Genomic DNA, 244650 nt, shown 5'->3' with positions numbered 1-244650 from the left:
TTCTCAGTGTTATTTATTATTGTTATTTGCACATTTTGTCACCTTTTACATATTGGTGGTTTGTTGGTCTTTTATCAGTGTGTAGCTTTTCATTGATTACTGTATTTCTTTGTTCTGCTGTGAATGCCCACAAAAAATGAATCTCAGGATAGTATATGGTGACATGTGCTTTGATAATAAATTTACTTGGAGTGTTGAAGTAAGGGTGGAGGACGGCTGGGCATTAAAGTGTTAAAGGTCCATGAGCAAGGCACTGAGCCCCAGTGGAAATGTGCATTTATTGGACAGTTGACAATAAGAGTGAACATTCTCTTTCATTCTTTATTAAAACTTTGGTCAGGAACTGGGATACTGTTTAGTTTTGGCTTCCCTAAATGATCTATGATATTAAAGATTTAGAAAGGATGTTGAGGAAGGGCCTTAGTTCAATTCCCAGTTTAAAGCCTCTCAGCTAAGTATATTGGTGAAGTAGACAAGCTAAGAGCAGACCCACTTGCTCATTTCATGTTCATTGGGAAGTAATCAGACATTTTTGGGTTCAGAGTAACAGTATTACAGGCCATTTGTCCCAAAACCTTTAAACATTTTTCAATCCATATGTCTGTCCAACTGATGTTCAAAAGTTGTTAATGTACTGCCTCAGCCATTGCTGCTTCCTCATTACATGTAGGTATCACTCTGTTTAAAATATATATTTAAAATCCACCCTTAAGTTCCTATTAAATCTTTACCCTCTCACCTTAAACTTATGCCCTCTTGATTCCATACTCTGGGGGGGGAAAAGACCGAGTGTTCACTCTGTGCTCTGAGATTTTATGCAGTGTACCCCAATAAAGTCACTCTACAAATAAGGCCCTGGCCAGTACAACCACTCCCTGTAACTGAGTCTCCCAAGTCTAGCAGAAATCTTGTAAATATTTTCAGAATCAGTTTTAATATCACTGGCATATGTTGTAAAATTTTAAACTTTGCAGCAGCAGTACAGCGCAATACAGAATAATAGAGAAAAACTCTTTTTTAATAAGTGCAAAAATAAAATTTTTAATAAAAAGTAGTGAGGTAGTGTACATGGGTTCAATGTTCAGAAATTGGATGGCAGAGGGGAAGTTGTTCCGGAATTGTTGAGTGTGTAACTTAAGGCTTCTGTATCTCCTTCCCGATGGTAGCAATGAGAACAAGGCATAACCTGGGTGATGGGGGTCCTTAAGAATGGATGGCCCCTAGTTTTTTGCCTCCATAGAAACAGTCTTCATCACTGTTCACTACCAGCAAGCCATTTATGAATTATTCTGGATCCCATGCTATCTCACCTACCAGAGCTGCCTACCGTATTGAACCTTATCAAAGGCCTTACTGGTGCATATAAATTACATCTACCATCCTGTCCTCATCAACTTTATTTGTCACATCATTAAAAAATCCCAGTCAAGGTTGTAAGACATGCTGTCCCATGCACAAAGCCATGCTGGCTACTACTTTTCTTCCAGATGCAAGCATATGCAGCGATATGTAAGGAAGGGGTCAATAATTCTACTGGGTGTTTTTTTTATAGACCACCCAATAGTAACAGGGACATCGAGGAGCAGATAGGGAGACATTCTTGAAAGGTGAAACAATAACGGTTGTTGTGGGGGATTTTAATTTCCCCAATATTGATCGGCATATCCCCAGAGCAAGGGATTTAGATGGGGTAGAGTTTGTTAGGTGTGTTAAGGAAGGTCTCCTGACATTGTATGTGGATAAGCCTGCAAGTAGAGAGGCTGTAATTGACCTGGTATTGGGAAATGAACCCGGACAGGTGTCAGGTCTCTCAGTGGGAGAGCATTTTGGAGACAGTGATCACAATTCTATCTCCTTTACCGTAACATTGGAGAGGGGTAGGAACAGACAAGTTAGGAAACTGTTCATTTGGAGTAAGGGGAAATATGAAGCTATCAGACATGAACTTGGAAGCATAAATTGAGAACTTATGTTCTCAGGGAAATGTACAGCAGAAATGTGGCAAATGTTCAGGGGATATTTGCATGGTGTTTTGCATAGATACGTTCCAATAAAACAGGGAAAGGATGGCAGGGTGCAGGAGCCATGGTGTACAAAAGCTGTTCAAAATCTAGTCAAGAACAAAAGCTTATGAAAGGTTTCAAAATCTAGTCAAGAAGAAAAGCTTATGAAAGGTTCAAAAAACTAGGTAATGAAAGAGATCTGAAAAATTATAAGACTAGTAGGAAGGAGCTTAAGAATGATAGGAGAGCCAGAAGGGGCCATGAGAAGGCAAGAGCAGGATCAAGGAAAATACCAAGGCATTCTTCAAGTATGTGAGAGCAAGAGGATAAGATTTGAGAGAATAGGACCTATCAAGTGTGACAGTAGAAAAGTGTGTATGGAACCAGAGGAGATAGCACAGGTACTTAATGAATACTTTGCTTCAGTATTCACTACGGAAAAGGACCTTGGTGATTGTAGGGATGACTTTCAGCAGACTATAAAGCTTGTGCATATAGACATTAAGAAAGAGGATGTGCTCAAGCTTTTGGAAAGCATCAAGTTGGATAAGTCACTGGGACCAGATGAAATATACCCCAGGCTACAGTGGGAGGTGAGGGAGGATATTGCTGATCCTCTGGCAATGATCTTTGCATTATCATTGTGGACAGGAGAGGTTCCCTTATTCAAGAAAGGGAGTAGAGATAGCCCAGGAAATTATAGACCAATGAGTCTTACTTCAGTTGATGGAGAAGATCCTGAGAGGCAGGATTTATGAACATTTAGAGAGACATATGATTAGGAATAGTCAGCATGGCTTTGTCAAGGGCAGGTAGTGCCTTACGAGCCTGATTGAATTTTTTGAGGGTGTGACTAAACACATTGATGAAGGAAGAGCAGTAGATGTAGTGTATGTGGATTTCATCAAGGCACCTGATAAGGTAGCCCATGTAAGGCTTAATTGAGAAAGTAAGGAGGCATGGGATCCAAAATTGGCTTGCCCACAAAAGGCAAAGAGTGGTTGTAGACAGGTGATATTCTGCATGGAGGTCGGTGACCAGTGGTGTGCCTGAGGGATCTGTTTTGGGACCTTTACTCTTTGTAATTTTTATAAATGACTAGCATGAGGAAATGGAGGGATGGGTTAGTAAATTTGCTGATGACACAAAGGTTGGGGCTGTTGTGGATAGTGTGGAGGGTTGTCAGAGGTGATAGTGGGACATTGATAGGATGCAAAACTGGGCTGAGAAAGAAGATCTATATGGAGTTCAACTCAGATAAGTGTGAGGTGGTTCATTTTGGTTTGTCAAATATGATGGTAGACTCTTGGCAGCGTGGAGGTCCAGAGGGATCTGGGAGTCCATGTCCATAGGACACTCAAAGCTGCTGCGCAGGTTGACTGCGTAGTTAAGAATGCATACAGTGCATTGGCCTTCATCAGTCGTGAGATGAGTTCAAGAGCCAAGAGGTAATGTAACAGCTGTATAGGATCCTGCTCAGACCCCAGTTGGAGTACTGTGCTCACCTCACTACAGGAAGGATGTGGAAACTATAGAAAGGGTGCAGAGGAGATTTACAAGGAATTTGCCAGGATTGGGGAGCATACCTTATGAGAATAGGTTGAGTGAACTTGGCCTTTTCTCCTTGGAGTGACGGAGGATGAGAGGTGATCTGATAGAGGTGTATAAGATGATGAGAGGCATTGATCATGTGGATAGTCAAAGGCTTTTTTTCCCAGGGCTGAAATGGCTAACACAAGAGAGCACAGTTTTAATATGCTTGGAAATAGGTACGTAGGGAATGTCAGGGGTAAGTTTTTTTACACAGAGAGTGGTGAGTGTGTGGAATGGGCTGCTAGCAACTGTGGTGGAGAGGGATAGAGGGCTATGGGTAATTCTAAAGTAAGCACATGTTCAGCACAGCATTGTGGGCTGAATGGCCTGTATTGTGCTGTAGGTTTTCTATGTTCTGTATCTGATCACTCAGAACCTTCTTCAATAACTTACCTACCATATACAGTTGCAAGAAAAAGTTTGTGAACCTTTTGCAGTTACCTGGTTTTCAGCATTAATTATTCATAAAATGTGGTCTAATCTAATCTTCATCTAAATCAGAATAATAGATTCTGTTTAATCTGCCTGAACTATTAACACAGAAACAACTGCAAGTTTCATCAATACTGAGTACACCATTTAAAGAATTACAATCTTAAGTTCAAAAAAGTGTGTGAATCTCTGGGGTAATGCCTTCTACAAATGCTTTTTGGAGTCAGGTGTTCCAATGAATGTGATGAGATTGGATATATGGGTTGTAGAGGTGCCCTGCCCTATATAAAAAAAAGACATGCAAAGTCAGGTTACTGCCAGAGCCTGCTCTTCTCTAGAAAGATCTGTTTACATGCACCATGCCTCAATCAAAGCAACTTTCAGAGGACCTTAGAAGAAGAATTGTAGAGATGCATGAAGCTGGAAAAGGCTATAAAAGCATTTTGAAAGACCTGAATGTACATCAGTCCACAGTGAGAGAAATTGTCTGCAAATGGAAGAAATTTAGTACTGTTGCTACTAGGAGTGGGCATCCTGCTCAGATGACACCAAGAGCACAACTTGTAAAGCTGAAGGAGTAGAAAAAGAACCCAAGGGTAACAGTAAAATACCTGCAGAAATCTTTGGAACTTGTTAAAGTCCTAATCATGTGTCCACTATAAGAAAAGCACTGAGCAAGGATGGTGTGCATGGAAATACCCCATGGAGGAAAGCTCTGCTCTCCAAAAAAATGATTGCAGCACATCTCAATTTTGCAAAACAAAAACACACCTAGATGTAGCACAACACTTCTGGGACAATGTTTTGTGGATGGATGAGACAAAAGTTGAACTCCTTGGCAGAAATGCACACCGCTATGTTTGGAGAAAAAAGGGCACTGCACACCAACACCAAAACCTCATCCCAACTGTGAACTATGGTGGAAGGATCTCGGCCCAAAACATTGACAGTGCTTCTCCTTATAGATTCTGCCTGGCCTGCTATGTTCCACCAGCACTTTGTGTGCATTGTTCGAATTTCCAGCATCTGCAGATTTCCTCGCGATGATCTGGGCTGCCGGACAGCTTACAATTGTTTCAACAGTGAATTCAAGATTGTATGAAGGCATTTTACAGGTGAATGTCAGAGTAGCAGTCCATCACCTGAAGCTTAAATAAAGTTGGATGATGCAACAAGACAATGATCTGAAACAAGAGCAAATCACCAGCAGACTGATGTAAAAAGATTAATGTTTGGAATTGCTGCCAGACATTAACCCAATTGAGACGCAGTGGCATGACCTGAAGAGGGCTGTTAATTCAAGGTATCCCAGAAATATGGATGAACTGAAACAGTTTTGTATGGAGAAATGGTCTAAGATTCCTCCTCGCCATTTTGCAAATCCGATCAGCAGCTACAGGAAATGTTTGGTGGAAGTTATTGCTACTAAAAGGGGTTCTACCTGTTATTAAATACAAGTGTTCACATATTTTTTTACATTCTGGACTGACTGATTAAGCAATGTGTTCAATCAAGATATGGAAAGTACGATTGTTTCTTATTAGTTTTGGCAGATTGTTTTTGTCTATTACTGTGACTTAGATGAAGATGAGACCACATTTATGAGTAATTAATGCAGAAAACAAGGTAATTGCAAAGGGTTCACAAACCTTTTCTTGCAACTGTATGTTACATTTACTGGTCTATAGTTCCCCAATTTATTAAAATAGGCACAATATTCGCTAGCTACCAGTTTAGTGGCAACTTGTACAGCCCTGTATTTAACTTCAGATTTATCCTTATTCTTCTCTTCAAATGTTACCTCATTGACCACTTTCTCTTCCTCCTGATCATAGTCCCGTATCTCCTCCAGGGATTCACTTGATCCAGGCTTCTTGTACCTGACCCATACCTCCTTTTTCCTGGCAAGAGCCTCAATATTTTTCATCATTTAGAATTCCTACCAGTCCTGCCCTTTATTCTAACAGGACCTCGCAGACATAGAGCTCTCACTATCTCAGCTTTAAAAGATCTTTGAATTGCCTGTTGTCCCTTTGCCTGCTACGTGGGAACTACGAAGAAGCTTTGGAGGGAATACTTCTGAGGAACTGTATCAGTAGAAAAGTAACACATCCTTTGTACAATATGCTGAAATGAATCCACTCAACACCCCCTCCCACAAACACTTTATGGGCTGAAAACTGGCTATGCTATACTGTCCATAATGTAATGACTCTAGAATGAACCCTAACATGGGGGGGGGGGGGGGGGGAGGGGGAGAACGGGACCTTTGAGGAAGAATTTTAGCCAGAGGGTGGCGAAACTGTGAATTCATTGCCACAGATGGTTGTGGTGGCCAAATCACTGGGTATATTTAAAACAGAGGAATATATATTCTTGATTAATTAGGGTGAAGGCAGGAGAATGGAATTGAGAGGGAGAATAAAGGGTGCCCCATCAGCGTAGCATTATCACAACTTGGGGTGTTCCTGAGTTTGGAATTCACTTCTGATGCCACACTGTAAGGATTGTCTGCACAAGCTTCCCCTGGAATGTATGGTTCGCCCCCATACCCCCACTACTGGCGCTTCAGTTTCCTCCCACTGTCCAAAGACATACTGGATATTCTAACTGGTCATTGCAAACTGTCCCATGATTAGTTTACGATTAATTGGAATTGTGGGGTGCTGGTGTAGCATGGCACGAAGGGCCGGAAACTGTCTACTCCATACTGTACTGCTAAATAAATAAAAATCACTGAGTGGTAGAGCAGACTCAATGGGCTGAATGGCCTAATTTGCACCGATGTTTTTTGGAATGCACCATTCAGCCATAGAGGACTGTAGTAACGTGAGGAGTGAAGGACACCTGGCCTTCTTTGAATCTTAGAAGATAGAACAAATTGACTAAAATAATTCATCCTCGTCTTCTGCAATATGAAATGGCCACAATGATCAAAATAAAGTTTGTAGGAACACATTATGCTTAAAGTGTCCGGTGAGTGTGGAAATTTCAGAAGCCAAGGTATTTTGCCATCCATATTTGTGTCTGTTCAGAGACTGAAGAACAAGCCCTTCAGTATCAAGAAAGATCTTATTGAATCCACTAATTTGAAATTGTTTATGACTCTCTAACCTCTTCATTTGCAAGTTCTAGTGGTGCTTTGTAGTCATGACCTTTATGACACAGAGGCAAGAGTTCACCTATTTCTACTACGACTCAATTAGCTATATTTTTGATAAAAACTCATCCTCACATCAACCTATCGTGTCCTTGGAATGCCCTTCCTCAAAGGAAGTGCTAAGAGTCTTCGAACATTTCAATACATAATCAGATAGATCCCTGATAAGTAAGGGGGTGAAAGGTCAATGCAGGTAGGTGAGAATGCAGAGTGAAGGCTACAATAAAATCAAACAAGACTATTAGAGGGGAGCAATACACATACAAAATATGCTGGATGAACTCAGCAGGCAGCATCTATGGAAAAGAGTACAGTCAACATTTCAGCCCGAGACCCTTCAGCATATTAGAGGGGAGGAGTGGTTTCCATTATGTAATTATGACTGCTGGTTAGTTCATTTATGAAAATATCTTCAAATATATTTAGTGAAGGTGATATTCTAAATGGTATTAGAGGCAGTCTTATATTTTCAACTATAGCAATTTTACTACCAGAAAGTACCTTGTTGTTACTTCATGATGATAAACCAGATAGAGAGTTCACATTTAATACTTCAAGAAAATTTGAGATATCCAATGTTGAGATATCCATTACGGCAAAGCATTATAACATTGTATTAATAATTACTTTATACGCTGCAAATGAATTGCAGACCATCAGCAGTTAGGCAGTGGTTCGTACGAAATTACAAAGCCAAACGTAACAACATTTTTGTCCAACATATTTTTCTACTGATATAATTCAAAACATTTTTTGTATTAGGTTTTATAGTAAAGTTGTGATCTGAACTTGTTGCGAACTGAAAATGTCTAACCCAAATGATATGGAAAAAAGACACTGTAAAACACATCGACCAACATCCATACAAACTTTATGACCAATGTTCATAAAAACTTCACAGTTACACAGAAATTTCTACTCCGCTGTTGCTTGATTGAGCTGTTCTCCTTCTCTTCCTCGATCTCCTTTTCTTTTTCTCATTAGCTGGCTGTTGTGGTGGTTTCACTTTCTTTTTAAGACAACTGAGCGGATTAGGACCTCCTTTTCTTTTGCGTTTCTTCAGCCGGGGTTCAGATTCCTTCACAAGGCCCTGCTGTTCTTTCAAATGTTGGATAGTCTGCTGCTGGTGTACAGGGACAAACTGCTGACTGTGCAGTGAAGGTAGCTGTGCGATTGATTTGGAAGAAGGCTTCTCCAAGACTATAGTGTTCTGTATAATGTACAGCAGAGGGACTCCTGGCAAATTCTTAATTTTCATTGTTAACTGTGGATCCTGTGAAAGAATTAAAATAATGACAACGATCATTATAAGAATATCTTTGTCTTATCCATCAAATGAGACAATACTTGTACCAGAAGTTGTTGGAAACTGGCATGGTGATATCAAGGAAGTATCAGGAAGAGCTATTACCAGAATTTAAAACAAGGAGATTAAGTCTGAACAACAGTAATGTGAGCCAAGGCAATTTGAGAAACTATTTTGACAATAGAGGTGTACAAGATGATAAGAGGCATTGATAGAGTGGACAGCCAGAGACTTTTCCCCAGGGTGGAAATGAGACCACATAATTTTAAGACAATTGGAGGCATGTATTTTTACACAGAGTGTGGCAGGTGCAGGGGTGGTGATTGAGGGAAATACATTTGGGACATTTAAGAGCCACTTAAGACAGGCACATGGATGATAGAAAAGTGGAGGGCCTTGTGAGAGGATAGGATTATTTTATGTTATTTTTAGTCTGGCCCTTTGAGCCACACTACCACAGCAAACCTGATTAATCCTAACCTAATCACAGGACAATTTTTGCAATGATCAATTAACCCACCATGTACGTCTTTGAACTGTGGGAGGAAACTGGAGCACTTGGGGAAAACTCATACATTCCATGAGGACATACCCAGAATCCTTACAGATCGGGGCCAGAATTCCGAACTCTGGAATGTCCCGAGCTGTGATAGCATTGTGCTAACTGTCACGCTACCATGGCGCAATCTAAGAGTAAGTTAAAAGGCTGGCACAACATTGTGAGCCAAAGGGTTTGTACTGTGCTATGAAAAGATAAGGCAGGTAAGCTAGAGCAAATTTTCAAAGAAATAATGTAATTCAAAATGTTTAATATACAATTGCTAATGGAATAAAAATGCTTGAATAAAAGTAGTTCAACATGGCTTGAAGGAAGACAAATAAAAATATGAAAATTAAGATAACATTGTTGGAGCTTTGTTATTTATATAAAATAAGCAATGCTAAATTAACACTACATGGAGAAGAAAGAGAAATGATAATGATAGAAGTCTTCAAAAATATCTTGGAAATAGTAATGCCATAGTGAAGAATTAGTGAACTAAATGCTGTAAGTTCCCAGGTCTCATGCCTTACATCATACTACTTTAAAATTATGTGGTTTAGAGAAAGTAAATGCATTGGTTTTGATAATTCTGTAATTTAGTATGGTCCCCTAAGATTAGAAGACAAAAAATATAAATCAAATGTACAGACAGTGAGAAACCAGAACACCATGTTATTAAGTTTGAATCTGTTATAATTATTTATGACATGGTAGCAAGGAGCTTAGAAAATTTGAGAGGTTATTGGTCAAAATGGGGTTGGGGATAACAGTGAAAACCAGAGGAAGAATAAATGTAATTTTCAGGTTGGCATGGCTGGTGTGGTATCATAGCATCAACACCTGGCTTCAATCATTTACAACTGATATTAATGGATGCATGGAAGAAAAGGATGTAATATATCCTCATTGCAGATGGTGGAAAGCCAAGTGGATAAAAATGTCTGGAGAAAAGATGAATCTCAGAGATTACAGATAGATGGGAAGATTGGAAGTTTTCCATCTTGGCAAGAGAATACAAAAGAGAATAGTTTTTCAAATAGTGTGAAACAAAGAAATTCAAAGGGATACAAAGGGATGCATAATAGAAAGTGAACTTCGCAGTGCCTGTGTCTCAGAGGGACTACATTAAAGGTTCACTATAAACTGATTCCTGGGACTGGTCAGTCGGAGGAGAGGAAACTGACCAAACTTAGAGATAAAGCAAATGATGGAGGTGGAAATAACATGATAAGAAAAATCAAGATAGAAAATTCTTGTGAATAAAAAGCCTACTAAGCAAGAAAAGTGAGGAAAAAAAAAGAAACCCATCGGGGGTACAACCACGGAGCCATGTGTCATACAGTAAGCTAAAAATAAACATCAAACTGCCATCAAGAAAGATACATCAAAAAAAATTTACACTTAGATCGTGGAGGAAATCTATCAGTTAACTGAAATGATAACAACAAGCAAATGAGCCCCATCTCTTCTCAAAATCAAATAAAGGTTCGACTTCTAATTTTCTCTAAGCTAGAAATGCAGAGTTAGAAATGTACTCACCAAACACTTTGACCCATAACTTACTGAATAAATAAGTATACTCACTTTTCCCTGTTTTCTGTCCTTGCTCGTATGAAGGTGGTTTACCTATTTATGCAAGTACTTCTCTGACAATAGATGTGTAACAGCCTAATGTAACATTGTATGGAAATACAAGATAACAGTGATGCTGACTCATTTTATACATTTAACAAGGGGCTTTATCAATGCAACAGAGTTAGTCAGTTTTTCAATGTTCTTCATCAGCCAGGTCATACTGTCTGTGAACTCGTTGGTTGCCTCCATACACTCCAGTATTTGTTTTTCTTTAGTTTTAAGTCCCCCTGCGCGAGAGCCAACAGCCGTCCGTCGTTTGGCAATTTCCTTTGTTTTTCTAGTTTGTAACTGCAGAAATGTGCATTTTCACAGTGAGATTCAACACCAAACATGTCACTTGTTTTCTGTAGATGTGTCCTGTGCATGCCCAGTAGGAGGAGATTCGCCCAAATACCCATTTTAATGAGGGTGGAGGTACTTTTAAAAACGCTTGGTGTGGACACCTATCATTTTTACGCAAAACTGGCATTTTCAAAATTATTTGGACTAGTGTGGACGTAGCCTCAGAAGCTGGGTCGCCTAGTTTAACTGATTTGAGCCAGTCAGAGTTGAAAGCCTGGAGTGGCACAACCATGAAACATTGATTGTAGCTGTGAACTAGAACCAGAAGTTGGCGGGAGGATGGGGTGTGTGAGCAGATGTGCATGAAATGAAGAGATGCAGTTGAACGCAGTGTTAATGGTGGAGAATGCAAAGTCCCTTTTTATGAAAAGGTGACCCTGAGCCAATGGGATGGAGATCCACCAGTTTAACGAACGAAGTACACTATTAAGAGTCAGGAGCTCCAAATACATAAGGTTAATAACTCTCCAGCAACCATCGCAGATGAGGAGGGCCACATGGAAATGTAGAAATTGGGACCATAAGGAAAGCCTGGCTAGCATAGACACTTTACCCAGGTAATACCTTTTCTCTCTATTGACTGTCCACAGAAGATCAGGGAATTCTAGCGGGTCTTTCTGTGCCTCTCTGATTATTTTTACAAAGGGTGATTCTTGTTACAGCCATTTCTGCCCTTGTAAACTTTCTGGTTGTTCACTCGATCGATATCACTTATCAAGTTACAAATGTTATTTGTTTCTGTTTACAGTGCAATTAATTTCTACAAAAAACTCATGGAACTCCACCATGGAAAGTCCCAAGCCCAGCTGCAAAGGGAGGAGGGTTGGGTTCTGGGCTAGCAACACCATCCCATAAAAACCCAGTGCTGTAGCAGTGTGCTACACACAGCGCTGAAATAACGACTCGCAGTCAGTGAGTTGCAGTTGTAAAAGAGATTTATTCAAACTTCGTGGCCTCGCTTTAAAGCCTTCCTGTTCCCGTACTTCCTGGGCGGGAATGCTGTAGGGGGCGCATATTCACAGTCCCGTCCCATGCGTGGGCTTTCCCCCTTGCCGGTGAAGAAGGCCTGGCGCCCTTTTTGGGATCGGCCTCAATGCCGGCACGCGCCACTTTGTGAGCCGGTTCGAGTGCGCTGGGAAGTGGGTCGCCACAGTGCAACCCAAAAGGCCAACAGAAGCCCAAAGTCCTCATACCTGGGAGAGGAAGTATATACCAAGAAAATGGGCCACACCTGTTAGCAACATGAAGGGAACTCCGCCTCCTGGTTTCGGACATGTAAGACTAGCTGCTTCTTGTCTGCCTTTAATCTCTCCCTTTTCCGATTTAAACTTTGTAATCTCAACTTTATTCAGTCGGATCAGATATAATTATGGCCACTCTCAGAAGCTCCAAAAGAAATCCGGACCCTCATCTCATCTTCAGACCAACATGTAATTGTATTTGTTACACTGCTGGCAAGAAGAGCTATTTTATTAAAATGGAAAGATATTTCTTCCCCTACATTGAATGGTTTTCTCAAGTGATGTTATGTCTTAGTTTGGAAAAAAATTAGTAGAACTTTTGATCCTCGATTTGATTTTGAGAGAAGGTGGGGTTCTTTTGCCAAATATTATCATTTAATTTGAATTAAGTTATATGGTTTCCTTCCAATTTTATTTTTTTAATATAAATTTGAAATGACGGTTGATGACTTTTTAAAAATATATTTAGATGGTGGTCAAACATATTGCTCTGGGAGGGTTGATTCCTAATGGGTTTTTTTATATAGTTAGTGGGGTTTTTTTCTTAGTTAGATGGGGTTCTTTTTTTCCTTCTTTTTTCTATATATAAAATTTTTTTCCATTTTTATGTTTCAAGATCAGTTTTTTTCTTCTCTTCAGCTTTATTAATTGTATACATGTGTTGCCTTTATGGCATTTGTTTAGTTTATAATATTTTCGCTTTAGTAATTTGTTTGTTAGCATTTTCTAGTTAAAGTTAAGATTGTTTAAAGTAAATTCGTTGTCTGTGATATATCGCGGCATGCGATGATGTCACACCCGGTTTCGCCGCGTCTTGTGGGAAAATACCGGTTTGGAGAAACGGGAAGGAGGGGGCTCATGTGCGGGATCAGCGCAAGAAAAGTTTTCTTTCTACGCACTAGAAACATCAGTGAAGCAACGCCGTTAAGTTAATGAGATAATCGATGTGTTGAATTAAAAATGTTAACGCTGATTCTGTTAAAAGTAATGACGGTTGATAAGGTTTATGTTTTCGTTAGTTAAAGAGTTGCGGATAGTTTGTGTTGAAGTGTATTTAAAGCAGTCAATGGCGTAGGTAGATACTGACTGTATGTTGCACTTTAATGTAATGTAGTTGTTGTAGTTTTACTTTTGCAAGTATTTACGATGTAAGTGTGATATCAAGAAGGAAACAAATACTGTATACATTTTGTATTGTTTTATCAACAGTTTTCACCATACGTTAATGAGGAAGAGTGAACAGTAAATGGTTAATCTTACTGTGATCCTGTTTTCATTGAGTACGGTTTACCCTGGTGTTTAGTTCAGAGTTCTCTTACACCTGAGCGAGAACACTACAATACGTATTAATCTGTTAAAACTTTGTATCATTTTATAGCTGTTGATGATTACGTACCAATAAAAAGATTCTAAAAATGAGAAATGAACAACATGAAGGGCTGGCGCAGGGCAGGTAACTCTGGTGAGCTACTGACTGCAGCCTATGCCCCAGTAGGGGTGATGGTGTTTAAGTAAGTCTCACAGAGAGATTGCAGTTTTTAAGTGTGACACGTAAAATGGTTGCTGCCTCCTTAGGAACTTATGTGAATGACTTCTAAGTTATAATATTATTTAATATGAACTGGCGAGGACAAATCAGTGTGTCTACATAGAGATAGCCACAATGAAAAAACAAACGTGGCACTAGGAATAATGATTTTTTTTTTTGGTTAGTTAAACTGTCAACTAATTTCTTGTTTAAGACAGTGCCAGAAGTGCTGATTGATGAAACTATGAAATTTGATCCACAAAGTGGACCATGAGATTCTAGCTGCAAGCCCCTTCAACTGAAGTAGTTTGTGGATGTGCCAATGTTTTTAGAAACAGTGAGTAATAAGATTCATTGACCTGTTGTACAATGAAACAAGTAAAGCCACTTCTCCATTTGCTGCATTTCCAAGCAAGTGACTTGCCTCAAGCATGAAAGTTGTAGAAGGAAAAGTTGGAATCCCAGATACAGCAGACTTGACTAAAATTAAACAATAAATTTTACGTCATACATGTCAAAAGTCTTAAGGACATACATATGTAAACTAGGATGCCTAAGATTTTTTGCACAGTACTATACTAATTGTATGCATTTCACTGTACTGCTGCTGCAAAAAAAAAACAAAGGAGACTTCATGATATATGTGAGTGATATACACCTGATTCTGATATGGGTCTCTATTGTGGACTGAAAACACGAAGAGGGCAGGGAGAGAGGAATCATGGTTTTGGAAAATGGGAAGGGAGAGGGAGGGAGCAGAAATCACCAGAGAAACATTCTGTAATGATGAATAAACCAATTGTTTAGAATCAACTGACCTTGCCCGGTGTCTCAGAGCTTGACCAGCAATCCTCCCATGCCTCTTCACCCTCACCATTCCCAACATTCTTTGCTCCTGCTAGATTTACAAACTTGCTCTCTACTCCACGGTGACAAATACAGTGATTCCAAGCAGTGACATTGACCCCAAAGTGAGATGATTGTACCGTGTTATAAATGAATAAATTAGATATGTTACAAACTGATTGCAACTGCCTATAAATGAAGCTGCTGACCATCACGCATGACTTACAGTCTGATTAAAGCAACTGAAGTAGAATGAACAAAATCTCCTTATTGTGGCTGGGTTTGACCCGGAACTGTCTCATCAAAAACTATGGGGGTAAAGACTGGGTTGTGGCATAGTATCGTAGTGGTTGGCATAAGACCATTACAGTGCCAATGATACAGGTTCAATTCTGCTGCTGCATGTTCTTTCCGTGACTGTGTGGGGCTCTCAAGACACTCCAGCTTCTTCCCACATTCAGAAACCGTACAGATTAATTGGTCACATACAAGTGTAATTTGGCAACATGGGCCAGAAGGGCCTGTTAATGTGCTGTATCTCTAAATAAAAAGAACTAAATAAAAACTGATGCTCAAAGTTAAGTAAATCTTCACAAAGCACTTTAATTGGTTCAGCAATGGTCAAAATCCAAATTTCTAAGCAAAAATAATAAAAGAGATGCCAAAGTTCTATAAAAGTTACCTGCGTGGCCACAAAGTAGTGATGAGGATTATTGTCTTTAACCATCGACAAAAGACAAGCCGAGGCACTTTCAGGGTTTTTGAAATGACTGCAGTTTCTAACTTGAAATCGTTGGGCTATCAATTTGGCACCATATAATTCCTTCCCAAGAGATTCCAGCTCTTTCAGGACACAACTAGAGAATTAAAAAGAAACACATGAGTTCATTTTACTCTTATTGAACTAATAAGATTTGGTATGTCATCAAACACTCTTGCAAATCTCTATAAATATACAGCAGGGAATATTCAGACAGGTTGCTTTGCAGCCTGTTGAGAAGCCTCTAAATCATCACCATCATTATGTGCTGCATCGAATGACGTGGATGATCATGGTCTCATGACCATGACTGTTCTTGGCAAATCTTTCTACGGAAGTGGTTTGCCATTGCCTTCTTCTGGGCAGTGTCTTTACAGGTGACTCCGAGCCACTATCAATACACTTCAAAGATTGTCTGCCTGGCATCAGCGATCACATAACCAGGACCTGTGATATGCACCACCTGCTCCCATGGGGCTTCACGTGACCTTGACCCTGGGGTGGGAGTGGGGTGCTAAGCAGGTGCTACACCTTGCCCAAGGGTGACCTGCAGGCATCTCCATGCCACCACCCATCCTCTAATACACCGGATCATAAGAGGTTGTACAGGGTCACAGACACGGTCAGGTGCATCACAGTAAAACCCTTCCCACCACTGAGGACATCTACAACTTTCGGTACCTCAAGAAGGCGGCATTAATTGCTAAAGGTTCTCACCATCCCTCTTCTCGTTACTACCATCAGCGAGAGGATAGAGGAGGCTGAAGGCCCGCAATTCTGGAACAGATTCTTCCCCCCCACCCCCACCGTCAGATTTCTGAAAAGTCCATGAACGCTATTCCTTTAGTTTGCAATATTCATGTAGTAAATTATAGTTACTTTCTGTCTTTGTACTGCTGCAGCTGAATTTTCACGTCACATACGACGGTGATGCCCTAAAACAAGATGTCTATACATTACCGAGTTAAAATAATATGCAATTTGACGAAAACACTTACGAAGTCGTGCACAGCTGTACCTCTCCCATCAGATACTTGGGTATCTGTTCTTTGATCTGAATTTTATTTTTCAGCGCGGCTTGACAAAAAGTCCCGTCAAAAAGGACCTGGAAAGGTTCTCGGAAGCCATAGTTATGTTTATAAAACGAAATAAGTTTTCTTGCGGTTTTCTGTCGTTTAATTTTCATCTTCTGTAGTTAGGAAAGTTGCGTAGGTAATGTACTTGCGTAAATAAAAACAAAATTGAAAGAAAACGGTAGCAGAAACCACCTCAACTCCAGCGTTACTACACCAGCAATTGGCATTGCCGGAACCACGTGGTTTCCAGGTGCAACCGCTAACCATTCCCTAGTTCCGAAGGACAGGACTGTCTGTCTTTTAGAAACAGGCAAAAAAAGTTCATAAAATACATCATCCTTAGTCTTTGTAAGTATTAGGAGTGAACGAAAACAGTGACATATTACAAAATACACCTTTCATTTAAAAGAAGGATGCAAATAACTAAAAGAAGCTGAATAGTTAAGTCACTTGCCGGATTAAACTCTATACCTTGTATATGTGATTGTACCAACTATTATGAATTTTTTTGTCTCATAATTTGAGATAAAAAGGAAAGATTCAGTTGAAGATTCACCTGTTTGCGGCGGACATCTTTTCCCCGTTCGGTGCATCCAGCGGACGCAGTTGTGCCACCCACTCGTTTCCGCTCCTTTCACCAGCAGGATGGCGGCGCGGAGGGAAGCGGGGAGTGCGGCGGCTGCAGCGGCATCGGGGCTCGACTCTCCCGTCAAGCAGGTTCAGATCGACGGACTCGTAAGTAACGATGTTAAGGCCCGGGGCGCGAACCTCGGGGAATAAAAGGGAGTCAGCCGAAGGTTCAGCCGCCTGGAGTCCGGCTATAAAGGGAGCAGGCGTGTAGCGTGTGTGAGCGATGGCCCGATGCTTGATGCCCGGTACTGGTGGCCTTACACGTGCGGCGTCCCCTGTTGTCGCTATACACAAACTCAGGGAGACTCGTCTCACAGGTACCATCGGGCAGGAGGCTGAATTCCTCCCTTCAACCACCCGGTTCTTGGACCAATCGGCAAGACCCTAATCTCAACCGTTTACCAACACTATGAACACTGTCCACTTTGCAGTCAACTGGACTTTATTTGATCTAAATATATTTGCTTGTGAAAGTTGTGTGTATTTTGTTTAATTTACATGTTTTTTTGGTGTTTGTTGATGACTTGATGCTCTGTGCTTGTGATGCTGCTCCAAGAAAGTTTGTCATTACACTTGTGCATATGACAATCAAGAGCAACACACACAATATATGCTGAACTCAGTAAGTCAGGAACATTTATCAGAGTTGGGCTAATTATTATCACTATTATCTGTTGTTGATTTTCCTCCAGATGCTGCCTGACCTGCTGAGTTGCTCCAGCATTGTGTGTGTGTGTGTGTGTGTGACAATATATTCTAGTTTGACTTTGTTAAAGGAACAAGAATATTAACTTCACACACAAACTGCTGGTGGAACACAGCAGGCCAGGCAGCATCTATAAGGAGAAGCACTGTCGAAGTTTTGAGCCGAGACCCTTCGTCAAGAGTACTAACTTTGACCTTTCCCGTCTGCTCTCCTGATTCATCAAAACCATGGCTTATCTATCTCATCTTCATTTTCCAGTCATGACCCCACTCCACTTAATTTTCCTGAGAATCAAATTTTAATTTTTCTACTTTTGATCACTGACTCCCTACAGCTCTGGAGGATAGGGATAATAAATCACCATCCTCTGAGAATTTCTATTCTCAACCAAATCCTGATCCAGTCCTTTTTACTGAGGGTGTGATTGGGATTTTAGACTCCTCACTCAGGGAAGGTGTCCATTTTTATTTAAGGAGACCATAATGGTAGCAAAAGTGCGTGGGAAGTTGGTTGATTGGGAAGCTATCAAAATCCAACAAAAAGCAACTAAAGAAGCTATGAGAAGGGAAAAGATGAAATGTGAGAGTGAACTAGCCAATAATATACAGCAGGATACTAACAGCTTTTTCAGTTATATTATGAGTAAAAGGAGGTGAGAATTGATATTGGATCACTGGAAAATGATGCTGATGAGATCGTAATGGGGACAAAGAAATGCTGGATGATTCTAATGGGTACTTTCCATCAGTCCTCACTGTGGAAGACACTAGCAGTGTGCCATAGGTTTGTGAGTGTCATTGCTATTACAAAGGAAAAAATGCTAGGCAAACTGAAAGGTCTTAAGTTTGATAACTCACCTGGACCAGATGGACTACATCCCAGAGTCCTGAGAGAAGTTACTGAAGAAATAACAGATGCATTGGTCCTGATCTTTGAAGAATCACTTGATTCTGGCATGGTCCCAGAGGACTGGAAGATTTCCAATGTCACTCCACTCTTTTAAGAATGGAGGAAGGCAAAAGAAAGGAAATTACAGGCCAGTTAGACTAACCTCAGTGGTTGGGAAAGTGTTGGAATCAATTAGTAAGGATGAGATTTTGGGGTACTTGGAGACTAATGAAAAAGTAAGTCAAAGTCAGCATGGTTTTCTTGCCTGATAAATCTGTTAAGAGTTCTTCAAGGAAGTAACAAGCAGGGTGGACAAAAAGGCAGTGAATGTCATTTATTTAGATTTTCAGAACGCATTCGATAAGGAGCCTCATATGAGGCTGCTTAACGAGATAAAACCCTATGGTATTACAGGAAGGATACTGGAATGGATAGATGAATGGCTGACAGGCAGGAGGCAGCGAATTAGAAAAATGGGTCCTTTTTTGATTGGCTGCCAGTGCCCAGATGTGTTCCTCAGGAGTCAGTTTTGGGACTGCTACTTTTCACATTACTTGTCAGTGATTTGGATAATGGAATTGATGGCTTTGTGGCAAAGTTTGCATATGATACGAAGATAGGTGGAGGGGTAGGTAGTGCTGAGGAAGCAATGCGATTGCAGCAGAACTTAGACAAATTGGAAGAATGGGCAAAAAAGTGGTAGTTGGAATACAGTGGGAAATGTATGATAATGCACTTCGATAAAAGGAACAATAGAGCTGAATCGGGAGAATGTTCAAACATCAGAGGTGCAGAGGGAATTGGGGAGTCTTCGTGCAAGACTTCCAGAAGGTTAATTTACAGGTTGAGTCTGTGGTTAAGAAGGCAAATGCAATGTTGGCGTTTATTTCAAGGGGAATAGAGTATAAATGCAAGGGGATGATATTGAGGCTTTATAAAACACTAGTCAGCTCAAACTTGAAGTATTGTCAACAGTTTTGGGCTCCATATCTCAGAAAGGATGTGTTGCTATTGGAGAGAGTCAAGAGGAGGTTCATGAAGATGATTCAGGGAATGAAGGGGTTAACGCGTGGAGCGTTTGGCAGCTTTGCACCTGTACTCACTGGAATTCAGAAGAATGCGGGCGATCTCATTTGAAACTTACTGAATATTGAAAGGACTAGATAGGGTGGATGTGGAGAGGATGTTTCCTCTGGTGGGGGTATCCAGAACTAGAGGGCACAGCCTCAAAATTGAGGGGTGACCCTTTAGAATGGAGGTAAGGAGGAATTTTGTTTTTTACCCAGAGAGTGATGAATCTGTGGAGTCCTTTGCCACAGGCTGCGGTGGAGTATATTTCAGGTGGAAATTGATTGTTTCCTAATTGGTCAGGGTATCAGAGGATATGGTGAGAAGGGGTTAAGTAGGATCTGTGATCAGCCATGATGGAATGATGGAGCACACTCGATGGACTGAAAGGCCTAATTCTGCTCCTATGTCATATGGTCTTGTAATGCTCCAGATGGTTCCTTAATGTTTTCATAGTTGGGGGAGGTAGTTGGATCCCTGCAGCACCTGGTGATCCTGTGGTCTCTGTCTCAGAGACTGACATCAAACTGTCTTTCAAGAGGGTGAAACCTTGCAAAGTGACGGGTCCAAATAGAGTACTTGGTAGGGCTCTGAAAATCTATGCCAACTAACTTCAAAGACATTTTCAGTCTCTCCTTGTAACAGTCGGAATTCTCAGCTGCTTCAAAAGGCAACAATTATACCAGTACCCAATAAGAGCAGGGTGCTATCATCCAGTAGCACATGCATCTACAGTGCTGAAGTGCTTTGAGAAGTTGGTTATGGTTCGAATTAACTCCTGTCTCAGCAAGGACCTGGACCCACTGCAGTTTGCCTGTGCCACAACAGGTCCATGGTGGACGTGATTTCATTGGCTCTTCACATGGTCTTGGATCACCTGGACAATACACATACCTATGTCAGGATGCTGTTTATTGACTACAGCTCCGTATTTAGCACCATCATTCCTACCGTTCTGATCGAAAAGCTCCAGAACCTGGGCCTCTATAAACCCCTCTGCAACTGGATCCTTGACTTCCTAACATGAAGACCAATCTGTGCAGATTGGAAATAACACCTCAACTTAGCTGGCACAGCTCAGAGATGCCTGCTTAGCCCACTGCTCTCCTCTCTCTACACCCATGACTGTGTGGCTAGGCATGGATTAAATGCCATCTATAAATTTGCTGTTAATACAACTATTGTTGGCAGATTTTCAGATGGTGGCAAGAGGACGTACAGGAGTGAGATAGATCAGCTAGTTGAATGGTGTCAGAGCAACAATCTTGCATTTTTAGAGCTTTCTAACTGGCTGCATTACCTTCTGGTTTGTGGGGCTGCTGATAATGTTGGTAAGGAAGGATGTCCCTGTGATGTATTGCACTCATAACTCTTGTCTTTACTGGCCTCATTAGGCCATTAGCTTCTTTCACGCTTCCATTAGTCAGCTTCAGTTGTTGTCCAGGGCACACACTGTGTGAAGGTGGAACCTGCACTATGTTGAAAACTGCCCACTGTCGGCCATATCCACTACTGTGATCCCACCACCAGTTAGATCTTCCCCTCTCATGCCTTTCGGGTTTCTGCTGGGACCACTCTGTCTCTGACTCCCTGGTTCAACTGTCCCTTTCCTTTCTGGACACATTCCCCTACGGAGGAGAATGGCAGTTGTAATCGCCTCGACTGTGCCTCAGAGTGAGCTGCAGAAGTCAGTGGCTGCAACTGGAGGTGAAGTTTATGGCCCCACAATCTAAGGCATTGTACAAAACAGATATTTATGGAAGAGTAGCAAGGAGGAAGCCATGACTAAATAGAAAAGCGTATCCTTGCCCATAAAGACTTTGAAAAGCATCACTTAGAAGATTCTGTAAAGATCGGAAGGTCTGGTGATCGGACAAGACTAAAGTGGAACATTTTGGCCTCTGCACTAAGTGGTACAAATGGTGTAAATCCAATACCGTGCATCAGCTAGGTACTACTTTAAAGTATGGAGGAGAAAGCATCATGCTATAGGGATGCTTTTCAGCAGCAGGGACTGGAAATCTGGTCAGGACTGATGGGAAGATGAATGCTGCTAAGTACAGAGAGATCCTGGATAAAAACATGCCACAGCCAGAAAGCTTAAACTGGGGAGGAAGTTCATCTTTCAGCAGCACAATGACCCAAAGCACACTACCAGAGCAACCATGAAATGAAGACTGGACCTTGAGTAGTCCATTCAGAGTCTTGACCTTAAACTGATCGAAGGGTCTTGACCTGAAATATCGACTGTACTCTTTTCCATAGATGCTGCCTGGCCTGCTGAGTTAACCATATAACAATTACAGCACGGAAACAGGCCATCTTGGCCCTTCTAGTCCGTGCCGAACACTCACTCTCACCTAGTCCCACTGACCCACACTCAGCCCATAACCCTCCATTCCTTTCCTGTCCATATATCTATGAAATTTTACTTTAAATGACAATACTGAACGCGCCTCCACAACTTCTACCGGAAGCCCGTTCCACACAGCCACCACTCTCTGAGTAAAGAAGTTACCCCTCATGTTACCCTTAAACTTTTGCCCCCTAACTCTCAACTCATGTCCTCTTGTGTTGTAGGTTTTCTATGTTTCTATTTTTATTAATTTTATTTTAATTGCAAGTCAAAGTAGAGCATGGAGTACCCCATAATTGATCACTTTTGAGCATTCCTTAAGTGTCATTAGATTAATAACTTACTAAATATTCTTCCACGTTTACATATGACTCACCAAATTTCAATGCAGCAAGTGTGTGGAGCTCAGGAGCTGATCCAGGACGCACAACATATTCTGGAGAGTATGGGTCAGTTTGTGTTTCGCTGTCCCTGTAATCTGTCTGCACCCCTACTGTCTGCCTGGATGGAGTCTGAAAATCAAAATCCTCATCATTTGTCAGAGTGTCATCCTAGGACATTTCCAGAATTCCTCCAGCATTTTGTGTGTGTTGCTTGGATTTCCAACATCTGCAGGTTTTCTCTTGTTTGTGATCAGAATCACAGTTTAGTCATTTGTTTAGACGTCTACATAGACCAGCAAGGTCCAATCCTGAAAAGGATTGTTGTGTGGTAGTAGCAAGTGGGTTGGATTTCCTCCTCTTCAGGGGCTGCCTCCTAGCTACTGGTGCCTTTCCATTTAGTAGCACTTTCAATCATTTAGCTTTAGATTTATGTGATGTGTAGGCACCATTTTAAATAATTTCAATAAAGCCATTAATTTTAGACAATTGAAGATACTATATTTTGTCACTTTCTTGAATTATCTTGGCTGCCACAGATGTGGCCAATATGTTCAGCAATGAAACGTTGGTATTAGTAGTTTCCCTACTTGTGCTCATTGGTGCAAGGCAGGGGTTCCCAGCCTGGGGTCCTCAAACCCTATGGTAAGGATCCGTAGCATAAAAGAGGCTGGGATCCCCTGGTGTAAGAGATATTTGATGAAGACATCTCGTTAGCATCCAGCAATCCCAAGTCCAGAACAGTGTAATTATACTGACAGGCAACTTGACTTAGACTGTTCAAGGTAGGAATCCATACAGCAGAGTTCAAATCAAACATGTTATCAAAGTACATATATGTCACCATATGCAACACTGAGATTTGCTTTCTTGCGGGCATTCTCAGTAAATCCAAGAAACGTAATGAACCCAATGAAAGACCGTACCCTACATAATGGACAAACAACAAATGTGCAAAAGACAAACTGTGCAAATACAAGTAATGCTCTGGTTAAGATTTCTACTGTTATGCTGTAGATATTTTATTTTAGCAGCTGCAAAAGCAGTGTGTCCTGCTGGAAGGATGTTTTGGTTTTGGCTAAAGATAAGGGGCTTTGATGTTCAATTTGGGAATGTTGTGTCAGCCATTCAAGATGGTGGAATTGGGTGAAGGCTCTAGGGAGAGGTGAGCAGAGGGAGATTTGTGATGGACGCTGATGGTGTTTAGTTTTTTTTTGTGGGAACAGCAGAGAGGACAGGAGGGAAGATGGCTGAAGATGCTGTGGGAAGGAGCATCCCTCTTGCATGAAGTGCTTTGTGCAGATGAATGGCTCCAAGGACGAAGGGCCAATACTCCCGAGAGAGCACCCATTAGTTCAGGATGGTTTTCGAGTAGCATTCAGAAGCTTTTGCATGCTCTCACGCTGACCATGGGTCCAATGCGTGAGAAAAACGACAACTTCAAGATGAGCTCCAACTTAATATGCATATTTGGACTGGGTTAACTAATGGGCCCTTTTATTTTTTTCCTTTTTCTGACTGACTTCGATAAAGCTGAAATTTGTAAATTTTCTTTATAATTTCATGCAGTGTATGATCTGTTATTTCTTGCTGACCGACAATTATGTAAGGGTAGTATCTATACAGCATTTGCTCAAATTGTGGTTTCTCTAATCAAAATGTCTCAACGTTCCTATGGTTGAACTCCAAATCATAATGATCCTAGATGTATGTTGTTTATGAAAGGTGGCCTTCTCACTGTGCAGACTTGTGGCTGTTAGCAGAGTTGGTTAATGAGGCATGTTTGCATACAGGCCTGGTGAGGGGGGCGTTACATACAAAAAAAAAGAAATAATAATCAATAAATCAACAATAAATATTGAGAAAATGGGAGGAAGAGTCCTTGAAAGTGAGTCCTCAGGTTGTGGTAACAGTTCAGTGATGGGGTGAGTGAAGTTATCCCCACTGGTCAAGAGCCTGATGGTTGAGGGGTAGTAATTGTTCCTGAACCTGGTGGAATGCGTTCTGAAGCTCCTGGGGGGAGCATGACCAAAGTGGTGGGGGTCTTTGATGATGGATGCTGCTCTGTGCAGATGAGAAGGGCTTTACCCATGATGGACTCGGCTGTATCGACTACTGTTTGTAGGATTTTGCTTTCAAGGGCATTGGTGTTTTTATACCAGGCCATATTCTGCACACATCTGTGGAAGATTGTCGGAGTTTTAGATGTCATGCAGAATCTTTGCAACCTTCGAAGGAACGAGAGGTAATGCTGTGCTTTCTTCATAATTGCACTTGGTGCTGGGCCAAGGACAGATCCTCTGAAATGATAACATGCAGATAGTTTTTGGTGGATAGGATTTCACATCGTGGAGATGAGAAGGTATGGAATATGCATCTTCTCACTTACCCCTCAGCTTTCCCTTTTATAATACTTAACAATGGTTGATTCCTGTGGGGTGCAGCACTTATCACCCAAAGACTAAAGGTCGTACATGTTTCAGCATGAGAGCATTGACTTTCTGTTATCTGAGGAACTGCATAGTGTGTGTATTTAATAACAATATTAGAAGGTGGCCATTTGGCCATTGAGTCCTAGAGCAGTTCTATTGGAGATTGGAGGCCTGTCTGTGTATGTGGGTGTGTGGGAGGGAGGAATGGGGCTTGTTTTGCTGTTGTTATTTTGTTGCTCATTGTGTTCTGTGTTGACCTGCCGAATATTGTTGTGCTGGAATATGTGGTGACATGTGAGTTGCTCCCAGCACATCCCTTGGTTGTGTTAGTTGTTAACACAAATGGTGCATTTCACAGTATGTCTCAATGTATGTGTTGCAAGTAAATCTGAATCTGTAACCAGTTCTTATACACGCCCATTATCTTTTCTATCAGCTACCTATACTAGGTGAATGGATGGATGGATGGTGCCTTCATCTGTGATAAATAGTTCAAGTAAATTTATCTCAAGTAAAATTTATCTGATTTTTTTTTCCATCATCTATTTTGATCTAGTGTCCAGGATTTTACTGACATTTGTATATATGAATTGCTTTTCTTGCTAGTCATTGGTGTCCATTATTCAGAGCATTTATTGAGTTCTTGGTACCCTGAATGCTCTTTCAAATTAATGTTCACCATGGAATTGAGCTGTATCATAAGATTACATGGTGGAAGATTAGTAGGCAGTAATCATGATTATTTTGCCCACATTTCACTTGAAGGTGTGAGGCTTTGTAGGATCCAGAATTCTCACTGAGCAGTCCAAGGGGAAAACCCCACTTCTCTTGAAGATATGAGGCTTTGTGGAATTCAGAATCGGCACCGAGAATTCTAAGCAGAAGACTCTTGGCAATGTGCCCTTTGTGCAATTTCCATGCATTAGTTGATGATGGAGAAATCAGAAACATTAGTTAAAAAGGATGAATTTGTTAGTATTTACTACATATAATTGCAAGTTTTTGAAGCTCTACATTTTGAATTTTGGTCCAAGTCCCAAATCTTCATGAGGAAGATTGGGTTAGTTACTGGGTATTTAGAACAGGATTGAATATGGAGGATGTCCCTGTGTCATTCCAGGTCCTTGGGTCCATTTTTATTATTGATTTTGGTAAATACAGCAGAGGGCAAAAAAGAATGAGTCTTGCTTTTTGAATGCAGGAATGGGAAAGGAAGGCAGATTTCCATCTTTAAGTGGATATCTGTAGTCCAAAATAATTTTTAAAAAATATTACCGTGCTGTAGTTATACAGCTACTATTAATTAGGTAACAATTTAAAAGTTTTTGTTGTGTGATTTGATCTCTTTCCAGAAAAATAGACCAGTCTTCTAGATAACTGACCCAGAAGTGCAATCACTAAAGTTGGGCTGATATAAGGGAATAGGAAAAATTTTAAAAATTAAAAGAAATTAGAGAAATGTAAACACTGGGAGCTAGTTTACAGATCACTAATCCATAAATTGCTTTGTTAAAGTAGCCCTGTATAGAAACAGCACTATTTAGAATTCAGCCATCTACTTGGGTACAAATCCTCCCAAGAGATGAAATTCAATATCTTTGTAACATAGTAAATTAGAAGATGTCTAGAATACTGTCAGGGATTGGATTAGGAGTTTGCTGTACCATGAACTGTATAAATGAGGCTTTTCAAGGCAGTGTGAACGTATGCTCTCCTTAGCAAGGAGAAATATGTCACAATTGTGAAATAGAATGTTCTAATTATTGCCGTCCGACAGATTAGCACAGCACAGGAATGAAAACTAACATTTTTATTGATTTCCCCTTGTGCATCTTGGGCTCTTAACTCTGATGTCTGAGATCAGTAACAATTGCGTTCAGCTCATTTGGAGCTGGGTTCCCAGTACAAATTCATATGGCAAAAAATCACTTAGAATTATTAAGAAATAGCTTGATTTGGAGTGGAATCCAGTTTGAGGTGAAAAGCATGTGCCAAACTATGCACATTAATTTTTAACTTTCCTTTTGGCTTTCATTATAAATGATGAATAATGCTTTGTAGCTTTAGTTTAGTTTTGTGAAAAAATTTTTAGTCACCCAATAGTTGAAAAAATGATGTAGTGTCGTCTATGTACTGTATATTTATATTGCACCTTAACATAGCCAAATATGCACTTTGCTGAAGATTATATTTTGAGCACTATCAGCCTCTAGTTTTCTGTACTTTAGAACATAGAAATGGAGCAGGAGTAGGCTATCTGATCTGTTGAGTCTGCTCTGCAATTCAATAAGGTCATGGCTGATCTGGCTCATCACCAATTACCTGCGCTTTTCCCTATAACCCTTAATTCTCCTACTATGCAAAAATCTATCTAACCTTTTCTTAAATATATTTACTAAGGTAGCCTCCACTGCTTCATTGGGCAGAGAATTCCACAGATTCACCATTCTCTGGGAAAAGCAGTTCCTCCTCATCTCCATCCTAAATCTACATCCCTGAATCCTGGGGCTATGTCCCCTAGTTCTAGTCTCACTTACCCTTGGAAATAACTTTCTTGCCTCTATCTTATTTAGCCCTTTCATAATTATATATGTTTCTGTAAGGTCTCATCTCATTTTTCTGAATTACAGTGAGTACAGTCCCAGGAGACTCGGTCTCTCCTCATAGTCTAACCCCCTCATCTCTGGAATCAACCTGGTGAACTTCCTCTGTACTGTCTCCATAGCCAGTAGAGCCTTCCTTAAGTAAGGAGACCAGAACTGTGCACAGTACTCCAGGTGTGGACTCAACAATACCCTGTACAGTTGCAGCATAACCCCTGTGCTGTTAAATTCAATTCTAGCAATGAAGGCCAAACATTCCACTTGTCTTCTTGATAGCCTGCTGCACCTGCAAACCAACCTTTTGTGATTCATGTACAAGCACTCATAAGTCCCTCTGCACAGCAGCATGCTGCAGTTTTTTTTACCATTTAAATAATAATCCACTGCACAATTTGCTTTCCCACTCAATTTAGTATCATCAGCAAACTTAGATACGCTGCACTCGGTCTCCTCTTCCAAATCGTTAATGTATATCATGAACAGTTGTAGGTCCAGCACCGACCCCTGTGGCACACCTCTCACCACTGATTGCCAACCAGAGTAACACTCATGTATCCCAACTCTCTGCTTTCTATTAGCCAGTTCTCTATCCATGTTAATATATCACCCCAACTCTATGCATCCTTATCTCATGGATGTATTTTATGTGGCACCTTATTGAATGACTTCTGGAAATCCAAGTAAATAATGTCCATCGATTCCCCTATATCCACTGCGCCTGTTATATCCTCAAAGAACTCCAGTAAGTTTGTCAGACAGGACCTGCCTTTGCTGAATCTAAGCTGCATATGCCTGATGGATTAATTTCTTTCCATGTACCTCGCTATTTCTTTTTTGATGATACCTTAAAGCATTTTCCCAACTACAGATATTAAACTAACTGGCCTATAGTTACCTGACTTTTGCATACATCCTTTTTTGAACAGTGGCGTGATATTTGCTGTCTTCCAATCCACCAGGACCTGCCCAGAATCCAGAGGATTTTGGTAAATTATCACCAAAGCCTGTACTATAACTTCTGCCATTTCTCAGTTCTTTCAGTTCTCTTTCAGTTCTTCTGCCATTCCATCAGGCCCAGGGGACTTGTCTATCTTCAGGCCCACAAGTTTGCTCAGCCCTACCTTTTTAGTGATAGCTATTGTATCGAGGTCCTCACCTCCCATCTCAGTCATTCTGTATTAGTGTTTTATGTTTAAATCTATTACAAATGTTAAAATATCCACAGAGGAAAATGTTGAAAGAATAGGTTGTTCATTCCCCCACCATGATGTATTATTTTCCTTCCTGACTCTCTCCCCTCTTCCCCCTCCCTCTAACCTTCTCCACATCTTATTCCAGCAGTTTGTTAAAATTTTACAGCATGAAGTAAGCTCTTCTGGCCCTTCAAACCACGATGTCCCAGCAACCCCGCAGCAAAAATTAACCCTAACCTAATCACAGGACAATTTACAATGACCATTAACTTACCCAGTATATCTTTGGACAGTGGGAGGAAACTGGGGCACCCGGAGGAAACCTAGTTATTCTATGGATAGGATGTACAGAGGCTTCTTACAGAACAGTGCCAGAATTGAACTCCAAACTCTGGAGCGTCCTGAGCTGTAATAGTGTTGTGCTAACCACTAAACTACTGCGGCATCCATGTTGTTTAATGTTTGAAAATTCCTCAAACCAATGTTGATTTGGTAATTTTTTATTGTACTGAGGTACAGTGGAAAAACTTGTCTTGCATACCCTTCATGCAGATCAATTCAGTACAATGATGCATTAAGGTTGTACAAGTTCAAACAATTGCAGCATTTAGAATAATGTGTAACAGAGATAGTATAGGCAGATAATAAAGGTCATAACAAGGTAGATTGTGAGTATCTGCCTTATCATTCAAGGCAACTGTTCAGTAATCTTGCTTTCAGGCTTTTGTATCTTCTGCTAATGATGGTGGGGTGGGGTGAGGTGGAGTGGGAGAGGGAATGAAAGAAAAAATATGTATGTATGTCCAAGATAGGTAAGATCTTTGATTATGCTGGTGGTTGTACCAAAGCAGCAAGAAATGTATGAAGAGTTCACGTCGTGGAGGCTGTTGTCTGTGATCTGCTGCGTCCACACTCTCAGCAGTTTTTTGCAGTCACGGGCAGAGCAGTTGCCAAGGCAAGCTATTATGCATTCGAATGGGGTGTTTTCTGTTGTGCATCAATGAAACATCGGTGAGGATCAAAGAGCATGTCACAGCTTATGATCTGAAATTGCTGACAAATCATTATATCCCTTCCTGTCTGCTTTGAGCTGAGCTTCGGACAGTGGTAGGCCAGTAGGTGAAGAGCAACCAATTTCTCCCCCCATCCCATAAATATTACAGGTATAGTTGTAAGTTCTTCACTATGCCCACATTTATGTGGTTAGATTATCAGACAGCTGTGTCTTGAGGTGATCAGTTTGAAATGTTAGCTTAGTTCTACATTCAAGTTCTCAAGCAACCTCATTTCCCGTGCTGAATTTATCTTTAGTCTTGGCAAAAAGCTGTGAGTATTGATCATCTGTAAACAGAATGAAGATCAGTGGAAATGTTAAGCAGGTCAAGCAGTGTAAATGGCCATTCTGATGAAAGGTCATCGACACGAAATGTTAACCAGTTTTTCTTTCTTCATGTGCCCTGCTGAATGTTTAGGCTTTTTAAAATTTTTAATATTTGGCCTTCTGTATTGAAGGCACAGTTTAGTAAAGTGTCTGTGGGTGTAACAACCTGATTTGCTGACCAAACTACATACCTAATATGTCTAAAGGTAGGGTCCTTTAGATACATCAGGTATGTCTAACAGGATCATTGAGTGTATCCTGATGCATTACATCCCCATCTTGTATGGGAGTAGCTGAGTATTGGACTGGAAATCCCTACAAAGCTCTCTGAGAATGGCTGAGAGGATCATAGGGGCCTCCCTACCATCCATCAGGGACACTTACATCAAGTGCTGCATGCACAGGGCCCTTAGTATTATCAAGGATCCCACCCATCCATTCGGCTTCTTTTTAGATATTCTACCATCAGGCAGGAGACTCATATGCATAAAGACAGTACAGGCAGTCCCCGGGTTACATATGAGTTCCGTTCCTGAGTCCGCCTTTAAGTTGGATTTGTACATAAGACGGAACAAGTACATCGGGTATTATTTAGCATCAGTTAGTCAAACATTTATCTTAGTATACAGATAGTCCCTGAGTTACGAACGTCCGACTTACCAACAACTCGTACGAACTGCGGAAGGAGAATGCCGTCTGCCATTTTTAGTCGGATCGTGACACCGCCTGCCATTTTAAGTTGTTGCCGTTGACCCTGTGTTGAGTGCTTAACTTTGTATTTGGCTTAAATTTTTCTTAGTAAAATTCACCCTGACCACCCCCCCCCCCCCCCCCCCCCCATTCCAGTTGGCTGGTGGTGCAGTGAGATCAGCGGTAGGCTGGAGGATGGAGTTTTCCGAGTTTGATTTAGTGGCAGACCGCTTCCATGCTGGGTTGATGTCGAGCTCGCAACTCAACCTCGTAAAAAAAACACTGCCACCTCCAGTTCAAATTCCAACGCGGAATATTGTGGAGGATCAAATACCCAAACCCAGCACAGCCCCCACTTGTTTCATTTAACCTGTCTCAGTGTGGTGGTCCTCAGGACCCAGCGGACCTCGGGAGCTGGCGGAGCTCAAGACCCGCCACCCGCAGAGTTTCTGTTCCATTGACAGGAAGCAATTGCGATTGAAAATAACGTGCAAATAATAAAGCGTTTGGAAAGAGCTGAAACGCCATCGGTCATTGGAAAAGTGTTAGGCTACAGTCGGTCAACGATCGGAACAATTTTAAAGGATAACGGATAAAGTGAGAATAATGGAGCATGTGAAAGGCCCTGCCCCGATGAAAGCTACAATTATTACTAAGCAATGCAGTGGTTTATTTGTTGGAATACATACGTTTCTTAAATGTTTTATATGCATAGAAAGGTAAAATATATACTATATACTAAGACAAACGTTTGGCTACCTGATGCTAAATAATACCAGATGTACTTGTTCCGACTTGCGTACAAATCCGACTTAAAGACAGACTCAGGAATGGAACTAGTACGTAACCCGGGGACTGCCTGTATAGTGTATATTTTACCTTTCTCTGCATATAACACACTTAAGAAACGTATGTATTCCAATAATTAAACCACTGCGTTGCTTAGTAATAACTGTAGCTGTCATCGGGGCAGAGCCTTTCGCATGCTCCATTATTCTCACTTTATCCTTTAAAATTGTTCCGATCATTGACCAACTGTAGCCTAACACTTTTCCATTGACCGATGGTGTTTCACATCTTTCCAAACGTTTTATTATTTCCACTTTATTTTCAATCGTGATCACTTCCCATCAATGGAACAGAAACACTGTGGGCGGCGGGTCCCAAGCTGCGCTGGCTCCTGAGGTCGCGGGGTCCTAAGGACCAGTGCTCTGAATTCCCCGGGTCCTAAACTCCACCGCACAGACAGGTTAAATGGGACAATGTGCTGGGTTTGGGTATTTGATCCTCCAAAATATTCCGCATGGGAATTTAAACTGGAGGTGGCAGTGTTTTTTTTTTATGAGGTCGAGTCGTGAGCTCGACATCAACCCGGCACGGATGGTACGGAAGTCACTGGATCGACATCAACTCAGAACGGGAGCGGTCTGTCACTGCATCGAACTTGAGAACCTCCATTCTCCAGCCCGGCACTGATCTCGCTGCGCCACCAGCCGACCGGAATGGTGGGGGTCAGGGTGAACCTTACTAAGAAAAATTTAAGCCAAATACAAAATTAAACACAGTGTCAACGACAACGACTTAAAATGGTGGATGCGTTGCGATCTGACTTAAAATAGAGGACAGCGTTCTCCTTCCTCGGTTCGTAAGTATGAGTTGTCCGTAAGTCCGACATTCGAACTCAGAGACTACCTGTAACAGTCAGGATGGGAAACAGCTTGTTCCCTCAGGCCATTAGGCTTCTGAACTCCCTGCAGCATCATATTTGAAATGTTACCAAATTATTTGTGCTGTATCCTACAGTTTTATACCCTGATCCGGAGAAACATTGTTTTGTTTGATGGTGTATGTGTATATAGTTAAATGATGAAAGACTTGACTTGTCTTAACTTAAAGAGAAGGAACAATGATTACATGGAGTACGGGACCTTAGCTAGAGTGGATTTTCAAATTTGAACCCGCTTTAAATTTAGCTCTGACCTTCAAATTGAACTGGAATATCTACTATTGTGAGGGGGGAAAAGAATTCCATTTACCGAGAGGAGGAGGAGCAAACCTTTTCACAAATGTTGTCTCACTGAACTGTAAGTCAAATCTATGTGCAGAAACGTAACAACTCTATAATATCCTTTCAGTAGGCTGCAAAGGAAATCTCTACTTCCAGAGGAGAGAGACTGCTAAATCTTCACTGACAAGAAATGCGAATTTGCAGAACGGAAACTAGACCACAAAGATGCAAAGGGAAAGGCTCTTTGAAATGCTGAAAGGGCAGGGAGGATTTCACGCAGTAGTGTCTTCCTGACGATAGCAGAAGTTAATAATTGTGAAAGGGAAGCTTAACTAGCTTACGCTTACTTAGAGAATTTAATCATTTCTATCCTGCCCCACCTCACTAGGGTAACTCCTCTCGCCTTTGTTTCACCTGATACTCCATCACTTATCTGTGCTTTATTTTGCAGTGACAGCACAATAATCACGTTAGCAGACAAGTACCCTGGACAAATAACCTGAAGTATACTGTTCCTTACCTTTTTCAAACACCTGACTTACAGTACTGTGGAAAAGTCTTAGGCACATATATATAGCTAGAGTGCCTAAGAATTTTCTACTGTACTGTATTTGTCAACGGGAGATGGAGAGCAAATTTGTAAATCTGGTGGTGGCAAAAGAAGTTGGGAATGGTGAGGGTGGAGTGCCATGGGAGGCGACAGGTGGCAGAGAAGGAATGCTGTGGTGGTGGCTGATGGCACGGGTACAGACACAGCCAGCTGAGACACAGGCAAGGTCATTTGATTCCAAGCATTTGTTTTATTGATCATTACAGAATGCCTCTCTGGTGCTTCCTGCTCCCTCCTGTCTCCTCTCCTCTTTTCCAAACCAGGTCTTCCCTGTCCCTGTCCCTTTCCCACTACCAGTCCACAATAGAGAGCCATGTCAGAATCAGGTTTATCATCATTTATATATGTCATGAAGTTTAGTATTTTTTGCAGCAGAAGTATGGTGGAATACATAAAATTATTGCAGTGCTATGCAAATGTCTTGGGCACCCTAGCTATATATATGTGCCAAAGACCTTTGCAGGTTTGGTCTGTGTGACTGGCAGGATGGATTTGCTGGCGGCTGTAGGCATCTCCAGTCATGTGGGAACCTGGATTACGAATTGTTCTCTGCAAAAGCTGAGGAGAATCTGGAAGGACTCCAGGTTCCACCTCAGCAGCTGGAATGAAGTAACCTTGGTTCCTTTATTGATACTAGGTTTTTTTAGACCATATTAATATATATTAATCCTCTGGATTATAAATCCCATCTGATTCATGAATATCTGGGAAGGAAATTCATTGTGTGGCCTGGTCTGTATACAGGTTTCCCCTGTTATTCGAAGGTAGAGCATTCGTAAGAAATGGTTCATAAGTCGGAATGTTGTAAAGTGAAGAAGCAATTACCACTTATTTATATGGGAAAAATTTGTGAGTGTTCGCAGACCCAAAAAATTACCTACCAAATCATGCCAACTAACACATAAACCTAAAATAACAGTAACATATAGTAAAAGCAGAATGATCTGATAAATACACAACCTATATAAAATAGGAATACTTTTCTGCAATTATTGCAGCGAAAATCTCATGCAAGCGAAGCGCTCTCGGCAGAAAGACTCGGCGCAAGCGCTCTCGGCAGAAAGACTCGGCGCAAGCGCTCTCGGTAGCCCTCGTGGCAAAAGCACTCGATGCACCCACTCTTGGCAGAAACACATGGCACAATTCTCGGCAGAAGCTCTCTTTCCAGTAACCTGTAAGCTATGAAGCTGCCAAATCGTACCAAATAACCCATTAAAAATACACAGCCTATATAAAGTAGTAATGTGCGTCCAGTGTAGTTTCACTTACCGGAATCGGGAAGACAGTGAGTGCACTGATGATGGTATGTTAGACTGAGTCGTCGGAGGTTGGGGTGGTGGTACACTGGGGTGTCATCTCGTCGTCTGTTTCCATCAGGGCAGGCAGGTCACCTTCTTCTATCTCTGCCTGCCTCGATGTCGAAGGTCGAGGTTCGTCGTCTGCTGTGGCTGATGTGGAAGGCTTGAAAAACGACAGTATGCTTGACTGTTTAGCCTTGTGCATTTTTCTATCATACAGTTCTTTGTAAGCACCCAGACCATCCTGCAAATGTGCCCTAAACCTACATACCCTTTCAAAGTCATACTTTTCTGCAATCATTGCAGTGTTGTCAATCGCAGCGAAAATCTCACGCAGTTGCTTCACGTTCAGTTCCTGGACGACTTCACTTTCGGTCTGTTCGTTACTGCGTTCGGTTTCAATTGTTATCCTTTCCTCTTCATCACCTGTCAGTTCTTGGTCATGGGATGCCAAAATCTCTTCAACATCATCTTCGTCAACTTCCACAAACCCTTAGCCAAACTCACTGTATCTTTACTTCATTCACCATGATTGAAACGCTTAATTATGTCTCGTTTTACGCTAAGTGTAACATCCTTACTCACTCTTTTAGCCTTTTCAGATACCTTAGAACTCATCTTGCTAACCGATGCACAAAATAATTCTACATAAAGCACAGATGCTCACAGGCATGTGTTTAAGCTACGGCAGCTAGAATGCAGTTCTGGGGGAGGAGCTTGGCTGCTCGGGGTGCACTGTCTATTTTCGTAACAGTGAAAACATCTTCTGTAGGTGAAAACAGGTAACTAATGTAGGTCTTTTGTAACAGCAAGGTGTCGTAAAATGAATGTTCGAAAAACGGGAGACACCTGTATCTTTCTGGATATAGCACAATGTGTTTGACTCTGAATTCTTTTCTCAAATGTCCTGCTATTCTGCTGATTGCAAACAAATCAGTTTAAAACCAGCATGAAATTAGTGAATTTAGACAAGGTAAAGTGGGATGTTATGTTGAATTGAGTAAGACATTGGTGAGGCCTAATTTGAAGTATTGTGTGCAGTTTTGGTCACCTACCCACTGGAAAGATGCAAATAATGTTGAAAGAGTACAGACAAAATTTATGTTGCCGAGTCTGGAGGACCTGAGTTATCAGGAAAGATTGAATAGGTTAGGACTTTATTCCTTGAAACATTGAAGATTGAGGGGAGATTTGGTAGAGTTATACAAAATTATGAGGTATATAAGGTAAATTTAAACAGGCTTTTTCCACTGAGGTCGGGTGGGACTACAACCAGAGATCATAGGTTAAGGGTGAAAGGTCAAGTCGTCACTTTTTATTGTCATTTCAACCATAACTGCTGGTACAGTACATTGTAAAAATGAGACAACGTTTTTTCAAGACCATGGTGTTACATGACACATTACAAAAACTAGACTGAACTACGTAAAAACCAACACAGAAAAAAACTACACTAGACTACAGACCTACCCAGGACTGCATAAAGTGCACAAAACAGTGCAGGCATTTACAATAAATAATAAACAGGACAATAGGGCAAGGTGCCAGGCCAGGCTCTGGGTATTGAGGAGTCTGATAGCTTGGGGGAAGAAACTGTTACATAGTCTGGTCATGAGAGCCCGAATGCTTCGGTGCCTTTTCTCAGATGGCAGGAGGGATGAGGGGTGTGTTGGGTCCTTCATAAGTGCTCTTTGCTTTGTGGATGCAGCATGTAGTGTAAATGTCCATGATGGCGGGAAGAGAGACCCAGATGATCTTCTCAGCTGACCTCACTATCCGCTGCAGGGTCTTGCGATCTGAGATGGTGCAATTTCCGAACCAGGCAGTGATGCAGCTGCTCAGGATGCTCTCAATACAACCCCTGTAGAATGTGATGAGGATGGGGGAAAGTTTAAGAAGAATATGAGGGGACCTTCTTCACTAGATGGTCATAACAGTGTGGAATGAGCTGCCATTACAAGTGGTGCATGCGAGCTTGATTTCAATGTTGAAAAGAAGTTTGGATAGGTAGGTGTGTAGAGAGCAATGGTCCTGGTGCAGGTATTTGGGAGTAGGCAATTTAAATAGTTCCACATGGACTAGGTGGGTTGATGGGCCTGTTTCTGTGCTGTGCTTTCTAGGACTTTATGATTCTGACTCTGAAGTCTCTACACAGCTCATTTGACCCTGTGATATCATCCTCATAAACTGTGCCTGTCTGGTACTGTGCCTAAGCTGGGAGAGTTATTTCTCAGTGTGGTAAAGCAGAACTTGATTTGGCAGATTTGAAGGATCTTGTCTCTTCCATTACCATCTCTGGGAATGACTGGTTCTATGGACAAGTCAGCTCCACCAAAGATGGCAGACTGCATAAACCCATGAACACTTCCTCAGTATTATTCCCTTTCTTTTTGCACTGCTACCAAGTTAATTTTTTTAAATGTATATGCTAATTGTAATTTATAGTTTTTATTACTATGTATTACAATGTACTGTTGCTGTAAAACAAAATTTCATGACATATGCTGGAGATATTAAACCTGGGTTCTGATTCTGATGTGAAGTGTGAGACAGGAAACCTTTGCCACACTTAACTGATGAGTCAAAAGTTGATCCTTCGTCGTCATGAATGTTCATTCCCTGCAGACTGTAGCTACAATGTAATTCATCAGTAAGATGTGGAATGGAACTAGATAAGTTGTCTTTGACAGAACTTCTCAAAACTGCAGCGAATTGGATCTGAAGGGATAATGGCAGCAGGCATGTTGTAAGGACACTTACTGCAAGTTTAATTTCATCTGCATTTAACATGGCTTGGAAATTATCATGGATTCTTTATCTTCCATGCTAAATCTGGGAACTCACTGACAATGCAATTGTAGAGCCTTTACCACAAAGTTTAAGAAAATTATTTTACAAATCTTTTTGTGGGGGATTTAAGATGGTCTGTGTGTTCATAATTCTAAGATCATAAGATGTAGTAACAGAATCAGTCCATTCAGCCCAGTGAGTCTACTTTGTCATTCAGTCCTGGCTATTCTGCAGGTTTTTCCCTGTAACCTTTGATGCCCTTTCTAATCAAGAGCCTATTAACCTCTGCTATAAATATACCTAATGATTTGACGTCCACAACCATTTATGGCACTGAATTCCACAGATTCACTTTGCTGTGGCTAAGGAAATTCCTCCTCGTCTCTGTTCTAATGGGCATCCCATTGTTCTAAAGCTGTGTCCTCTAGTCCTAGACTCTCACACTATAAGAAACATCCTCTCCACATCTACTCTAGGCCTTTCAATATTTGATAGGTTTCAACAAGATTCCCCCCACCCCCCAACCTTCTAAACTCCAGTGAGTACAGGCCCATAGCCTTCAAACTTTCGTCACGTGTTAACCCTTCCATCTGTGTGGTCGTTCTCGTGTCCCTCCTCTGGACCCTCCCCAGTGCCAACATGTCCTTTGTTGAGTGTGTTAAATTGAAGGAAACAAATGCCCCTCTTTTCACTGTCGCCTCATTGTTTCTATTGTAGGTTGTCCTGAAGATCATTAAACATTTCCAGGAGGAAGGGCAGGGCAACGAAGTGGTCCAAGGAGTACTTCTAGGACTTGTGGTTGATGATCGGCTTGAAATCACCAACTGTTTCCCGTTCCCTCAACATACAGAGGAAGATGCCGACTTTGATGAAGGTATGTTGTGAATGGTGTTTTCTTTGAATATGCCACTTCAAGCTGGTGAGTGAGTATCCTGGTTGGTGTCTTGCAGTTGGAGTTACAAACGTCATAGCTTAACTGTACATTACACAGCATAATATGATATTGTAGCAGTTAGCACGTGCTATTATAGTTTCAAGGTGTTGGAGTTCATTATCGGCACCATTTGTAAGGTATTTGTACATTCTCCCTGACTGCATGGGTTTTCTCCAGGTGCCCCAGTTTCCTCCTACAGTCCAAAAATGTACCGGTTATTAGATTAATTGGTCATTGTAAATTGTCCTGCAATCAGGCAAGTAGGTTGCTGGGCAGCAGGGTTCGTTGGGCTGGAAGGACGTGTTCCACACTGTATCTCTGAATGAAGAAAATAGATATGCTTTTAGCCAATGCAGTTGAAAATGTTAGTATTTTCTGAAATGGAACATGCTGGATTTGTTCTTTTATTATTGCCAAGCCACATGATGTCTGTACTGAACAACAGCACTTTTTAAATAATCATTATTTCCTGGAATGAAGAGGGTTCTCCTATCAATGGCTGATAAAGAAAATAGATTATTTTCTTTGGAGTTTAGAAGAATGAAGGGTGATCTTGTCTGGGGCATGATAGAATAAATGTTATGTTTAACTAGTGAGCAAAACTTGAATAAGGGGATATTGTTAGTAAGGCATTTGTTTAAAACTGAGGTATGTAGAAACTTGCAGAAGGTTCATATGGTTCAAATATTTCAGTTTATTATCAGAGAATTTACTCAGGATGAAACCTGAACTACTCAGTTTCGCAGACATCTCTATTAAAAAAAGAAATCAAAAAGAATGAATGACAGACAAATGTTAGAACCCCAAAGCCCCCCCCACACAAGCAGCAACACATCAACCTCTTCCCCCCACCCATTTCAGCAAAAATTGTCAGCACCCACCACCCAGCAAGCAATAGCAAAGCACCCAAAGAGAGACTGTGATCTGCAGTCACCAAGAACTGCTGGTTGCCCAACATTTCGAAATGCCACAGTCTTGCTCTCTCGCTCGTCCTTTGAGACAAACCATGAGATATCAATGTCATCTTTGCTTGATGAGTGCTGCAATACTTGGCCTCTGTGCTTGTAGGATTCAATAAAATCACGACCAATCTTTTATCTTAGTTCTATTTTCTTGTAATAAGCCTCTATCTCATTCCTTTAGTACCTAAAATTCTTTTACTGGAATGTAACCGGCTACACCTTCTATTTTGAATTCCAAAGTTTTACCAGAAGTGGAGTGAAGAAAGTTATGTGCATCTTGGTCTTGAGCAATGAACCCCTTGTTTTGAGACAGTGAACCATGTTTCCAGATGTTCGAGCTGCACCTTATCTTAGATGGTTCCTCTATAACTTAAAGCAGGGGTTGCCAACCTTTGTTGCACCGCAGACTGGTTTATTATTGACAATATTCTTGCAGACGGGGGGGAGATGTTAATCACGTCCAGAATATAGGTGTTAAATCAACTATAAGTCACTTATAAGTGGCTAATTCACTTAGTTTTGTTTTTAAAAGAGTTTATCTAACGAGTTTATTATTAAAAACACAGTGCATATTTTCCTCGCATTAATATAGTGATAAGTCAATTATAAGTTACTTATAAATCAATAGCATCATAACATTTTAAGTAACGTTTGGATATTAAACACACAGCGCATATTTTCTGCGTATGAACATATAAAATCATTGCAACACACCAATATCGCTGAATCAGTGGGCTTGTTTCCCTGCAACAAGACGGTCACATCAAGGGGTGATGGGAGACAGCAATGCTCAAAGGGGGTTCCTTATGTCCATTCTATTCCACAATTTAGTTTTTGTTGCATTCATTGCAGAAAGCCCTGCTTCGCAGAGATATGATGTTGGAATGCTTTCATATGCCTTCAGTGCTTTTGTAGCTATCTCAGGATATTCAACCTTGACTTTGATCCAGAACGCCAGCAGAGACGTTATGTCAAACATACTTTTCAGCCCACCATCATTTGCAAGCTTGAGGAGTTGATCTTCTTCCTGCGCCAACATGGATGATTCACCGGGGACATTCACAGTCGCGGACCCATCCTTTGCACGTCTTGGGTCATTTGCAGTTGGGAAATATGCTCGAATTCTGTTGACAGCGAAGATAGGTGATCGCGCACCAGCTGTGAGAAGGACGGTGCAACCTCAGTCTCTCCCAAAATCCCAGCTAATGTTGGGAACATGTCAAATATTCCCCTGTCCACTCGCCATCCCCACTGATCCAGTTTGGCTTTGAAAGCAGACTTTATCTGCCAACTTGAAGACAGTTGTCATTCTCTTCTGAAGTGACAAATTGAGTTCATTGAGCATGTCACACAGATAAGCGAGTTCTGCTATCCACTCCTCATCACTGAAGTGTGCTACCAGTGGTGACTTTTTCCCTCAAAGAAATCTCTGTAGCGGCTCTCTTAACTCAAAAACCCTGGCCAGGGCTCTCCCCCGCGATAGCCACCTGACCTCAGTGAGTAAGAGAAGGCGTTTGGGCTCTGCATCCATTTCCTCACAAAGCTGCTCAAACAGACGTGAGTTAAAGGCTTTTGCTTTGATGTGATTGATAACTTCAACAACATCACTCAATACACTGTTAAGATATGGTGACATTTTTCGACTAGCCAGCATTTCCCTGTGACTGACACAGTGTGTAGGCTGGCATTCAGGAGTAACCTCTTTGACTCGGGTAGTGAAACCAGACAGCCGTCCAGTCATAGCTGCAGCCCTGTCTGTGCATATTCCAGTGAATGACCAGTACAGTTTGCCTGACCTGTACCCATTCAAAGACTTCAATAGTTCTGCCCCAGTGATGTTGTGGGGGTGGAACTGGACTCTCTGACGGTGGTGTCTGAAAAGAGGATGCTGTCCAAGTTTCGTGCCATCTGGACAATGTCTCCCATCCACTCCATAATGTACTGGTTAGGCACAGGAGTACGTTCAGCCAGAGACTCATTCCACCAAGATACACCACTGAGCGTCATAGAAAGTCATTCCTGCCTGTGGCCATCAAACTTTACAACTCCTCCCTTGGAGTGTCAGACGCCTTGAGCCAATAGGCTGGTCCTGGACTTATTTCCTCTTGGAATAATTTACTAATCATTATTTAATTATTTATGGTTTTCTATTGCTGTATTTCTACACTATTCTTGGTTGGTGCGACCGTAATGAAACCCAGTTTCCCTTGGGATCAATAAAGTCTGTCTGTCTGTAGTTGGCAGCGGCAGTGCACACAACATATCCTCGTGCACGTCATCTTGAAATATATATCATACATAAACTAGCAGTATTGCCTTGTTGTCGACATCGGTAGACTCATCGACCTGGATAGCATACCATGGTGACTCGTTAAGCTGTTCCAACAGCTGTGCTTCGATGTCTTCCGCTATGTCATCGATTCTCCTTGAAGTTGTGGTAGCAGAAAGAGAAACCTGTGCCATCTTGTTAGCTGCAGCTTCTCCCAACAGTTCACAGCACATGTCCTTGGCAGCAGGCAGAATCAATTCTTCACCGACAGTGAAAGGCTTCTTAGCCTTAGCAATACGGCTAGCCACTAAGTATGCTCTCAGAGAAGCAGCATTTGTGGAGGTGGTGGCTCTCAGCACTTGCTTCTGTCTGGCTTGCTCACGTTTTTACCACTCAAACAAACTCAACGGATTTGTCCTTGAGTGCGGGGTACTTGGACTCAAGGTGCCGAAGCAGTTTTGAGGGCTTCGTTGCCTCATTAGACAGGTTGTCTCCATATATCATACACGGTGCTTGGAGCATGCGAGTCACTGGTTGCATTAAAGCCATATTTTATGTACGACTCATTGTATTTTCTGTTGAAGGAAGCTTTTTTTTGCAGTCTCAGCTTCGGCTGTCTCTGCGTTATCATTGTTAGACCTTTTATGTTCCCTACCACCTCTTCCAAAGAAACTCAAGTGACGTTTGTTTTTTTTACTCACCGAGTAGTTGTAGGTTAAGACCGACTGATGACCTCGCGTGCGTTCAATAGACAATAGACAATAGGTGCAGAAGTAGACCATTCGGGCCTTCGAGCCTGCACCGCCATTCTGAGATCATGGCTGATCATCTACTATCAATACCCAGTTCCTGCCTTGTCCCCATATCCCTTGATTCCCCTATCTATAGGATACCTATCTAGCTCCTTCTTGAAAGCATCCAGAGAATTGGCTTCCACTGCCTTCCGAGGCAGTGCATTCCACAGCCCCACGACTCTCTGGGAGAAGAAGTTTTTCCTTAACTCTGTCCTAAATGACCTACCCCTTATTCTTAAAACATGCCCTCTGGTACAGGACTCTCCCAGCATCTGGAACATATTTCCTGCCTCTATCTTGTCCAATCCCTTAATAATCTTATATGTTGCAATCAGATCCCCACTCAATCTCCTAAATTCCAGCGTGTACAAGCCCAGTCACTCTAACCTCTCTGCGTAAGACAGTCCGGACATCCCAGGAATTAACCTTGTGAATCTACGCTGCACTTCCTCTACAGCTAGGATGTCCTTCCTATATCCTGGAGACCAAAACTGTACACAATACTCCAGGTGTGGTCTCACCAGGGCCCTGTACAAATGCAAAAGGATTTCCTTGCTCTTGTACTCAATTCCCTTTGTAATAAAGGCCAACATTCCATTAGCCTTCTTCACTGCCTGCTGCACTTGCTCATTCACCTTCAGTCACTGATGAACAAGGACTCCTAGATCTCTTTGTATTTCTCCCTTACCTAACTCTACACCGTTCAGATAATAATCAGCCTTCCTGTTCTTACTCCCAAAGCGGGTAACCTCACACTTATTCACATTAAACGTCATCTGCCCACTCACTCAGCCTATCCAAGTCTCCCTGAATTCTCCTAACATCCTCATCACATGTCACACTGCCACCCAGCTTAGTATCATCAGGTTCAACAGTGGATGTGACCGGGAATGAGGAAAGATGCAACTGACTCACCTCGTTTCATACCGCCAAATTCCGTAGATTCCGGACTACACAGCGCACCTGATTAAAAGCCGCACGCTCTAATTTTAGAAAGAAAATCAATTTTGTGCTTGTACAAGCCGCACCGGATTTTAAGCCGCAGATGTCCCTCATTGTAATATGAGATATTTACACAGAAAGATATTACACGTGAGGATTTTTTAACTTTTAATTAAATCCGTATGGTAACATAAACAAATATATATTGCAAATGCTTTTTTTCGAACAGTGCCTGTAACACAGCTACTTTTAAATATACATACGTGTCGGTAACACACAAATTACGTTGCGTATACTTTTTTACTGAACAGTGCACAAACAACATTCCAATATCTCCTAACGACTGGTAAAAAAAATATATATACTGCAGCCTACCAGGAAAAGTTATTGATCGCCTTCTTCATCTTCCTCCTGCGCACTAAAACCATCAAAGTCCTCCAGTGTCTGAATTGAATAAAACCTCAGGATCTCATCACTCACTTCAGTCTCTTCGTTGTCGCTCTCACTTGAGCGCATGCAGTCCTCTTCATCACGCAGCAGTCCAGCCTTTCGAAACCCGCTGGTGATGGTGGAAGTTGTGACACCACTCCACGCATTTAGGATCCACTGGCAGACTTGAGTTAAAGATGCTCTTCGCATGCGTCCTGTTTTGGTAAAGGATTTCTCGCCACTCGTCATCCAAGCCTCCCACTCAACGCGCAGCGCCACTTTAAATGCCTGGTTCACGCTGATGTCCAGTGGCTGCAAATACTTCGTGGTGCCCCCAGGAATCACAGCTGGAATTGAGTTTGTACTCTTGATGGCAGCTTTCACTGAACTTTCATTGTCAGCCGCTTAAAAAATCACCATCAGTGGAAGCTTTAGTCCGGATGCTGTGCAGCTCAGAACACAAGTAAAATGCGTTCTCTCATGCCACTTGTTTTCAGTGTGATGGACGAGTCACCTTTTTTATTAACAGTCCGAGTGAGAGGCAGGTCAAACGTCAAAGGTACTTCATCCATATTTATGATATTATCTGGCCCGATGGAATTCTCCGCTATCTTTGTTTGAGTGAATGTGCGGAAGTTAGCAAGTTGTTCCTCGTGGTCGGGAGGGAGCTGCTGACACAGAGTCGTGCGTACCCTGACGGACAGGCCTTTTCGTCTCATAAATCTAAAACACCACGATGGCCCACCTCTAAAATCTTCGATTTTCATTTTGGTGGCGATTGCTTTAGCCTTCAGTCTGATCTGCACGGTGGAAACACCGCGGCCGCCTGCTCTCTGTGTGTTAACCCAGTCTTCAAGAAAGTTTTCAAGTTCGGGCCATCTGCTATGATTACCTCTGAAAGCTTTTGTCGTCTTTTTGCATTGACTCAGTTCTTCACGCTGGCGTCTCCACCGTCTCAACATCGATTTATTTATGCCAAGATTATGTGCAGCAGCTCGATTTCCTTCTTCAACCGCCAGATTGATCGCCTTTAACTTAAAAGCTGCATCATATGCTTTTCTTCGAGTGTTTTCCATGTTGATGAGGGTGAGTACAAATGACTGATTTACAATAATTTAATTGTGAAAGTGCGCTTGATTTATCGTACAATTTCATTGGACTTCTGTGAACTACTCATCAATTTTATTGGTCTGCTGTTACGAGGCAAAATGTTTTTGGCGGCATGAAAAAAAAACATGCATTAGCCACACCGTAGTATAGGCCGCAGTGTTGCCGCAGAGTTCAAAGCGTGGGAAAAAAGTAGCGGCTTATACTCCGGAATTTACGGTAATATCGCTTCCTTGTAGCCTGGTAGCACATGCTTTGCGGCCCGGTGGTGGGGGACCACTGACTTAAAGCACAATTGTTCTCTCAATTTTTCCGGTCTGGATGAACTTGCCTGAAGGTTAGCTCTGTTTCTCTTGCTTTCTGACCTGCTGCCGTTCTATTTGTGTATGTTTTAAAAATGGCATTTTACATTGTTCAAACATTTGTATTGGTGTTTTTGATAGCTTTTGGGGTGACACTGTAGCTTAGGGTTAGCACACTTTTCACTACAGATGACCAGAGTGCAATTCCTGCCACTTCCTGTAAGGAGTTTGTACATTTTACCTGTGATTGTGCGAGTTTCCTCCAGATTTTCTGGTTTCCTCCCATAGTTCAAAGACGTACTGGTTGGTGGGTTAATTGGTCATTGTAAACTGCCCTGTGATTAGGCGAGGGTTAAATCTGGGATTGCTGGGTATTCAGCTCGAATGGAAAGGCCTATTCTGCGCTGTTTTGGGGAATGGATGAACACAAATGAACAGTGAAAATGGCATTCTTGAGAATTTCAGTTCCTCCAGCATATTGCGTATTGCTCAAGATTTCCAAAGCCTGCAAGATCTCTTGTTTCTCTTATTTTGTTTTATGGACAGTTTTCAGTTGTCTGACGATGAACAACTTGTTTTGGACATCTGATCCGCTGGAATAAGATGGCGCCAGTGAGCAATACAAACAAGGGCGACATCCTCCAGACGGTTCATGAAACTACTTCCTCACTTTTTCATTCAAATATAGTTCTGCTACTTTTGGAGCCTGTGGTTGACGTTTTGGTGGTGTGTTTTTGGATCGATTGAGCAATCTGGCGCTCTGCTGTCTCCAAGGGTGTTCCGTGAGGTTTTGAGTGAAGGGTGTGACCTCTAGGCCAAGAAGCCTGAAGACACTCCATTTCTTTCTGATCTCGCCAATTGAAGCGCCAAGGAAGATTAAAGTCATCGAGGCGAGAGGGTGTTCCTTGCCGTCTACCAGCCTATCGCTTGCTGGTCCCCAAGGAAGGTCCCTCCATTCAAATGTTTTCTCTCTCCCTTTGCTTGATAGCTGGGATCTTTGAATCACTTGTTTCTTTCATTTATGTGGAAAAAACATGTTTTACACCAGGTAATTTAAGATTTATAATTCACTTTTTTTGTTATGTATTACAATGTACTGCTGCGGCAAAAACGGCACATTTCACATCGTATGCTGATGATATTAAACCTGATGCTGATTTTGGGTTGTCTGTTCTGTAAAGATTTTGCTCACCATTATGTTGCCTTCTGCCCTATAAGAAACAAAATATATTTTATGAATTTGAAATTATTTTCTGCTTTAGATAACCTGTATGAGTACCTTTGATCAGTAATCTGTCTTAATTTGCTAAGAACTGTCTTCAGATTTTCTCTTTTTTTTTGTCAGACTTCACTACATTTACTGCTTTCTGAATTTCTAATTATAGGTAACCTTGTTTAATTTTGTTGTTCAGAACTGCGTCAAGAAGTGCTTGCTGCTTGTAGCAGTAGCATATTATTTTTAATTTTGTGCACTTCAACTTCAAGGGAACTTCAACTTTAGTGGCACAGCTTTCTGAAAGTGTATTGGCAATTTTCTTGAATCTGGTGACTTGTTTGAGTACAGTGCCACCTACAGGTTGTCTGTTGTCTCTACAAATAAACCAAACAGTAGAGCATACCTGTTGAGTCAATTAGGGAAAAATAAGATATGTAAATAATGGATTTTGGTTAATTGGGACAGCCACCTATTTGGAACATACTTAAAGAACAAAACTTAATCAAGAAGATGGCCGGGACCCCATTTGTTTATTTGGGCCACTAGGTCATTTAATTGGCACGAGACACTGTTGCTGGACAATTTCTAACTATAAACTGCACCCAGGCATCCTCTGGTAGATTAAGAGATGATAGAAGTCTTTTTTTCATCAGTAGTAATGATGACTGTTGTATTTTCTCTATTTCAGTATTTGCTTAAACCAATTTGCACTATAATCCGAAACAACCATATGTGGTTTCAATGAGACACATTTTCACCCTTGTGTTCAGATCCTTTGTGCAATAAGTGCCAATGGGCAGTTTGCCTTCTGACCTGCTTATTGCAGGTGCAGCATGTTAGCTCTTTGATTCATGTACAGGGACACCCAGGACCTATTTAACCAAACCTTTTTAGTCTCTCAACTGATAGGAAACACTGATTTTCCCTCAAAATGGATGAACTTGCATTTTTCCACATTATGTATCAGTGCTATGTGCTTGCCCATACACTTAGCTTGTCAATATCCCCTTTGAGCCTATTGGTATTCCGCTCACACCCAGATTTCATCATTAACAAATGGATGAATTACACCCAGTCTCCTCATGTATGCCATTGAATAGTTGGGACCCCAGAACTGTTACAGCCTGCTGCCTGTGAGCTGTATACTCCTATTGTTTTGACTTTTAACCAATCCTTAATCCAAACCAGAACATACACCACAACTCCATGTTCTCTAATTTTGTTTAATGGCATCTTGTGTCATGTATCATTGATCCTAGAATCTCTGAGAGGATATCTTACAGGATAAGACGTGAGAGAATAGAACCAACCAAGTGTGACAGTGGAACAGTATGTATGAAACCGGAGGAGATAGCAGAGGTACTTAATGAATAGTTTGCTTCAGTATTCACTATGGAAAAGGACCTTGGTGACTGTAGGGATGACTTACAGCAGACTGAAAAGGTTGAGCATATAGACATTAAGAAAGAGGATGTGCAGGACCTTTTGGAAAGCATCAAGTTGGATAAGTCACCAAGACCGGATGAGATGTACCCCAGGCTACTGTGTGAAGCGAGGGACGAGATTGCTGATCCTCTGGCAATGACCTTTGCATCATCAATGGGGACAGGAGAGGTTCCAGAGGATTGGAGGGTTGTGGATGTTGTTCCCTTATTCAAGAAAGGGAGTAGAGATAGCCCAGGAAGTTATAGACCAGTGAGTCTTACTTCAGTGGTTGGTAAGTTGATGGAGAAGATCCTGAGAGGCAGGATTTATGAACATTTGGAGAGGCATAATATGATTAGGAATAGTCAGCATGGCTTTGTCAAAGGCAGGTTGTGCCTTTGGAGTCTGTTTGAATTGTTTGAGGATGTGACTAAATACATTGATAAGGTAGAGCTGTAGATGTAGTGTATATGGATTTCAGCAAGGCCTTTGATAAGGTACCCCATGCAAGGCTTATTGAGAAAGTAAGGAGGCATGGGATCCAAGGGGACATTGCTTTGTGGATCCAGAACTGGCTTGCCTACAGAAGGCAAAGAGTGGTTATAGACGGGTCATATTCTGCATGGAGGTTGGTGTGCCTCAGGGATCTGTTCTTGGACCCTTACTTTTTATAAGTGACTTAGATGAGAAAGTGGAGGGATGGGCTAGTAAATTTGCTGATGAAACAAAGATTTTGGGTGTTGTGGATAGTGTGGAGGGATGTCAGAGGTTACAGCGAGACATTGATAGGATGCAAGACTGAGCTGAGAAGTGGCAGATGGAGTTTAACCCAGATAAGTGTGAGGTGGTTCATTTTGGTAGGTCAAATATGATGACAGAATATAGTATTAATGGTAAGACTCTTGGCAGTGTGGAGGATCAGAGGGATCTTAGGGTCTGAGTCCATAGGACACTCAAAGCAGCTGCGCAGGTTGACTCTGTGGTTGAGAAGGCACATGGTGTATTGGCCTTCATCAACTGTGGGATTGAGTTTAAGAGCTGAGAGGTAATGTTAGACCTATAGGAACCTGGTCAGACCCCACTTGGAGTACTGTCCTCACCTCAGTACAGGAAGGATGTGGAAACTATAGAAAGGGTGCAGAGGAGATTTACAAGGATTGCCTGGATTGGGGAGCATGCCTTATGAGAATAGACTGAGTGAACTTTGCCTTTTCTCCTAGCTGCAGCACAGGTTGAGAGGTGACCTGATAGAGGTGTATAAGATGATGAGAGGCATTGATCGTGTGGATAGTCAGAGTCTTTTTCCCAGGGCTGAAATGGCTAACACAAGAGGGCACAGTTTTAAGGTGCCTGGAATTAGGTACAGAGAAGATGTCAGGGGCAAGTTTTTTATGCAGAGGGTGGTGAGTGTGTGAAATAGGCTGCTGGCGACAGTGGTGGAAGTGGATACGATAGGGTCTTTCAAGAGACTCCTGGAGGGATACAAGGAGCTTAGAAAAATACAGGGTTAATGGTAACCCTAGGTAATTTCTAAAGTATGTACATGTTCGGCATGGCATCGTGAGCTGAAGGGCCTGTATTGTGCTGTAGGTTTTCTATATTTACTGAAAATCCAAGTCACCATATTTGCTGGCATTCTCTTATCTGTCCCCAAGTTAGAATGATTTTGTACAGTGGATTCCAGTTAATTGGGACACATCAGGACAAGTACATTTTGGCCCAATTAAGCAGCTGCTCCAGTTATCTGAATTTTCATGGAAATCATTAAGTAAGATAAAAAAAGACAAATTGCCATTTAACTAAGTAATAAATTGAGTGCAGGTAGTCCCCGAGTTACAAACGTCTGACTTACGGACAACTCTTACTTACGAAGCAAGGAGGGAGAACGCTGTCTGCCACTTTAAGTTGTTGCCGTTGACACTGTGTTGAGTGTTTAACTTTGTAATTGGCTTAAATTTTTCTTAGTAAGATTCACCCTGACCCCACCTCCCCCCTGTTCCGGTCGGCTGGTGGCGCAGTGAGATCAGTGCCGGGTTGGAGAATGGAGGTTCCTGAGCTCGATCTAGTGACAGACCGCTCCCGTGCTGGGTTGATGTCGATCCAGTGACTCCCATATCATCCGTGCTGGGTTGATTTCGAGCTCGCAACTCAACTTCGTAAAAAAAAACACTGCCACCTCCAGTTTAAATTCCAACGCGGAATATTGTGGAGGATCAAATACCCAAACCCAGCACAGCCCCCACTTGTCCCATTTAGCCTGTCTCAGTGCGGTGGTCCTTAAGATGCAGCGGACTTCGGGAGCCGACGCAGCTCGGGACCCGCCGCCCACAGTGTTTCTGTTCCATTGATGGGAAGCAATCGCGATTGAAAATAAAGTGGAAATAGTAAAGTGTTTGGAAAGAGGTGAAATGCCATCGGTCATTGGAAAAGCATTAGGCTACAGTCGGTCAACAATTGGAACAATGTTAAAGGCAAAAGCGAGAATAATGGAGCATGTGAAAGGCCCTGCCCCGATGAAAGCTACAATTATTATTAAGCAACGCAGTGGTTTAATTATTGGAATGCATACGTTTCTTAAGTGTTTTATATGCAGAGGAAGGTAAATTATATACTAAGACAAACGTTTGACTGACTGACGCTAAATAATACCAGATGTACTTGTTCCGACTTACGTACAAATCCGACTTAAAGACGGACTCAGGAACGGAACTCGTACGTAACCTGGGGACTGCCTGTATTGAAATGAAGTACAGAGCAAATTAGAAGATTACCAATATTACCACAATTCTATGAAAGAGTACAAGTTCTTAATAGTTATTGCCAGAGGAATTCATGTGATGTGTTCTTTTGATTTACTATAAATGAACAAAATCAGCGTAAGCACATTGTAGATAAAGGGCTGCCTTCATTACTTTCCTGCATGAAGCGGAGTTGTCATCCAACTATATATTTCCTGGCAACCTTGTAATCACTAGCTCAAGTTCAGATGTGTCATCTTCATCACTTTCTTTGTCTTCATATTTCCCATGTTAGTGTTTTCATAAATCTTCCATTGGTCCAAATGGATAACATAATACAACCAGACACAACAGATGCTATTTAATAACAATTTGTTCTAAGCATGGTGTGGTGTCCAACGGCCACAAGAAATGCACTGGATTGATGCTAGTTGGAAACTGTTCGGCAGTAGGTTTCTGTACCATATAAGCAGCATACTGTATCGAATAAATGAAGGGAATCCCTGGTATTATCTCGATTAGACCATAAGACATGGGAGCAGAAATAGGCCATTTGGCCCATTGAGATGCTTCACCATTCAGTCATGGCTGATCCTTTATTCCCCATCTCAACCTCATTTCCCGGCCTTTTCCCCATAATCATTGATGCCGTGCCCCATCAAGAACCTGTCAATCCCTGCCTTAAGTACCCAATAACCTGCCCTGCACAGCTGCCTGTGGTAACAAATTCCACAAATTCACCACCCCCGGTTAAAGAAATTTCTCTGCATCTCTGTTTTAAATGGATACCCCTGTATCCTGAGGCTGTGCCCTCTTGTCCTAGACTCTCTCACCATGGGAAACATCCTTTCCACATCTACATTCAAAAGGTTTTAATGAGATTTCCCACTTCCTCCCTATCCTTCTGAATTCCAGCGAATACAGACCCCGAGCCATCAAATTTTCCTCCTATGATAACCCTTTCATTCCCAGAATCATCTTTGTTAACTGCCTCTGGACCATCCTCAGTGCTGGCACAGTTTTTCTTAGATGAGGAGCCCAAACCTGTTCACAATACTCAAGGTGAGGCCTCATCAGTGCCTCAACATCACATCCCCGCTCTTGTAGTCAGGACCTTTTGTAATGCATTTGCCTCTCTTACCACTGGCTCAACCTGCAAGTTAACCTTTAGGGTGTTCTGCACAAGGACTGCCAACTCTCTTTGCATCTTAGATTTTTGGATTTTCTCCCCAGTTAGAAAATAGTCTGCATATTAATTTGTACTACCAAAGTGCATGACCATGCATTTTCCAACACTTATTTCATTTGCCACTCTCATGCCCATTCTCCTAATCTGACTAAGTTCTTCTGCAGCCTACCTGTTTCCTCAACACTACCTGCCCCTCCATCATCTCCATATCTTCTGCAAGCTTAGCAACAAAGCCATCTATTCCATTGTCTAAATTATTGATACACTGCATAAAAAGAAGTGGTCTCAACACCTTTAGTCATTGACAGCCATTCAGTCACAGATCCTTTTTTCCACTTGCTGCCTCCTACCAATCAGCCAATGCTCTTGAATGCTCTTAATTTTTGTTCTTGAAGAGTTGTCCCAAATAAGCAGCTGCACTGATTAACCAACTGCCCAATTAACTGGAATCCATTATAATTTTAAAATTTCTCTGCATTAAAATATGTTTAAGTCATTGTTTCTTTAAACAAAAAGTTTAACCAAAATCAGATAATATAACTTTGCAAAGTAAGCCAGTTTTTAAAAATCTACTTTTTACTAATTTATTTGTTTTCATAATATAAAATATACCTGTATGACCTTATTTGTAAGTCCACAGCTGTTCTCTTGATGATTTGTGGGATATTATGAAACAAAATTTTGATATTTAAGCATAGGTTCAAGGATTGAGGGTAGAGCATGGTTTGAGCAAACATTCCTCCCAACCAATTTTCTCTGAGGTTGTGTAGCTGCACCATAACTGAAATGCTCCCAAGCCCATAGCCTTTGGTGTCATGCTGCTGGAATTCTCTTTTATATAATGTAAATATTCTGAAATTATGCTAATATAATTTTGAAATCTGTTAATATATTTATGAAATACCATGTAATTATTAATGAATATAATCCACAAATTTTGAAAACAATAAACATACCAGAACCTATACCTTGAAACATTTTAGAGCTTCAACATACTTACATTGTCAGCGTTTCAAGTTGCAACACTCATAAATTGTGACAGTAAGCACAGAATGGAAGTTGGTAGCTTATAAACCACTGGCTCACTGAATGCCGACACCATTTAGTGAAAACATTTAGTTTTTCCATTGTGCCTGTCAGTTGTTTTGACTGCCTGACATTGTTTATTTGTGTTTTAAGTTGTGGTTTGTTTTTGTTCGATGTGCGTATTATATATTAAAAAAATTAAACTGGTATGCAGTTTTCAGGCTGTGTTTATATATAAAAAAGTCCTCCTCAGACCAATGGTTCATGCAGCTGTAAGAAAAATATTAGAGAGTTGCTCTCAATTGGTTCTTATTTCTTTTATAAGCTGTCCTACCACACTTTATTTCCTGCCTTTCCTTCATAGATGTCAGATATCCGTGGATATTAAGTTCCCAGTTTTGACTTTACAATCATTAAGTAAATATGTAACATCTTAGTAACTACAGTATTAAATGGAATCAGACATGCTATTGCTAATTTGAGCTTTAATGTCCTGCAGTCCTGTAGTTTTCAATTGTATTTACGGGGAAGACCAGAGGAGGTCACTACACACTGCGAAAGGAGCATAGGAAACACTTGTAAATCTTGCAGAACTCTCTAATTGTAATTCGACACTTCAAAATTCAAAGTACATTTATAATTAAATTATGTATACAACCTTGACATTCGTCTCCTTAGTAGAACCAATTTAAAAAAGAGAGTCAAACACCCCATTTGCGGTGAAAAAGCAAAGTATGCCAACAATAAAAGTAAGCAGATAATTTTCACAGAAGTGAGTCCACAGTCATGAAGCCAGTCATCACTGCAGCCGATCCAGGAGCCTGTTAGTTGCAGGCCACAGTCTCAGTTCAGCAAAGAGACGAATAAACCTTGCAGAGCAGCGTACCATCCCTTGCATCTGGCCCCAACACCCTGATCCAGTGCTTACATCAGCAAAATCTCAGGTTGTTCCTTGCTCTTGGACCCAGGCCTTGGCCCTGTCACCTCAACTTTGCCTCTGTAATGCAGCATCGAATTGCCTCCAAGTACACTCCAACAAAGGCCAAACTTCGGCTCATTTCCAACTCTTGGGCCCAGGGCCCACTGCTGCAATTTGGCCGTACCTGCCATGTGGTAACTGTCCTGCACCTTCGAGACTTCAGTTCACACCACAAAAAATGCCAGGTCTTAAGGGTGGTTTGAAAGCTCAACTCAGACAGGGAAGTTATAGGCTATTGATTTCAGTGATCGTATCCAAGAAAACGTGTGATTAATACAGTATTTAATTCATAGTTTTGTTTGTTTTGTTTGCTACCAGAGAGTCGTTGCTGTGCTTCACCAGCACCATCTTAAAATGGAAAAATTATTGCAAATAAAAAGTAAGATTCATGCAGAAATAACAATCTCTTTGTAACTTAATTGTAGGTTCATCCAAATCACTTTATTGCCAGTATGTGAAACATACCAGAATTGATTGTGGGTCAGTACCGGCATAAAACACAGGATAATACCATAACAGACAACACAATAGCAACCAACAACTTACAAAACAGTAGTACAGCCAGGAACAATCAACAGTTAGTAGAATGGGCACATGTGCAAACATCAATAATCAAACTTAAATGTGAACATATGAACAGACTGAATAGTTATCATCAGAACAAGGAGGGCAGGAAAGACCATTTAACAGGTATTGGGGTATTACACCGGAGTGAAGGTTTTTTTTGAGAAGCTGCATAGCTACAGGAAAGCAGCTTCAGAGATGATATGTAGTCCTGATGGTGATGGACTTGTAGTGTCTCCCTGATGGCAATTTGGTGAATAGGTGACTGCCAGAGCGGGTAGATTCAACATGGTTGTATTGTCTTGTGGGCTCATAACTGGTTAAAAAACTGCTCCTTGTTTGGATTCCTCAGCCTTGAGGCAGGATGAGAGATGTGTGACCATTGTGTATTTTTTTAGCAATACTTTTTGGAAGTCGTTACAAAGTCTTTTTTTTTGTTTGATTTGTGCAGTCTGAGCGGCCTGGATACAATAGAAATATATAGTGCTCTTGGTGTGGCGTGGTAGTATAGTGGTTAGTGCAGTCGCTTTACAGAACTTGTGATCACCGTTGGGGTTCAATTCCCTCCCCATAACAGCATGGATTTCCTCCGAGTGCTCTGGTTTCTTCCCACGTCCCAAAGATGTGATTAGTTCAGTCCTTGGACTGTGCTCATCATTGATACAAAATGGCAAATTTTGCTGTATGGTTCAGTGTATATGTGACGATTAAATCTGATCTTTATAGAGTGCTGTCAAATTGATGCTGATTACTTGATAAAACTGATGCATGAAAATATTTGCACTGTCATGGGAAATGGTGGAAAGGTAATGTGTATGGTGAGACTGGTGTAATCCTTTAAAATGCCTTGTTAACAGATAGTAAGTATTCCTGGGAACACTTAATGGTGTTTTGGGGACAGGAAGAGCTGTTGAGGCTGTTATATTAGCAATGTGCGATGAGATGGGAATGTTCCTCCGTGGGATTGACATCCTAATGCTGAATTCTGTGAGCGTCCTAGCAAGCTGCATCACTGCACAGTACAGAAGCTGCACTGCGGCGGAGAAGGCTCTGCACCAGGTAGTCAAAACTGCGCAACTCACCAGCGGCACCTACCTACCCGCCATCAAGGACATCTAGACAGAAAGGTGCTGGAAAACAGCCAGTAATATCATGAAGGTTCCCACACACCCAGCTTATGGACTGCTTGTCCCACTCCCATCTGGAAGGAGGCTATGTCGCATCCATGCCAGGACCACCAGTTATTTTCCCTAAGGAATAAGGCCAATCAACACCTTCACCCCTCCACTCTGCTCCCCACCACTACTTTATCATTTCCAATCAGTCACCTTATCTATAGACACTCCCGTGCCGAGCATCACTTTATGGACGTACAATCTATCTATGTGTGTAAACTATCGTGTGTATTTATATTGTTTTAAAAATATTATTATGTTCCTTATGTTATTGTGTTTTATTTCTGTGCTGCATTGGATCTAGAGTAAGAGTTATTTTGTTCTCCTTTACGCTTATATACTGGAAGTGACATTAAACAGTCTTGAATTGAGGAGGAGAAAAATTGGCTACTGCTGGAAAAATGCTGCAGGGAGATGCAACCACTGCAGAAAATGTAACTTATGAGCTAGTTTGGAAAAGGCAGGTGTTTTGGGAAGTAGATATGAAACTGGAATCTAATGGTATGTGAATCTCCACAAAATGTGCTGACGGGCAGAAAATTAACTATTAGGGAGCAATTATTTTGCATACCTGTGGACAGTATTGAATAGGGTCCTCGGCAAACATGATGAGAATTGTGAAGTGAGACATTGTAGATTGGATAGTGAAGAGAGATTTCTGTCTTTGAAAGAGATGCATAGTGGAAGTGGCTGTTTTAGGCAACATATACTATCTTCTGCTTTATTAAAACAGTAGGCTCTACTAGTAAAGAATCTACAATTTTATGCAGCATACAAAATGCTGGATTACTCTGGATTTCCAATATTTGCAGAATCTCTTGTGTTATAGATTAAGTCTCAGCTGGAATATTGTCATCAACTGAGCAGAGGTTTGTAAAGGCATCAAAGTGTTGCTGAGGGTGCAGCAGAGAATTGTTCAAAGTTCAATATAGGCTTATTATCATTGTACATGTATGAATCCATGTACAACTCTGAGATTGGCTTTCTTGTGGACAAAGTTAGTACTTCCAAGAACCATAATTGAATGAATGAAAGACTGAACTCCAAGGGCAGACAAACAACTAATGTGCAAAAGACAACAAACTGCAAATACTAAAGAAAAAAAATAATAATTAAGCAATGAGTATCGAGAGCATGAGATGAAGAGTCCTGGAAAATCTGTAGGTTGTGAGAATTATTCAGTGATGGGACAAGTGAAATTGAATGAAGTTGAATGAATGAATGAGCCAGCCAGAGACTCATTCCACCGAGATGTAACGCTGAGCGTCATAGGAAGCCATTCCTACCCATGGCCATTAAACTTTACAACTCCTCCCTCGGAGTGTCAGACACGCTGGTCCTGGGATTTCCACCTGGCATGATTAACTTACTATTTATGGTTTTATATTGCTATATTTCTTCACTATTCTTGGTTGGTGCGGCTGTAACGAAACCTAATCTCCCTCGGGATCAATAAAGTATGTCTGTCTGTCTGTCTGTTATCCCCACAGACAGGCAAAGCAGGAATTACTTAAAGCCATGATGGCTGCAGGGAGATATAATGTGTTTAGGCCCATGATGTATTACAAAAACAGTTTGTGGAGCAGAATGGTTGGTAATCGGAGAATTAAGGTATTTGGGAAAACAACCAAAGGTGATGTGAAGTAAAATGTTTTTATGCAGTGAATCGTGGCCTGGAATGTACTGCTGGTCAGGGTAATGGAAGCAGATTCAATAATCACTGTCTGAATGTTGGATAGAGACTTGGCAGTTTACATAGTTGATGAAAAGTGAATGTATGGGACTAATTGGGTAGGTATTCAAAAGCCATCACAGTCATATTTCACCTCCTTTTGACCTCAGTTATGCCTTGAGAAACTTTTCAGAATAAACAAGAGATTAGAAAGTTGTGAAAATGACAGCAGATGGACCCAAAAGGAGGGGATCTGATTGGTGGCATTGAAGGGTAGGTTAGAAGTCTGAGGGAATAAAACCAACAATATCCACAGCCCATATGGAAACCTGAGGTAAATGTGGACCCCAGAAAGCAGCAGGTTAGGTTTAAACAGGACCTGAGAACTGTTCCCATTCACAGATGGTTCATGGACCTATGGCACAAATGCATCATTTTTGCATAAAATTGTAGTAGTGATCTGCCTTATTAGAATCCGTTAAATTATAGACATGAATCACTACAACACAGAAACATACCCTTTGATCCATCTAGTCCAGGGGTTCCCAACCTTTTTTCTGCCATGGACCAATACAATAATACAATTAAGTAAGGAGACCATGCACCCCAGGTTGGGAACTGCTGATCCATTGACCAGCTCCTGGACCATAGTACTTCATGCCCCTCCCAACCATGTAGCTATCCAAATTTCTCTTAAATGTTGAAAATGAATCCTTATCCACTACTTGATTTGGCAGCTCATTCCACACTGACATTCCTCTGAGTGAAAAAGATCCCCTCAGGTTCCCCTTAAACATTTCACCTTTCGCCCATAACCTATGACTTCCAGTCACGCCAGTGGATGCACAGAAAGAATTGAACATTATTAAAGTAGCAGTCCACGTGAGGCCAACAATAAAAAACAATCCAGCCAGGTCTGTGTACTCGTAAGTTCAGGGCAGCTGGGAAATAATTGGAAAAAAAACCCACCAACTGCAATCATGAAAGAATCAGGATGCAAAGCCGTCGATGTCCATTATAGAACAATGACAGCTTGAAATATTGTTTAAAAGAATGGGCTAACAAAAGACAAAATACAGGGAGAGGTGGGTGCTGAGTTATATAGCATGGAAACAGCTGCTTTGGCCCAACTTGTCCATGCTGATCAAGGTGTCTTACTAAGCTATTCCCATTCATCTGCATTTGGTTCATGTCCCTCTTAAAGGTTGAACAAGTTAGGTCTCTATTCATTGGAGCGTAGAAGGTTGAGGGGGGATTTGATCGAGGTATTTAAAATTTTGAGAGGGATAGATAGAATTGACGTGAACAGGCTGTTTCCATTGAGAGTAGGGGAGATTCAAACTAGAGGACATGATTTGAGAGTTAGGGGGCAGAAGTTTAAGGGAAACACGAGGGGGTATTTCTTTACTCAAAGAGTGATAGCTGTGTGGAATGAGCTTCCTGTAGAAGTAGTAGAGGCCAGTTCAGTTGTGTCATTTAAGGTAAAATTGGATAGGTATATGGACAGGAAAGGAGTGGAGGGTTATGGGCTGAGTGCGGGTAGGTGGGACTAGGTGAGATTAAGGGTTCGGCATGGACTAGGAGGGCCAAGATGGCCTGTTTCCGTGCTGTGATTGTTATATGGTTAACCTTCCCCATCCACAAAACTGTCCCAAATGTCCAGAGTTGTAACTTTCCCTTGTCTCTACTATTGGCAGCTCAGTTCATATTTCTGCCTTCCTCTGTATGGAAAAGCCTGCCCCTGAGTCAAGTCATGTCAAGTCACTTTTATTGTCATTTCAACCATAACTGCTGGTACAGTACATAGTAAAAATGAAACGTTTTTCAGGACTGTGGTGTTACAGTACAAAAACTAGACTGAATTACATCAAATAAAACAGCACAGAGAAAGCTACAATAGACTACAGACCTACACAGGACTACATAAAGTGCACAAAAACAGTGCAGGCATTACAATAAATAATAAACAGGACAATAGGGCAAGGTGTCAGTCCAGGCTCTGGGTGTTGAGGAGTCTGATAGCTTGGGGGAAGAAACTGTTACATAGTCTGGTCGTGAGAGCCCGAATGCTTTGGAGCCTTTTCTCAGATGGCAGGAGGGAGAGGAGATTGTATGACAGGTGCATGGGGTCCTTCATAATGCTGTTTCCTTTGCGGATGCGGTGTGTAGTGTAAATGTCCGTGATGGCAGGAAGAGAGACCCCAATGATCTTCTCAGCTGACCTCACTATCTGCTGCTTTACCCTCATTAAACCTATGACCTCTAGCATTGGACTTTCCTAACTTGGGGCTATGGCTATTCACCCTGATTATGCTTGTTGTATCAGCCATGCAACTGTTTTCTCTATGCATTGTATTCTGTGTTGCGCCTTTATTATGGTAGCTAGTCATGTGGGTGGGGGCATGGTAAAAGCAAAGGAAATAAGTTGCATATTAATGCTTATTCTGTTCAGGTTTTAGTGCTGGGGACTACTAGGTGTTATATCTTTTGTTGACCACTTAACTTCACTTAAGTCAGCTTAAGTAAGTTTAATAATGCTAGTTTTTGCTTCATGAGTTTCATCGCTTCAAGGTCGTATGTTTTGCTCATTGCTAATAAAAGGATTAAATACATTTGACATTTAGTAACATTATTGGATTCATCAGAGGGTGCATCATACAAGTTAACTCCCTGTGTGGTCTCTAGCAGTGGCGTTCTTTGTTCAAGTTGCAAACACCTGTCATAATTTTTAAAACCTCAATTATGTCACCCTTAGCCTATTACACTTGGGAAAACAGTCCCAGCCTATCCAGTTTCTCCTTATAACTCCAACCCTCCAGTCTCAGCCAAATCCTCATGAATCTTTTCTGCATCCTCTGTAGAAGAAATAAAGGTATAGACTATTTTGTAAACTGGGAGCAAATTCAGAAATCAGAAGTGCAAAGTGATCTGGGGGTCCTAGTGCAGGGTTCCCTAAAAGTTAACACGTACAACAAGCTGGATGAACTCAGCAGGTCGGGCAGCATCTGTTGAAACGAGCAGTCAACCTTTTGGGTCGAGACCCTTCGTCAGGACTGAAGAGGGAGGGGGCAGGGGCCCTATAAAGAAGGTGGGGGTAGGGTGGGAAGGAGAAGGCTGGTGGGTGTCAGGTTAAAAGCCAATCAGGAAAGATCAAGGGATGGGGGAGGGCAGGCGGGGAGGGGATAGGCAGGAAAGGTGAAGAAGGAATGTAAGGGGAAAGCACTATGGGTAGTAGAAGAAGGCAGAGTCATGAGAGAGGTAATTGGCAGCTGGAGGAGGAGGCAGAGTGAAACTGGGATGGGGGAAGGGAGAGAGAGGGAATTACTGGAAGTTGGAGAATTCAATGTTCATGCCAAGTGGCTGGAGACTACCCAGATGGTATATGAGATGTTGCTCCTCCACCCTGAGTTTGACCTCATCGTGGCAGTAGAGGAGGCCATGTATGGACATATCTGAATGGGAATGTGAAGCAAGAGTTGAAGTGATCACAGCATCTGCAGTGTACTTTGTGTTCCCTAAAAGTTTACTTGCAGTTGGTAAGAAGGAAGGTAAATGCAGTGTTAGCATTCATTTTGAGAGAACTAGAATATAAAAGCAAGGTTCTAATGTTGAGCAACATTATTGAGCAAAATGCTGGAGGAACTCAGCAGGCCATTCAGAATCAATGGAAAAATTTGCTTGGAGTTCCAGCATCTTCAGATTTTTTTCTTGTTTGTATTATTGAAGCTTGTATTATTGTTCCAACTGCACTTGCAATATGGTGAGCAGTTTTGGGCCCCTTATTAAAGAAAGGATGTGCTGTCATTGGAGAGGGTTCAGAGGAGTTTACAAGAATGCTCCTAGGACTGAAAGGGTTAATGTATGGGTAGTGTTTGCTGTCTCTGGGCTTGCACTTGCTGGATTCTATAAGGATGAGCGGTGGATCTAATTTAAACCAATCGAATATTGAAAGACCAAGATAGGATGGGCATGGAAAGTATGTTTTTTATAGTGGACTTGTTTCTTGTATGTTTCATTTGTTTTTTCTATGGTCCAATTCATTGGAATTCACTGTGTAAGAATTTCTGTAAAGTTTTGGTGTTATTGGTTTGGAGATGTATTCATTGTAGAGGATTAAAGGTGATATTTGTCCTTTACTAATACAACATTGGTGGGATTTTTGTCCTTTATAGAGTAAGTTTTTAATGTGCTTGATTTTTGAGCTGTAACTTTTATAAAGGCAGAAAACGCAAAATGAAACTGAGGTGATTTCACTGTCAAATTTTACTTCAATTTCTTTTGCTTTCCCAAACAGGATGTCTATTTAAATTCTGCAATTAAACTCCGCTAATCAAGTGTTATAAGCATAACAATTGAAGCAGAAACTTCACAACAAAATATACAGAAAATATTCCGAAGGTCAAGAATTTAAACTTGTAATTTTATGTTAATGCTTGAAAGCTGCAAAATCAGATCTTTCACTGAGCAGGTTTCAATTGAACAGTGCTTAATTATAGTGGGTAGAACAAAAACAGTGACAGGGTGGAGGACCAGTCATTGGATATACTTAAAGCAGTGGTTGATAGGTTCTTGATTAGTAAGAGTGTCAAAGGTTATGGGGACAAGGTAGGAGAATGAGACGCCACGATGGAAGGATGGAGCAGACTTGACAGGCCAAATGGCCCAATTCTATTCCTATGTCTTATATTCTTATGTATTTCACTGAACAATTTTGTATAATTGTCTCTATTCCTGGTTTTTAAAATCCTGTTATTTTAAAAATGATTTTTCTTTTATCTTTTACAATTGTCTTCTGTTATCCAAATGTGACACTCTCATGTTTTCACCCAGCCTATGACTAACTTTTGATCTATTATTTGTCTGCCTACCAATTCTTGGTCAGCTTTTTACACGACCTGCCAAATTATAAGTCACCATAACAGCCACTGTCTGTAAAGAGTTTGTATGTCTTCCCTGTGACCATATTGGTTTCCTGCGGGTGCTCCGGTTTCCTCTCATGTTCCAAAGACTTACGGGTGAGTAGGTTAATTGGTCACATGTGGTGTGGACTTATTTTCTTTTCATTAAGGAATAACGCATCCCTCTAATAGCATTTCTGGAATAAAATTAGTCTGATGATAGGAAGCTGCACTTAATGCCTTTATAATGTTTAACTCATTGAATTTTGTGAAATTATACACCAAAATAATTCCAACTAAACATTCTGTATATTAAGTTTAGAATGTATTCCTTGATTACTTGTGGTTGGTAAAATTGGCCCTATGTGCAAGTTTGAATGGTGATCTCAAAATATGTAATCAGAAATGGGCTGTAAATTAACACTACCATGAAAAATTCAAAGGATTTCTTTAAATTTTGTAACTTGATGAAGAAATTGATAACTGGAGGCACAGTTCAATATCTTCTAATGTTATTTGCTCCTACCCAGTATGAGCTCATAGAGTTCAGTTTTTAGGCGCGTAATATTTCACTTTGAAGTTAATAGCTGAGCAATTTTGGTCTTTTTCCGTAGGGTTAGAGTGAGAAGGAGAGCGCTTTGTAATTTGTGTCGATTATCATTGAATTGTGAAATGTTGAACCATAATTGCTATGATTAATTTGGGAGTGTTTTGAGTTATCAAAGACTGAAGTTTGCTGTTGCGGATAAAGTTTATTTCATTGTTTTGCCATTATCGGGAGAACTTAACTTGAATACCTTTTGCTATATCAAAGTTTATACTTTGGCAAAATATCACTACTGATTCACGGGTCCATGCACTTGTGACTTCAAGCTAAAACTTCAGGAAAGAAAAAAAGAGATTTAAAATTATCTGAAGCTCCTGCTTTATCCAAGTTACTGGTTGACCTAAAGCATCAGATAGCCATTTTAGAGTCCTTATGAAGTGTAGTCTATAATACAGCATGTGTGGCAGCCACTTTAAGCAGAGCAACTTCCCACAAGTAAGAATTCTTTCATGACCAGATAATTTATTTTTTATGATAATTGATTATTGGTTAAGGATTTTTCAGGTACAAAGGATAACATAATCTAATTTGAAATAGTGTGACTGTTCAGTGTCGACTGTTTATTCCTCTCCATAAATGGTACCTGACCTGCTGAGCTTCTCCAGCATTTTGCATGTGGCACACTTAAGGTATTTGAATCAAGTATACAGAGCAAACACATACAAAATGCTGGAGGAACTCAGCAGGACCGGCAGCATCCATGGAGAAGAATAAACAGTTGATGATTTGGACTGAGGCCCTTCATCAGGACAGATATGCTTAAATCTAAATGTCTTAAAAATTAATGGTAACACTCTTAACAATTGTCATGGTTGTTGGATCAGGTAATGTGCCTAACCCAGGAATTAAAAATGCTCAAGGCAGTGTCCTATGCCTCTCAACCTCAGATGTTTCAGAAGTGACATTTTTTAAATCATAATATCAAATGCAAAACGCACGTTGATGACTGCGCATTGTTCCATTCTTAGCCCCATAAAATGCAGCTTTCCATGCCTTTGATACAAGAGCAAAGATGTAATATTGAGGCTTTATAAGGTATTGTTCAGACTGGAGTTGAAGTATTGTGAGCAGTTTTGGGTGCTTTATCTATGAAAGGATGCCCTGGTATTGGAAGGCTCCAGAAAAACTTCACAAGAATGATTCCAGGAATGAAAAGATTAATGTATGAGGAGCATTTGATGGCTCTGGACCTGCATTTGCTGGAGTTTAGAAAAATGAAGGGCAAGGGAGATCTCATTGTAACCTATTGAATATTGAAAGATCTATATGGAGTGGACGTGAAAAGTACGTTTCCTATAGTCTTGGACTAGAGGGCACAGAGGACCAGATGTCCTCAATAAAAGGACGTCTCTTCAGAACAGAGAGAAGGAGGAATTTCTTAAGCCAGAGGGTGGTGAATCTGTGGAATTCATTGCCATGACATCTGTGGAGGCCAAATCACTGGCTATATTTAAAGCAAAGGTTGATAGGTTCTTGATTTGTAAAAGCATCAAAGGTTGCGGGGAGAAGGCAGAAGGATGGAGTTGAGAGGGATAATAAATCAGCCATGAGTCACATGAGATGGGCTGAATTGCCTAATTTTGCTCCTGTATCTTATGGACTTATTGGAGAGAAAACATTAACCACACAGGTGATCATCTCCAGTAGGAGAGAATTTTAACAACCCAGCCTTGACAAAGTCGAAGTTAAGTTGATTGTCATAAGCACAGTGAATGTATGTGCAGGTGTATTGAAAAACTTAGTTGTAGCAGCACCTCTGGCACCTTGCATCATGTAAGCAGCACTCTCAAGAAAAACGTAAACATTTTTTGACATCACCATTGCTTGTTCCCCACCATTGGTATAGGAGAGGTGGAAATAAAGGATTAAGGGATTGATGTCATTGGTGAAAAATGCAGCTGATTCAACTTCCACACGTTTATTTTGGCTGCAAGAGTGGGCCAGGGAGTAGGTATCATATGATAAGTTGCTTACCTTTAGACATGCTAATACTTTTCCATTCTCTGTGAGATATTAATCAGGAGTGTAATTGGGATTAAAAAAAAAGTTTTGCTTGTTTCTGAGTGCCACTCCATAACTACACAAGAATATCAGCATGATCCACAACAAAGTTCCCAGCAGTAATTACACTGTCCATATCAAGAATAATTTCATGTTAATTATGTAAAAACCTAGAGTGGTAGGTACAACTCAAGCAGGCCTTCGGCCCATCTAGTCCATGCTGAAAGCACTTAACCTGCCTACTCCCATCAACCTGCACTGGGACCGTTGCCCTCCATAACCCTACCATCCATGTCCCTATCCAAATTTCATTTAAAAGTTGAAATCAAGTTCACATTCACCACATGTGTTTGCGCTCAACATCAGTAAGATGAAAGGGCTGATTGTGGACTTCAGGAAGGGTAAGACAAAGGAACACATACCAATCCTCATAGAAGGATCAGAAGTGGAGAGAGTGAGCAGTTTCAAGTTTCTGGGAGTCAAGATCTCTGAGGATCTAACCTGGTTCCAACATATCGATGTAGTTATAAAGAGGGCAAGATAGTGGCTATATTAGGAGTTTGAAGAGATTTGGTATGTCAACAAATAGACTCAAAAACTTATATAGTTGTACTGTGGAGAGCATACTGACCGGCTACATCACTGTCTGGTATGGAGGGGCTACTGCACAGGACTGAAAGGAGCTGCAGAAGGTTGAAAATCTAGTCAGCTCCATCTTGGGTACTAGCCTACAAAGTACCCAGGATGTCTTCAGGGAGTGGTGTTTCAGAAAGGCAGCATCCATTATTAAGGACCTCCAGCACCCATGCCCTTTTCTCCCTATTACCATCAGATAGGAGGTACAGAAACCTGAGGGCACACACTCAGCGATTCAGAAACAGTTTCTTCCCCCCGCCATCTGGTTCCTGAATAGACATTTAATCTTTGGACACTACCTCAATTTTTTTAAATGTACAGTATTTTTGGATTTGCATGTTTTTAAATCTATTCAATATATGTATACTATAATTTTTAATATACCACATTTCTGTCTTTGAATGTTTTTTAATCTATTAAATATACTTAATTGATTTACTTGTTTATTTATTATTATTTTTATTTTATTTATTGTTTTTTCTCTCTGCTGGATTATGTATTGCATTGACCTGCTGCTGCTAAGTTAACAAATTTCACGTCATATGCTGGTGATAATAAACCTGATACTGATTTTTATTTTTATTTCACACTCTTATGACACCCTGAGAGAAGAAGTTTCTCCTCGTGTTCCCCTGAAGCTTTTCACCTTTCACCCTTAACCCATGACCTCTAGTGGTCCCACCCAACTTCCGTGGAAAAAGCCTGCTTGTATTTACCCCATCTATATCCCACATAATTCTGTAAACCTCTATCTAAGCTTCTTTCAATTTTCTATGTTCTAAGGAATAAACATTCTAGGTTGCACTAGATTAGCCTAGGCTAATCTATTGGGATCTTTCAAGCCTAACCTAATGAAGGGCAAAGATGGCAGGTATATGGATGCACACTCCCAGTTTCCCTCTAATTTGCACAGTCTTGTCTTGGAACTGCAGGACTTGGACAGATTAAGAGAATGGGCAAGAAGTAGCAGATGGATATAGCATGGGAAAGTGTATGGTCATGTGCTTTAGTTGAAAGAAGAAAGTCGTAGATTATCTTCTAAACGGGGAGAAAATTCAAAAATCTGAGGTGCAAAATGACTTGGGACTCATTGTGGTAAGGAAGGCAAATGCTATGTTAGTATTTATTTTGAGAGGAGTACTGCACTTGGAGTATTGCAACCAGTTATAGGCCCCTTATGTAAGAAAAGAAGTGCTGGCATTGGAAGGGGTCCAGAGGACTCAAGGAGGTTCACAAGAAAGATACAGGAATGAAAGGGTTAACTTGTGAAGATCATTTGATGGCTCTGGACCTGTACTTGCTGGCGTTTAGAAGATTGGAGGTGGGGGGAAATCTTATTGAAACCTATTGAATAGACAGAACGGATGTGGAGGGATATTTCCTTTAGTAGGAGAGCCTAAGACCAGAGGGCCTCAGACTAGATGGAAGTCCATTTAGAACAGGGATGAGAAAGAATTTCTTTAGCCAGAGGGTGGTGAATCTGTGGAGGCCAATTTCTTGAGTATATTTAAAACAGAGGTTGATAGTTCTCACTTAGGGCATCAAAGGTTACAGGTATAAGATAGGGAAATGAGAGGGCTAATAAATTAGCCGTGATAGAATGGCCGAGCAGACTTGATGGGCCGCCGAGTGGCTTAATTCTGCTTCTATGTCTTGGGACTGTGAGGAATAAACATTATGACCTATCATCACTTTCTGAGAATGATAGATGATCAAAGATTCTGGCCTTGTCAGTGATGCCCTCATTGTAGGCATCTTAACCATAGTCTTAACTGTGTGGTCTTCAAATAAGAGATATAATTGTATTGTTGTATATTGCTTTGGTCCAATTGATTCTTGTTTGAAACGTTCATTTTGTGTAATGGCTTTGTCAAGGGCAGGTCTTAAGGGTAGGGTTATCAAGGTTATGAGCCTGATTGAATTTTTTGAGGATGTGACTAAACACATTGAAGAAGGAAGAGCAGTAGCTGTAGTGTATATGGATTTCAGCAAAGCATTTGATATGGTATCCCATGCGAGGCTTACTGAGAAAGTAAGGAAGCATGGGATCCAAGGGGACATTGCTTTAAGGATCCAGAACTGGCTTGCCCACAGAAGGCAAAGTGTGGTTGCAGACGGGTCATATTCTACATGGAGGTAGGTCACCAGTGGAGTGCCTCAGGGATCTGTTCTGGGACCCTTACTCTTCGTGATTTTTATAAATGACCTGGATGAGGAAGTAGAGGGATGGGTTAGTAAGTTTGCTGATGACACAAAGGTTAGAGGTGTTTTGGATAGTGTGGAGGGCTGTCAGAGGTTACAGTGGGACATTGATAGGATGCAAAACTGGGTTGAGAAGTGGCAGATGGAATTTAACTCAGATAAGTGTGAAGTGGTTCATTCTGGTAGGTCAAATATGATGACAGAATATAGTATTAATGGCAAGACTCTTGGCCGTGTGGAGGATCAGAGGGATCTTGGGGTTCGAGTCCATAGGACGCTCAAAACAGTTGTGCAGGTCGACTCTGTGGTTAAGAAGGTGTACAGTGTATTGGCCTTCATCAATTGAATTTAGGAGCCAAGAGGTAATATTGCAGCTATAGAAGTCCCTGGTCAGACCCGACTTAGAGTACTGTGCGCAGTTCTGGTTGCCTCAGTACAGGAAGGATGTGGAAGCCATAGAAAGGGTGGAGAGGAGATTTACAAGTATTTTACTTGGATTGGGGAGCATGCCTTATGAGAATAGGTTGAGTGAACTCGGCCTTTTCTCCTTGGAGCAATGGAGGATGAGAGGTGACCTGATAGAGGTGTACAAGATGATGAGAGGCATTGATCATGTGGATAGTCAGAGGCTTTTTCCCAGGGCTGAAATGGTTGCCACAAGAGGACACAGGTTTAAGGTGCTGGGGAGTGGGTACAGTGGAGATGTCAGGGGTAAGTGAGTGCGTGGAATGGGCTGCTGGCAACAGTGGTGGAAGCGGATGCGATAGGGTCTTTTAAGAGACTTTTGGATAGGTACATGGAACTTAGAAAAATAGATGGCTATGAGTAAGCCTAGTCATTTCTAAGGTAGGGACATGTTCGGCGCAACTTTCTGGGCCGAAGGGCCTGTATTGTGTTGTAGGTTTTCTATGTTTCTATGTAATGAAGCATGAAGTTCTGCTAAATTATTATTAATTATCTGATGCCTTGTGTCCTGAAATGGTTAAGAAAAATTCTGCAGCTATTTTTAAACATACTGGCTTTGTATATTCACAGATACTTTGATAGAATAAACACCAGTTGTAGATGAGGAAGAATCAGAACCAGGTTAATTATCACTCTTTATTTGATGTGAAATTTGTTGTTTTGTGGCAGTAATATGATTCAAATACGTAAAATTACTATAAAGCTCAAAATAAGTAGTGCGACAAATATTGAGCTAATGATGACTATATTTGCCCTTACAGATCAATAAAGGGAATGATTTTAACATGAATTTTATGTGTACACTTTAAATGCCTGCTCCTTATTACTGGCAGGAAGGATTTTTGTACAGTGGCAGTTCTGGACTCTTGATTACAGATGTTCAAAATGGAATTGTAGGAAGATGAGTTTAGTTTTAGAGATAGCATTACTGATGCCTTTGGAAAGGAGTAAGTTCTAAATGAGGAGACAAGTTTTAAGGATGGAGGAGAGGATTTTTTTTACAAACTGGAAACTAGATTGAAATGTTCCTATAACTCATGGACTCACTTTCAAGGACTCGTCATCTCATGTTCTGTATGTTTATTGCTTATTTATTTGTTATTATTATTTCTTTATTTTTGTATTTGCACAGTTTGTTGTCTTCTGCACCCTGGTTAGGCAGTCTTTCATTGATTCTGTTATGGTTACTATTCTATTCACAAGAAGATTAATCTTAGGATTGTATATGGTGACATGTATGTTCTTTGATAATACATTTGCTTTGAACTTTAAAAGAATGAAATTGTTTATGGAATTATGGTTCAGATTTACTGAATGAGTGTATTTTGAGGTCACAAGTTAGGGATAGACGAGAATGAAGCCCAGTGCTGCTCAGATACACAGACGAGTAGAGATGTCCTTATGAATGGGAAGAGACAATACGTGAAAGAGCAAAATAATTAAGATTCAGTGATGGAATGTAGGGATTTGAAGCCAAATTTGGAACAAACTATTGTCAAGTTCTCAGATGGTGTGGAGCTAGAACCCATTCAAAAAATGGAGTTGATGGAATCCAAGAAGAGACTGAGTTAGCAGCACATGTTCAAGAAATCCGGTCAAGGTGCCATGTATTATATCTATGTCTACTTGGAAAGCTGAAAAAATAATTATTTTATCAGATTGGAAATTTGGGTAAATTAATGCATCTTTTCACATTTAGGCTTTTTGCCATAATCTACTAGATGTTTATGTACATATGATTCTTGGTTTTGGCAATGTGGTGACTTTTTAAAATCTAGTGTTCAGGTTGTCTGAGGTAATATTTGCTGAATGTCTTTGAGTTGCATCAAACAAATAACCACTGAATTAAATATGGGTATATCACAAACTTTACAAAGCACTGAAATGATGATGAATAAATATCCATAGCTACACATACTGTACGTCCCCTCAGGTGGTAATTCTAAATTGGATCTCTGTTTATGAGTGCAGTTTGATACAATTTTCTCCTTTGTGTATATAATAACAGTAACTTCAGTAATCTAAAAGGGCTTTGTAAAGGCCAAAACTGAACACAGTGCTCAAGATATCACTAAAGTTGGATGCAACCGAGATCAACTAAGAACAACATAAATTAAGTACATTATTAGTTTTGTTTTGATTCAGGACACAAGTGTAAAGGAAAATGAAATGATTGTTATTTTAGATCCAATGCAACATTAAAAAAATCCATAAGCAGAAAGAGCACAATTAAAAAAATGGTAAATATAAATATAAAAGTAATACTAAGAAGGCAATGTACAAGTAATTGTTTGAGTGTGGGTATGTGCACCTAAGATCAGTGTATATACAGTAGATAGACTGACTTTATATAGAGTGACAGGTGCAGGAGTATGTGTAGATAAGGTGAATTGCAAACACCAGACTTGCTATTCTAATGTCCCCTATCACAGCCCACAATTTTGTTTCCTGCTGTTGCATTGAGTGACCATTTAACAATTATTTTTCTTTCATGTGCTTGTCCAATGTCCATCTGTATGTCCATTTAGTACCATCTGTTGCTGTCAGTGTCATACGATTTGCTGTCAAAATCTTTTGAATTCCCATTATGTGATAGCTTCCAAAAATTTGTACTGTTGTGAAAATGTAGGTTAGAACCCAAAAAACTGTTCAATCCTCCAAATCATTTCTGGAAATTACAAATAGTGCGCCCTGCCACTGACCCTGAACTGGTGTCCATTATCTTTTCCATCAATTCCATGTTATACTGTATGTCTTCCAGGTTTTAACTGTCATTTATTTTGTGGGCATATAAACCTGTCAATTAGCTGGTTAACTTTGGAGTCAAGGTAGAACTTTGGATGTTCAGTGCAAGATTCAACTTGAGTTTGCTGTTGGAATTTGGTATTTCTTGCCTGCTTTCTTGGTGTTGTACTGAGATCTTTATTTGAACTTTTATTTTTCTTCTTGAAGCTGGCAGCTGATGATTACTCTATTGCTTTCCAGGCCAATTATAAACCATTCCTAACGTATACAATTGTACCTGCACCACAGTTTGATGGAAATAGTGTGGCTTGTGAACTTACACTGAAGGCATTGACTGGAATATGTGATCCATTCATACAAATAGGCCATTGTATAACTGAGTTTTCATGATTTTTCAGTATAATTAATCATGTCTGATAAAACAAGGCTGAAAATTTGGAGACTATTTATTTTGGTTGTGTGATTTAAAAGACGCAGTACTAAAGGGGAAAAAGTTAAAGGAAAAAAGACAATATTCACAGCCTTGGGCTAGAACATGTTGACATCATTACTGTCCACTGGTCCATCAACCTGAATTAAAGATGTAAACTAATTCTCATCTGCATGATCGCACCAATACACTTGTAACTTCCCTTTCCTGACTTTGCTGAATTGAACACTTTTTTTTGAATGAAAGCACCAAAATACTGAAAGTTCAGTGGGGAGGATAAATTTAAAGGTAATAAAATTTAACAAGCAGAACCCCCACATAATACCCAGAAAATAATGTTTTCCCTTGTTACCTAAAGAATCAATTTTACACTTTTGAGTTTATTGGTTCAAACTGTGCTTCATATCGTATCATCTCCAGGTGTGATTGGTTGTATCTGAACAATTGGTTAATCGTAATAATCATATGTAGCATGTGCCTAGAAGATAGAAACACTTTAAAAAAAAATCACAATAAACTATTTCCAAACAAAAAAAAACTATTGGTATTTTATAGAAGGCAAATAGTGCAATTTTTCTATAAAATGCACTGTTGCTGTAGCATTTAGCTAAAATTCTTCAGAATAGTTATTGACCTGAACTGTTAACTCTTTCTCTTCCATTGATGCTGCCTGACCTATTGAATATCTTCAGCATTTTCTGGTTTGGGTGTTGCTTGAAGACTTGGCAAGCACACACAGGTACAGTATTTGTTGATGTTATGTGGAGTAAATTGACTGAAGCTTGGCTTTTGATATTTTGGACCATAGAAGAATCCAGGATGTATAATCCAGTCTGATCCTGATAGGTTCAAATGCTTCAACTTATATAAGTTAACTTGTGTACTTATTGTGTTTTTTTAAAAAAATGTTCTTGTTCTTCTTGTTTTTTGTTTTGTGCTGCATCCGATCCAGAGCAACAAATATTTTGTTCTGTTTTATGCTTATGTATTAGAAATGACATTAAACAATCTTGAAGCCTGAATTTGTTCATTTGTGCTCTGTTTTTTTTGAAGAAAGGGACATTTGATTACATCTATTAGTTCAACTGCTTAGCATCATTCTTGATTGGATGTGCAGGATTTTAGGCTTTTCCCTAATCCACTTCATTACTGGAAATAATTTGGAAAATGTGTAGCTCAGTTGGTTAACAGTCGGGTTGAGTTGTTCTTCGATCTTGGCAATTCATTTGCAAACATTTCATCACCATACGAGGAGACATCATCAGTGTGCTGTTATTTTGTGGGGTGTCCTTTGAATGCTTGGTCTTTATATATTTAGCAATCAGCTGATTGGTGGTCATTATGGAAACAGTTGTGATGAAGGGAGGAGATCTTGTCACTGATTGGTTTGTGGCGAATTCTCTGCATTGTGGTCTGGAATATTGCCCGTAGTGACTCATAAGTAGGATTGAGGTCTGATGATGCGCATCAGTGCACTGAGGATGTCTCCTCGTATGGTGTCGAAACATTTACAACTGAATTGCTGAGATCAACCCAGCCGTTACATTACTCTGTATAGCTTGCTAATTCTGCTTAAAGTAAATATTTATAAAACAAGGGTTATCTATTACCCATTCCCTGACAATGCTATCTGCTGCCAATAAAAGTCTACGCAGGACCAATAGCAAAGGCAGATGTAGATGAAATACCTCACTGCCTGCAGTATGCCAGGGCAGCTTTTGTACATTATGAAGAATCTCTTTGTTGTGAATTTTCAACATAGATCTTCATGATGACTGTGCATTCAGTATGTCTGCCATTACTGTCATGACCTAATGCATCTCTGATGTGCAGATTAGCAAGAATGAAAATAATTTAGTTGTCATCTTTATGTTGGTTCTCTCACTTGCTGTTTTTTGACTGCCAGCAATACCCATTAGAATTGGGTTGATTCTATTGCAATCAAACTGACAGTGGTGTAGAGATTAAAGATCCTCTGTCTGAATGTTTTCTGTACTCGTGTTAATCTTGCTGCTTTTGTGAGCAGTCGGGCAGTAACAGGTGGCAAACAGCAGATGGTTTCTTTCCCTGATTCATAAAGAGGTGGAGATTCAGAATCAATGTTAAGGATTTCTAGGTCTCATCCCTCCAACAATCTACATCTGTGCTCTTCTCTCCATCTGCAAAAGAAACAGGATTAATTGCAAATATGGTCACTTGCCTAAGGAAGGATAAATGTGCAATAGATTAGACTTATTTGTCATATGTACGTTGAAACATTGTAAAATACAATTAAATGTCTCATTTGCGTTCATATCAATGACCGACACAGTCTGAGATGTGCTGGGGACACCCTGCAAGTGTCGCCATGCTTCTGCCTCAAACTTAGCATGCCCACAATTTTCTAACTGGTATTTGAATATGGGAGGAAACTGGAGTGTGGTCATCATGAGAATGGTCAAACAGTGGCTGAATTGAACCCAGGCACTGGTGCTGAAATAGTGTTATGTTAACCGCTACACAACCGTGTTACAATTAAAGTGAATTCCTTGGACTGGGTGTGGACAGAGTAAGTAGGCTTAGTTACCACTACCCCATGAAGTTGAGGAGGATGACATTGATCTCATTAGCTTCTATGGGACTTGATAACTTAGAAGTAAGGTGATATTTTCCCTGACTGGGATGTCAAGAACATACTTCTTGGTTGCAAAGTATGATATTGGCCATGATCATTTATCCTGTGTGGTTTCTTTGTTATTTATAAATTAAAAACAGGAATAAAATCCTTAGAATCTGTTTGACCATTCATGACTGAGATGAGAAGAAAATGTTTCATTTGAAGGTAATGGATCTTTGAAGTTATCTTTCTGAGGTGGATATGGAAGCAAAATTGCTTCCATATTCAAGAAGGCAGTTGATAGGTTTCAGACGTTAAGACAATTGAGGGGGTATGGTGTTAGTACAGGAGAGTGATGCAGAGGCACAAGATCAGTATGGAGCAGGCACAGAGAACTGAATGACCTACTATATTCTTAGAGTTGTACAGTAAAGAACTGGGCCCTTCAGCCCAATGAAACTGAAAGCCAAAATAGCTCAGTTGGGAGAGCATTAGAATGAAGATCTGAAGGTCTTCAGTTGAGTTCTGGGCTTCGGTGCTGATACTTGTTTTTATTTGAGTAATGTGTTCATTTCTGGTCACGTAATTATAAGAAGGATGTGGAAACTTTAGGGAGAGTGCAGAGGAGATTTACTGGGATGCTGTCTGGATTAGAGAGCATGTCTTATGAGGATAGGTTGAGTGATCTAGAGCTTTTCTCTTTGGAGCAAAGGAGGCAGAGAGGTGATACAAGATGGGAAGAGGTATAGGGTAGAAATTTTTCCCAGGCTGGAAATGGCTAATCCAAAGGAGCGTTGAGATGTTTGGGGGAAAGTATGGGGGATGCCGAGAGATAGATTTTTGCTTAGAGAGCGGAATGCGCTGCCGGAGGTGACGATATTCATTAGAGACATTTAATAGACTCTTAGATAGACACATAGGTGAAAGGAAAATGGAGAGCTATGTAGGAGGGGAAGGGTCAGATGATCGTAGAGTAGTTCATCATGGGATGAAGGGCCTGAACTGTTCAATATTCCATGTCTAAAGACCACATTGACCATCAAGTGCAGCTCTGCAGAAATCCTGTATTATTTCTATTGTCAACTCTTCCCCTCATTCTACAACTCACCACTCATTAGGCATCATTAACCTACCGTCCAGCACATCTTTTTGGAAAGTGAGAGGAAAATGGAGTAGCCAGGGAAACCCATGCAAGGGAGATTGTATGAGCACCGTGTGCACATGCATGCGCATGCACCCTCCACCCAGGTTTGATGAGGGTTATTGCACCTGTGAGGTATGGGGTAGCAGCTCTACTAGTTTAGCCCATTTCTTTATCAATAAGTGCATAACTTGCTTTGACCGTTTTATCTCTCTGCATCCTTGGAATGTCCTCTGAATGCTGACCAAAGCACTAGAATGTTTCCATTTGTGATCTGTTTTTTTAAAATTTGTGATTATATATTGAACTGAATTTAAATTCGTCCAGTATTATGGTTGGCTTCAAATTCCTAATTGACCAGGCTCAATATTTACAAGTAACATAGTGAACACAGGTCCATAGTTAATTATAGAATGGAATGAAGTTCTATATTTGTCAAGTTTTAGTACACATCACAGGGAGAGAACACAGATAAAGAGGCCTGTTTTGCTCTTGCTGTTGTTTTATTGCTTTGGCAAACTTCTAAAGAGATATGGTGGAGGGTTATTCGCAGTCTAGTGTGGAAACACCAGTGCCCTTGAATGGAAAAAGTAGTTGATATGGCCCAGTGCATCACTGGATAAAGCCCTCCCCACTATTGAGCACATCTGTGTGAAACATTATCGCAGGAAAGCAGTATCCATCATCAGGGACTCCTACCATCCAGGTCATGCTCTCTTCTCACTTCAGGAAGAAGGTGCAGTACAGGAGCCTCAGGACTTGCAGCACCAGGTTCAGGAACAGCTATTACCCCTAAACCACCAGGCTCTTCAATTTAAGGCGAACACTTGTACCATCATTGAAATGTTCCCAGAAACAATGGACTCACTTTCAAAAACTCCTCATCTCATCTTTAGATATTTGTTGCTTGTTTATTTGTTATTATTATCTTTCTTTGTGTATTTGCACAGTTTTTTTTATCTTTTGCACACTGGTTGAACACCCAAGTTGGTGCAGTCTTTCATTGATTCTGTTACAGTGATTCTGTTACAGTTATTACTTTATAAACTTAAGTATGCTCGCGAGAAACAGAATCTCTGGGTTGTATATGGTGACATGTATGTACTTTGATAATAAATTTACTTTAAACTTTGAACTTTGTTTTGCTGAACCTTGTGGGTGTGCTATATTGGTCCCAGAATGTGTGGCAATAATTGTGGACTGCCTCCTGCATATCCTTAGATTGTGTTGGTTGTTGATGCAAACAAAGCATTTCACTGTATGTTGGAATGTACAAGTGATAAATAAGTGGATGTGAATTTGAATAATTTGTGTGATCTAATGAATTACAATTTTTTAAATTCCTAAATTCTTTTAATACTTGTTGTCAAACTGTTAAGTAGTTAAATTGAAGTATAGAATGAAGCTGGTATTATGAGACTAAAATGTAGAATGAAAATTATCTGTTGTTAGGTTTTTAAATAAAGTATTTCCAAATTCTTGCCAGTGAATTTTGGCTGTAAATTTTCTCAAAAAGGCAATTAGTTACATTTTACTTGCGAGAGCAAATGAACTGCTGAACAAGCCAGACAGACATCAGGTGAACACGTTCTGTTGCTTTGTCTTCTTGACCAGTTCCTGACATTAAGCAAAGAGGTCAACATGGATCCTTCAAATAAAGCTCAACCCATCTCTCAGCTAATTTTATTCAGCCAGACCTTCTATATTTATTATTTCTCCTTTCACTTCTGGAGCATGTTAGACAGAAATAATAGTTTTCTTTATAGATGACAGCCATTTAAAGACATCTGTTCCTACTGTTCATTTATTCTGAACAGGTTATTTCTTCTAATTGGCTCAAACCTTTGACCCATGATCTCTACTTGCTAGACCAGGCCATCCATATCTGACAGGATTTTGCTAGGGCTTAATTACTTACCTTTTTTGAAGGAGGACTTTCTTTTCATCCACAACTGCCTTCCTTCAAACACACTTACTTCTAGTAAGACATATTGTCCTTGCTTCCACAGCTCATGCATATATATAAAGGCCATTTCTTTGTCTCCTTTAAAGGAGTGTCTTTAAAAGACTCTATAACTATTTCCCAGGAATTATTATGCCTAATTTCTGCTGCAAGCACTTCTATAACCTAGAAACCTAATATTTTTCCCATGTAGTGCTAACTTTTCCAACTATTATTACTTATAAACCACAATGTGCTGGAAATACAGTATCACAGTATCTGTAGAGAGAGAAAATATTTGACGACTGGGGTTGACCTCAAGTGTAAACTTTGTCGATGTTAACTGCATTTTCTGTTTTAATTTTTGGTTTCCAGTATCCACAGTACTTTGCCTTGGGGAATTACCACAAAATAGCTCTGATGCCCCTCCAATCAAAGTGGCATGCTTGACTATATTCTGAGGAATATTCCTTCATATTGCTGTCTCTTAGGTGGCAGTTCTCAGGATCAGTGATAACTTGCCTCCGCTTGTCTTGTGGGTTCTGAGATGACTGCTGAGGCCAATGTGTGAACCTTAGATGAGTCTGGAAATCAAAATCAGAGTCAAGTTTAATATTACTAGCATAGGTGGTAAAATTTGTTAACTGGGTGGCAGCAGTACAATACAATACATGGCAGACAGGAAGTAGCCGCTGCTGAATTGTGAGTGTACGTTCAGGCTCCTGTACCTCTTTTCTGATGGTGGCAATGAGAAGAGGGCATGTGCTGGGTGATGGGGGTCCTTAATGATGGATGGTGCCTTCCTTAGCCACTGCTCCTTGAAGATGTCCTGGATACTATGGAAGCAAATACACATATTGGCTGATGGGCTGGGTGGATTGTAAGGGGGATGCTCATTCTGCCTTTTATATAGGACTTTTATCTGCTCTTTATGCATGGTTACAAGGCGCTCACCACCACTCCAAATACTGCTCCTTACTAAGAGCAGTAGTGTTTCATGGATTGGAGTTGGTTTATTATTATCACATGTACTGAAATATGGCGAAAAGCTTGTGTTACATACTACCCATACAGATCAATTTATTACACAGTGCATTGAGGGAGACCAAGGTAAAACAATAATAAAATGCAAAGTGAAGTGTAACAGTGCAGGTAAACAATAAAGTGTAAGATCATAACCAGGTAAATTGCGTGCTCAAGAGTCCACCTTATTGTACTGGGGAACCATTAAGTAGTCAGCAGAGTGGTGAATCTATGGAATTTGTTGCCACAGGCAGCTGTGGAGGCCAAGTCATTAGGTATACTTAAGGCAGAGACTGATAGATTCTTGATTAGTCGAGGCACAAAGGGATACTGGGAGAAGACAGGAGACTGCGGCTGAGAGAGAAAATGAACACTCCTTCAAAAGAGGTAAGAAATGAATCATCAACACACACAAAATGCTGGTAGAACACAGCAGGCCAGGCAGCATCGATAAGGAGAAGCGCTGTTGACGTTTCAGGCCGAGATCCTTCGTCAGGAATGAATCAACCATGATGGAATGGTGGAGCAGACTCGATGAGCCACATGGCCTAATCTTATAGTCTTACAACAGTGGGACTGAAGCTGTTCTGGAGCCTGGTGGTACGTGCTTTCAGGCTCTTAACATCTGCCCGATGTTAGAGGGGAGAAGAGAAAATGTTTGGGATCTTTGTTTATGCTGGCTGCTGTACTGAGACAGCAAAAAGTATAGATAAGAATTCACGGAGGGCTTTCTGTAATGTACTTGCAACATACATGAAATACCAAGCTATAAGCATCTAGGTAGTATCAATAAAAAAATGGTATGCATTCTGTGAAGTCAGTGGAGATCCCATGAGGAGATTTTAAACATATCTTTGAATCCTTTCAACTCTCTGCATATTGACTTGGTTCCATGACAGAGCTTGGAATGGGGTGCCTGTTTTGGGGTTCTGGTGTTGGGTGTTCAATTAATATGGGAGCCCAACTGATTTGGCCAAATATAACCTGTGCCTCTGCTCAGGAAGTTGGTCTGAGAGAGGATGCCAACTTTGGTTTACTTTTTCTGCTAGTGGATTTGGAACATTTTGCAATGTATGTATTTACCAGTTAATCTAAATCTGTGTAGATGAATTTACAGTTTAAAATTTTCTTGTCCAATTATCTAATTGCTTGAATGTTGCTTCACTTGAAGATTACTGGAATTTAATCAGCTGTGTGGAAGATGTTAATTAGGAAGAAATATATTTAACAAAATGCATATGTTCAACACTCAGGTGGAAATTGGAGGTTTCCAAACCTACTACACACCACCATGAATATCATGTGCGCACAGAATTAGGCTCAGTTGCAGTACCTGTACTGTTAAATATCTGTTAAACACCTACTTACTGGTTTAACCAAGAGGAATAATGGCTGTCTGAGTGAGTTATTGTGGGTCAATGTTTTGTGAGCAAATTAGAGCGATTGGGTGTCTGACTTGTTAACCTTGACAGGAATTAATATATCTTGCAAGCAGACAGAAAGGACCTTATTTATCAAGATGCTAATGGCTTGGGGGAATAGATACAAACAAACCCACAGATACCTGCTATGCTTTTATGCAAGTTAAATTTGCTATGCTTGTATGAAGCTTGAAGTGAAAGCCATTTTCAAATATTCTCTGAAAGGGTAAGCCAATTACTGCACATCTGTGCTGCAGGTTCACACTGCTTCACTGTTGTGGATAATGTGATCCAGGAGGCACAGGGCAATGGTTTGGTTTGAGGAAAAGCAGGATCGGTTCTTCAGGTTTCTTATTTGAGAGTGGTGGTTTTTTGCTACTTTTATAGAATGCTACAGCACAGACCCTTTGTCCCACAACGTAGTGCTGATCTTTTAACCTACTCTTAAAGTCAATCTAACTATCCTCATACGTAGCCTTCCATTTAATCTGGCATCCAATGCCCCTAATGTATTTGCCTTTACTAACACCCCTGGCAGGGTGTTCCACTCTGTGTAAAGAATCTGCTTCTGGCATCTTTCCCCCTCTCTTCCTCCCCCATACTTGCCTCTAATTTCTTCAAAATTAGCCTTTTCCACCCTGGGAAAATGTCTCCCGACTCTTCTCTAGATCATTGTCTCTATGCTTCTTATCAAGTTTATTGTTATCTGACTCTATGTATACAGAAACAAATGAACCAATGTTTCTCCAGAATAAGATGTACATCATTTTGTACATCTCTATCAAGTCACCACTCAGCCTCCTTCATTCCAAAGAGAAAAGCCCTATCTCAGATTTCTATTAAAGTTGTCTATTTCCTCATCTCCTCCTTTGGTGACAAGTGTGGAAATCAAACTTAAGTATAATGGAGATAATAAAAGGCTGATGCTTTAGAAAAGAAGCACCTAAAATATTACTTTTCCTGCAAGTAAAACTCTGCAATTTTAGAGTAAAAAAATAGTAATAGCATGTGACAATGGAGTTTTCCTTATAGGAGACTTTTTTTGGCTGTTGTAATGCTGAGCCACATACAGATTCATAGGCCTAGATGTTGTGGTCAGTAGCAAAGTTTTGATGTTTATTGTTGTCCATGAAGGTTACCTTATACAAAGATTTAGCTGGTGGTTGATGTCGGTATTGATTTCAATTTCAGCAGGCTGCTTTATACAGCCAATCACCATAAGATATAGGAATAGAATTAGGCCATTTAGTCCATTGAGTTTTCTCAGCTATTTCATCATGGCTGATCCAATTTTAATCTCAGCCCCAATCTCCTGCCTTCTCTGCATATCCCTTCATGCCCTGACCATTCAAGAACCTATCAACCTCTGAATTAAATATACATAAAACTTGGTCTTCACAGCTGCCTATGGCAAAGAATTTCACAGATTCACCACTCTCTGGCAAAAGAAATTCTTCCTCATCACCGTTCTAAAAGGACACACCTCTGTTCTGAGGCTGTGTCCTCTGGTCTTAGATTCTACCATCCATAGGAAACATCGTCTCCATATCCACTATATGAAGGCCCTTCACCACTCAATAGGTTTCAATGAGGTCACCCTTCATTCTTCTGAAATCTAGTGAGTACAGGCCCAGAGCCATCAGACGCTTTTCATATGACAGCCATTCAATCCTGGAATCATTTTTGTGAACCTCCTTTAAACCTTCTCCAGTTTCAGCACATCCTTTGTAAGAAAAGGGTCCCAAACCTGCTCACGATAATCCAACTGTGGCCCCACCAGTGCTTTATAAAGTTTCAAGATTAAATCCTTGCTTTTATATTCTAGTCCTCTTGAAATGAATGCTAACATTACATTTGTCTTCCTCACTGCAGATTCAACTGCCAATTAACTTCTAGGGGATCCTGCACAAGGACTCCCAAGTCCCTTTGTGTCTCAGTACTTTTTGTGTTGTCTTTCCATTTACGTCAACCCTTTCATTCCTTCTGCTGAAGTGGTATGACCATACATTTCCTGACACTGTATTCCATCTGCCATTTTTTGCCCACTTTCTTAATCTAAATAATCCATTTGTAGCCCCTCTACTTCCTCAAAACTACTTGCCCATCCAGCTATCTTCATGTCATTTGCAAACTTTGCAACAAAGCCATCAATTGCATCATCCAAATCATTGACATATAATGTAAAAAGAATCAGCGCTGCCACCAGGCTCCTGTGGAAACACCACTAGTCACTGGCAGCCAGTCAGAAAAGGCTCCCTTTATTCCCACTCTTTGCCTCCTGCCAATCAGCCACTGCCTTTTCCATTCTAGAATCTTTCTTGTAATACCATGGGCTCAACTTGTTTCGCAGCCTCGTGTGATACCTTGTCAAAGGCCTTCTGAAAATTCAAGTACACAACGCCAACAGATCTATCCTGCTTGTTACTTCCAACAGATTACAGATTTGTCAGGTAAGATGTTCCCTTGAGAAAACCATGCTGACTATGGGCTATTTTACCATGTGCCTCCAAGTACCCTGAGACCTAATCCTTAATAACCGACTCCAATGTCTTCCCAACCACTGAAGTCAAACTAACTGGCCTATAGTTTCCTTTCTTCTGCCTCTCTCCCTTCTTGAAGAGTGGAAGCTTATGCTTAAGCAATCTTCAGGAAAATCAACCAGGAGCCATAACATAATCTTTAATTGCCCTTTTAAACATTTAACAGAAACCTAAATAAAGGTGTACATATTGAAATACATATTATATTTTATTTATTTATTTAAAGATACAGCAAGCTAACAGGCGTTTCTAGCCCAATTGACACATGCTACCCAATTACATCTGTGTGATCAGTTTACCTTCTAACCAGAACTTGTACATCTTTGGAATGTGGGAGACCCATGCGGTCATGGGGGTACACGCAAACTCCTTAAAGGCAACGACGGTCCTGCAAATGTGACTGTTCACTCTTTTCCATAGATGCTGCCTGGCCTGCTGAATTTCTCCAGCGTTTTATGTGTGAGCTCAGGTTGTTTGTGCTGCAGTAGTTTATTGCAACACTTTGTTTGTTAAAGGCAGAAATTAAAATAGTAAACTTCAATATATTTGATAATATTGGGGAGTTTTTGTATTTAAGCAGCCTAGGTTTTAGGGTTTGAGAGTTTTGCTAACCAGCAATGATGTCTTGGAGTGCCATTTCAAAACTTAATCCTTGTTACAAAAACATGATTTTTATGAATTTGGATAGTTCATAAATACCCTATTCATATCTGTTCAAGTAATTTTATTTACTATTTATTGTGTTGGAGAAGACTGCAAACAACATGTTGTCTACCCCACTGTAAATCCACCTGTATTTCATTAATCTCTAGATGTGTGAAAATCATGTAGGTAGTGTCAAGTTCACAGTGTAAAGAAGAAAGTGTCAATAAACTACTCATCATTACTACACTGTACTGAGGGTTCACAAAATTGGTTTTCATTTACCACATAAAGGAAGGGAAAATGATAAAGAAAGGTGGAAATTCTCAGCTTAGAATCCTGGCAGTCCAGGGCGTGCAAAAATGAGACATGATATGTAGACAATTATTGAACAGTCATGAAGCAAGAGGGACTTGTGCTGTGAAACAGTTGCGAAGAAAAGTCTTAGAAACATAAAAACATAGAAAGCCTACAGCACAATACAGGCCCTTCAGCCCACAATGCTGTGCTGAACATGTACTTACTTCAGAAGTTACCTAGAGTTACCAGTAGCCCTCTGTTTTTCTAAGCTCCATGTACCTATCCAGGAGCCTCTTAAAAGACCCTATTGTATCCGCCTCCACCACAGTCGCTGGCAGCCCAATCCACGCACTCACCACTCTCTGCGTTTTTTTAAAAAAAACCAACTTACCCCTGACATCGCCTCTGTACCTACTTCCAAGCACCTTAAAACTGTGCACTCTCATGTTAACCATTTCAGCCCTGGGAAAAAAGCCTCTGACTATCCACACGATCAGTGCCTCTCATCATCTTGTACACCTCTCAGGTCGCCTCTCATCCCCCGTTGCTCCAAGGAGAAGAGGCCAAGTTCACTCAACTTATTCTTGGAAGGCGAGCTCCCCAATCCAGGCAACCTCTTTGTAAATCTCCTCTGCTCTCTTTCTATAGTTTCCACTTCCTTCCAGTAGTGAGCCGACCAGAACGGAGCTCAGTACTCCCAAGTGGGGTCTGACCAGGGTCCTATACAGCTGTAATTTCTACATTATTCTGTAACTTGTATAATTATGTGAAAATTCTTTAATCACTTCTTTTGTAGTTAAAAGGTGAACTTTATTATTTGTAATTGAATAAAAATTGTGATTTTTGTTTCCTCTGAGTTACACCAGGATTTGAAGTATCAGTGTTGAGCATTTTCAGGCTGTTGATTCATTACTGATGGATATTGTTAATCCTAATTTACTGCCAACCTGTCTGGATGCAACATATCATGCTTCTACTCTGCAGTGTTGTCAGAAGAGAAGGGAATGGAAAAAGAAGTAAGATCTTGAGCAAATGTACTTAACTGAAGCAGTATCATTATTAAGGAGTGCCAGGTCCATTCTGTGGCAGCTCACTCATCTTTGGTTGTCAGTGAACGCTCGGCTCTGACCTGTGGCTCCAAGTTGTATACAACTGTGGCCACATCCCAGACACCACTATGACAGGTGGGCTGAAACAGGTGAGGGTAGCTGGTGGGTGATTTACCCCAGTGAGATGGGGCTGTGCCTGTCCTAGCATGTGAAGTCTCCTCTGCCAGACTGGGTGGATGAGATCAATAGTGAGATCCTACGGCAGGAAGGTGGTTCTGCAACGTTTCATGGAAAGCGAAAGGCATGCCACGGCACAGAAGTCATGGTCATCAACTGCAACCCAGGAAGTCTCCGGTTTGTGACAACTACTTGTTACACTGGACTTGCCAGCCCGGAATTAATTTAGTGAGCAGATATTGGGTTATGCTTGCGGTAAGGTCACACAGATAGTAATGAGATTTAAAAAAAAATTAAACTCCCCTGTTGCTGTTTGTTGGGAAGCTCATCATCCCAAGAAATGTGTGCTTTTCCTTAAGTAGTGATGTAGGATTTTTACTTGAATTGGTAAGTAAAGGTCTCCATTTCATAGATTATTGAAAAAGTATCCTAATGCTATAAGCATCCATTTAATTATTGTCCTGATGGAACACTAACTTATCTGCACAGATGCTAAGAGAGGCTTTTAACTTTCAGCTTTTTAATTTGCAAGCAAGCGTTTCACCACTGACTCAAGTTGATACTACAGTCAACAGCGTCGAATGCTGATGGTAGATTCTGAATTCAATTCTTTTTAGTTGCGTTCTCTTAAATTTATAAATCAGACTCCAAATCACATTATTGCCAATTTGTGAGGTGTACCAGAATTGATTGTGGTTCGGAGCCAAGCATAAAACACAGGACAGTACCATAACAGACCAATATAACAGTAACCAACAATTTACAAGGCAATAGTGCAAACAGCCACGACCAATCAACAATTAGCAGAATGGTCACATGCAGAAATGTCAATAATCAGACTTAAATAAATCTGACCATGTGAACAGACTCAATAATTATCAATAGAACAAGGAGAGCAGGAAAGACCATTCCTTCTATAATGTGTCCTCCTTTAATAATGTTAGTGTTTGAAGTGGGTAATTGGGAATTTTTCAAAAACTACTTGTCGAAGTTGAAGTGGAGAGCAATAGACTTAGAAAAAAATTTGTTTAAGCCATAGGCTTGTTTTCCATTTATATTTAGTAGGAAAGAAGGTGCATATCCAGCACATTAATAAGAAAAGTTAAGGTAAACGCTTGGAGCTTGGGCTTCGCAGTAGAAGCATATTATTCATGGATTTGAGGCAGAGTCTTCTGTTTCACATCTTTGAGACGTGTCTTTTTTCAAATCTAATGGTACAGTTATACTACGACGGGAAATGAGCATAATTTACTCCAACGCTCATATTGCTGACAGAAAAGTAAGCTTTGCAGTAGTGTCCTGCTGGGCATTGGCTGTCTGGGAGACCAAAGTTGTGCTGCTGCAAGGAATTTTCACTTCTGTGAAATCACTAACTGCCTTGGAGTTTTGATTTGCAGTCTCAAGTGTTCAAATTTGCATCAGTGTTGTAATGATGTTCTGCCAGTATGTAAACTTAACTCATGATGTGCCTTTTATTAGGTTCATGTTAATTCTGTAAAGTGCTGCAAAGTTACAAGGTTTGGAAAACCAGATGTTGGGAAATCTGAAATAGAACTAGAAGAAGATGGAAACACATGTTTGGGAGCGAGGCTCACCAGAAGTTCATTTACCTCAATGAAAAGGATGTACTTTCCTTGCCTAAGTTAGAAGGTGTGGGTTTCAAGGGTAGCATGGTGATTAGCACCATGCTTTACAGTACCAGTGACCAGGGTTCAGTTCCTGCCTCTCCCTGTAAAGAGTTTGTACGTTCTCCCCGTGACCGCATGCGTTTCCTCCAGTGCTCCAGTTTCCTCCCATAGTTCAAGGACATACCTGTGGTAGGTTAATTGGTTATTGTAAATTCTCTTGTGATCAGGCTAGGATTAAATCGGGGGTTGCTGAGTGGCAGGCCCAGAGGGTGGGATGGGCCTATCCTGTGCTGTATTGCAATAAAAAAATAATTTATGTTTTTATTTTTTTAAGAAGTGTTGCACATGGAGAGTTCTACTCAGCTTACATCAGTTCTTAGATTTTTCTCAATATAAACTAGCAGTAACAATTGTTGGTGACCGTGTAAAGATGTGAACGGCAGCACCTTGTATTTAAGTAGTGTTTTCCATGTTTTAAAGAAAGCATTTTACAAAGAAAGAATAATAGCTATCACATTTGACTTGATTTTTAGAGTGTGTTTCATTGGGATCTCTCATTGTAAGTAAGATCCTAATCTTCATTGAAGTACCCAGTGCAGTGTATTCACAATTGTGTCACCAAAGTTCAAAGTAAATTTGTTATGAAAATACATATATGTCACCATATACTACCCTGAAATTCAGTTTCTTGCAGGGATTCACAATAGAGCAAAGAAATACAATAGGATCAATGAAAAACTACACACAAAGACTGACAATCAATGTGTAAAAGAAGACAATTTGTCCAAATAAAAAAAAAGTAATAATGATTATAACTGCTAATAATAATGAATTATAAGTGCATAATAACTGGGGCAATGAGTTGTCATGTCCTTGAAAGTGAGTCCATCATTGTTAAGGAGAGTAAAGTTATCCACTCTGTTTCAGGAGCCTAGTGGTTGAAGGGTAATAACTGTTTCTGAACCTGGTGTTGTGGGACCTAAGGCTTCTGTACCTCCATCCCAGTGGCAGCAGTGAGAAGTGGGCATGGCCTGGATGGTGGGGGGGGGAGGTCCTGGATAATGGATGCTGCTTTCTTGTGACAGTGCACCTTGTAGACGTGCTCAGTGTTGGTAGGGCTATTTTCATGGTGGACTGGTTAGTATCCACTATTATAAGAAAATCTACAGATGCTGGGAATCCGAACAACACACAGAAAAAGCTGGAGGAACTCAGCGGGCCAGGAAGCATCTCTAGCATCTAGAGTCCTGCCGAAGGATTTCAGCTAAAACGTCAGCTGTACTCTTTTCCTAGATGCTGCCTGGCCTGCTGAGTTCCTCTAGCATTTTCTGTGTGTTGCAAAGGACTTCTGATGAGTTACCATCAAAGTCTGCAGTGGTTATTTTAACTTTGATTGTATGATGAAAGTTGTAATTTGGGGAGGAGACTGGTGTAGAGAAGATGGGTGTACTAAAATTGAGATCAAGAATGAAAAACTAATCAGCCCAGAGGATGCAGGAAAGCAGTCCTGGTATCCTGGTTGGCAGTGGGAATTGGCAGCTTACATGGAGGACCAGTGGGTGAAGCAGGATGAGGTGATCTGAGGAAAAGTAAACACCAGAGAAGTAGAAAGTGTACTTTGCTATTGAAAGTCACTCTATCACCAAAAGCTAAGGTGCTGGAACATGCTAGAGAAAAGTTTGTTTTGGGAGAAGGTGTCATTAACCTGTTGGTTGGGATCATTGCTTGGTGCTCTCATGAAAGAAGTGTAAATTGGTTTACAACTTGGAAGTTGTGTAGCTTGGGTAGTTGATGGTTGGGTTCAGTTGCTCTCCCATCTTGACAATTTACTTGCAAATGTTTTGTCGCCACATGAGGAGACATAGTCACCAGCTGTTGATTGTTAAATGTCCTCTGAATGTTTGGACTTCATATACTTTTCAATCAGCTGATCAGATGTCATTTTGGAAACTCACTTGTGACGTGTGGAAGAAATCTCATTGCTGATTGGCTGTGTGGCGAACTTCCTGTGTTGTTGTCTGGAATTTTGCCCGCATCAACTCATAATTAGGATCAGGGTTTACATGTTTGTTTACAGAATTGTTTGTGGAAAACCTTATCTCTAGGAATTCTCTTGCATGCTGTGTGTTCGCTTGCTCTGTGACTTTCACTGATGCCCAGCTGAATTTGTGCCCCTTTTGATCTTCATGGGTGGAAACTAGGGAGAGTTGGTCACGTTGCTTCACAGCCAGTTGATGTTCATGGATTCTTGTGGATAGTTTTTGTCCAGTTTGGGCAACATATTTGCAACCATTACATGTACTGAGGACCAGTGAAAATGATGATCAGTGAAAAAGCTTGCCTTGTATACTGTTCATTTAGATCAATTCATTGAACAGCACATTGAGGTAGTACAAGGTTTAAAAAAAGCAGAATAAATTAAGCTGCAGAAAAAATGCAGTGCAGATTGACAATAAGGTGCAAGGTCATAAAGAGGTAGATCAGTGAAGTCAAGAGTTCTCCTTATCACACTGGGGAACCATTCAAGAATCTTGTAACAATAGGATAGATTTCTCCTTGATGTTGGTGGTATGTACTTTCAGGTTTTTGTATCTTCTCTCTAATGGGAAGACGTGCATGATGTGCTAAGCTGTGTCCACAACTCTACAGCTTCTTGCAGTCACATGCAGCACAGTTGCCTTACCAAGGATAAGATGCTTTCTGTGGTGCAGCAATGTTCCAACAATGTTCTTTCTTAATTGAGAGGTTTAAAGTTTACATCAGAAAATGCTGAGATTTTTCACCTGATGGAGTTCTTATGCATTTTATCGGTGGAGTCAACACTATATTCTGAGAGTAGCTCTCTGGTTCTTTGTAGAGATCCTGGTAATGACTTGCCCTGTGAAAGACAACAGGTAACCCCCTCTGTAGTTGGCATTGGGTGAATGTTTCTCTTCTTAAAGATGGTCGTGGTTACAGAATTGGGTCTCCTGATATGTCCTTCTGGATGTGGATAATGCACTGGGCTTTTGTTAAAACCCAACTCCTTGACCAAGCTTTTCGTTATTTGCCCTCGTGCTTGATCTGGGTTGGCATAATGTCAGTTTGTTATTGCTCCTGAAATGTCTTATAATGTGAAAATTATATTAAAAGAAGCTGCTCTAGTGTTTAAGTAGAAAAATACATTTTATAAAATGAAACATTATGGCTTAATCTGCCCAAGCTCCTTCTCTTGATCTCACCTGATTATATCAAGACTGTCTTTGCTTCCAGAGCATGTAAATGCCATCTGAATGAATCTCTAACACTAGGTGGCAGTCTGTTTCATAACTTGAGCAGTATGGAACTGCATCAGCATTAAGCTCAACAGATTTTGCACTTGGACTGCTCCAAGAAATACGTACAGTTCTCAGGCTATGATTACAGTAAGTGCAGATATAATGAATATAACACATACAAATATAACTTAATGTGGGCACCATGATAGTGTAGCAATTAGCACGACTGTTACAGCTCAGGGTGTCCCAGGTCAGAGTTCAGTTTCAGCACCTTCTGTGAGTGGGTTTCCTCTGGGTACTTTGATTTCCTCCCACAGTCAAAAAATGTACTAATTAGTAGGTTAATTGTCCTGTGATTAAGCTTGGTTAGGCTTTGGTTGAATAGGTGGGATGCTGGACGATGTGGCTCATTGGGCTGGAAGGGCCTGTTCTGCACTGTATCGCAATTAGAAAAGCAAACTGTAAAGTTCATTTTGCTGCTCACCATGCCTTCCCTGTCAACCTTAAAACCAGTGGACGGAGAATTACAACAATTTGAAAAAATATCAGAGATGACATGGGCTAAAGATCCTTTGCAGTGAGTGTTTAAGGGTCTGGAATAATCTCTCAGAATGGTTTTGAAGGAGGATTCAATTGTAATGATCATAAATTAGCTGGATGAGTAACTGACAGGAAATAATTCTCAGACTATAGGCAAGAGTGTGGGTAAAATGTATATTGCCCTTACACAAAACCAGTGCACATATGAAAGACTGAATGCTCTAAACCTTTCATGATTCTGTTATCTCTTTTGGTTTATCTGTTTATATCTTTTTATAATGGAGCACACTTTATTTTTAATCTTGACTGTCTAATTTTAATTCTAATTGTATTACCTATTTTTATTTTGATTTTGATATGGGAGGGAAGGGTTAACTGGATCTCAAAGGTGAAAAGATTATCACAATTTCGTTGACCAGATCAAAGTGTCTGTACTGTGCTGTACTGTTGTAAGTTCTATGACTTTGCAGTGAAGTACTTATTCATCTTAGCCACATGTCTTCACTTTGTACCAATTCTCTACTCTTTAGTTATGTGTGGTTTCAGTGATTTCTTTCCTGCTTTTGTACATTGCGGTCCAAATATCTGCAAATCTGTTCTCTATCAGTGATATCGCAATAGCTCAGCATTTCAGAAAGCATTGTGCAGGAAGCTTTTTTGCATTTGCAAGGAATTCTTCATTGTATAACCTCCTTCTGCCTGTTCATAGGCCTTCAATGTTCTAATCTCAGTACTTCTTAAGAACTTGGAAACACACCTTTTTAAAAGATATCCAAAAAGTTAAGAAAACCATCAATAATTATTTAAAAGAAATTCAATATTAAAATGTTTAGAAATAAAATTTAGAGCAGATTGCTTAAACAGATTTAAAAACAGTATTTGAAAATCATACAAATATGTAAATCTAAATTAACTATTATTGACTTCCAAACTATTGTTGGCTTTGTGTTACATTAAACAGTATAGCAAAGTACTCCTTGAAATCCATGCAGAATGCCCATTTTAAGTGGGGGACATTACTGCAACTTCAGGAACCTTACAGTGTTAAATGTAGAGAAAAGATTATTTAAAATGGCAGAAAATCAGTGACTTCACTTTCAAACTTCAAAGTAAGTTTATCACTGAACTATACATAGTTCACCATATACTACCTTCAGATTCGTTTTCTTGCAGGTGTTTACAGGAAAATAGTCATGAGAGGTTGGTCATGATGACTGAACTCCTGCCTGAGCAAGGACCTGGACCCATTGCAATTTGCCTATCACGGCAATAAGAAGACTGAATCTCAATGGTGCTGCACACAGCTTTAGACCACCTGGACAACACAAGCAGCTATGTCAGGATGTTGTTCATTGACTATAGCTCAGCATTTAATACCATCATTCTGACAATCCTGATCAAGAAGTTGCAGAACCTGGGACCCTGGGCCTCTGGACCTCCCTCTGCAATAGGATCCCCGACTTACTAACCAGAAGACCACAATCTCTGCGGATTGGTGATAATATCTCCTCCTCGCTGTTGCTCAACACTAGTGCACCTCGGGTGTGTGCTTAGCCTGCTGCTCTACTCTCTGAAAACACATGACTGTGTGGCTAGGCACAGCTCAAGTACCATCTATGAACTTGCTGATGATACAACCATTGTTGGTAGAATCTCAGGTGGTGATGTAAGGATGTACAGGAGTGAGATATGCCAACTAGTGGAGCAGTGCAGCAGCAACCACCTGGCACTCAGCGTCAGTAAGATGAAAGAGCTGCCAGACAGCAACTATACTTCATTGGGAGTTTGAAGAGATTTGGCATGTCAACATTTCCAATCAAAAACTTCTATAGACGTACTGCGGAGAGCATTCTGACAGGCTGCATCACTGTCTGGTATGGAGGGGATACTGTGCAGGACCGAAAGAAGTTGCAGAGGGTTGTAAATTCAGTCAGCTCCATCTTGGGTACTAGCCTACAATGTACCCAGGACATCTTTAGGGAGCAGTGTCTCAGAAAGACAGCATCCATTATTAAGGACCTCCAGCACCCAGGGCATGCCCTTTTCTTACTGTTAGCATCAAATAGGAGGTACAGAAGCCTGAAGGCATACTCTCAGCGATTCAGGAACAGCTTCTTCCCCTCTGCCATCTGATTCCTAAGTTGTCATTGAACCCTTGGGCACTACCTCATTTTTTTTAATATATAGTATTTCTGGTTTTGTGCGTTTTTCAATCTATTCAATATATGTATACTGAAATTGATTTCTTTATTATTTTTTATTTTATTTATTTATTTTCTTCCTCTTCTATGTTATGTATTGCATTGAACTGCTGCTGCTAAGTTAACAAATTTCATGTCATTTGCCGTTGAGAATAAACCTGATTCTGTTTCTGAAAATAAAGAAATACAATAGAATTAAGAAAACTGTTCACAAACAAAAACTTAGAACCAATGTGCAGAAGAAGACAAACTGCAAATAAATGTAAAAAAAATAAGTAAATGAATAATACTGAGAACATGAGATGAGAAGTCCTTGTAAGTGAGTCTAAGAGCAATTTGGAAAGTGCAGGATAGAATTTTTCTGAAGAAGTAGTAGTATCCTAAAGGCAGGATGATGCAACTGTGACTGACAAAGGAAGTCAAAGACATCATAAAAACAAAGGAGAGGGTATCTAATAGAGCAAAAATTAGTGGAAAGTTACAGGATTGGAGTGCTTTTAGAAACCAACAGAAAACTACTTTTTAAAAAAAAAAGCCACAAGGTGGGAAAAAATGAAATGTGTAGGTAAGCTGGTTTTATATATATATGTAAATAGATAGAGGATGTGATTTTTTTTTCCCCCTGATATATAGTATAAAGAGTTAAATAGAGGCAAGAGTAGATATTGGACCGCTGGAAAATGATGCTGGAGATGGATTAATGGGGGATAAGGAAATGGCAGATGAATAAAGTCTTCCATGTGGAAGAAACTAGCAGTATGCCAGAAGTTCAAGAGTCTTGGGGTAAAAGTGAGTGCAGGTGCTATTACTAAGGATAAGGTACTTGGGAAGCTGAAAGATTTGAAGGTAGATGAGTTGCATGGACTAGATGAACCCCAGGGTTCTGAACGAGGACCCTTTGTCAAGTGGTAGAAGAGATTGTGGAGGCATTAGTAATGATCTTTCAAGAATTACTAGATTCTGCTATTGTTCTGGGGGACTTGAAAATTGCAAAAGTTAACCTAAAGGTTGACTTGCAGGTTGAGTAGGTGTGAAGGAAGGCAAAGGCAATGTTAGCATTCATTTTGAGAGGGCTAGAATACAAAATCAAGGATGTCATGCAGATGCTTTATAAGGCACTGCTGAGGCCTCACTTTGAGTATTGTGAGCAGTTTGGGGCCCCTTATCTAAGAAATAATGTGTTTTTCACAGAGGTTGTGTGGGACTACAATCAGAGGTCATGGGTTAAGGATGAAAAGTGAGAAGTTCAATGGGAACATGAGAAACTTCTTCACTCAAGGTCATGAGAGCGTGGAATGAGTTGCCAGCACAAGTAGTGCATACAAGCTCCATTTCAACATTTAAGAGAAATTTGGGATAGGTACATGGATGGTAGGGGTATGGAGGGCTATGGTCCCAGTGCAGGTGGATGGGAGTAGGCAGTTTAAATGATTCAGCACAGACAAGATGGACCAAAAGGCCTGCTTCTGTGCTGTACTTCTCTGTGGCTGACATTGGAGAGGGTTCAGCGGAGGTTCACAAGAATGAAGGGTTTATCATATGAAGAGCTTTTGATGGCTCTTGGCCTGAACTCACAGGAATTTAGAAGAATGTTGGGGGGGGGGGTGGAAATTCCAATAGAAACATACCAATTGTTGAAAGGCCTAGAGAGAATGGATGTGGAGAGGATGTTCCTCATCGTGGGTGAATCTAAGACCGGGGGCACAACCTCAGAATAGAGGGACATCCATTTAGAACCAAGAAGAGGAGGAAGTTCTTTAGCCACGGGGTGGTAAATCTGTGGAATTCTTTGTCACAGGCATCTGTGGAGGCCGCCTTTATGTATATTTAAGGAAGAGGTTGAGAGATTCTTGAATGATTAGTGCATGAAGGGTTACTAGGAAAAGGAAGGAGAATGGAGTTGAGAAGGAAAATGGATCAGCCATGATTAAATGGCGGAGCAGACTCGATTCTGCCCCTGTGTCTTATAATCTTAGGTTTCCAGGTTACCATGTTCATCTTGGGCACTGGTGTGATTGAGTTATGATCAGAGCTTGAGTTTTCACAGAAATCCCAAAATCAGTTGCAAATGTAAGGAAGAGTAATAATGGTTAATCGAAAGATGATTGCATCTACTGCAAAATCTATTTTATTCATGTTATAGTGAAAATATAGCTTCAGTCAAAAAAATTATCGAATCCTAGATCTCAGAAGAATTAAGTTCAATTTAGTGTTTGAAAGAAAGGACTGTGAAGTAGCTACAAAGATTGTAATTTTTGGAATAGTCTGATTTCTCTGCAACAAGATACAGTCTATTTGTAATAAATTGGGCAAATTTCCTCCTGGGCAGACCAGTGTACAGCAGTGGAAAATGTTCAGAAAGGAATTTGTGATACAGAACTAATTTATTCCCCCGAGGGCAAGAATTCAAGTTACTAAAAAGAAAGGAACGTGGCACACCAAATACTTAAGGGACAAGATAAATCTAAAGAAATAGTGCATAGAAGAGGAATAATCCATATGAGGCAAACATTAATACATATTCTTGTAATCGGGGAAAATGCAGAGATCAGCAAAACATGATGCAGCCGATAGAGCTAAATAGAAATCAAAACGTAGAGTTAACTGGTGCAAAATTATAAGATGTTGCTGTCCAAAGAAACCAAGATGCCCTTCTGCACTAATCATTGAAATTTAGTGTACAGGTTCAGCAGTGAAAATTCATCCAATTGATTCCTGTGGTGACAGGTTTGTCTTGTGAGGTGAAAAGATGAGACCTGTATTCAGAATCAGAATCGGGTTTAATATTGCCAGCATTTGTTATGAGATTTTTTGCTTTGCAGCTGCAGTGCATTGCAATACAAGATAATAGAGAGAAAAAAATAAGCTGTTCCTGAATCGCTGTGTGGGTGCCTTCAGGCTCCTTTACCTCCTTCCTGAGGGTAGCAGTGAAGGGAGGGTATGCCCTAGAATGCATATGGTGCAGCATCTGTGGTGAGAGGAAGAGAGTTGGCATTTTTGGTTGAGGCTGCCCTGAGTTCAGAGGGAGTGAACTCCAAGTTCAAGTTTCTTGCCATTCAACTGTATGCATGTATACCACCAAATGAAATAAAGTTCCTTTGTACCAAGGTGCACAACACAATGCATACAACTCACACATATAAGGTAATATTACCACACCTAAATTAACAAATAATAGGTGCATTTACAACACAAGTGGAAAAAGTAAACGGTATAATGCTACTGGCGATTTGTCCGTGATAAGACTGGGTGGAGGGAGGGAGCTAAAGTAGTCTTATGGTGGAAGAAGCTGTACCTCATCCTAACATTCTTGTCTTAATGATATGGTTTCTCTAGCCTGATGGTAGGAAAGCTAAAAAAAAAATACTTGGTGCAGAATTGATTGTACTGACTGAGCTAAGTAGCACTAACGGATAAGAGTCCTAAAATAAGTTCCTGATCATTCAGAACCAGAGATGGGAAAAAATGTAGTTACCCACAGAGTAGAAAGTATTTGAAATTCATTATTCAGGAGGGCTGTAGATGCCCAGTCTGCAACCTTTATTGAAGTTAGAGTGTGATAGATTCAGATTCATTCATTTATTCTATATACTTCAAATTCAATGTAGCCCCCTGGGTTGCCTCAGGCTCGCTCAGCTCGTTCTCATCTAGGGGAAGCAGCCTTTGGCCCCGCCAAACTGGGTAATCTGCTGGTGTGGATGCTGTGTGATGTCCCCGCCTCGCCCAAAAACAGACAGTATACCATATGCAATTAAATGAGTACAATTTATAAAGGTTACTATAACTAAGTGATTAATAACAATACAGTATATATGAAGAAAAAAAAATAAAGAAAAGGCGCCAAACTTATCAAAGTCCAAACCACTTCATGCACAATCGTTGGAGCTCAATTACTGAAGTCTTCTGGCCACCATTTGATCCCCTCCGAACTCCTCGACTCGCAGCTTAGGACCATCTGAAGTGGTCAACCAAGCACATCTAGCTTCATCTCCTCTCCTCGGAGTACCTCCTGGCCTCGGACCCCCGCTTGGGGTCCATTCCTCACCCAGCTTATAGCATCACGTCCTCTCTCTCAACCCCTTGTGCCGATCTCCCAGAAGCCCGCCAACAATAGCTTACAGACTCAGAAGAAAGAGGAACATTAATCCTAATTGGTTTACAAAGGAATACAATTCTCGCTATCAGTAAATTTGAACCCAAACAAGCTTCCAGCACTCTCTCGCAACAAAGAAGCATTCCTACTTTTAACAAACCAAAGAAGCCATTTTGATTACATACACAGTAACAAAGAAAAAAGAAGAAACCCCCTTTACATATATAATGAAATGTGTTCACAACTAACACAACTAAGGATGTGCCGGCGGCAGCCCACAGGTGTCACCAAACATTATGGAACCAACATAGATTGCTGTTTGGATATTCAGAGGATTGAGGATTCAGGCAGGTAGATAGTGCAGTAATTTTGTCAAATGCAGAGCAGATAGTCAAGGCTGAATAGTCCACAGCTTCATATTTGTTCTTGTACGTAGAGTTGACTTTCACTCATTAAGGGTAATGTAGAAGAAATTGCATTAGAGAGTATTAAATACATTATGTATCACTTTCAAGGTTCCCAACCTGGGGTCCACAGACCCCTTGCTTAATAGTATTGGTCCATGGCATAAAAAAGGTTGGGAACCCCTGACTTAGATCATAAATAATACATTGTGATGATACTGTTTCTGACTGCATGATTCTATAATTCAATAAGTCATATTCAAAGTAAATTTATTATGGAAGTATATATATGTGTCACTATATGCTGTAAAGCCGTGAGATTCATTTTTTGTGGGCACACTCATACCCAAAAACGATAAAAGATCAATGAAAGACCTCATCAGTAGGGTGGACAACAATGTGCAAAAGGCAACAAACTGCAAATACAAAATAGATTAGGATCCTGATGGTTGAGGGATAATAACTGTTCTTGAACCTGGTGGTGTGAGTCCTGAGGCTCCTCTACCACCTTCCTGATGGTAGCAGCAACAGGAAGGAAAACGTGGGAGTGGGGGTTCCTGATGATGGATGCTACTTTCCTGTGACAACACTCTACGTAGATGGGCTCTCTGGTGTGGAGGGCTTTACCAGTGATGGACTGAGTCATATCCACTACTTTTTGTAGGATTTTCTATTCAAGAGCTTTGGTGTTTCCATCCTCGGCCATACAGTGCAGCCAAGGTAATGATGAGCACCAAGGGCCAAGAACTAGGAGGGCTACAGACCACTCCAGATAAGGAAGGGTGAGGTGGTTGGTGTGAGCAGTGGTTGCAGATTACATGTTTCATCTGCAAACTGGGTCAGATAATCAAATATTGATAGTTTGTATGGAAGCTTACAATGCATATCAAAATCAGCACTAATTTTTTTTTACACATAATAAGGTGACTGAGTGACTGAGAAATGTCTGTTCCTTAAAAACATTGGTGATATTGTAAAAGAAATGAGAAAATAACTGGCATGCCAAATATTATTTAAAATATAGCAAAATAATCACCCATGCCTAAAAGGCAAAAAAATAACCCACTCAACATAAAAAGTAATCCAGCCATGGCTAGTTGAAGAAAGTATTAGAGCAAAGAAAAAGCTTATTGTCTTGCCAAAAACACCCAGCTTGACTGGGAATATTTCCGAACCCAGTAATAGAGGACTAAAGGGAAAGTAAAATACCAGATGCTTTAACAAGAAACATGAAATAGAAACTGCAAAGTTCTAAAGATGTGTGAAAAGGAAAGATTCAGATTTATTTATCACATGTATGTTGAAACATACAATAAAATGCATCATTTGTGTTAGTAACGAACACACCAGAGGATGTGCTGGGAACAGCCCATGATTAACACCACACATTCCGGTGCCAGTATAGCATGCCCACAGTGTTCAGCAGATTAGCTGAGTTGACTGAGCTAATGATGTAGCACTAAACTGAACACTTCTAGTCCATTTTGAGGACTCTGCACTTTGATGTTTAATATTCTATGTGTTATTTGCTCATTTTTTTGCCACTTGTGTGATTTCTTTATTTCACACACGATGTGCTTGATGTTTTTTATGTGGATTCAGTGGTGTTTGATTTGTGGCTGAGTACAAAATTTAGGGTTGTATACAGTATGCACACTTTGATAATAAATGTATCGTACTTTGAATCTAAATTGGGAATTAAATTGTGATCCTTGATGCTAATCAACTCGATCAGCACAATCAATTCTGCATCATGTATTTTTTTTTTGGTTTTCCTACCATCAGACAGGAGGTGTCGTAGCATTAAGACAAGAACTGTTAGGAGAGAACATCTGAAAATAATGTGGAAGTACAAGACGAGTGAACAAGGAACTCAAGGAATTGAGCATTAACATTGGAGAATTGCAAAGGTATCTGCATTGTGCAGGTTTGAAGGAAGTGGTCAAGGAAATTGTGGATATATCATTTTCTAAAATTACATGGATTTCTTGTACTGCTACTTGTACTGCTTGTAAGCAGTACATCTAGCTCTTGTATTTAATGAAAGAGGGATGGAGGAGTTTAGAGAAATGATACAGAAAAGCAGATGAAGCCAAAGTGGATCAGCCATGGTCATATTAAATAAATGGTGGGGTCTGATAGCCCATTCCTGCTCCTGTGTTCGTGTGTGTAGACCCATAATGTGCACATCCATAGTAAGCAAAATGCTGTGGATTTTTTTATTAAGGAAGTAGTAACAATAATAGTAAGATTGGGTAGAATCCATATGGATTTCTGTTTTGAGAAACATGAACTTTTTGAGGTTGTAATGAACAAGCTAAGGGCAAGCCCGTTATGTATTTGGACTACAAGAAGGCCACACAGCATTATTAAGCAATGCCATAGTACACAGCATCAGGGGTAATATACTGGTGTAGTTTGAATGTTAGTTAATGGACAGAGAAAATGGAATAGGCAAGTCATTTTCCAGTTGCAAGGCTCTAACTACTGGGATACTATGGGAACCAACTATTAACAAACAACACCAGAAAGTATGCAAGGCCATTGCTGAAGATTTGATCCTTTATAATACAGAATTGTACTGTGTCACTCCAGTGCACAAGAAGCACAATAAGCAGAATCCAGTGAATGTTAAACCAGTGAGCCTAATTTCTGCTGTCAGGAACTTATCAGTCTGTAAGAATGGAATAACTGAACACCTTGAACATTTTTAATTCATTAGCAAGTGAGTGAGTGAGAGAATATATCAAAGATGCTACTTCCATGGACTGTCAGGATATTTGATGCCATCCATCATTAGAGTTTGTTAGCTAAAGCTGAAGCTCCAGCAATAAAAAGCAACTTCTTGATTAGCCTGAGGAGCATGAGACAAAGCACTAATAATTGAACTGCATTTGAAATGGCAGCATGTGGCAAATCTGGTTTTGAAGGATATGTTCAATGTAACGACAGGTAATATGATGAAATGCCACTTATTGGAGATTTGCAGAAGCTACTAAATGGTGTAGGCAGTTTAAATTTTAGCTTTGCAGAGAAATATTAATAAATTGAGTGAATAGGGAAGACTCAAAGAAATTGATTTCTGTATGGACAATTGCTGGTTCATCCACTTTCTACCCAAAACTAATAAACAAAGTGTGTCTAAATAGTGAATGCAAAAAGCAGTTCCGCATTGATGCAGACATCGTGCACACAGACTGAATATCCCTGATACAACATAGAATACTTTCACTTGCCTTGATGAATGTAGCTCCAACAACACTAAAAAACATAATGCTGTAATCTGGAATTGGAAAATAAGAAAGATTAGCTTTATTTGTCACATGTACATGGAACCATTCATTTAAAAAAAAAGGCCCTGTCCAGTCTTAGCTTCCTGTGTGCAGTGCTGAACTAAGTGGTCTTGTGTGTTCAGGTGTCTGATCATTTCAAGTCAGAGAATATTAGTCTGATCAGTCTGTAAGAAGTCATTGGACTAACTGGTTTTAGATTAAGTTTTGAAATTCAGGCATGACAGGAAATTTATGTTTGTGATTAAAGCCCTTCTGTTTTTGAAAGAAATTCAGCATTGCAACTCTATCCTGTCAGTTATCAAGGCTGTTTTATAGAGTCATGTTAAAGTAGAATCTGAGTAAAACTCGGGAGACCAGCTTCTTATAGTTACAACAGTTTATTGTGCACCCTCCTGCAGGAGTTTGAGACCCAGTTGTCAAATGGAAGGCACGTAAGTACTGCCACCATCTGACAAATGGGCCTCCACCCTCAGGTTACAGCCGTATATTTATACATAGTAAGCACCATACATTACTGTTGCAAGTTGTTATTTGAACTGGTACGCTCACCAAGTCTGTTGGTGCAAAACTTAGTTACAGATAAATCAAGGTTTAATTACAGACTCAAGGTTTAATTACAGATGGATGTGCTGTCCAGTCCTTATCAGTTATTCCCTTACCAGTTATTCCTTGACTTCATTACAGATGGATGTTCATTCCTATCCTTATTGGTGAGTCCTCCTCCCCTTACTCAAACGAGGGTACAGTGTTATCAAACTCTCAATGTCTCTGCAAATTAAGAGAGAACTGGTATAAGCTGTTTTTTTTTGCTAACTGCTGAAGACAGAGTTTACTTCAGTTCAATAATTCCTGTTCAGTTCCAATTATTCTTTTAGCCAGAGGTTACATAGGTTCAAAATGATTTTTTATATATCGTAATTCCATTGACCATAGCCCTCCATACCCCTGCTATCTATGTACCTATCGAAACTTAAGCGTCAAAATTGAGCTTGTGTGCACCACTTCTGCTGGCAGCTCATTCCACATTCTCATGATCCCTCTGATTGAAGAGGTTTTCCCTCATGTTCTCCTTAAACCTTTCACCTTTCACTCTTAACCCATGTCCTCTGATTGTAGTCCCACCCAACCTCAAAGGGGGGAAAAAAACCTGCTTGCATTTATTGTATCTTATTATTTTATGCTTAGAATTTGGCAAACATCAGTCCGTGATGTGATTGAACTAACTGCTCTCCTCCAACGCCTCTCCACAACTATATAAGCTTGTTGGATTGCATTCATCTGGGTCAATTCCTACCTTTCCACTGGTGGCTGAAGTATTTTGCCAGTAATGACTTCCCCATAGTTCCATCATTTTTGCTGGCGTATCACAAGGATCTGTCAGCAATAATGCTGCAAGTATAGGAGGTAATTATAGGAAGTCCAGGCAGTTATGTTAAGGACACTTAAGAAGCTATTAGGCACATGGATGGTAGAAAAATGGAGGGCAATGTAGGAGGGAAGGGTTAGAATGTTTTTGGAGTAGGTTAAAAGGTCAGCACAACATTGTGAACATAGTGTGCTGTAATGTTTTATGTCCTGTCCTCCACTCCTCGGCACTGCTTCTATCATCCTGCGGTGTGGTGGGGGGTGGGGGGGTGCGGTATTAGACCAGTGGACACAGATTCAGAATAGAAGGATGTGCATTTAGAATGGGGATGAGAAGGAATTTCTTTAGCCAGAGAGTCATGAGTCTGTGGAATTCATTGTCACAGGCAGCTGTGGAGACCAAGTCTTTTGGTAGATTTAAGGCAGAGGTTGATAGATTCTTGATTAGTCAGGGCATAAGGGGATACGGGGGGGGGGGGGGGAGGTATTGGGGTTGAGATCATCTTGTCTGAAACTTCGATGCTTGACTTTGCAATGAATTTCAGACAATATATCTTATTAAATGATACAATTTTAACACTTTTGTGACACCACCAAACTACACTGCTATCTCTTATCTGCTGTGTTCCTTGTCCAAACTATTTTTGTGTCAAAACTTAATTCGTTCAACATACTACCTTTCCTTGTATGTTAGCGCATCCAGAGTTTCTTTGCCCATGTCCCTCCATCCCTCCATTCATAGTTCTTTAGAACTGTTGTGCTGATTAGCCTGTATTACTTCCCAGTTAAGCAATATCATCGAAAATGAAAAAGAATCAGATGCTGGAATTCTGAAGTAAATATTGAAAATATTGGAAGAACCCTGCAAATCTGGCAGAGTTTGTGCTAGTAAAAGTAGCAGTTAACATGTCAGTTTTCCTTCATCCGAACTGAGAAAGGGAGAAACTGGTTGATCTCAGTAGCAGAGAAGGCGAGGGTGGAGCAAATGGAATTGCACTGATTAGGTGAGATGCCATTAGTGTGTTCAGGATTCTCTGTGCTTGCTCTACCCTCTATGTAATCTCCTGTAGCCCGACAACTCACTGAGGTATCGGCAATCCTTCCAGTTTAACAACTTGTTCATCATAAAATTTAACTGCCATGCCATTGGGATGACAGTCATGAGGGAGGAACTATTACCTCCTCCTCCACCTCCATTCAGGGCCCCAAACAGCTCTCCCAAGTTGAAGCAGTGCTTTACTTGCGAATCTTCTGGGTTTGTCTATGGTGTCAGGTGCTCCTGATGTGGCCTCCTACGTTGGCAAGACTATTGGAAATTGGGGAACCACTTCGTTGAACACCTCTGCACCATCTGCCACAAGCAGGACTTCTTGGTGGCCAAACATTTTAATTCCCATTCTCATTTCCATTTCGATGTGTTGGTCCATGGCCTCCACTTGTGCCAGGATGAGGCCACCCTCAGGGTGGAGGAGCAACACCTTATATTGATTTCTCCTTCTGGTAAATAAACCTCCTCCACCTCCCTTTATATCACACCCTGACCTTTTACTTTTTCTTACCTGCCTATTATTTCCACTTGGGTCCCTTCCTCTTTCCCTTTTCTCCTATGATCCACTCTCCTATTAGTTTCATTCTTCTCTAGCCCTTTACTTTTTCCACCCACCTGGCTTCACCTATCAACTTCCAGCTTGCCTCTTTCCCCTCCCTCTACCTTTTTATTCCGGTGTCTTCCACCTTCTCACTCCTGAAGAAGGGTTGCAGCTGAAATGTTGACTATCTTTAATTTCTATAGACGCTGCCTGACCTGCTGAGTTGGAGGAAACCTACGTGGTCACAGGAAGAACGTACAAACTCCTTACAGGCAATGGCGGGAATTGAACCTGGTTTGCTGGATTTGTAAAGTGCTGTGCTATAACCATTACGCTACAGAGCTGCTCCATTATCACTGACGTGTTGTGAAGTATGTTGTTTTGTGGTAGCAGGACATAAAATTTAATGTAGGTAATAAATAGTGCAAAAGACGAATTACAGATTAGTGATCATGGGCCATACAGAATTCTGTGGAGAAGTTGCTCTGACACCACTCAACCAGTTCTCACTCCTGTACACCACCTTGTCACCAACAGTTGCATCATCGTGAAATTTATAGATGGCATTTGGGCTGTGTTTCTCCACAGGGGTCATGAGTAGAGTAGAGCAGTGGGCTAAGCATGTATCCTTGAGGAGTGCCTGTGTTGATTGTCAGCAAGGTGAGATGTTATTACTGATGTGTGCTAGCTGTGGTCTCCTGATGAGGAAGTTGAGCACAGTGGCTAACTGGTGTTAGATATTTATGTCTGGAGATGGGTGAAATTGAGAACAAACTAAGTGCTGAACTTGCATGAAAGTGGAGATGAAGGCAGTTCTGCATAATTATGTACGGAACATTAGTAAAGTTATTCAGAGTTATAGAGCGCTGCAGTGCAAAAGCAGGTCATTTAGTCCATGCCAAGCTGTCGTTATGCCTAGTCCCTTTCAAGTGCATCTAGACCATAACCCTCAGATCCCCTACCATCCATGTACCTATCCAAACTTCTCTTAAATATCGCAATTGAACCCATATCCAGCACTTGTGCTGGCAGCTCATTCCACATACTCTCACCACACTCTTGAGTGAAGAAATGTCCCCCTTAAACATTTCACCCTTAACCTTTGACCTCTAGTTCTGGTCTCATCCATCCTGAGTGGAAGAAGTCTGCTTGCATTTACCCTGTCTATACTCACAATTTTGTATACCCCTATCAAAATCTCCCCTCATTTTCGTATGCTCCAGGGAATAAAGTCCTAACCTATTCAGCCTTTCCCTATAACTGAGGTCCTCAAGTCACAGCAAAATCCTTGTAAGTTTTCTCTGTACTCTTTCAATCTTACTGATATCTTTGCTATAGGTAGGTGATCAGAACAGCACGCAATACTCCAAATTTGGCCTGGGGCTTTTGGTTGTAACAAAATTACATCGAGGTTCACTCAGATGATTTTAGCATATCCTTTTTGTCCTGCGTTACCATAGTGGCCACATCTCAAAAGTGGTTTACTGACTAGGTAACACACACAAAATGCTAGAGAAGTCAGGCAACATTTTTGTAGAGGAATAAAGTGTCCTGATGAATACTGGTAAGGGGTGTAAGCCAGAAATGCTAACTGTTCATCTCTTCCTGTAGATGCTGCCTGACCTGCTGAGTTCCTCCAGTATTTTGTTTATGTTACCCTGGATTTTCAGCATTTGCAGAATCTCTTGTGTTCAAAACAATGAAATCAGCTCTGCAGCCTTTATCAGAGAAATCATCTTCATCCTGTTCTTTCACTTCTCGTACACAGCTTCTCTACATTTTTAAACCAGGTTGTTTTCCCACTTTCACAATTCAGACGAAGGCTCTCCTAACTGAATATGATTTATTGTGTTGGTCCTCTCCAGATTACAGCAGGGTTTTTTTTTCCGTGCACTGTTTGTAAACGAGACAATTTACAAGTAGGAAATGCAGTGACAAGCTGAGTTCCCGCACAGCAGAAGCTGTCGGCTGCCCAGTTGCAGCCAGTAAATCCACCCTGTCAGTCTCTCGAACACACTTGTATGTACAAATTGGCTGTTTGTAACCTGGAGAGGACCTATGAAACATCCCGATTTTGTGAAAACTACTGCTTAAATGCAAGCTATATTTTTCCTATTTGTCTGCCTAAAGCGCTTCCTACAGCAGTTGTTCAATAGCATGATGAAATGTAGATCATTTCCACTTCTGTTGCTTGCTTGATGGGGTGGCAAAAGCTGATAACTGAGGTGTCTCCTTACCACCCTGGTTGGCCAGAAATCCTTTCCGGGTTCAAAATGATGAATGTACTAGTGTGGATATTGTATTGTTGGATCATTAATCACCATGCTACTTCATATTTCACCATGAATCTTTAAGACTGCTGTATCCAGTGAAGCATTAAATCACACTGAAGATGCAAGGTTGAATTGTTTAAGATTCCTTGATGCTGCAATAATTCCTAATTAGGGGAAGAATTAGGCAGGATCTCTAATATCCCTCTTCTATTACATTTAAATGGATGGATATCTGGATGATCTGCAGTGCCTTTTCAGACTGTACTTGTCATGACCAGTGGTCACTCTTTTGCATCAGTTAACAAACATTGGTCTCTTTGCCTTTCTGCACTGACTGCACTCACTGCTACGATGCAGCCAGGAAGGAAGGCCAAAATCAGAATCCAGTTTATTATTGCTGACTTAAGTTGAAAAATTGGTTGTTTTGTGGCAGCAGAATAGTGTGGTACATAAAAAAAAAAGTCACTAAGTTACGATAAGAAATAAGTAGTGCAAAAAATGATGTAGTATTCATAGGTTCATGGTTCCTCCAGTGATGGTGGAGGAGAAGAAAGTATTCCTAAAATCTAGAGTGTGAGTCTTCAGGCTCCTGTACCACCTCCTTGATTGAATGAGAAGAGGGTGTGTCCTGGATGTTGAGGGTCCTTATTGATTGATGCCACCTTCTTGAGCCATAGACTATTGAAGGTGTCCATGATGAAGCTGGCTGAGTTCACCGCTCTCTGTAGCATTTTCCGGTCCTGTGCAGTGGCTCCTCCACACTAGTTTCTTATCCATGTCCTTAAGAAACTAGTCCTCTTAGATTAGTTTCTGAAGAACATGGATCTACCATACTAAATCAAAATTCTGGAACCCAGTGATAAACTTCGTGGTAGCTTGTTGGTGGAACTAAGTAGGGAATGTCCCACTGAGCTAGACAGTAAGTTGGAAATGAATGATTGGTTCATTAGGCAACCAATTTATAAACTGGAGGGAGGGGAACTTACTTTTTTACATAAGTAAGCCATGCCTGCATGTCCCTCAGTTCATCCACACAGAGTCAGAAGGCAGTGAATAGTTTTCCTGGGATTTCTCAATATCCTGATAGGGAATCACCATTCTGCTTTGTCAGCAGGGACCCTGAGCAGGAAGTGAACACTGGTTTCAGTAGAGCCTAAAGCATGCAAATTAAGGAGGTAAAAGACACAGGTAACTTTATTTCTGTTTAATGATGTATTAAAACATTTTTGTGTTATATGTTTTAATTAACTTTTCATTATTTCAGAATCAGAGTCAAAATCAGGTCTATTAACACTGGCATACATTGTGAAATTTGTTGTTGTGCAGCTGTAGTGCACAACATATTTAAAAATGAATTACAGTATTAAATTAAAGAAGTAGTGAAGTAGTGTTCATGGGTTCAATGTCCTTTCAGAAATCTGAGGGAAGAGGGGAAGAAGCTGTTCCTGAATTGTTGATTCTATGCCTCAGGCTTCTGTACCTCCTCACTGATTGTAGCAATGAGAAGAGGGCATGGCTTGGGTGATGGGGGTCCTTAATAATGGATGCCACCTTTATAAGGCATTGCTCCTTGAAGATGACCTAGAGGCTGAGGAGGCTAGTGCCCATGATGGAGCTGACAACTTTCTTCAGCTTACTTTGATCATGTGCAGTAATACTCCCCCCCCCCCCCCCCACATACCAGATGGTGATGCACCCAGTAAGAATGTTCTCCACAGTTCATCTGTAGAAATTTGTGAGTTTCTTTGGTGACCTACCAAATCTCCTCGAACTCCTATTGAAATATAGTTGCTACTGTGCCGCCTTTGAAACTGCATCAATATGTTGGGCCCTGGATAGGCCTCAGAGATGTTGACACTCAGGAACTTGAAATTGCTCACTCTTTCCACTTCTGATCCCTCTATGAGGACTGATGTGTGTTCCTTTGCCTTAGCCTTTCTGAAGTCCACAATCAATCTTTGGTCTTACTGACACAGTGCAAAGTTGTTGCTGTGACTTCACTCAACTAGATGATATATCTTGCTCCTGTACGCTTTCTCGTCACCATCTGAAATTTTGCCAACAACTTGTAAACTAACCTTTTCTTCAAATTCAGCAATTTTTATTTAAGCTGTTAAGATCAATGGCATAATTTTGCCTATTTTGGCATCTGTCACAAGTTTCCAGATCTGCTCCAGACAAATGCAGCTGTGAAGACTATGAAGAGCATTACCCAGAGGAGGTCCTGATGCAATTCAGTTCAGTCTCATACTTCAACAGATTAAAAGAAAAAAAATTGGCAAATATAAATTTATTGGAATATTTATGCCTCAGTATTTTCAAATATTTCTGTGTTTTGCAAATTTTATTTTGATTTCATGTTTTGTTGTGTCCTGATAACTCACGTTCAAAACACTCATTCAGAAAGTCAGAAGGCATGGGATCCAGCAAAACATGGTTGTGTGGATGCCTATAGAAAGCAGAGGGTGGTTGTAGATGGAGTGTATTCTGCCTGGAGATCAGTGATGTGTAGTGCACTGCAGGGATCTGTTTTTCTTTCTGATTTTCATATTTTATTTGAATGTCCACCCAGGGTCTCTCCACCTTTTCCACCCACTCCTTTTGTAACCCAGAGCTAACACTCCCCTACCTGGTTCCCTCTGCCCATCAGCCACATCCCCATCCACCAGGATTTCATACCCTGGGGTTCACCTTTCCTATCCAGTCCCCCACCTGGTTTGATCTGCCCACCATTCTAACCACTCAAACTCCCCTCCAATCTGGTTCTACCTGTTGCCTACTAGTTCCAGTCCTTCTCACCTTTTTTAAACGGCTACCTTTCTGCAGCACTCTTAGTCCTGATACAGGATCTCAGCACAAAACATCCCCTCCACAGATGCTGGTCAACCTGCTGAGTTTTTTGAGCAATTTATTTCACTTCTAGCTGCAGATTCCAGCCTCTGTAGTTTGTGTGTCTCCAGACAGCGTGCTCCCTCCTTTCCCATAGAACACAGGACATTACAGCACATGGCAGCCTCTTCGGCCCACAATATTGTGCCAAGCTTTTAACTTGCTCTAAAATCAATCTAATCCTTCCCTTCCACATAGCCCTCCATTTTCCATCATCTATATGCATATCTAAGAGTTTCTGAAATGCACCTAGTGTATCTGTCCGGCAACCGCACCCTGGCAGCGCATTCCACGTACCCACTACTCTGTGTAAAACTTGCAACTGACATACCCTCTCCCTATACTTTCCTCCAGTCACCTTACATTCATCTGTTATGCGCCATGTTAAGTCATTCCATGACTGTAATTGTTCCTGGCAAATTTTTCTACAGAAGTGGTTTTCCTTCTGGTCAGTGTCTTTACAAGACGGGCGACCACAGCTGTTATCAATACTCTTTGGAGATTATCTACCTGGTGTCAATGGTCACATAACCACGGCATGTGATATGCACCAGCTGCATGTGACCATGAACGTGGGGGGACGGTGGGACTAAGCGGGTGCTACCCACTGCCCAAGGGTGACCTGCAGGCATGCAGAGGCAAGGAGCACCTTACACTTCCTTTGTAGGAGACATAACTCCACCCTGCCACCCGATCTCTCATATTAGCCAGTGAAAAGGGTCTTTATCTAGCATGCTTAGCATTTTCACAGAACAACCTAAACAACAACAGCATCAAAGCAACAAAAATAAAGAGAATAGTCACAATATTTATATCCTGAATGCCTTTTTAAAACTGGTTACTCCTTGCTAAGCAGATATTGATTAGTGCTGCCTTGTTACTCTAATAGTTTCTCTCTCATTCATGTTTTCCTTCAAGCCAAGGAGAATTTGGGTGAATAATTGACAAATTTGTACAAAATTGTGATAATTATAATAAAAGGTTATTTTGTATCTCTAGAATTCTGAAGAGCTCACAACAATTAATTTGAAATGGCCGAGCAGTACAGCAATAGTTACAGGCCCTTCAGCCCACAATGTTGGGCTGACCTTTTATCCTACTCTGAGATCAATCTGAAAGGGCTAGATAGAGTGGAGAAGGATATTTCCTATATCGGGGGAGTCTAGGCCCAGAGAGCACAGCCTCAAAATAGAAGAAAGCCTTTAGAATAGAGAAGAGGAGGAATTTCTTTAGCTAGAGGGTGGTGAATCTGTGTAACAGGTTGCTACAAATGGTTTGTGAGGGCCAAGTTGGGGTATATTTAAAGTGGAGGTTGCATTAGTAAGGTTGTCAAATGTTACATTGAGAAGGCAGGAGAATGGAGTTTTGAGGCATAATAAATCAGCCATGATAAAATGGCAAGAGTAAACTCGAATGGACTAATTCTTCTCCTATATCTTTGGTCTTTGTTCTAACTCTTCCCTCCCACATAGTCTTCCATCTTTCTATCATCCACATGTGCCTCCAAGAGCTTCTTTAATGTCCCTGGTGTATTTGCCAAACCAGTTTCTATTCTGCATGCTTCTACAATTATAATTGGGGCCATGAAGCTTACAAGATAACCAATACCAGCTGAAAATTATAATTTGCACTGATTTAAGTTACATAACAATACACTATTCCACTTGCGGTTCAGTTTTACAAAGTACGAAATATTAATCAAAATAAACTTTACTGATATGTTGGTATCAAAGAGTGACCAGAGAAGGATAGTTACAAAATTACTGAAGTAATGCCCCAAACTCAGAATCTTGATTTATTAGTATGGATGTTTTTGCCTTTAATGATCAAAGATGTCTTAACTATTCCAGGCAGTACCATTGAAGAAGAGAAATATTTTGCAGGCACAGTTATAGAGAAAATTTAAAAGAAAACAAATGTGGATTGAGAGATTGTCGCTTTTAGCTTCACTGAAAACATTATTTCTTTACTTCTGATTGTATCTTGCATCAAGCATTAAATCTCTATATAAAAAAAATGCACAAGGTTTCTAACAGTTCTAATGAGTTGCAGTGATGTCCTGTATCAGTAGAGAAGGTAGTTTGAGAGTATTTGTTTTGATCATGAAAGAGCTAATTTACAAAATGCTGCAGCCATGTCAATCAACTGTTCCTTCCCAGTGAAGCAGTGTAATGGACTATTACTGATGCAGTGTCAAATGTATATTATTTCCGCCTGTAAAGATAATAAATGTTCTTTTGTGATACTTAACAAATTATCTTGACTTCCTCGATAATGAAGCTTGATGATCTATGCATTAACAGTGTGCTGCTTCTGGTGATGAGATGACGGTGATATTAAAAATGAAAGATGTTGGAAGAACATAGTGGATCTGACAATATTTGAAGAGAGTTCACAGGCCTCTCATCAGAATTTTCCCACCATTTTTTGTCAGATAAGTTGGATACTATGTGGTTAGCCTTTTATTTGCAGCATTTTCTCTTTTCAAGATTTCCAGTGTTTGTATATTTTGCTAACTGGCTGTTTGCATGTGCCAGCAGCCACGCCCTGGGACACTGCTTCGACAGGGGTGCTAAACTAGGTGAGAGTTGCTGGCAGTGAGATAGGTATATGCCTGTCCTAGCATGTGTAGTCAGCTCTGGCAGACTGGGCAGGTGAAATCAACGGTGAGCTCCAACAGCCAGGGAGTGGTTCTGCAGTGCCTTGTTGAGAGCAAAGGGCATGGCAGGGCACAGAAGAAGTCATGGCCATCTACTGCAACCAAGGAAGACGCCAGTTTGTGGCGACTACTCGTACCACTGGAACCGGACTTCTGAGGTCAAGAGAGTGGAACTGTCCCAGTGCAATGGCTTTTCCACTTTAAAAATTCTCCCTCACAAGTCCTCTGTCATTGTCAGATGCGATGGACAGCCAATCATCAGATTTTGCTATGTAGCCTAAATGCAAATAAGGCAGCATGGGATCGTAGCAGTTAGCACAATGCTATTACAGCGTCAGCTATCCAAGGTCAATTCCACTGCTGTCTTTATGGAGTTTGTATGTTCTTCTCTTGGCTGTGTTCGGTTCCTCCAGGTGCTCCGATTTCCTCCCACATTGGTTAGTGGGCATGCTATGTTGATGCCAGTAGCATGGCAAAACTTTTGGCTGCCTGCACCATATCCTTGGACTGTGTTGATCGTTGAGGCAAACGATGCATTTCACTGTATATTTTGATGTAATGTGATAAATACAGCTAATCTATCAACTTTACCTTTACCGAGATGTTTGTGTAAGATTATGACATTGTTAAGCATGAAATGACTTAAGGTTGTGCCCAAGATTCATGTCAAGCCCAGAATGTTAAACCAACTGACAACAATGGTGCTCTTGTTGCTTTGACAGTCAGCCTCTAATCTTTGGAATTGGGCAGCAATTTTTTTTAACACCATACCCTTTTCGTCAGTGACAAATGTCAAGAAGTTATTTACCAGGCTGTTGTTGTTCTGTCGCAACCATCGAGCTCAATTGCACCCAGCCCTCATTTGAGCCAAGATCCACTTGTACCTTGTCTAATTTTTTTAATTTGTCCATTTACCAGCCCCTTTTCATCGGGCCTTTTTGTCATGATGGCACCCCGATGCTCTCTTCTCACTGCTGCCATCGGGAAGGAGCTACAGGAGCCTCAGGATCCACACCACCAGGTGTAGAAACAGTTATTACCCTTCAACCAGCAGACTCTTGAACCAGTAGGGATAACTTCACTCACCTCAATACAGAGCTAATTCCACAACCTTAAGACTCACTTAACAAGGACTCTACAACTCATTTTTTTGAAATTAATTTATCTATCTGTCTCTCTATTGCAGTATGTCATGATTTGCATCTTGGTTGTTTGTCCATCTTTGTGTGTAGTTTTTAATTAATTCTACTGTGTTTCTTTTTATCTACTGTGAATGCTGCAAAAAAGTAAGTCTCAGGACAGTATATAGTGACATGTATGTACTTTGATAATAAATTTACTTTGAACCTTTTACTTTGATTTCCTGCCAATGTATTGGCTTAAAACTTGTTGTAACATTTTCCAGTTCTAATGAAATGTCATTGAACTAAAGCAATAACTTTCTTTGCTATAATACTGCCTGACTTGTGAAATATTTCCATTCACTTTCCACTTGTAATAAAGATGCCATGTACTTAGCTGACCACTGCATAAAAGCACCTCTTATTCTTGTGTGTTGTTTTGTGGAAGATGAGTCCAGAAGTCATTCACCTCACTTTCTTTTTCAAAGGCAGAGGTGACCTAAATTGTCTTTACTTCTAGTCTGGATCATGAAATTTGACCACATTCAGTATTTTTGATTTATCTTTATGAAGTTTCGAATTCTGGTATTTTTCCTTTATTTTAGACTGATAATGAAGGTTTCCAGTTAGAATAGGCTGCTACTGCCCTCAAAATGACCAATTAACTGGAATCTAATCAATCAGTTCCTCCAAGAGGATCATAGCCTTGTTGTAGGGTTTGGAGGTTTGCCTGCCTCAGTGACCCAGAGAGCTGTGTTGGCTGGAATCAGGGCCTAGTGCTTCGGCTCTTGATAGTGTCACCCATTACAAACAGGCCAAAGGGTAGAGGCCAGACTGAGAGTGGTCCAGCAGTCCTCCAGGTTCGGGGGTTCAGCTCAGGACTAACAACCCTGACTGGTCAAAAGAAATTGTTATGAAAGTATCAATGAAGAATGGACAGAGAGAGATAGGGGACCTTCATCGCTAAACACCAGCGGTGTAACGGACAGTAAAAAAAGAATCAATTGAAAATGGTGATGCTGATTAAATTTTCAAATAGAGCCTGTAGTTTTCTGCATGAATATTGGATAATGGACCTACAACTGCAGCCTCTGTTTTCCTTTGAGAGAGGTATCGACTCCAGCCATTGAACTGTTTCTCCTTTGGCCGCTGATTTTAATTTTACCATGGTTCCTAGATGCTACATTTGGTCAACTGCTTGAATATCTAGGGTACCACCATCTCCTCTCTTCTAGAAATTGTCTCATTAGTCCAATGCTGCGTGTGGTGAGGCTTGAAACCCAAGGGCCTTGGCAAAACCAAAGTCTGCACTGGTGAGCGGGTTATTGTATTGAAGGAGGCTGGTCGTGGCACGGACAAAAAATGCAAGAGATTCTGCAGATGCTGAGTTCTTGAGCAACACCCACAAAGTGCTGGAGCCTCTCAGCAGTTCAGGTAGCATCTGTGGAGAGAACATTTTGGGCTGAGACCCTTCATCAAGACTGGAAAGGAAGCCAGATTAAGAAGGTGGGGGGAGCAAAGGAGTACTAGCTGGCAGGTGATAAGTGAGACAGCCATTTTGTATTTGCTCAGTTTGTCTTCTTTTGCATGTTGGTTATTTGTACATCTTTGTATGTTTGTCATAAGCAAGAGAAAATCTGTAGATCCTGGAAATCCCAGCAATGCACACAAAATGCTGGAGGAATTTGGCAAGCTTGGCACCATCTAGGAAACGAGTACAGTTGATGTTTCGGGCCGAAGCACTTTGGCAGGACTGGAGGAAAAAGCTGAGGAGTAGATTTAAAAGATGGGGGGACGGGACAGAGAAACACAGGGTGATAGGTGAAGCTTAGAGGGTGAAGGACTAAGTAGAGAGCTGTGAAATTGATTGGTGAAAGAGACAGGCCATAGAAGAAAGAAAAGGGGGAAGAGCACCAGAGAGATGCGATGGGTGGGCAAGGGGATAAAGCGAGAGAGGAAGAAGGGGATGGGAAATGGGGTAGGAGGGTGGATGGGGGGGGCATTACTGGAAATTTGAGAAATCGATGTTTATGCCATCAGGTTGGAGCTGAAAGTCGGGGGTGGGGGTGGGGAGGGAGAGGAGGAGAGGAAAGTGGTAGTATCTCACATCTCTTCTATTTCATGCACATCTGCTCTTACCCCATCCTCCCACCATCCTACCAGAAAAGGGCTCCTCTTCTACCACCCCACCAGCCTCCACATTCAGTGCATAATTCTCCGTAACTTCCGCCACCTCCAGCGGGATCCTACCACCAAGCACATCTTTCCCTCCTCCCCCTCCCACTTACTACTTTCCGCAGGGATTGTACCCTATGCAACTCCCTTGTCCTTTTGCCCTCCCCACTGATCTCCCTTCTGGCACTTTATCCTTGCAAGTGGTACAAGTGTTACACCTGCCCCTACACCTCCTCCCTCACTACCATTCAGGGTCCCGAATAGTCCTTCCAGGTGAGGCGACACTTCACCTGTGCTTGGTGTTCCTAGTGTGGCTTCCTGTATATTGGTGAGACCCAACATAAATTGGGACACTGCTTCGCCAAGCACCTATGCTCCAACCGCCAGACAAAGCGGTGACCACCCATTTTACTTCCACTTCCCATTCCCATTCCAATATGTCAATCCATGGTCTCCTCCACTGTCATGATGAGGCCACATGGGTTGGAGGTATTCCGATGGCTTGAAAATCGATTTCTCAAACTTCTGGTAGTTCCCCCCCCCAGCCCCCCTCTTTCACCATTTCCCTTCCCCTTTTCCCTCTCTCACCTTATCTCTTTGCCTGGCCATAGCCTCCCTTTGGTGCTTCTTCTTCCCCCCCCAAACTCCCCTTTACTTTCTTCCATAGCCTTCTGTCTCTTTCACCAATCAACTTCCCCCTCATTACTTTATCCTTTCCCCTTCAAGTTTCACATCAATTTCTGTTTCTCTATCTCCTCTCCCACCTTTTAAATCTACTCCTCAGCTTTTTTTCTCCAGTCCTGCCGAAGGATTTCGGCCTGAAACATCGACAGTACTCTTTTTCTAGATGCTGCCTGGCCTGCCGAGTTCCTCCAGCATTTTGTGTGTGTGTTGCTTTCTATGTTTGTGTACAGTGAGAGTGAGAGGCCTCCGTCGTTCAGTGTTCACCATGGATATTGCATCATGGCTGTCTACATAAGCAAGCCTGGGTAGCATGTTATGGAGAGAAGCTGTTGTCCATGTAGCAAGCTCCCCCTCTCCACACATCTCAAAAACCCAAAGGAACGGCAGACATAGTTTGGTACCAACAGTGTTGCAGGAGTTGCCAGTCAGCGTTGTACTCAATGTAGGACTGCCTTAGAGACTCCAGCTCTGGGCTTTTCCCTTGGGGTTTACTCCCAAAGCCTTCACCATTAGTGGGTATAGCCGCAAGGCAGCAGAGGTGTGAGATCAGAGTTTTCTCTTTTCCTAGATGAGCTGCCAACCATGGCTGATGAGCCCCATCTGCCCAAAGTGACTGGTTTTAAAGTGCCAGCAGCCCACCTTTGCTCATTCTCCAGTCAGTAGAAATGGTTCTGCTGGACCTAGTAGCTAAGCCACACGTGAAGGCCAGGAGCTGATCCTGGTTATCAGAAGCTATTTGAGGCGCACATCATTGGGAGCATTTAATAGATAGTGGGAGCTTGTTCCCATTACCACCCCCGACTATAACAATCTTAAGGAACTGTTTGTGTACAAATTCTCATAAAATTCTATTTTTCTTGTAAATCCCTGCAAGATATTGGATCTCAAGGTTGTACATGGTTAACATATACATACTTTGATAACACATTTGCCTAGAACTAGAAAGATCCCTGTTATAACCATAATAAGTTCAGGTTAATATGCCTGTATAGCCTCTGGTTATGTTGACTGTTAATGCCAACAACACATTTATTTTGTCAATCCATGACAAAATTGTTTTGATATATGTACATGTGATATATAAATGGATCTGAATGTGGAAGTGTCAAGATGTCAATACGCTAACTTTTATCAAACTTGTCAAGCATAATTAATGATTTCCAAGATCAAATTCAAATTTATTGTCACTTGGCTGTATATATATATATACAAACAAATGAAACAATGTTCCTCCGGATCACAGTACACAAAAGAGTTGAGTTTTAAAATGTTTACGTTCTCATCTCACGAAGGTACTCATTAGGCATCCGGAGCGGCTAATCATTTTCCTGGCCCAATGAAAATGTTTGAATTCATGTTTTTGATTACATATTTGAAAATAGAGTATAGCTGCAGAGCCTGAAAACCATTTTAATCTAATGCATTGCAAGTATATTTGCCAACTGGTATCTTAATAAGCATGACTGTCTCCTGGCATTGTAGGGAACGGAGAACATTTAAATATTTCTTTGTGACTGATAGAATGTTGTTAGTTGAAATTTAACTTCCAGGCATGTAAATTACATTATCTGATCTCCATCCCAAAAAGCAACATTAATTTCAGATAAAGCTGAAAAAATATAATTGCAGCAACTTTTTTCCCTATTTTATCCACTTTTTATTCTGCTGCAGAGGTGGTTGAAGGCAGTTAAAATGGCTCACTCACTGCATTGCTTGGTATCAGGATTTTAAAAAGCATGAGAATTTTTTGTTTTCATTCACTTTATCTAAGAACAAACACCCTTTTTCCTTTCAAGTTTGCAGTGAATATTCTGAGCTGTTTTGACATGAGGATAAAGTGGTGTTGATTACCATTGTCATTGTTGTGACAGTTTGAGATGATTTTGCAGTATCATATGCGAGTACTCTTACATTGAGGTTTTGGCTCCAAAGTGATCTTTATTTTCCCCTGCAGCATATTGGCATCAATAGTCTAAATGAGATTAATGAAAACCTTGTGATTGATTTCCCTCCCTGTGGGAAGTGGCTAGCACCTCCTTTCCTGGCATGTCCTAATTAATAATTTGCCATTTGGAGAGTTTCAGAATCAGAATCAGATTCTGGTTTAGTATCACTAGTGTCATGAAATTAGTTGTATTGCGGCAGCAGTACAGTGCAATACATAAAAAATGTGTGTGTGTGCATGTGTATGTATGTGTATAAACACACACACACACACACACACAATATTGTTGTTCCTTTCTCTGCGTTGGGCAGCATTTTTGCAGTTTCCTTAGCATTTGTCTATTTTTTTACAAGGCCAAGTTGCTAGCTCGACCCTCAACGTAGCACATAAGGTAAACGTGCAGGAAGTCAGCCAGCATTCATGCCACCACACACATGTGCGCACGCTTGTATGCATGCAAGTGGTGTGGTGGTGTCAGTGCTGGCTGGCTTGTATATATAATGTGTGTGTTTATGTATGTGTTTGTGTGTATTCAAGGTACATTTATTATCAAAGTATTTTTGCAGTATATAACTCTGAGATTCCCCTTCCCCACAAACTGCCAGAAAACAAAGAAGGATTATTGTCCGTTCAGAAATCTGATGTGAATCATGGATCACATCAGTTTACAGATGCGGCCCCATGTCTTATCACATTGGTGTATGACTCCTTGCTTCTAATGAGCTTGTGCATTTTCTAAATTGTAGCTATAAAGTTGCCTTGTCAGCCGTCTTGGCCAGACTTTTGGCAACAAAGCTGTTCCCATGCAATATGAGCTGTTGAGGGGGAAGAAGTGGATAATGGAAACTGACCCGTAGACGAAAGGAACTGCTGCAGCCTACATCTCATCAATCTAGTTTACTTTGTCCCTCACTTCTTTCCCCACTCTTCGCTACTGTTGCTATGTATCTGGATAGTTTGTGTAACCTTCCAAGCCAGCTTGAATTCTTTGATGACAAGATACAGAACACAAAAGTCAAGGGAGAGGGGTGTGATTTAAGGGAAATGTTGGCAGCAGAGCAGTGGATTACAAAGAGACCAGTTACAAATGAAGCATTTTCTGTTGTATAACGTGCAAATCGAACTTGCAGAACTTGGCGGGGGTGGGGTGGGGCATGCGACGTGGTAGCGGTTAGCATAACGCTACTACAGCACCAGTGACTTGGATTTGATTCCTCACTTCTGTAAGGTGTTTGTGCAGTCTCCCTGTGACCACGTGGATTTCCTCCAGATGTTCCGGATTTCTCCCACATTCCAAAGATGTACAGGGTGGTAGGTTAATTGGTCACATGGGTGTAACTGGGCAGTGTGGGCTTGTTGGACTGTTACCGTAATGTTCTTTCCGTATAAAAATATCAAAAAGCTTTTGAGCTACATTGAATAGCACCTTGTATTACAGTTAAAAATTGTTAAAAGCATGAAGTGGAAAAGCATTGTTGTATAATACTTTGGACGTTATGGTGCAGGTATCAAGTACTTTGTACTTCTCTGTAAAGTATTTGTAGATCTGAACATGTGCTTGATGTCAACCTGTAGTTGACTTTCCATCACAAAAGCAGCATTGGCATCTGCTGTTTAACCCCTACTGACCCCAGCCTATACTGGGTCATTGGCATCTGCTGTTTAACCCCTACTGACCCCAGCCTATACTGGGTCATTACCTGTGCTCGCACCACAGCCTCAATATATTTTTGCAGCTGCTTGGCTCTGAAGGTCCTGTAGGTGCGGTTGCCCTGTTCGTTCTAAGTGATGCAGCGAGTGGCAGGCAGCAGAAATAAGACCACATGCACGTTTGATGTTCCTCTGACAGCTTGTGCTCCCAAAAAGCCTTTTTATTTACTATTTGTAAATGTCACTGATAGTTGAAAATTGTCGCAAAAAAATAATTTTTTAATTGTCTGTTTTATTCAAAAGAAATGAAACAATTCTTAACTAAGTTGTGTGAGGCACGGTAGTATAGTAGTAGGCAGTGGTCGATCCCAGGGGATCATGGGTTTGTGCCTCTGGTGGACTCTGTCCTTTCCAGGGTGCAAGCCTGGGTGGGAAGATTTGAAGAACTGGCTGTTGCCCATGTTGCCTCCTCTCCATGTCACTGATAAGGGAAGGGCAAGCGCGGATAGAGCTTGGCACCACTATCGTCGCAGAGGTTGCCAGAGTGAAGTTGTAAACAACATCAAACTGCATTAGGGATCCCGGCTCTGGATTTCTTCCTCGGGATTTACTGCTGAAGCCTTTCCCATAGGTGGGTATGGCTGCAAGGCAGTGGAGGTCCAAGGCTGATGAGCTCCACCTGCCTGAAGCAAGTGGTTTTGAGGCAACAGTAGTCCACCGTTGCCCCTTCTCTTGCCTAGTAGCTAAGCCACACATGAAGGCCAAGAGTTTGACTTAGTTGTCGGAGGCTGTTAGACATGCACACCATTTGGAGCACTTTATAGGTAGTTGGAGCTTATCCCCATTATCACCCTAGCTGTGACAACTTTAGGAACCCACGGTAGTATATTGGTTAGTGTAACGTTATGGGCGGCATTACTGTAACACTGTTGCAGCATCAGCAACCTGGATTCATTACCCACCACTGTATGTTCTCCATGACAGTATGGGCTTCATTCGGTTCCAGTTTCCTCCCACATCCCAAAGATGAACAAAGATGTTAATTGGGCAGTAGTGGCTGATTTCACTCGTTATATGCCATGGGCAATCATGGTCTTTCCATGACCACGATTGTTACTGGCATATGTTTCTACAGAAGTGGTTTGCCATTGCCTTCGTCTGGGCAGTATCTTTACAAGACAGCTGACCCCAACCATTATCAATACTCTTCAGGGATTGTCTGCCTGGTGTCAGTGGTTGCATAACCAGGACTTGTGATATGCACCGGCTGCTCATACGATCTGCTCCCATGGTTTCATGAGACCCTGGTCGGGGGGAGCTGAGGAACTGCTGCACCTCGGTAGAGACGTACCTGCACTGCATCAGCCAACCAAGTAAAATAATTAATATATAATTATGATACAAACAGTCAAGGAGGTGCCAGAACCTATCTTGTATTTGGAGGATCCAGTCAGCCATGCGAGTGAAAAGCTGAAGGGATTGATTTCTGGTTCCGAGGCTCAGTGTACGGAATGTCCCAGACTGTAGGTGAGCTCAGCAAATGGGCTACTGAGTTCTACAGACCCTGCCGATTAACTGCCAGCACATCTCCCCCATTCTTCCATAATTTTTGTTTAATCAGCAGATTTATGGGAAAAAAGGACTTTGTGTTTATCGAGACCTGAAAATGCATTTCTAATGCATTTCCCTCACCACCCCTTACATTTTGATGTAGAAATGCTTTTGTATTTCTTGAGCATTCAAAGTCCAATCAACTTGCAAAACTGTCATCCATAGATGCCTGAAAGGATTTGATTTTTGTGTAACACACACACAAGATGCTGGAGGAACTTAGCAGGCCAGGCCAAGCTGGGCAGGCGACCCCTCAAAGGGTTTCGGCCCGAAATGACGACTGTACTTTTTCCCATAGATACTGCCTGGCCTGCTGAGTTCCTCCAGCATTTTTTTGTGTGTTGCTTGGTTTTCCAGCATCTGTAGATTTTCTCTTGTTTGTGATTTGATTGTTGTGTGTTTTAAGAAAAAAGCAGCATATTCTGAATATAGCCAAATAGATGGTTTAATTGCACAAACTGTGAACAGAATGGATTGGATATTGCCCCAGATATGCATCTAATTTGTGGAGTTGAAAGCAGGACTGATTAATTTTAATGGAAAATTGATTTATTATTGTCATATACTGTATTGCATGCTCTTCATACAATGTGCTGGTATTGGAGATGGTTCAGAGGAGATTCACAAGAATGATCCCAGGGTTAACATTAAGTAGTGTTTGACAGCTCTGGGCCTGCACTCGTGTTTAGAAAAACAAGGTGGGGATCTCACTGAATAATGAAAGAATTTAATAGTGTGGATGTGGAGAGGATGTTTAGTGGAAACACAGCCCCAGAGTAAAGGGACACCCCTTTAGAACAGACATGAGGAGAAATTTCTTTAGTTAGCGGGTGGTGAATCTGTGGAATTCATTGCTACATGCAGCTGTGCCGGCCAAGCAATTGGATATACTGAGATGATTATCAAGGATGTCAAAAGTTACAGGGGAAAGGCAGGAGAATGGGGTTGAGAGGCGATAATAAATCAGCCATGATGAAATGGTGGAGCAGGCATAATGGCCTGAATAGCCTAATTCTACTCCTATGTCTTATGATTACAATAGTGCATAGAGGTAATATACAGTAAATACCATAACAGAGTATAATTGTGTAAAGGATATGAAATTTTAGTCCCCTAATATTCTGACTCACCAATGTAGTGAAAACAGGATGTTTGAGATTAAAACCACCTATCCCTGGGATTTGAATCTTTTTCTCCATTGCTTAATATCTTTTATTAAAGACCCAGTTGCCATATGGTAGAAATTTGCTCTCTGAGTATCATATTGTATCTTTAAAAAAAAATCAAGTGTTTTAATTCAGCATTGTATAGCATCTTTTCCTCCAGCTTGTTATTTGCACTTGTATGTTTCACTGTCTTAAAATAGGTAGAAGTTGTTCATGACCAGTACTGGTCATTTAACTATGAAGAGTTTACAGGTGAACTATGTTTGTATGTTTTCTAAACCACTTGTGTTTGCAGGAAAAGGGCTTGAAAGATGGTTTAAAACGTGTAATCTGAGTAGAATTCAAAAAAGGATCTAGTGCTTTCCCGGTGTATATAAAGAATAAACTCTTCATGGGCTTCTGGCTGGGGACAGATATCGATTATAACTGATGTCTCGATGACCAACTCTGCCATCTTCATCAGGGATGGCGCCCGAGAAGAGTTTATTTGCCTGAGTAGAATTCATTGATATATTGATTGTAGCTACGATTTTGCTGGATTCTGCAAATCAGACTGCTCTTTTTCAAATAGTGCTTGAATAATGAAAATTTGTAAAAGGAATTCTCAAATTTAACCCTTTTCTCATTAGTCAAGATCATTAGTTTGTTTCAGATGTTGGGGAAGTTCAGAATGAGGGGTCACAATTTAAGGATCAAGGGGAAGCCTTTTAGGACCGAGATGAGGAAAAACTTCTTCACACAGAGAGTGGTGAATCTGTGGAATTCTCTGCCACAGGAAACAGTTGAGGCCGGTTCATTGGCTATATTTAAGAGGAAGTTAGATATGGCCCTTGTGGCTAAAGGGATCAGGGGGTATGGAGAGAAAGCAGGTATAGGGTTCTGAGTTGGATGATCAGCCATGATCATACTGACTGGCGGTGCAGGGTCAAAGGGCCGAATGGCCTACTCCTGCACCCATTTTCTATGTTTCTATATTAGTCCTGGGAGTTGCACTTGAAGCTCTAAGGTTGCAGATGAGGATAGTGGAATTAGGCTGATTTAATCTTCCTTGGTGGCATTTTGACTATACACCTTTTGGCTTCCTGTGTAATTTATTTGAGATTCTAACAATGATGTTTGGATTCTCACTTTCTATTCTTTTAGGACACATCTGGTGAGCACTTAATGCAGTAGCTGTTTTCACTCTATGGAGAATAACATATGTCCTTTGTAATTATAACTTTCTTTGCTTATGTGGCGTGTTTATCTGCCAATAGACGCATTTCCAGCAACAAGATTATTTTGAGAATTAAATAAAAGTCATGTTTGATAGTCATCTTTGAGTCAGCAGCCTTGTGTAATTTAATGTCTGGGCTGTGTTTGGTTGCTTGTGTGGTGTTGAGCATTTTAGACTTTTTGTCAACAATATTCTGAGGAAATAGGATAAAACTTGACCGCTTGATTATTTTTTCCCTCAGTCCAACTACTGGTGATCATTGTGAATATATACATATAATACCTGTGGCCCATTACTGATTAAATTCAGATTGTACAGAGGTATGATAATAAGACACTAGCTGGAATAAGTAGAAAAAGTAAATTTTGCACAACCTATTTCTTACAGATGTTTCTACATGCAGTGTGTATGTGAGTCTTAAGTTCCCTAACTATACATAGATATTTTGCAGGGATGTTTGTATCTCCCAAAATGTTTTATTTTTGCAAACTGAATTTTTTATTGAAGTGCTTGTACGTTCTCCCTGTCCAGGATCCATTTGGTGTATCATATTGAACAATTTTAATATTGGTTTTTAATCTTATGAATTGAAGAGCTGTGGTATCATCCAATGGAAGCTATATTAAAAATAAACCTCAAATCCATAGGAGTATTTAGACATTTTATTAATTGATACAGCACAGCCCTTTGAGCCATGTTGCCCAGCAATCCCCTGGTTTAATCCTAGCCTAATCATCGGATAATTTACATTGATCGGTTAACCTACTAACCGGTAGGTCTTTGGACTGTGCGAGGAAACCCAAACTCCCTACAGGTAGCAGCAGGAATTGAACTAGGGTTGTTTGTTCTGTAGAGCATTGTGCTAACAACTATGCTACTGTGCCGCTCCATGGTAGGTGGGGGCTATAAAATAAACTGGTGACTAGTGGTTTTGATTGTTTGGAGAATATTTCTGTCCTAAATCAGAAATCCTCAGCTTTGCATTTTCTTGCTATCTACAGTATAATGCAAGGGCCAAATTGGAGGGTCAATATTAAACAAGGGTGTTCAAGACAGTAGGTTTGAAGTTCAAGTGTAAAAGGAGAAAAAGCTCACTTCCTTCTGGAGATTAATGTTCAAAGCTAAGAATGGTATTTTTTTTTACTGGAGTGGGAAATTCTTCTTGCATAGCATTAGCGGGGCGACATGTTAGTGAAGCGGTTAGGAAAATTGCTATTGATTACTGATCAGGGTTCAATTCCTACTGCTCTCTGTAAGGAGTTTGTGTGTTCACCCCATGTCCTCATAGGTTTCCTCCAGGTGCTCCGGTCTCCTCCCACAGTGCAAAAGATGTACAGGTTAAGATTAGTAAATTGTGGGCATGCTACAATGGTGCTGGCAGCATTATGACATTTGCAGGCTGCCCACAGTACAATCCATGGACTGTGTTGGTTGTTAGTGCATATGATACGTTTCACTGTCTTTCGATGTCCGTGTGACAAATCAAGCTATTTTTTTTTAAAGATCTTTTATGGCATCCAATAAATCATAAAATAGATTAGTAGTAGAAACTAGCTTAGAAAGTTTTAAGAGTTTGAAAATCATGATTTTGTTTTTCCTGTTTTCTTTTGCAGTTCAATACCAAATGGAAATGATGAGAAGTCTGCGTCATGTTAACATCGACCACCTCCACGTTGGCTGGTATCAGTCAACTTACTACGGCTCTTTCGTCAGCCGGGCTCTATTGGATTCCCAGTTTAGTTACCAACATGCAATAGAAGAGTCTGTGGTCCTCATCTACGGTCAGTGACGCTTTTCTATTCATTTCTTCTTCTGCTCTGTTTACCTGGCAGTGCAGCCTGGCAACCCCTCTCGGTAAATACCAGCCCAGTGTCTGCCTCAGCCCCAGCAGCGGCTCAGTCTAGACAGGGTTTCCTTCTTTCTATTTATTTTTCTTGCTATCAGAGCCCTGATGTGTACATTCTGGAATGCCAAAGTTGCTGCTTCATTTTTTTTCATTCCTCTTCCCCCTTGTTGATGGCGGGTGGAACAGGACCAGATGTCTAACAAAAACTGATTGCTTAAGTCTGGCTCAGTACGTGACCTTACAGTTATGACACATTTTGCCAGATTTTGCCTCTGACAGCCGCTCACAAAACATCGACTGTTCCTAGCACAAAGATTTTCTTCTTTCTGACCATTTACTACTGTTTCCTTTACTTGCTAAACCAGATGTTCTGTGCAGTATCATAGCTGTAGGTAAAACATCTTTATTGCCTTCCCCAAGCTCACTATTTGCCATAGCTGGCAGGCTGTTACGAAGTTTCCAACCGAGAAGTAAATGTTACATCCTGAATATCTGTCAGAAAAAATACTAATGAACACGATTAATCTTTGAGTGGGACAAAAATTGTTTCAGTATGTTAACAATCGGATTACAGTAGAAAAGCTGTTAAAATATACTTGTATTCATTGGAAATTTTATGTAATTTTTTTAAAAAACATCCTCCCCTCCCAATTTTCCATTTTGTATCACATATGACTTTACATATGTATATGTTTGTCCCTTTACAGCTTTTCACTGAAAATAATTTTGCATGCAAGTTTTCTAACGTAATGTGGAAGTTTATTCAAATAAGAACTGCTAATCAACCCAACTACATTTTATCAAAAGAAACCTGATATGATTTAGCGTTTTTCAAGCATGAAACTGAGATTACTTGTAATAAATAAGTAATGAACTGAATATAAACAGATTTATCCCAATACGTAAGGATTTATAATGTTGCTGTTGGGTGGTTCACTTCTAACTTAAATCTCCACGTAGTAGGGCAGTGGAAGAGTGTACAAATGTGCCGGTCAAATATGGCATGGAACAATAGAACCAATAGCTACCATATTTAATGTTATTTATTTATTTTTAGATTCTGCTTTATTGTCATTGTGCCGAATACAGATACAAAGCCAATGAAATGCAGTTAGCATCTAATCAGAAATGCAAAGAATAGTGTTATTTACAAAATAACTGAATAAAAAGCAAGTGCTACAGCACACAAATATAACAGTACTGAGACAGTACAATATGGGTGCAATACTGCTTAGCGCTGTGATGTGAGGTTCAGCAGGGTCACAGCCTCAGGGAAGAAGCTCTTCCTGTGCCCGCTGGTGCGGGAGCGGAGGCTCCTGTAGCGTCTACCGGATCGGAGGAGAGTACAAAGTCCATGGTTAGGGTGAGATGCACCCTTGATAATGTTTTTCACCCTGCCCAGGCAGTGTTTATGGTAGATGTTCTCAATGGTTGGCAATTGGGTGCAGATAATCTGCTGGGCAGTTTTCACCACACGCTGGAGTGCTTTGCGGTCCGATACGGGACAACTGCCATACCACACTGAGATGCAATCGGTGTGTATGCTCTCAATGGTACAGAGGTAAAAGTCCGTCAGTATCCTGGGACAGAGGTGAGCTTTCTTGATGCTCCTCAGGAAATAAAGGTGCTGTTGCACCTTTTTGATCAGGATGGAGGAGTTCAGGGACCAGGTGAGATCCTCAGAAATGTGGGCACCAAGGAATTTGAATCTTGATACACACTCCACTACAGCTCCATTGATGTAGGTGAGTACGTGAGAGTGGCTCCTAGCATGCCTGAAGTCCACAATGATCTCCTTGGTCTTCTGGGTATTAAGGTGGTTGTTGGCAAACCACGCGGCCAGGTGCTGGAACTCGTCCCTGTAGGCCGTCTCATCATCCCCTCTGATCAGCGCAACCACCGTGGTGTTGAATGCGAACTTGATTATGGAGTTAGAACCACGTACAGGAACGCAGTCATAGGTGAAAAGGGAGTACAGAAGAGGGCTCAGCACACAGCCTTGAGGCACGCCGGTGTTCAGGGTGAGAGTGGAGGAGGAGAGGTTGTCTAACTTGACAGATTGGAGTCTGTTAATCAGGAAGTCCAGGGTCCAATTGCAGAGGGATGAGCTGATAGCAAGTTGGCGAAGTTTGGCGATCAGCTTGGAGGGGATCACAGTGTATACACTGAATACCTCAAAAGAGAAGCTAGAGTTTGCTCATATTGATCTTTAATACTATTTATCAATTCCTTGTCTGCCCCTATTTAGAGAAAGGTTTAAATTTCTGATTGGACTAGAGACAAATATGTTATTTAGAAAATATTAGTGGACATTATATTCCTGTTTAATATTTGGTTGTACTCAGCATTTCTTTCTTCTGGAGGCATTAATGTCTTATTCAAGTACACCCCCGCCTGTCCGATTTAATATGATTGAATATATCTTCAAGCTCTCTTTATTTCTGCCCCGACCATGTGCCTCTTACCGTCCTTAGAGAAAGAGAAAAAGCTTTCCATTTTTCTCCCATATGCAGATGCTTGAGAATCAGGTTTTCTTTACCAACTCATAGCTTCAATTCCCAAAAGAAGATTTTTTTTCAGATGCATTTCAATTCATAATTCCAGGGAATTTTCTGGAGTTTGACTTATCTGACTACAAATATAAAGTATTGCCCATGGATATTTAGTATTCTGTTAGTAAGCCAAAACATCATATTTCATCAGTACAAATGCTCTCGGTATGGATAGAAGCTCATTTTTCCTACCATACACTGGGGATTCAGGGTAAAGATTCCTTACTTACTGCTGCAGGTCCATAGAAAAATGTCAGACCTCTGCATATGGTCTTTGTATGCAATATCTAAACAATACTTCTCTGCAGAGTGTGCACCATAGAGGCCAGCTTTAGATACAGCTCCAAGTGCTTGCAAAAAATGGAAAAAAAAAGTTTTCTTGCTATAATATAGAGACCGCCAAGCTGCTATTTTAAAAAAAATATTTGCTTTTGTTGAATCTTTTGTAATAGGGGAGTATGTCAATGTTGTTCTAATCTGATTTTCGCAGTAATATTTCTGCAAATGCAAATAGTTTTAAGAATTAGCTTACTACTTCTCACTTCGATTCTTTCTAGATCCAATTAAAACTGCACAGGGTTCTCTTTCACTGAAAGCTTACAGACTGACTCCGAAATTAATGGAAGTTTGTAAAGAGAAAGATTTCACTCCTGAAGGGTAAGTTTGTTCTCATGGAAAAATAACAGAGAATCAGAATGTATCTTACACTCAAAATCAATTTCACTGTCTTTTCTGGAACCACCTTTGTTTTAAAACATTGAAATATATCCAAAAATTGCAGTCAAAATTAGTCAGTACAAAATGCCGTATGCTGGAGTTGACTATTTTAAAAGTGGCTCTCAAATTATGCAATACATATACAATGCCTTCGTATTAAACCATCTGTGAATTTTCAGGCTGTATGTGCTGTAGTTATGGCATTTCTTTTCTTAGCTTATGATTTGTGTTAAATTTTAGATTTTTTTTCTGCACCCTAATGCAGTCTTGATTGGGATCCGATGATACACAAACAATTTAAACACTCCATTACATTGTTACAGAGGTGCCACGTTAGCATAGTGGTCAGAGCAACACTAATACAGCTAATAAGAGTTTGGAGCATTTCTGGCACTGTAAGGAGCTCGTATATCTTGCTCATGACCATGTTGGTTTCCTCTGGATGTTCTGTTTTCCTCCCACATTCCAAAGATCAGTTAATTGGTCATTGTATATTGTCCTGTGATTAAGCTAGGGTTAAGTAGGTTGTTTGCCGGGTGGTGTGGCTCACTAGGCCAGAAGGGCCTGTTATATGCTGTATCTAAATAAAATAAATATTTTCAACATTGCCATATTCTACTTCAGTTTTCTTATTTTCAAAGACTTGGCAAACTTTGAGGTGTCTGGATAACTTTTATGACCCAAGTGTTCCAGTTCTGTATCAGGATTTTATACCACTGATGCAAAGTCTTTGACCTGAAAGTGTTAACCATTTCTCACTGATGCTGCCTTCCTCCTGAGTGTTTCCAGCATTTTTTGTTCTTATTTCAGATTTATTTTTCTGAATGCTGGAAATACTTTGCCTGTGGAGAGAGAAGCTGTTAATGCCCCTGGTCAATAGATTTTCAAAAACATAACATTTGAGAAAATAATCATGTTAAAGCTCAGAGGAGAGAAGAGGGTGGAGTCCAACTGAATGACGGGACTGGTGCTGGTAGAGCATTGGTTTGTGAAAAGAAGATACAAATGCAAGAAAATCATTCAGGGCAATCATTTAACAATTTCAGAATTGTGAGATGTTGTAGATGAGTTATTTCTTTCCTCTTTTGGATTCAGCAATTTCAGATGATTAACTTCTTAGTTTGTATGTTGAGTATTCCCAAGATTCCCTTCTATTTCAGATTTCCAATATTTTTTTCCAATGTTTTACTCTTTTATACCTCACAATTCTAGCATTGCATTTGTCCCTCTCTCCCTTTATTTCTTTCTCTTATCTCCAGAAAGATTATCTGATATGAACAAACCTTCATTGCCCTCCTCTCCTAGCAGCACAAGTTTTATCGCTGTCTTTTTAGACTCCCAATTTATTACAAAAATTCATTAACGTAAACATGGTATTTTCTGATGCTCCCAGTGGAGCCTCCTCTACATTGGCGAGACGCATCGTAAATTGGGGGAATGCTTTGTCGAGCTCCTCTGCCCTATCTGCCAAAAGCAGCACTTTCTGGTGGTCAGACATTTTAATTTCCGTTTCCATTTCTGATCAAACATGTCAATCTATGGTCTCCTCTTGTGCCAAGATGAGCCCACCTCAGGGTGAAGGAGCGACACTTTATATTCTGTCTGGATAACCTCCAACCTGATAGCATGAATATCGATTTTTCCTTCTGATAATTTTTCTACCCTCCCCTTTTCCTCTTCTTCTATTCCATAATCTATTCTTTTACCTCTTCTCACCTGCCGATCACTTCCCTCTGGGTCCCCTTCTTCTCCTTCTATTGTCCAATCTCCCCTCCGATCAGATTCCTTTCTCTCCAGCCTTTACCTTTCCTACCCACCTGGCTTCATCTATCACCCTCTAGCTATTCCTCCCCCCCCCCCCCCCCCCACCTTTTTATTCTGGCATCTTCCCCCTTCCTTTCTAGTCCTCAAGAAGGGTCTTTGCCCAAAATATTGTTTGTTCATTTCCATAGAGACTGCGTTCCTTAACCATTTTTTGTGTGTGTTTCCAACTCTTTCCAGTTCTGATGGAATGTCATCAGTTTGAAGCATGAACTGTTTCTCTCTCTCTCTCTCTCTCTCTCTCCACAGCTTGCTGCTTTTTCTGCTTGCTGAGTATTCCCTGCATTTTGTGTTACCGTTTCAATACATTTATTTTGCTGCTTTTGCTTGCCCTCTGCACTTTTACACACAAATGGCTTGTTCTTTACTCCTACCTCCTTAATTTATGTGTCCAACTTCTCCTTCAATGCACTCATGCTAATTACCTCAAGCACTTCATGTGGAACTCTGTCCCATTTATTTTGTTGAGTGAAGACATTTTTCCCCAACTGATTTATTGGATTGATTAGTGATTGTCTCTCAGAACTGAACACTTTGACACAAAGAAACATAATAGCTGCCCTGCTGAAGCCATTTATAATTTTAAAAGACCTAAACCAAGTCACCTCTATGTCTTTCAAAGAGCTGGATCACCACTGTTCAGTCTGTTATGGAAGGATATGCCATCTTTCTTCTGGTGTTAGTCATGTAATTTTAGTTTTGCACAGTGTTCAAGTCCCACTCGAGGTTTGAGCAAAAAAAAGTCAAGATTATGCTTAATTGCAGTACAGTTGGCCCTCCTTATCTGCGGGGAAGTGGTTCCGGGACCCTCTGCGGATACCAAAAAACACGGACGCTCAAGTCGGTGGATTTTAGGACCCTGCGGAGCTCCAGAGCTTATTTAACCTGTCTTGGTGCCGTGGATTTTCGGACCTGGCAGAGCTCGGGACCTGCTGCCTGCAGTGTTTCTGTTCCAGAAAACAATCACAATTGAAAATAAAGTGGAAATAATAAGGTGATTGAAAGGGGTGAAATGCCATCAGACATTGCAGAAGCGTTAGGCTACAGTCGGGATAAAGTGAGAATAATGGAGCCCTGCTCCGATGAAAGCTACAATTATAACACTTGGTTTAATTATTGAAATACATATGTTTCTTAAGTGTGTTATATGCATAGAGAGGTAAAATATATACTAAGACAAACGTTTGACTAACTGACGCTAAATAATACCGGCTGTATGTGTTCCGACTTTGAGAACTTGTGTTTTTTTTTCCGATTCCAGATCCGCGGTAACTTATGCACATCCTCCTGTATACTTTAAATCATCTCTAGATTACTTAATACTATACAATACATACAATACCTAATACAATATAAATGGTATGTAAATAGTTGTGAGACTGTATTGTTTAGGGCATAATGACAAGAAAAAAAGATCTGTGCATGCTCAAACAACAAGTGCTGGAGAGAGAACTTCCGGGTTTTCCTGATCCGCGGTTGGTTAAATCTGCGCATGCGGAACCCGTGGATAAGGAGGGACGACTGTACTGGGTATTGCTGCAAAGCACTGATATGTGCAAGTTGAGGAATGACATTCCCAATAATTTTCTGTTAATCAACTTTACTGAGACTGTTAGTCTGATCATTATTTCTTGAGTGTTTTCAGAAATTTTATGCAAACTGGCTGTCCATTTCCTGCAGTGATCATCTTTTAATAAAACATTTTACACAATTAAGAAAGGCAGCATATAAATGCAGCTCTGCCTCTTTTTATTCCCATGCCTTTGTAATGTTTTTATCTTTATGAATTTGGCTTAAAGTAATCTTGATTTGTTTGAACTTAGCCAGAAGTCATTTTGATGGATGTCAAGGTCAGCAATAGTATTTGTTTGTAGAAAGGTGAATCATTATCCATATGTAAATAACGAAGTAAAATTCATGTAGAATATTGTCACATTGCAACAAATTTTGACATGCATTGACAACAAAATACTTCTCAACAAGAATGAAGGAAACTAGAGGAATGGAAATTGGCAGAATTAATTTGCCGGCATCCTAGGAGAATCAAGGTGCTATTATCAAACAGTACAGCAGGTGGAGTTTGCATGATTAAAGTGGTATACACTATTTCAAATGATTACAAACTGGAGAAAATCTGTAGATGCCGGAGATCCAAAGCAGTACACACAAAATGCTGGAGGAACACAGCAGGTCAAGCAGCATTCATGGAAAAGAATAAACAGTCGACATTCAGGCCAACACCTTTCATCCGAACTGGAAGAAAAGCGAAGTCAGAGTAAGAAGATTGGAGGAGGGGAGGAAGAAGTACAAGGTGGCAGCTGATCGGTGAAACTGGAAGAGTGGGAGGGGGTCAAATGAATAGCTGGGAAGTTGATTAGTGAAAGAGAGGAAAGGCTAGACAAGAGGGAACCTGATAGGAGAGGGTAGAAGACTATGGAAGAAAGGAAGAAGGAGGAGCACCAGAGGGAGGTGATGGTCAGGCAAGATGAGTTGAGAGAGGGAAGCAGTTAAGTAGCCATTTTCTTTACACAGTTTGTCTTCTATAACACATTGGTTGTCAGTCTTTGTGCATAGATTTTCATTGATTCTACTGTATTTCTCTATTCTACAGTGAATGCCTGCAGTAAAATGACATGTACAGTACTGTGCAAAAGTCTTAGGCACATGTATATAGCTAAGGCGCCTAAGACTTTTGCACAGAACTGTAGTAATTTTATGTATTGTACTGTACTGCTTCCTCAAATAAAAACAAGGTTCATGACGTATGTGAGTGATGATAAACCTGATTCTGATATGGGTCTGAGAGTTGGAAGGGTGCAGGAAAAAGGAAATCATATTTGGAAAAAGGGAAAGGGAGAGTGGAAGGAGTGGGAAGCAGTAGAGAGACATTCTGTTGTGATCAAAAAACCAATTGTTTTGAATCAAATGACATTGCTGATGTCTTGGGTAGGTCTGTCTATACCCACTGCAGCACTCCTCTGTCACTTGGCCCACTCCCCCTCCCACAGCACTCCTTCCTCACCATTCCCAACATCTTTTTCTCCACCAGATTTACAAATTTGCTCTGCTGCACATTGACAAATACAGTACTGTGTAAAAGTTTTAGGCATCCTAGTCATATGGGTCTAAGACCTTTGCACAGTACTGTACATATATGTAATAAATTTACTTTGTCATTTCTATAATTTATATTTCATAATGCACTTTTGGATATGGACTTGGGATAAACATTTAATCAGATAGCCTGTAACTGTGGCCCAGTGTGGTTGTCAAACCTTTAATAATATTGAGGCAATTTAATTAGAAAGCTTACAAAAAAGGGTCAAAGTAGTTAATAATCCCTGCAGTGGGATTTATTCTATGTAGTTTTCCAAACAGCATACTTTCCTTATGAATTTAATTGAATTGAAAAGGAATCATAACTATATTGGTAAAGAGAAAATAAGTTTTTTAAAAATTGCAAACAGCATTTGTAAAATTACAGTTCAAGAGACTTGAAGAAAGGGCATGGTATTAAATAGAATGAAGTCCTGTGAGTGAAAAATTTCAAAATAAAAGCAAGGGAACAGTATTGAGTTTACACAAGATGCTAATTGGAGTATTGTCTGAGTAAAAGGCGTATATGATTGGATGGAGCTCAAAACCATGGATTGGGGCTATCAGAGCTCTTAGTAAAATGATGACATGAATGAGATGTTGCAATTATGAACTTTAAGTTGGGTCTCTCCTCGAGAAGGAAGATTGAGCAGATACACGTTAAGGTTATTTCTACTTCTAGGGTCCTGAGACTACAGATATAGTCCATGATCATGTTGTAGACACAAACTGGAAGTTAAAAGATCTTATTCAGAATTGTTACTGAAACTTATGCATTAGTTTGTCTGAGCAGACCGAAGTTTGTACAGGTCAGTGTTTATTTCTGTCAATGGTTATTTCTGTCTGATGGTTTTCTAGCTCTCACAGGACCTCTGGTGTTTGAACATTGGTAGTGCCACTAGTTAGAACTGCTATTGCAGAGGAGACCACTCAGCCCATAATTAGAGAGTCATAGAGCATTACAGCATAGAACCAGGCACTTCGGTCCATCTGCTCTGTGCAAGCCCAGTCTTCAGCCTAGTCCAAGCTATCTGCACCCAGTCCATCGCCATGGTCCATGCACTTATCCAAACTTCTCTAAAAATGTTCTAATTAAGCTCACGTCTACCACCACCATTCTAATGTCAGCTTTCAGCAGAGCAATCTACTTTCTCTCAAGCCTCCTCCAGTTCCTGTTTGTAGGCAAAGAGAACCACCACAGGAAGCAGACTTCAGATCATAAAAGAACATAATAGGAGCAGGAGTAGGCCATCTAGCCCATCCAGCCTGCTCTGCCATTCAATAAGATCATGGCTGATCTGATCATGGACTCATCTCCATCTATTTGCTTTCTCCCCATAACCCTCAATTCCCCTACTATGCCAAAATCTATCCAACCTTGTCTTAAATATATTTACTGAGGTAGCCTCCACTGCTTCATTGGGCAGAGAATTCCACAGAATCACCACTCTTTGGAAAAAGCAGTTCCTCCTCATTTCCATCCTAAGTTTAATCCTTCAAATCTTGAGACTATGTCCCCTAGTTATAGTCTCACCTACCAGTGGAAACAACTTTCCTGCCTCTATCTTATCTATTCCCTTCATAATTTTATATGTTTTTAAGATCTCCTTTCATCTTTCTGAATTCCAGTGAGTACAGTCCTAGTCAACTCAATCTCTCCTTATAGTCTAAGCCCCTTGTGAACCCTCTCTGCACCGCCTGCAAAACCAGTATATCCTTCCTCAAGTAAGGGGACCAGAACTGCACCTTTTTTTCCTTCCAAAGTGGATGACCTTGCATTTACCTACACTGTAGTCACTTAACCTACATATATCTCTCTGCAGACTCTCGGTATCCTCTGCACAATTTGCTTTTCCACTCAATTTAGCATCATCAGCAAGGTAGATACACTATCTTCTGTTTCCTTTTCCAGATCTGTAATATATATGGTGGATAGTTGCGGGCCCAGCTCTGACCCCTGAGGCACACCAGTCACCACTGATTGCCAACCAGGGAAATGCCCATGTATCCCTACACTCTGCTTTCTATTGGTCAACCAATCCTCTATTCATGCTATTACATCATCCCAACTCTATGTAACCTTATCTGATAAATATTTTATGTGGCACCATATCAAACGCTTTCTGGAAATCCAAGCAAATAATGTCCACCTCCAATGTTCCCCTCTATCCACTGTGCTCATTATATCCTCAAAGAACTCTAGTCGAGCAGGACCTGCCTTTGCTGAATCCATGCTGCGCATGCCTGATGGATCCATTTCTTTTCAGATTCCTTGTTATTTCTTCTCTAATGATAGCTTCAAAGATTTTCCCATCTGCAGATGTTAAAGTAATTGGCCTATAGTTAACTGCCATTTGCCAACATCTTTTTTGAACAGTGGCATGACATAAGTGTTTTTTTAACATTATCTTTTTTTTCTATTGTCAGAATTTTAAATCTATACCCTTGTTCTTGAAATCATCAGCAGATGATCAGGCTTCTGTGCATTAATTGATATAAATCATGATTTTGTACACTTTTCTCAAATCCCTAACTTTTTTTCTGGTTCAACTCTTGCTGCACTGGTCAAATTTTTCTCCTTCCAAACTTTTTTCTCTATAGTTCAAAGTCCAAATATTCAAAGTAAATTTATTATCAAAATATGTATATGTCACTATATACTGCCTTGGCATTCGTTTTCTTGCTGGTATTTATTGGAAAATAAAGAAATGCAGCAGAATTTATGAACATACATAATTAACAAAGATGGGCAAACAACCAATCTGCAAAAGAAGTCCATAAGAGAGGAGCAGAAATAGGCTATTAAGTCTGCTCTACAAAAAAAAATGCCAAATTTGTAGATTACTTGGAAGTGAGTCTATAAATTGTGGAGTCAGTCCAGTTTTGAGGTGAATGAAATTATCCACACTGGCACAGAAGCCTGATGGTTTGAGATAATGAAAGTTCTTGAAGCTGGTGGTGTGGAATCTAAGGCTCCTGTACTTCCTGCTTGATGATTTTAATAGGATGAGAGCATGGCCTGGATATTGGGGGTTCTTGATAATGGATGCTGCTCTCTTGTGATAGCACTCCTTGTAAATGTCCTCAATGAGTGGGGAACACTTTGCTTGTGATGGGCTGAGCTATATCCACTAGGTTTTGTAAGCTTTTTCTGTTCTTGGGCTCTGGTGTTTTCAGGCTGCGATGCAACCACTGTGCATCAATAGAAGTCTGTCAAAGATAAATCACCATTCTCCTTCAGTTTTAATAACTGATCTCTCACCAAATTCTGCCACTTTCAAAGATTATGTGCAGATACACTCAAGCCTCTCTATCTCCCGTGTGCACCTCTGTATCTTGCCATATTTTCGAATTATCTCTGCTTATTTTTTCTGCCAGATTGCATCTTTTCGCACAATTCTGCTTTACATTTCATCTGTCTGTCAGTCTTGCTGTCTTTCACCATCTTTATCACAGTCTTACCTTGCAGGTTTTGTGTCATCATAAATTTGGAAAAACTATCCCAAGCTATAATACCATATGACATAGGAGCCAAATTAGGCCTTTGGCCCACTGAGTCTGCATCATGGTTGACTTATTTCCCCTTTCAGCTCCAATCTCCTGCCTTCTCCCCATACTTTGATATCCTTACTAATCAAGACCTATCAACACTTTAAATGTATTCAGTCATTCATGGCAATGATTTCCACAGGTTCGCCACCTTCTGGTAAAAGTAATTCCTTCTCATCTCTGTTCTAAAGGGACTCCCTTATATTCTGAGGATGTGCCCTCTGATATTAGGCTCTCCCACTGTTGGAAACATACTTTCCACCTCCAGTCTATTTATGCCTTTCAATATTCTATTGGTTTCAATGAGATTCCTCCTCATTCTTCAAGACTGTACAAGTTCAGAGCCAACAAATGTTCCTCATACGTTAACCCATGTCTAAGTCATATATATTTTAAGAAAGTGTACTGGTTCTCTCATTGAACTTGGAGACAACTCAGTCTGGTTCTGTGCTCTTTAAGCCAACTTGCAACCCTTGATGCTGCTGACCCTTTAAATCCATAGGCATCAATATTGCTCATTGTGGGAGCAGACTGAAAGGCCACATGGAGTTGGTATTGAAAATAATGGGCGATTTATTCAAAATTTGTCTGCACCAGGAGACCAGTCAAAGCTGAACTACCAGAGCATGAATTTGATACAGCTTTTACATTCCCAGTTACTGAGATTATGAAGAACCAGAATAATGGCTACAAGAAGACTAAAGTAGCAAACATATCAGGTCCTGAGGAACAAATGATTATCAACTAGTTTTTAACGGCAAATCTAAATTTCTATAACATAATTAGTGACGTTCCTGAAACTTGGATGGCATCGCTACAGCATTCTATGTTTCTACTTAATCCAATTTTGTGTTACAACTGGATGTATGCTGTAACTTAAGTAGTGAAGTTCCTGAAACTTGTGTGCTCATTCTATTAATCTAGTTAATCTTATTTTCTATTACAGTAATGGGTGCACACTATAACATAATTAGCGAGGTTCCTGAAACTTGGGTGTGGCCCTGCTGCATTCCATGTCTCTACATCTACATCATTTGTCTGTGTTTCCTTGTTATCACATTAACACAATCTACATCTCTATTTATAGTTTTTGCCCACACTATTACTTCCCTTTTTGTGTTGGATTTTATCAAATATTAAAAAAAATCTATATTAACAATACCCATTGCATTGCATTCGTTGGCTTCTTACATCAGCCTCCTATATTACCATATTAAGGATTCGATCTACTTTCTTAAGCACAATTTTAAATGAACATATTTATGCTCACTTTATTAATTTGTTTTCCACTTTCTTAATGTTTTCTTTGATTTTTGTGTTTTTTTTAAAAGAAATACCTATAGCTATAGTTGCCTGGCAATGCCTTTGCTTCCACTTTTGAATAAAGGTGTTGCATTTGCCATTTTCCATTCCTCTGGCACCTGGTGCAGTTAAAAATAGATGCACATATCTTCCCCCCCCCATAACCCTGAGTCATTTGTTCATTATGTGCCACGTAGTGTGATGTAGGCGAGTCTGGTCTTTCTACGACCACGATTGTTCTTGGCAAGTTTTTCTACAGAAGTTATTTGCCATTGCCTTCTACTGGACAGTGTCTTTACAAGATGGGTGACCCCAACCATTACCAATATCCTCAGAGATTGTCTGCCTGGTGCCAGTGGTCACAAAAGCAGGACTTGTGATCTGCACCAGCAACTCATACGACCATCCATCACTTGCTTCCATGACTTTGCGTGACCCTGTTCGGTGGGGAGGGGGTAGCTATACCTTGCCCAAATGCAAGTGGAGGGAAGGAGTGCTTTACATGTTCTTTTGTAGAGACATGTTTCTATCTCTCCACTCAAACCCAGAGTGCATCCTGTAAAAATCAGGTCATTTATTTATAAAGAAGTAGTGCCAGCCTTGCTTGTACCATCTCCTCAGCAATTTATAGGCCATCTGCTATCAAACTAATTCTTACTGAGATTTGACAGTATCCTGAAACATAGACAGAATATTGATGTATTATTTCATCTATACCTTCTGCTACTGTCATCTCAAGATGGCGATGGCGATATATGTAAGTGTTTTGTGGGCAGCTCAAAACTTCTGAACTGCTATTGCTACATTCTGCAGATTGTAATTTCACTTTAAGAAAGATACTTTTGAACCATTGCCTTTTGCTTTATGCCAGTCCTTGTGTGTTGTTTTTCACTAATTCTGTTGTATTTGTGTTACTGTGAACGCCTGAAAGAAAATGGATCTCAATGGTGACATTTAGATAATATATTTACTTTGAACTTTATCCAAAGTTAGACTTATCCCTTCTCACTAAGCATTAATTTACTTACCTGTCAAACCCATTTGAGTTCTTTTTTATATTAAGTGCTTTTCTCTTCAAATACTGTTTCCTATTTGTTTTGTTTTCTTCTTCACTTCCCTCTTGTTTATTTTTTTTAGCCTGGCTCTTTGGAATTGGGCACCTCATGTGTGCCATGCATTTTTTCTTTCATCACCTTCATTATCTTCTTTGTTATTCAGGTCGCTCTATCCCAGGTTACACAGAGTACAACAAAAGAACAGTTATTATTAAAGTACATTTTTGTCACCATATACAACCCTGAGGTTTGATTTCTTGCGGGCATGCTCAGTAAATCCAAGAAACACAACGTGATGGCATTCTATAGTCTCACGAGACCATGGATCTGCGCCTGGAAAGTTTGTGTCCTCTCCAGGGCGCAGGCCTGAGTAAGGTTGTTTGGAAGACCAGCAGTTGCCCACGCAGCAAGTCTCCCCTCTCCACAACACCAACGTTGTCCAAGGGAAGGGCAAGGGCCGATACAGCTTAGCACCAGTGTCGGCGCAGGGGTTGCCAGAGCGAGGTTGAAGGCAACGTCGGACTGCCTTAGGGACTCCAGCTCCGGATTTGCTCTTGGGGTTTACTCCTGAAGACTTTCACATGAGTGGGTATGGCTGCAAGGCAGCGGAGGTTTGAAATCAAAGTTTTCCCTCTCTTAGATGGACTGCCTTCCCAGGCTGACGAGCTTCATCTACCCAATAGAAACACAATAGAATTAATAAAAAAATAGCACCCAACAGGACAGACAAACAACCAGTGTGCAAAAAACAACAAATTGTGCACATACAAAAGAGAAAAGTAATAATAATAAATAAGCAATAAGTATAAAGAACATGAAATGAAGAGTCTTTGAAAGTGTCCATAGTTTGGGGGGATAAGTGAAGTTAAACCTCTGGTTTAAGAGCCTGATTGTTGTGGGGTAATAACTTTCTAAACCTGGAGGTGTGAGTGCTGAGGGTCCTGTACCACCTTCTTGATGGCAGTGGCGCGAAGAGAGCATGGCCTGGGTGGTAGGGGCCCCGATGATGGAATTTTGGGTCATGATAAAGATTAGCTTTACTCATCAAGTGTACATTGAAACTTACAGTGAAATGCATTGCTTGAGACAAATCAGTGAGGATCATGCTCAGAGAACCTGCAAGCGTCACCACGCTTCCAACGCCAAAAGAGGTTCTGTTGAATCCTTTCTGTGCCCTTTCTAAAATATTAATATTGTTTTGTAATTGTCACATATACAAAGATATAATGAAACACTTCTCTTGAATAGTGTGCATTGGGCCAGAATAAGTTAAAATGGTAACTGTGTAGAATAACATTTAAAAGCTACTGAAAGAGTGTAATGCAATAAACAATAAAGTGTAAGATCATAATGTGGTAGATTATGATGCCAGGAGTCCGCCTCATTGTACAAGGCTGATATCGGTGGAAACCAGACTCCACTTCTTTCCTGTAATGTGACAACAAGAACTGTCCCTTCATAGTTCATTATCTGACTATACAACCAAATGAGACGATTTTCCTCTGAACCGTGCTGCACCTACAGTGCTTTTTCATACACAGCACATAAAACATAATATTACCATGACTGTTATTAAAATGTGTTTCAAAATGCATGTCAAGTGTGCAGCACAGGTAAACTGTCCAAGTGATGAAACCTCAGTGGTGATAGGGTCCTACACCCTGGGAGAAAGAAGCTGTTACTCAGTCTGGCAATCCTAGTCCTGATGCCTCTGTACCTCCTTCCTGACACTAGTGAGGTGAAGAGATTATGGAGGGTGAAGGGTTAGCATGGGTGGTAGAAGACACAGCTTTGGGCCCCTTATCAAAGAAAGGATGTGCTAACATTGGAGAGGGTTCAGAGGAGTTCATGTGAATGATTCTGGGATGCAAAGGGTTATCAGATGAGGAACATTTGATGACTCTGAGCTTGTACTTGCTCGAATTTAGAAGAATGATGGGGATTTCATTAAAACCTTTTGAATATTGAACGGCTTTTATAGAGTGGATGTGATGAGGATGTATTTTATAGTGGAGGGAGTCTAGGACCAGAGGGCACAGACTCAGAATAGAGGGACATTTCCTTGTAACAGAGATGAGGAATTTATTTAGCCAGAGGGTGGTGAATCAGTGGAATTTGTTGCTTCAGGTGTGTTGTATTGTGGGTTCTTGTTTAGTCAGGGCCTGCAAGTTTATAGGGAGAAGAAAAGAAAATGGGGTTGAGAGGTAAAATTGATCAGCCATGAATAAATGTGGGAGCAGATTTCATGGGCTGAATGGCCTAATTCTGCTCCTATATCTTATGGTTTTGTTGAATGTTCAATAGTCAAAGACCTGAGTGACCTCTGTGTGTTCCTAATTAATATATGCATATCTGAAATCCTGAAATACTTTGAAATAGAGGTAAGCATGTAGCCAGATCAAGAGTTGGCTTTAAAACAGGTGATGCACATTGTAAATCCATGTAATAAAGTGATTTTTTTAGACCCATTTACTGTATAAAAATAAGTAATTTTGATGCTCTTTCCAGTTGATATTTGAGGACAAATCACCCTTTATATAGAAAGTACTTGCAGACTTATTAATTCCCATATGTCTCTATCAACCAGAATAAAGAAAGCCCTCATTACTTCAGAGAATATGTTTGAAGAAGTGCCCATTATTATCAAGAATTCTCACCTCGTTAATGTTCTGCTGTGGGAATTAGAAGAAAAGTCAAGTGTGTCTGAAAAGCAGGAACTCCTGAATTTGGCCAGTGGGTAAGTCTGCTTGCTTTCATATCATGGTTTTGTAAAAATTTTCTTTTATATAATACACCCAGTGACCACATTATTACATACCCTCTGTATCTAATAAAGTGGCCACTGAGAGTATGTTGTATTCTGCTGCTGCAACCTTTGACATGATGTGTGTGATCTGAGTTATTGTCATCTTCCTGCCATCTTGAACCAGTCTGGTCATTCTCCTCTGACCTCTCATTGAGAAGGTACTTTCACCCACAGAACTGCCGCTCACTGTATTTTTTTTTCTCACAACGTTCTCTGTAAACTCTAGAGACTGTTGTGCATGAAATCCCAGACCAACAGTTTCTGAGATGCTCAAACAAACCCATCTGATGCCAACAATCATTCCAGGGTCAAAGTCACTTAGATTACATTTCTTTTCCATTCGGATATTTGGGTCTGAACAGCAACTGAACTTCTTGACCATGTCTGCATGCTTTAATGCATTGCGTTGGTGCCACATGATTAGATGATTAGATATTTCAAAAAAAAGATTCAAGATTCAAAAACTTTATTGTCATTGTAACTGTACATCAGCTCTGCAAGGCAGAATGAGACAGCGTTTCCCAGGAGCAGTGCAATCATAACATAACAAACGCAACACTAAATAAAAAACATAACAATAAATAGTAAAACACAACAGCCACATGTCAGTTAAAAACAAGTTATAAGTGTCCAGTGCAAGTTAAAAGTGTCCAAAGCAGAGTCAGGTAGAGCAGATATATAGCAGTCTGACTGCCTGTGGGAGGAAGCTGTTTAGTAGCCTTGTGGTTTTAGTTTTGATGCTCCTGTAACATTTACCTGAAGGCAGAAGAACAAACAGTTCATGGAGAGGGTGTGAGGGGTCTTTAATGATGTACCATGTCTTCTGGAGGCATCGACTCTGAAAGAGGTCTTGGACAGAAGGTAGGGAGACCCCAATAACCTTCTCTGCTCCCCTAACCACCCTTTGCAAGGCTTTTTTGTCGGAAGCAAAATAATACATCAGCACATTCCTTGAGCACAGGGATGTTGTCGGGACCTCCTGCTTTTCGCGGGTTGACCCTGGCAAGGGTCCTCCGTGTTTGCTCTGAATCAATGATTGGAGCCGGCTGCTCAGATGGTAAGAAGGGACTGGCTCTCCCCCTTTCTGTAGTGTTTGATGCTTTGAAGCGTGCATTAACGAATAGGCCACTGAGTAAGGTCTTTATAAGAACTGACAGAATATGCAACAATGGAAAAGGTAAGGATCCAAAATTTAAGAAAGGTGACAGACTAAAGTTAATTAGTATTATTAAGAAAGTTGTGCTGGAGAAATCAGTGGAACTGTAAGTTGACTAAATCCCCAGTGCCTGATAATTGGCATTTTAGAATTTAGAATTTATTTAAATCTTGCATCCATCCCACAGTGTGAGGGAGTAAAAATCTTTGCATAATGACTCTGTCTGAAGGTGGTTATGGAATTGCTGGAAGGATTGATGATCAATTTTTGGAATTGTGAAATAATTTATGCATTTTGAAACATGGCAAAGGACGTGGAGTAGGATGGAGAATGAAAAATGGGAAGTGCAGACAAGTTAGCCCAAGGTTAGATACACAAACAGTAAATGATGAAAGCTCTCAGCATATCGAACAGCATCTTTTTGAAAAAGAACAAAGCGAACATTTCAAGTGGGAAACACTTACTCAGAATTTGGAAAGTGAGGAAATAAATTGGCTCTAAATTGCTGAGAAGTTGGGGACAGGAGTTGTATGAACAGGATGAAGGGGATATCTCCAATAAGGGCTGCAGAACTGACGTCACTGTTGTGAAACTGAGATTTTGCAAATGCTGGAAATCCAGAGCATTGCACACTAGGTCAGGCATCATCTATAGGGAGAAATGAGCAGTTGACGTTTCAGGTCAAGACCTTTCATTATTTCCCCAGCATTTTGTCTGTGATTTCATTGTTCGCTGGATCATCTGTTTGTTTGATTAATGAGGGCAGTTAGAAAGAAAAATTTAAAAAAAGGGATGTGTAAAAACTTTGATACAGGTTTCAGCTGTTACTCAGACCCAAACACACAAAGAAAATTCTGAAAATGACTGGTTGATCATGCCACTGTTGCTGGAGAGAGAAAATCTGTGCTAATATTACAGATGGACAGCCAAACCTGAGAAGTGGGGAAAATGCTGAAGGTTATTAGAAATGGTGAGGTAACACGACTCTTAAAGTATGTGAATTTCTGGAAAAAAAGTGGTTTCAGCCCAAGATATCGACTGTACTTTTTTCCATAGATGCTGCCTGGCCTGCTGAGTTTCTCCAGCATTTTGTGTGTGTAGCTCGGATTTCCAGCATCTGCAGATTTTCTCTTGTTTGCAAACCTTACTGTAGTTTTCTGAGTCTGAGGCCTCCGTCAGTCAGAGTTAACCATGGATATTGCATCCTAGCTGTCTAGATACACAGGCCTGGGCAGTACAATATGGAGAGCAAGCTGTTGCCCATGTAGTAGGCTCCCCCACTTCACACATCTGATAAACCCAAAGGAATGGCAGAGACCGATATAGTTTTGTACCAGTGGCATCGCAGGAGTTGCCAGTCTGCATTGAACTCAATGTAGGACTGCCTTAAGGGTTCCAGCTCTGGATTTTTCCCCTGGGGTTTACTCCTGAAACTTTCCCATGAGTGAGTATAGCCGCAATGCACTGGAGGTTTGAAATTGGAGTTTCCCTTCATGGCGAGCTGCCAACCATGGCTGATGAGTCCCATCTGCTTAAAGCGACTGGTTTTAAGGCACCGGTAACCCACATTTGCCCCTTCTGCTGTTGGTAGAAATGGTTCCGCTGGGCTCAGTAGCCAAGCCACACAGGAAGGCCAGGAGCTGGACTTGGTTGTCAGAGGCTACTTGAGGCGCATGCCATTGGGAGCATTTAATAGGTAGTGGGAGCTTGTCCCCATTACCACCTCCAGCTATAGCAACCTTAAGGAACTACTGTAGTTTTATGATGATGTAATTGCTGGAATATGTGATGGAAAACCAGTAGATATTTACTATATGTACTTTTATTAAGCTCATATTAAGATCAGATCTAAAACTTAATATACATAATGCACATGGTATTGGCATGATGTAGTGGAATGGATGGAAAATTTGACACGTAGAAAACAGTATGTAGAAAGAAATGATTGTTACAGTGGTGGGCAGTGACTAATATTGATGCCCTGTGGGTTGGCACTGGGTTCTCAAGCTATCCGTAACATCGATCGGTCCTTCTAAAGTTGCAAACAACATAAAATTGTGAGGTATTTATGGACACAGGAGGAACATAAGAGGTTTTCAGGCAACTTAAAATGACGGAGTGCAGTGTGGAAAGATCTGACAGATATGAATAAATATGAAGTTGTTAACTTCAATTACAAAAATGGAAAGATAGAATATTATTTAAATGGCATAGATTGGAAAGCGATGATGTGCAAAGAGACTTGTATATTCTTGTACATAAAGAACTGAGAGCAAAAAATAGGTGCAGCAACCAGTTAAGAAATGCTATGTTGTCTGCCTTAGCAGACGGAATTGAATACAGGATCTCGGATGTATAGAATGTGTGGTCATGGTATTTAGATTTTGGGGAAGAGATTTTGGACTGAAATGAGTAGAGATTCCTGGACTTTGGTGGATGCAGAACTCACTACCCCTGAGGGTTGTGGCCAAGTCGCTGAGCATTTTTAAGAACAGAAATGGATACATTTCTGGGTACAATAGATATATAAGAAGTAAATGGGAGTATGGTATTAATATGCAAGATCAGCTGTGATTGTACTGACTGGCAGTGCAGGCTGCAAATGTCAAAAGTTAGTTGTTTCTGTATTTCTATCTGCATCTTTTTTTTTCCTGACCATTCTTGATATTGTATATAGCTATATTTTCGGTTATCTATATTATTCCCATCTTTTTAAATCTATGTTTTTAATTACATTTAAAAGTTTCTACTAAACACATTATTTGTGCTTCTTTATGTTTTCCGCAGGTCTATAATGTTATTACTATAGTGTAAACAATTCATACTGCTGTGTCTTCCAAAGTACAGGTGTGCGCTGCTTAACGTCCATTCGGACAATGTCCAATCGCATATACATCCATATACGATCAGAGAACGTGACATAGCGGATGTAACCAATCTCGTGTATCGCATGTCTCTTGAGTTTAGTAGCATTATCTCTCTGTTTCATTTTCTTTTGAAAGTATTACCATAAATTGCATCTTGGCTTCCAAACGCAGCAAAACCGCTCCTAGTGATAACAGCAGCAAGAGGCAAAGGAAAAGCATTGATTTGGAAGTGAAGCAAAAGGTTATTAAACAATATGAAGGTGGGAAACCAGTGAATGCTATTGCTCGGGATTTAGGCATGTCACACTCGTCAATCACGATGATCTTGAAAAACAAAGAAAAAATTCTTGAAGCTGTTAAAGGATCGGCTTCACTGAAAACTACAAGGCTCACAAAAATGCGAGAGGGACCTATATTGGATATGGAGAAATTGCTAAGTATATAATATGGTGTTTGCACAATGTCCAAATCACATTACATCCAATTTCACAGAACATATCGTGGACATTAAGCGACACATAGCTGTACATAATTCATCACTGCCTGAAGATGCTTCATCCTTCCCACCTTTGACTTGTACAAGAGGGTCATTGAATTTGTTGGCAAATAATTTAGATTCAGAACTGTAGGAAATGGAGCTTCAATTTCAGATCCATAACTCTTGTACACTGCAGCTGTAGTATTTCCCAGCCTAGTCCTCTAGAGGCTTTTCTTATGCTGGACCACTGAATGTTTAATGACTGTTTTCATGCTATACTTTACCAGAATTTAAGGAAAGGCAGAGGCCTCTTTGCTGTCCAGCCAGTATTTGGTTCTAAAAGGACAATATGGATTGTAGAAAGTTAACAGCACAGAACAAGGATACTTAGTCCTTCAATCCTATGCAACAGCAGTCCAACTGGTTCATTCCCTCAGCCCCTCCCAACATCCCTTCTTATTTTCTTTCACGAGTTTCACATTGCACATCTCAATTAAATGGGTATCCCCTACTCCCTCCAGCTTTGTATTCCACGCTCACTGTATAAAAATGTTTCTCCTCAAGTGTTTCTGTAGCCAATCACCTTCATTTTTATACCTGCTGGTACTTCATTGTTTTATCAGCGAAGCTGGCAATATATTGGCAATCTCCCTTCAATTTTTTTTCAGTCTGGGTGAAGGGTCTTGACCTAAAACATCCTCTGGTCACTTCTCTCCACAGAAGCTGCAGGTTCATGTTTACTTGGGGTTTTGGTAAATGTAGTCGCTGGGTGCCTTCACGATATACATCTGTTGTCATGTAATCTTAAAGGTTTCTATCAGATCTCTCCTCTTCCTTTTCAGTTCCAAAGAGTGCACCAAAGTCCCTCACCTTTTAACCCACTGACATGGTTGTGGGATGTGGGAGGAGGCTGTGCCACTCAGAGGAGGCACACTTAGTTGCAGACTCTGCAAAGACTTAGCGATTGCAACATTCAAAAGAAGTTTAATTAAGTACATAGATGGGAAGGGTATGGAGGTCTGTGATCCAGGTGCAGATCAATGGGACTAAGCAGAACTATGGCTTAGCATGGGCGAGATGGGCCGAAAGGGCTGTTTATGTGTTGTAGTGCTCTGTGACTGACTGTACTCTAACTCAGGATGGAACTTGGGTCCATGCAGCTGTGAGAAAGCAGCACTGTCTGCTGTCCCACTGCATCAGCTGCTATGTACATTTTCTCTCCTGTCTGAAAAAACTAGCTTTCACTCTTCCACTTTCCTGCTTGCTGTAATCTTTTTAATTCCATGATCTTCATTCATAATAACAAGCTTACTACATGGCACTTCATCAAACTATGTCTGAATTATGTATACAAAATGCATTAATTGCGTTTTTTTTCTCCTAGACTTTCTCTGTTACTTCATCAAAAATATAATTTGCCCTTTTTACCCACTGACTTTCTCTGTCAATCCACAATCATCCCAATGAGCAGAGAGAGGAAAAAAAACCACTGTGCAACCAATAAAAGCAAGCAACAGCGTTGAGAGCGAAACTGAGTCTGTAATCACGAAGCCCGGAGCAGGCCCATATCCTCAGCCTCAGTTCATCACACAGCAGAGCAAATTGTTGCGGAGCTCACAGCCCAGAGCAGCCGGAGCAGTGTCGCAGCCTCAGCACTGCGGAGAGCAGAGCAAATGCCATGGAGCAGCATGGTGAACCGGCTCAACCCTCACTTCTGGTCCCAGCTCCCTGCCTTTTCATTCCATCTAGCTCAGCATTTAAATTGTGCAAACATTATGGTCGTTCCCTGCAATAGGGCCCAGGCCCTGTTGCGTCGATGGCCTCTGGACCTGGACCCCTCCACCATGTTCTGGTCCATACCTGACCTTTCCTGATCAGCTAGGCACCTGTGTTGATCAGACATCACTCTCAATTTAGGTGGATGGGCCTCCTCCGGAACTTCACCACTCCAGCTCTGCTCCGCTTCGCAAACATGTAGTTTTGACTATGTCTCAGCCTCAGTACAACCACCTTTTAAACATGCCTCCACCCCGCTCTGACTTTGTATTGCACCTGCACACTTCAGCCCTCGAGTCAGCCTCGCCTCAGCTCGCCTCTTCATTGTTTTGGGTCATCACTTTTTGCAGAAGTTTTGCAGTAAAGGGTTTTTAATAAAGTATTTAGTTGTATTTCTTTCTTTATGTAAGCTGTGTTCAGAAGCATTATCTGAAACCAGAACCTCAAGCAGATGCACTGATGATGCTGTAGTCTCAGCCCACCACTCCATCAGTCCCACCTGATTATCGACTTAAACGCTGTGTTTAACACGATCATCCCTCAAAAGCTGGTGGTAAACTATCCTCATTAGGACTCAACATCCCTCTCTAACTGGATCTTGGACTTCTTGACAGAAAGGCCCCTGTCAGTTGAGTTGGTAGCAACATCTCAAGTTCCATGATGCTGAGCACTGGGCTGCTGACTATTGACAGCACTGCTAGATCTAGCTCAAACCGCGTCATCAAGTTCGTTGATGATACTACAGTTGTTAGCCTCATCAGCAGTAATGGTGAGTCGGCATTCAGAGAGGAATTAGAGAGGCTCGTCAAATGGTGCGAGAATAACAATCTGAGTCTCAATGTGGACGACAAAACAGTTGATTGTGGACTTCAGGAAGACACAGGGCAACTACTCTCCATTGTACATCAATGGCTCTGACATGGAGAGTTAAGAGCACCAAGTTCCTTCGTGTGCACATAACTGATGATCTAACTTGGGCCCAAAACATTAGTCAAGAGGGCACAGCAGAGTCTGAGAGCAGTTTCTGAGGAGATTGAGGCATACAAGCCTGTCGGACCACATTCCAACAACTTTTTACAGGAGTGCTGTTGAGAGTGCCCTTTTTGGCTACATCATTGTGTGGTATGCAAGCTGCAAAGGATAGTAAAAACTGCTGAGAGAATCACTGGGGTTTCTCTACCCTTCATTTGTGATGTTTACTTGAAGCATTGTACACAAAGGGCCTGGAACATTGTTGAGGATTCCTATCGGCCATTCCACAATCTCCTTGACCCATTACCATCTGGAAGTCAGTATAGAAACATCAGAACTAGGACTGCCAGACTGGGTAATAGCTTCTTTTCTCAGGCTGTGAAACTAATGAATACCCTGCTACCACTGAGGTCTTGTCACTAGAACGGCGAACTGTTTACTATTTACCTGTGCTGTGCACTCCATACACTTTGAATTATATTTTATTAACTTATTTGTGGTAATATTTTGTTTTATATGCTGTGTGTGATACTTGTTTTGTGGGTACACCATGGTCCAGAGGAACTTTGTTTTGTTTGGTTGTATATGTAAAGTCAGATGACAGTAAATTTGAATATAAACGTGAACAATGCTTCACCCATCTAGAATCTCAATCACATTTTGTTTCTTAGACACTGGCAGCATCGACTCTCTTGGTGGAGACTAATGTAAGGTACTAAGTAACTAACTCAACCATTCCTTCTGCCTTCTCAAGAAACTTTTTGGGCCTGATCAGTCTATCTTATTTCACAATGCCTCTTCAGTTCATGTCTTTGAACCAGTCTTTTCTCATCCTGTCTCTTCTCTTTTTCTTCCCAAATGTTCCATATTCACTTTTGTTAACGATACGACATAGGACCATAAGATATAGGAGCAGAATTAGGCTATTTGGCTTATTGAGCCTGCTCCGCCATTTCTTCCTGGCTGATCTATTTTCCCTCTCAGCCCCAATCTTCTGCCTTTTCTACATATCCCTTCATGAACTGACAAATCAAGAATCTATCAACCTCTGTCATAAATATACCCAATGACTTGGCATCCACAGCCACCTGTGGCAACAAGCTCAGATTTCTAGCATCTACAGTTTTATTAAATTCTGCAATTGCTGGCCCTTCACTCCTAGATTTCAGTTCTTCTCAACAACACTGTGAAAGTACCTTTACTGGGCTCCAGGTCACCACCCCAAACCACCTTAATAAATGCTGGCCCTGCTGTTAGTGCTCGTATCCCAAAAATCAATAAACTAATAAAAAATATTCTGATATCACGTATTTCTTTTCTCCCTCTCATGACTACCTTCCTGTGCCCAATCACCCGATTAAACCCTCTACCTCTCTAGCAAACCTTCCCGTGAGAATTGCCTTCCCAGTTGTGCATTTCTCTGTCCTTTGCTCCTATTTTTATGCTCACTGACAGGTATGCCAGAGATTGCCATCTTTGAGGTCTTGCTGCTTAACTTCTTTCCAAAATGCACATTTTATACGCTAAATTAAGAGATTATGTAACATTGTGAGCTGAAGTTGTTTACAGGATTTGAGTGGGTTTCTTGACGTTGAATTGATATGAAAGCTATTTTTCTTGAATATAACCAAAACTGAAAAGATAAGAAAGTGGATTTAAGTGTTTTATTCTTGTTCAGTAAAGTAGGGATGTCTTTTAAGCATTAAATATTCTGTATTGCCACAAACACATGGGCAAAAAATATTTGATTGAAAACTAACTAAAGTTATCATATGTACTTTGAATATATTCGTATAAAAATATCAGAAGCAATAGTATCTGCAAATCATCATTTCCTGGTGAATTATTAGAAATGTCAAAGGAGTGGGGGAGAGACAGGTAAAATATACAAAACTGTTGATGGAGATGTAGTCTTTGCTGCTGTTTATCATGTGCCATGTAAACATAGTCATTTGGCAGGCAGTTGCCTTCACTCAGCTGCTGTGATTCATTCTAAAATTTTCAAGTGAATATGTGTGTGTCTGGAAGGGTCTTTTTATAGTAACTGCAGTTCAAAGGCAAGGTACAGGTTTAAATTGTCCTACAGGCAGAATGTCTCTAAGGAACACTCGATATGATTTGGAGCTCCTGACCCTATATTTCTGGTTTTATTATCGGACATGTTTTCCAAAACCATATAATTTCATTTTTGGTGTGCCCTTTTGTTTGTTTATCTCTCTTTCTCTCTGCAAGGGGCCACAGGTTTTCAGTCTTTCTCTCTCTGGGGGCCCACAGGTTTTCTCTCTTTCCTCACTCCAAGGGGCCACAGGTTTTCTCTCTTTTCTCTCTCAGGGGCCATAGGTTTTCACTCTTTCCTTTCTCTGGGGGGGGCACAGGTTTTCACTCTTTTCTCTCTTGGGGGCCACAGGTTTTCACTCTTTCCTCTCTCTCAGGGGCCGCAGGTTTTCTCTCCTCTCTCTCAGGGGCCATAGGCTTTCTCTCTTTCCTCTCTCTCGGAGGCCACAAGTTTTCTCTCTTTCTTCTCTCCAAGGGGCCACAGGTTTTCACTGTCCTCTCTCTTGGGGGCCACAGGTTGTCTCTCTTTCTTCTTTCTCAGGGGCCATAGGCTTTCTCTCTTTCCTCTCTCTCCAAGGGGCTGCAGGTTTTCTCTCTTTGTCTGTCCAAGGACCCACATGTTTTCACTCTTTCACTCTCTCTAGGGGGCATTGGTTTAAGGTGAGAATGATTTTGAAGGGATCTGAGGAGCAACATTTTCACACAGGATGGTGAGTGTATGGAACATCCTGCCAGAGGAAATGGTTAAAGCATGTACAATAGCATAAGCTGTGATTGGATGAGTACGTGGAGGGGTGCGGCTTAGAGGGACATGGGCTGAACATAGGAAATTGAAACTAGTTGAGTGGACAACATGGTTGGCATCGACTAGCAGAATTGGGCTAACATTGGAGCTGTAGGGATGCCATGCAGGAGAGTGGAATGCTCCTCCTGTGGGTTGTGGGGAGGCAGGGAGTCCTCCAGTGTCCATAGCGAGTACAAATACAAGAAGTTCATTTGGCTGCACCTCTTAGCAGACCAAATTACGGAGTTGTAGCTGGAACTGGGTGAACTCCGGATCATTCAGGAGGCTGAGTGGGTGATAGACTGGACATACAAGGAGGTAGTTACCCTAAGGCGCAACACACAGGAGACTGGGTTGACCATCAGGAAGGGGAAAGGGGATAGGCAGCAGTGCAGAGCCCCCTGTGGCCATTCCACTCAGCAACAGTATATTGGATCCCGTTGGTTGGGGGATGGCGGGGAATGACCTAGCAAAGGAAATTCGCAGCAATCAGGTCTTTGGCAGTAAGCCTGTCTCGGTGACTCAGAAAGGAAGGGGAAAAGGTGTGGGAGAAAAGACAAGCTGAAGTGAGGCCTGTTGTCAGGGTTGACAACATATCCACTGGCGACTCAGCTGTCTAGGTCAGGGGTCGGCAACCCGCGGCTCCCCGTGGTTTGTTAGTTTTTGAAATGTAATTCGAAATTTGAAGATTATGGTGATCTTGTACAATCTAAAAACGTTGTGGAGACCCCATTTCCTGGCACATCCGAACCGGCTCACAATTAGCCACCGTTCCGGCTAAGGGAGATAGCCTACGGGGGTTTGTGAGTATGTGTCTTTTGGAGCATCCGCGCCCACGGGGAGGGGTTGAGGGAGGCTTTAAAGCAAGGCTGTTTGGTTCGAATAAAGTTACCTTTGACTGCAGTGTCTTTATTTTAGCGCTGCGTGTAGCACACCGCTACAACGTGTTTTTTATCGCTATTAATATACATCACCACTGCCAATGCCTGACACCCACCAGTGAGCGCTTTCTTTTAATTCTTCGATCCAAGGTAGGCTAACTATGGAGTAACCTTCAACCCAACGTCTTTTTTTTCGGAGTTCAAAATGTTTTTGTTGCATGCAGAAATGTAATTTCGTTTTCTCTGCAGGAGTTCATCAATTTCATAAATGCAACACATTATAGTTTGTTTATACATAGCATAAAGGCAAAAAAAACCCTTGTATGCAGCGTTATTTCATTTTAAATGTCGAACGGGTTTTGTGGCTCCCAGTGTTTTCTTTTCTGTGGGAAATGGGTCCATATTGGCTCTTTCAGAGGTAAACGTTGCCGACCCCTGGTCTAGGTGATACGCGAGCCAGGGCAGCACGATATGCAGAGCTGTTGCCCATGGAGCAAGCTGCTCCTCTCCATGCAGCTGATGAATCCAAAGGAGTGGCAGAGATTGATGCAGTTTGGCACCAGTGGCATTGAACTCATTGTAGCATTGTAGGACTGCCTTAGGGACTCCAGCTACTGATTTTCCCTCGGGGTTTACTCATAAAACTTTCCCCACGAGTGGATATAGATGTAAGGCAGCAGATGTTTGAGATCAGAGTTTCCCTTCTAGGTAAGCTTTCAACCACTAGTGACAAGCCCCATCCGCCTTTGCCCCTTCTCCTGTCAGTTGGGCTTAGTAGACAAACCTGTCAAATAATTATTCATCTGTTTATTCGGAATAGGATTAACTTCCTTTTGGGGGTTGTCTTTTACATATATTTTCAGTTATAAATTAAGAAAAGAATTCTAATGTTCTCCAACTTATGGAACTATAAAACTTAAAGAAATAAATAGAAAATTTTTCTCTAAGAACTTGTATAATTTTACTGTAGTGGATCAGTTTTACTATAGAAGTTCCTTAAGTTTGTTATAGCTGGGAGTGGATAATGTGGTAAGTTCCCACTACCTATTAAATGCTCCTAATGGTGTGCATCTCAAATAAGTTATGACAATCAAGTCCAGCTCCTGGCTTTCACATGTGGCTTAGTTACTAAGCCCGGCAGAGCAGTTTCTACTGACAGGAGAGGGGTAAAGGTGGGCCACTACGGCCTTAAAACCAGTTGCTTCAGACAGATGGGGATCATCAGCCATGGTTGGCAGCTCATTTAGGAGAAACAAAACTGACCTCAATCTTCCGCTGCCTTGCAGCTATACCCACTCATGGGGAAGGCTTCGGGAGGTAAACTCTGGAGCTGGAGTCCCTGAGGCAGTCCAATGTTGAGTTCAAATGCTGACTTGGCAACTCCAGTGCCAAACTGTATTGGTCTCTGCCATTCCTTTGGATTCATCAGCTGTGGGGAGAGAGGGAGCCTGCTACGTGGGCAACAGCTTGCTCTCCATATCGTACTGCCCCTGCTTGTGTATCATGTAGACACTAGGGATGCAACATCCATGGTTTTTCCTGACCAACGGAGAGCCTCAGTGGATAATATTTATAAATGCATTAATGAATTAGAAAAAATTGTAATTAATAAGCATTGTGTTTAAAAACCTTTGGTGGTGTTAAAGACATGTTACTTAAGGAAAGAAAGGATTCCTGCTACCCATTCCACCACTCCCCCACCCCCCTGTACTCAGTTTTTTGAGTTGACTTTTTAGCCAGTCAAGTGTTTGACCACAAAGAGACCACAAGCATTTATAGAGTTTCCAAGTCAGGCCATGGAAAAAGTGTGTTGACCTAATAGGCTGCACATACAACATGAAATCTTCCCACAAGTTGTCAATTTAAAGGCTTGTGCACAAAACGCTGTACAAATCCTGGATGTATGAAACAAAGTCAAAATAATCTGGAAGTTTTCCAAGCTTTAGGTTAAGACACAAGAATTATTGTTTTAGGTCAATACGCTTTTATCAGGTTCATTGACCTGACATATACCGACTCGCTGAGTGTTTCCAGCATTTCTGTTGCAGGTAAATTTACTTAATATCGTGCAGAAATTTAGATATAAGTCGACCGAGGCTTTCCAGGCCACCAAATTTGTGCAGGTATGCTACTGAATGTAAACTACCCAAAACAAAGTTCACCACATTTGAACAGGAATGAAGATCATCAGTAGTACTAGTGTTCTCATCCATCAAATATGACGGTCTCCAAAGGGGTTGTCTATTAGTGAGTTCTCAGGCGAGGATCGAGCCAATTCCACTTGCTCTTCCACATTGTTTACACACCTCTCCATGACGCTGAGACTATGAGACCGCTCCAGCTTTGTACCTGCAAGCTTTGAGACGACTTGCCCTTCTGTGTGATGAACTGAGTCTGAGGCCATGGGCCTACTCAGGCTGCTCCGGGTTTCGGGTCTATGGACTCAGTTTTGGTTCTGAATGCTATTTCTTGCTTTTATTGTTTGCATGATTTTTATCTATTCTTTCTCTGTCTGCACTTAGAGAGAAAAAATAGGATTCTTTCAGGTTTCTTGCTTTGTGGCTGTCTTTAAGTAGATGAATTTCAAGGTTGTATAATTTATACATACTTTGATAGTGTACTTTGAACTTTGGTTGTACAGGCTGATCCGGGATCCACATAATTGGTATGTTAGGATGGATTTCCTTAATGGAGAACTTTTTTTAACATGGAGAGGCTGCTGCACTAGTAGCGACCTCATATTCCTTGACAGATCATGGTCAGGGTCCAGTAGCAAAGAGGGCAAGTTGACTCAGGAACCTTCACTGATACAGCCTTCCTCTGCCTTCACTACCATTGTGATGTGACAGAATCTTCTCCACTGTTGAGGTCTTGGTTGGATCACTCTTTGTCTGGAACCTCAGAATCAGAATCAGGTTTAATGTTACTGGCATATGTTGTGAAATTTGTTTTTGCTTGGCAGTAGTGCAGTGCAATACATAATTCTAAATTACAGTAAGAGGTATATATGTATTTAAAAAGTTAAATAAGCAGTGCAAAAACAGATAACAAGTAGGGAGGTAATGTTCCTGGGTTCAATGCCCATTCAGAAATTTGCTGGCAGAGAGGAGGAAGCTATTCATGAATCATTGAGTGTGTTCCTTCAGGCTTCTGTACCTCCTCCCTGATGGTGGCATTGAGAAAAGGGCATGTTCTGGGTGGTGGGTGTCCCTAATGATGGACGCCTCCTTTTTGAGGCGTCACTCCTTGGAGATGTATACTGTGGAGGCCCATGATGGAGCTGTCTGAGTTTACAACTTTCTGCAGCTTATTTTGATCCTGCGCAGTGGTCTCTCCCACACCAGACGATGATACAGCCAGTTAGAATGCTCTCCATGGTACACCTGAGGAAATTGCCGAGCATCTTCGGTGATATGCCAAATCTCCTGAAACCCCTAATGAAACATAGCCGCTGTGGTGCTGCCTTTATAACTGCATTGATATGTTGGACCCGAGATAGATCCTCAGGGATGTTGACACCCAGGAACTTGAAATTGCTCATCCCTCGATGAGAACTGGTGTGTGTTCCTTCGTCTTCCCCTTTCTGAAGCCCATAATCAATTCTTTGGTCTTACTGACATTGAGTGCAAGGCTGTGCTGTGACTCCTCTCAGCCGTCTAGTATATCTTGTTCCTGTACACCTTCTTATCACCATCTGAAATTCTGGCAACAACAGTTGTGTTGTCAGCAAATCTATAGATGGCATTTGAGCTGTACCTAGCCACACAGTCATGGGTGTAAAGAGAGTAGAGCAGTGTGCTAAGCACACATCCTTGAGGTGCGACAGTGTTCATTATCAGCGAGGTGGAGATGTTATTTCTGATCCGCTGTGGACTTCCAGTGAGGAAGTCAAGGACCCAGTTGCAAAGGAAGGTACAGAGGCCAAGGTTTTGGAGTTTTTGTTCAGAACTGTAGGAATGGTTGTGTTAAACACTGAGTTGTAGTCAATAAACAGCAGCCTCGGCTAAGTAAGCGTTCCCTTGACCTTACTGGCATGGGTGACCCTACCAGGAGCTTACAAAGTTCAAAGTAATTATTATTTTCGAAATAAAACATTCAACTCAGATTAATTTTCTTGTGGGCATACTCAGCAAGTCTGTCGAGTAGTAACTATAACAGGATCGATGAAAAACCAACCGGAGTGCAGAAGACAACAAACTATGTGATTGCAAATGAAAATAAATAGCATTAAATAACAAGAAAATGAGGTAATGAGATAAAGAGGCCGCAAAAATTAGATAATTTGTTGTGGGAACATTCAATGATGGAGCAAGTGAAGTTGGGTGTAGTTGTCCCCGTTTATTCAAGAGCCTGATTGTTGTGTGGTAGTAACTATTTTGAATCTGGTGGTGCAAGTCCTGAAGCTCTTGTACCTTCTATCTGAAGGCAGTAGTGAGAAGAGAGCATGACCTCTGTGGTGGGGATCACCACTTGATAGATTGCAATTAGGTCACCCTTCATTCTTCTGAATTCTAGTGAATTCAGGCCCAGAGCCATCAAATGTTTTTCCTATGATGTCATTCTGGTTGTTCCTTAGCCTCCTGTGGTCCAGTGGAAACAATCCCAGAATTATGCAATGTCTCCTTACAGCTAATGCTGTCGAATCCCAGGCAACATCCTTGTGAACTTTTTCTATACCCTCTCCAAAGCCTTCACATCCTTTCTGTAATGTGCTAATCATAACCATACACAATATTTCATTATGGTCTAACTCCATATTAGGCAGCTGTATCATGATTTCCTGCATTTTATGCTCAGTTCCCTGATTGATTAAGACAAGTATAGTCCATGCTTTCTTTGCTTCTGTATGTTGTGTTGCCACTTCCTTTGTGTAAACAAAATAATTAGACCTCTACAAACCAACTACTTTCATACAGAATTAATTGGTAGCCTGTGCCTTGTCAAAGGCCTTCTGAAAGTCCAAGTAAACAGCATCCACTGATTCTCCTTTGTCTATCCTGCCTATTATTTCCTCAAAGAATTCCAATAGATCTCTCAGGCAAGATTTCTCCTTAAGATAACCATGCTGACTTTTACCTATTTTATTATGTCCCTCCATGTGCCTGAAAACCTCATCAAATATGGACTCCAACTTCTTCTCAACCATGGAAGTCAGACTGACTGGCTTATAATTTCCATTCTTCTGCCTCCCTCCTTTATAAAAGTGTGGAGTGACATTTGCAATTTTCAAGTCCTCTGGAACCATTCCAGAATTTAATGATTCCTGAAAGATCATTACTGATGCCTCCACATATCCTCTAGTTAACTCTTTCAGATGTACATATGACAAATAAAGCTAATCTTTAATCTTTGTATTCCTACGTGGCTTGGCCAGTATGTTCTGTATCTTCACCCTGGACTGTGAAATTGTTTGTCCTCAGGAACGCGTTCAGTCATTTCATTTAGAGGACAAATGTCTGCCCCTGACTTACCACATTGCCTGCCAATGTCATTCCCTTAATTAGAGAGCCTCATTCTTCATTCCCTTGACATCAGAACATTGCCCTGTTAGTCCCTGGAGCAACAACATCACATGCTTCTCAAGGTGTCAGTGTGTTGGGCACATTTGTGTTTATATTTGTGAAGGCAAAAACGAAACTGTCATTTATTGAAGGTAGCAACTCTCAAACTAAAGGCAATGTCTGCTACAGCAATTTATCAAGTTGTACTAACTGTACATTCTCTGCACTTAATATCTTATATACCACAGTTTGTTGAATTTAGGTTCTTCCTCATCAAAGATATTATTTTATGCATAAATTTCAGATTTAGTTTTGCAGATCACAATCACATTACTACATTGGGTTACAAGCTGTGATAGGAAAGAAAAGTTTTAAATGGTCAATATGTATTTTACAAATGCAGATTGTCCGTGTTTGCTAATTCATGTATGTTGTATGTTGTAAATCCCCCTTCAACCATATCGGATCAATAACAAGGCCAATTGATCACGTGGTGAATAATCGATTGGGCCTCCTGTGCACAAGAAGCACTGTCTTTTAATGTGGTCAGTCAGAAGTGGCTGATTGGCAGGAGGCAAAGAGTGGGATTAAAGGGAGCTTTTTCTGACAGGCTGCTGGTGACTAGTGGTGTTCCACAGGGGTCTGTGTTGGGACCGATTCTTTTTAGGTTGTATATTAATGATATGGATGATGGAATTGATGACTTTGTTGCAAAGTTTTCAGGCAATATGAAAGAAGGTAGAGGGACAGGTAGTTTTTAAGGAAGAATCGAATAGAGGCTACAGGCTTAGAAGGATTTGGAGAATGGGCAAAGAAATGGCACTTGGAATATAGTGTCGGAAAGTATATGGTCATTCACTTTGGTAGAAGAAATGAAAGGGTTGACTATTTTCTAAAGATAGAGATAATGCAAAAATCTGAGTTGCAAAGGGACTTTGGAGTCCTTGTGCTAGGATTCCCTGAAGGTTAATTTGCAGGTTGAGTCTGTGGTGAGGAAGGCAAATACATGATTAGCATTCATTTCAGGAGGACTAAAATATGAAAGAAAGGATGTAATGTTGACTTTATAAAACACTAGTGAGGCCTCACTTGGAGCATTGTGAGCAGTTTTGGGTCCCTTATCTTAGAAAGGATGTGCTGAAACTGGAGTGAATTCAAAGGAGATTCATGAAAATGATCCCAAGATTGAATAGCTTGTCATATGAAGAGCATCTTATGGATATGAATTATGGACTTAATTGCAACCTATGGAATGGTGAAAGGCCTTGATAGAGTGGATGTTGAGAGGATGTTTCCTACAGTGGGAGAGTCTTAAGACCAGAGGAAACAGCCTCAGGTTGTCCTTTTAGAATGGAGATGAGGAATTTATTTAGCCAGAGGGTAGTGAATCTGTGGAATTCTTTGCCATGGGCTGCTGTGGAGTTCAAGTCTTTATGTATATTTAAGGCAGAGGTTGATAGGTTCTTGATTGGTCAGGAACACAGGAAGAAGGCAGGAGATTAGGGCTGAGGAAAAAATTGGACCAACCACGGTGAAATGGTGGAGCAGACTTGATGGGCCAAATGGCCTAATTCTGCTCCTACACTTTATGGTCCTATGGTCTTTCGAGTGTGCACATTATTTGTCTCGGTAGGCTCAGTTTGTCACTCCTGCACTGTAAGTAGCCCAGCGTGTACCACGACTAACGTGACTCAGTAAAATCATTTAATCCATTGTCTGTCTTGTTCTGCGCACATATAACACCTCTAAGTCAGAGTCTCTTGTAACTTTAGCTCTAGTACATTTCTTCTTAGGTATTTTTCTGATTGCAACACACACAAAATGCTGGAGGAACTCAGCAGGCCAGGCAGCTTGAGTTTTGGGCCGAAACCCTTCAGCAGGACTGGAAAGGAAGAGAAGTCAGAGTAAGAAGTACAAGGTGGTAGGTGATAGGTAAAACTAGATGTGGAGGAGTGGTACCACCCACCACCTTGTACTTCTTCCTTCCCCCACCAACCTTCTTCCTCTGATTTCTCCCCTTCCTTTCCAGTCCATAGATTTCCATAGATGATGACTGACCTGCTAATCTCCTCCAGCATTTTGTACGCATGCTTTGAATTTCCAGCATCAGCACTTCCTCGTCTTTTTCAGATTGTATAGGTTTAAACTGCCTGCCCTCTTGCACACTTTACAGCAATGACCATTTGAAATCTTAATATTTAATGAGAATTGCATATTGATGGTATATGTGAATTGTACATGGCAGTCGTACTCCTTGACAACCAAATGCAGTTTGTGTTGTCTGGCTTCTCCAGCTCATGTGGCTGAGAACGGTTGGAAGATCAGGAAATCTAGTCTTCAGTCCTTGAGGATTTTGGCAGGATATCTTGCCAGGTGCTAGTCGGTACTGATGTAGATTTTCCATCAGGGCTAAAGTACCACAAACTTCGCTCTCTAGTCCATTAGGTATTTTAACCAAAGTAGTTGATTGAGATTCCAGGTATATAATTATTAAAATTCAAGTTGGTGGTAGAATGCTGACTATTCTTGATTATCCCTGTTATCTTTAAGTGACATCAGTTATGTTGGGTGGGTGTAGAAATGTTACCTTTCTTGTATTTTTATATGTAGTAATGTGCAAAAGATAAAAGGCACATTTGTATAGCAAGGGTGCCGAAGGTTTTTGTACAATACTGTATTTGTCAATGTGAAGTGGAGAGAGAGTTTGTAATATTTACAGGAGCAAAGTTGTTGGGGATGGCAAGGATCGAGCACGGGGGTGGGGGGGGGGATGGGTGTGTGACTGATGGCAGAGGACTGCCAGGAGCCTGGGGTAGTGCAAGTGGACAATAGAGACCCATATCAGAATTAGGTTTATCATCACTCACATATGTTAAGAAATTTATATATTTTTTGCGTTAGCAGTACAGTGTAATATATTGAAATGACTACAATACTGTACAAAAGTCTTAAGGTACCATGGCTATATATACATGCTTTTGCACAGTACTGTAATCACATATATATAGTTGTTCAGTGAATTTTCCAGTAATTACAGTATAGAAAGCTTCTGTAGCAGGTGTCACAGCACTTCAATCTGTTTATATGTTCGGTTAATCGCTATTACTGGAATGTTGTTATCTCTAGTCTGAATGTGAGATGACCATGGCTGTTTTTTCTTCTCTTTGTTCTCTCAGCACCTCTCTCTTGTTAAGTTCTGTTGTTTAATAGTTAATAAAACAATCAGATGCATCTGCAGGTTTTCTCGTGTTTGTGAAATACTAGAGGAACTTGGTAGGTCACCCAGCATCTGTGGAGAGGAGTAAACAGTAAATGTTTCAGGCCAAGACCATTGATCAGGACACGTGATGAAAGGTTTCGGCCTGAAACATCAATTTTTTTAAGCTTCTCCGTAGATGCTGTCTGATCTGCTGAGTTCATCTAGCATTTTGTGTGTATTACTTTGGATTTCCAGTGCCCGCTGAATCTTTTGTCAATAAGTAATAAATATTGTGCCTCATTCCTGATTTCTGAGGATCCTTTGGATCACAATATTATCAGGATCCAACAGTTGTAATTTCATCTTCACTGGAACTAACATACTTGCATGCTGTTGATATGTAAGTTCAACTTCTATATGATTGCTTTAAGATTTGGAGTAAAAGAAAATATTCTGTGTGGTAAATGAAACCTTTGATGCTTGTGTTTTAACAGAAATCATCTAGAGAAGAACCTCCAGCTTTTAATGGACAGAGTGGATGAAATGAGCCAAGATATCATTAAATATAATACTTACATGAGGAATGTAACTAAGCAGCAGCAGCAAAAACAACAAGTAAGTCAAATCAAATCTCTTGCATTGGCAAAGTTTAGAATCTATACCATTAGTCTGCTTTCACTCACTACAGACTGTGGGAGGCACACACTTAGAAGCTGCCCAATGATTATGTCCTGGCGGTTATTCTAAACTGTGTAAAATGAATCACGAAAAATGAATATTTTCTCATTTTTTTCCTGTTCTTTTTCGGCACAGAATGCTATGTTAACCTCCTTTCCTCCCTCAGGGAAAGGTCAGTTTTACTTCATTTGCTGAGTCAAAGCCCAGGTATTTGGCAAACATCTGAAAGTTGTCTATGTTGAATCTATGAATATTTTGCATCTTTAGACACACATTTATGAACTTAGTCTCTGTGTGTTAACTTAATACAACCATACTTCATTTGCACTATTAACCTTTCAGGGTTTTAAAAAATTGTGCATTACAAATTAGAAATAAAAATCATTTAAAACTTTCTAGTATTTTTCCCTTCTAAATTTAAACTGTGTAATTCATACGTTTATTTTTATAATGCACTCATTACATATTGCAAACAGTGAGGTTTTTCATTAAAATTTTTGTAAATCCATAGAAGTTTATTTTCAAAAGCACATTTGCGATCTTTTAACCATTGCTTCACAGAAGTGGGTTGGAAAAGTATGATACTTGGATGATTTGTAGATCTAAAAGGCATTTCCACATTTAAAAAAATTACCAGATGGTTACAGTTTAGATGTTGGAGATGGTCAATTAGTTAGCTTGTCACTGTAAATATCTAAAGCCAATTACGTTGTTATCCCATGTAATGTGCACACAGCATAGATTGTCTGGGCCTTGACCCTCCCCTCAAGAGCATTAAAGTACGAAGGGGAGAGAACTATGTAAGATTTTTGAACAAATTGCTATTTTGGCTGGCTCCTGCTTGATTCAGGAGGCGAGTCAGTTATCTAAGTCAAAGCTGGCAGCAACTCATTAAAATAGAATGCAAAGTTTGCTTAATTTTTGTATTACTTTGCAAACACAGATCAAATGAAATGCAGTGAGTCTGTTAAATCATTTAGTATCTGAGATGGCATTGGAGAGGATCCAGAGCAGGTTGATGAGAATAATCTCTGGAATGAAAGGATTAACATATGAGGAGTGTTTGATGGCTCTGGACTGAGAGGGATAATAAATCAGCCAAGATGGAATGGCACAGCAGACTAGATGGTCTGAATGGTCTAATTCTGATCCTATGTCTTATGGTCTTGTATGAAAAGGCTTTAAGTATGGGCATTTGGGTACATTTAACCATTTGCTAAGTTCAGCACAAGCTCAGCACTTCAAACTTTAAATCCCAAGTCACACAGCATATCGTTGCAGTTTTTGAGATGCACTGTGGTATGTGAACAACTTGACTAATATATTAACAGTGATCCTTTAGAACGGTGAGGGGCAATCTCATTGAAACCTACTGAATATTGAAATGCCTAGGCAGAGTGGATGTGGAGAGGATGCTTCCAGTAGTGGGAGAGTCTAGGAACAAAGTGCACTGCCTCAGAATAGAAGGACATCCCTTTAGAATAGAGATGAGGAGAAATTTCTTTAGCCATAAGGTGGTGAACCTGTGGAATTCAGTGCCAAAGATGCCGTAGAGGCCAAGTCTTTAGGTATATTGAAAGCAGAGGTGATAAGTTCTTGATTAGTAAGAGTGTTTAAAGTTATGAGCAGAAGGCAGGAAAATGAGGTTGAGAGAAATAATAAATGATCCATGATGGAATGGGGGTGCAGACTTGATGGGCCGAATAGTCTAATTTTGCTCCAGTGGTCTTATAGTTTAATTTTTACAGTTGGACTTTCTAATTTGTCAATGGTAGGGGAGGTACTAATCAGGCATTTTGATTTTAAAATCTGCAACAATATTGTGCTCTTTGCTAACCTTGAAGACCTTTATGGTAAGCATTTCTTTACTGCACATCGATTGATGGTGTCCAGTTATGTCATCATGTGGACAGCTGATTGAAAAATTCTTACAGTAATACCAGAAATAAAATGGCATAGACACAAGAGATTCTGCAGATGTTGGAAATCCAGAGTAACACACACAAAATGCTGGAGGAACTCAGTAGTGCGGGCAGTGTCTACGGAGAGGAATGAAGAGTTAGCATTTTGGGCCAAGACCCTTCAAGAGTAAAATAGAGTGCAAAAAGTACTTAATTTTGTCTTATTATGCAAAGGAAGATTGCACAGATTGAATGAAATGAAGGTAGTTTTCTAAAACCACTTGCTATCTGATATATGAAATGGCTTAAGTATGTGTAGCTGGGTACATTTAACCACGTGTTCACATGCAAAGCTCAAAATGCCTAGTTACACAGCACATTGTAATTTTTGAAATTCACTGAGATCTGTAAACTGTCTACTTTTGGAGGAGATCAGTACTATATAACTAATGCATGATCTATTAAAAAGTGCACATTTTTGACTAAATACAATATTTTACAGAGGGTAAATGCAAAAAAGAAGCTAAAATTATCCTTTTCACTTTTCTTTTTGTAATTTATTTTTTTTATTGAAGTTCATCAAACAAACATTTCCATAAGATGTATTTCAGACATTGTACATATATATCATATAATCATATATATCACAAAATCTCCACAAAGTATTTATCTGGGGTATACACTTATAGAAAAGAGTGGAAAGAAAAAAACAGGCAAAAGGAAAGAACTATGTACAAGTAGGGAGTGATCTTTTTTTTTAACGACAGATTCATTGATTTGTGAGAATAAAATCAGGCCTTTTCTAGTAATAAAATCTATTATAGAATATTGAAAATAATCTGTGGGAATTATACTCATTTGAAGTCCAGTACATATACAAAGTGGTTGGGTCTGTCATTGTGAGCCATTTTAAAACTCAGTACCATTTCCATTTTTTAGGTCTATTATAAATCAAAAATAATGTGAAAACAGTTGAATTTCTCATTAGTTAGCTGGATTCTGCTAATTACACAAGAAAAGGCTTTTGAATCCTGTTGAAGAGGTTATGGGATTGTCCCTGACAAAACATAGATTTTGGTGTTTAACTCTGCACACACTTTCTCAAATTACTGAAACATTTCCGCCATTAAATGATGAGCAAAATGAGTTCCACTATTCATCTTATTAACAAACCCCAGGCTCATCCAAGTTTCCTTTTGGATAAAAGCGTGGATAGGTGATAATGAATGTTTTTCCTCCCTCTATAATTCCCATCCCTACCATGCAAAAGATAAAAAGGATTATCCAATACGGTTATCTGAAATCCTTGAATTGAGAGCGTGCTTTATTTTTCTTGCAGTATCTTCATAGACGCCAGCTGGAAAACAGCCAACGACAGAGCAGAGGAGAGGCACCCTTGCCAGAAGAAGATCCCAACAAGCTATTCAAACCACCACAGCCACCACCAAGACTTGAAACTCTGCTTGTTGCAGGTTAGAGATTTATAAGGGAAGGAAAAGAGCAAGCAGAATATTAAACAGTTCCATGTCAAAAGTAGTACGGTTAGGTCCATAGTGAACCTTTTGTGTTCACCTCAAGCTCAAGCGGTTCCGAGAAAGTGCTTTGTACAAAATGCTGATCATCTGTTCTCCCTGGGGTTTCCCTCCAGTATCTTGATTTTTGTTTCTGTAGAGCACCCTCGTTTTTAACGTTCCTCCAGTTAATCATTCTGAATGAAATCAATATGTTAATGGTCCAAAACTTGATTAGATTAAGAATAAAGATTATCCTTATTTTTTCCCATAAACATCAAAGCATGCAGTGAAATTAATTTCACTAATGACCAGCACAGTCTGAGAATGTGCCTGCAATTTCACCACGCTTCCAGTGCCAACATATCATGCCCACAGCTTTCTAACCCTAACTTCTACAAAAGTTGTTTGGAATGTGGGGGGAGACCGGATCATTCATAGGATACCTGCATGGTTGTGGGAAGAACATGCAAACTCCTTACAGAGTTGAACCCCGATCAGTTATCACGGGCACTGTCAAGCGTTACTTGACGCTACGTGGCCAGCAGTTTCTGTGGTAACTGCTGATGTCCGCCTGTTCAAACAGAGTTAAACTTTGAATGTATTCATGCATACAGAGTCTAGGGATAACTGAATGATATATGGTGTTGAAACTGTCACTGTACATCTTTGATGAACTCCAGCTGAAGTCCAATGGAGAAGCACGGTCTTATGGGAATTCCTCAGCATTACACTGGGGATACACCATACAAGATCTGCGTTGAGTCAGAGCAGGAACCTTTTTGATGGTTATTCTATGCCTGCAAGTTATTTTAAACTATTCTACTTCATTTTAATATTTTAATTGTTTCTTTGTTTAGTTTAAAATTAACCTGATTTATGTTTTCTATTTTTTTAATAACTTAAATTTTGAAATTATTTACTTCACTTTTAATCAGCTTTAAGTACCTGATTATCAGAAATATTTAAAAGCTTTCAAAATGTACTTGTAACTTTGACAGGTGTCATAGAGCACAGCAGCACAGAAACAAGTCCCTCTGCTCATCTAGTCCATTCTGAACTATTATTTTGCCCAGCCCCTAAACCATAGTCCTCTATACCCCTCAAGTCCATGTACTTATCCAAACTTCTCTTAAATGTTGAAATCGAACCTGCATTCGCCACTTCCACTGGCTGGTTTAAGCTGAGAGCCAGCTTTGTGTACCATTAATCACACATGGATCACAGACAGTGATTATATGCAGCTATCTTAAGCTCAGCACAAGCTGGACCAATGCCAGTTAGCAGAGAATTATAATTACACTACAGAGAGGGAGTCTAGGACTAGAGGGCAGAGCCTCAGAATACAAGGACATCCCTTTAGAACAGAGATAAGGAGGAATTTCTTTAGCCATATGGTGGTGAATCCGTGGAATTCATTGCTACAGTCGACTGTGGAGGCGAAGTCATTGGTATACTTAAAGTTGATAGGGTCCTAATTAGAAAGTGTGTCAAAGGTCTTGGGGAGGCAATGGGAGAATGGCGTTGCAGGGGATAATAAATTTGCCTTGTTAGAATAGCGGTGCAGACTTGATGGGCTGAATGACCTAATTCTGCTCCTTTGTCTTATAGTCTAATTAGTGCAAGTTTTATGCTGTCGACTGGGTTAGTGTGTGTGCTGTATAAATTCAGTTCAAAATTATTTCTCTTGCAATCTCCAGTGGTGGAAAGGAGATTTTCATTTGGTGTCTTGTGGCTTTGCCTTAAGACCAAGCATCCAAAATTAGAGCGTAGGAGTAGTCCCTTTATTTAAAAGCATTACATTTAGCTGTTTAACAGCAGTGCAACTGGAACAAATCACATCTTGACATAACTGATAGCAGTAGTTTTTAAATGCTATTTGAAGCATTAAGATTAGGTTTATTTTTGTTGTTGAAGTTTGATCAAAAATGAGCAACTCATCAGTGTTTCTCTGGTTTGCTGTAATGTGGCAAGTGAATAGTAAAAGAAAACATGGGTTGTAGGCTAAGACCTACTTTATAATAACTAATTTCAGCTGCAGCACAGAAGAAATGGCATAATCCTTAATTTTTCTAATATCCCCCAACTCCATAAGTTGCAACTTTTGCTCAACCATAGAAGTCTTCAATTCGTTTCCTGTGAGACAATTTAACATGGTACAGAAGGTGATGTCTCATAAGGGCGTTATCCATCATTAAGGATCCCCTACACCCACGGCAAGCCCTCTACTGTTTCCTGAGGCTGGAGTATTGTGTACAGTTTTGGTCTCCAGAGTTAAGGAAGGACATCCTGGCTATAGAGGAAGTGCAGCGTAGATTCACGAGGTTAATTCCTAGGATATCCGGACTGTCTTACGCAGAAATGTTTGAGAGACTGGGCTTGTACATGCTGGAATTAAGGAGATTGAGAGGGGATCTGATTGCAATTTATAAGATTATTAAGGGACTGGACAAGATAGAGGCAGGAAATATGTTCCAGATGCTGGGAGAGTCCAGTACCAGAGGGCATGGTTTGAGAATAAGGGGTAGGTCATTTAGGACAGAGTTAAGGAAAAACTTCTTCTCCTAGAGAGTTGTGGGGGTCTGGAAGGCAGTGGAGGCCAATTCTCTGGATGCTTTCAAGAAGGACCTAGCTACTTATCTTACGGATAGGGGAATCAAGGGATATGGGGACAAGGCAGGAACTGGGTATTGATAGTAGATGATCAGCCATGATCTCAGAATGGCGGTGCAGGCTCGAAGGGCCGAACGGTCTACTTCTGTACCTATTGTCTATTGCAAAGATTTCCACAGATTCACTATTCTCTGTGAAAAGTATTTTCACCCCATCCTAAATCTGTTCCCCTGAATCTGAAGCAATGTCTCCTAGTTCTAATCTCACTTTCCAATGGAAGCAATTTCCTTGCCTCTATCTTACCTATTCCTTACATAATTAATATATTTCTACAGAGAAAATTTACAAGAATGTTGTTGGAACCGGAGGACCTGAGTTATAAGGAAAGATTGAATAAGTTAGGAGTTTTTTCTGTGGAATATAGAAGGTTGAAGGGAGATCTGATAGAGCTATACAAAATTATGAGGGGTATAGACAGGGTAAATGCAAGCAGGCATTTTTCACTGAGGTTGGGTGGGACTTCAACTAGAGGACATGAGTTAAGAATGAAAGGTGAAATGTATAAGGAGAGCATGAGGTGAGAGGTCTTCACTCAGAGGGTCATGAGTGTGGAATGAGCTGTGAGCACAAGTGGTCCATGCGAGCTCAATTTCAATGTTTAAGATAAGTTTGGATAGGTAAATGGATGGTAGGGGTATGGAGGGCTATGGTTTGCACACAGGTCAATGGCAGTAGGCAGTTTAAATGCTTCTAGATGGGCGATTGGCTGTTTCCGTGCTGTACTTTTCTATGACTATGATCCCCTCCCCATTCTTCTGAATTCCAGCAAGTATAGTCCCATGCAACTCAATATCTCCTCGTAGCCTACTCCCTCATCTCGGTAATGAACCCTCCATGGTACCACCTCCAAAGCCAGTATATCTGTCCTCAAGTAAGGAGACCAGAATTGCACACAGTCCTCCAGGTGTGGCCTCACCAATACTGCAGGGTTGTAATATAACCTCCCTGCTCTTAAATACAATCCCTCTAGCAATGAAGGCCAGCATTCCATTTGCCTTCTTGATAAACTGTTGCACCTGCAAATCAACCTTTTGCAATTTGTGCACAGGTACTCCAATGTTTTTCTGCACAGCAGCATGCTGCAGTTGTTCACCATTTAAATAATAATCTGAAACAAGAGAAAATCTGCAGTTGCTGGAAATCCAAGCAGCACACACAAATACTGGAGGCACTCAGCAGGTCAGGCAGCATCTATGGAAAAGAGTATAGTCGACGTTTCGGGCTAAGACCCTTCAGCAGGACTGAATAATAATAATCTGATCTAGTATTCTTTCCAAAGTTTGTTCTGTTGTACCAGTATTTCTTCAGTATTACCACCCCATTTCAAACTGGAGTGTGTAAAGAAAAAAAATAACATAAGGATGTAAGAACTTGGTTCTAAGTAAGGGAAAAGTGTTATTATAATTATACTTTCTCTAAATAATTAAGTTGTAGGAAGGAATTATTTGATAACTTACAAATGATTTTTCTCTTAAAACCATTACGTTTATGATGAGTTCCACTTTAAATTGTTTAAGAAGAGATTATTAGCTGTGTTAGATCTCTGTTTAATTTCTGATCCTTCAAACTCAAAAACAGCAACTTTCCCCAAGCAGTAAGGCTGATCAATACCTCCACCCACTAACCCAGCCCTCCACGTATCTCCCCACCACTACTTTATCATTTCCTGCCAGAGACTCCTTATGTTAAGATACCCCTGTGCCTAGTGTTAGTTTATAGACATAACATCAACCTCTGTGTTTAACAGAGGCTCCCAACCTTTTTTATGTCATGCTCTAATGCCATTAAGCAAAGGGTCCATGGACCCCAGCTTGGGAATTCCTGGTATATAAGCTATCTTACATATTTATATATTTTGTGGATTTTTAAAATTGTGTTTTGTCCAATTTTTTTGTGCTTCATCTGATTCAGAGTAACAATTACTTTGTTCTCCTTTATACTTGTGTACTTGAAATGACATTAAACAATCTTGAATCTTGAATAAATAGTGAAATTTGACCAGTAAAGGCCATTGTGATTGAAGTCCAAATTTTAGCTCATTAAATTGAACTTTGGAGTCTTTTTGTAAATGAGCATCAGCACTTGGCATGGTCTTCGCCAAGAACATATCACACGATGGATAAACAGTAGAATGTTACTCATTTGATACAGAGTCTTCTGCAGCCATAACATCTTGTGGTTACATTAGCATGGAATTGTAGAGAAAATTGTTAGTTTTCAAAAAGCAGCTTTTAAGAACAAGTTATTAAAAAAAAGCCTTGATGTTGATCGCATACGGATGTGGCTACTACTGTGATTAAACAAAAGGGTTTGTACTGTATCCCATAATGTTTGGTTAGATTGCATGCAAGCACTTTAAAACAAAATGAAATGAGTGTTTTAATTGCCGACCAAAGAAAAATGTGTTTTTCTATGGGGTATATAGAGTACTTTGCAAAGTTCTTAGGCACATCTATGTAGCCAGGATGCCTAAGACTTTTGCATAGCACAGTATTTGTCAATGTAGAGCAGAGAGTGAGATTGTCAGAGCAAACATGAGGAAATCTGCAGATGCTGGAAATTCAAGCAACACACACAAAATGCTGGTGGAACACAGCAGGCCTGGCAGCATCTATAAGGAGAAGTGCTGTCAACGTCTGACAGGAGCAAAGGATGTTGGGAGCGCTGCAGGATGGGTGTGGGGCAGGTGGCAGGGAGGGAGAGCCAGGGCAGTGTGGCATGGGTTCAGGCACACCCAGCCCTGAGACACCAGGCAAGGTCATTTGGTTCCAAACAATTGGTTTACTGATCATTACAGAATGTCTCCCTGATGCTTCCTGCTCCCTCCCCTCTCCCCTCCCTTTTCCCAACCATGAATCATTCCCCTCTCCCTGTCCCCTTCCCACTCTCAGTCCACAATAGAGACCCATATCAGAATCGGGTTTAGCACCACTGTCTGTCATCAAATTTGTTTTTTTTCATGCATCAGCAGTACAGAGCAATACATAGAATTACTAAGTACTGTGCAAAAGTGTTAGGTACCCTAGCTATACACACACACTTAAGACTTTTGCACAGTATTGTAATAGTCCTTTGTAATTCCATTTTTGATGACCAAGTTCTCAATAGTTTTTCCCCTTTCTTCTCAAAACTTTACAGGACAAATCAATGCCTATTGCCAGCAGATCAAGGAGTTCACGTCACAGAGCATGGGCAAGTTATTCATGGCCGAAGCCCTTCAGGGTCACAACAGCTGAGGTCTCCGTTGGAGTGATGTCACTTGAAAGTAGTTTTCAAATTCAACAAAATTATCTTCTGAAAATTAAGCCTGAAACTGACTTACCTGTAAACAGAGTTTTTGTGCATCTGAAACAGATACCGGGTTTATATGAATTTAACAAAAATAAATGAATTTGGTGATCAAATTAGTCTCTGTTTTTATTCCAGCTTGAACATTTTAATTAACTAATAGTTGAGAACATCATTTCGATAAATTAATTATTAACAATTTTACAATGGTTCGGTGAGCTTAAAAAGACATTTGTAGTAGTTTGACTATAATTCACTCCCTTTCATTAAATAGTAAGTCTTTTTAAGCTGCAGCAGAAACTAAGGGAAATTTATCTGAAATATGTTACAATGATCTCTCCCTTTCTACTGTTTATTTTAGTTCTGTGTTATCATCCTTGCCAAGATTGCAGTTTAGCAGTTTTTAGGACCTTTTGCTGCCAATATTGTAGTATGTTGAGTGAACTTGGCCTTTTCTCCTTGAGTAATGGAGGATGTGAGGTGACCTGATAGAGGTGTACAAGATAATGAGAGGCATTGATCGTGTAGATAGAGGCTTATCCCCAGGGCTGAATTGGCAAGCATGAGAGGGCATAGTTTTAAGGTGCTGGGGAGTAGGTACAGAGGAGATGTCAGGGGTAAGTTTTTTATGCAGAGAGTGGAGAGAGCGTGGAATGGGCTGCCAGCGACAGTGGAGGAGGAAATGATAGGGTCTTTTAAGAGACTCCTGGAAGGTTATGTGAAGCTCAGAAAAATAGAGGGTTATGTGTAAAGCCTAGGTAGTTCTAAGAAAGGGACATGTTCGGCACAGCTTTGTGGGCCGAAGGGCCTGTATTGTGCTGTATGTATTCTGTGTCTGTGTCTAAACTAGGGCAATGCATGTGTGGAAATCATGGTGATGTTTGTAAATAATTGTATTTATTGCCTTCAGCACTGTGGATGCCTGAACCTTAATGAAATGTTTTATTTAGAGATATAGCATGGTAACAGGATTTTCCAGCCGTTAGAGCCCATGTGGCCAAATAACTTACTAACCCATACATCTTTGGACTGTGGGAGGAAACTGGAGCACCTGGAGAAGCCCACACGGTCACAGGGAGAACGTACAAACTCCTTACAGGTAGTGGTGGGAATTGAAACTGGGCTGCTGGTACTGTAAAGTATTGTGCTAACTAATACATTACTGTGCCATCACTAAGATCTTTTGACAAGTCCAAGTATACCACACTATAGGGATTATCACAGGTAACATACGATGTCAATGCAAAATACAATCTTCAAGTTCTTTTTAGCTGTATGGAATCATGAGGGGTACATGTTTTTTTGGATGTGCAGAATTGGAGAAGGATACGCCTGATTCTTCTGGTCTGAGCTGGTGGTTTTGTTCTGGTTGAACTTTCTCCCACCCCTCTATGAACTTTATCATCATAACTTTATTTTCCTTTGTCTTATCTGTGTTTAACTAAATTATATGCAGTTCACTTCAATCAATTCATGTGGTTGTAAGCCCTGCATTCTTCCCATTCTTTAGGTAAAAGTCTTTTTCCTGAATTTGTCTTTGGATTTGTTAGTGATATATTATTTTTTTCTATTTGGGCTCTTTTTACCCCTTCCTTTCTCAAATGGAATCAAACCCTATTAAATTGCTTCATAGCTTTAATTCATTCTTAGGCCACACCTTTGCTCTCATTTTGGAGAGAGGGAATAAACAGCCTATTTAATGTTTGTCTCCTGAGTTTTGCTATCATTTTTGTCTCTCTTTTTGTACCTTCCTTGCCTTTATGTATCTTTGTGCTCTGAAAATCCAGAACTAGAGGTCATGGGTTCAATGTGAAATATTTAAGGGGAACCTAAGGGGCAGCATTGACCTTTTCTGCACTGGGAACCTCTGCTTATGCGATCCATGGAAGGCTCACATATTACCCTGCTGCTACCTCGGAAGCGGTGTCGGAGGCGAGGGAGGAAGGCCGGTGTCCTGGTGAGGTTAAGATGGCGTGCTAATCGGCCGCCGCTCCTTAGCATACTTCAGTCCCTGGAGAACAAGCTGTGCGAACTGACAGCCAGAATCTTCTACCAACGGGAAGCAAAGGAATGTAATGTTTTGTGCGTTGTGGAGACCTGGCTGATGATTGAGATGCCGGATCACGTCAGCGAGTCCCAGGTTCTCCCTGTTCCGGGCAGATAGGTCAAAAAACCTCGCTGGGAAGAGTAGAGGAAGTGGGGTATGGCTTCGTGGTCAATTATGCTTTGTACGGCCCCCGGAATGTGCATGTCCTCAAATCCTTTTTGTTCCCCGGATCTGGGGTACCAGGTGCTGCTGCTGTGTGGACTTTCTGGCTGCCGAGGGAGTTCACAGCTGTGTACGTTCCGCCGCAGGCTGATACTGACCTGGCTCTCATGGAACAGTACACCCAGAGGCTGCCTTCATCGTTGCCAGAGACTTTAATAGAGCACTGTTGTCTAAAATCTCTCCGAAGTTTTGTCCAAGTGAGCACTCGGGAGATAGCATATTTTACCACTGCTACTCTCCCTTCTGCACGTTTACAAAGTGCTCCTCCATCTGCCTTTTGGAAAGTTCGATCCCTCCTCCACCTTCCTTCTGCCGATGTACAGGCAGAATCTGAAACAAGAGGCGGCCATAGTAAAAACCAACCACTGTTGGTCCTACCAGTCGGTCTCCATACTGCAGGACTGCTTTGATGACGCCAACTGGAATGTCTTTCATGATGAGGATGCCCCTGAGTTCACGGATGGGGTGATGAGCTTCATCCTGAAGTGCATCAAGCATATTGTCTTCCAGAAACCAGACAGGGTCTCTCCAAACCGGAAGCCCTGGATCAACACTTAAGTGCGAGTAGCACTTACCACATAAGGCAGAGCTTACGTTGCCGGTAACCAAGAAGAACTCAAGAAATGTAGCTACGATTTACACAAAGTCATCAAGGCAGCGAATAAATGGACAAAATCCAGCCATAATTCTCCACCAACAACACACACAGCTTATGGCAAAGTTTGCGCACCATCGCAGACATAGAAACATAGAAAACCTATAGCACAATACAGGCCATTCAGCCCACAAAGCTGTGCTGAACATGTCCCTACCTTAGAAATTACCTAGGGTTACCCATAGCCCACTGCTTTTCTAAGCTCCATGTACCTATTCAAAAGTCTCTTAAAAGACCCTATCGTATCCGCCTCCACCACCGTCGCCGGCAGCCCATTCCATGCACTCACCACTCTCTGAGTAAAATAACTTACCCCTGACATCTCCTCTGTACCTACTTCCAAACACCTTAAAACTGTGCCCTCTAGTGTTGGCCATTACAGCCCTGGGAAAAAGCCTCTGATTATCCACATGATCAATGCCTCTCATCATTTAATACACCTCTATCATGTTATCTGTCATCCTCTGTCACTGCGAGGAGAAAAGGCCGAATTCACTCAACCCATTCTCATCAGGCATGCTCCCCAATCCAGGCAACATCCTTGTAAATCTCCTCTGCACCTCTATGGTCTCCATATCCTTCCTGTAGTGAGGCGACCAGAACTGAGCACCGTACTCCAAGTAGGGTCTGACCAGGGTTCTATATAGCTGCAACATTACCCCTTGGCTCCTAAACTCAATCCCATGATTGATGAAGGCCAATGCACCGTATGCCTTCTCAGCCACAGAGTCAACCTACGCACCAGCTTTGAGTGTCCTATGGACTCGGACCCCAAGATCCCCTTGATCCTCCACACTGCCAAGAGTCTTTCCATTAATACTATATTCTGCCGTCATATTTGATCTACCAAAATGAACCACTTTCCACTTACCTGGGTTGAACTCCATCTGCCACTTCTCAGCCCAGTTTTGCATCCTATCAATCTCCCGCTGTAACCTCTGACAGCCCTCCACACTATCCACAACACCCCCAACCTTGTGTCATAAGCAAATTTGCTAACCCATCCCTCCATCTTCTCATCTACAAATGTTTGTAGGTCATTTATAAAAATCATGAAGAGTAGGACTCCCAGAACAGATCCCTGAGGCACACCACTGGTTACAGACCTCAATGTAGAATATGACCCATCTACAACCACCCTTTGCCTTCTGTGGGCAAGCCAGTTCCGGATCCACAAAGCAATGTCCCCTTGGATCCCATGCCTCCTTACTTTCTTAATAAGCCTTGCATGGGGTATCTTATCAAATTCCTTGCTGAAATCCATATACACTACATCTATTGCTCTACCTTCATCACGGTGTTTAGTCACATCCTCAAAAGATTCAATCAGTCTCGTAAGGCACAACCTGTCTTTGACAAAGCCATGCTGACTATTCCTAATCATATTACGCCTCTCCAAATGTTCATAAATCCTGCCTCTCAGGATCTTCTCCATCAACTTACCAACCACTGAAGCAAAACTCATTGGTCTATAATTTCCTGGGCTATCTCTACTCCCTTTCTTGAATAAGGGAACAACATCCACAACCCTCCAATCCTCTGGAACCTCTCCTGTCCCCATTGCTGATACAAAGATCGTCGCCAGAGGCTCAGCAATCTCCTCCCTAGCCTCCCACAGTAGCCTGGGGAACATCCCGTCCAGTCCCAGTGACTTATCCAACTTGATGCTTTCCAAAACCTCCAGCACATCCTCTTTCTTAATATCTCAAGCTTTTCAATCTGCTGTAAGTCATCCCTACAATCATCAAGATTGTAAGGATGACTTCAAAGCTAAGTGCAGCGGTGCTGCCAACATCACTGCCTCTCTCCCAGATGAGCTGAATCTTTTCGATGTTGCCAACACTGAGCCCCTGAGGAGAGCCACAGAAGTGACCTGTTCCTTGGTCATCTCGGAGGCTGAAGTACGTATGTGTTTCCAATGAGTGGACAGTCACAAGGCTGCAGGATCAGACAGCATCCCAGGGTGGGTACTCAGGATGTGAGCAGCACAACTGGCAGATGTGTTTACAAACATTTAAAATCTCTTCCTCTCCCAGTGTAGAGTGCCTTCCTGCTTCAAAACATCCAGCATTGTACTTGTACCTAAAAAGACCATGTCCGAATTACTGGTGTCCTGACGCACTTGCCTCAATATTAAGCAAATGCTTTGAGAGGCTGGTTAAGGATTACATCTGCAGCATGCTGCCACCAACACTAGACGCACTACAATTCACCTATCAACACAATGATCGACTCTTAACACATTACCCACAGCTCTACACACTGTGCTTACACATTAGGAGAAGATGGATACTTATGTGTGAATGCTGTTCTTGGACTACAGTTCAGTATTGAATACCATAATTCCCTTCAGGTTTGACAAGAAGCTCAGAGACTTCAGCCTTCATCCTGCCTTGTGTAGCTGGATCCTGGACTTCCTGTCAGATTGCCGGCAGGTGGTAAGAGAGGGCTCCCTCACCTCTGCCCCTCTGACCCTCAACACAGATGCCCCTCGGGGCTGTGTCCTAAGCCCCTTCCTTTACTCTCTTATGGGTATACATGACTGTGTCAGCACACACAGTTCCAATCTGCTAATTAAATTTGCTGATGACACTATATTGAATGGCCTTATCTCAAATAATAACAAGGCAGCCTAAAGAGAAGAAGTCATCACCCTAACACAGAGGTGTCAAGGAAACAGCTCTTCCTCAGTGTCGCATAAACAAAGGAACTGGTTGTGGATTACAGGAGGAATGGAGACAGGCTAACCCCTATTGACATCAATGGATCTGGGGTTGAGAGGGTGAATAGCTTTCTGTCCCTCATTCCTCGTCATACACATCACGGAGGATCTCACATGGTCTGTACATACTGGGTGTGTGGTGAAAAAAGCACAACAGCACCTATTTCACCTCAGGGTTGAAGAAATTTGGCGTGAGTCCATAAATCCTAAGGGCTTTCTACAGGGGCACAATTGAGAGCATCCTGACTGGCTGCATCACTGCCTGGTATGAGAAATATACTTCTCTCAATCGCAGGACTCTGCAGAGAGTGGTGCAGACAGCCCAGCACATCTGTAGACGTGAACTTCCCACTATCAGGACACTCACAGAGATGGGTGCTTTAAAAGGATCATTGGGGACCTGTGTCACCCAACCACAAAATGTTACAGCTCCTACCATCTGGGAAACGGTACCGCAGCATAAAACAGGCTCCAGGACAGCTTCTTCCAGCAGGCCATCAGGCTGATTAATTCATGCTGACACAACTGTATTTCTATGTTATATTTACTATCTTGTTGTACATAATATTTATTATAAATTACTATAAATTGCACTTTGCACATTTAGACAGAGAAGTAATGTAAAGATTTTTACTACTCATGTTTTGAAGAATGGAAGAAATAAAGTCAATTTAATTCAATTTAATTCAGTGGGTGGTGAGAGTGTGGGGCAAGCTGCTGGCACAAGTGGTGGTGAATGCAGGGTCAATTTCAACATTTAAGAGAGATTTGGGTAGGTGCATGGATGAGACGGGTTTGGAAGACTATAGCTGGGCGCAGGTCCATGAGACTTGGCAGATTAATGGTTTGGCACAAACTAGATGGGCCGAAGGGTTTGCTTCTGTGCTTTACTGTTCTATGACTGGAACTAAAATGAATGGTTAATCAGACCATAAGATATAGGAGTAGGATTAGACCATTTGGCCCATCGAGTTTACTCCGCCATTTCATCATGGCTGATCCATTTCTCCCTCAGTGCCATTCTCCAGCCTTCTCCTCCCCTTATTCCTTCATGCCCTGACTAATCAAGAATTTATCAACTTCTTCATTAAATATACCCAATGACTTGGCCTCCACAGCCGCCTGTGGCAACGAATTCCACCGATTCACCACTCTAGCAGAAGACTGTTGTTTTCCTTGTTTCCAGAGAGATTTGTGCTGAGGTGAGATTTTCTGCTTTCTGTGTATTACTTTTGAGAGACTTATGCACTAAGCATACCCGCACAAGTCCTCTGCTGTGAATAATTTACTAGACTGTCTGACTGTATGAGCAGAAATTTACAGTTGGAGAGCTGATCCGATGGCCCGAATGGCCTCTATCTTCTGGTCACCTTGCACCTTGTCCCATTCAGGAACCAGAAGTTACAAGCCTGATGCCTGGCTCATGGCCATTTGTCTTGTCCTTGGCATCATTGCTGGTTTGGCTGGTACCTAGAGGCTAGAAGTCTGTCTTTGACAGCTGGCTGTGTCAGGGCTGTGTCCCAACCAGCTATCAAAATAACTAACATTGCGTTGTGCAAGGAAGATGGGAAGGAATGGCAGGTTGGGTAGGGGGTGAGGAAGGAGAAGGGGAGTGGTGCCAGCATTTCCAACTAGGATGGGACGCCTGGTATTTAAATGAGAAAATAGATGCTCCATAGAATATAAGTCAAGGCTGCCCAGTTTTCTAAATCTGGGCGCACCATCTTAGCATCTGGTCCTAAGCTGAATCAATGGGAGTCAATATCCCAAAGTTACCTGACATAGGAACTGGATTCTGTATGGGGCAATGGCAGCTTGCTGTTTACCTCTTGATCAATCACAACATGCCCAGGAGCAATCCAGCCAGGAAAATGCAGGAACTGGCCAGGGAGAACAGACTCTGTGCAAAACAACAAGCTGTCAGAGCTGTACCCACAACCTGTCTCTGCAGTTTGAAGTAATTCTGGCACACTGTGTCAGATTATTGTCAGCCTTGGTATCATTTTTTGAACCTGGGTTAAGTTTTGGACCTTGTGGCATCAGCAATGCCTCTGCAACATCAAAGTTGAAAGTAAATTTATTTTTGAAGTGCGTATTTATGCTCTGCTGAGATTCATTTTGTTACAGGCATTCACAGTAGAACAAAAAATACAATAGAATCAATGACAAACTACCAACAGACTGACAATCATGTAAAAGAAGACAAACCGAGCAAATACCGAACAAAAACCTAATATTAATAATAAATAGATAACACTGAGAATATGAGTTGTGGAGTCTTTGAAAGTGAGTCAAGTTCATCTCAAGTACCCTACCTTCGACATTTCCTTCCTTAGTCCTGCCTCTACTGCTCCCTCCCAAGTTGACTTTCATTAATGGGGACTGGGCAGCACAGGTAGTGTAGCGGTTAGCGTACCACTTCACAGCACCAGCTTTACCATCGATGTTCAATTCCTGCTGCCGCCCATAAGGAGTCTGTACGTTCTCCCGTGACTGTGTGGGTTCCCTCCAGGTGCTCCGGTTTCCTCCCACATTCCAAATGTGTACGGGTTAGGGTTATTAAGAATATCGAGCAGTACAGCACAGTACAAGCCCTTGTTGTGCCAACTTAATACCAACTCTAAGATTGATTTAACCTTTTCATGCACTTTTCCATCATCCATGTGCCTAAGTGTTTCTCGAAACCCCAAAATGTATATGGCTCTACGACCACTCCTGGCAGAGCAATCCACATACTCATCACTTAACTCCAACATCACCCCTATCATTTCCACCGATCACCTTAAAATTATGTGCCCTCCCCCCACTGCGCTCTGTTTCTGCCCTGGGGGAGAAAATCTCTGGCTATCCACTCAATCTATGGCTCATAATTTTGTGCACCTCTGTGATTGAGCACGCAATGCCATCACTGGAAGCACGGCAAAATTTGTGGGTGAGTCCCAGCACAGTGACACTAGGACACACTTCACTTTGATGTACATGTCACAAATAAAGCTAATCTTTTCTTTTGGTTAGATGTTTTCCGTCATCTGCTCTGATACCTCCTTATGTGGCTTGCTGTCAAATTTTGTTTAGTAGCTGACCACCATACAGGGCCCCAAACAGTCCTTCCAGGTGAGGCAACACTTCACTTGTGAGTCTGATGGGGTCATCTATTGCATCCGGTGCTCGTGGTGCGGCCTCCTCTACATCGGCGAGACCCGATACAGATTGGGGGGCAGCTTCATTGAGCACCTCCGCTCCGTCTGCCACAACTGACAGGATCTCCCGGTTGCCACCCACTTCAACTCTGCTTCACATTCCCATTCAGATATGTCCATACATGGCCTCCTCTACTGCCCAGATGAGACCAAACTCAGGTTGGAGGAACAACATCTCATATACCATCTGGGTAGTCTCCAGCCCCTTGGCATGAACATTGAATTCTCCAACTTCCGGTAATTCCCTCCTTCTCCCTTCCCCCATCCCAGTTTCACTCTGCCTCTTCTTCCAGCTGCCTATCACCTCTCTCATGATTCTGCCTTCTTCTACTACCCATAGTGCTTTCCCCTTACATTCCTTCTTCACCTTTCCTGCCTATCCCCTCCCCGCCTGCCCTCCCCCATCCCTTGATCTTTCCTCCAATTGGTTTTAACCTGACACCCACTACATTCCTTCTTCACCTTTCCTGCCTATCCCCTCCCTGCTTCCACTCCCCCTCCCCTTGATCTTTCCTCCAACTGACACCCACTACATTCCTTCTTCACCTTTCCTGTCTATCCCCTCCCTGCTTGCCCTCCCCCACCCTTTGATCTTTCCTCTGATTGGTTTTTAACCTGACGCCCACCAGCCTTCTCTTTCCCACCCTCCCCCCCGCCACCTTCTTTATAGGGCCTCTGCCCCCTCCCTCTTCAATCCTGACAAAGGGACTCGACCCAAAAGGAAACTGCTCGTTTCCACAGATGCTGCCCGACCTGCTGAGTTCCTCCAGCGTGTTGTGCGTGTCGAGTTGTTTACCAGCTGTCCTCTCACGGTTTTTTTTAAATTTCTAGAATGCAAATGCAGTACAAAGAATTCTTAATATCTGAATAGTTAAAAGCTGAAAAATAAGGGTGATCTATATAGAGACAGCCCTTATCTCTAATGATAATTGTCACTGGCTATGGAACTTGAAATTAATGTGTTTTGACATCTGGCATTGTGCTCATGACCATATAATATAATGCAGGTTCTTTTTAACCTCCAAGGACTCGAGATAAGAGGATCTTGTTGAGATCTTTCATCTTTCAGTGGACGGAAATCTTTTTGGCAGTACATCCCTTGAATCTGCAGTTTATGATAGGCGCCAGACGCATCAAACTTCTGCAAAGTCTTTAATCTTATTCTCTGGTTTTAATCTTAGATTGGATGAATTATTAAGAGACTGCTTTAGATCTATGACTAGCTAGGAATGAAAATGTATTCATTAAAAGTGTTGGGTTACTGTTTCCAAGTTTAAATTAGGGAAATTATAATTGCGATAGGCACGTTAATTCATGAAATTTGGAGGAAGAATTGTGAGGGAGAGTTATGTAAAATTGTGCGTGTTGTCCCATAAAGCATGGTGGTATCTGGACTGTTCATCCAATATCCACATGAGATGAGTAATTATTTTAAACTCATTGTGTAATGGGGTTTCCTCCGGGTACTCCGTTTCCTCCAATGTTCCAAAGACGCACAGTCGGCCTTCCTTATCCGCGGGGGATTGGTTCCGAGACACCCCGTGGATACCAAAAAATGCAGATGCTCAAGTCCCTTATTTAACCAGTCTCAGTGCGGTGGACATTAGGACCCAGCGCAAGTCTGAATCCGCAGTGTTTCTGTTCACGAAAGTAATCACGGTCGTGATTGAAAATGAGGTGGAAGTAATAAAATGATCAGAAAGAGGTGAAACGCCATCGGTTGTCGGAAAAGCGTTAGGCTACAGTTGGTCAACGATTGAAACAATTTTAATGGAGCATGTGAAAGGCCCTGCCCTGATGAAAGCTACAATTATTACTAAGCAACGCAGAGGTTTAATTATTGAAATACGTATGTTTCAAGTGCTTTATATGCATAGAAAGGTAAAATATGTACTATAGACTAAGAAAAATGTTTGACTAATTGACGCTAAATAATACCAGATGTACTTGTTCCAACTTCAAATCTGACTTAAAGATGGACTCAGGAATGGAATTAATTCATAACCTGGGGACTGTCCGTACTTTTAAGTCATTTCTAGATGACTTAAATAGTACCTAATACAATGTAAATGCTATGTAAATAGTTGGTATACTGTATTGTTTAGGGAATAATGACAAGAAAAAATAGTCTGCTCAAACAATGAGTGCTGGAGAGAGAAATTCCGGGTTTTCCTGATCTGCGGTTGGTTGAATCCACGGATAAGGAGGGCTGACTGTCCTGGTTGGAAGATGAATTGGTCACATGGGAGTAACTGGGTGGCTCAGGTTCATTGGGCTGGAACGGGCCTGTAATTGCGCTGTATCTTGAAATAAATACGTAATAAATGCATTTATAAATACATAAATAAATAACCAATCTAATCAACAAATTTAAAGCTACCAGAAACCTTGAAAGGAAAAATCTGTGAATTTCTCATATCCTATGGTAATTATAGGCAATTTTCTCACATTTTTCAGACTTACTGAAGCAGGTAAATCCATCATTCTTAAATTAGAGATTTTTAAAATCTGTTATGCAAAATAATGGAGGACCCAACCTCTTGGTGGTCTCTGTTTTGTGGAAGGCTATGCTCTGGGTGCAGGTCAATGGCAGATTCATGGTTTGGCACGGATCGTAAGACCATAAGACACTGGAGCAGAATTAGGCCACTTGGCCATCGAGTCTGCTCTGCACGTTGATGACGGCTGTTTCATTTCCCTTTTAAACCATTCTCCTGACTTCTACCCATAACCTTTCACACTCTGACTTATCAAGAACTTATCGACCTCCACCTTAAATACACCCGAAGTCCTGGTTTCCACAGCTGCCTGTGCCAATGAATTCCACAGATTCACCACCATCTGACTAAAGAAATTCCTCCTCATCTCCATTCTCCATTCTACCGTATTCTGAGGCTGTACCCTCTGATCCTAGAATCCCCCACTATAAGAAACATCCTATCCACATCCACTCAATTTAATAGGTTTTAATAAGATCTCCCCTTGCTCTTCTAAATTCCAGCAAGTACAGGCCAAGAGCCATCAGCTTCTCATATAGTAAGCCTCACAATCCCAGAGTCATTTTCATGAAATGTCAGCACATCCTTTCCTAAATAAGGGGTCCAAAACCACTCACACCACTCCAAATGAGGCCTCACCAGTTCCATATAGAGCCTCAGCATGATGTCCTTGCTTTTATATTCTAGTCCTCTCAAAATGAATGCTAACATTGCATTTGCCTCCCTATAGGGAATTCTACATGAGAACTCCCAAGTCCATTTGCACCTCAGATTTTTGAATTTTCTTCCAGACTAGATGGACCGAAAGGCCTGTTTCAGTGTTATAGTGTTCTCTGGAGTCCCCCGTTTCTCCGAAATGACGTAAAGTCAGCTGTTTTCAGCAGCAGTACAGATGGGTTACAAAATGAATTATGCAAAGAGAAAAGAAATAAGGAGATGGTGTTCTTGGATTTACGGACTGTTCAGAAATCTGATGGCGGGGAATAAGCTGTTCCTGTATCACTCTGAGTGTTCAAGCTGAAGTTTATTGTCATTCACCTGTATACCACCAAATGAAAGAACATTCCTTCAGACCAAGGTGCATGATTCAGTACATTTAATCCACACACAGCTCACTAATTAACATTACCACAAATAACTAAACAAATAACAAGGTGCATTTATGACACAAGCTAAAAAGAGTATAACGCAATTGCTACTTCCGTAAGACATGGGAGTAGAATTAGGCTATTTAGCCCACCAAGTCTGCTCTGCCATTCCATCGTGGCTGATTTATTATCCCTATTTATTGAGCTGTGGGTGGTCGCAGGGAGTTCAGTAGTCGCATGGTCTTAGGGAAGAAGTTGTTTCCCATCCCAACAGCCCTTGTCCTAATACTACGGTACCAGGGCCAAAAGATTGTTGAACGAATGGGAGGGATCATCAACAAAGCTAAGGGCCCTGCGTATGCAGTGCTCCCGATGAGTATCTTGGATGAGTGGAAAGGAGACCCTGGTGATCTCTGCAGTCCGTGCAATCCTTTGTATGGTCTTGCAGTCAGATGCCTTGTAATTCCTGTACCAGAGGGTGATGCCCCTGGTGTGGACACTCTTCATGGCCCTCTGTTGGTTGTGGTCGACCATGGATGTTGCCCATGTAATAGGCTGCCCCTATCCACTCAGCTGATAATCCAAAGGAACGGCAGAGACTGATACAATTCGGCATCAGTGGCTGGGCAAGAGTTGCTGGTCATCATTGAATTCAATATAGGACTGCCTGAGGGACTCCAGCTCCAGATTTTTCTTTAGCATTTACTCCTGAAGCCTTCTCCATGAGTAGTTAGAGCCATTAGGCAGTGGAGTTTTGAGTTCAGAGTTTTCCTTCTCTTATACGAGTGGCCAGCCATGGCTGACGAGCCTCATCTGCCCAAAGTGACTAGCTTTAAGGCAGCAGTAACCCGCCTTCACCCCTTCTCCTCTCAGTAGAAATGGTTCCACCAGACTTATTTAAGCCACATGTGAAGACCAGGAGCTGGACTTCATTGTCAGAGGATATTTGAGATGCAGGCCATTGGGAGCATTTAATATTGTAGGTAGTGGGAGCTTGTCCCCACTGCCACTCCCAGTTATAAAAACCATTAATGGTGCTCCTGGAAAAATTGGTCAGAATGGGAGTGGGAAGGGCAAGGGAAGCCTCACTTGCCTCAGTCTCCACAGGAAGGTAGAAACACTACCTAGCTTTCTTGACTGAAGAGGTGGTGTTGAGGGACCAATTGAAATTGTCTGCTATGTGCTCTCCCAGAGACTTGTCCTCGTAACTCTCCTCACAGAGGATCCATTTATGTGCAGTGAGGTGTGAAGTGCACACTCATTTCTTCCGTCTTGTCCATGTTGGGACTCAAGCTGTGCTTGCTCCACTCTTCCAGCTGCTCTACCTCCACTCTTCATGCTGATGGGATAACCATTAAGTGAGCTTGATGACTCGGTTTGATCTTAATCTAATGTAGTAATACATGAGCAGTACCGGGCTGTGCACACAGCTCTGGTGGTGATGGGGTTTGTGGTGGGGGGGGAGTCATTGGTGCTCAGCAGGATGAAGCTAAAGATGTTGCTACCAACACAGACTGACTGTGGTCTTCAGGCTCCTGTACCTCCTTCCTAATGGTAATAAGAAGCAATAGTAATAAAGACCCTTAGATGGTGAGGGTCTTTAATAACTAATTTTGGGAGCTAAAGGTATAATACTATTTATTCTCACTTTATTAGAGCTCAAGAGTAATTTCCATTTCAAACAAAGCTGCTGATCAGCTTACTGTCCCACCTGTCGAAAACTGACTTTTCTTCAACCAAATAATGATAACTGTAATATAAAAACCATTGTCCATTGTAGGACCCAGGGGCATTTTCTTTTATGGAGTTGAAAGAATAATTAATGCTACACAATATCAGTAGTGCGATCACTCAAGCTGAATATGATGTTCGCCCAAGGGTTGTCTATTGGCTTGTCAACTAAAGCACTTGAAAACTTCGACAAATGTACCGTGGAGAGCTTTCTGACTGGCTGCATCACTGTACGGGGGAGGGGGGGGGGATTTTACCGCACAAGATCAGGTAAGTTGCAGAAACTTGTAAAATCAGTCAGCTCCGTTGTGGGTACCAGCCTCCGTAGCATCCAAGACACGTTCAAGAAGCCGTGCATTAGGAAGGTGGCATCCATCACTTAGGATCTCCACCACCCAGGGTATGCCCTCTTCAACTGCGGGAGGTGGAAAAGCCTGAGGGCACATGCTCAGCGATTCAGGAACAGCTTCTTCCCCTCTGCCACTGGATTTCTAAATGGGCATTAAACCCAAGAACACTACATCACTACGTTTTTATTTCTGTTATTTTTGCCCTACTTATTTTAATTGAACTATTTAATAGACATAGATAATGTAACTCAGTTTTTCTCCCTCTATATTTATCAAGTATTGCATTGTGCTGCTGCTGCACAGTTAACAAATTTCACGACATATGCCGGTGATATGAAACCTGATTTTGATTCTGATTGGTCAGCCCTCACTTCGTGGCAGAGGCTGATCTGGGATCCACATATTCTTCAAGTCAAGTCAAGTCACTTTTATTGTCATTTCAACCATAACTTCTATGTACAGTCCATAGTAAAAATGAGACAATGCTTTTCAGGACCATGGTGTTACGTGACACAGTACAAAAACTAGACTGAACTACATAAAAAAAACAACACAGAGAAAAAAAGACAATGACACGAGACTACAGACCTACCCAGGACTGCATAAAGTGCACAAAAACAGTGCAGGCATTACAATAAATATTAAACAGGACAATAGGGCAGTAAGGTGTCAGTCCAGGCTCTGGGTATTGAGGAGTCTGATAACTTGGGGGAAGAAACCGTTCTTGTGCATTGTGGGCATAATCATCTCTTTAGTCTTGTCCACATTCAGATCTAAGTTGTTGTGCTTGCTCCTTTCTTCCTGTGGTTTGTGGCTGGGTCTCTCCTTTCGCAGCTGCTGCTTGTTTTCTGCGGCACTGCGTAGGTCGCTTCCACGTAGCGCAGGTCCCTCGTGAACAGATTTCCTCCAGGTGTACCTATTGAGTGCACTGCCTTCCCAGAATTTAGATGTAATGTTGATAACATTGTATAAAAAATACTTGAGATTTGACGTTCTTTGCTGAAATACCCAGGTGGTTATTGAGCTAATTCAGTAATAGTTATCGTTTTAACCTTTCATCTCCGTATTTATTTCTATCATCCCTGTTGGTTTACAGTAAGAGTGTCAAAAAACACAATCCATTATGAGAATAACAAGCTGGCATGAGTCATTGCTCTCGGGAGTATCTCGGAGTATAAATGATTTAAGCTTTGCTCTTCAAAATTTGAATGCTAACTGTGTTTCGTTTGGCAAACTTGGTGTAGCTGAATTACATGCATGAGATATTATTCCCATCCTGCTAAATTAATTGGTTACAGGCAGGGTAACATTGGATACACATATTTTAAATTGCCATTCGTTAACACATGCTGTGTATGTCAAGTGAAAACAGTACTAAATTTGTTTGCAATAACCACTGCAACCAAATAACTTGCTGGAACTCACCAGCTGGGTGGTCACATGACCACCCATAGTTAGTTGGTTGAGTGAACCACATAATTAGTTACTGCCTTCAGGTAAAGTTCAAAGTACAATACCCATATGTCACCATACACAACCCTAAGATTCATTTTTTGCAGGCATACTCAATAAATCTGGAATAGGATAATAACCATAATAGAATCAATGATTCACCAAATTGGGCATTCCATCAGTGTGTAAAAGACAACAAACTGCAAATACAAAAATGCAAATAATTAATAATAATAAATAAACAATACATATTGAGAACATGAGTTGAAGAGTCCTTGAAAGTGAGTCCATAGGTTGTGGGAACATTCCAGTGATGGAGCAAGTGAAGTTGAGTGAAGTTATCCCCTTTAGTTTTGTGGTTGAGGGGTAATAACTGCTCCTGAACCTGGTAGTGTGAGTCCTGAAGTTCCTGTACCTTCTTCCTGATGAGAAGAGAACATGTCCTGGACGGAGGGGACCCCTGATGACAGATGCCACTTTCCTGCAACAACACTCCGTGTAGATGTGCTCAGTGGTGGGGAGGGCTTTACCCGTGACGGACTGGGTCGTATCCATTACTTTTTGTAGGATTTTCTGTTCAGGGACATTGGTGCTTCCATACCAGGCTGTGATGCAACCAGTCAATATACTTCCCACCACCCATCTATAGAAGTTTGTCAAAGATTTAGATGTCACGCCAGAAGCAGAGACATTGTCACACTATCCCCCATTGAGAAATGGACCAGATGGGCTAAAGGCCTGATTGTGTGATGTACTTCTCTATGACTCTGTATGTAAAATACATATACGTCACAGTACTCTGAGTGTGGTTTACCAGGACTTTTCAGAATCAGAATCAGGTTTATTATCACCGGCATGTGACATGAAATTTGTTAACTTAGCAGCAGCAGTTCAATGCAATACATCATCTGCAGAGAAAAAAATAAAATAAAAATACTACTAATAAAAAATAAACAAGTAAAACAATTACAGTATATGTGTATTGAATAGATTTTTAAAAAGTGCAAAAACAGAAATACTGTATATTAAAAAAAGTGAGGTAGTGTCCAACAATTCAATGTCCATTTAGGAATCGGGTGGCAGAGGAGAAGAAGTTTGTTCCTGAATTGCTGAGTGTGAGCCTTCAGGCTTCTGTACCTCCTACCTGATGGTAACAGTAAGAAAAGGGCTTGCTCTAGGTGCTGGAGGTCTTTAATAATGGATGCTGCCTTTCTGAGACACCGTTCCCTAAAGAAGTCCTGGGTACTTTGAAGGCTGGTACCAAGATGGAGCTGACTAGATTTACAACCCTCTGCAGCTTCTTTTGGTCCTGTGCAGTAGCCCCTCCATACCAGACAGTGATGCAGCCTGTCAGAATGCTCTCCACGGTACAGCTACAGAAGTTTTTGAGTGTATGTGTTGACATGCCAAATCTCTTCAAACTTTTAATAAAGTATAACCACTGTCTTGCCTATATTGATACTGCTCACTCTCACCACTTCTGATCCCTCTCTGAGGGTAGGTATTTGTTCCTTTGTCTTACCCTTCCTGAAGTCCACAATTAGCTCTTTCGTCTTACTGACACTGAGTGCCAGGTTGTTGCAGCAGTACCACTCCTCTAGTTGGCATATCGCACTCCCGGACGTCCTCTTGTCACCAGCTGAGATTCTACCAACAATGGTTGTATCATCAGCCAATTTATAGATGGTATTTGAGCTATGCCTAGCCACACAGTCATGTGTATATAGAGAGTAGAGCAGTGGGCTAAGCACACATACAACTGAGGTGTGCCAGTGCTGATCGTCAGCAAGGAGGAGATGTTATCACCAATCCACACAGATTGTGGTCTTCCAGTTAGAAAGTAGAGGACCCAGTTGCAGAGGGAGGTACAGAGGCCCAGGTCCTGCAACTTCTCAATCAGGATGGTATTAAATGCTGAGTTATAGTCGATGAACAGCATCCTGACATAGGACTTTGTGTTCTCCAGGTGGTCAAAAGCTGCGTGAAGAGCCATTGAGATTGTGCCTGCCCTTGACCTATTATAGACTTTATAGATTTACAATATTACCTTGTGGCTCTTGAACTCAGTCCCCAGACTAACAAAGGGCAAGACAGCATACACTTTCTGAACAACCCTATCAACTGGTGTGGCATCTCAGGGACCTGATGGTCTATATTCAAAGTGACTTTCTCAAACTCAAATCCCCCACTTGCCTTCAACTAATTAGTCATTTCAGGAAGTGTTTTATCACTTACTTTTAACTTTTTTGCACCATCAGATTTCATGGCAACACCTTTTTCATGTCCTTCTCTAGTGAATGGGTGCAGAATGGTGTCCTGTCAAGCACAGAACTTGCAAGTTCAGTCATTGTCTTCACTTAAACTAACTACCCAATTTTTCTTCTTTAATGCCAGATTGGTAGAGCATGGTTTTTTTTCTCTTTTCTTTCTCAATTCTTGTCATCTTTTTCCCCTTCTTAATTTTCATCAGCATCATCCGCAGCTTTATCCTACCCTGATCAATATGGCATTGTTACAGGAGACAGAGTGGGAAGAGCTATAGTCAAGATAGTGGGAATTGGTAGGTTGATAAAAGATGTTGGCAGACAGATTGTCTGCCAAGATGGAGACAGAGAGATCGAGAAAGGGGAGAGGTCTCAGAATTTGGACAGCTGGAAAATGATGCTGGAGTGGTATTAATGGGGGACAAGGACATTGCAGATGAACTTAGTAAGTATTTTACATTACTCTTCACTGTGGAAGACATTAGCAGTATGCCAGAAAATCGAGAATGTCAGAGGGCAAAAGTGAGCGTTGTTGCCATTACCAAGATGAAAGTGCTTAGGAAGTTGAAAGGTCTGAAGGTAGATAAATCACCTGGACCAGGTGGACTACATCCCAGGTTTCTGAAGAAGGTCACCAAAGAGATTGTGAAGACAGTAGTAATGATTTTTCAAGAGTCAGTAGGTTTTGGAACAGTTGTGGAGTACTCATATCTTGCAAATGTCACTCCACTCTTTAAGTAGGGAGGGAGGCAGGAGAAAGGGTATTATAGGCCAGTTAGCATGACTTCAATAGTTGGGAAGATGTTGGAGTCTATTATCAAGGTTGAAGTTTCGAAGTATTTGGAGGCACAAATGATGTACTGACATTTACTGGTGGTGGTGGTGGAGACAGAAACAATAGGGTCTTTTAAGAGACTCCTGAATAGGTGCATGGAGCTTAGAAAAACAGAGGGCTATGGGTAAGCCTAGGTAGTTCTAAGGTAGCTTTGTGGGTTGAAGGGCCTGTATTGTGTTGTAGATTTTCTATGTTTCTATTTAGGAGGATCAAGAGGAGGACATGGAAATGATTCCAGGAATAAAAAGGTTAATAGGTTAAGGATTTGATAGTTCTGGGCCTATACTCCTTAGAGTTGTGGAATTCATTGTCACAGTCAGTTGTGGAGGCCAAGTCATTGAGTATATTTTATAGCGGAGTTTGATGGGTTCTAGATTAGTTAGGGTGTCAGAGGTTATGGTTAGAAGGCTGGAGAATAGGCATGAGGGGGAAAATATATCAGCCATGATGGAATGGCAGAGCCAACTTGAAGGGCCAAGTGGCTAATTCTACATCTAAAGATTTCATGGTCTTTTAGGATAATGGATCAGGAATCAGGAAGGATTTCCTTTCTGGGAACTGGGAAGTTTTGTAATTCTCTGCTCGAGGACGCAGTGAATGCTCTGTCATTGAATACTGCAAGACTGAGTTTGACGAAGTCACGGAGTTGTTTTAAATTTATGTTTCGTGAACAAAGCTTCCTTTTTATTGTCCATCTGATAGCTTTGGTGCAGCTTTCTTGGTCATTTCAGATGCATTTAAGAGTGGTGCAGCTGGAATTGTGTTTGTCATAGTCATAGAGCATGACAGCGCACAAACAGGCCCTTCGCCCCATCTAGCTCATGCTATAATTTAGTCTAGTCCCATTGACCTGCACCTAGATCATTGCCCTCTATGTAAAATAACCCTCTAAGAAAAATTAAGAGAAAAATTAAATTTTGTTGTCAAGCTTGACTAGCGAAGTATTGTTCCAGATTTAGGTCATGAGGGTGACAGTATAATACAGAGACACTGCCTAACAGTAGCTAGCAATTGATCATGCCAGTAATGAAGTATTGTTAAACTTCGTCTGAGACTAGTTAGCTAATTCAGGAACTAACTGTGGACACGCAGTTCTAATTTTGTGTATCGCATGGGAACATTTGTGAACTGACTGAGACCTAACAAGTGCTTCTTCATATCACTGACGAAGTATGTCTAGCTGTTGGCTATTGCCCAAAATTTACTGTATAAATTTCGGATGTAACCTGACATTGGCGGAGTCGTAAGATAACAGCTGCCCATGGTCACGTATTAAAGGGTTAACCTTATACTGAGTCACGCCACAGGAACTGGCATAAGCATCGGCCTGATGAGCCTATAACTCTCGGGACAGACTTTAACTGACTTTACTTTATACCGAGGTCTGTGTCTTCGCTGTTGTTTGATAATGGGGTAAATTTTCTTACGGTAAAAAAGGGCAATTCTTTCCCATCGATATACTTCTCCTAACAAGTCCTCCAAGAAGACCACAACCTTGTTGTAGAGTTTGGAGGCTTGCATGCCTCAGTGACTGGAGTCAGGGCCTTGTGCTTTGACTGTACATAGGGTAACCCATGCCAAACAGGTCAAAGGGTAGAGGCCAGGTGAAGAGTTGTCAACAGGACCTCCAGTTTTGGAGCTTCAGCTCAGGGCTAATAACCCTGTCTAGTCAAAACATTATTACAGAAACATGCTGTCTTAAATGCCAGCAGCATAACAGGCACTGAATAAAATCTTTAAGAAGTCCCCATAACTCATATTAGGATTTCTAATATCAAACTTGCTTTTGCTCCTGTGACTTTGTGGTAATGAGTGCTGATGGTTTTAGTTGCCCAAGTGATGATTGCTTGCCCATCGTGTCCAACGGTGTGGGAGAGTTTTTAAAGTGGAAAAGCCAGTACACTGGGGCAGTTCCACTCTCTGAACCTCAGATGTCTGGGTCCAGGGGTAAGAGTAGCTGTCACAAGCTGGAGTCTTCCAAAGCAACAGCAGGTGACCATGACTTCTTCTGTGGCTTGTCATGTCCTTCACTCTTCACAAAGCATTGTAGAACTGCTTTCCTGACCTTTGGATCTCACTGTAGATCTCATCTACCCAGTCCGCCAGAGCTGACTTTGCATGCGAGGACGTGTATCTCACCAGGGAGTGCGGCCCGTCTGCTACTCTCAGCTGGTTCAGACCGCCTGTCAAAGCAGAGTTCTGGGGTTTAGCTGCTTTTTCATGCAAACAGCTACTTGGAGTCACAAGTGAGACCTGTGTGTCTAGTGGAGACCAAAGGTGAGTGAGATACTCCAGAATGGGCACGACAAGCCCCTTCACCAGAGAGGCCACCCCTCGCTGGACACCCCACAGTAAATTATATTAAAACAGCGTTTACAGCTTCCGGCCCAACAAGCTGCTGCTCCCAGCTGCCGACCTACTTAACCCAGCCTAATCACAGGACAATTTACAACTCACTAACATCTACATCTTTGGACAGAGGGAGGGATCTGACGCTCTTGGAGGAAACCCTCTCGGTTTCATGGGGAGAACGTGCAAATTCCTTACAGGCTGAGCTGGAATTGAACTCTGTACTCCAACACCCTGAGCTAACTGCTATGCTACTGTGGTGCGCTATTCCTATTCGACATGCATCTTCTGAAATATAATAGTTTCTAACACATTTCTGTTAACATTTCATGATGACAGGCCTTCATTCAATTTGCTATGCGAGAAGGAAAAACTATTCAGTCACATTGTTAAGATTTATCATCTGCAATAAATAACAGGTAAAGGTACAAAAAGAGGAGGCCATTCACTCTCCCTCCTGTACTTCTCTCAGTTCTGGAAATCCTACACATCAGAAGATGCAATTTGAACAAATTAACCAATCCAAAATGATTATATTTTGGGTTTATTTTTGTTTCTGAAGAGGGAAAACAAATTTAAAATGAATTTACCTTCCAGAACATTTTATACATGTGGTATAGTTCAACGGTGATCTTTACAGGTTTCCTTGTACTTCCGCTGATAATGGGATCTGACTTTCACGTCTCTAACCACAGGCTTTTAATTACTGCAGATTACCCAAGAAACAAGCATCATCTGGTCCAGGGGCAATTAATGGAGGGTGTTACTATAAATCATAGCTGGAAACCTCTGTTCTTTCATCAAATGTTTCTAAGTGCATAATATTTAAATCTAAAACTTTTAATCAGAAGATAGAAGTTTATATACAGTATATTTTCCACACACACATATACAATGAAGGGAAAAGGAAAAGCATGCTAACATTTCAGCTGAGGGCATCAAACTATACATGTATTTCTAATTGTGAGTTTGTTACTTAATATCATTAAACAAAATACAGTTTTAAGGCCATAAGACCGTAAGATATAGAAGCTGAATTAGGTTATTTGGCCTGTCAAGTCTGCTCTGCTATTTCATCATGCCTGATCCATTTTCAAGTCAATTCAAGTCACTTTTATTGTTATTTCAACCATAACTACTGGTACAGTACATAGTAAAAATGAGAGGACGTTTTTTCAGGACCATGGTGTTACATGACACAGTACAAAAACTACACTAGACTACAGACCTACCCAGGACTGCATAAAGTGCACAAAACAGTACAGGAATTACAATAAATAATAAACAAGATAATAAGGCAGTAAGGTGTCAGTCCAGGCTCTGGGTATTGAGGAGTCTGATAGCTTGGGGGAAGAAACTGTTACGTAGTCTGGTCGTGAGAGCCCGAATGCTTCGGAGCCTTTTCCCAGGCGGCAGGAGGGAGAAGAGTTTGTATGAGGGGTGCATGGGGTCCTTCATAAAGCTGTTTCCTTTGTGGATGCAGCATGTAGTGTAAACGCCTCTGATGGTGGGAAGAGAGACCCCGATGATCTTCTCAGCTATCAGCTGCAGGGTTTTGCAATCCAAGATGGTGCAGTTTCCAAACCAGGCAGTGAGCTCAGGATGCTCTCAATACAACCCCTGTAGAATATGATGAAGATGGGGGGGGGGGGGTGGGCTCCAATTTCCTGCTTTCTCCCTGTATCCTTTCATGCCCTGACTAATCAAAAATCTATAAACCTCTGCCTTAAATATACCCAATGACTTAGCAATGAATTCCACAGAATTCTCTGGTTCAAGGGGTTCCTCCTCATCTCCATTCTAAATGAATGTTCCTCTGTTCAGAGGCAGTGTCCTCAGGTCTTAAATTCTCCCATCATAGGAAACATTTTGTCCGCATGCACTCTATCGAGGATTTTCAACATTCAATAGGTTTCACTGAGAAATCCTTTTGTTCCTCAGAATTACAGTGAGTGGAGGACCAGAGCCATCAAACCCTCTTCTTTCTTTTTCAAACTTTTTATTGAACTTTTTAGAAACAGATACATAGCAGTCATAATTGTACAAAGAGAGTGAGATTACATTGTTGGCAGTTAACATACGAGTAAAAGCTATAGGTAACAGCATATAATAGACCTCCAAACCCTAAATATAAACAGGATACCAGAAAAAAATAATAAGATGGAAAAAAAAATCCCAAACTGGAAAAAAAAAACAAAAAACAAAATATACTAAACACAACTAAACCTAAAGTAAAAAAAAAGCAAGCTGGGCTATTCTATTACATACAAAAAAATTATTAGTGTCGTCAACTCCGGTCCTCTACTCAAATTAATGAATAATATAAAGGAATTGGAAAAGGCCAAATTACATTCTGTCAAATTATTGAATAGAAGGCCTCCAAGTTTCTTCAAATTTAACAGAGGAATCAAAGGTACCACTGCTAATTTTTTCTAAATTTCAACAGGATATGGTTTGAGAAAACCATTGAGATGTAGTTGGAGGATTTATCTCTTTCCAGTTTAATAAAATAGATTTTCTAACCTTTAAAGTAGCAAACCCTCTTCATATGACAAGCCTTTCAATCTCAGAATCATTCTTATGAACCTTCTTTGAACCCTTACCAACGTCAGCATATCCTTTCCAAGACAGGCCCAGACCTGCTCACAATACTCCAAGTGAGGCCTCAGCAGTGGTTTATAAAGCCTCAACACTACATCCTTCATTTTATATCCTAGTCCTCCTGAAATGAATGCTAACATCGCATTTGCTTTCCTTACCACCAACTCAACCTGCAAATTAACCTTTAGAGAACCTTACATGAGGACTCCCAAGACCCCCGAGTGCCTCAGACTTTTAAATTTTCTCACCATTTTGAAAATAGTCTACACGTTTATTTCTTTTACCAAAGTGCATGACCATACACATCCTGACACTGTATTCCATCTGCTACTTTTTTGCCCATTCTCCTGATCTAAGTTTTTCTGTAGCATCTCTTCTTCCTCAGAACTACCTGCCCCTCTACTTATCTTAATGTCTTCTGCAAATTTTACAACAAAGCCATCAATTCCATCATCCAAATCATTGACATATAATTTAAAAAGAATCAGTCCTGACCCAAACTCCCAGTGAACACCATTAGTCACTGGCAACTAACCAGAAAAGGCTCCCTTTATTCCTACTCTTCGCCTCCTGCCTATCATCCACTGCTTTATCCATGCTAGAATCTTTCCTGTAATACCATGGGCTCTTACCTTTTTAAGCAGCCTCATCATCACACCTTATCAAGGGGCCTTCTGAAAATCCAAGTACACAACATCCATCGATTCTCCTTTGTCTATTCTGTTTGTCACTTCTTCAAAGAATTCTAACAGACTTGTCAGGCAATATTTTCCCTGAAGGAAACCATGCTGACTACAGCCTGCTTTTTATGTGCATCTCTCCCTTTTTGAAGAGTTGAGTGACATTTGCAATTTTCCAGTCTTTCGTAACCATGCCAGAATCCATTCATTCTTGAAAGATCATTACAAATGCCTTCACAATCTCTTCAGTCACTTCTTTCAGAACCCTGGGTGTACACCATCTTTAGACCTTCAGACTTTCAGTTTCCCAAGAATCTTCTCCCTAGTAATGGCAGTTTCACACACATCTGCCCCGACACTCTTGAACTTCCAGCATATTGCTAGTCTTCCAAAATTAAAATTTGTGCAAAATACTTATTCAATTCAGCTGTCATTTTCTGTCTTCCATTTCTACCTCTCCAGCATCATTTCCTAGTAATCCAATATTTACCCTGGCCTCTTTATTACACTTCATGTATCTGAAGAAATTTTGGTATCCTCTTTAATATTATTGGCTAGCTTACCTGCATATTCCATCTTTTGATTCTTTATGACCGTTTTAACTTCCTGCTGTTGTTTTTTGAAAGATTCCCTATCCTCTAACTTCCCATTATTTTTTTGCTCTATTATATGCCTTCTCTTAGGCTTTTCTGATGGTTTCAACTTCTCTTGTCAGCCACAGTTACGACATCCTGCCTTTAAAACATTTCTTCTTTACGATATATTCCTGCTGCCAGAAATTCCAACCCTTGCTGTTCTGCTGTCATCCCTGCTAGTGTTCCCTTCAAATCAACTTTGGCCAGCTCCTCACTCATGCCCTATAATTCCCTTTACTCCACTGTAATACTGATAACATCTGACTTTAGTTTTTCATTCTCAGATTGCAGGGTGAATCCTATCATATTATGATCACTGGCTCCTAAGAGTTCCTTTACCTTGGGCTCTCTAATCAATTCCGGTTCATTGCACAATACCTAATCCAGAATAACTGATCCCCTTGTGGGCTCGACAATGAGTTGCTCTAAAAAGTCATCTCAGTTTTTCCTCTTCCTCAACACCAATCTGATTTTCCCAACCTACCAGCATATTGAAATCCCTCATGACTATTGTAACATTGCCTTTTGATATTTATTTTCTATCTTCCTTTGTAATTTATAGACCACATCTTTACTACTACTTTTTGAGGGTCTGTATACAACTTCCATCAGGGTCTTTTACCCTTGTAGTTCCTTAGCTCTATCCACTATGATTCAATATTGTCCAGTCCTATGTTACCTCTTTCTAATGATTTAATTTTATTTTTTTACCAACAGAGCCATCCCAACCCCCAAGACTACCTGTCTGTTCTTTCGATACAATGTGTATCCTTGGACATTAAACTCCAAGTTATAATCTTTCAGCCATGATTCACTGATACCCACGGTAAATCTGTAACTGTGATTGCCAATCTGTAACAATACCTATAACTACCATATAACCATATAACGATTACAGCACGGAAACAGGCCATCTCGGCCCTTCTAGTCCGTGCCGACGCTTACACTCACCTAGTCCCAGTGGCTTGCACTCAGCCCATAACCCTCCATTCCTTTCCTGACTATATATCTATTCAATTTTACTTTAAATGGCAATACTGAACCTGCCTCTGCCACTTCTACTGGAAGCTCATTCCACACAGCTACCACTCTGTGAGTTAAGAAATTGCCCCTCGTGTTATCCTTAAACTTTTGCCCCCTAACTCTCAAATCATGTCCTTTTGTTTGAATCTCCCCTACGCTCAATGGAAAAAGCCTATCCATGTCAACTCGATCTATCCCCCTCATTATTTTAAATACCTCTATCAAGTTCCCCCTCAACCTTCTATGCTCCAAAGAATAAAGACCTAACTTTTTCCAGCCTTTCCCTGTGACTTAGGTGCTGAAACCCAGGTAACATTCTAGTAAATCTTCTCTGTACTCTCTCTATTTTATTGATATCTTTTCTATAATTCAGTGACCAGAACTGCACACAATACTCCAAATTCGGCTTTACCAATGCCTTGTATAATTTTAACATTACATCCCAACTACAAGTTCATCTTGCTATATACTCCTCTTTCTTCTCAACACCCCAGGCAACTATCATTATATTCTGACACCTGAAATATTAGCAATGGCATATTTATGAGTAATATTAGCATGTTTCATTAATTGCACCAGACCGTGCTTGTTTCATGGATATTCTGCAGTAATAATGAAACACCCATGACCACAACAGACTTAAAAGGTGCAATTACAAATCAAGATAAAATCAACAGAAAATATCAAAAATCCTCAGAATAGCCCAGTTCAAGATATATACCTGAAAGTGATACTTATGTGGAAATAATCAGCCTTCTCCAAAGAGTTACAAACTTCACAGTCTGGTTTTGACATTTTGAAATGTAGAGGCTGATGTGGCACATGAAACATGGTCAAAAACTGGCGGATATTCAAAGGGTTATTGATAGAGATGTCAGAAAGAAGAGGTTGCAGGTAAATAAGACTTACAGGATTGCTTCGAGAGCCAGCACGGACTCACTGGGCTACGATGGTGTACCCCTACTCTAATCTCCTCAGAAAATAAAATCAGGCATTTCTTCATCTTGTTTTCTGGTAGATCAATGGACACAAAATGTAATGTAGATAAAGGTTTAGCCAAACTGAATTTATTGTTACTGCAATTAATTTTATTATATTGAAGTGTTTAGTCCAGGAGTTCCCAACCTTTTTTATGCCATGGACCAATACCATTAACCACGGACCCCAGGTTGGGAACCCCTGCTCTAGACCAATATTGTTTCACTTTAGTCAACTCATCATAGCTTGAGTGGATATCACTCATCCTTCTCTAATCTGGGTTTAGGAAAAGGGAAAATAGGAAAATGTAAATTTGACTCCTGTGTTTTCGGGAGCTACGACTGTTGGAAAGTGTGTGAACTATCATTAGATCAGGTTAGTCTCATGTTGAAGTTACAGTGTACTCCATCGAATATTTAAAGGCCTAGATAAAGTGGATGTGGAGGGGATGTTTCCTATAGTGGGTGAGTCTAGCACAAGAGGGCGCAGCTTCAGAATACAGCGATTTGCATTTAGAACAGAGACGAGGAAGTTCTTTAGCTGGAGGGTAGTGAATCTGTGGAGTTCATTACCACAGGATGCTGAGGAGGCCAAGTCTTTAAGTACAGTTAAAGCAGAGCTTGATTGGTTCCTGATTAGTCAGGGTGTCAAAGGTTACGGGGAGAAGGCAGGGGAAAGGGGTTGAGTGAGATAATAAATCAGCCATGAGATGGAATGGCAGAGCAGGCTCAATGGGCTGAATGGCCTAATTCTGCTCATAAGCCTTATGGTCTTAGAGACTACAGGGCATGCTGTTATTGGAGAGGGTCCACAAGAGGTTCATTTGAATGATCCCAGGAACGAAAGGGTTCATGTATGAGGGCATTTGATGGCTCGAGGCCTGTACTTGTGGGCATTTAGAAGAATGGCAGGGGGGTGGGGGGGAGTCTCATTGAAACCTATCAAATATTGAAAGAATTTGTAGAGTGTATGTGGGTAAGATGTTTCCTATAGTGGGTGAGTCTATGACCAGAAGGCACAGCGTCAGAATAGAGGGATATCCATTGAGAACAGAGATGAGGAGGAATTTCTTTAGCCAGAGAGTGGTGAATCCGTGGAATTCATTGCCACAGGTGGCTGTGGAGGCCAAGTCTTACTCTATTTTTATATCATTCTTTATTTACAATTATTTAATGTTTTTGTTTTTGTTGTACACTGCCCCCTAACCAACAGAGCACAGCAAATTCTTAATGCATATAAACATATATGGTGATTAAAGTTGAGCCTTGATTCTCATTCTGTGTTCCTCCCCCTTCCTTTCCAGTGCAGATGAAGGGTCTCAGCCCAAAATATCGAAGGTTGATTTCTGACCTGCCAAATTCCTCCAGCTATTTGTGTGTGTTGCTCGGGATTTCTGGCATCTACTGGATTTCTTGTTTTGAAGATCGAAATATAATTAGAGTTTAAGAAACCAGAGGAAGCCGATTGGGGGTAACCAAGAAAATAACCCAGGGCGTATAGGTTTGCTTTGTAGCTTGTGAAACTCTCCTGTTGGTAGAGTGGAAGCAGATTTTCGTTGTGACTTTTGAAGTAAGAGTTTGCTATGTATCTAAAGGGGAAAAGACTTTACAAGGCACTTAGGATAAGAAGAGGGTCACTGTGCTAACTGGACTGCTGTTTCAAAGAGCTGTCACTGAAGTGATGGACCAAATGGCTTCCTTCTGTGCTCCCTAATTCTGCTCGGCCATCTGTGCAGGAAAGACTCACTGTGGCCTGAACACGTACATCATCTATGCCATGAGTAATTTGCCGCTTCCTAACGTGCAGTAATAAGGAGTGCAGGAAGGACTTTGCAGATCACTTCAGTGTATCCATTATTGAATGACCCTGCTAACAAAATAGTTTTACTTTGAACTTTGAACTTTAAATTTTGACCTTAAAGTTCCATTGCAGCACCTGATTGCAATGTAGATTTCAAAGTAAAAGGAATAAAGCCATGATTTGTGAAGATTGCAAGTTGGGGCTGATCAAGGACTCTAAAGTGGAATTAGCTTGGCTTGAGATAAAACTTTTTTTGCCCATCGGGAAGGAATTAGGGAATTGAACAATTAGATTTCATTGTGGATTCACTGAAAATCTGCCTCCATTACTACACAGATTCTAAATTAGATTAGATTAGATTAGTTTTCTTTCTCACATGTATATTGAAACATGCGCGAAATACATCATTTGTGTCAACGGCCAACATAGTCAGAAATGATCAGGGGCACTCTGCGAGTGTCACCATGCTTCCAGCACCAACATAACATGCTCACAACTTACTAACCCTAGGTAACACACACAAAATGCTGGAGGAACTCAGCAGGTCAGGCAGAGGAATGAACAGTTGATGTTTCAGGCTGAGGTCCGTCATTAGGATTAACCTGACCCTTTATCAGGTTAGTGCTATTAATCCTAACCCGTACATCTTTGGACTGTGGGAGGAAACCAGAGCACCTGGAGGAAACCCATGTGGTCACAGGGGGAACATTTACAGACAGTGGTGGGAATCGAACTCTAATTGCTGATCGCTGACACTGTAGAGTGATGCACCTGCTGCTTTGCCACTGTGAAGCCTACTATAAAGGAATGCAGTAGGTCAAGGAGATAGAACATAGACATTTACAGCACATTACAGGCCCTTCGGCCCACAATGTTGTGCCATGTAATCTACTCTAGAGTTGATGAGAAGGTGGTGGTGAACTGACGAAGTTAAAGATGTTTGTGTGGTCAGAGTGGTAGTATTCATAGATTATCCGAGAGTCATACAAAACTATAGCATAGAAACAAGCCCTTCAGCCCATCTAGTCCATGCTGACACATTTAAACACCCTACTCCCATTGAGCTGTCCCTAGACCATCCATGCTCCTGTCCAAACATCTCTTAAATGTTGAAATCAAAATCACATCCATCACTTGTCCTGGCAGCTGGTTGCACACTCTCACAACCCTCTGTGTGAAGAAGTTTCCCTTTAAACATTTCACCCTTCACCCTTAACCCGTGACCTCTAGTTCTAGTCTCACACAACCTCAGTGCAAAAAACCTGGTTACATTTACCCTATAATTTATTCCTCATAATTTTATATACCTCTATCAAATCTCCCCTCAATCTTCTATGTTCTAGGAATAAAGTTCTAACCTATTCAGTCTTTCCTTATAACTCAGGTCCTCCAGTCTTGGCAACAGCCTTGTAAATTTTCTCTGTACTCTTCCAATTTTTTACATCTTTCCTGTGAGTAGGTGACCAGAACTATACACAGTGCTCCATATTAGGCCTGAGCAATGTCTCGTTCAACATAACATCCCAGCTCCTGTACTCAGTACTTTGATTTCTGAAGGCCAATGTGCCATATGTTTTCTTTACGATCCTATTGACATTTGATGCCACTTACAATGAGTTATTTATTCTACTGCACTGCTTATAGTGTGAGACCTCCCCGGCTGGTCCACCCAAACTGCAACACCTCACACTTGACTGCATTAAATTCCACCTGCTATTTTTCAGCCCATTTTTTCAGCTGCTTCAGATCCCCCTGCAAGCTTTGATAATCTTCCTCTCTGACTACTACACAACCTTGATGTCACCTGCAAATTGGCTGATCCAGTTAACCACATTTATCATCCAGATCACTGATAGACAACAATAGACCCCGCAACGATTCCTGTGGCACTCCACTAGTCACAGTCCTCCTGCCAGAGGCAACTATTTACTACCACTCTCTGGCTTATTTACTTATCTATCTATCTATCTACCTGTTTATTTCTACAGCATGGAATAGACCCATCTGTCCCTTCCAACTGCGCCGCCAACAATTCCCCCCGTCCCCAATTTAATCCTAGCCTAATCATGGGGAAAATACAATGACCAACAAACCAGCAATCCACCTATTTAACATAGAAACATAGAAAACCTACAGGACAATACAGGTCCTTCAGCCTACAATGCTGTGCCGAACATATACTTACTTTATAACTTACCTAGGGTTACCCATAGCCCACTAATTTTCTTAGTTCCATGTACCTATCCAACGAGTCTCTCGAAAGACCCTATCATTTCAGCCTCCACCACTGTCACCGGCAGCCCATTCCACACACTCACCATTCTCCATGTAAAAAACTTACCCCTGACATCTCCTCTGTACCTGCTTCCAAGCACCTTAAACCTGTGCCCTCTCATGTTAGCCATTTCAGCCCTGGGAAAAAGCCTCTGACTATCCACACGATCAATGCCTCTCATCATCTTATACACCTCTATCAGGTCACCTCTCATCCTCTGTCTCTCCAAGGAGAAAAGGCCGAGTTCACTCAACCTAATCTCATAAGGCATGCTCCCCAATCCAGGCAACATCCTTGTAAATCTCCTCTGTACTGTTTCTATAGTTTCCACATCCTTCCTGTAGTGAGGCGACCGGAACTGAGCACAGTACTCCAAGTGGGGGCTGACCAGGGTTCTATATAGCTGCCACTTTAACTCTCAGCTCTGAATATCAGTCCCACGATTGATGAAGGCCAATACACCGTATGCCTTCTTAACCACAGAGTCAACCTGTGCAGCAACTTTGAGTGTCCTATGGACTCAGACCCCAAGATCCCTTTTATCCTCCACACTGCCAAGAGTCTTACCATTAATACTATATTCTGCCATCATATTTGACCTACCAAAATGAACCGCTTCACACTTACCTGGGTTGAACTCCATCTGCCACTTCTCAGCCCAGATTTGCATCCTATCAATGTCCCGCTGTAACCTCTGACAGCCCTCCACACTATCCACAACACCCCAAACCTTTGTGTCATCAGCAAATTTACTAACCCATCCCTCCACTTCCTCATCCAGATCATTTATAAAAATCACAAAGAGAAGACGTCCCAGAACAGAGCTTAATCACAGGACAATCGACAATGAGCAGGTGACCTACTAAGCATACGTCTTTGGAGTGCGGGAGAAACCTGGAGCAAAGGAGAAAATCCATGTGGTCACGGGGAGGACATACAAATTCCTTACAGGCAGCGGCAGAGATTGTAGCTGGTACTGTTAAGCATTGTACTGACCACCACACTACTGTGCTTCACCCGCAACACCAATATCTAATCCAATTTATTACCTGAAAACATCCTCGTTGGAAGAGTTGATTTAGCCATGTTAGCTTCTCTATCATGTGGTAATGATTAACTAAAGAAACTGAGAAGGGATCCCCCCCCCTCCCAGTCTTCTAGTTTGGCTCTTGGCCAAGGTAAACCTAAGCTCCCCAACATGTCTGCCTGTTCCATACAGGAAAGAGTTGAACATGTTTTGCTTTCATTTTTATGTGAACATTTGGAGTTGTACTATAATGCAATTAACCTATGAACATTTGACACAACTTTACAAGCACAGGTAAGCAGTACTTTGAAAGGAACCTATTACTGTACTGTGTGGAGCCAATCACTTCAACATGACTTGCATGGACTTGCTCCCGCAGTGAGTCTTGCAACCTATTTATTCCTAATGATGATTGATGCTCATGTTAAAGTATCAGTCTTTCTGGATAAAATACCATTAATTATTTTGCACATCCGGTTTGCATTTCAGAAAATTTTGACTTTGATAACATTGCAACAAAACTTCAAAAGCATTGAAATCTATTTATAATGCGTTGTGGTACAATAATGCGTCACAACTGATAACATGCAGAGCTTTCAAAGCAGGAGGGATTTTTTTTGTACAATTGGATGCCATGACAACAGAGGTGGCTGTGAGCAACTATAACAAAGACTGATACGTCTGAAATTAACCCCGGCACTACCAAAGACGAAAAGGATTGGATATGTAAGTTGCACAAGTAATCAGCCGATATATTTTCCACAGCATAAACACAAGAGATTCTGCAGCTGTTGGAAATTTTAGGCAACACGTGCAAAATGCTAGAGGAACTCAGCAAGTCAAGCAGCATCTTTTGAAGGGAATACACAGTTGATGTTGCAGGCCAACTGTTGTGTCTTTAATATTTCAGTAATATTTGATATATCTTGTATATAGGTTGATTAAGCATTAAATAATTCATTAGAGGTTAAATGTATAAGTACGTGAATTGCATACATCTTCACTCTACCATGAAATACGAGCACACTACACTTAAAGTAACGACAAAGTTAAACCTTCATTCCCGCACTCTTTTGTTTCCTTTGAATTAGTTTAATGTCTTGAAGGTCCAAAACCTAACACCAGCACTCTTCATCAGGACTTGAAAGGAAGGGGGCAGAAGCTCCCTTCCTTTCAAGTCCTGATGAAGGGTCGCTGCCCAAAATGCCAACTGTTTATTCTTCTCCATCGATGCCGCTCAGCACTTTGTGTGTGTTGTGCAATACATTTTCCTCGTGATTGGGCACGAGTTCAACTCTGCACCAGAACAACTGTGTACAAATGAAATCGATCCAGGTGATAATGTATGAAGATAAATCGACTGTATACTGTCACAATCTTTGGACTAAATTTTTTTTTTTGCGCTGGCTCGTGGAAAGAGGTACAGGAGCTTAAGATCCCATGCCACCAAGTTCAGAAAAAATGATTATCCTGTAGTGGGCGGTCGGTTGGAGACATGTCTCTATCAAAGGAGATGTAAAGTGCTCCTTCCCTCCACTAGCCTGTAGGTCACCCTTGGGCAAGGTGTAGCATCTGCTTATCCCCTCCCCCTCTGGATCAGGGTCATATGAAGCCATGGGAGCAGGTGGATGGTCATATGAGCAGCTGATGCATATCATAATTATGTGACCGCTGACACCAGGCAGACTATCTGAAGGGTCATGATCAAAGGCAAAATTGCTCACATCATAAGACAAGGGACGTATTATAATGATGATGACTAATGTACAACGATCATATTCCTGACCAACATGGATAACCTCACTCATGACATCTCTGACCTGGTTGCACAACCTTTGGGCATCCTCTCCATGGTACTTCTGTAGAGGGAAATGAGTCGGTGCCCTCTCTCAGGCCAACATGTTGAGACCCTTCTAACCTACAGTTGACTCCATTGAGTAGACCAAAATGTTCACTTGCGCTTCATCCGACTTCCAACATAAACATCCTTTTCCTACAGCAGAGCAACATTGCCACTGACTCCTGGGAATTTCTGGCTTGGAAAGAAGGAAGAGCATTCAGAATAGTGTTGATAACCGTTTGTCTACACAATGCGAACATGCAGACACTCCAACCAAACAGTGGAGAGACTGCACCGTATCATGAACTATCCACTACACCCTTTGGCACCCGCAGATGATCGTAAGGCATAGGAGCGGAATTAGACCAATGAGTTCATCAAGTCTGCTCTGCCATTCAATCATGGCTGACTTATTTTCCCTCTCAAACCCATTCTACTGCCTTCTCCCCATACTTCTGATGCTGTACTAATCAACCTCTGCTTCAAATATACCCAATGTCTTGGTTTCCACAGATGCCTGTGGCAATGAATTCTACCGATTCACCTTCTAATCTCTGTCCTTCTATTTGGAGGCTGTACCATGTGGTCCTAGATTCTTGGAATATTGCAGACATCCTTTCCCTGTCTACTCAAACTAGGCCTTTAATATTTAGAAACAAACATAGAAACAGAAAACTTACAGCACAATACAGGCCATTCAGCTCACAATGCTGTGCTGAATATGTCCTTACCTTAGAACTACCTAAGCTTACCCATAGCTCTCTATTTTTCTAAGCTCCAATGTATCCATCCAGGAGTCTCTTAAGAGACCCTGTTGTTTCCGCCTCCATCGCCGGAAGCCCATTCCATGCACTCACCACTCTCTGTGTAAAAAAAATACCCCTGACATCTCCTCTGTACCTACTTTGAAGCACCTTAAAACTATGCCCTCTTGTGCTAGCCATTTCAACACAGGGGAAAATCCTCTGACTATCCACATGACCAATGCCTCTCATCATCTTGAACACCTCTATCAGGTCACCTCTCGTCCTCCGTCACTCCAAGGAGAAAAGGCCGAGTTCACTCAACCCATTCTCATAAGGCGTGCTCCCCAATCCAGGCAACATCCTTGTAAATCTCCTCTGCACCTTATCTATGGTTTCCACGTCCTTCCTGTAGTGAGGTCACCAGAACAGAGCACAGTACTCCAAGTGGAGTCTGACCAGGGTCCTATATAGCTGCAACATTACCTCTCGGCTCTTAAACTCAATCCCATGATTGATGAAGGCCAATACACTGTACACCTTCTTAACCTCAGAGTCAACCTGCATAACAGCTTTGAGTGTCCTATGGACTCGGACCCCAAGATCCCTCTGATCCTCCACACTGCCAAGAGTCTTACCGTTAATACTATATTCTGCCATCATATTTGACCTACCAAAATGTACCACCTCACACTTATCTGTGTTGAACTCCACCTGCTGTAACCTCTGACAGCCCTCCACACTGTCCACAACACCCCCAATCTTTGTGTCATCAGCAAATATACTAACCCATCCCTCCACTTCCTCATCCAGATCATTTATAAAAATCATAAAGAGAAGGGGGTCCCAGAACAGATTCCTGAGGCACTCAACTGGTCACCGACCTCAATGTAGAATATGACCCGTCTACAACCACTCTTTGCCTTCTGTGTGCAAGCCACTTCTGGATCCACAAAGCAATGTCCCATTGGATCCCATGCCTCCTTACTTTCTCAATAAGCCTTGCATGGGGTACCTTATCAAATGCCTTGCTGAAATCCATATACACTACATCTATGGCTCTAACTTCATCAGTGTGTTTAGTCACATCCTCCAAAAAGTTAGTCAAGCTCGTAAGGCACAACATGCCTTTCACAAAGCCATGCTGATTATTCCTAATCATATTGTGCCTCTCCAAATGTTGATAAATCCTGCCTCTCTGGATCTTCTCAATCAACTTACCAACCACTGAAGTAAGACCCACTGGTCTATAATTTTCTGGACTATCTCTACTCCCTTTCTTGAATAATGGAACAACAACCACAACCCTCCAATCCTCTGGAACCTCTCCCATCCTTATTGCTGATGCAAAGATCATCGCCAGAGGCTCAGAGATCTCCTGCCTTATAGCCTCATATTTTCCCTTACTCCAATTAAACGTTTCCCTAGCTGGTCTGTTCCTATCCCTCTCCAATGGTATGGTAAAGGAGATAGAATTGTGATCACTGTCTCCAAAATGCTCTCCCAGTGAGAGACCTGACACATGACCAGGTTCACTTCCCAATACCAGATCAAGTACAGCCTCTCCTCGTGTAGGCTTATCTACATATTGTGTCAAGAAACCTTCCTGAATACAAACTCCACCCCATTTGAGCTCCTCACTCTAGGGAGATGCCAATCAATATTTGGGAAATTAAAATCTGCCACCACAACAACCCCGTTATTATTACTCCTTTCCAGAATCTGTCTCCCTATCTACTCCTCGATATCCCTGTTACTATTGGGTGGCCTTTAAAAAAGACCCAGTAGCATTATTGACCCCTTCCTATTCCTAACTTCCACCCACAGAGACTCTGTAGACAACCCCTCCATGACTTCCTCCTTTTTTGCAGCTGTGACACTATCTCTGATCAACAGTGCCACACCCCCACCTCTTTTGCCTCCCTCCCTGTCCTTTCAGAAACAGTTAAAGCCTGGCACTCAAAGTAACTGTTCCTGCCCCTGATCCATCCAAGTCTCTGTTATGGCCACAACATCATAGCTCCGAGTACTGATCCACGCTCTAAGCTCATCCACTTTGTTCATAATACTCCTTGCATTAAAATCGATATACCTCAAGCCATCGGTCTGAGCACATCCCTTCTCTATCATCTGCCTATCCTCCCTCTCGCAGTGTCTTCAAGCTTTCTCTAGTTCTCTATTTGGTAGATTTCATTGAGATTCCCCATCATTCATCTAAACTCCAGCAAATACAGGCCTAGAGTCATCAAACACATCTCGTACATTAACCCTTTCATTCCTGGAATCATTCTCGTAAATGTCCTCTGTACCTTCTCCAATGCCAGCACATCCTTTCTTAGCTGTGGGGCAAAAATCTGCTCATAATACTCCAAGTGCAGTCTAAGCAAAGCCTTACGTGCCCCATCAGCAACAGGGTTCTGACCATGGGCTCATCTACCGTCTCAGAATGGAAGCCAGTCCTCAATCCCAAGGGGCCGCTGGAAAAGAAGACAACAGGTAAGAAGGCAGTGAAACAATTGGACTGTGATGCCCACATGTGCAAATTTCTGAAAGCGGCACAAATGCATGTGAAAGAAGAATCCTGTGTAGTTGTCAGCTATTTTACAAATGAGTTATCACAATATTCTTTCTGAACTTAGTCTCTGAGGACAGAGAGCTTTGGTCAGCTCCAGGCACTAAACCTCATAAAATGCAACTTTTTCGCGAAGAACATGCAAAATGCTAGAGGAGCTCAGCAGGTCAGGGATGCATAATGCACAACGCTCGTCTAATTTTGCATTCAATACTTTTTTCATTTTAATGAAAGTTGACACTATGATATCTCTATTAAATAAGATTTTCTGTGTCATGGTCTGAGGCATCTGCAGACCCAATTAGCTCCTGACTTTAATCTCTTTTAAAATATGGAAACTTATCAGCCCTTAAATTAAAATCTAAATGCTGTTTTTTTGCATGAGGAATTCCTATCCCCAAGAAACACTGAAACACCGGGGACCAGAAATCAGGCTAGTAAACAAGACAAGGAGCTCAGATTTACCAACACTTTTGCAAGGTGTTTGTGAAACTGTTACAATTCAATCTCCTGGAACCTAGTACTATTAACATTTGGGAAAGATAATGTGTGAGCTGTACACTCAGTGGCCACTTTATTAGATACAGCTGTACAACTGCTCATTAATGCCGATATCAAATCAGGCAATCTTGTGGCAGCAACTCAATGCATAAAAGCATGCCGACATGGTCAAGAGTTTCAGTTGTTGTTCATGTAACTCCCTGGTTAAGATATTTACGGCTCTGCTGTAGGTATTTCACTTCAGCAGTTCTGTAAGAGCCGTCTGTCCTGATTTCAGCTTGTTTGGGGTTGAGATGAGATGAGGGGCTTTGTCACTCAGCTTAGGAACGTGGTGCCAGCCAATCAGGATGGCTGAATTGGGAGAAGATTCTAGAGAATGCTGGGCAGAGAAGTTTTTGCGATGGACACTGGTGTGGGTCGAGATCTTTTTTTTTTGGCGGGAGCTGGGAGAAGACAGGATGGAAAATGACTGAGAATGCTCTCCTTGTTGCACGAGGTGCTTTGTGCAGATGAAAATATCTTCAAAGAGGAAGGACCAATACGCCTGTTTGTTTGAGATAGATTTCGAGCGACATTAGGAAGGTGGTGTGTGCTTTCACACAGACCAAGGGCCCAGCATGTGAGTTAAAGACAACTTCAAGAGGGACTCCAACTTATGTGCACATTTGACTATTTAATTACAATGGGTACAATAGTGTCTATCAAGAGACTCTTATATAGGTACATGAAGCTTAGAAAAATAGACGGCTATGTGGTAGGGAAATTCTCGGCAGCTTCTAGAGTATGTTGCATTGTCGGCACAACATGGGCTGAAAGTCCTGTAATGTGCTGAGATTTTCTATGTTCTACGGGCCCTTTTTATTTTTTTTTCTCCTTTCTTTTCTTTAATAACTCTTTGGTTAAGTTAATGTTCTTAAGTATACTTTCTTTATAATTGAATGCAGTGTACAATCTGTTATTTCTTGCAGACGAGCGATTGCAAGGGGATTGTAAATCACACAGCATTCAGACAAACCGGGGTTTGGGTGGGTGAGACATCCGAACCTCATGAGTTTGGCGGAACCAAAGTCGTGTACACCCTAGACATACGGAGCTTGAGGAAGGTGGGTTCCTCGCCGCAGAGTTAGCGAGGGGCTAGCGAGACGAGTTTCCAGAGAAAAAAGGGGTTTCAATCAGTTCAGACATCAGGATGGAGAAGAAATGTGATCTAAGTGACTTTGACCATGGAATGACTGTTGGTGCCAGAGGGGGTGGTTTGAGTATCTCTGAAGCTGATAATCTCCTGGGATTTTCACCCACAACAGTCTCTAGTGTTTACAGAAAATGCTGCAAAAAACAAAAACACAGATTCAGCGAGTGACAGCCTTGAGTGACAGCGAAAATGCCTTGTCAATTATAGAAGTTAGAAGAGAATCTCTAGACTGGTTCAAGCTGACAGGAAGATGACAGTAACTCAAACAACCACACACTACAACAGAAGAGCAAATCTGAATGCGCAACATGTCAAACCTTGAAGTGGACGGGCTACAGCAGCAGAAGACCACAAGGAGCTCCAACGTGTACCTAATAAAGTGGCCACTGAGTATATATTTCTAATGGATAAAGTGAAAGTTGGCGGGTGTAAGAAACTTGTTTCCTCCTCAGATTTTGGAAATGCATCTTAGAACATGCAACCTAGAATAGTAGAGTACAATGTTGTGCTAAAACAGCTAGAACTTGGCAAATTTCTATAGATATGTGGTGGAAAGTGTGCAGACTGGCTGCATCACAAGTCAAGTCAAGTCAACTTTTATTGTCATTTCGACCATAACTGCTGGTACAGTGCATAGTAAAAATGAGACAATGTTTTTCAGGACCATGGTGTTACATGACACAGTACAAAAACTAGACTGAACTACGTAATAGAAAAAAAAACACTAGACTACAGACCTACACTGGACTGTATAAAGTGCACAAAAACAGTGCAGACATTACAATAAATAATAAACAGGACAATAGGGCAAGGTGTCAGTCCAGGCTTTGGGTATTGAAGAGTCTGATAGCTTGGGGGAAGAAACTGTTATGTAGTCTGGTTGTAAGAGCCCAAATGCTTCGGTGTCTTCCCAGACGGCAGGAGGGAGAAGAGATTGTGTGAGGGGTGCGTGGGGTCCTTCATAATGCTGTTTCCTTTGTGGATGCGGTGTGTAGTGTAAATATCCGTAATGGCGGGAAGAGAGACACCGATGATCTTCTCAGCTGACCTCACTATCCGCTGCAGGGTCTTGCGATCCAAGATGGTGTAATTTCTGAACCAGGCAGTGATGCAGCTGCTCAGGATGCTCTCAATATAACCCCTGTAGAATGTGATGAGGATGGGGGGTGGTAGATGGACTTTCCTCAGCCTTCACAAAAAGTAGAGACGCTGCTGGGCTTTCTTTGCTATGGAGCTGGTGTTGAGGGACCCGGTGAGAATCTCCGTCAGGTGAACACCAAGAAATTTGGTGCTCTTTACGATCTTTACGAGGAGCCAGGAGCCGTCGATGTTCAGCGTGGAGTGGTCACTCTGTGCTGTCCTGAAGTCAACAACCATCTCTTCTGTTTTGTTCACATTAAGAGACAGGTTGTTGGCTCTGTACCAGTCTGTTAGCCGCTGCACCTCCTCTCTGTAAGCTGATTCATTGTTCTTGCTGATGAGACCCACCACGGTGGTGTCATCGGTGAACTTGATGATACGGTTCGAGCTGTGTGTTGCAGCGCAGTCGTGGGTCAGCAGAGTGAACAGCAGTGGACTGAACATGCAACCCTGAGGAGAAGTACGGGAACACCAATGCCTTTGAGTGGAAAACAGGTTGTGGATTCAGCCCAGTACATTGTGGGTAAAATCTTCCCAACCATTAAGCACATCTAAATGAAACATTGTCAAAGGAAAGCAGCATCCATCATCAGAGATCCCCCACCAACCAGGCCGTGCTCTTTTCTCACTGCTGCCAGCAGGTAAAAGGTACAGGAGCCACAGGACTTGCACCACCAGGTTCAAGAACAGTTACTACCCCTCAACCATCAGGCTCTTGAGCAAATTTAAGAATTCTTTTATCTTGTTACTTCATCCTTATTGCTTGTTGCTGTTTATTTATATCCGCATTTGCACAGTTTGTTTACAGTTTACAGTTACTGTTCTATAGATTTGTTGAGTATGCCTGCAGGAAAAGGAATCTCAGGGTTGTATGTGGTGATATACATGTACTCTGAGAATAAATCCTACTTGGAACTTTGAACTTAAAAAGTAAATTAAAAAAATCCAAAAATGAATCCTTCCTGCCTACACAATGTCCGTATCCCTCCATCTTCCTCAAATTCATGTGCCTTTCTATATGTCTCTTGAATAAATGTCATTAGTTCCCCTGTCTATTTCATCAAAAAGTAATTCACCCTCCTACATTTTGGTACTATTTTTCAGCTGCCTGTCAAATTTTGTTTGATAAAGCCCCAGTAAAACATCTTGGGCATTTTACTAATTTATAGTATTTGTGTTGTATTGCAGCAGAGGCCGACAGATCAAAATCTTTCCAGTGATCCTAAGCATCAAGCTCCTGCCTTCAGGAACAGATTTTACATTGTGAACGTTAGCAAGAGGTTTTGGCATTAATGAACCACTGAACTCCTCAACCCTGCTGATATGCAGAGAAAGCCCAAAGGTTTTTATTACAAAACCCAATATCTTCAGTCCAAGGCAGATAATCTTTAAAACAATGAGAATACAAACATATCAGGAACACTGACAACAACACTCACAAAATGCTGGTGGAACACAGCAGGCCAGGCAGCATCTATAGGGAGAAGCACTGTCGACGTTTTGGGCCGAGACCCTTCGTCAGGACTACTGACTTATTGAGGAACACTGATTTATTTGTTTGATATGTATAATATATTTAAAGTAACTGCACTTCAGCCTGTCTTAGAGAATTAAATCACAGGTTAGAGAACTGAACAGTGGAGGAACATAGGAATCTTGGGGTCCACATATGCAGATCCTTTAAAGTTGTGGTGCAAGTTGATAGGGTGTTTAAAAAGGTGTATGGAATATTGGCCTTCATTAGTTGGGGAATTGAGTTCAAGAGTCATGAGGTAATGTTACAGCTCTGTAAAAGCCTGGTCAAACCACACTTGGAGTACTGTGTTCAGAGTATTGTGGACACCTCATTATAGGAAGGATGTGGAAGCTTTAAAGAGGATGCAGAAGAGACTCACCAGGATGCTGCCTGGATTAGAGAGTATTTCCTATGAGGGTAAGTTGAGGGCTTTTCTCTTTGGAGTCAATGAGTATGACAGATAAGAGGTGTACAAAGATGATAAGAGTCATAGATTGAGTGGAGAGTCAGAGACTTTTTCCCAGGATGGAAATGGCTAAAATGAGGGGGCTTAACTTTAAGATAATTGGATGAAAGTATGGGGGGGTGGGGGAGGAATGTCATAGATGTTATTTATACAGAGAGTGGTGGGCGCATGTAACATCCTGCCAGTGATGATGGTAGAGGCAGATGCATTAGGGGCATTAAAGAAACTCTTGGATGGGCACATGGATGACGGAAAAATGGAGGGCTATGTGCGAGGGAAGGGTTGGATTGAACTTCAAGTTGGATAAAAGGCTGACACTACATTGTGGGCTGAAGGGACTGCACTGGGCTCTGAGGTTCTGTGTTCTATAAGAAAGGAGGCAGCTTGGTTTCTGGAGACACAACAGGCTATAGAGGCTGGCCCTTGACACTTGGTGCTTTTCCCAAAGCCTCATTTCTGTTTTGCGGTTCATAGGGACTGCTGGTTTTAATCCAAAATAAAACATTATTCATAATAAAAATATTTACAACCATAAACTGCGCAATGCCTTTTCATTCTCACATTGGTAAACCACTAATAAGCTCCAAGACCTCAGCCTCAATACCACCTTGGGCAATTGGATTCCAGATTTCTTCACTTGCAGACCCCAGTGGAAAACATCTCCACAATCTCCATCAGCACGGGAGCACCACAAGATTGTGTGCTTCGCCCCCTGCTCTACTCACTTTACAACTATGACTGTGTGGTCAAGTACAGCTCCAATGCCATATTCAAGTTTGCTGATGACACCACTGTTGTGGGATGAATCAAAGGTGGTGAAGAATTGGCACACAAGAGGGAGACTGAAAATTTAGCTGAGTGGTGTCATAACAACAACCTCTCACTCAATGTCAGCAAGACCAACAAACTGATTGTAGACTTCTGGAGAGGGAAACCAGAGGTCTATGAGCCAGTAATCATCGGAGGATCAGAAGCGGGTAAGGTTAGCAACTTTAAGTTCCTGGGTGTTATTATTTCAGAAAAACTGTCGTGGACCAAGCACATTTATACAATTGTGAAGAAATCACAGCAGTGCCTCTATTTCCTTAGGCGTCAGAGGAGACTCGGCATGACATTAAAAGCTTTGATGAACTTCTATAGATGTGTAGTGGAGAGTGTATGAACTGGCTACGTCATGGACTGGTTGCACGAACGCCTTTGAATGGAAAACACTGTAAAAGGTAGTGGATTCAGCCCAGTGCATCATGGCTAAAGCCCTCTGAACCATTGAGTACATCTACATGAAACACTCACATAGGAGAGCAGCATCCATCGTCAGAAATTCTCACGACTCAGGTCAAGCTCCTTTCTCGCCGCTGCCATCAGGTAGAAGATACAAAAGCCTCGGGACTAGCTGTACCAGCTTCAAGATCAGTTGCCACTCCTCAACAATCAGGCTCTTGAACAAAAGGGGATAATGACACTCACTTGTCCATCCAGTGAGATGCTCCCTCAACCAATGATCTCACTTTAAGGACTCTTTAATCTCATGATCTCATATTCTTGTTATTTATTTATATTTGCATTTGCATAGTTTGTTGTCCTTTGCACGCTACTTGATCTTTCATTGATCTTGTTATAGTTACCATTCTATGAATTTGCCCATGGGAAAATGAATCTCAGGGTTGTATGTAGTGACATATATGTACTCTGATAATAAAATTTACTTTGAACTTTGAACTACTACAATATTTGAGGGCCTTTGTCACTCAAACTGGCTGCTCAGAGGGACTGATTGAGCTGAATGCTGAAAGCTGCTGTAAAGCATCCCAGGCCCTGAGCAAAAACTGGTCCTCAGGGAGTGGATCCCGAAGCTTAAACACGAGGATGTCTGTGCAATCTGGAAATCCAGACGGCACACACAAGACGCTGGACGTGCTCAGCAGGTCAGGCAGCATCTATGGGAAAGAGTAAATAGTTGAAGTTTCTGGCAGAGACCCTGCTTCAGGATCATCAAATGGCTCCGACATCAAGCTATTGCATATTCTTATAATGTGTTACTGTTGGAGGGAGGGGACTTGTGCATTCTTATTACAAGGTACATCAAGGTAGTACAGGGTAAAACACGATAAAAGAATACAGAGAAGGTGGCGTGCAGGGAAATGCAAAGGTGAAAGATTATAATGAGGCCAAGGGTCCATTTTATCCTACTCGGGAACTATTCTTATAACAGTGGGTTAGAAACTCTCTGTGAGCCTGCTGGAAGGTGCCAACAACCCCGGCCTAATCACGGGACAATTTACAATGACCAATTAGCCCGATAACCGGCACATCTTTGGGCTGTGGGAGGAAACTGGAGCACCCGGAGGAAAACCCACACATTCCACAGGGAGGACGTGCAAACTCCGTACCAATGACATCGGAACTGAATTCCAAACTCCGATATTCCCAGCTGCAATAGCGTCATACTAACCACTGTGGTGCCCTAACGAAATGAATCTCAGTCTGTTATGTTACCTTGTGGGAGTTTGTTCGGTTGAAATTAGCTGCCAAGCTTCCAGCAAAACAATATTATTTGGTGATTCATAAATGAAATAATATCTAAACTAAAATTAAAAATCAGGAATGGAAGATGAATCTTCAAATAATATACATGATAGAGATAACATTAAGGGACCCTGAAATTTTAATTTGTCAATTTGGAAATTCATGCATTAATCTCAGTTGTAATTATGTAGTACAAGTATTTATAAATCTTACATACCTTCAGCAGTATTTTTTCTGTTTCCTATTCACTTCCCTCATTAAGCCTTTAGAAAGCAGTATATGGCTATACTGTACTGACAACCATGTTGGAGCCAGACTGCTGAAATTCACTGGCTGCTACTGTTCAAGCAGTCTAGAATTATATTGAAATTGCACTAAGCCTTTCAATTGAATCTTGGATTACCTACACTAACCCACTTGGTGTCACCTCATCACAGATATTTCCAGTATTCTGACCACCCTCTCTTTCTCTGGATGAAAGAAAAATGGAAGCTATGTGGGAGGGAAGGGTTAGATTGGTCTACAGCAGGTTGAAAGATCAGCACAACATCGCTGATTGAAGGGCCTGTACTGTGCTGTATTGTTCGATGTCCATGGACCCCTTGCTTAATGATGTTGGTCTATGGCACAAAAAGATTGCAACCCCTGTTCTAAACCCTACAATAATCTTTAAAAAATGTGTTTCTATAGCAGCAAATGGAGAAATGGCGCAGCCTTCAATAACCCAATTGTCTGGAATCAAATGACCTTTCCTGGTGCCTTGGGGCTGGGTGTGTCTGCACCCATGCCACCCTCTGACTCTGGCACTCCTCTGCCACCTGTCTCGCACTTTCCCAAGGTGTTCTACCTTTTCCATTCCCAACAGCCTTTGCTTCTGCCAGATTTACAAGCTCGTTCTCCGCTCCACATCGACAAATACAGAACTGTGCAAAAAATCTTAGGCACCCTAGCTATATATATGTGTCAGAGACTTTTGCATGGTACTGTACAAACTCCTCACAAACAAAGGTGGAATCATATCCTGATCAGTGACCACTTACACTGTAAAGCCATTGTGCCAACCATTACTCTACTGTACCACCAGAGGATGTTTTCAATTGTGGGAGAGTCCTGGATCAAAGACCCCATCCTCAGAAAAGAAGGATGCCCCTTTAGAACAGAGGTAAAGAGGAATTAACTTAGCTAGTGAGAGACAAATCTGTGGAATTCATTGTCACGGATAGTTTGGAGGCCAGAAACTTGTGCCAGAAGGTTGGTTGGTACTTAATTTGTTAGGGCGTTGAATGTTATCGGGAGAATGGGTTTGAGAGGGAAAATAGATAAGCCATGATTGAATGGTGGAACAGACTCGATGGGCTGAATGGTCTAATTCTGCTCCTACGCACGTCTTATGGTGTTATTTATTGACACGTGCATCATCTACACAACAGACACAGAAACATTTGTCTGTATAATACGAAAGTGATGCTGGTCCAAAGCCGATGTCCCATCTGCTTCATTCTGCCTGACTGTGAGGAATGCATAATTCACTCTGCACACCCTGGTCTAAATGTCAGTATAAATGAAAACAAATCTGTAACCTAGTTTTGCTTCCTTTTCCTAATTCTCTCATTTCACTCATGTGTTTTATTAATTCAATCTCTGAGTTTAACAACGGCACTGGTCAAAAAACAACTCCAGTAATATGCCGAAGCACCATAAAGACCAGCAGCTGCGACCTTGGCAAGACAGAGCGTCTGATAGTAAAAGCAGAAGGGAAAATCTCCTATGGGAAGTGTCAGAGAGGAAGGATAAAGATTAATTATGTACATTATGTTAAGAAAATAAAAAATGGCCAGGGGTGTGTTCAATGGATAACACATATCCACAGGCAGTTGTGATCTCCAGATGATCAACAGAACCTCTCGAGTTTACAGAGAAGGGAATTCAGATTGAGAGAAATTGGAAATAATATGGGCTCTAATTATCAGCGCCAGGGTAACATTTAAAGTCACAGAAAAGTACAGCACGGAAACAAGCCCTTCAGTCCATCTAGTCCATGCTGAGCTACTTAAACTACAATTTTATTTGCATATTAATTAATATCTATTTATTGGCATATCTTTACAATTGTTATGTTATGAAGTTCCTGGTTTACAGAATAAGTGCAAGACCGCGCAGAATATTTATCAGTCCCAACACACAACAGAATGAAATTTTCTATTATTTTTCTACCATTCTGCATTCAGTTTCACCACCTACCCAAAAGAAAGAGATCAGTTTATTAGCTGCACCTGTACACCTGCTCTTTAATGTAAATATCCAATCAGCTGATCATGTGGCAGCAACTCAATGCATAAAAGCATGCACATGGACACGAGGTTTAGTTTGTGTTCAGACCAGGCATCAGAATGGGGAAGAAGTGTGATCTAAGTGACTTCACTTATGGATGATCTTTGGTGCCAGATGGTGTGATTTCAGTATCTCAGAAACTGCTGATTTCCTGCGATTTTCATGCACAACACTGCCTTGAATTAACGGAAGATGGTGAAAAAAATATCCAGTGGGCGGCAGCTCCGTGGGCAAAAATGCCTTGTTAATGTGAGAGGTCAGAGAAGAATGACCTGGATGAGGAAGTGGAGGGATGGTTTAGTAAATTTGCTGATGACACAAAGGTTGGGGGTGTTGTGGATAATGTGGAGGGCTGTCAGAGGTTACAGCAGGACATTGATAGGATGCAAAACTGGGCTGAGAAGTGGCAGATGGAGTTCAAACCCAGATAAGTGTGAGGTGGTTCATTTTGGTAAGTCAAATCTGATGGCAGAATATAGTATTAATGGTAAGACTCTTGGCAGTGTGGAGGATCAGAGGGATCTTGAGGTCCGAGTCCATAGGACACTCAAAGCTGCAATGCAGGTTGACCCTGTGGTTAAGAAGGCATACGATGCATTGGCCTTCATCAACTGTGGGATTGAGTTCGAGAGCCAAGAGGTAATGTTGCAGCTACATAGGACTCTGGTCAGACCCCACTTGGAGTACTGTGCTCAGTTCTGGTCACCTCACTACAGGAAGGACATGGAAACCATAGAAAGGGTGCAGAGGAGATTTACAAGGATGTTGCCTGGATTGGGGAGCATGCCTTTTGAGAATGGACTGTGTGAACTCGGCCTTTTCTCCTAGGTGCAGCACAGATGACCTGATAAAGGTGTGCAAGATAATGAGGAGCATTGATCGTGTGGATAGTCAGAGACCTTTTCCCAGGGCTGAAATGGCTAGCACAAGAGGGCACAGTTTTAAGGTGCTTGGAAGTAGATACAGAGGAGATGGCAGGGGTAAGTTTTTTACACAGAGAGTGGTGAGTGTGTGGAATGGACTGCCAGTGGTAGTAATGGAGTCGGAAATGATAGGGTCTTTTAAGAGACTCCTGGATAGGTACATGGATCTTAGAAAAATAGAGGGCTATGGGTATGGCTAGGTAGTTCTAAAGACAGGACATGTTCGGCACAGCTTTGTGGGCCAAAGGGCCTGTATTGTGCTGTAGGTTTTCTAAGTTTCTATGCGTCTATGTTTCTAAGAATGGCCAATCTGGTTCAAGCTGACAGGAAGGTGGCAGGAACTCAAATAACCATATGCGACAACAGTGGTGTGCAGAAGAGCATCTCTGAATGCACAACACATCAAACCTGGAAGTGGATGGGCTACAGCACTGGAAGACCACAAACACACTGAGTATACAGTACTGTGCAAAAGTCTTATACACACACACACAGTACTGTATATTGGTTAAGATAGGAAGGTGGTTGGGAAACAGAAATAAGAGCACTCAGCTTTGTATTGTATTATTTGGAAACTGGAAGGACATAATATGTAGTACAGCGCAAAAGTTTTAGGCACCCCATCAAGTACACACTTAATGATTCTGGAACCGCTTCTTTCCCTCTAACATCAGATTTCTAAATGGCCATTGAACCCATGAATGCTACCTTGCTACTTTTCTATTTCTATTTTCTCAGTACTAACTTAATTTAGCTGTTTATATAAATAAATAAATAAATATATATACTTACTGTAATTCACAGTATTTTCTGTTATTATTAATTACATTGTACTGCTGCTGCAGGACAACAAATTTCATGACATATGCTGCTGATATTCAACTTAATTCTGATTCTGAACATACAGGAGCAACTTAATAAAGTGGTCACTGAGTGTACATGCAAGATTGGTGCTCTTTCAACTCACTGGAAATTAAAAATTAACTTGGTATTAGTCACTGGTTCTTGTATTTTTAATTATCATAACTCCTTCATGTATGCAGTTACTTTGAGTTATGGATTTTTTGACACACTCATAAAAGAACACCTGTACAGAGCACTCGGCAATGAGTTATCCTCAGATTACCATTCTTTATATCACACAAGCTGTTAAACTTTTTCAATTGCTTAGATCAGAAATCATAGGGCTTTTGAAGTTGAGTATCTGTGCCAAATCTTTGAACAGACTATAGTGGCCTTACTTAATGTAGCATAGCACCACAGAGTTATCTTTACTTCAAAGTTGTGAGCCTTAAAAACATGGACGCAAGAATCAGCATTAAAGTAAAATGCTAGTTTTCTGTTTAGGCATAATAGATATTAAATTAAATTATGCTACTTCAAAAACTGAATTCAGTATTTAAGATCCACGTGCCAGCTGTCTACCGTGACTTTAATTACAGTCAGTGGCCGCTTTATTAGATACCCCTTGTACTTAATAAAATGAAGACTGAGTGTATGTTTGTGGTCTTCTGCTGCTAGAGCCCATCCACTTCAAAGTATGACATGTTGTGCGTTCAGAGATGCTCTTTTGCACACCGCTGCTGTAACATGTGGTTAATTGAGTTACTGTCACTTCCCTGTCAGCTTGTACCAGTCTGGCCATTCTCCTCTGACGTCTCTCATTAATAGGTCGAGGCTGGGTGAAGGGTCTCGGCCCGAAATGTCGACAGGGCCCTGACGAAGGGTCTCGGCCCGAAACGTCGACAGTACTTCTCCTATAGATGCTGCCTGGCCTGCTGTGTGTTGTTGTCTCTCACTAACAAGGCGTTTTAGCCCACAGAACAGCTGCTCACTGGATGGTTTCATTTTTTTTGCACTATTCTCTGTAAACTCTAGAGACAGCTGTGAATAGAAATCTCAGGACCAGCGGTTTCTGAGATACTTGACCATGCCTGCATGCTTTTATGCGTTGATTGGCTGATCAGATATTTGCATTAACGAGGTATACAGCTCTACCTAATGAGTGCCACTGAGGGTATATAGGAGCCATTCTATAAAACGGGTCAAATAAATTGGAAGCAAAGCAATAAGATAGATGAGAAGAGACACATCAGAATCTGCTTCTCTCAATAATATTTAGTAAAATATCAAGGTGAGAACAAAGTATCATTTCTTGTTTTTGTGCTTGTGCCAATGTTTTCCCCAAAGCTGCCAACAGCGATGACTTCACTCCCTTAATGTTTGTAGCATGCCGGCAGCATTATTGGATCTACAGTATGTATCTTTCATAGAGTCTTGGAGAAATTCAGCACAGATATAGGCCCTTTGGCTCAATGAGGCCATGTCAACCACGTTGTCCACATACATAGACTATAATTGCACAGTACAGGCCCTTCAGCCCATGATGCTATGCCAACCTTAAAGCCTACTCTGAGATCTATCTAACCCTTCCCTCCTGCATAGCCCTCCATTGTCTGTCACCCATGTGCCTATCTAACAGTTTCTTAAATGCCCCTAATGTATTTGCCTCTTCCATCACCCCTGCCAGTGCATTCCACACGTTCACCACTCTCTGTGTAAAGAGCTTCCCTCTGACATCCCCCCTGTACTTTCCTACAATCTCTTTAGAATTATGCCCGCCTTTTTTCACCCTGGGAAAAAGTCTCTGGCTGTCCATTTAATCTATGGCTCTTATCTTCTATCCTCTCATCCTCCTTCATCATATTTTCCTGTATTTGGTTCTTCCCTTCCATGTACCTATCCAAGTGCGTTTTAAATGATACTATGGTACCGACCTCAACACTTCTTCTAAAAGTGCGTTTCATAAACTCACCACCCTCTGCGTGAATTGGAATTGATTTAGTGGAAATCTTGTCTTGCATACTGTTCATACAGATCAAACCATTACACAGTGCACCGATGAACAAGATAGAGCAATAACAGCGTAGAATAGAGAGTGACAGCTGCAGAGAAGTGCAGTGCAGGTACACAATAAGGCACACGATCATAACAAGGGAGATTTGAGATCAAGAGTTCATCTTATCTCACTAAGGACCAATAAAAAGTTGCCTCTCAGGATACTTTTAAATCTTTCCCCTCTCATCCTCAATCTATTCTCCCAAGATTTGGACTCTACTACTCAGGCTTCTTACCTTATCTATGCCTCTCATAACTTTAATTACATCAATAAATTTAGTTATGACTGTTAATGTGATCAAGACAGTTACTAAAAAAGAAATTTCTATAAAAGGCACCAAGACTACCAGTGATGTATTGAAGAAGTGAATATCGCCAGTGGCCATCCAGATGGAACACATTCTGAGACTGACAGCCAAAAGTTAAGCTCATTCTCCTACATTCGTAGGAATAAAAACTTAGCCTGGCCAGCTTCTCAGGCCTATAACTATATAGCTTCTCAACTATAACTCAGGCCCTCTATCTTGGCAACATCCTCTTGAATCTGTTTTTCTGCACTCTTTCCAGTTTAACCATGTAACCGGGTGACCATAACTGTACATGATACCAAAATCGGTCCCACCAGTGACTTGTATAACTGCAACTTTCAGTGCCAGCCCTTCAATCTCTGAAAGTGCCCTCTGCCCCCTTACCCCCTCACCTACCCATTAGCAGTTACACCTTTCAACTCTCTCCTCCAGGTTCACTTCCTGCTCTACCCCCTCTCATTCTTACACCATTCCTTAAAACTTGACTCTAGTCACAGGAATTAAACTGTCCTGCTTTTGATTGCTGTCCATTTTCTTCTGTTGCAATCCTTGAGTGGCATTTTAATTTTGCAGTGGCGTTTTCCCATTCACAGTCATAATTGTCATCATCATGTGCTGCGTTGTGTGACATGGGCGATCATGGTCTCATGATCATAATTGATTTTGGTTAATTTTTCTACAGAAGTGGCTTGCCTCTTCTGGGCAGTGTCTCTACAAGACGGGTGACCTCAGCCATTATCAATACTCTCAGAGATTGTCTGCCTGGTGTCAATGGTTGCATAACCAGGACTTCTGATATGCACCAACCACTCATACGACCACCCAACACCTGTTCCCATGGCTTCGTGTGACACTGCAAGATCAGTGGGCATATCCTGGGTAGACAGCTTGTCTTTCGAGCCCTTTGAGAGGTCATGATGATAATGGGCCAGCAGCAGTTCCACATTCCAGCCGTACTATGATGTGAAGGTCCTGATTTCTATGGGGTGTAATCTAACAGAGCATGAGCCTTAACACAGGCAAAGTATCTGCTGTACTGCCTCCCTTCTGCTTCCTGGATGGTCAAAAAGCTATTGCATCTCAGCAATGAACTCCTCATATTTATTGTCTCAGTTAGTGGTGACCCAGCTCAGAACTTGCCCAGTCGAGAGAGATGATGAAGGTAATCTTGGCTCAGTCCATAAAATACAGAGGTGGCCGTAGCTCCAAGTGTAAGATACACTGGGACAAGAAGATGCAGCATCAGGCTGGGGATCAGTTGAAGTGCTTGGGTGCTGGAATCTGGGGTTTCAAGGGAGGAGGTTGGTGTGGGGTGGCTGTAGTGAGACATAGAGTTAGTTGAGAGTGATGTGTAGATGGTCAATGGTTTACTGTTGCTTCTGGATCATGTTCTCGTTAAGGCAGACAATTTCCTTTAGGTGAGCAACCCCTGCTGGGTCAATCACTGGTTCACCCATCTGGTTAGGAAACACCGAGGAGGCTTGACCCAAACACAGAGCAGTGGATACGATTTAGCAGTGAACAATCACTTTAATAATAAACTGCAAAGTAACAAGTTATGAAGGGCAACAAAACAAGAGAGAATGGATACTTAGCACAACAAGGTAACTGAAGGCTAGGAGCAACTGGTTGAGGCTGGCTGGTTCAATGGGTGAAATAGGATTATGGATGAGAGCTGGGGTTAAATAGGCTGCAGGTGATGAGTTGAAAATAAGTGTCGGGTGGTTTCTGTTAGCTGGCTGGAGACTGGGAGGTGGCTGCCCATGCAGGCCTAACACTACCACGCTGGTATTTTTCAGGTTTTTAGAGAACGGGGAGGAGAACCTATGGCATGTGGTCCAAGATGGCATGTACATATAATTTGTTGGTACAAGGCACACAGTGCTGTCACTCAATTTTTAAACCTTACCCATAATACACCAAAGCTTATGATTTCCGATTCACATTTCTGATATTATCTGAGGCCTCCATTGGTCAGAGATGACCATGGATATTGTGTCCTAGCTGTCTAGATACGCAAGCCTGGGCAGTACAATATGGAGAGCAAGCTGTTGCCCATGTAGCCAGCTCCCCCCTCCATGCATCTGATGAACCCGAAGGAATGGCAGAGACCAATACAGTTTGGCACCAGCAGCGTTGAACTCAACATAGGACTGACTTAGGGACTCCAGAATTTTCCCTTGGTGTTTACTCCCCATAAATGGGTATAGCCGTAAGGCAGCAGAGATTTGAGAACAGAGTTTTCCTTCTCCTACCTGAGCTGCCAACCACAGCTGACAAGCCCCATCTGTCTGAAGCGACTGGTTTTAAGGCACCAGTAACCTGCCTTTGCCCCTTCTCCTGTTGGCAGAAATGGTTCTACCAGAATTAGCATCTAAGCCACAGGTGAAGGCCAGGAGCTGGACTTGGTTGTCAGAGGTTATTTGAGAAACATGCTATTTGGAGCATTTAATAGGTGGTGGGAGCTTATCCCCACTAACTCCCCCAGCTATAACAATCTTAGGGAACCATTCTGATGTTATGTACCTCATATGTAACAACATAACATAATTTTTAAATAACATATTTAAAGGTTATTTTATTTTTTCAATTGTCTTTTAAAAATGAATATTGATAATTTTGTAACAAGTTTCCTAAAGTGCTTCATTTATTTCAATCTGTCACTTTTATTGTTCTTTTCATAGTAAAACAATGAATATACGTAAATCAGCAACAAGGACTCATCCTTTTTTCTTGCAAAATATCCATAATTATTGTTAATTATTATTATTAATCAATGATAATATCTCTATTCACGAGAGAATTTTTAGATTATTGTCAGTTTGGTCACACACTTTCAAAATGGTTCTCCACCCTGGCAGAGGCAAACCTGTTATTTAATAAGCAACGTACCCTAAATGCTGGAGTAACTCAGCAAGTGACACTGCATCTATAGAGAGGGAATAAATAGTCGACACTTCAGGCTTTGACTCTTCATCAGAACTGGAAAGGAAGGGGAAAGAAGCTGGAGCAGGAATGAGTACAAGCCAGAAGGTAATAGGCGAGCCCAAGTGAGGGGTAGAAGGAGGAGGAAGAAGTAAGAAGCTGGGGAGGTGATAGGTGGAAGAAGTAAAGGGCTAAAGAAAGAGACTGAAAGGAGGGAATGATGGATCATGGGAGAAAAAGAATGAAGGAGGGCCACCAGAGGGAGGTTACATAGCTGGTGTTTAGGGTAGCAATGAAGCCCTCCATCTCTGTCTGTCCTTGGCCGACCAGATGTAGAGAGATTCTTCATTGCTGATTCCATAGCAGTCTTACTTCTAACAGTCAGGGTTGTTAGCCCTGAACTGGATCCCCTAACCTAAAGGTGTGAGGAGATAATGTGGCCTTTTTTAAGGATATGTTGCATCTAACTAATCTGGTTGAGCATTGTGAAGAAGTTACTACTAAATTAGTTAAGGGAGTATCTTTAGATGTTCTCAATTCAGACTTCCAGGAAAGTGTTTGAAAATGTTCCACATATGAGGTTAGTAGAAAAACTGAGAAAACATGGTTGTAAACTACTATTTAACATGGATTAGAAATTGATTAAAAGGTTTGTCACACATAGGCCAAGTCATTGGGTATATTTGAAGTGGAGGTTGATAGGTTCTTGATTAGTAAGAGCACCAAAGGTCACAGGGAGAAGGCAGGGGAATGAAGTTGAGAGGGATAATAAATAAGACCATAAGGCATAGGAGCAGAATGAGGCCATTTGGCCCATTGAGTCTGCTCCATCATTCAACCATGGCTGATCCTTTTTCCCCTCCTCAGCTCTACTCACCAGTCTTCTCCCTAATACCTTTGATGCTATGTCCAATCAAGAACCTGTCAATTTCTGCCTTAAATACACCCAACAACCTGGCCTCCACAGCTGCCAGTGGTAACAATTTCTACAAATTTACCACCATCTGGCTGAAGAAATCTCTCTGCATCTCTGTTGTAAATGGATGCCCCTCTATCCTGAGGTTGGGGAGTTTTAGAACCCCCACCACTGAAAACATCCTTTCCACATCTACTCTGTCTAGGCCTTTCAACATTCGAAAGGTTTCAATGAGATCCCCCTTCATCCTTCTAAATTCCAGCGAGTACAGACCCAGAGACATTGAACATTCCTCATATGATAACCCTTTCATTCCCAGAATCATCCTTGTGAACCTCCTCTGGACCCTCTCCAATGCCAGCACACCTTTGTTAGAGGAGGAGCTCAAAACTGTTCACAATACTCAAGGTGAGGCCTCACCAGTGCCTTATAAAGCCTCAGCATCACATCGCTGCTCTTGTATTCTAGACCTCTCAAAATGAATGCTAACTTGGCATTTGCCTTCCTCACCACCGACTCTACCCGCAAGTTAACCTTTCGGGTGAGAGGCACAAGGACTTCCAAGTCCCTTTGTATCTCAGATTCTTGGATTTTCTCCCTGTTTAGAAAATAGTCTGCACATTTATTTCTACTACCAAAGTGCATGGCTATGAATTTTCCAACGTTGTATTTCATTTCCCATTCTTCGAATCTGTCTAAGTCCTTCTGCACCCTACCTTTTTCTGTAATGCTACCTGCCCTTCCACCAATCTTCGTATCAACTGCAAACTTGGCAACAAAACCATCTATTGCATCATCTAAGTCATTTATATACAGCATAAAAAGAAGCGGGCCCAACACCAACCAATGCGGAACACCACTGGTCACTGGCAGCCAACCAGAAAAGGATCCTTTATTCCAACTCACTGCCTCCTACCAATCAGCCAATGCTCTAACCATGCCAGTCACTTTCCTGTAATACCATGGGCTCTTCACTTGGTAAGCAACGTCACGTGTAACACCTTGTCAAAGGCTTTCTGAAAGTCCAAATATACAACATCCACTATATCCCCTTTATCTATCCTACTTATAATCTCTTCAAAGAATTCAAACAGGTTGGTCAGACAAGATTTTCTTTCAAGGAAACCATGCTGACTTTATCCTATCTTGTCTTGTGCCATCAAGTACTCCATAACATCATCCTTAACAATTGACTCCATCATCTTCCCAGCCACTGAGGTCAGGCTAACTGGTCTATAATTTCCTTTCTGCTGCTTTCTTCCTTTCTTAAAGAGTGGATTGACACTTGCTATTTTCCAGTCCTCTGGCACCATGCCAGAGTCCAACAAGTTTTAAAAGATCATTACTAATGCCTTCACAACTTCAACCATTATCTCTTTCAGAAACCCTAGGATACAGTTCATCTGACGGGTGACTTATGTACCATTAGATCTTTCAGCTTTTTGAGCATCTCCTCTCTTGTAATAGTAACTGCACCCACTTCTCTCCCCTCACAACCATCAACATCAGGTACACTGCTAGTGTCTTCCACAGTGAAGACTGATGCAAAATAATTAGTTTATCTGCCATCTCTTCGACCTCATTATTATTTCTCCGACCTCATTTTCTAGCGGTCCTATATACACTCTCACCTCTTTTTTTTTACATATAAAAGGCTTTTACTATCCACTTTGATATTATTTGCTAGCTTGCTTTCATATTTCATCTTTTCCCTTCTAATGATTCTTCTAGTTGCTCTCTGCAGGGGTTTAAAAGGTTCCCAATCCTTTGCCTTCTCTCTAATTTTTTCTTTCTTTTGCTTTTACATTAGTTTTGACTTCCCTTGTCAGCCACAGTTGCACTATTTTGCCTTTTGAATATTTATATATTTATAATATTAGCCAGACTATGTAACAGTTTCATCCCCCAAGCTATCAGACTCCTCAATACCCGAAGCCTGGACTGACATTTATTATTTATTGTAAATGCCTGCACTGTTTTTGTGCACTTTATGTAGTCCAGTGTAGGTCTGTAGACTAGTGTAGCTTTCTCCGTGTTGTTTTTTTTACGTAGTTCAGTCTAGTTTTTGTACTGTGTCATGTAACACCATGGTTCTGAAAAACATTGTCTCATTTTTACTATGTACTGTACCAGCAGTTTTGGTCGAAATGACAATAAAAGTGACTTGACTTGACTTATTTGATTTTGGAATACATCTAGCATGCACCTTCCTCATTTTTCCTAGAAACTCATGCGGTTACTGCTCTGCTGGCTTCCCTGCCAGCATCTCCTTCCAATATACTTCAGCCAACTCCTCTCTCATACCACTGTAATTTCCTTTCCTCCACTGAAATAAATCAGCCACGACGGAATGGCAGAGCAGACTCAATGGGCTGAATGGCCTAATATTGCTCCTATGTCTTATGATCTTATAGGGTCTCTCCAGTGCAGTTACATCCTTCCTATAGTACAGCAACAAGCATTTATTTATTGAGATGCAGCGTGGAATAGGCCCTTCTGGCCCTTTGAGCTGCACTTCCCTGCAATCAATCCTCCGATTTAATCTTAGCTTTATCACAGGATTATTTACAATGACCAATTAACCTACCAACCATTGTACTGTCAGAGGAAACCCATGCAGTCGTGGGGAGAACGTACAACTACTTACAGACAGCAGCCGGAATCGAACCCTGGTCGCCAGTACTGTAAAGCATTGTGCTTATGTTACCATGCCACTCCAACATTCCAGTGCTTCATAAAACTCTACCACGAAGGTGTACAAGATGGCTACTGGCTCAAGTTGGGTGCATAGAAAAACAATATTCCCATCAGCAGATGATTAAAGGATCACAAATCTAAAATTGAAGTGATGGACTACAGACATAGTGGACGTGAGAGGAAGGTTTTGTGCAGGGATTGGTTATATTGTAGAAACTGAGCTCCAAAGGGGTTGGAAACAGAGTCAGGTCTTTCAAAAAAAACTAGAAAGGAATATGAGAGGGAATAATTTGCAGACAGGAGGGGAAAGAGAAAGATAGTAATCTGACAGAAGCGCGTATAGACATGGATTGCCTCCTCTTCAAAGTCAAAGTAAGTTTATTATTATCATCCAAGTACATTTATGTCACTATATACAATCCTGACATTCTTTTTCTTGCAGGCATTTGCAGGAAAATAAAGAAATTCATTGGAATTTATGAAGAACTATACATAAACAAAGACTGATGAACACATAGTTTGCAAATGAAGACAAATTGATCAAATAAAAAATAAAAGAACACATCTACATGAAATATTGTTGGAGGAAAGCCCTCACCACCTAGGTCAGGGGTCAGCAACCTTTACCACTGAAAGAGCCACTTGGACCCGTTTCCCACAGAAAAGAAAACACTGGGAGCCGCAAAACCCGTTTGACATTTAAAATGAAATAACACTGCATACAATGTTTTGTTTTGCCTTTATGCTATGTATAAACAAACTATAATGTGTTGCATTTATGAAATTGATGAACTCCTGCAGAGAAAATGAAATTACATTTTTGCATGCAACAAAAACATTTTGACCTCCGAAAAAAAGACGTTGGGTTGAAGGTTACTTTTAAGTAAAATACTCAATGTCTATTTGAGTCCTTCTTGTATTTATGAAAAACGCCAAACTTAAATTTGCCGCCAGCAGCAAACCAAAAATAACGTCAGCCAGCTGTCAACCTGAAAAATAAAAGGACTATTTCACTGAACAATGAAAACATATGAATATATGTAAAATAATAGGCAATTAAAATATTTATCATACTTGGTCAGGTTGACTCACACCTGACAATGCAGTCGTATTCAGTAGGGATGGATCGATGCTTAGGGGAGTGACCAGGAAGGATAATGTGTTTTTTTCCTCTCTGAACTCACAGAAGCGTTTCCCAAATGATTGCAGAATGTAAATACTCCGAATTTATCATGTCGTGACCTTGTTTGAACTCTCTCAAATTGGGGAAGAGAGACAATGTGCCTTTCTGTAAATCTCTGGCAAGCACTGTCAACTTGCGCTCGAATGCCAAAATATCCTCCAACATGTCAATACCCCTGAAGAGCTGTGTTCAGGTGCGCTGTCATGTCTACCATGAAGTGTAGCTTTTCCAGCCGCTCTGGCTGTTCCAGCTCAGGAAAGGTGGGCCCTTTGCTGCCCAGGAAAGTTTTCACTTCTTCCAGACACGCGACAAAGCGTTTCAGCACCTTCCCTCTGGATAGCCAGCGATAAAAACACGTTGTAGCGGTGTGCTACACGCAGTCAGTAAACTGCAGTCAAAGATAGCTTTATTCGAACTAAACAGCCTTGCTTTTAAGCCTCCCTCAACCCGCCCCCCATGGGCGCGGATGCTGCAAAAGACACGTACTCACAAACCCCCGTAGGCTATCTCCCTTAGCCTGAACGCTGGCTAATTGTGAGCCGGTTCCAATGTGCCAGGAAATGGGTCGCCACAACGTCTTAATTAGATTGTACAAGATCACCATAATCTTCAAATTTAGAATTACATTTCAAAAACTAACAAACTAACATAAAATACATTTTAATTAAATACTGACCAATTATTTCCCAAAGCAACAGGGAGCCACAGCACAGATGTAAAAGAGCCACATGTGGCTCCGGAGCTGCGGGTTGCCGACCCCCGACCTAGGTCATGCTCTCTTCTCAATGCTGCCATCAGGAATAAAGGACAGGAGCCTCAGGGCTGACACTACCAAGTTCAGTAACAGTTATTACCCCTCAACCATCAGGCTCTTGAACCAGAGTGGGTAACTTCACTTCATCATTGAAATGTTGCTACAACCGGTGGATTGACTTTCAAGGACTCTTCATCTCATGTTCTTGATATTTACTGCTTACTTATTTATTATTATTATTTCTTTCATTTTGTGTTCTGATTGAGCACACAAGTTGGGTGGTCTTTCACTGATTCTGTTCTGGTTAATACTCTGAGTATGCCCACAAGAAAATGAATATCAGGGTCATATATGGTGACATATATGTACTATTATAATAAATTTAATTTGAAATCTACTTTGAACTTTGAACGTGAGTTGCCGAGTCCATGGAAAATGTGTCTGTAAATTGTGGAATCTGCTCAGAGATGAGGTGAGTCAAGTTACCCACACTGGTTCAGGAACCTAAAGGCTGAAATGTAATAACTGTTCCTGAACCTGGTGATGTGGAACTTAAGGCTCCAGTATCTCCTGCCTGATTGTAGTAGTGAGAAGAGAGCACGGCTTGGACGGTGGGGTCCTTGATAATGGATGCTGCCTTCTTGTGGCAGTGCTCTTTGTAAATGTGTGGGGAGGACTTTGCCTGCGATGGACTAGGCTGTATCTATCACTTTCTGTGGAAGTTTCTTTGCATGTTTCTTTGCCATGGAGTTTCTGAGATTCCATGGCTTTTCCTGAAAATACTAAATTGTGACATTAAGGAATGGAGATTGTCATTAGAAACAGGGATGGTACCGGAGGATTAGCGTATTGCTCATGTGGTTCCATTGTTTAAAAAGGGTTCTAAAAGTAAACCTAGCAATTATAGGCCTGTCAGTTTGACGTCAGTGCTGGGTAAATTAATGGAAAGTATTCTTATAGATGGTATATATAATTATCTGGATAGGGTCTGATTAGGAACAGTCAACATGGATTTGTGTGTGGAAGGTCATGTTTGACAAATCTTATTGAATTTTTTGAATAGGTTACGAGGAAAGTTGACGAGGGTAAAGCAGTCTATATGGACTTCAGTAAGGTCTTTGACAAAGTTCCGCACAGAAGGTTAGTTAGGAAGGTTCAATCGTTAGGTATTAATATTGAAGCAGTAAAATGGATTCAACAGTGGCTGGATGGGAGATGCCAGAGAGTAGTGGTGGATAACTGTTTGTCAGGTTGGAGGCTGGTGACTAGTGGTGTGCCTCAGGGATCTGTACTGGGTCCAATGTTGTTTGTCATATACATTAATGATCTGGATGATGGGGTGGTAAATTGGATTAGTAAGTATGCAGATGATACTAAGGTAGGTGGTGTTGTGGATAATGAAGTAGCTTTTCAAAGTTTGCAGAGAGATTTAGGCCAGTTAGAAGAGTGGGCTGAACGATGGCAGATGGAGTTTAATGCTGATAAGTGTGAGGTGCCACATTTTGGTAGGAATAATCCAAATAGGACATACATGGTAAATGGTAGGGCATTGAAGAATGCAGTAGAACAGAGTGATCTAGGAATAATGGTGCATAGTTCCCTGAAGGTGGAATCTCATGTGGATAGGGTGGTGAAGAAAGCTTTTGGTATGTTGGCCTTTATAAATCAGAACATTAAGTATAGGGGTTGGGATGTAATGCTAAAATTGTACAAGGCATTGATAAGGCCGAATTTGGAGTATTGTGTACAGTTCTGGTCACCGAATTACAGGAAAGATGTCAACAAACTAGAGAGAGTACGGAGAAGATTTACTAGAATGTTACCTGGGTTTCAGCATTTAAGTTACAGGGAAAGATTGAACAAGTTATGTCTTTATTCTTTGGAGTGTAGAAGGTTGAGGGGGGACTTGATAGAGGTATTTAAAATTATGTGGGGTATAGATAGAGTTGATGTGGATAGGTTTTATCCATTGAGAGTAGGGGAGATTCAAACAAGAGGACACGAGTTGAGAGTTAAGGGGCAAAAGTTTAAGAGTAACACGAGGGGGAATTTCTTTACTCAGAGAGTGGTAGCTGTCTGGAATGAGCTTCCAGTATAAGTGGTAGAGGCAGGTTCGGTATTGTCATTTAAAGTAAAATTGGATTGGTATGTGGACAGGAAAGGAATGGAAGGTTATGGGCTGAGTGCAGGTCAGTGGGACTAGGTGAGAGTAAGCGTTCGGCGTGGACTAGAAGGGCCGAGATGGCCTGTTTCCATGCTGTAATTGTTATATGTTATATGGTTATATGGAGATTCCAGATAACATGATACATTAAGTTTGTGAGCTCATTGTGGAAAATATTAGGTCATCAACTAGAGGCCCAAGGAAGATAAATTTCAATATCTTCTAAATAAGAAAGAACTGGCAACTTTTGTGGACCAAAGTGATTTTGGAATCAAGCTTTAAAAATAATCAACAGACAATACATATGTATTATAACCAGCAGGTCCACCTGCTGTGAATGATTGATAAAAGACTCTGTATGTTAGCCACTTTCTCAAGTAGGGTGGAATACAAAAGGGAGGAAAGTTATATTCAGTTGATTTTGTTTTATTTTGCTCTCAAGGCAGGTCTGAAAAAAAAAGACGTGGAAGACCTGGAGCTCGAAGCAATACTGGGAAATCTGGAACAACTCTGATACTCTCAAGACATTTCTGAAAAAACACAAGGCAGACCTGGAGCTCGAAACATAGCATATAACTTGGAAGTGTAGCTTGTATTCCGATCAGCAGCGGGGGCAGAACACAGCAAATTAAATAAAAGCACAGAAGGGACAAGTGGGGCAGCCATTGTTGGGAGTAGGCTAGTGGTGGGAGTAGGTTACTGGAGACCAGGTTACTAGCACTGAGCGTGGGTCCTTGGCGCAGAAGGTAAAGAGGGAGAAGAGGGGTGGTAGTGATAGAGGAACTGACAGGAGATTCTGTGGATGTGACGGGACACCTGGTTGCCTCCCAGGTGCCAGGGTCAGGGACATTTTGGATGGCATCCACAGATTTTAGAGGGAGAGGGAGAGCAGCCAGATGTCTTGGTACATATTGGTACAATGACCTAGCAAGGAAAAGCAATGAGGTCCTGAAGAGAGAGTTTAGAGAGCTGGGCAGAAAGCTGAGAAGCAGGACTTCTCGGGTAGTAATTTCTGGATTGCTGCCTGTGCCACGTGCCACTGAGGGTAGAAACAGGATGATTTGGCAGGTAAATGCGTGGCTGAGAATCTGGTGCAGGGGGCAGGGCTTCAGGTTCTTGGATCATTGGGATCTCTTCTGGGGGAGGTATGACCTGTTCAATGTGATGGGTTGCACCTGAACCAGAGGGGGAAGAATATTCTTGTGGGCAGGTTTGTTAGAGCTGTTGGGGAGCATTTAAACTAATTTGGCAAGGAGGTGGGAACCAGAATGAAGGGTCTCAGGATAGGACAGATGGTAAAAAAAACAAAAATGGCGTGCAGTCAGACTGTCAGGAAAGGCAGGCAGACGATTGGTCAAAATTGCGGCCAGCAGGGTGAATATCACTGGAGTAAGGATGCAAAATCAAAAAGGGTAGCAAATACAGCACTCAAAGTGTGATATCTCAAAGTATAAGAAATGAGGTGGATGATCTTGTATTATTACAGATTGTTGGCTATGATTTTGTGGCCATCCCTGAATTGTGGCTGAGGATGGTTGTAGTTGGGAGTTGAAGGTCCAGGGTTACATGTTGTATCCGAGGGATAGGAAGGAGGGCAGAGGGGGTGGCGTGGCTCTGCTGGTAAAGAATAGCATCAAATCAGGTGTGACATAGGATCAGAAGATGTGAATCCTTGTGGGTTGGGTTAAGAAACTACTGGGGTAAAAGGATCCTAATGGCAGTTATATACAGGATCCCAACAGTAGCTGGGAGGTGGACCACAGAATATAACAGGAAATAGAAAAGGACAATGTTATGATAGTCATGGGAGATTTTAACATGCAGATTGACTGGGAAAATCAGGTTGGTATTCGAGCTCAAGAGAGTAAGTTTGTTGAATGGCTAAGAGATGGCTTTTTTAGATCAGTTTCTTGTTGAGCCTACTAGGGGATCAGCTATACTCGATTGTGTGTAATGTAATGAAGCGGAGGTGATCAGGGAGCTTAAGGTAAAAGAGCCCTTAGGAGCCAGTGATCACAATATGATTGAGTTCAACTTGAAACTTGATAGGGAGAAGGTAAAGACTGACATAGCAGTATTTCAGTGGAGTAAAGGAAATTACAGTGGTATGAGAGAGGAGTTGGCCAAAGCAAATTGGAAGGAGCTGCTGGCAGGGATGACAGCAGAGCAGCACTGGCATGCATTTCTGGGAGAAATGAGGAAGATGTAGGATAGATGTGTTCCAGAAATGAAGAAATGACTTTAAGAAAAACTTGGACAGGTACATGGATGAGAGGTGTATGGAGGGATATGGGCCAAGTGCAGGTCAGTGGGACTAGGCAGAAAAATGGTTCAACACAGCTAAGAAGGGCCAAAAGGCCTGTTTCTGTGCTGTAATATTCTATGGTTCTAAATACTCAAATGGCAAAATAATACAACTGTGCCTGACAAGGGAAGTCAAAGTTAATGTAAAAAGAAAAGAGAGAGCATACAACAAAGCAAAAATTAGTGGAAAGAGAGAGTATTGGGAAGCTTTCAAAAACCTACAGAGAGCAGCTAAAAGAATCATTAGAAGAGAAAAGATGAAATATGAAAGCAAGCTAGCTAACAATATCAAAGTGGATAGTAAAAGCTTTTTCAAGTGTGTAAAAAATAAAAGAGAGATGAGAATGGATATAGGACCCTTAGAAAATAAGGCCGGAGAAATAACAATAGGGGCCAAGGAGATGGCAGATGAACTAAATGAGTATTTTGCATCAGTCTTCACTGTGGAAGATGCTAGCAGTGTGTCAGATGTTGTAGTGTGTGAGAGAAGAGAAGTGAGTGCAGTTACAATTGCAAGGGAGAAGCTGCTCAGAAAGCTGAAAGACCAAAGGGTATGTAATTCACCCGGACCAGATGAACTGCACCCTAGGAATCTGAAAGAGGTAGCAATGATCTTTCAAAAATCATAGAATGGACCAAACTGCTCATTCAGAAAAGGCAAAAGGTGGAGATGTGTATTTTGTGATAAACTCTTGGTGGTACTCCAGTCTGGTGGTTTTATCGAACTCGTATTCCCCTGGCCTTGAACACCTAATGGTCAAATGCCGTCCATATCATTTATCTAGGGAATTTTCATCTATGTTCCTGACTGCAGTTTACATACCACCAGTGGCCAACTGTTATCAAATACTTGAGATACTGCATGATGACATCTCCAAACAAGAAACAGTCCATTTCGATGCATTTCCAATCATAATTGGGGACTCCATCCAGGCTTGTTTGAAGAAAACCCTGCCCATTTACCATCAGCATTTAACCTGTAGCACTTCAATACAATAGGTCACTGTTACACTAAGATAAGAAATGCGTATTTTCCATGCCCAGACTACAGTTTGGTCAATCTGATCACTTTACTGTCCTTTTCCCACCCAGATGCAGACAGAGGCTCTAGAGATTAGGACAACAAAGAGGACTTCGCAGGAGGTAGAGGAGTAGCTACAGGACGGTTTCGAGTTGGCGGACTGGGCTGTGTTCAAAGACTCATCTGTGAATCTGAATGAGTACACCATCATTGTCACCGACTTTATAAAAAATTTGTAGATGAGTGTGTCCCCAGAAAACCATTCAGTGTTCCCCGGTCAGAAGACCTGGATGAACCATGATATACATATTCTGCTGAGAGCCAGATCAAAGGCATTCAAGTCTGGCGATCAAGAAAGTTACAGGAGGTCCAGGTATGATCTCCAGAAAGCCATCTCACAGGCAAAGTGGAAATTCCAGACTAAAACTGAAACAACAAAAGATGTTCTACAGCTGTGGCAGGGCTTGAATACGACTGCCTCCTATAAAGTCAAATCGAGTGACACAGGAGACCGCAGTGCTTTGCTTCTGGATGAGTTCAATGCCTTCTACGCTCACTTTGTCCGTCAAACATAGAGGGAGTATCACAAACTCCCACAGTCTCTGATGATCCAGTGACTTCAGTCTTTGCGGCCGAGGTTCAAGCAGCCTTCGGGAAAGTGAACCTGTGAAAAGCATCCAGCCCAGACAGGGTAACTGGCCAACTACTAAAGACCTGTGCTGATCGACTGGCTGGACTGTTCACTGAAATTTTAAACCTCTCATTTCAGTTGTCTGAGGTACCCACCGACTTCAAGCAGGCTTCAGTTACCTGGTGCTTAAGAAAGACGTGGTAACCCATCTCAGTGACGATTTTATTCTATGCAATCTTCCCACATGGTTTTACTCTTTTGGATAACAGATACAAAATGCTGGAGGAACTCAACAAATCAGGCAAAATCTATTGAGAGGAATAAACATTCGATGTTTCTATCTCTTCTTCAGGACTGGAAAGGAAAGAGGCAGAGGTCAGGTCAGGAGGAGGTGGATGAGTACAGGCTGGCTGGTGGTAGGCGAGATTATCAGATCACAACAACAGCTATATTTCATTAGGAGTTTGAGGAAATTTGATACATCTCCAAAGACACTCACAACTTTCTACAGAGCATTGGAATTGGCTGCATCATTGGCTGGTATAGATCATTGGCTGCACAAGATCGAAATAAGCTGCAGAAAATTGTCAACTCAGTCAGCTCCATCATGGGCACTAATCTCCATGGTTACCAGAGCATCATCAAGGAGTGATGCCTCAGAAAGGTCATGCCCTTTTCTCATTGCTACCATCAGGGAAGAGGTACAGAAGTCTGAAGATGCACACTGGCTGGTCCTGGACTTATTTCCACTTGGCATGATTAACTTATTTTTATTTAATTATTTATGGTTTTATATTGCTATATTTCTACACTATTCTTGGTTGGTGCGACTGTAACGAAACCCAGTTTCCCTCGGGATCAATAAAGTATGTATCTTCTGTCTGTCTGTCTGTTTCGGGTCTTTCAACATCAGACACCTTCACCCAGGTGACCCAGCCAGCAGCGTTGGTCCATGGGTCACACTCCTTGATCAGTGGCCATCTGGAGGCTTGCTCAGCAGCCTCTCTGGCAATTTTGATGATCTTTTCTCTGCAGCCCCATAATGCCAAGGAGAGAGTAGGTTCCGCACAGCAAGCAGTCTGCAAACCCTCTACACTTCTATAGGCTTGCGTTGTACCCTCCACCCTCTCTCTGACACTGCTTTACCAGCTCCTGGTACAGTATTTAGTTTTCTAATGCAAAAAACGCTTCTTCAATCTGTTATTCCGAAGGAATTGTCAGTTAAAGATATGAAGTTAAATGAAATGAAATTAATTTATTTCAGTCAGTACAAACATAACAAAAAGCATCATTTACAACGATGATTTCATAGGACAAAATTACAACAAAAAACATAGATATTCTTTAAAACAGACCGAATGGGTGTAGGCTGAAGCTACAGATCATTACGCCTACCCCTCTTACTTAAACAACAACATATTTGGCGTCAATCATCACACCAAAAAGAAAACATTTCATAATCCTTTAACACAAAATCCAATTCCAAATATAATTTATTTACATTACTCCCATTCATTTTAAATCAAGTGTTTTATATTTATTCATTAAATAATTTTTAAATAATTTTTTAAACTTGTTAAGTGTGATGCATGTTTTTAAATTCTTACTACAACTGTTCCATAGCTTCACCCCTCTGACTGAAATACAATGATTTTTTACATTTGTTCTTATCCTTTGCTTTGAAATATACTTGTTCCTCTGAAATCATGTTGACTTTCTCTCATTTTAAACAACCTTTGGATACTTTGTGGTAACTCTCCATTTTTTACTTTATACATCATTTGTATTATTTTAAAATTTACTAAATCTCTGAATTTCATTTCATAAATAATATATATTTACTCCTTATTTACTGTATTTACAGTTTTTATTATCAATGTATTACTGCTGCATAACAACAAATTTCATGACATATGCCGGTGATATTAAACCTGATTCTGTCTCTGTTATTACAGCTCCAACATACTTTAATGTCACTTTTTCTTTAGTTGTTGCACTGTGGAATAAGGACTTTGCCGTTGAACCCAGTAAGTTTAACAAGGCACCAGAAAGTTTATAAGGAACATGGGAAACAGAACTGAGTAATTTCAAGAAATCATGAGCCTGGATATCTTAAACAGAGCCCAGTGTGTGACAGGGACCAGGGCTCCAGTGTGTGACAGAGACCTGGGTTCCAGTGTGTGACAGGGATCAGGGCTCCAGTGTGTGACAGGGACGTGGGCTCCAGTGTGTGACAAGGACCAGGGCTCCAGTGTGTGACAGGGACCTGGGTTCCAGTGTGTGACAGGGATCAGGGCTCCAGTGTGTGACAGGGACCAGGGCTCCAGTGTGTGACAGGGACCTGGGTTCCAGTGTGTGACAGGGACCTGGGTTCCAGTGTGTGACAGGGACCTGGGTTCCAGTGTGTGACAGGGATCAGGGCTCCAGTGTGTGACAGGGACCAGGGCTCCAGTGTGTGACAGGGACCTGGGTTCCAGTGCGTGACAGGGACCAGGGCTCCAGTGCGTGACAGGGTCCAGGGCTCCAGTGTGTGACAGGGACCTGGGTTCCAGTGTGTGACAGGGATCAGGGCTCCAGTGTGTGACAGGGACCAGGGCTCCAGTGTGTGACTGGGTCCAGGGCTCCAGTGTGTGACAGGGACCTGGGCTCCAGTGTGTGACAGGGACCAGGGCTCCAGTGTGTGACAGGGACCTGGGTTCCAGTGCGTGACAGGGTCCAGGGCTCCAGTGTGTGACAGGGACCTGGGTTCCAGTGTGTGACAGGGATCAGGGCTCCAGTGTGTGACAGGGACCAGGGCTCCAGTGTGTGACTGGGTCCAGGGCTCCAGTGTGTGACAGGGACCTGGGTTCCAGTGTGTGACAGGGACCAGGGCTCCAGTGTGTGACAGGGACCAGGGCTCCAGTGTGTGACAGGGACCTGGGTTCCAGTGTGTGACAGGGACCAGGGCTCCAGTGTGTGACAGGGACCTGGGTTCCAGTGTGTGACAGGGACCTGGGCTCCAGTGTGTGACAGGGAGCCCAGGAACTGGTGAGAGCCCTGGTGATTGAACAGGGAGCTTGAAAAATGCTGAACGATTTTGATTTTTGAATAAATGGAAAGAGGATTATTGTAGTTTTACTGTAATTATAGTAGCCAAAACTATATTCTACTTGGCTTTTCTATCTAAATGCATTGCAACTGAACTCCAGTATTCAGATCAGATTCATTTATATATCACATGTACATTGAAACATACAGTGAAATGTATCATCGATGTTAACAACCACCACAAACTAAGGATGTGCTAGGGGCAGCCCACAAATATCGCCACACATTCCGGTGCCAGTATGGCATGGCTCATCATGTCCAGCAGAACACAACAAGTGGCAAAATAGCAACAGCTCCCTCCCACCCACCCAAGTCGTTAGCCACATACTGAACCATTCGGATTTCTGACTGATTGAAAAGTAGAGTAAGGTAATTATTGAACCCATGATTGTATTGTACTTGACACTTCTATATAAATTCAATGTAAATGAACTCCATTACACTAGTAAGAATTTTGTTAACTCTTTGCTGTGTTGTAAATATTTCCCCTTGATTCATACAACACAGATTCACAAATTCCTTTGCACCTTCACCATTTAGGATCTTATTTTCCCAATACATTAATCCTTCTCCCAGAATATAGACCACATCAAATTCACTTAGCCTTTATATGCTAATTTTGTGAATGTATGTGCATTATTGACATTTCCAATCCTTCTTAGTATTAGCTATTAAAGATCACCCTTTACCCCGCTTTCCAAATAATTTGTGTTAACTGTTGACAAATGCACCAGCACTGCTTCATGCACCAACATTGAGCTCATCACTTTCATCAACATTGCCTCCAACTTCCACTTTGCTCTTAAGATCAGTTTTGGTCCACTTCTGACACTTAACTCCTGCTTCTTGCTCTCCGTCTCTCCATCTCTGGAGGCAAACTGTCAACTGATATCTTTTATAAATCTATCGATTTCCACAGTTATCTTGATTATACCTCTTCCCAACCTGTCTCCTGTAAAAGTGCTATTCCCTTTTTTCTCAGTTCCCTCGTTTCTACCGCATCTGTTCCCAGGATGAGGTTTTCCTTTCCAGGATATCAGAGATGTCCTCCTTTAAAGAACGTGGTTTCCCTTCCTCCATCATTGATGCTGCCCTCACCCGCATCTTCTCCATTTCCCAAACTCACCCAAATCTGCCCACCACCTGAACAGTGATAGAGTTCCTCTTGTCCTTATCTACCACCCCATGAGACTCTGCGTTCAACACACCATCCTCCGCAACCTTCGCCATCTCCAAAGTGAATTGAATTGAATTGACTTTATTTGTTACATCCTTCACATACACGAGGAGTAAAAATCTTCATGTTACGTCTCCGTCTGAATGTGCAATGTGCAATCATAGTAATTTGTAATAAATATCACTACAACAGGATGGTCAATATAGCATAGAAATGCAATTGTATCAGCATGAGTTAATCAGTCTGATGGCCTGCTGGAAGAAGCTGTCCTGGAGCCTGTTGCTTCTGGCTTTTATGCTGCAGTACCGTTTCCCAGGTTGTAGATAGATAGATAGATAGATAGATAGATACTTTATTCATCCCCAAGGGGAAATCCAACATTTTTCCAGTGTCCCATACACTTATTGTAGCAAAACTAATTACATACAGTACTTAACAGTATAAATATGATATGCATCTAAAATCACCCTCCCAAAAAGCATTAATAAATAGCTTTTAAAAAGTTCTTAAATAGTTTACTAAAGTGCATTGAGTGGTAACTTAAGCCCAGTCCAAACCCAGGCACTTTAACATGTCTTGCCCCTGGTGGCTGAATTGTAGAGCTGAATGGCGTTGGGGAGTAATGATCTCTTCATCCTGTCTGAGGAGCATTGCATTGACAGCAACCTGCCGCTGAAGCTGCTTCTCTGTCTCTGGATGGTGCTGTGCAGAGGATGTTCAGGGTTTTCCATGATTGACCGTAGCCTACTCAGCACCCTCCTGAATAGCTGGAGCTGGAATAGATCGTGGTTGGGGTGATTCGAGACTCCAGTGATCATTTGGGCCCTTTTTACTCACCTGATCCTCCACTAAACATATATTTACCCGGCCCACCCCCATATTCCGCAGGGATTGCTCCCTCTGTGATTCCTTATCCATTCACCCTCCCTCCCGGCACTTATTGCTGTAACAGACCTGATCACCTCCTCCCTCACCTCTATTCAGAGCCACACTTCACCTGAGAGTCTGCTGGGGTCAATTATTGTGTCTGGTGCTCATGGAGCGGCCTCCTCTACATTGTCGGGATCTGTTGTAAATTGGGGGAGCGCTTCATTGAGCACCTCCGCTCCATCTGCCAAAAGCAGAGCTTCCTGGTGGTCAGACATTTTAATTTTGGTTTCCATTTCTGTTCTGACATGTCGGCCTGTGGCATCCCCTTGTGCCACGAAGATATATTCCATCTGGGTAGCCTCCTATTTGATGGCATGGATATCTGTTTCCCCTTCTGGTAAAAAAGTTCCCCTCCTTCCCTCTTCTTCTTTCCCCACTCTGGCCTCTTACCTCTTCTCACCTGTCTGTCCCTTCCCCCGGGTCCTCTCCTCCTTCCCTTACTGCTATGGCAACTTCCCTCTCCAGCCATTGACCTTTCCCACCCACCTGGCTTCACCCATCACTTTCCAGCTATCCTCCTTCCCTTCCCCTCACCTTCTTGTATTGGTGCCAACTCCCTTTCTTCCCAGACCTGAAGAAGGTCTCAGCCTAAAACGTCAACTGTTATTAGTTTCCATTGATGCTGTCTGACCTTCTGAGCTCCTCCAGCACTTTTTGTGTGTTGCTTTGGATTTCCAGCATCTGCAGAATCTCTCGTGTCAACCATGGACTTTCATACTTGCATTTATTTAATATAAATTAAGTCATCAGTGCAATATTAAATAATAATCACAATTTATGTATGTTGTGATCAACAATGGCCCGAACAGTGATCTCTCTAAACCATTACCTCCCATTTCTCAGAGTAACTAACTGCTATCCTTTCTCCTGTTTTAGACAATAGGACATAAGGGCAGAACTAGGCCTTTGACTTAACAAATTTACTCTACTGTTCAATCATGGCTTGAGTTTTTTCTCAGCTCCATTCTCCTGCCTTCTTCATGTAGCCATTAATCTTGCTAATCAAGAACCTATCAATCTCTGTTTTAAAATACCCCCAGTGACTTGGCCTCCATAGCCACCCGTGGCAATGAGTTCCACAGATTCTGTACCTTCTGGCTGAAGAAATTCTTCCTCATCTCAGTTTTAAAGTGACATCCTTTTATGCTGAGATTGTGCTCTCAGATCTTAGACTCTCCTACTAATGGGAGTGTCTGCTCCATGTCCACGCTTTTCAGGCCTTGTAGTATTGGTAGTTTTCAAGGATAACCCCTTCATCTTTCTGAATTCCAGTGAGTACAGGTGTGGAGCCATCACACGCTCCTCATACGTTAAGGTCTTCATTCCCAGGATCGTTCTTGTGACACTGCGCTGGACAGTACATATTTCATTAGATATGGGGCTCGCAATATTCCAAATGTTTTCTGACCTATGTCTTTTAAAGCCTCGGCAGTACATCCTTGCTTTTAATCAGTTTGATAAATGTTCTGCTATTAACTCCCCTGATTTCAGTTGAGAATTCGTATGTTGCAGCTTACAAATGGTGTAATTTTGTGTAATAGTGTAATTTGTAGTGCTTACAAGTCCCACACTGTACATAGCAAGTGTCGTGTCTAAACTGGTAAATTGGTTTATTATTGTTATATGTACTGAGGTACAATAAACACTTAACTTGAATGCTGTTTATAGAAGATCAGTTCATTACACAGTACATTGATAGTACAAGGTAAAACAACAACAGAATGCAGAATAAAGTGTAACTCAGAGATGGCTAGGTAAAGATATACAGTACTGTGCAAAAGCCTTAGGCACATATAGCAGGGTGCCTAAGACTTATGCACAGGACTGCAGTGATTTTAAACATTGCACTGTACTGCTGCAGCAAAACAAAAACAAATTTCATGACATATTTGAGTGATGACAAACCTAATGCTGATATGGGTCTCTATTGTGAACTGAGAGTGAAAAGGGGGCAGAGAGAGGGGAATCATGGTTGGGAAAAGGGGAAGGGAGAGTGTGGTAAACTACGTATACCTGTCTGGACACGCCCCTCTGCTGACTGCTCCCGTGGCTCCTCCCACAGACCCCTGTATAAAGGCGATTGGAAGCACTGCTCCTCCCTCAGTCTCCGAGATGTCGTGCTCCCTTTTTGCTGCTAATAAAAGCCTATCGTTCACTTCCAGTCTCCAAGAGTTGAAGCACCAGGGAGACATATTGTGATGATCAATAAACCAATTGCTTCAAATGACCTTGTTTGATGTCTCAGGGCTGGGTATGTCTGCGCCTGTGCCACCCCTCCCTGCCCCTGGCTCTCCTTCCCTGCCACCTGTCCCACAACCCTCCAGCGGTCGTTCCCCTCACCATTCCCAACATCCTTTGCTCTGGCCAAATTTACAAACTCGTTTGCCACTTCATGTTGACAAATACAGTACTGTGAAAAAGTCTTAGGCACCCTAGCTGTTGTATATATATACCCAAGACTTTTGCATGGTATTGTACAAGGTGATAAGAGGTATAGGTAGAGTGCACAGCCATGCTTTTGTCCCAGGATGGAAACAGTTAATACGAGAGGGCCTAATTTTAAGGTGATTAAAGGAAAGAATAGACAGAGCAGAGGCAGGTTTTCTACATAGAAAGTGGTAGATAAAAGAAACCCACAACCAGAGTTGGCCTTGAAAAATGGTAAGTTAGGGACATTTAAGTGACTTAGATAGGCAGAGGATTGAAAGGCTATGTGGGAGGAAAGAGTCTGATTGAACTTGGAGGAGGTAGCAATGTTGTGGACACAAGGAGCGTACTGTTCTATGTTGTACGTTCTATTTTCTATGTTACAGAGAAAGTGCAGTGCAGGCAGTCGATACGGTGCATAGTCATAATGATTGTGAGCTCAAGGGTTCATGTTGTCATATTAGGGAACTGTACTATAGTTATATAATAGTAGGGCAGAAACTGTTCTTGAGCTTTGTGCTATGTGCTTCAGAGTTTTGTGTTGTACATACGTGCTATACTATGTATTTTCAGATTTTTTTTCTAGTATGCATATATATACTATAGGGTGGCGGGGTGGAGATACATCGCTACCAAAGGAGGTGTAAAGTGCTTCTTCCCTCTGACACCCTTGGGCAGTGGGTAACACCTGCTTAGCACCATCCTTCCCCTATCAGGGTCACGTGAAGCCATGGGAGTGGGTGGCGGACGGTCGTATGAGCCACTGGTACATATCACAAGTCCTGG

At 41.3% G+C, this 244650-nt stretch overlaps 2 protein-coding genes across 2 annotated transcripts; one reads left to right on the top strand and one right to left on the bottom strand.

The window, feature by feature from the left end:
• Nucleotides 1–8042: 8042 nt before the first annotated feature.
• utp23 (UTP23 small subunit processome component) lies at nt 8043–16710 on the bottom strand. Its single transcript, XM_059984053.1, has 3 exons — nt 16389–16710; nt 15313–15487; nt 8043–8461 (listed from the first exon to the last, which is right to left on the bottom strand). Exons 1-3 carry the CDS (start codon nt 16574–16576, stop codon nt 8090–8092), a joined length of 735 nt encoding a protein of 244 aa, XP_059840036.1. The 5' UTR covers nt 16577–16710; the 3' UTR covers nt 8043–8089.
• A 366-nt stretch (nt 16711–17076) lies between these two features.
• Nucleotides 17077–170376, top strand: eif3hb (eukaryotic translation initiation factor 3, subunit H, b). The gene is made up of 8 exons (XM_059984040.1): nt 17077–17201; nt 38217–38373; nt 123410–123577; nt 126752–126851; nt 140322–140471; nt 160704–160824; nt 164128–164260; nt 170111–170376. The coding sequence occupies exons 1-8, from the start codon at nt 17112–17114 to the stop codon at nt 170206–170208; spliced, it is 1017 nt and encodes a 338-aa protein (XP_059840023.1). The 5' UTR covers nt 17077–17111; the 3' UTR covers nt 170209–170376.
• Nucleotides 170377–244650: the final 74274 nt, after the last annotated feature.

The sequence above is a fragment of the Hypanus sabinus genome, chromosome 1 (genome assembly GCF_030144855.1).
Source record: "Hypanus sabinus isolate sHypSab1 chromosome 1, sHypSab1.hap1, whole genome shotgun sequence".
Classification (NCBI taxonomy): Eukaryota; Metazoa; Chordata; class Chondrichthyes; order Myliobatiformes; family Dasyatidae; genus Hypanus; species Hypanus sabinus.
Note: the sequence above shows the minus strand (reverse complement) of the source record. Positions and strands in the feature narration are given on the sequence as shown.

What these genes read in the sequence shown, in the direction of transcription:
- eif3hb (XM_059984040.1), top strand. Translation starts at nt 17,112, where the DNA reads ATGGCGGCGCGGAGGGAAGCGGGGAGTGCGGCGGCTGCAGCGGCATCG. An exon ending in AGATGCCGACTTTGATGAAG is followed by an intron (nt 38,374 to 123,409) that starts GTATGTTGTGAA and finishes TTTCTTTTGCAG; the next exon opens with TTCAATACCAAATGGAAATG. An exon ending in GTCTGTGGTCCTCATCTACG is followed by an intron (nt 123,578 to 126,751) that starts GTCAGTGACGCT and finishes GATTCTTTCTAG; the next exon opens with ATCCAATTAAAACTGCACAG.
- utp23 (XM_059984053.1), bottom strand. Translation starts at nt 16,576, where the DNA reads ATGAAAATTAAACGACAGAAAACCGCAAGAAAACTTATTTCGTTTTAT. An exon ending in GTACAGCTGTGCACGACTTC is followed by an intron (nt 15,488 to 16,388) that starts GTAAGTGTTTTC and finishes TTAATTCTCTAG; the next exon opens with TTGTGTCCTGAAAGAGCTGG. An exon ending in ACTACTTTGTGGCCACGCAG is followed by an intron (nt 8,462 to 15,312) that starts GTAACTTTTATA and finishes ATTCTTTCACAG; the next exon opens with GATCCACAGTTAACAATGAA.